This window comes from Lathamus discolor, chromosome 2 (assembly GCF_037157495.1).
Source record: "Lathamus discolor isolate bLatDis1 chromosome 2, bLatDis1.hap1, whole genome shotgun sequence".
In the NCBI taxonomy this organism is placed as follows: domain Eukaryota; kingdom Metazoa; phylum Chordata; class Aves; order Psittaciformes; family Psittacidae; genus Lathamus; species Lathamus discolor.
The window spans coordinates 27,277,955-27,566,312 of record NC_088885.1 but is presented as its reverse complement, the minus strand read 5'-3'; the positions used below and the strand labels follow the sequence as shown (position 1 = coordinate 27,566,312).

The 288,358-nt window shown below is 37.5% G+C and overlaps 1 protein-coding gene and 1 long non-coding RNA gene across 6 annotated transcripts; one reads left to right on the top strand and one right to left on the bottom strand.

Annotated features, from left to right (window-relative positions):
- The first annotated feature begins 46,154 nt into the window (after positions 1-46,154).
- THSD7A (thrombospondin type 1 domain containing 7A) lies at positions 46,155-279,317 on the top strand. 5 transcript variants are annotated; one of them, XM_065666219.1, is made up of 29 exons: positions 46,155-46,275; positions 83,405-83,930; positions 155,692-156,523; positions 173,965-174,213; positions 175,779-175,960; positions 177,761-177,829; positions 182,047-182,202; positions 183,937-184,140; positions 205,912-206,103; positions 213,965-214,199; positions 217,163-217,278; positions 220,057-220,189; positions 223,233-223,336; positions 232,923-233,117; positions 235,433-235,696; positions 247,750-247,928; positions 252,145-252,278; positions 253,774-253,927; positions 254,776-254,917; positions 255,389-255,504; positions 261,724-261,841; positions 263,510-263,655; positions 264,193-264,367; positions 266,478-266,651; positions 267,614-267,709; positions 269,797-269,879; positions 270,218-270,428; positions 273,798-273,885; positions 275,440-279,317. In XM_065666219.1, exons 2-29 carry the CDS (start codon positions 83,768-83,770, stop codon positions 275,522-275,524), a joined length of 4,995 nt encoding a protein of 1,664 aa, XP_065522291.1. In that variant the 5' UTR covers positions 46,155-46,275; positions 83,405-83,767; the 3' UTR covers positions 275,525-279,317. The 5 variants fall into 5 exon arrangements, 4 of the variants coding, with proteins under 4 accessions (XP_065522291.1, XP_065522292.1, XP_065522293.1 ...); XM_065666220.1 differs by lacking the exon at positions 273,798-273,885; XR_010609876.1 differs by lacking the exons at positions 270,218-270,428; positions 273,798-273,885; positions 275,440-279,317 and adding an exon at positions 268,650-268,733 and having other exon boundaries at positions 269,797-269,862.
- LOC136007838 (uncharacterized) lies at positions 263,423-282,483 on the bottom strand. Its single transcript, XR_010609877.1, has 3 exons — positions 282,245-282,483; positions 266,527-266,683; positions 263,423-264,290 (listed from the first exon to the last, which is right to left on the bottom strand). It is a non-coding gene; the product is annotated as an uncharacterized LOC136007838 (long non-coding RNA).
- Positions 282,484-288,358: the final 5,875 nt, after the last annotated feature.

The window sequence follows — 288,358 nt, the reverse complement described above, 5'->3', positions numbered from 1 at the left end:
TACCTTAGCAGTCTAAAGCTGCATTGTGTACAGCCTGTCTATCTACTCTTGTTTCTTTTGCCTTTCCTTCAGCAGCCCTCAGGACTGCCTGAAGTGGGAGGTTCTCTTCAAGAGAGAACTCTCTTGTCTCATTCTTCAGTCTGTCCTTTGGACTGGCTGCCCCTCTGTATGGCCTGTCACCCTCTTATAAATTCCTCCCTAAAACATGTAATATTCAAAATGGTTTCCAATCATGGCCCTTTCACTAAAGGAATATGAAAAAATGGGCAAGGTAAACATTTTTTGACATTCTTCTTTCACCCTAAAATAGCAAGGGCAGCAAAGAAAGTGTCTGCAATAGTTGAGCTGAAACTGTGCTAATAATGATGGAGAATTTGAAAGTAAAAGGGAAGACAAGTTTAGAAGAGCTTTAGTTTAGGAAATCTTGTTCTCTCTCTCTTTGTGTAGTGCACAAGAAAACGCCAGCTTGCTTTTGTGCATCAAGTTGGCATCTTCATCAGAACTACTCATATTTCAGGTAATAACACAGACTTCTGTTTAGCTCTCAGTTGTTCCTTGCATGTGTCTTTTGGAGGAATCCATATGCTGTAGTTTAAAGTGTACAGTGTGTCGTCTTAAAGTCAGGAAAGTTTGGGAAATACCACGCTATCACTTGCAGGATGCTTCGGGAGCCCGTATACTTTGGGAGTACTTGCCTGTCCCTTCTGGCAGAAATGAGTTTACTTCTAATATAGCATTATTTAGTAGAAAGATATGTTACATGAGTAGTTTCAAATGTCGTAGATTCCGAATGGAGACCCCTCTCTGCCCTGGTGCATTAGAAGATCAGTGATAGCTGTGGTGTTGGAAGTGGAAATCCAGAAGGCACCGGGGCAGTTGCATTTGAAGCATTGTCATCATCTCTCTGGTCAGCATAGAAAGAGCTGTGAGAGAGATGTCTAATCCATTGCTGGGAAACTTGGATGAGGTATTTTTTTTATACATTGCACTATGCTTATGAAATGATTTGCCTTCTCTCTGGCTTTTTATGTCCTGACTCTTGAGTACTGTTCACATTTTTAGTTGTTTGTTTTTTTTTTCTTAAGCAGCTTCTCCTCTTGTTTGGTTACTGATCACTTTATTCTGCCTGCTCCTGTGTCTTTTTAGTATCTGCATTCCCAGAGCTAAGGCAATAGAAAGTTTGAAGTTGAATTGTTAAGCAAATGCTGTTGATGTGTCCATTTTGTAGGTATATAGGGTTTATTAGTATTGTTTTTAAGCGTCTGTGGGTACCTTGAAAAATAAAAAAAAAGTCTATTATGGAAGGTATTATATTGTTGTTCGTTATGTTAAAACTTCTGGACAGAAATTTCATGCAGTCTTTAGTACTACTTTTGGTTAACAAAATCTCAGCTAGGTTGTAAAATCATTTAATTTAGGACAATGGCCTGAGGGAGAGAATAAACACATGATTATTGCCTTAAATAATTTACTATATGGGGTTTTTACTATGCAAAGAGTAAATTGTGTTATCTATGTGAAATGCAAATAGGTTTTTTTGAAATCTATAATGTCACAGGAGGCAATACTACATTTTGTAGTAAGAACAAAAAGGCATTCAATGAACTTCTGAATTTTAAAAATGGTGAATTATATATTTATTGATTTTTCTCTTTGTGTTTTTGCTAAGCTTGAGACTTGGTTTTGTTTCTTTGTTTGAGGAAAGAGAATAAAAATCATGAGGAGCCTACATCAGATCAGTCAGTAACAATTTTTCCATAATGTTATCTATCTTAATGCATGCATAGGTTTTATCGTCCTTATATAAATATGCATCTGCGTGCTGTGATTCTTCTTTTAAAAATATGCTGATCAAAGTCCTTTGGTTGAAAAGCTTCTCTCACTTTACTTTTAGGCAGACTTAAAGTCCAATGTAGTATTTTAGATTCCCCCCCCCCCCCCCCCCCCCTTCCTGTTTTCAGGCTTTAAGAGTTCTGGCACTCAAGGGGCAATATATGCTCCCATTGACTTTAATATGTGTAAGATTGGATTCTCATAGTCCAGTAACTGTATAATATGGTGGTATTCATCCGATTAGATACACACAAAAAGATTAATCTTTAATAGAGGACAGGTCAAGACATTTTCAGAAATCCACTACAGTGACTATGTGATCATATGAATTATCAGTAGCATGTAAATCTCACTAAGGATGATGGATAGAAGTCCCAGATAGAAACGGTTGTAACAATACACCTTTTATGGTCTCTGAAATAAATTTAATAAATGTTTAGGAGATTGACAAATATACATATAATGACTTTTTTGGTTAGGTCAATGTAAAGTCTAATATATCTTGGAGATTAGTATTGATCAGAGTAAAGCCAAAATCAATCTTGGATTTTGAGGGTCATTACACTTGGAAATAGGATGCAATACAGAAGATACTGCAAATGTTAGGTTGTGGAAGGCTTTTACAGTAATTATGGAAAAATAATCTCGTATCTAAAAAAACTGGACAGCCTGGTAAAAGATTAGTTATTTAAATATGTAATGAGTTGAACTCCTTACATCTTTCCTTAGCTTGACAGACAATATCCAACCTTCTTGAAGTTGTTATTGAAGTTTGCTTTTGGCTTCAGTGGAAGAGGGATTTTGTCCTCGCTCTTTGAGGTCATGAGCTGATGTTGAGGAAAAGGTTAACCTATGCTTGCTTAGAAATGTAGTTTTTTAAATTGTTTTCTGTCTCAGCTTCCTTCTTTCCTCAGATGTTCTGATCAAATTCAGTCTGTGCAGTTGGGGAATGTAGGGAAGTGTAAGGGAAGTGAAGAGGTAAATTACATGTGTAGGGAAGTGAAAGAGGTAAACTACAATACAATGTACCCTTCAAATATTGCATATCAAGCATAATTGATTTCACTGAAGGTGAACTAGTGCTGCTTGCTAAATTAGAAATGTTTGAACAGAACCTCTTATTTTTTATTATATGTTTGTTTTGCCTGATATAAAGTCTCTGACCTGGGTACCTCATTTAAAAATAGCCTGGTGGAAACTTCTAAGAACTTGAGAGTTTTCAACAGAAGTAAATCTTTCTGAAAATTTGATTTGACTGAAATGTCTATTTTGTACGAAGTGAAATAGTGCAAACAGTATTTTATCCAAGCTTCTTCTGTAAGCGGTATCTTGTTTCCCTCTCATGTTTTCAGAAAACAAATTAGTTATTCTGTTTATCCTCTGCACAAAAGACTTCTGCTGTAGCTTTTTCTGCAGAGCACTGAATAACGTTGTCCACAATTAATTGGTATAATTCCACTGATGTCTGTGATTATACTTTGGCCTATCATCCAACCTTATGTATTGAAGTCTATAGTTAGGCTGATAGTTTATTCATTTTTATTTATGAACGGATACATATTTATAATCTTAATAATGTGTTTGAATGCAAATGGAAGTTTATATATATACACATATGTATATCAGATTCAAGGACCCTGTACCATTGTCCTTGAAAATGAAAGTCTTATATAAATGCAAGCTATTGATATTGGAAGTGATCTTCAAAGCTGCTCCATTTAAAGATATTTAAATTTATTAATAATGAGCTACACCCCAGATATAGCATTAGTTTGTATTCTGAGAGATCAAAGAGCCAAGATTATAGATAGTTCTCAGGCTATGAAAGTCCTTTTACCTGAGCAGCTCTTATTAGTAGAATTCTGAATTTCTCATAATAGTTATCCTGAGAGAAAATCGGTGTTGTGTATATTAACAGATTCAGCTTATTTGTACCTGAAATAACTCTTTGAAATATATTAGCAGGAGTTTTTAGGGAGAGAACTAGTATATGCCACCTTCTACTGTGCTAAAATACAGTTGCTTCGGATTTAAGGCAGGCTTAGTTTCTCCCCTTCCCTCCATATCCGATAACTGGCTTTCAGAATAAAATAATTTTATAATCAGAATGATACTGTTGTTAAAAATGCCTCAGAAAATGTTACTTTTAGTGAAGAAATATTTTCATTCTTACCAAAATGTTTCGGATGAAATTTGCAAGAAGCTTATTTTCCAATTGATGTTCTCATGTGGGATAGTATTTAGGTCAGTTTTACTAATTAGAAAGAGTTTGTCCACAACCACATCCTAATCTTTTCCGTGCTTCTCTTTTAAATGCTTATAAAAGAAGATAGTAGAATGGGAGTTGTCATTCCTTAGCTTAACAAAAAAAAGGGAAGCACTATAGTAATAATATATCAGTAACGTTATATTTTCTGATTTTTGATGTTTATTTTCTTCAGTGGAATTAATAGATTGTGGTCAGAAAAAGTAATGATTTTTCCATTGTACTTCCATTAACACTCTCCTTACGTAGGGATTATTAAACACAGAAAGCACTAATAGACCTTGAGCTAGCTAATCAGCCTCAAGATGCTAGTTCTTCACAATATGTTCTTCAGGGTGTGGACTTCAAATGCTAATATTTCTACCATGCAGGACCTTTAATGCAGAAAGGATGTATTATGAAAAGTGGTGCAGCACCTGGTTCATGTGTTTGTTTAGTTTTGAAAGGTCTACTTAAAATGAGTCAGGCACTGTTCAAGCTGACCTTGAGAAAGTTTGCAGACAGTATGAAACTTGACCTATATTTTTGACCTGGGACTTCAGAAACTGTGCTAAAGGAAAGGTGAAGCTTTATAAGCTTACGTCTGTGCATGGAAATGTTGATATTTGCACAGTAATTTAGTCCTGTTCTAACAATTCATGTACTAAATATGCATCTGATTTAGTGACTTTTATTTCTTCATCAGTGTCTCTTAGGCAGTAAGTGAATTTAATTATAATTTTATCTGTGTAAGAGCAGAGGAAGCTCAAATTGCATTTAGGCACATGTCTAAAAAGATCATACTGGATATCTGAAAAGCAGTTCCTTATTTTTAAGGCTTTGTTTGGGTTGTTTGTTTATTAATAATGGGATTGAGTACTTTCAAAGTAAAGCAGTACTTTGCTTTTTGAAAAATACAGACTATTATAGCACTGATACTGTGTTGCAAAGCATGCTGCTTTGGTTGGTATCACAAGTCTCTAATACAGTGTTTTGCTTGGACTCTGCCTCCAACTTTTTTAATATGCTGTGGTTTCTTGGGACATAGATCACAGTCCAGATCTTCTGCCTCTTGTGGTATTAACTATCTGTCATAGGATACTCAAATTGTCCGACTTTGAGCCTGAAAATTTTACAGAATTACAGTCTATTCTTGGGGGGAAATCCCATGAGTAGCGTTAGTAAAAGCATGACATTCAGGGTGCCTGTTAGCAGTGTGGCTTTGTGTGTTGCTTTTATAACTGATATCAACTCTATTTTTTCAAATTGGAAAGGTAGCTGCCAGAATATACAAAAAAAAAAAAAAACCAACAAAAAACCAAACCAAAACGAACCAGCATTTATAGTATCATAGAGTCACAGAATGGTTTGGGTTGGAAAGGACCTTAAAATAGTTTAATTCCAACCCCCAGGCCATGGGCAGGGACACCTCACACTAGGCCAGGTTGCTCAAGACCCTGTCCAACCTGGCCTTGAACATTGCTGGGGGTGGAGCATGTGAAAAGAGCTGTTTGTCCTTTAGTTACTGCAGTTTGTTTTGCTGATCTAGGTTTGGGTCTCTGAATTTCTGTATCACTTCTGCAATCCTCTAGTAAGTCCCAGTAGCTCTTACTTTGCTAAGCTCTCAGCTGAAGAAAAGGCCTGTCCTGTTTTTCTTGCATATGAAAACCTGTAGTGATCAAAAAGGGGACTGATACTTTGGTTTTTTGATGCTGACTGACACTTGTATTTTGTCGTAATTCAGTATTTTGCATGTATATGTAATCGGGCTTAACTTTCTTGTGAGCATGTACAAGGTCCTCTTTAAAAATCAGTAACACGGGTGCAGAAAATGATGGCATGTTCTGATCAACTTGTACCAAAGGCAATGCAAACACTTTCATTGGATGGTGTTCTCTTGGAGCACTTTTATGTTTCATTAGACCATTTCTAATGCATTAAATTGCAGTACTTTCTAAGCAAACCTCTTCCAAGTAACTGTGATTTTTGGCTTGTAATAAATATAGTTTTGTGGGTTTGTGTTACAGAAGTTTAGTGGTTTTCAGATGCAGTTTTGCCTGCCCCATGAAAGTTTTTAGGAGTACTTGGGATTATCACTTTTTTTTCTTGTGGTTTCAGAAAGGAGCCTGTGAAGACATGAAGAGAACATCTTAGCTCTTTGTCATGTTGGTAGGAGTTTTGGTGCCTAGCTGCTTAGTCAACTTGCCAAATCATTAGAAGCAAAATTATTTGGGGAAAAGAGCAAGTACTTTTCACAATTCTGCTACAATGAACTTTATACTATGAATTTCTCGTATCAGAGAAGTTTTACTCGTGGGAAGCAGTGGTATTACATGCCTCCCATTTGAGTGCCATGGCTCTTTGTGTCTGCTCGAGGCATAATAGTGTTACTGATAAAACAAAAGCCCTTTCTGTTGCCTTTTGTCTTACTTGCTAAATAAAATGTACAGACAATGAAGATTAACAACACTTACTATGATCAAGTAGAAGTAAAATCAAGCTATTCAACTGAAGTAATTGGAATCCTTTTGTTGCTTAACTTCAGTGATTTTATTTTTTTAAAGCTTGTGGTTAGCCCTATAAGCAGTTTCCTAATGTAATGGTGTTATACAGCTTATGTAGTGTAGGAAGAATGGCTTCGGGTAAAATTGCTTTGTGAAGCATTTTAAAAATTAACTTTTGCACTTGTGTTTGCTTGCATCTCATGAGCAAAGGAGACTTTTCCTCTCAGAAACAGAATGAAAAAGTATGCTAATGAGTAGAAAATTCCTTCACGTAGGAGAGTGTTACGGTACCAGGAAGAACTGAGGTTGATTTCAGGCTTCATCAGCTGAAGGATGCTCTTTGGAACAAATTCTGCCTGAGGTCACAGCTTAAAGATTTATTTAACTAGTCTTGTTACAAAGCTTTATAGACTTCCAAAAGAAATAAGACATGCTAGTAAATAATGTAAATATCCATTTAAAGCTGGTAGTCATTCATTACCTCAGTATATTTCTGAAAAGTTCTTAAATAGTAAATGTGTGGCAAGACTGCAATAAGAGAATAGACAGACTGATGTATGAAACACATTCTTCTACTTGCCTTAGTTCTCTTAACTAGGTGTATAAGCTTAAATGCTCTCATCATTTAAGACTTGGCATGGACACAAGCTTCAACACTGAAGGATGTAAATAGGAGAAACTGCAGTGTAAGGTATATAAATATTTACAGTGTGACCATTTCATGATAAGTAATCATTTCGGTAATTGTCGTGGTTTAAGTGCAGTCAGTAAGCCAAGCAGCCTGCTCACTCACTTCCCCACCTTTCTCCCGCTCCTCCTGGAGGTTCGGGGAGCAGAATCGAAAGAATGTAACTCCCACGGGTTGAGATAAGAACAGTTCAGTAACTAAGGTATAACACAAATCACTGCTGCTACCACCAATGATAATAATGATAAAGGAAATAACAAGGGAAGAGAACACAATACCACCTGTCGATACCCAGCCTGACCAAGCAGTGCCCTTCCGGGTAGCTCTGTTACATCCTGGGCGTGACGTGCTGTGGTATGGAATACCTCTTTAGCTAGTTTGGGTCAGGTGTTGTGTCTCTGCTTCCTCCCAGCTTCACCTCCTCCTTGGCAGAGCATGAGACTTACAAAGTCCTTGGTCAGAGTAAACATTTGAGCAGTAACAAAAAACATCGCTGTTTTCAGTGCTGCTCCCAGGCCAAAAGTCAAAAACACAGCACTGCACCAGCTACCAAGAAGGAGAAAAAATGACTGCTACTGCTGAACCCAGGACAGTAATGATTTAAGCTATTTAGAAAATAAAAAAGTTCATCGCCTATTTTCAGAGGAGCTCAGCTGTGGGCTTCGGATGGTGTCAAAGCTTCTGCAAGGATTCATGTGACAAGATTTGCAGGCTTCAGGATTTCTTTGGTGTATACAGAACTTTTACATTTTCTTGTGGCATGACCTAGGTTTAATTCTAGATATATATTCCCCATATCTGCTGTAGAAACCTGTATGGCTCATTGTGGTATTAGTTTTCTGTTTGCAGTTTCTATTCAACGGAAATGCCATTCTGAGTCAATGGAAACAATACCTTGAGTAGTGTCATCTAGGCTTAGCTAAGTCCTCAATTTCTGTACAAATGCGGTTAACTGCATTGCTGAATTCTGTATATACTGTATTGAGACAAGGAGGCACAAAAGCACAATGTAGTCAGTTCTAAGTAAGGTTAAGTTTGTTGGCTTTGTAATGGAAAATAACTGCGGTGCTTGAAGGTAGTTGACATGGTTTCAGGTCCTTAGGACCTTAGTACAAAAAGTGTATGAAAAACTGAGTAGAAAAGCTGGACCTGGGGATGGGGAGTATCTGGGACTAGCAGATGTCCAGGATGGGTGCAGTTAAACTAACTGATAAGTAGAAGTACTGGATGATTGTTGTGTTTGTGGTGTTAATGAACCCATTAAGTTGTGTAATCATCTACTGGGGAGTATCTGGGACTAGCAGATGTCCAGGATGGGAGCAGTTAAACTAACTGGTACCTACTAGGACAGGGTGGTTGCTATGTCTGTAATGTTAATTAAGCTGGTGCTTCAAAGACTGCCAGAGGTTGTGAACATTGTTGGGAGAAGTAAACAACCCTTGAAGACCACCATCACCTTTTTGTATGCATGTGGGAAACTTTCCGGAAAATGATGTAATTCATGTGTAGCCTCATATAAGGATGGCCTGTATAGCAATACGCGGACACACGTTAGGAGGAGCTATCCCCCTTGTCTCCCGGCGCTGCAATAAAGAATACCTGCTTGTCAACTTGAAACTCTGTTGGCGAGTTTGTTCCTGGAGTTTTCTCCGAATCGGTATATATTAAAAGATGAAAAAGTAGTATAACATCAGTCATAGCATGGGGAGACTATTTTTTTTTAACTTTGCAGGTTCAGTACTTATTTTAGTAACTTCCAGATAGCTTACTGAACATACATGTTTTTTCTTTTAGTTCTTGATACATAAGAAAATTCTGTCAGTTCTTGATACCTTGAAAAAAAAAATTACATCTTTTTTGTCAATATAAAGGAGATTTAAATGTTTGCTGTTTGCTGCTGTTCATTTACTAGCAATAAATATATATAATGTTAACTTAAAAATACATTCTGTACTAAAGTTACTAAAATGTAAAATCTAAATATTTTGTGTACTTAGAAATGTTGGGGAATAGAAAGCAAAATTTTAAGAGTATCTCTACGGGGTCAGAGTAAAGTCGAGGATTTCCAGCACTAGCAAACTTATTCTTCAGGAGGAGTGCAAGAAACAGAGGTAGCATATAATAATTTTTTTTTTTTTTTTTTTTTTTTCAGAAGGGGCTGTTGTCTTCTGCTGGTCAGCACGTTGGTGTATTCCAAGTCTAGATCTCTGCATGATCATCACGTTTAATGATTTATGCTTTGCTACCTCCTATAAGACTTCTTATTAGCATTTGACCTTCAGGGTATATTGTGACAATTAATTCTGCAAAACAAGCATCTGTTAAATAAGTCTTCCTTGCATTTGAAAATTGCCAATAATTTTATTTGAATGGCCTCTAGTTAGTGAGCCTCAATTTCTCCTTCCTACCCTTTGATTTTATGGACCTCTATCACTGTATAATCGCTGAGCATTTATGTTGCTATGCCCTGTGTCCTTTCTAGTTCTTCTGTATTTCTTTGTGATGGAGTAGAGAGAACAGCAACCAGAATTTGACCTACCAGGGAGCTATGTGTTTGTATGAAGTCACGTTATGATGATTCTTGGTTTGCTATCTAAATATTTACAATTAAGCCTCCTCCCACTTTGTCCCATTGCCAAAACTAATAGATTTTTATCTGCTGCCAGACATCAAGGTGGCATTTTCAGACAGCTGTCCTTGAGGACTCTGTCAGCCTTATAAGCTGGTATAGAGCCTGTCTCTGTTTGTATGTGATTGAGGTTGTGTGTGTGTATTTTTTTTTAATGCATTATTTTACGTTTATAGGCGGTGAATTTCATGTGTAATTTTCCACACGTTTGTGATTGTAAGATCCTTCTTCAACTTTGACCATTCTGAAATATTAACAGGTGTTTTGCCTTCATTATTGCTTTCTGAACAGTTACCTTTTCTTCAGTTATGACTAAAGTATGTGTAAAATATATCTATATGCAGGTAATATTTTTAATGTGCTATATATGCATATGATATATTCATAGATATATTTATACTTACATGATGTTTTTTAATTAATTAATAGAATTCCTTTAGAGAGGTATCCTACCCTCTTAGTTCTGTATCATTTGTATCTTCTATTATCTTCTTTCTACTACTGTTACATATATACAATAGGTATCTATTCGTAGTTTTTTTTATGTTGCGGGAATAAAATACCATTTTACACACAGGTGTATGTGTATGTACATGCACACTTAAGTGAATTCACATGCATTTTTTGTTTTAGCATCAATATAAAAGCACAGACATTTAATCTTAGCCTTATTACTAATTTTATATACACTATTTAATCCTTACACTGCCTGTTTTGCAAAAATTGACAGAGTCTTTCTGATCTAATTTTGTAGCTGTTCTTCCTGCTGTTGAAATTATAGCAGTGTTGCATCAGAGTGCATTCTGGGGTCACCAGATCTGTGATTTATACTGAGATGCTTAAAAATAGCAGCCGCATCAAAAGTAATTTTTAATAGTCCCATATCCACCTGAACAAAATCTGCAGTGCAACATCAGCTGGAGGAAGAGATTTTTTTTTTTTGCTGGCCCTGGAATGTGTATATTTTTCTGAAGTTTAAACTTTGTAAGGCTCTGGCTTTGTGGTTTTAACCTCTGCTTCAGTGTATACTTAAGTGTGTGGATTCAGTAAAGGCATGGGTATGTTTAGGGAGACACTGTGTGAAGCCTACGTGAATCCTCACCTGAGGAAGGTTTCTCTGTCCTGTGTGCCCTGATTTTACATAGCAAAGCAGGAGGCACTTGCTGGCAACAGAATGCTGCTCATGGGCTTAATAGAATCATACAATCATAGAATCATAGAATAGTTAGGGTTGGAAAAGACCTTAAGATCATCTAGTTCCAACCCCCCTGCCATGGGCAGGGACACCTCAAACGCTTTGCACAAGTCCAGGTAGATGACATCAACTGCTCTACCCTGGCCATCAGTTCTGTAGCCCCATCATAGAAGGCCACCAAATTGATCAGGCAGGGTTTCCCCTTACTGAAGCCATGCTGGCTGTCACCAAGCACCTTGTTGTTTTTCATGTGCCTTAGCATGCTTTCCAGGAGAATGTGCTCCAAGATTTTGCCAGGCACAGAGGTGAGACTGACTGGTCTGTAATTCCCTGGGTCATCCTTTTTCCCCTTCTTGAAAATGGGGGTTATATTTCCCTTTTTCCAGTTGTCGGGAACTTCACCTGACTGCCATGATTTTTCAAATATGATGGCCAGTGGCTTAGCAACTTCATTTGCCAGCTCCTTCATGACCCACGAATAGATTTCATCAGGTCCCATGGACGTGTGCACATTCAGGTTCTTAAGATGGTTTCAGGCCAGATCCTCTCCTACAGTGGGCCCAAGGTCTTCATTCTCACAGTGCCTGTATCTGCCTTCCAAGACTTGGGTGGTGTGGTCAGAGCCTTTGCCAGTGAAGAGTGAGGAAAGGAAGTCATTAAGAACCTCAGCCTTCTCCAAATCCAGGGTAGCCAGTTCTCCCAATAGCTTCTGGAGAGGGCCTACGTTGTCCCTAGTCTGTCTTTTATTTGCAATGTACTTATAGAATCCCTTCCTGTTATCCTTAACATCCCTAGCCAAGTTTAATTCTAACCGGGCCTTAGCTTTCCTAAACTGGTCCCTAGCTTCACAGACAACATTCCTGTAATCTTCCCAGGCTGCCTGTCCTTGCTTCCACTTTTTATAAGCCTCTTTTTCCCCCCCCCTCTAAGTTTCCTCAACAGCTCCTTAACCATCCAAGGTCTCCTGGCCCTTTTGCTGCACTTCCTTCTAGTTGGGACACAGTGCTCCTGTCAGCAGGTGATCCTTGATTATTGACCAACAGCCTCAGGCCCCCCTGCTCTCTAGGGCTGTATCCCATGGAACCTTAATAAGCAGGCTCCTGAAGAGGCCAAAGTCTGCTCTCTTGAAGTCCAGGGCAGTGAGCTTGCTGCACGCTCTTCTCACTGTCCTGAGGATCTCAAATTCAACCATTTTGTGATCGCTGCATCCAAGGCTGTCCTGGAGCATCACATTCCCAACCAGCCCTTCCCTGTTGGTGAGCACGAGGTCAAGCATGGCACCTCTCCTTGTCGGCTCCTCTATTACTTGCAGAAGGAAGTTGTCTTCCACACAATCAAGGAACCTCCTGGATTGCTTGTGCCATGCAGTACTATCGTTCCAACAGATGTTAGGGTGGTTGAAGTCCCCCATGAGGACAAGGGCCTGTGAGCATGAGTCTGTTCCTATCTGTCTGTAGAGTGCTTCATTCACAGATTTCTCTTGGTCAGGCGGTCTGTAACAGATACCCACAGTAATGTCTCCTGTAGCTGTTCTCCGTTTAACCCTGACCCACAAACTCTCTGTTGACTGCTCACCTGTCCCCAGACAGAGTTCCATACTCTCCAGCCTATCCCTAACATAAAGGGCAACTCCCCCTCTCCGCCTGTCAATCCTGTCTTTTCTGAAGAGCCTGTAACCTTCCATTCCAACACTGCAGTCATAGGAGCCATCCCACCATGTTTCTGTGGTGCCTATTATACTCCCGTAGACATGCACATATCTCTAATTCCTCTTGTTTGTTCCCCATGCTATAGGCGTTTGTATCTGGACCGAGCTCCAAATGAAGCCAGCTCATTTGCTGGAGTGGCTGGAATCTCTACATTGCTCCAAGCATTTATTATAGGTGCTGGCAGCTGACTGGGTGTTTTGGGATGGAACGATGCCTCCTTCCCCCAACACATCTAGTTTAAAGCATCCTTGACCAGTCTGGCAAGCCTCCTACCAAAACCGCTCTTCCCCTTGTCCGACCAGCTCCACCAGCCCCCAGTAGACTTGGCCTACTAAACTAAGTCACATGTTCTAGACACCCAAACCCCTGACTATGGCACCACTGTTCTCACCATTTATTAACCTGGCCAATCCTCCTAGCCTTTTTAGGGTCCTCCCATTTATCCTGGAGAACTGACAAAAAGACAATCTGAGCTCCAGAGCCCCTAACCACCTCTCCCAGGGCTCTGTAGTCCTTCTGTATGTTCTCCGGGCTACTGTTATGTATATCCCTAGCACCCGCATGTGTCAGTAGAAGAGGGTAGTAGTCACTGGGATTTACTAGAGCAGGCAGCCTCTCTGCAACGTCCTTAATCTGTTCCCCTGGTAGGCAACACACCTCCCTTGAGACTGAGTCAGGCTGACAGATGGGTGCCTCTTTGCCTTTCATAGTAGAGTCCCCTACTACTACGACCCGCTGCTTTTTCCTGGCAGCACCAGTAGAGATCTCCTTTAGCAGTGCACCAGCCGGCTGTTCATGGTGCAGTTGTGTTTCCTTATCAGCCCCCTGCAGGACAGCAGAGCGGTTCTGGGTGGGGACAACAGATTTAGGAGGAAGCCCCTTGCTTTTAGTAGTCCTCTTCCTCCTTTTTTTTGTTGGATTTTTTGGTTACTGTTTCCCAGCTTCCTGCGTTAACAGCCTTCTTCTTTCCTCCATGAATTACTAGTGAAGGTGAAGATTTGACTCGGGTAAAATTTTTTCATGTGTTATGAAATGTTATGATTTTAAGTATTTTGTTTCAGAGAGTTGGCTTACTGTCTGTATGCAATGCTAATACTGCTTTATGTCACACACAAAGCCTTTCAGATGTTCAGAGGGCTGTATTTCTGTTTTGTATGATTACTGCTTGGTAGTTGTGTGTTTGGTTGTCCTTCCACATTATGGATTTAAAGGCACATTTGAAATATGTCTCTTTCTTAGTCTGTGGTGGGTAAGAACATTCATTCTTGGGTCTTATTTTTCCTCACAGTTGAGTACAGCAAAGAGCCTGTTTGCAGAGTAAACTTCAGTAAAGAGTTCAGTTGCCTCTGAAGAGCAGCAATGAGAAATACCACTCTCCAAACAAACCAGAAAGGACTAAACCAATTCTTTACAGCTGAATGGCTTTGTTAACAGAATAAATATAAGCAAAGGAGAACAATGACCTCCTTGCTTAAGTAAGCTGCAAGACTTTTGCAAATGTGTTTGAAATCTGGATGCTGCTTTTCTTTTATAATCAGATTTGAGGAGACGTGCGTGAGATTGGGCCAATGTCACCCACTGAATCCTGCACTGCAGTGCTTCCAGCAGGAAGCTGTTGCAGATGAGAAGCAGGGCTTGAGTGTTGGGTTTTATTTCTCTTTCTCAATCTCCAGTGAGTGTGTGTTTGTTGTGGGTTTTGTCTTTTTTTTTTTTTTTTTTTTTTTTAACAAATGCTTCTGAAGTACCCAGTATTTATTTGCTGTGATCTCTTGTGTGATATTAATTAATACTGAACTAGGGTACATCTGCATTGTATTGGTAAAAGAATGAACTGGAAACTGTTGCTTAGGCTCAGTAAATAATTGAGCTTTGTTTTCATACTGAGAAAACTTGCTTCTCGTTAGAAAAAACAGATATTTGCGTACTTCCTGAAATGGTCCCTTTTACTGGATTTGAATGTTTTTATCCATGTTCCAGTGGTGGCAAAACATACTCTGAAGGTTTTTAATACTAGTAATAGTACATGTAGGTGTTTACTTGATTTAATCTTCCCTGTCAGCTATGGACCCTTATGCTTCTTAGTTTGCTGCCTGTTTAATGGCTTTTGTCTGGGCAGCACAGGATGAAAAACTTCTCTTGTAGGCAAATAAAGTCAAAAGCCTAAGGGGGCTGAAGGTAGTGCCATTTCTTACCATTGGCCTCAGAAGGAGCCAGGATTAAGCCAGAAATGTTGCCTGTCTTCCTCATGGATGCAATTTTCTCCATAGCTCCTTATCTGAATGCAAAATTGCAGGGAAAAGTAGAGAAATTCATGTGAGCTTTTTGTTGCTCTGGATGTCCTGAAATCTGATGTATGTGAGAATACATTTTGCTTGTTGGTGTTAGAAATAATCAAAATAGTTAAGATGGAGAAATGAAAGAGTCTTTGAGTCTTTACCATTAGTGAGAGAATTAAAAAACTAAACCCATTATTAATAATTTAGTATTAATTAAATTATATTGAACTGGGGCTATAAGAATAGGAAGGATCTAGCATTTTAATTTTTAAGATAAAAAAGCAAAAGGAGTAGTTTTATGTTACAGTTGCACATAAAAAGTGCAAGAAATGGTTGTTTTTTTGCGTTATATACTATATTCACTGAAACAGGCTTGCTTTTCTGTGTACACCTCTTTTAGACTTAACAAAAATGAACATAATGAGCATGTTACTATAAGATATAATGTGCCATATCCTTAAAGGTCTCCTTTGGTTCTTCGTGGAAAAGATTGGCATCTGCCTTCACTTTAAGCCAACAAGAAGCTGTACAGAAAGTGCTAGGCACTTGTTAGACTCTGTGACACCTGAACAACTTTCCATTAGTAGATGGTTCTTTCTAAAGGTTTCCCTCTGGCATTAATACAAAATAGGATTAAAACCTGCTGGACTTTAATTCTCTTCTAGCATTTTGTTACCTCAAATGAGTAACTGACTTCAAGTTTGCTGAATTGATCCGTGCCTGGCATCTTGCCGAGGCCAGCATTGCACCACTGGTGCCTCTTCAGCCCCTTGCAGTCAAAAATACTTTGCTTTCTTGGACTGAGAACAGATTCAGAGCAACCCTGCACAGAAGGACTTGGGGTGCTGGTTGACAAGAAACTGAACGTGAGCCAGGTTCAGTGTGCACTCACAGCCCAGAAAGCCAACCGTATCCTGGGCTGCATCAAAAGGATTGTGACCAGCAGGTTGAAGGAGGTGATCCTGCCCCTCTGCTCTCGTGAGACCTCACCTGGAGTACTGTGTGCAGTTCTGGTGTCCTCAACATAAAAAGGACATGGAACTGCTGGAACAAGTCCAGAGGAGGGCCACGAGGATGATCAGGGGACTGGAGCACCTCCCGTATGAAGACAGGCTGAGAAAGTTGGGGCTGTTCAGCCTGGAGAAGAGAAGGCTGCGTGGAGACCTCATAGCAGCCTTCCAGTATCTGAAGGGGGCCTGCGGGGATGCCAGAGAGGGTTCCATTCAATGGGGACTGTAGTGACAGGACAGAGAGAAATGGGTTTGACCTTAAACAGGGAAGTTTAAGGAAGATACAAGGAAGATGTTCTTTCCTGTGAGGGTGGTGAGGCACTGGAATTGGTTGGCCAAGGGAAGTTTTGAGTTCTCCCTCCCTGGCCATGTTCAAGGGCAGGCTGTGCGAAGCCTTGGGTGACATGGTTTAGTGTGAGGTGTCGCTGCCTATGACAGGGGGGTTGGAACTAGATGATCTTGAGGTCCTTTCCCACCCTAACTATTCTATGATTCTTTGTTGCTCTTGATCATAACCTCTTGATTTTAGTGTTTTGTTCCTTTTTTTTTTTTTTTTCTCCCCCATTGCTTATGACACTACTAGAAGTTTCTGGGCAGCACATTACCTGTGAGCCATATGTTGGAAAGCCCTGACCCGCTGCAGTGTGGTTCTTCTGTTGTTGCAGGTTAGAGCTGGGAGCTGGGATGGGGGCCCTCACCAGGCTTCAGGAAGCTGAGCGGTGACCAGAGCTGCAGTGATGTTAAAGTTTGGGGTCACCTGAGCACTGCAGATACAGCTTTTGACAGCTTTTGCACCGGCTGTCATTCACAGGCTCTTCAGGAAACCTGTGAGATAAATCCGCTCATTGCACACCCAGAGGTGAAAAGCAATGGAGCGTGGTCTAGCCATGCTGTCAGCCCTGCAGCTTGCAGCTGCCTGAGGTGGAGACCAGGACCCTTCAGGGCTGCCCGCACCCCTCCAGCTGGCAGAGATCTCACTGCCACTTAATTGGCATCCTATATTCCTTGGGGGCTGTGGTTGGCTCCCTCATTGCCTTGTCCCTTGGTGTATGCAATCCGCAGCATGTCCTTCTGCAGTACCACACTGCCTGTGACTTGTCATGTTGGTCTGCTAGCATGGACTGTGTCCCTCTGGGGGTCCTGTCAGCAATGCTGTCCTCAGGATTGTTTTTCAAGATATGGTTATCAGTTTAATTTGCTTAAAACTTGCCATAAGGAGAAATAGGCCATGAGGTCTCCCTTCCTGGGAGAAGGCAAAATCTGTCACAGAGCATTAGCTGCACACTGTCATGCTGTGCTGCTGAGAAAAAGAGCAAGTGAAACTAAAATAGTTTGAAATCAGTTCATCTTTCTGTTAAGATTCCACTCTGTTATTCTGTATCCTGTGTGCACTATTAGGAAGACAAGATCTTTTAGGAACCAGGCTGCTCTGGTCAGTGTTTTAAATCCTGAAATCTCAGGTCACTTTTGCCTCTGCTGTAGCTAGTTTTGGTGTTGCATGAAATTAAGACTTTCAGTGGGAAGTTAGGAGCAAATGAACTTTAGGAGAGCCTTTTCCCACAAAGTGAGAATCCATGGAGTAGATGGATTTAATATGCCAGGGTGGATTCACTGACCCCAGTAGAGATACAAACTTCTGCTGAGCCCCTGAAGTTATCTTTAATGATAAGATCAGTCTTAATACCTGGTGGCTGTTATGCAAATGTAGGATAAAAAAAAAAAGCACATTGACGAGATCTAGATCCATGGTATCTAATGCTTTTGACTAGATTTGGTATGAGATAAAGTTTGCATCGTTGAACTCTCTGAAGGGACCATTTTTTCCTTGCGCTTTCAAAATCTGCGAAGTGCTGACAGCGGTCAAACAGTCCTTAGTTTTCCCCCAGAATCTCTTAAGTCTCTTGGTCAAAGAATCAGTTCTCTGTGTATCTGGGGAAAAAAACACTACTTTGTGTTCACAATAAAGGGATTGTGTATTCGTAGAACTGTATGAACATGTCTTGTTTTGAGGAATTTTCCTCTAATATTTAATGATATAAATTTAATAACTGAAATCTATTTTGTTCAAACAGATTTTCACAGCAAAAGTTTAACATAAATAACCAGTTATTGGTGTTTGATAGGAGGATGACTAGGAGAGAGGGGATCTTTAAGGCTTGGTATTTTTTTTTCCTTTTCAAATCCATGGTAAAATTGATGCCATGCAACTAAAGCAGAGCAGGCTAAACTGCCACCTGATCAATCCACATCACTGTTAACTGTTAGGCCACTTTTTTGTCACTGACAAATATTAGAAATGTTTGGTAATGATTAATTTATGTGTAGTTCTATATTCTGGAAAGTTGAGAATAGCAGAAAGTGAAGAGCAAAAGACCAAAAGTGTCTCAAAACTGAGGAGAATCATCACGACCACCAGAAGAACCAGTCCATCAGTATTGCTTAGCAATTAAATTTCTGAAGTTCTGTTTATCATTTAATTAGTTCTTAATCTATTTTAGTATGAATGTTACGCATGACTTGCTTCCTTCAAAAAATAAAAAGTATTTGTTAACATGTCTTTCATTAAACAATCACATATTAAAATAATCACACAATCTGAAAAACACAGTTATTTGTGTTAGGAATATTGGTCTTTTTTCATATGATGGCATGTATTGTTGACCTTTCTATGACATTTGCAGAGTCAGTGTCGCACTAAGTATAAATCTGTGGGTTATCCTTTTCGGTTGGTTGGGTTTGTTTTAAAAGTACTGTTAGCTTTCTCTTTTTTTCATTGTGTCATTTCATAATCTTTTGGACTTTTCCTTTGTTAAGGCAGCATTCAAGGTTCAGGGAGCTCTGTCAGCATTTTTTAATACCCTGGGATGCATGCTTTCTGCTTAAGAATACTACTTCAAATAGTTGTTATTTGAGAACCTAGATTTTTTAATAAATGGACGAACATTATCACTGTAGATCAGTGATACATCATTCTACTTCCCTAATATGCAGGAGAAATAGCTTTTGAACACTTCTGCCTTTTGTCTAGAAAAGAACATCAAAGTACAAAGTTTTTAACCCTAAATTCATTGCCTGGTTACTTAAGCATTCCTTTCTGTATAACTACAAGAGCATCAGTGGAGCATGTGAATTTCGGAAAGGTGCTTTCATGACCAGACTAGCCAGAATAGTTTCAACCACAGACTTAGCCATCTTGATTTTTTGATTTTTTTTGTTTTGTTTGTTGTGATTTTTTTTTTATAATGAAGCTTGATCCTAGTTGATTTTTTTTGTTTTATTTAATTTTAGTAAGTATAGTTTCAGCTATGATTTAATTTATCTTTTTCTCAAGTTTACATTAGTAAATGGAGTTCTCGTAGAAAGTGAAATGTTGAAATAGTACAACATTGAAGTGTTTAAGGATCTGCTCTGTGAATTCCTTTTGAGTTGATTAGAGTAGACAGCTCCTGGCCTTGAAACAGCATGACTACAGAAGTGATTTTAGTTGCTAAGAAATGTCACAGCAATACAAATGTTTCATTTAGAAAATAGATTAGCTCATCTTAACTAAGGGGTGAGTTTCTTCTAAACTACTTATTTAAAAAGGGGTTATCTGTTGTAGTTTCTATATGCTATAAGCAAAATCATGTGGATATTTTCATTATCAACACATTTAGGAATAGTTAAGATTATTGAGAATATTTAAGATTATTTTACTGCTTTCCTTTTATGTCTCGCCTTTAATTTCTCATTTTTATTTAATGCCTGTAAGTAAGCATTACAATATTTTAACTTCTTGTCACGTGATTTGGTGTACTCTATTCTGAACTTGTAAGGAGATTGTTTTACTGCTGGTATTTCACTACTAAATTAGATATTTCTAATCTCTGTGTTTCTCAGGTAGGATGGTAGTATCTTTTTATTGGGAAAACTGAATGTCCATTCTACAACTGAACATTGATACAACTAGTGCAAAAATTGATACAAATTAGTGTGCTCTAATTGTAGAGAAAACATTTTTTAGGGCTTTCTTTCCAGAGCCAGATCATAGTAAAAAACCCATCTGTGAAATAAACTATATCTCTTGGTGAAAACCAACATGTCTCAGCAATAGTAAATCTCATAAAATCTTATAATTTGTGGCAAGCAATATCAACATCTTTCAAAACTTCAGTATAAGAAATTGCTGAATATTTACATATTTAGGCGGTCACATCAATTCAAGATAAATATTGTTACCTGTGGGACCATGGAGTGGCATGAAGACGTTTACTGCTGTAGGTAAAGCAGATTTGAGATGGTCATATTGGTCCATAATAGGTTTTAATTCACAAGGAAGCTAGCATGTAGTATATTCTTTTGTCTGTGAACTCATCAGAAGATGCTCTCCCCTTTTGGATGTCAGTCACTTGTCCTCTGGTTTTTGGCATGCTTTTGTCATTCGTCTGTAAATTGTAACCCATTCATAATTCTCTGTTAATAAAGGAGCTGTTTGCACTTGTGTAGCTTTAAGTATCTAGCCTAAATTCTGGAGCTTCTCATTAGCCTATGCAGCCAGGATCTTGTTGAACCTAGTTTCTCATCTATCTCAGGGTCACGATGCCACTTGGCATCTTGATGGCACGAAGTACCCTCCCCCCCCCCCCCCCGCCCCCAACTAGTGCACCTCTAGAAGCATCCAGAAGACAACAAGCTGGCAAGGGTTCATTCATGCAACTCTGGGAGCTTTTGCCATGTGGCAGTATTATTTGTATCTCTGGAATTATATGGAACTGCTGTGTACCTTTGCTAAGAATTATTAATAATCATCACTTTTCCCAACACAACTAGAGGACAGTTTACTTCCTACAAAGCAATTGTGTGTACTGTGGTGAAATTGGACAATCTGCTGCTTTGTTCCCTGTCAGAGTTGGAAGGATGAGCAAGTAAGTCATGAATGTTGCTTGATTGATTCATTGCAAAGTAATGAATAATAGTAAGTGGTCAAGAAGTAAGAAGCTTTGTAAATAAAGGAGACCTGATGAGACAAAAGCTAAGTGCCAGTCACCAGTTTTTTGGGTGGGTATGGGGAACAGAGATGTTAGAATGTCGTGTTTGATAAACAGCTTTGAAAGTCTCAGGGAGCCTGGTCAAAACTCAGTTGTATATTGAAATGTCTTCAAAAAAGTCCTGTAAGTTACAAAAACAAATTCTATCAGTTTATTAGGAAGGAACCTGAAAGTAAAGGTGTGTAAGAATCTGTAAGCAGTCTGTTACAACAACTGAGTGCCAGGAAATGTGGGCTTGATTTGGCATTTTGTCTTAAAGCTTGCGGTGGTAGTGAAGTATTATAATTTGATCAATAAAACGAATAGGTTGAATGATGCATCAGAAATCTTAAGCAGTTGGGATATTATTTGTGTTTGACTGACAGTGTGGAAGAGAGAGTATGTTATAATACATCCTTGTCATTCAAAGGTTTTATTTTTAGTTTTGCTTTCACAGTTGTTTTTATTATCTCAAGCACCAAGTTTTATGTGCTATAAAGCATACGCTATAAACCATTTAAGCTGTGCATATTTCTTCCTGAAATATAAATTGGAGTATAAGATCCATTTTACCATCCTGCTGTTATCACTTATAGTAATATTTTGTCCTTAGACTCAAATTCTGCCTGCTGTGACTCTCAAGTTGCCTGTATATTAACAATATAAACGGATACCTTTTTTGGTGACTGAAAGTCTTTCAACAGCTTTTCAAGTTTTTTAGTGACTGAAAGCCTTTCAACTTTAGTTTAGTTTAGATTTCATTATTAAATCCTTTAAAATGCTTAAGGCCAAGTTGGATGGGGCTTTGAGCAACCTGGTCTAGTGGAAGGTGTCCCTGCCATGGAGGGTGGTTGGAGCAAGATAATCTTTAAGGTCCCTTCCAACCCAAACCAGTCTGTGATTCTCCCCTTCTGATATGCAGTTTTAACTATGAAAATTCCCTTAATATTATTGAGTCTTAGGGTTTCCCATGACTGCCAAAAAGCTGAAGGAATATTGTAACTGAAATCTTGATGAAACCTAAAGAAAAACAAATGAACTGATTTTGTAGTATTTAAATACTCAGCAAAATGGCTCTTCATTAATTTTGAATTCCCAGGTTGTGACCACGATACTGAGCCCGTGTTTTGCAGACTCACAGCTGCTCAATGCACATCATCAATAAGAACACTGCTGTTGCTTCAGAACTGACACTGTAGCCTGTTTTCAGTATCTTAACTCTTCCCAGATGGGACTTAGATGTCTTTTTTCTTCTTGTTAAAAAAACCCCAACAACCAAAAAAACAGAAAAAAAACCCCAAACCCCAACCAAAATAACCAAAATCAAGAAGTGTCACAAAAAACAACAAACAAGAACAGCAATAAACAAACAAAACAAATCACAAAACAACAAAAAACCCCTACAAAAAATAACCAAACCCAAACAAAACCCAGCAAAAAAGACCAACTCTTTTATATGCATAGCCTCATCCAGGCTAAATTCTTGAAGTCTTCCAAAGAGGGATTTTACTAAGCTCTCTTCTGTTGCTGTCAGCCAGTAAAACCATACTATGGTTTCCTTGAAGGTCACAAAAAGAAAAAGAAGTGGTTGGAGTGGCACCAGATTATGGTATTCTGCAACACAGTAGTTATTTGCTGCAGTATATGCTCACGCTTGACTGTGGCTGAATTCAGTTAGGGTAACTTTTCAAGAAAGGGTTCTGTCTTATAAATCGTAATTTGAATTTGAGGCATTTTTTCTCTATTGTCCCTCAGGAACAGCATGATTTTACAGACTTCACATATAGCTGAAATTGGGAAATGCAAGTTAGATTTTAGTGTTTGTCAGTACAGTCTTACAGAAATTCCAGTTGCTGTCTATGGAAAATTGTTCTTGCATAACAAATTGGCAGAAAGCTCCAGGGGAGACTGGAGGTCGACCCCTCAGCTTTTGGAGCCGGGGGTATAAAGGATCTGCGGCCAGCTATACCCCAACTGAGAAAGAGATACTGGCAGCCTATGAAGGGGTTCGAGCTGCTTCGGAAGTGATTGGCACTGAAGCACAGCTCCTCCTGGCACCCCGGTTGCCCGTGCTGGGCTGGATGTTCAAAGGCAGGGTCTCCTCTACACATCGTGCAACCGATGCTACATGGAGTAAATGGGCTGCACTAATTACACAACGAACTCGAACAGGAAATCCCAGTCGTCCAGGCATTCTAGAAGTCATCATGGACTGGCCAGAGGGCAAAGATTTTGGAATGTCACCAGAGGAGGAGGCGATGCGTGCTGAAGAGGCTCCACCATATAACAGACTGCGCTGGAACTGGGGCAAGCTCCAGAACACCTGCAATACATTGATGACATTATCATGTGGGGCGATACAGTGGAAGAAGTCTTTGAGAAAGGGAGGAAAATTATCCAAATCCTGCTGAAAGTTGGTTTTGCCATAAAATGGAGTAAGGTCAAAGGACCTGCACAAGAGATTCAATTTTTAGGAATAAAGTGGCAAGATGGACATAGACAGATCCCCACAGATGTGATCAACAAGATAACATCACTGTCTCCATCAACTAATAAGAAAGAAACACAAGCTTTCTTGGGTGCTGTGGGGTTCTGAAGAATTTGCTGGGGAAGACTGTGTGGGTGATTCCTGCTTCAGGTAAAGGCAAACCCACTCGTGGGTTTGCTTTTGCTCAGGGACCCAGGTATACTTGGTGGGTAATGCGGGAAAATGGGGAAGTCCGATGCATACCTCAAGGGGATTTGATTTTAGGGGAAAACAGCATTCTGAAACTGTGAGATCAAGAGAAACAACTTTGAGAGCCAATAAATCAGCATTGTGATGACTATTAATCCGATCATTTCTGTCGTTATCTCAACCCTTCTTGCCCCACGTTGGGTGCCAAAAAGAACTGTCATGGTTTAAACCCAACCACAAACATTGTTCACTCACTTCCCCGCCTTCTTGCCCTCCTCCTGCTCCTAGAGGGATGGAGAGGAGAATCGAACAGAATGTAACTCCCACGGGTTGAGATAAGAACAGTTTAGTAACTAAGGTATAACACAAATCACTGCTGCTACCACCAATAATAATAATGATAAAGGAAATAACAAGAGGAAAGAATACAACACCTCAACACCAGCCAACCAAGAACTTGCCCCACTCCCCCCAGCAGAGCGCCGACTGATACCTCATCCAACCCTGCAGTCCCAGCTCTTCCGGGTAACTCTCCCTTATATCCTGGGCATGACGTGCTGTGGTATGGAATACCTCTTTGGCTAGTTTGTGTCAGGTGTCCTGTCTCTGCTTCCTCCCAGCCTCCCCTCCTCCCTGGCAGAGCATGAGGCTCAGAAAGTCCTTGGCCAGACCAAACATTTGAGCAGCAACTGAAAACATCGGTGTTATCAATACTGTTCCCAGGCCAAAAAATGGAAACACAGCACTGCGCTAGCTACTAAGAAGGAGAAAAATAACTGCTACTGCTGAACCCAGGACACAAATGAACTTGGAAACTGTCATTCAACTACCAAAAAAAAAAAAAGGAGTTTAATTTGAATCTTAAAAAATGGGCCAGTGGAAATGAATTTAATTAGGGCACACTGTCCCAGAAAAGCTCCTGCTTGACTTTGAAGATCTGGAACAAAAGTTGTCATTAAACAACAGCTGACTACAGGAGAGAAGAGGCAGCAGGGTTTTTGGTTGAGTGGAGGTTTTTTTCTTAATTTAAATAGCTGTATTTACCTTTTTTTTTTTTTCCTTAGTGCACATTGGCATATCAGTTCCAAATACAGCAGTTCAGCATGAGTAAGGCTTTGTTAAAATGATGGAAAATTGGGCAATTGTTGAATGTAGTACTGGCAGCACTGAACTGAATATTAGTAACATTGCTTGTCAGTTTTTTAGTACTTTGTCCCCTTCCCCTTTGAACCCCTGTTTTAATTTTTAATAATATGTAATTGAAGGAAAATGATTAGATAGCAGGAAAGCTCTCCTGAACTGTATTTAATCAGAAAAAGTGCTAGTGCTTTACATGTAAATGTAGGCGCATGCTTTTCAATACATAGGTGCTATTTAACTGTAAGCACTGTTTTTTCATTAGTTCTTGTTTCAGAATAAAAAGGGACTACACTGAGTTTTTAGTGTGAGTTGTCCCTGCCCATGGCAGGGGTTTTGGAACTAGATGAACTTAAGGTATGTTCCACCCTCACTATTCTATCATTCTATGACTTCCATTGGGTGTAACTCACTGGAGTTTATTAAAATCTACTACTCTCCATGCTGTAGCCGTGAAGTGCTTTTTACATGACAAGAATAACAAATCAGGCGTGTTTAACTGAAGCAAAGTGCTCTTAGACCTTGTTAGATATAATGCAATATGTACTCTTTGTCTTGGTTTATCCTCTAAACCTAATTGGTTTTAAAAAAAGCATGTTTCACTGTTCAAATGACTAGTTAGCTGACCAATTGCCCAGGCAAATATAAGACTTCAGCCATATACAGATGACAGCACTAAAAGCATCTTGTTAGTTTCTAGTTTCACATTTGTTGATCAAACTTTTACTCAGCTTCTGGTTCTAGTCTACATTTATCAGAGTGAGACGAAATTGTTTTTTTTATTTTCATTACTTCTAAAATAGAAGCAAAAGAAGGTTGTGGAACATTTCTACCAGCATGCCAATAATAAATTGTGTAAATTTTATTCAATTTTTATAAATTCTCGAAAGAGGCAATATATAAAGTGTGGTGAGTAAATTGCATCAGTCTATTCTATTTCCAAGCTCAGAATGTGTTGTTTCCTAATCTGTGCTTCTTATTTAAACACGTGTAGTGATCTGAAAATAATAGCCAAGTGTGCCTTAGGCTCGAGAGTTGAGTTTCTGTGTCTATCTCTGCAGTATAGTGGGTATGCCCTTTGCACCACATCTGTAGCTACTGCATAGCCCATGTGGACAGAACTGATCGCACATGTGGGTTCTGATAGTTTTCCTGTGTGAAGTGAGTCAGAAGTAGTGTTGAAGAGTATTGAAATTCCTGCATATGCACAGAACTTCTGTGCAAGTAAGCCTTGGAGCTCGGTGGTGAGTGCACAGTGGACACATCAAGGGTTATAGACTCCCGTTACTCAGATTTGAATGTTCCAGGTCCTTCTAGGAAAAAATAATCTGCTAAAGAAAAAGAAGACTTTCCAGGTATGTCTTTGTTCTAGGAGAAGAGAGCTTATACTTAAGATTTTAAGATTTATCTTTATGTATTAAGGAGGATGTTAAATCCATGAAAAAATCAATGTTATTTTGTGTTACTGTATTCTCTTGTGATGTGTAGTGTCCCTTCAATCGCCTGACGAGTTTGTAAGATTAGTGATTGACATTTAGGAGAAGCTGAGATGCCACATGCATGCTAGCCATGTCTGATGCCCATATCTATGTGAATTGATAGGTAACTGCATGGTTTTTATTTTGTATTTTGTGGGTTGTGTGTGGTGGCTTTTTTAAATGGACCTCTCACGTTCTTGCATATTCTCTGACATTTTCAGTGGAGATAATCTAGTGGCTAAACAGCCTTGTTGTAAGTCATCCCAGAGACCAAAGAAAGGTCTTTGTGATCATATGATCAGAAGAAATAGCTGGAAGCTAAGATATCTATGATGGGAAAAAAAAAATCAGGAGATGGGTAAATGTGAGAGTGAAAGGAGGAGAGAAAGAGAAGTAGACTGTCCTTGAATGCTTACCAGGAAAACAAGAGCGTCAGTTTTGATCTGAAAGCACAGAGCAGCAGGACCCATGAATGAAATCTGTGGAGTGATCCCAGTTCCAGCATCTGCAGACGGTTTGGGAGACAGTGTGGCAGTGGGTCCCTGAAGGAGAAATGACACTGTGACAAAAAGTGACTAAAGTTGAAAGGTGTGGGAGACATACTAATCACCTTTGGGGTTATGGAGAATGTCTGTGCTATTTTCCCTGTGAGCGTCTGACAGCATAACACAAGATGATGTAGAGATGTGTCACAGAATGTATAGGAAGGCACATAGCTTTATCTGGGCCTGAGTTTATGGATTTATTCTGCATGTCTTATCACTTATCTGGCATAGCAGTCTTGAGTAGAACACTAATAGGAAAATTAAATATTGCCTTTTTTTTTTTTCCTTTTAATCTGGTCACTGAGGTGTTTTCTAAACCCAGTTTTTGATAGGGAAAAGAGGGATTAGTTAGTAAGTGCTAAAATAGATGACCCTATGTCAAGGTTTCACATTTGCAATAGGGTAAATCTCTGTTTGGTCACTTAATGAGGGAGATAGTGTCCTGCCTCTTCCTTTGAGCTGAATTGGAAGGAAGAATGGAGATCTGAGCAGGGCAACATGATAAATCTGAAGAATGGGACTTGATGCTTCTCCTGCCAGCACAGGGACATTGTGAGGGTCTCTCATTCTCTCAGGATATGCTTCTCGTGTAGTAAAAGTTGTATGAATTGGAGATAAACTAAATCATTAGTGGTTCCCTCTTTGCAATGTCTCTTGACTAGGCAGGGAAACAGAGCTTTAGTGGTTGTATTGATGGAGGTGGAAAAAAGCCCCACAACTTTTCTGTGCCTTGATGATCTGCTTGCTCCTAAATGTAATTTTCTGCTTTCATGGGCTGTGCTCAGAGCAGTAATATAAAACTGAGCTAGTTTTAATCTCCTTCAGCACCCTGTTGAACAGCCTTCGAGAGATTGTCTATCATGTACTGGACAGCTTTCATCAAATGTGATGCTTCTTTTAAATGCTAATGGTAAGTTACTTTACTGAGCTTTGAAATGAATCACAGACGATCAGAGTAAGCCTCAAAGGGCTCTTTTACAGGACACACTCCAAACATCCTAATAGGTAGATTATTTTATCCTTTGAGTACCATAAAATGCTTATGTTCGCTTAAAACCTACTAATTAGATTACTGCTTACAGCCTGTTTTTCTCTCTAAAAAGATAATAATATGTCTTCAATTTTGTCTTACTGCAGTCTGGCCAATTTAATAGCATTTAGCTAAACTTCAGGAGAAATAGAGAGGGCTTAACTTGAAAAAAAACAAAGCTTAGTTTCTTGATTTTTATTAATAAGAGAGTAATATTGCACTGAACAGGCCTAATTTTGAGGTAGTGAAATCAAAGTGCAAAATGAATTACCCTGTGTAACTTAAGCTTAAACATGTATAGCTTTTACACAAAAATTTGACACTGTGGATATTTATAACAGAAAGACTGGGGGAAGTTTGAAAATATAAATGCATGTAGTGAGTAGGCTGTTCAAAGACCATCCACAGTCATTCAAGGACTATCCACAGTGGTATATCGTAGAATAGTTTGGGTTGGAAAGGACCTTCAAAGGTCATCTAGTCCAGCCCCCCTGCAAGAGCAGGGACATCTTTAACTAGGTTAGATTGCCCTTTTAAAAGGAATTGAGTGTCAAATTGATACTTCTGTATAGTTTCTTTCTTTACCAGGCTATCAAGCACAAGACTGGTGTGAAAACATTAATACTAGTTGAGTAATTTGATTTAGAAGAACTAAACTTCCAAACTGTGCTATGTATTTAAGCAGAAGATTCATAATTATTCCTTACATTGGGCAGAGAAATAGTGGATGGCATGGCATGGATACTAAAAGAACTGAGGTTTTTTTAATTTTTTTTTTTTTTTTGCTATTGTGATTAAACTAGGGCATGCAAATATTTCTCCAAACAGAGACTTTACAAATTCTGTACTTAGAGTCGATTTGTATTTTCAAACCTTTTTATTCAAGAGTTTAAAAAGAGTAAGAACTATTTGATTGTGAAGTTCATGAATCTGTCTTTCATGTTAATACATAGTGGCATGATTGATCAGTGTACTGCATAAATATCGCTCACAAAGCCTGGTTATTTTTACCAGTTATAGGATGTGTCCAGCTCCTGTGTTCAAGTTGCTATAGATCAAATTATCCCTTGAAGTTCACATTGCTGCTGTCCTGAGTTCTGACTGTGACATCTTTTGTTTGTGTTTTGATCTTTCATCTTGCTGAGTGCTGTTGTGAAGAGCTGTTTTGCGTTGTTGTAGTTTCTGATTGCAGTAATACTCGGCATTGATGTGCATGCCCTGAAGTTACTCTGTGTTGTGCTTTTCAGAAACAAGAACAAATCTTTATTCCTACATATTTCAGAATAACAAGCGTAGGTTAACATTTCTGTGGGTACCTGTTCTGAATCTGTATTGAGCTATTCCTGTAAGGCTCTATAGATAAAATACACAACTAGAATGGTTAAGGTTTCCAGAGCCCAAGATAGGAATTTTTAACCAGTTTTGTGATGCTGCCCAATAGCTGGACAGTGTAGCAGGAAGCCCCCTTGACCTCCTGGGGCTGGGGCTTGGTGTGATGCTGCCGTGAAAGGCTCCATCTAGGAGTTGCTGAATAAGAGTTCAGGCACAGGTGGCTGCCAAAATCTGTGTAGTCACCCCTCAGCTCTTCCCCACTGTGACTGTCCTGGCAACCTCGTCAAAATGTAAAAGTAGTGCTGTGGGTCTGAGCAGCCGTGAGCTTCCTGAGGTTTCACTGTGCCTGGCCCCAGCCATCTCTTCTTGGATGTGCTCCTTGCTCTGCTCCCTGGTGGCTTGTCACTCCAAGGGTGTTCCCTGACCCCTCACTTGGAGAGCCAGAGGTCTACGCAACAAAACACAATTTGGAATGAGAAATATTAGTAATCTGTGTTTCATTGTGTTCCCTTTCCTGGAGGAGTGTCAAACAACGTGGTATGTACGTGATTTGTTAAGCCCTAAATAATGTGAAGAAACTGAATTATATGTAGGTAGCTTTGGTGTTTAGTCCTTCCTCAATCAAGATAATGGAAGAATGGTGAAATTGAGTTAAATACAATGTATGTGTAGGACTGTGTGTCATTGGTACAGTAACTCAAAGCATTTGGTTACTCAGTTGTCATTAGTTGCCTGTTGGATGGTAAGGAGGTTTAGTTGTTACCTCATGTTTAGCAATCAATAAACTTGTCAATGTTCTCACTGAATTAGTTAATGTAGCATTTTGTGTGAATGGACTATGTACATTTATGATGGTAGGCTATCTTTAAAAGAAAAAAGTAAAGCATTTGGAATTTTTTAATGGAAATTATGGTATTATGCAGTTTTTTCCTTACTATTTTAAAGATTAGTTTTAAATGTATATGAAGACTTTATTTTCACTAGTGATTCCAATTAATAGAGAAGTAATGTAAGGATACAGTCATGCTGTAGGGTATTTGAAAATTGCCTCCAGTTTTCTCAGTAGCTCAAGGCATTTTGATGTGATGGGTCTAGGGCTGTTAAGAGATCCTGTGACAAATTCTTGTCACATTTTGTGTTAGATTTTGTAAGATTGAATTTGCCAGTTCCCCTTTTACATAATCTGTGTGAATAAGGGATATTTATCATTGAAGAGATTAATGAATTATTATCTGTGAGTACCTCTCCACTATCTGTGGTAACAGGATGTGTGTCATATTACGGGGTTATAGATTACTAGGATGAGAAAACCAGGTAATCATCTGTGTGAAATGAAAGAAAACGTAGGTGAAATCCAAGCATTATGACCTGCTGTGGCAACTGATGATTTCATTTGAGGTTTGATTTCACCACAACACTACTGAAGTCATCTTACAAGCGTATGTAAGTGCAAGTTTTCCAGTAATTTTTTGTTGTGGTTTTTGGCTATAACCAACTTCAAATAATAGCACTTTTCTTCCACATTGTTTTTGGCTATTCATGACACCTGCATATCTCATTTGCTTTACCTTTGAAGTTTGAAGTCAAAACCTAATTTTTAATGGAGGTACTCTTGGCTTGCACCATAGAGGAGGTTTACTTACATTATGTATTTTAGCTAGACATTGTGAATACCCACATGGGCCGAACTGTGTGTCTGTGGTTGTTCAATCAGCTTCAGTGCACTCAGCAGGATCATGTAGATACAGTAGAGATTGGAATTTGTTTAGTATAGTCTATTAGCATATATTCTTTCATTGAGAATAATAGCCTGATATATTATTGAATGCTTTCATGAAATCACAAGGATGTGTGTAATGGAAATGAACATTATGGATTTTTTTTCATGCATGGTGAATTGTTTATAAAGTTCTTTGTAAACCCAACAGAAAACCCCTCTCACTGAGAGAATTGGTTTGGGTGAGTATGTTAATTCTGTACCCTGAGTAAGACTGTATACTCATGCTAATCAGTTAATTCTTGAAAGGAATTCCAGTAAAGTAAGCAATCTAGGCCCCAAATATGTGAGCAATACTAGGTATCTACCACAATAGAAGCAAATTCCTATGAGCTAACTTTCCTGAGTAAAATAGGACAATAAGCATTTCTAAGCCTTCCCTTGGGACAGAAAAAGACCTTTGGCCTAAATTTACATTCTGATAAAGAGAAACTACATTTTCATCCCTTGCATTTTAAGCTAATGTTACTTTTCCAACACTTGGCTGGAAACTGTTCTTGGAAATAGCAGTTTGTTAAGAAACCGTAAAAACTGCAGATGCACTGGATGTGGTAGCATTCTCTCGTCTAAATTTAAGAGTACTCATATGAATCTTTCAGGGTTCTTTTTTTACTAATACTTGAACTATTTGGTTTTGGATGTAAATATCTGGTTTTATATGCTTTTCTTGTGCCCTAGTATTCCATATGCCTATTCATTTACACAGTATTTCTTGTAGAAAATCCTAATCTAAGAATGCCAGACAAAATAAATAAGAATAATGTGAAAATAGAAGGCAGGTAGAAATAGAAACTATACATAGAGAAGTCTAATTTAAAGACATGATGGACATGGGATGTTTGTGCAGTGGTTTCCCTGATTTCCAAGAGGTAATTACCATGACAATTTGTTGTTAGGTCACTTACATTGCATATATGAAGTCATCATTGGAAGACTTGGAAGACATTAGGGAGTGTAGTGGTAGAACAAGGGGTAATGGGCTCGAACTTAAACAGGGAAAGTTCAGGTTAGATATAAGGAAGTTCTTTACTGTGAGGGTGGTGAGGCACTGGAATGGGTTGACCAAGGAAGTTGTAAATGCTCCATCCCTGGCAGAGTTCAAGGAATTATTGCAGAGTCAATAAGACCTATTTAGTATCAGATTTATTTCTGTGCACAGCATTTATGGAATAAAAGCCTCCATTGGTTTAGGGGGTCATGGCAAACGATTCAATAGAAGAGAACTGGACTGCGGTGCAAGTAGTTTGATAATAGTGTCTTGTAGATAACAGTAAAACAAGACCATATTTTAACTGAAGTGGATGATAAAAGTTGTAAGCTTCTTAACACTTGCGTCTTAATTCAGAAATGATTTTTAAGAAATGGAATTTGAGGTGCCTGTTTAAAGCTTATTAACTTTTTATGGCTAATAGTGTGGGCTTTTTTCAAAGGAGTATTTTGGAACAGCCAAAACAATGTATAATTTCATGTTTACTTTGTAGATTTATCCAAAGTATAAATGACATCATCTTTTGGCTTGGTACACTTGTAGATGTCAGAAAACTGAAGAGCATCCAATCTTTTTCAAATTTACTAGGTAGACCAGTGGTGCAGACATTTTCTTTAGTGATAAGCCTAGTATTTATCTTCTCCTGTTCTCTGGAGGACTTGGATCCATAGGTTTCATTGCATGGACTATGGGGAAAATATATTTTCTTCATTGAAGCATTCTGCAACACAAGATGCTACACTTTAAGAGATGAGGTAATTGCAGCTGGGATAGTCATTCATGCACTTTCTTTTAGTGAGAATTCAGTATTGTCTTACAAAACTGTCCAAACCTCCTTGAGGAAGCCCTGATGCGAATCACTCTGGACTTCAGTCTCCTTTGTTCTAGGGCATACAACTCTTATGGTAGCTCATAAAACACAGCCTGGCCTTTTGTATAGTTGTTTCTGAGTGTTAGTGCCAAGATCTTAATGGATTATAAACTTCCAGAGGGGCATTAAAGTCTTCAGATAGGAATTGCTTTTGCACAAGGTGGCTTCACTTAAGGAGATGTTAGGTAGCTTCTTCAGAACATCTAGTTTCTGTGTTGTCCTTTGTTTTGCTGTGCATCATGTGTTATGGATTACTGTGAGATGGCTTTCCTGAAAAGGAAAGTGAGAGTGAAAGAATATGTTGCACTTAGGAGGCCTTAAATTGTCTCTGCCTTCCAGGCTTAGTGATACTTTTAGGTTTGAAGATGAGTTAGAAATAGTTTATATGTTCTACATGATACTGAAGGAAATGGTCTGTAAATGCCAATATGAAATATAAAAACTTACAATAACTAAGGTATATGATTTATTTACTTGAACAAGCTATACATAAAGTTGTTTGTATATGTGTGTATATTTATATGCTTTAGGTTCCCTGAGTTTCTGTTAGCTCTGTAATGAATTTTTTTGTCAGAATTCCTGATATTTAGCACATTAGATGGAGAAGTAGCTTGGAAGTCTGGGTCCTGCTGCTTTTGCAAAGAAGTGCATATGCTCAGTATTTTCAGCCTGTCCAAGAACATGTCCCCATGTGCTAGACTCCTCAGTGAAATAAAAAATGCTGTTTATCTCTAGGCATGGTTCATTGAGGTGAATGTGTGGGGCATAAGACTTGTCACACTCAGCAGTGAGTGTGTATTGTGTGTCCTAATCGTGCTTCGGAAGGGCTTTTCTTATGAAGCTTGGATAACGCGCAGTCTATTTCTGCTGAAGGGTTGTGGGGTTTTTTGCCCTTTTCTCTGTAGGAGTCAATCACAGTGACATGAGGTAGGATTTTGCCCTCACGCACACCCTGCCTGGGCTTGTTCAGATACAGGAGTCACAAAAGAGCGTTTTAGACATTAAATAGAAAATGCCCTTGCAATATCTTTCTACATCATTTCCTTTTGCCTGTGGAAACATGCACCACTGTGTCACAGTTATTATTTGGCCAGGGCACTTGCACAAATTATAGGGTGCTGTCACAATTCCTAGTAACTTCAACAGTCAATTCTTTTAATAGAACAATAGAACCCTTCGATCAACAATTTTTCATAATTGTTTTATTTTGCCTATGTCGCACTAACCAGCTTATATCAAACTCTTGTAGTCTGTTGAGCTACACATTCAAAATGTGTTTCATATTTTACTTACTTTTGTATAAATAGAGTGTAACAGTATATGAATTTTAATGACACTTAAAATAGATTATTAACAAGCTCAGCTAGCATCTGGTCTAAATGTTCACTTAGAGTGGTCAGTTTGTTTAGCAGGTTCATATGCGGGGGTTTGATAGATGTGCTCGTATATCCTGAGAAATACTAGCTGCTATTCCTGAATAATTATTTTAAATATAATTTGTGGGGGCAGTTTGAAAACATAAATGGCAGTTTGGGAGTTTTTACTTGATTATATGATAACGTTATTAAAAAAAAATCAGCTTTGTTTGCTTGATTAAAAAGTGAGGCTAAATGTTGTCTTTAAGCATGGAAAGGACTACAAGAACAAAATAAGGTTATTCCGTCTTGTGAAAACAGTGTGTTTATTCTAAACTTTCTGTGAGTGAGTTAGAAAGATTTTTGAACTAACTAAGCCTGTTTGTTTATAGAAAAATTGAACTGCAGTCAGTGGAGGTTTTGTTGTGTATCTGCTGTCTGTGCTTTGTTCCTTTGGCACAACAGTGCTCTGCACAGTAAATATTAAGCTTCCCTCCTTGAAGATAAAAAGTCCTTACGGGTGAATCTGAAATGGTTACACAGACAAGAACTAACAGCAATCACAGAGCCGTGCTTTTCTTAAATAGGCAGAAATACATTTTTTGTGACCTTGTTTTCTATAATCTAACAGTACAGACAACTATATGGTTATAGAAATCACAACATAAACAGGAATACTTTCCTAGAACAGCATACTGTTTGCAGTTAGCATATATGTCTGATAAAGGACTGATTTTTGTTATTGTTTCCTTCCAGCCAGTTTGGGAGAAAAAGATACTACCTGTACCATCAGTCTTGCCTGCCTTTCATCTTCAGGCCATCACAACTCTAGAAGTATACATTTAGCACTACTTAGAGCAAGCCTTCATTGCCTGCATTTCTTCTCCAGTGGAAGAGGAAAGGGAAGAAAGATGATGTTTTCATATACTATAATGTGGGAAGATCTTTAGAGACTCTTATCATGACAGGAATAAGGAAATCCATGAATTCTGAAAGTTAAAAATGAATATAAAGATCTAGTTTTCAACTTCTTTAATAGCTGATACCTTAAAAGTATGGGTATATAGTAAATGATCTGAGAAATTTCATTTCATGCACAGCAGAAGGTTTGGAGAATTTCGTCTTAAGTGTTGCATCTTTGAGAGAAGCTGTGCTAGCTTTGTGTTCGCAGTTCAGCACTTTCTCTATAAGGGCCGTGCTGTGACATAGCAGAGATGGAAGTTGATGCTGTGTTCCTGGATGTTTCTTGGACTGTGCACACCAGGTTTAGAATCAAGTGGCCACTGTTCTCTCTGAATTGTAGCCCATGTTGAAGGGTGGTAATTTTTGTGTTTCTTTTTTTTTCTTGTTCAGGTATGGATGTCTCATATCCTTAAGTCCTTGTATTCAGAAACTGGAGCCTGATAAATTGAAGTGTTTTGTGTGTGTTTTCTTGAAGTGGTGCAACCAATGTGTATTGAAATACAAAATTCAATTTTCTTTTTTGCTTAAAAGCTTGCCCTTTTCAAATAGCACCCACCGTGAACATTGTTTCCATTTTGTATCTGCAGATGCTGGCCTGGGTGAATGATTACTGGTGGGTTTCCGTTAAATGTCAAGACAAGAAACTAAAAATGCGAACAGATTTTTTTAATTTTTATTTTTGTTGAATGTCATTAAAAGTGAAAATGGGAGGAAGTTAGATACAAAGGTATACACCAAAAAACTTAGAAAAATGTCATCATTTGATAGAATTCAGTTTCTGAGAATCAAAAATCCTCATTAAAATGCTTGTCGATCAGTGGGATTGTTTTGTGTTGGTTATTTGGTTTGTTTGATTGGTTATTTTTTATTGAAGAAGTGGTTCACATGCTTTTTGTGCTGGTTTTTTTTTTTTTTTTGAGTTTGCCTGAATCAGAGTGTGCAAACCTGTTTAAAATATTTTCATTATTATGATCTTGACTACTATTTCTTGTATATGTTGCTTAGGATTAAGTGCAGTTGTGCTTGGAGAAAAGGTAATAAGTTTCCAGCACAATGAAGCACAAACAAGGAATGCTTATGTGAAGATTAAATGAGTGTTAATCAATGCTGATAGTTTGTGGTTTGGGGTTTTTTTTTTGACCATGTCAATCAAGAAACGAGGCATTGTAATATGCAAACCTTCAAGTGAAAAAAATCACAGCATGTAGAAGGAAGGATGCAAGAATATGGGAAAAACAAAACCTGTTTGTGGTAAAAGCAATTTATATGGTTTTGTCCACTTATTTAAAAGTATTTGGGTTGTTTTTGTTTGGAAATTGTGCATCCATTCAGTTACAAAACACGAAAAAGTCTGCAGTATCTGGAATGTCGAAGTAATGTTTCTGCTTTTTCTAATTTATCATTTCTCTGCCCAGCACTGTCCTAGACTGGACTTCAGTATTTCATATTTTAAAGACAAATGCATTTAATTGAAATTGTGCATTAAAGTATTTATAGATTGTAAGCATTGGTTGATGCTATTTGTTTGTTTTTTCAGTACTACATCCCTTCCCCGCATCTGCAGTCTTCTGTATTCCTCCAGCTCTTGCCAGACTTCTGGGAACTCAGAGCTCTTGGGCATTCATATGTTACTCAAATGTGTCTTCATGTAACTCGTGTATTTTTACCATTTCCAGTCATAGCCCTTGGTCTTATGCATATTACTTCTTTTTTTTCTTGATATTGGATTTACATGGGAAGACCGCTATAGGATGTTTAAATGAACTTCTTGACCTTGTCATTTCCCTGACCGCTGAGATCTGACTAGTTTTCTTCCTATGTGTGTCTCTACTTGTACCTCCTGTGCTATTCCCTTTACTGGCAAATTTACTTTGTTATTGCGATTTTAATGTTTTGAAATGCGTTTTTCCTATGGAGATAGGTGGTTATGTCCCGCTTCTGTAGGAAAGAATAAGACATATAATGGTCTTGTACACCTGAAATTAGTCTTTCTCACTGACAGCTGAGAGCTTAAAAATGTGATTTAACCTTTTTTTCTTTATCAGTGTTTTTAGCTTAATGTTTCTTTGCACCTAAATGTTCGGATTCATTGGTACTTGTGATTATCAAGTTTAGTTGGCTAGTTTAAGACTATGTTTGTCAGCTCAGATATATTTGGCTTATCTTTCCTAATCTTACATCCCATTTCTCTTCATCTCCAAACATCATGATCTTTATCATATGTTCTTGCTTTCTTAAGTTAGCAGACTGATCAGCATATCAAAAAGGTTGCTGCAGGCCCATTCTGAAAACTCTGCAGCAATGGCACTGGTTTCCCAGAATCACCCCTAGGGAACCATGTATCTTCCTGCCTTAATCCTTTATTAATCTCAAATTGGGCAAGGACCTCACTCAGTATTAGTACTCTTACTTTTTGAAACCCTTGACTGTATCACTGTAATAAGTTTATAAGGTGTTCCTGATTGATTGCAGCCCAGAGGTCATCTCATGCTGTGCCATGATTACATGCTTTCTTTAAATCTGCTGTGTACTCTGATCTTATTTTTTTAAATCTCTTTCATTATCAATTATGTGATTTGAAATATTTGAAACACTATTTTCTTATTTCCTCGCTTATTTAAAACCAACTAGATGGGAAAGTTATTAACAATGTTAATAGCCCAGGGTTTTCAAAATAATGCTGTGTGAATAGACATTCTTCTTTCCCATACCTTTTTATTTCACAAAAAATACTTAAGTAAGCCAGAGGTTGCTACCACACTTATGCTTAAACATCACAATTTTTTTGAAGTCAGTAATTCTTCAGTTTTCAGTCTTACTATGGGACTTTCTCTGTTGCTATATTTAAAGGAAATGTTTAGAGCAGGCTGTTTGAGAACCTTTGTTTTCTCTAACCAGGGATAACATGGCTGACCATAGCTTTCTTTTTGGATGATCCTTGTTCACAGAGATTATACTCTTCCTCAAGTTTCTTGAAAGTATTTGTAATGTGTTTCTTGATTAGATTATATTTTGACCCATACCTGCAGCTCTCTTAAGGCAGAATGCCTTTGCAAAATGTGCTTGTAAATATTGACAATTCTGTCAAAAATTACAATGCTTGTTACTGTCTTTCATAAAGAGGGATCTGTTTTCGTTGTCTACAGTGTGAGTGTGTATAGCTGAGTTAGCATAAGCTGCACTTAGAGCCATAAGGGACAGAGAAGCACTTTAGGGTATCTTTCATTTATTTGAGATGTCTGCTAAGAGAGTGACTTACTTCATCCTTAGGCAGCATTGCCTGGGAGGCTAGCTTAGGTATCTACCTTATGCTTATTTTTATATGGATTCTGTGTATGATAAAAGGTTAATATGAAGCCTGTAGTCTTCAGAGTGCACAGCTTTCACTTAACAGTTTTAACTTTTAGGGTAGCCCCTTGCATGAGTGCTTAGTTTAGATTAAGTTTAACGTTATCCCAGGAAATAGGGAGATATCTAAGAAAAGAATACAAAGTACTTCTTAAGGTGCTGGAATGTGAATTTCCTGAGAAGAATGTATGGGTGAGAAAGATTAATGTCAAGGGGGGAATCTTTTCACAGAGGCTTGACATTTAAACTTGATCTGCCAGAGAACCAGTCATGAATATGAAATCCAAATGTCATTTTGTGCTGATGTAGATTTGTTTCTTTATGTTGCGGGTATCCACAGCTGTAAGCTATATAATCATGTTTACTATAGCAGTAACCGTCAGGTTTTATTATTTTTCTTTTTTCCTAAAGAACCCAAAGAAAATCAGGAAGGCCACTGAATTCTGACTTTCAAAATCAGAAACCAAATAAACAAATGCAGGTGGAAAGCACTTTCTGGAATTAATGCTGACACTTTTTCACTGCTCTTAGATGGACTTGTATGGTTAAAGGAAATATGTAGTGGTCAGTCTGGTTCATGGATGTGAACAAGCCCGGATATCTGATAGAACTTTTTTTTTGATCACAGTATACTCCAGTATTTTCTTTCTTACTGGTACCATTCTGGAGAGCAGTGATTACTGCTCATTTTTCCTGGGTGATTTACAGACCTTACTTTGACAAAAATGGTATAAATTGAAATTTTTCTTTAGGCATCACAGCGATTAGTCTCTTTAATCCTTCATTTCACCAGAACTGCAGCACAACTTCCTAAAGTCCAGGCATCCCCAGCCACCAGAGGCACCTACTGCAATGCAAAAGCTAAAGCTGAGGCCAATGAGTTGACCAAATTATAATGCTGTCTACAGTGTTTCTCTTGCTTGCTAGTAATTCCCAAATCTCAATATCTATGAATAGTTTGTTTTAGGTAATAAGAAGTATTAATCGGTAAATGAACCTCTGAGGTGCTAATAGAATGTGCTGAATAAATACCAATTATTATTCATTAAAATGCAAATGTGGATGGGCACTTTAGAGATCATTTAGGTAGCCAAAATAAATTAAATAAAACCCAGAACATTAGTAATTAGGCACTTACAAGGTGCGTATAATATATTACTGTGATTGCTGGACATGTGCATTGTAAAGCTCCATGTTTATACTTTGGCCTTATGCTGTAGACTCACAACAGTTTTTGTCTCTGATGACTGTTTAATATATTCAGGTACCACAGCTCATACTTAAATTTTATTGGATGTGTTCTAAAGATAAGTTTTTCTATGGCAGTAAATTTTAGCTGTATGACTTCCACTCAGTTTAATGAATTCTGTAGTTAGGTCCCTGTATGTTGTTTAAAAAGCCTGCTCTCGGTTTACAGAGCATAGTGGATTGGGGTATTTTAGTTTAGCATTTAATGTGCATATGCTTTCCAGGTTTACATAGGTTTTGTACTTTCAGTTCAGTGCTCAGGAAAGCCATTAAGCCCTTTACACACAGATGTCAGTCAAATAAGGAAGAACAGTGACAATGAAAATTTTGTGAATTTTTTCTTTCCAATGATATGGAGGACTTGTTGAAGGAAGTGCTCAGAAGGGTAATGCTCAGCTTAAGGATGATTTGTAGTGACTGTTTTGGTTTTAAAATGCTATCACAAAATGTGAGTTGAACAGCGAAGCTTACCAGGACTATGTGACTTGGAACCATTTGCAAGTGTTGTTATTAACTTTTAAATTCTTTAAATTTAGGTTACAAATTTGCAGCAATTTGCTAATGGCTCTATGATAGCAGAGATTGCCATTGGTCTAATAACAATATTGTTAGGAGACTGCTTCATTAAGCTGTGTCTGTGTGTATGCATACACATGCATAATTATTTCTAAGTATAGCCACATGTCAAGATTTAACCCTTCATTATCTCTTTAGATCTTAAAAAGATCAATTAACATAAAAATAATTATAGGTAATGTTAATTAGTAATCTGTTAAATCCCTTGAAGTTAGAATAAAATGGAGTACAAATATAAATTGAGTAATAGTACCCTATTTGCTGCTTACTATATCTGAAAGCAAATTTGTTTTAGCTGTTATTGAGAACATGAGTTTTTATATTCGGTAACTAATGTATTTTTTTAGTGAGTTAAGTGTCTGGTTTTCATACTCTATAAAAAAGCTTGTTTCGATCATTTAGAATGTAATAAAAATGAATTGCTTTTTAGGCATTTGTTTACCATATGACAGTACCGAAATGGGAGATTATTTTAATGTCATTAGAATTAATTAACATATATTTCATAAATAGAAATTGTGGTCCAAGTCCTAGGTGAATTCCAAATTACATTCAAATTGCAATGCAAGGAGTGGTATTTTATGGAGTACAGTCTCCAAGACTTTTTTGTTTTGTGTCAGTCCGAGAAGTATAATGTGAAAGAATCATTAGGTAAAGTCCCACAGAAACTGTTTTGCTCTTTCCTGAAGGCAGGCATTCAGTGACATCAAAACCAGATACAAAATGTACTAGGTAGCGATCTGCAATTGTAGTGATGTGAGGAAATAAAAAGGTATGAGAAATAAATATTTCATGTTTTCATTCTGGTTACACGTAGCAAAGGCAGAGGAAAGGCAAAGTTGCAATAAAATGCCCTGCATGAATACCAAAACAGAAGTTGGATGATCGTGCTTTTTCTTTATGTACATTGACCCTTAAAGTAATTGGGATGGTGATGTTTGTGAATTTTCACACTGGCATCACTCACTGCTCACCCCTCTGCCAGCAGAAATGCCTCCAAATAATAGAAAAGATGTCAGGTCTCATTTTCATATGGGCAAGTATTTTACGTGTTTTCTTTAGACAAGTAGGCAAAATGCACAGTGTGCTGTAAATGGTAGAAATGGAAATTCTCTGCATAGTGGCAGGAGTGAAATAATATCACTACAAAGGCTAGAAATAAAAATCCCCATCCCCTCCCAATGTGAAAACTGTAGATAACAGACAAAAACTCATTTCTTCCTTTGAATTTATTTCCAGTAGTTACATCAGGACTTTGTGATACTTGTAACATAACCTTCACTTTGTTATCTTTTTACTTATTCATCTAACACCTTCACCCATTTGCCCTGCTGTCTGTTATTATATCTGACTCTTAAGGTGAATGGGTATCTCTACAAAATAGTATGTTTCCTAATAAATGTTTAAAAAATTATATTATTTTTCATTTTAATGTCATTTAAATGTTAGATATGGCAGCAGTTATGTCCTGCTTGGGCCGAAGGAGTCAAGATTGTGTAAATAAATCTAAAACAAACATTCAAAGATCTTATAGCTATGGTGAAAATTCTGTGGTTTAAATGTATTAATTTAATATAATCCTCTTTCTAAAATTGGTATCTCTGAGCTTATTATTATTCTGTTCTGATACATCTGTGGCTTACAAAATGTGCAGTTGTAAAAATACTTCTTCATCCTGTGCTATGGTAAAAAGTCTATTTGCAGGTGGGACTGTTAGATACATGTATATGTCAGAAAAAACACAATGAGGAGAGAAAAGATCCAAAGTAGATTTGGACTGCTAACATATCCGAGACCCATAATTTCAAGCCAGGATTACATAAACCAAATTACGAGTCTAAGATATGACTTTATGCTTCTGCTTGAGTTTAATGGCATAAATGATTTTTCCAATGAGCTTGTAAGCTCTATCATATGTAACTTTTATGTGCTGTTGATTTAAAAAAAAAATATTTTTTTTTTTTTTTTTGGTTATGGGATGTCTGTTACAGATCAGGTTTCCAAAAAGTTAGAAGCTTCTCACATGGTACTCCAAAATGTAGCGAAAGATTTCCAACCCTGTTTTACCCAAAAAAGGAAAAGGAAAAAGTGAGATATCAGAAATGCTGTGTTGAGTGTGTGTGCGCACATGTTCTGATCATATTACATTAGAAAATTTAAATTTCTGTTGAGGGGCTAGTTATTTGAGAATGAATTGCATGGACTGTATGTATTCACATACAGTTCAACTATACAGAGAAACGCTAGATATTACAATCTAGGACTGTTTAATGGATCTACATGGAAATTACAGAATGCAGAAATGTGTCATAGCATTATTGGTGTAACAGTTGTGATTGAGTGGGATATTCTGAAAAGAAATCTTTTCAAAGCTGAAATGTGTATTGAGGAGAAAATCAGCATTGGAAAAGAATTACCTATTTGTTTTGGGAATGAGTAGATATGAATCAAACATTGAAAGACTGTTAGTATTGAAAGTGAGGTTTATCAAATGATTAAAAAAAGTGCAAATTGAAAACACTGGAAGTAGTGGTAGTTTTACAGTCTATCAGCTGTTTGCGAAATAGTCTAATGAGTTATTTTTGTAGGTTACATGGAATTTCATATAAAACAATCATAAGGTAGTGACACTACGAAGAAAAAAGACACTTGTATTTATTCTAAGCTATACTTTTGCTAAGGAATAAGAAAAATGTATCCTCTGGTAAATAGGAGGTCATCATATTAAGGGAACTTTAAAAAAGTCTGAGGAAGATTCCTGGGTATATATCTTTTTGTAACTGAAATTAGTGCGCTGATCAGAAAATCATCTGTTGTTTAGGATCCTCTTTGAAACATTTGTTTTATTTCATGATCTTCTGTGTGTTAGAATAGTAAAGCGAGACACTTCTGGCATTATAATTTCAATAATCAGGCTTCTGTTTGCAAGTCAAATAACAGGATACATATTCTTGGTTAAAAGTTTTGGGTGCTGGGTTGGTGTAATGATATTTCCTTGTGCAATCTGTTGGAGATTCTTGTGATAAATGGCAGCAGACAGCCCTGCACTATGACTGTGTTCCTTCATTCAGAAGAAACAGCATTCAGCTGTTTGTGGCATCACTATTTATAGTGGAAGGCTCAGAACTAGTTTTGGGTTATTGTTAAAAAAAAACACGTTTAAACTCAACCTCATGGCAGCAGGAGGGAGAAATCTACATCAATTGCATTAAATCACCGGAGCTGCACTTAAGTCATAAGGGTTGGAATTGAGTCCTTTTTCAAAGGAGACTTCTCTTATTTAAATGCTACTGTCATGTGAGGCTTGATAGACCAAATATGCTTTAGGGCTGAAGTCTGAAACATTTCAACTTGAATTTAGGAAAGAAGAAGAATCTGAATTATCTTGTTGATATTTATTTCACATCTATCAAATAGAAAAAGCCATAAAGAGTTTACTGTTCTAATACACAGTTACTGAATGTGAACTGCAGCTCAGTCCTGAAATGTAAATTCATTTATTTTAAAATGTCAACAATAGGCAATCCTCCCTCTAGCAGGATCTATCTGGTACAGTAAGGGCTTGTCAGTATTTTATTATAATTTCATTCTTCGGGCTGTAAAAAATGGCTTGGAGCTAAAAGCTGAATATGAAATATCAGCCTCATGCTAAACTTCCTTCATCAAATTTGGCTGAAATTGGCTTAATTTTAAACAGTTCAGAGGTTCAACCAAAAAGAAATAGTCTTATCCCCTATCATGAGGGTGCAAAGGACGACTGTCTCTTGTTACTGCAGTTCTCTTATAGTAGTCAATATGAAACTGTAATGTTACAGCTTAAATGTGGAAACACTTTGTACAATGAGATCTAGATTATATTAATTTGCATGAAATTTTGACTATGTATAAGTTTTCTGCCCCTGATTTATCTCTTTCTTGGGGTTTTAACAGTCCAAACTAAAACAGGGTAGGAACATCCAAAGTGAGATTAGGTATAAGCCTAGAATTTTCTCAGTGTTGGCAAACATGGGTGCAACTAAGGAGAAAACAGTCCTTATTGCGATACGTCTTCTTATATTTAGCCTGTTCTGCTCTTCTGTGTCCTTTATAAGATGGAAGAGGAAGGTTACATTAGGAATAAGGCTGAAGATTTTCTGGGCTTCAAAGAAGGAGTTGGCACATAGAGCAAATGGAGCAGAAGACCATGGCTAACAGTTCAGATTTTTTGTATTTAGCTGGCATATTTCTCCTAGCTAAGGAAATGTGGGGGTGCAGTTGTCTAAATGCGGAATCGTTCTGCCTGTCCTGTTCGTTACTTGGTGCCAGTGTGCTGTACTTAATATATTAGATTCTGCTTGTATCATTTGGTTGCCTGGGCCGATTCATTTGTCAAGAAGTTGGACTTTTTTGATTTTAATAAGCCTCTGTAAAGATTTAATCATTTGGGGCAGTACTGGCTGGCAGGTAACAGATTGTGTTTGGTTTTTTTTTAATACCTTCAGACTGAAAATAAAAATCTCTTTCAATATATTTCAAAAAGTATGGGCAAGACAAAGCCATAATTCAGAGGAATGTCCTCTTAAATTAGAACTTTGAAATGGCTGTAAGTAATGTGATCAGATGGCATAAAGGGAAAAAAGAATAAGAGGAGAAAAGGTTGAAAACAGATGCCTGGCAGCAGTTTTTCACAGAAACAAAAAATGTGTGGAATGACCTTCCAGGCATGATTATGCTATGGAGACATAAATATTGGTCTATTCAGGCAAATTAGAAATCATCCATGGGCACAGTAAGTTTTGAAATGGGGGAAGACATTAAAATCTGCTTATCTCTGTATGCTGTTAGGGATATAGAAGTGTTAATGCTGACTTTGCTATTGGTTGCACATAGTTTAGATCATTGCAACACACTGTCCATCAGTACCTTCTCCTTAGTGAAGCACAGAATCATAGAATACTTAGGGTTGGAAAGGACCTTAAGATCATCTAGTTCCAACCCCCCTGCCATGGGCAGGGACACCTCACACTAAACCATGCCACCCAAGGCTCTGTCCAACCTGGCCTTGAACACTGCCAGGGATGGAGCTTTCACAACATCCCTAGGCAGCCCATTCCAGTGTCTCACCACCCTCACAGGAAAGAACTTCTTCCTTATATCCAATCTAAACTTCCACTGTTTAAGTTTGAACCCCCTACCCCTTGTCCTATCACTACAGTCCCTAATGAAGAGTTCCTCCCCAACATCTCTATAGGCCACCTTCAGATACTGGAAGGCTGCTATGAGGTCTCCACGCAGCCTTCTCTTCTCCAGGCTGAAAAGCCCCAACTTCCTCAGCCTGTCTTCACATGGGAGGTGCTCCAGTCCCCTGATCATCCTCATGGCCCTCCTCTGGACTTGTTCCAACAGTTCCATGTCCTTTTTATGTTGAGGACACCAGAACTGCACACAATACTCCAGGTGAGGTCTCACAAGAGCACAGTAGAGGGGCAGGATCACCTCCTTCGACCTGCTGGTCACGCTTCTTTTGATACAGCCCAGGATACAGTTGGCTTTCTGGGCTGCGAGTGCACACTGAAGCTGTCTCATGTTCATTTTCTCATTGACCAGCACCCCCAAGTCCTTCTCTGCAGGGCCGCTCTGAATCTCTTCTTTGCCCAACCTGTAGCTGTGCCTGGGATTGCTACATCAAAGGGACTCATTAGTAATTAGTTTAATTTTTGACTTCTGACTTTTCATCTGCTTACTTACAGGTTTCCTCAAAGTTCACTGCACAGAAGTTACCTGTCCCTGTGGTGTCGCTTTAGCATGCTGTTGATCGTGGCAGCTGTGAAGTCCCTCACTACCAGTGGAGAATGAATGTTTACTGTGGCAGAAAGGTATGTTTAGTTTCTACTACTTGCAACTTTTTAGACATGGAGGAATTCCATGTGGAATAGTAGTTTGTATCTTACCTATCAACTCTTCGATACTTATATAAAATTTGAAATCAGTAGCAATTATTTTTTGCATAACTGAGACATGATTTATAGATAGAGCTACAATCTGCATGAAACAATCTTACAAATAGAGTAAGAAAGCAGACATGTTTCTTATGTGGATAACAGTAAACTGCAGTTTGTCTAAATTAGATGTTGATAGTTTCAGGTCTATGTTTTTGTTCCAGTTACAAATATGTCTGAGTAAAGAAAACTGTCTTTAGGCACTATTAGCTGCAAGAATTATGAGACAGAAAGTCCCTTGGAAGGCAGGTATGGCTGGATTGTATACAAAATACTAAACCACAATTAAATCCTCTAAAACATCCTTATCACTGTTTTTATATAAACTATATAAAATATGCAGTGCATATGATAGTGTAGCTGTTGCATTATTGACGGTTAGTTGTCCTGATAGACAGATGGGCAGCCGTTCAAAATTCATAGCGGTAAATCCTGTAAAATATTGCAAATAAAATACTTGTTTATTGTCCTACATAAATCATACATCTTATATGCTGTTATGAATATTCTATAACTTCACGGTTTTCCATTTTTTATTTATTTTTATTTTAGAAATAATAAATAAACACTAAGTAGGATGTTAATGTTAACAATTTCATGTGACCAATTGATGATGAAATAAAACCAGAATGTTCAGGTATTCTCATGAGAAAAGGGAGGGAGTAGCAGGGAGTCTTTTTGATTGCTATACTGTATAAAAATAATCAGTTCATTATCACAATTACATTCTTGTTCATGATATCAAGTTTGAACAAAATAATAACAGCAGCAGAGGGACATAATTTTACTGATTCTGGCAGATATTGATTGAGGCAGTAAGAGTATGGTGGTGCTGAAGAGTCAGGTGAATATCAAAACCAGAGGACCTCTGCTGTATTTCATATTCTTTACAATCTGTGTTAGTAATTCCAAATTCAGCCATAGACTGGGAAAAGACAGAAGGTTGCATCTACTTCTTTTCCATATTACTTCTTAAAAGGTGTGGGTTTCAAGATAATGTTATAGTGAAATGTATATATTTGTAACTTTAAAGTTTAGCTATTTTAATAGAGTAACATAATGTTTCTATTAAATGTTTGCGTTTTGAAACATTAAACTCTGGATTGTTTATTCTGGTTTTATCAATTTTCTCCTTGGTCATTAATGAAATCAGTTAATGGCTTCAGCAAGTGAGTGTAGGCTGTTTCTCTCCCTTACCCCAGAAATCTTTAATATTAAGAGGAACCATTTATTTTGACCTTTTCAATGGTAAAAAAGAAATAGTTTTAAAAATTTATGCCAATAGAACATGGAGAGCATAAATTGAGCTTGACATTGGTTCTAAACCCAATAGATGATTAACTGGACAGTATTAATGCATGTTCAAAGACATTTCGATTAGTCCATACTACCAGCTCAACTTACTAGGAGAGAAGACATGGTGATAAATGTGTTAAAAGAACTATGCTGAATAAGCAGTGGTGTTGTTTTACACAGTCCCAGGCAATGTAACTGCATATGGAGTGTAAAGCCAAAACTTTACCAGGTGAATAAACACAAGAATGGGTTTGTGTGTTTTTTTTCTTCTTATGCAAATCTGCTGTGGTGGTTAGAAAAATCTTTCTCCTTAAGTTCTTCAGTAACTCTTTTTGTGTTACCTAATTAGTTTTTCTACACGTTGAGTAGACATTCTTGGATATAGGTTTGAAATGACAGTAAGGTTACAAAATTGAATATTCAGTGTGTGTCTGAAATCACAGTAGCAGTGAATTTTTCCTGAGTCTAATTGGCTGATTTAGCTAAAACTTCATAAAAATGTCATCTTGATGGACACGTGGAGCTTGAAAACATCATCTGAACGTTTGGCAAATGTAAATGTGAGTTTAAAAAAAACTCAGAACAGAAAAAGAACCTCAGAAATCTCAGAACCAAACCATTAACTTTTGGTTAATGAGGTAAAGTTCTGGATCCTTCACTGATGCATCTACCCTCAGCTGGCCCCTTACAATGAACAGAATGCAAGGAGAGAAGTCCGGGGGGCACCCAGCTGCCCTGGGACTCATTCGCTGCTCCCAGCTCTGACCAACACTGTGTCTGCATGATGGCTGGCTATTAGGCATTTTTGGCTGTTTGAACTAAGGACATAATAACGTAGCTAAACACTGTAGTCTTATTTAAAAGATAAAGCAGTGTTTGCTGAAGGTGACCTTTATTCTGAAAATGAATTGGACGTGTTTTACAGTGGTTACAGCACGTACAGTTTCCTGGGTTATGAAACCAGATTCATTTTTTCATTGTGCTGCAGAACACAATGTCTTAAATAGAGTGTGAGCAGTACCAAGTTTATGAGACTGAACGCGTTTATGCTAAACATTTGGTCTTTCACACTGGAAGGTTTTTTGTTTGGTTCTCTCCTGTGTGTGGGTGGTGATGTGTAATTGAAAGGAAATGTTGTCGCAGTCGCCCATAGAAAAGTTTAAAACTGACTGCAATGGCTGGACATTTCTCTTAATACATGTGTGTCAGTGTTTGGTTAAAATTATGTCACTTAAATTCACATTTTGAGCTGTTAAGAAGAAAGCATTTGGGTTCCAGCTGGTAATTAACCCCTTAACACCTCTTCCTTGGTCTTGGCTCCTCTGTATTCTAGAGGGAGGACCTAATCTGTCTTTTATGGTCTCTAATTGTCCTTATAATTGAATGTATATGTCTGTACCCACAGCAGTGGTTGTGGCTTTGTTTTCCCCTTCAGGAAAACAGATTACAGACTCACATCTGCCACACCCAGCACTAGAACTTCAAGTTTAAAGTGCAAATGGATTTGTGCTTAAATTTTGTAGGACTTGTGGGAAAGGAGAAGAAAGGGCATCTTGGGGTTTTATTGTATTGCTTTATTGTGATTATGACCTTTTTTTGTTGTTTGTTTATGTTAAATTTATTTTTTTTCCTAGTTTCTGTTATTTATTCCTTGTGAGCCTGTGGCAGTTGGTGTTACCCTCGTGCAGATTTGAGTGGCATGACTTTTGGCAATAGGCAATTCTCACTGCAAATAATGTTTGATCCCTGCACAGCAGCTGGCCCTGCTCACCAGCTTCTCAGTGAAGGAGAGCATCTTGCATCCGCCCATTAATCAGTATAATCTGCTACTGCCCTTTTCCCATCAGTGCTGACTTTTATTCCTGCTTTACCCTTGCCTGTCAGGTGCTGTGAGACCTGGGAGCCCTCCCAGCTGCCTACGCATCACATTATTTTTCAGTAGCTGGAAGGAAGAATTATATAGTGATCCATGGACATCTGTACAAGATGCATTTAATGGATGGCCAGGCTGTCAAATGTTTTAAAGTGATGTAGGAGAAATGTTTCTTGCCAGTTTGAATAAGTATCAGAAAGCTGCGATTTGCAGTAAGTGTTTAAGGTTCTCAGCTTGCCTGGGTGGCAGCTGCCTGCCCTCAAGAGCTCTGAAACTAGAAATTAAACTGTGGCATGGCTGTGCTTGTAAAAATGTCAGTATTTGCCTGCTGTGTTGATGGCACTTTTTAGTTCTTCTTGTAAAATGCTCCTTAGTTAACCACTGGCATGTGTTTCGTTATGGGAACTAATGTGTATTTTCTCCAGAAAGAAAGGAAGAAATATTTCTCAGCCAACTGGGAGGAACTGGCAGCTGTGCCCAAACTCTTTGATATCGCTTAATCGGTTATTGAACAGAAATGGAAAGTCAGATTAAGGGTTAGAAAAGTTGCGTGATAATTTCGTTTCCTTCTTATTGATGTGACGTGTATGTGATATGCAGCTCCACTAAACCTGTCTTTTATGTGGGTGTGTATAAATATGTTGCTTGTGCTGAGTCACACATTTCCTTTGTCCTCACAATTGCGTGAGCAGTGCAGGCAAACAGCTCACTATAAGTGGTGTAAGAGTAAAATTTAGTTTAAAACAGCGTTTTAAACACTTGAAGGAGTGTATCTTAGGCCTATACTCTGGCCTGTTACAAAAGGCTCACACAGAAAACTGTATTATTATTAAAGGTATATAGCTACTGTAATATGTGTAGTGATCTTACACCCCTTAAGAACTTTCTTGCTATATGCACACCTGCTTTGGGTAAGAGGGGAACCTTTAGGATATCAGGTACTGTCAAATGTGAGTTAATGTCTGAATTTTGGCACCAAACCTGGTATAGACCTTTAGTCCATGCTTCAATACACTTCTTATGCTTCTAAAACAGCGATTTGTCTATTTTTTTGATAGGTGCCTTATCTTTGTTTCAAAGTGAAAAATAGAAATGATGAGAAAAGATCTCAGTTGGAATGATTTTCCCTGAAAGGAGGAAGGTCTTAATGGGGATGGCAGATAGCCTGGTAGGGTTGTTCCAGCCAGATCTAAGAAGGTATTACAATGAGGTGTTCTTGGATAGTACATTTACATAAATAGGACATTTTAATGTCAGCTATGAAAATAGGACTTTGGAAATCGAGTGGGCAAAACTGAACCTGGTCCTTTGCTTCTTTCATGTGTATACATAAGATCTCAGTCTTCTAATGCATGATATCCTGTTACGTATAGAAAGGAACTTCCACACTCCTGGCACTAGTGATGCAGCAACCAGCAATCCGGAATTACCTTTTCAGTAGCAATGACTCATAATGAATAAATTGATGCTTCTTATTTCTTTGTTTATTACTCTTTTTGTATGCATACTATTTAGAGAACATGTTGACATACTGAGTAACAATTATTTTCCTAGTCTGTGATGGTGATATTGTAAACTGTTTGGGCTGGAAAATGAAGTCCTGAAACTCAGAAGGTGTTACTAAGAATGTGTGATGACTTGCAAACTTCTTAATTAATTGATTGAAATCTTTGTCTTCTCAGGAATGTGTCTGAATTAGTTTATGATGTACAACACAGTAAAATAAATTTGAAACTTTTTTCCTATGGAAAAAATTTAGAACTACAATGAAGAATGATTTCTGATTCTTTGCATTCTCACCACTCTCTATGTTTTGAATAACATTTTGGATACAAAGTGACTCCTCAGAAATACTGTAAAATGAGAAAAGCTTAAGGGCAAGTTGTACTGTTAGTGAGTGATGATACTTATATCTGGCAGCTCAGTCAGCTTGAATAATACAGGGCTTACATGATTTATTACCTTATGATACTGAAATAGTATCTACTAATACAAATGTTTCCGTTAAAAAGAAAGGGAACTTACTAAACGCAGAAGATAATGTTTTATTAATTTTTGGCATTGATTTTATAGTCTTGTGCCCCACAGCTCTAGTGCAGCTACTCTTAAGTGCAAATGCAAATACAAAGTTGCTTAATGAGGTAATTAAAGACAGTGAAGGAAAGTTATGTAATGGATACCTACTAAGAATAAAACATATTCAAGCCATCCCAAATTTAAACTGTGGAATTGTCTCGTGGAAAGACCACTTCTTGAGTAATTCTTCCTCTAAAATTGGATGAGGAGAAAAAAAAAAAAAATCCTTCATTATTTTTACAAATTCTGAATTCTTTTTGTTCATTTTGAGTAGGATAATTTAATGTTTTTCCCCATTATTAACCCAGCTTCCCTATATAGTTAAAAAACAATGTATTGAAATCTTAGCTCGCAGCTGCATGACCAGGAAGACCATTATGGAAAAAGAGTTCTCAGGAAAATTGCTTTGTCTCCAGATTATGTCCAGCATTCCTCTGTACAGCTTTGTGTAGAGCATCCTGAATGAAATTGAGGACAAAATCCAAGGACATAGTGCATTGTGTAGTTAGCAGGGGGAAACAAAACCTGCATGTGTAACATGTTCAGAAATCTCTGATTAGGGAATTGAAGACTTTTGTTTTCAAAATGATGGGCTTTTAAAACTGAACTTTATTTGTCTTTTTAAAAGTAATATGCAGCATCCAATAATATGCATCCAAATGCAGTAATATGCAGCTTCCAATACACTAGGCTTCTCAGATTTTTTCAGTGGTGTAATATTTAGCCTACTAAGTAGAATTGTGTTCATGTAGTAACGAAGTGTAAAATTCAAGTGTAATTAGCAGTGTAACCACAATGGTAAGATCATAAATATATAGAATTCAATGCACATCTGAAAGGAGATTTCTTACTTTTGAAATAATGGAGCATAAGCGGGGGTGCTGTTAGAAGAAACGTATATGAGACTACAACCTCAGACATGTTTTAAATGAATTAAATAAATGTTTGAAGAAAATACGTAGTAGTTTAAATGATGTTTAAAAAATTCTTTTAGTGATGAAATGTCAGATTACAATAGTGGAACACTTGGAAGGTGTGCTCTGATGGCATATGACAAATTGTCTTTTTGCAGTTCATACCAATAATTTTAGGTAGGATCCAGCTTGAGCCAGTCCTGAACTGAGTGACAGTATTGCTCAATGTCTTCTTCATCCTGTCCTCAAACCTATCTCTTTTCTAAGTTGTTTTTTGTTTCCTTACATTCCTTAGAATATTAGATTCTAGTCTATCAATTTATTTCCACTCCCTGCCATCACATGCTTTTATGGAGACAGTGCTGGGAACACAGGGCAGCTGCTCTGGGTCTGCCTTGCAGCGAGAAATGTGATTGTCAGCAAGGTCTGTGCTTCGCTGTTATAGTGATGCTTCTCATGCTGGCAGCATCACACCTGAGTAATTAGACTGACACACAAGGCAGAGTGTAATTGGTGTAATGAAGTCTTTGATCAGTGCTCTCCAATTACTGACTCTGCTGGGAATTGCATGACTTGTGATTCTTAAACTTTTATTATAATTCTGAGTGGGGTTTTTTTCTTTTTTTGAGTAGGTCAAGAGGTATATTTCTGGTACGAGACAGTCTCTACTCACTAAACTTCAAACTCTTCTGGCTTGAAAGAATATCCTAATAGTTCTTCTTAGGGAATTCATTGGCAGTTGTAAATTTCTTTTAAAATTGTGAGTGTTGTGTGGGGTTTTTTTTATATATTTATTATTGGGGTTTGTTTTTTTGTTTGTTTTTATTTGGACCAACTTCTTGTTATTCACTACTCCATAAAAAGAATCCAGGCAAAACTATCCCTAAATCATTACCTCAAGGTAATCATCCTGAGGAATAAATTTGGTTGTAGAATAGCGAGATTAAATTAGTAATAATCAGCTAAAATATGGTCTTTCAATGGAAAATGTTAATATCAAGCTCAGGCGTTACTCCCATAACCGATATGTTTAAGGCTAAACTTTTAGTTACAAAGCCTTCTATGTACATTACAGAGACATTAAAAACCCCATCCTTTTATTTTTATGGAAAATATAATGATTTTATCTTGTTACTCTAGGAAAAATAGGGTTGTGGTTTTCTGTCTCTTGGAGAGTGGGATTGGTGGGAGGGTGCAAACTGTTTTTTTTTTTTTTTTTTTTCAGTACAGATGCACTTCTTGCTTTGTTATGTTTCATGTGTATTTCTTCCCTATCTAATGTGAAATTCTATGTTGCTTTTGTCCTTCTTCGTGAACACAGAATGTAAGTCTTCATTTATTAAAAAAACCCCAAACCAACTGTTTTACAGATCTTTTACTTTGGAAGAATTGCTTGCTTACCTTAGCTTATTTATGAAACTGATTATTCCATTGCAACATAACTACTAGTTAAGATGTTAAATGAATCTTAGATGATGTGGTTCACTGATACAGGGTTAATGAAATGTACAATGTATATCAAAATCACTTTGTAAATCAATAGAAAGAACATGGATAACTCTGTCATAAATAATATAGTAAAAGAATTTACTTACTTTATAGAAAAGGGGGGATTGATACAGGGTTAATGAAATGTACAAAGGAAAAATACAGGGGATTGTATAAGAGAGTTAGAAGAATCCCTTGCTTAAACAAAAGTATTGTCTACTGTAAACACCTATCATGCTTACTACTGATAAAGGGAGGAGACCTGATTCTACTGATAAGCAACTATTGACAAGGAAATGCGAATGTCTGGGTCTATTGATAAGGGGGAGAAGCTGATGATTTATGGATGAGGTACCGACTAAACCCTAAAGCCATGCGCAAAGATTAAAAGGTGAAAAGTTTAAGAAGAGGAAGATTCATTTACTTCATCTTGAGGACCCCTGCCCACAGGAGGAAGACTCATTTACTTCATCTTGAGACCCCTGCCCATGACCAGAGGGGGCACTGCGCAGGCGCAAAGGACCTTCTAGCTCATTATAATACGAAGCGGTGACAGATACTAAATATGTATAGGCGTAAGGGTATAAATGTAAAGGAAAAAAGACCCTGGGTGTGCATACTTTGGAGGAACGATCCCCATGCACCTCAGCGCTGAATAAAGCATGCCTACTTTACAACTTTAACGAGTTGTGGAGTCAATCCACGTATCATCACTGTCCTCACTTGACAATTTTAATAAGTTTACTTATTTTCTTCTGCATTTCTCTTCTGGAGTTTGGCTTAGGGGTTCTTCATGGGTGGAACTAAACTTGCTTTGAAAATCTGCTATAGAAATGTTACTTCTGGAGTATAAAAGAGTGCAGGATACCTCCAGTCTAACAGTAGGGATTCACAAAGACATGTGCTATTGTTAATCAATATATTAATGATATAACAGTGGTTTTTTTTTTTTTTTTTTTTTTTACTCATGTCCTTTTTTATTGCTAATTTTTTTTTTACCTTTAGGCCTTTGCAGAGCTAAGTTTGACAGTGTGGAGGCAGGGGTTCTTGTGCACCTTGAGCTAGTGCTAGTCCTGGGCTACAGCAAGGCACGTGGTTCCCCTGTGGTATGGTGGGCGCTGCTCATGCCACCAGCACGTATTGAGCCCTAGTGGGTCCTAGCAACACCTGCCTCTACACTGGCTTGTTCTTTGTGTCTTTTTGAATCCTGCTGTAAAAACAATTACATGAAAATATTGTTAGTTTGACTCTACCATATTGAAGACTTAAAGCTTTTGAGTTTTCTAATTCTTCTAGTGTTTCTACCTTCTCCGGTGGATTGACTGCTAACGCTCCAAAACACAGCACAATTTCAACTCTATCAATCAGCCTTCAAATTAACTCACAATATGATGCCTTTCTTTTCTTTTTTTTTTTTTTTACCCCCACAAAGGTAAAGTATCTTAAGTGTTTTTCATGTGTCCCTTCACCATCACAGCTGAACACATAAGTAAAGAAGAGTTGTACAGGGTGGCAGTTTAGTGCTTATAGTAATAATTAAAAAAGTAGTAAGATTTGTTTGATAGGACATATTTTTAAATGTAAGTATACTGAGTGGCACTTCCTGTGTACCTCATCTTTAATTCATCTGTGTTTTGTGTACCCTGTAAAGTATTTTAAAGTTTTCTGATAAAGATGAGGGTAGTAAACAGCCAGGCTTTGATAAGACACATAGAAGAGTCTGTGGTGAAATTCTATATCGAAGTTTAGCATCCTGTTTTAGCAATAAAAATATGAAGAAAAACGCATCAACTTGATTAAAGAACTGTGAGTGGTCACACTGCAAAAAGAAATAACTAGGATCATTATTGACTTGTTTGTGTTGAAACATCTCTGCTTCAGGAAACAATGATGCATTATATTTTACATAGTAGCCTGTTTCAAAATCATTGCACATGAAACTTGCAGTTGGTAACTTGATTTTTAGAGTGGTGGAACAGAATAGTCCTGGGAATAGTCTGGACTGGTTTGTAATGTGGATTTATGCAGCAAAGTATGATTTTGTCTAACCAAAGTCAAAATCATACATCTAGAGCAAGAAGTGCAGACTGTATTTTCAGAAAGCTTCTGGATCCTTGACTGGGGAAGGCACTGACTCTGGAGAGGACTGAAGGAGTCAGAGGAAAAAAAGGAACTCTTCCTGAGCTCCCTGTTTGACAGAGATTAGTTCAGTCTCTGGATGTGAAATAGTGCAGGAATGACTAAAGTCGGCATTTTAGCAGAAAGGCTAAAAGACTTGTTTTTTAATCTTCGAAATCGATACTGGGAGAGTTCTTAGTGAATGGATGTTGATAGGTAAAAAAGCTGCAGAAGAGCAGGAGAAGGTGTAGAAAAATATCATGTAAATACTGCATGAGGAAACTGCAACCCCCCCCTATTTATTTCAGCAGCAACAATCTTAAGTATTACTAGGTATAAGATGCATAAATCCCTTCATAGTGGGAATAAATACTGGGTGCTAAAAATACTCTGTTAAAGTAGATGTATTTTTGGAAAATACACATTGGAGAATGGGTTGCACTTCGTGATTTGGAAATATTTGGGGGGTTTAAGGTTCTGTAATAACCCAGCAAAATCTTCTGGCCCAGTAAACCCTAGGAACCTATGAAACTCTAGGGAAACATTTTGTGTGTAGTCAGAGGTGCTGTGTGAGGAGTACAAGTATCTCATTATATTCTGCCTGCATTGTGGTAGACACAGATAAGCAAGGTTGAGATTCCATAATGCTGGCATCTCTTCACTTTGGGGTGTTTGAGGGGTTTTTTTTTGTTTGTTTGTTTTTGTTATTTACCCTAATGATCATTTCAGTATTATTATTGTCTTTTGAAATAATTGTTGGGGTTTGGTTTTTTATTGGGGGGTGTGGGGGGGGTGGTGTTCTACGGAAGTTGTAGGCTAGTTTTTGGTGCCTTGCTGGATGCTGATAGAGATGTATATAGCCCAGCCCTCAGCTCTCAAATCTGCATTCCAGTCTGGCTTCAGACTGTTTGCTTGGTTGTGGCAGCCTCTTCTTCAGGCTTCAGGATTGCTGCATCACTGCATTCTGGAGTTGAGAATAGAGGAATCTGCCCCTGTTTTATTTGTTTCAGCCCATAGCTGAAGATAGCTGCACTGCCGCTGCAGAGGGATAGAAAGAAAACAAGCTTTTTCATTAGCATTTAGCTAATGAAAAGTTTTAGGTTGCAGAGGATATTCTTTTCTTTGCTACCTAGATCTCTACATCCGTGTGTCATGTTGGAAGCAGAGAAAAGGTTCAGGATGACCTGTGTTTATGGTCAAAGTTTTATAAATATTTTCCAGTTGAAAAAAAAATAGGCTGAAAGGAAACTTGCAACAAGCATAAGAACGGGGAGTAGACTGGCTTATGAATGGAAGTGTTAAAGAACTAGAACATGGTCTTAATCTAATTTAGATGTCTGTGGTTGTGTAGGTAACATGGCATGTCCTCTATATTCAAAGAGCATTTTTGGTATTTTAGGACAAGATTCATCTGAGTGATTTTAGATACCTACTTTCATGCAAGATAAAATTTATCTTATTGACTAGATCTTCGTTGACTATAATGAAGTATAGCTGAAATGTAGATAATGACAATGGACACTGATGAATCCTATTCAAGATATGTATTGGAGCACTCCCACAGGCAGTGCAATATTGCACGTTTCCATCAAAATGAATGTACTTTCTGAAATAGTTGTGAGCAAATTATATCCCTTCTTCCCAGCATAGCAATATGAAAGTTCAAGCACTTGATTAATGGAGAAAAATAATCAAATGCATTGTATGGTTGACTGATTTATGCTGAAAAGTGCTGTTTATCTTTGAACTCTCAGATTGCAGGTCAGACTGGGTTGTGTAACTTTTCCTTTGTTTCAGAACATTCTGTGCAGATGTGATTGAACAAATACGTGCATGAAAGATTTCTGCCAGACAAAAGCTGAGCAGACTCCTCCAGCTGTTGCCTATCCTGGATACAATGAGTACAGGCCTGTGAAGTGACCCTAACTCTAATAAATAGTGCTAAGCTTTTAACTGGTATTACGGAGCAAGGGGAGGAAAGTTATGATGAGTAGTTCTGTCCCATTTTCCTCAACTTTCTTCCCTTAAGAATTCTAAGTATTTAATTTACTTTTTGTGTTTGTTCATGTACCTTTCTTCACAGGTGTTGAGGCTTTATTTATATACTACAGAGAAAGAATTTTACAGGAAGTATGAATATTTTTAAGTGATTGCCAACATGCCCAGAGTAAATGAGACATTGTTTTCACTTTTGTTGTTAAAGTTGCCTGATAAGCTAGTTAACTTCTGAATGCGCTCTAGTTTCCTTCTTAGCTTTTAACATAAATTGGGTACTGACATATGGTGGATTTATATTTTTTTTAATGAAAATATTGAGATCTTTTTTATGACTTGAAGTGTTAGTGCCATGTACATGAAATGTCTAAACCAACAGAGTTTTGGTGACTTTTTAGTGAAAGTAAGCAATAGGATGCTGGTAACTGCCAGAAGCCTTGTGTTTTTGTATCAACTGGGAAATAGACTGTACCTTTTAAAACTTGTAGTCAACGAACTAAGTTTAAGAGAAATTGTAAAAATGAATGGAGAAATTTCTTAAAATGCTCTTCTTATTTAATTTTGGAGCAAGAAAAGGAATTTTTTTCTTCTTTATAGTCATATTGGAGTATTGAAGAGTCTGCATCCTTAGTAATTTTTCTGGTGTAAGTAAATATTGATAAAGTCCAAAATGAAGAAGTTGAGAGAATATGTATTCATTAAAAGTCCAAGATATAACATTGATGGACTGCTTAGGGATGTAAATGTTTGTCTAAATGCAAGATGAAACCTGATGAAATCCAACTGCGGGTCCTGAAGGAGCTGGCAAATGAAGTTGCTAAGCCACTGGCCATCATAATTGAAAAATCATGGCAGTCAGGTGAAGTTCCTGATGACTGGAAAAAGGGAAATATAACCCCCATTTTCAAGAAGGGGAAAATGAAAGACCTGGGGAATTACAGACCAGTCAGTCTCACCTCTGTGCCTGGTAAAATCTTGGAGCAGATTCTCCTGGAAGGCATGCTAAGGCACATGAAAAACAACAAGGTGCTTGGTGACAGCCAGCATGGCTTCACTAAGGGGAAATCCTGCCTGACCAATTTGGTGGCCTTCTATGATGGGGCTACAGAACTGATGAACGGGGTAGAGCAGTTGATGTCATCTACCTGGACTTGTGCAAAGCATTCAACACTGTCCCACACAACATCCTTGTCTCTAAATTGGAGAGACATCAGTTTGATGGATGGACCACTTGGTGGATAAAGAAAGGATGGCCACACACAAAGAGTTGTGGTCAATGGCTCAGTGTCCAGCTGGAGACCAGTAATGAGTGGTGTCCCTCAGGGATCGGTGTTGGGACAATTCTTGTTCAACATCTTTGTCGGTGACACGGACAGTGGGGTTGAGTGTGCCCTCAGAAAATTTGCTGATGACATCAAGCTGTGTGGTTTGGTTGATACGCTGGAGGGAAGGAATGCCATTCGGAGAGACCTTGACACGCTTGTGAGGTGGGCTGATGTGGACCTCATGAAGTTTAACCATGACAAGTGCAAGGTCCTTGTTGTTTTTTAAACCCAGCCACACAGCTCGTTCACTCACTCCCCCTGCCTTTCTCCCTCTGTCTTTCCTTCTTCCCACCCTCCCCCAGCTCCCGGAGCGACTGGGAGGAGAATCAAGAGAATGTAACTCCCACGGGTTGAGATAAGAATAGCCCAGTAACTAAGGTATAACACAAATCACTGCTGCTGCCAGCAATAATAATAATGATAAGAGAAATGAGAAGAGAATACAATACCACCTACCGAAATGAGTCCAAGCCCCAGAATAGAGCCCGTGCCCTTCCGGGTAACTGCCAGTTACCTCCCTGTGCTGTGGTATGCAATACCTCTTTCGCTAGGTTGGGTGAGGTGTCCTGTCTCTGCTTCCTCCCAGCCTCCCCTTGTCTCTGGCAGAGCATGAGGCTCACAAAGTCCTTGGTCAGAGTAAACATTACTGAGCAACAACTAAAAACATTGATGTTACCAGCTTTGTTCCTAGGCTGGAAGTCAAAACACAGCGCTGCACTAGCTACTAAGGAGAAAAACTGACTGCTACTGCTAAACTCAGGACACTACACGTGGGTCGGAGCAATCCCAGGCACAGCTACAGGTTGGGCAGAGAAGAGATTCAGAGCAGCCCTGCGGAGAAGGACTTAGGGGTGCTGGTCGATGAGAAAATGAACATGAGCCGGCTTCAGTGTGCGCTCGCAGCCCAGAAAGCCAACCGTATCCTGGGCTGCATCAAAAGGAGTGTGACCAGCAGGTCAAAGGAGGTGATCCTGCCCCTCTGCTCTGCTCTTGTGAGACCTCACCTGGAGTATTGTGTGCAGTTCTGGTGTCCTCAACATAAAAAGGACATGGAACTGTTGGAACAAGTCCAGAGGAGGGCCATGAGGATGATCAGGGGACTGGAGCACCTCCCATGTGAAGATAGGCTGAGAAAGTTGGGGCTTTTCAGCCTGGAGAAGAGAAGGCTGTGTGGAGACCTCATAGCAGCCTTCCAGTACCTGAAGGGGGCCTATAGGCATGTTGGGGAGGGACTCTTCATTAGGGACTGTAGTGACAGGACGAGGGCTAAGGGGTTGAAACTTAAACAGGGGAAGTTTAGATTGGATATAAGGAGGAAATTCTTTCCTGTTAGGGTGGTGAGGCACTGGAATGGGTTGCCCAGGGGCGTTGTGAGTGCTCCATCCCTGGCAGTGTTCAAGGCCAGGTTGGATGAAGTCTTGGGTGACATGGTTTAGTGTGAGGTGTCCGTGCCCATGGCAGGGGGTTTGGAACTAGATGATCTTAAGGCACTTTCCAACACTAACTATTCTATGATTCTAAGAGGATTCCATCCATGGAGAGCCCTTTTTAATATCTTCTCAGCACTGGTAACTGTAAAATGTTCATGCTAGGCAGTGGAACATAGAACTTTAAAATTCATGGGTAGCAATTTCTGTTGTTTTCTACTCTTTTGCTGAATAATATAATGTGAGCCCCAAGTAATCAGGCACGAGTTGACTCATTTGGATTGTCTCTGTGTCTCATTTTAATACCCTGAACTACTTTGCTGTTGTGTGAGACGTAATAATTGATTTAACATTTTTTATATGTTTTTAGTGTTATGTCAAGAGAGTAAAGGAAATTGTTTCAGTGTTGTGTCATGGTAAGTGTGCCTCTTGCTCCTTGGAAAGTCCATGAAAATTCTGTTTTGGAAATTATCATTTATAGAACTATAGAGCTACTGGATCAGCTTATGTTTGTATTCAAAACAGTAACTGGGGAAAAACAGAAGCATCGGATGTCTCTTAATATTGTTTTTTTTTTTTTCTTGAAGTCTACTATATTCATAAACTTTTTTTCAGTTTTAACCTTGAGTTATCTTATTTTTGCTTCCTTTGATAATACCTAGTGGCTTCCTGTTGTAATAGTTCACATCTTAGCTTTATGCTTTTTATTTTCGTGCACGAAACAAGATCATCTGTGCAATATATTAACTGAATCTTGATGAGAAGCGTGTCCATGTGTGCTAATAACGAAATGAAATCTCTGTCATTTTCAGTGTATAGTTTACTTGGATTATAAATAATTAAAGCACTGTGTAGTTCTGTGGGATTTTGGTTTTTTGGATGGCAAATCCATCTCAGTGTCTTTTTTAGTTGTAGTCTGTACAGTTATTGCACAAGTTGGTGCTCATCTCTATTTTTCCTGTGAGTGATTAATAGAAGCCAGAGCTACAGATACGTGTTCCATCACTAGCAGGAAATATCTTTACAGATTTCTTTTTATTTTATTTTTTTTTTCCCTCACAGTAGCTCTTGTAATTTTTCCGATAACATGTTCTTTTATACTTTTTATCAGTAGTTTGAAGTGTCAGTCTGTACTTCAGGATTAGGACACGTTCCATTAACTTTCATGCCTCCCTAGCAGTCTTGATAATGGAATTACAGATATTGAAATAACAAGAAGAGATAAGTGTGGGAAGTCTCCAAGAATATCTTGTACTAACGTAATGCCATACTTGAACAGTCTTATATTTTTCTGACACTGTAAATTAAAAAAATAAATAAAATAGTCTTGGTAGAAGGATGAATTTATGTGATTCCATTCTAATTTACATGTGCTGTCATGTATTAATAGAACTGTTTATAGGTTATAGAGGTGATAACTTAAAGCTACAATATTACTACATCTAATTTTAAGGAGTTAGTAAGAGTTGTAAGTAGGCAATAAAACCATGTTTTTGCAGTCACTTGTAGCTTAGAATGCTCACGTTTTGTATAACAAACAGTTTCCTAAAATACCTCTAGCGACCTTGACCGGGAGATTTCACAACAGTGAATCTGGATTTATTCCCAGCTCTTTATTATTTCTCTGAAAAGAGCAGATGCTACTTGCATATGCATTTCTTTAACTGTTACCTTCAGTTTCAAATTACTGAAAGATTACTAATATTATTTCTCTTTGTGCTGTCAGCATTATTAAGATGTTTTGCTAGAATAATAAATAATCTTGGGTTTACAAACAAGGTGTCTGGAAATTACATGGTGATCCTCAGTGAACCTGAACTATAATGTAGTGCAAAATCTTGGGATACTGAAGAGCAACACTCACTGGTTGCTCTTCAGTATTTGTCTTTTCTCTGAAGTCCCATCTTTTAACAACCACATAGGTTCTATAGAAAGATGTAGAAAAATAATAAGAAGAACCAAAAGCTTAGGTCTTCTTTTGAGAATTTATTTATTCCTGTACAACCTTAAAGCTAAGTTAATTGTTGGTGCAGTAGTCTGTGAAAACTTGTCCCACAACTATAAACACTAATAGTCTGCACAATGCAGCAACTGGAGGCTTTCCAGTCTTCAAAATATTCACTGAAAATATATGAAAGTACTTTTCAAGCTTAGAGTTGTCATTTACTGTGTACTGAGAGACCAGCTGGTGAATGAAGCCTTGTGAAAAAGATCTTAAAGGAAAGTTTCTGTTGTTGGAAATACCTCTGAGAGAAATTTATGAGCACTGTAGAAATGTACATCTCCATTCAACAAGAAGTCACTGAAGGAGAACATGAACTAAATGGTAGAACTAAATGACAGGGAAGAAGAATCTTCTTTGCAGATTGAAATGCAGAGCATTTGAACAAGCAGGTCAGTGCTTTGTTCTAAAATAAAATACAATAAGCATAAAAAAATCAAGCTTTGGGCAACCTATATTTTTTTCTGCTACAAAAAAATATCTAAAACCTGATCTTCCACAACAGGTTGGGCAAGCTAGCAGTTGATTTTGCAAACAACTGCTTTATAGCTTATATATGTCAGCTATAACTTACAGCTGCTGAACTAGCATCACTGAAATACAGGTTTAAAAGGTGGTCCAAAAGTAAATCTTCCAAGAGTCAGATTTCAGAAAGAAAATGCCTGTTGTGTATTCAGACTAATCTTGCTACTAACTGAACATTCTTTTGATCCTCCAAGTACATTGTAATAACTCAGTAAATTTTAAAATTCTGTGATCACAGGTATGAAGTAGTCCACTAAAAAATACCAACATCTTTAGTCAAAATAACTAAAAATAACCAATACTGTCAGGTACTTATGAGGTATTCCACAAAAGTAAGGTTGTTTCAGCCATTGCTTTGGTCAGTTTTTCCTTATTGCCTTTTTCTTTCTAGAAGATATATTATTCTTTGCAAAACTCAGTTCTAGAGCCTTGTCAAACATTGAGGTACGGTGGTAGGTCAGTTTAGTTTAGTACATCACAGTTTTTCTGTTGTGGCTTGCATGTGTTCATAGTTGAGCATGCTGGGTACCAGAGCCAATATCTAAGGAATCTACTTCAACACACTATGTCACATCAATTTGGAGCAAACAGGTCAAATTCTGATGTTTGCCATGACTTTTAAATATGCATGCTGCCTTTCTGCTGCAGACAAACTGATGCATCAGCCAAATTTGACTTGAAAATATTTCAAGTTCATAATCTTTGGTGATGTTGGGAGAAGAGCTTCATGTTCAAGTGTCGTGGTTTAAACCCAACCACAAAAGCTTGTTCACTCACTCCCCCCCACCTTTCCTTCCCTCCACTCCCGGAGGGACAGAGAGGGGAATCAAAAAGAATGCAACTCCCACAGGTTGAGATAAGAACAGTTTAGTAACTAAGGTATAACATAGATCACTACTGCTACTACCAATGATAATAATGATAAAGGAAATAACAAGAGGAAGGAATACAACACCTCAACACCAGTCGACCAAGAACTAGCCGCACACCCCCCAGACGAGCACCAACCGATACCTCGTCCAACCCTCCAGTCCTCTCAGCCCTTCCAGGTAACTCTCCGTTACATCCTGGGCATGATGTGCTGTGGTATGGAATACCTCTTTGTCTAGCTTGGGTCAGGTGTCCTGTCTCTGCTTCCTCCCGGCCTCCCCTCCTCCCTAGCAGAGCATGAGGCTCAGAAAGTCCTTGGCCAGACCAAACATTTGAGCAGCAACTAAAAACATCGGTGTTATCAGCACTGTTCCCAGGCCAAAAAAAAAAAGGCACAAAACACAGCACTGCACCAGCTACTAAGAAGGAGAAACATAACTGCTACTGCTGAACCCAGGACATCAAGCTTATTGTAAAAAGTGAAGAATGTTTTGTGCATTTCTCTAGTAACATATTAAATGAAAGAAGTGTTTTGCTGTGCTTTATGTTAGAATAAGTAAAGTGCATATTACGTTCTGTTGTTTATTATTCTAGGACTTTAGGTTTGCCTAGTATGTGCAGAAATGACCACGCATACTTGGGTGTAGTATGTGAATACCTATTAACTTAATTATATGTAATTTTTCTTGCACTATTCTGTTTTTCTAGGGTTTTGAAAATTAGGTTCATATGGGTCAGATTGGTGCCAAGTGGCATAGGTAAGATAAAATGTTGGCCGTAGCTGGAGAGTACTGTAAAGCTATACATGTAAGTGTTGTGAAGTCCTGTATTATAAAGCCAGGTGCAACTACTCTATATATGCAACCCTGTGTTAGTGTAATAGCATCGGGAAGCAGAAGGTAGAAGCTAGAGCAGTCCTAGAGTAACCCAGCCTTGCATATTGGTCTGAATGATCTCAGGGGTCTTACCTCAGTATGGCCAGATCTGCTCTGTTTATTTATAAAGGGGGCATACCTTTGTGACGCTATTGTTGAAGAAATGTCATCTCTAATGAAGACTACTGGTGTTGGAAGTTACATGGAATGGCTGAATGCTACTCATAAAACCACTTCATGTCAGAATACAGAAATATTGTTTGTTTGTGCTGGAAATAATTGTATTCCAGATGTTTTATATACATTCTGAACATTATACTTACTTTTGTGTACTGCAGATAGCTGTTTGAAAACACATTTTGTAGATAAATACATAGTAAACCTTGCTTCTCTCTCCCCCATCATGTATCACAGATGGAGTAAATGGGGCTGTAACTCCCCCGGGTTTTTTAAAATGCACTGCCTCAGTTCAGATGCTGTGGCTACATCACTGCCTCTCTACTAGAACTGTCTGACTCAGTGTGGCATACTGAATGCAAATCCTTGCTAGACTAAACTGACAGCTTTGCTTAAAATCTCTATGGATTGTTAATCACCAAAACAGAGGCTCTAATGTGTTGCAAATATTTACTGGACTGAAGTGCTATCATGCCTGGATAATCTAGTAGATTTGTAAGGCAATGGTGATGAGATGTTCTGAATTGGTGAGCAGCTATTCTGAATTAGGAACCAAGAAAAATATAAAGTAGTAACTGTAACAAGAGTTTTGACTTATCTAATTAAAATGCTTGTCTTTCAACCTGGCAGAAGTCTCTCTCTCCCTGGAGTTCAAGGAAAGATTTCAGGATTTACTTTTAAAATGATAATATTTAAATGACAAGAAGGATGATTTGAAGTACTTTGTGTTGAATTTCCTTTTTATGTATGGAGCATGTTGGAATCAGAATACAGTTGAAATTGGTGAAAATCTGTCTGCTCATACACTCACTTCCCTTTCTTGTTTTTTTCAACAAACTAATATTAATTGTGGTTCTGTATTTTGTAACTTTTATAAGTTGATGTAATAAAATTTAACTAACCTCTCTATTAATTCAGTTAAGAGTTTGTTTCTTGCCAAGGGTTTGTTTTGAAGACTCAGGTCTTACTCTCTCCTCACCCAAAGACAAATACATAGAGGAAGTTAATGTGCTAATCTTCTTGGAAAGCATATTTAACAGGAAATGGGGTTATATTTAAAGCAGAAAAGGAAAGTGTTAATTATAACAGGATGTTGATGAACATAATTGCCATACAGAATGAATTTACTGTATAAATTATATCAAGAAGGTATCTAAATAGAAGAAATGCAAATTATGACATACGGTAAGAGATGTGTTTTGCTAATACAACTTATAGGTTGCATGAATGTGTTGTGTTATTTTGATAGTCTCTGAACTGTAATGTTGACTGCAGTGTCTTGGAACTTTTCCCTTCTTTTATAAAGTTTAACATGCACAAAAAAACCCAAACCAAACCACCAAATCTGCTTTTATTTTTGGAATTATTTAATTTAGCTAAAGGATTTTCTATGTTCACAATCTTGTAGCACAGCCATAGAAGTCCCAGTGGATAGTAATCTAATGGGCAGAGATGAGCAAGACAGCAGTTGAGGAATGCTAGCAAGATTAGGATTGTTCTCATTTCAGCGATGTGGCTAAGTGCTCTTGACTCAAAGGACGTCAGGGGTATTCTTTAATCCTGCACAAATGCTGTGCTCTTACAATTTAGCTCCTGTCTGCCTTCTGTCTGATTTTATGAATTTTGAAATATTTTAATTTCCTCAGTTCTATTCACATGTTTATTAGACTTTCACTATGGCTTGGGAAGCAATTTGGAATCAAGCACAAACAGCAGCATATTTTATGAAGCTATCATTAATATAAAACGTTGTGGTAAAGCAGTATCTCCTCTAGAGATAAAGGTCCAGCCTTGCCAGCATTGCATGTTCAGTTGTCATCTGACAGAGTTGCAGGACTGTGGATGCACGATCCCGTTTCCAGCATCCTCCCACTGCCCCTAGATGGGGGTCCTGTGCAACACCCTGCTGTTGTGCCTGGTGCTAAGCCCCTTCAGCCCATTCATCATACTACAAGATAAGGTAGACCAGAACCCTCAGAACAGGGCTGGGTGTCATTCTTTTGCACTGTTTGATGGACTGGTTGCAGACTTACTTACTTTTTTTTTCTCTTCTATTTTCGATAGCACAAGCGTAGGCCTTGTACTTTTCCTGTGCTGATTTCCTGATTCAGAGTCTATGCCAGTTCCCACTGACATCAGCACTGGGGCTATTCCAGTAATTGTTTTGGATGGAGAGCATAGGAGGAGACCTCCATTAGACTCATTTTCAGCATGTTAACCATTTATTTGCTAGTCCTTCTTCTAATTACATTTTGTTTATGTGACCTATAGTTATGGTGTCATTACAATAAAGATATGAAGTTTAGGCATTACAAATTGCAAGTTAAATAAAAGGCAGTGTAAAGGTGGCAGACATACTTAAGGAATTTGAGCTTCCAGTTTTCTGTGGCTATCCATATCTCCTATTTTGCACTTGTACTCTGAGAGTTATGTTTTTAAAGAGCTGTCAGTCTGACCAACTACTTGTATTGAAGGTCTGTAAGAAATTCCCTTTTGAAGCCTTTTTCTTTTTTTAACCTTTTTTAATGTATGATAGGTATAATTGGGTTAATAGTTAAAGAACTTGTAAATGTAATCTTCAGTAACATCTAGTGTTGCTTATTTTATCACTACTATGGCCAGGGTGGGTGAAAGCAATAAACAGCTAAGTCTTGTGCCTGTGGCACGAGTGAGGTCCTGAGGATTTATCAGAATAGACCTCATTATTTGGTTGTCATCATGGGTGAAGATTCAGAGGCTGAGCTGAATATTACAACTAACCCTAGAAGAGACTGTTTGAAGTGGGAGGAGTTCAACAAAGAGGTGGCGCTCAAAATGTGCTTAATTTAGCTCAAAATGAAACTGGGTACTGCTTATTTTAAAGTAAAGGCAGGTCTGGAATGTGAAATTTACGAAGTTCAAGGTTCTTTTTCAATGCCTTAAAAATTTAGTTTTACATTTTAATTTTTATAATTGAGTGATTAAAATAAGGTTATGGTTTTAAAATTAAAATTAATATATTAAAATAATAATTAATTATTAAATTATTAAGTTGTGTACTTATGAGAGTATTGATAAGTGTTTCTTAGGTAAAAGTTATAATTCTAGTACTATATTTCACATATTTTAGTTTGCTCCACTATAAATTTATGTGTATATTAATCTTTGAGATATTTTTTCAAAAATAGATTTGTTTTCTGGCTGTAACTGCCCTTACAATATCAAATATGTAATTTCTCATTCAACACCTGATAATATTCTACATGTTAAGGAATTTTAATGTAGTGCTCAGCTTTTTTAACAAGAGCAGCAGTGCGATGATTGGTCTCCAACTCTGAGCCATATTTGGTCAAACCTGTTCTTGCTTATTGTTTTAGTAACAGAGTTTTCTGTAAGTTTAGAAGCAAGCCAAAAAGTGTCTCTTCTGCAGCTTTGAGAAGAAAATTTGCTCTGAGGTGTTGAGCCTTATATTGTTACTGTCTGATGAGCTAGACAGTAATTGCCACCAATGCTAGTTCTGTTACATTTGTTCTTTTCAAGACAACATATATTTTTGAATTCTAAGACATATTGTCCTGATCTCCATCATTAGTATTACTGAATCAAGAAATAATAATAGATCATAGTTGCAAGTAGAAGTTGTGTGGGCTAAAAAAAACTCAGTATTTTTATCTTCACTTGGGTGAAAAATAAAAAGTATACTTTTACAAAAGTTTATCATTGAGCAAATATCACTGTTTGAAATAATGAAGAGATAAAAATAAGCTAACAGTGCACTATGTCAAACACATATCTTGATCTTAAATTGTTTCACTTAGCATTTAATCCCTAGAGTGGGGCTTAATCCCTAGAGTGGGGATTATATTAGCCCCATTGCTGTTACAGGCTTTACTGTATTGTATAAAGTCAGCCACTTGTAATGTTGCCTTTTTTAGGTAACTAAAAAAATAAATGCATTTCTGTTATTTTTCTTGGCTTTTTTTTTGGGGGGGGTGTTTTTTTGGGAGCGGATTTTTTTTTTTTTTTTTTTTTAATTTTTTTTTTGGTGTTAGTTGTTTCAAGTATGGAAACAACACAGTTTTAAATGGGTAGGAGAGCAGTGGATTGGACCAAACCTGGAGAGTGGGAAAGTAAACAATGGAGGCATGTTTTCATTAGATTAGAAATATTATTCTTTGGAACTCAAGGTGCAAATTATGCTGTGCCATAATGTCCTTTTCAAACACCCAAGATAAAATTTGCATATCTAAATTGGATCAGCTTGAATGGATTTCCCTGCTGTCTCATCCCCTCAGCTGCAATCTCTCTGAAATGGCCTGCAGGTAGATCCGAATAGTAATTTTTAAGCCTATTTTTAAGAGCATCTCTAAAATAAATATTTTTTCTTTCAGTTTTATATTGATTTCTTGCAGTGAACATCAGCAAAAATTCTCCTATGCCTCATCTGAGTATAATCTACATGGTAATTGGAGGTTTAAATTTAATTCTGTTTACACTGACTTGTAGAATAACAATTTCAACTGACTCAATAAAATCCCAATTGTCTTGTAGTGCTAAAATAGCACTAGGGTTTTTATTTTTAAATGAAACATAGAATCACAGAATAGTTAGGGTTTGAAAGGACCTTAAGATCATCTAGTTCCAGAGACACCTCACACTAGAACGTACTGCCCAAGAGTGTCCAACCTGGCCTTGAACATCTTAGAAATGTAGAATTTCTTCATGATAAATGTGAAAAATTTTGTCATCCAAACGGAGAAGACCCAGCAAACAAACTTATTCTCACGGATACTGTATTGATTCAGATTTCTCTTACCACTTTCCAGAAGCTTCTTATAAATGAAAATATTTCATTACCTTGATCTAGGTGGAGGTGTATAGATTATTCCGCCCTTACAACCATTATATTCTTAATCGATATTTCTCAAGTACGATTGTAGTTCATTTCACCCATCTGCTCTATTTATCTTGTGTTCATTTGGTAGAATAATTACTTTTAACAAGGAGGAACACCAAAAGGAATATACTTCTGGGGACAACAGAGCTACAGTCCAAACATAGTCTTTTAACTCTTGTAAAATAGAGTTAAAAAGTTCTAAGGGGAGTATTTTTGTAGTGTCTCTCCATAATTACAATTTCAATTATGTAGAAAAAAAAAAGAAGTTTAACATGGTCTTAGGCTGCAATGGTCTCTGTGTGTGACTCTAAAAAAAAAACCCAAAGTTTGGATGACCTCAAGCTTATGCCGGTTCATCTGTGTTTTACTAGCTGTGCATGTATTTTATCAGTGCAAAATTTTCATGTAAAGATAAGGAGCATACTGTAAAGAAAGTGTGTTCTGTTTCATGAACAAATAGAAGCAGGAAAGCATACAACATCAACGGAGCTTCAGAAGTCCTTGTCCAAGGTGCTGAGCGTTAGAATTCGTCTCAAGGCTTTGAGATGGTGCTGCACCTGCTGCGGCAGGCCTGCTCAGAGCATTAGAGCTGGCCTTCTGTAAATCAGTGCTATTGTTGCAAGGCTGTATTCTGGGTGGGTTTGGGGTTTCGTGCTTTTTGGTTTGTTTTGGGTTGGGTTTGAGTTTTTTGCTGTTGGTATTTTTTTTTTTACATGTGTGTGTGGCTGTTGTTGTGGTTTTCTGTAGGGATTTTGTGTGTGTGTGTGTGTGTGTGTGTGTGTTTAACTTCCCATCTGGTATCTGTAGAATGTTAGAGTGTGACAGAAAAGTGAAATTTGGTTTGGTAGTTTTATGTAGGGATGGTTAAAACTCAACTTTAGTACCTATCAGTATTGACCTTAACTCTGGTGCTTCTGTTCCTTTACCTGGAAGAACTGAAGGCTCTGTTAAGTTCTACATATAGTTCTGATTTACGTATTGATGGAGTTTGCTCCTCTTGCTCTTGCCAAACTAATCTGGAATTTTATGAGAGTAAGCTAGGATTATTGCTTTATCCCATAATGATAATACTCATATATCAGTCGTAAACCAAAATTCTAATTAGCATTTCTGCATGTAATATCAACATGTTTTTTTGAAGTTCCAATAACTGTCTTCTTTCATCTCAGTAATATACAAGGAGGTGTGGTTGACCCAGAGTTTAATGATTATGTCTAACTCGTGGAGCCTACTCTTTTCTGTAAGATATTAATGATAGTACTTCTGTAAAAACATCTTGGATATCATTGAGGGGTAAGGAATTTGAGATATAATCCAGTGGTTGTTCTTTGTAGGACTAATTCTTTTGCTTTATGCTTTTAGGGAATACAGTAAGTTCTAAATGTTATTTTTATTATGGAGAACATAAAATGCTGGCATTTGGGAGAAGATTCTATGTTGTAGTGGGGAGAGGGGGAGTTGAACCCTAGGCAACGTGGTGAGGTTGTGCTCAATTATTAGTGGACCAAGCAAGGAAGGATGTGGTGTGTGAAGGAAAGCTTCTCACACATGCAAATGTGCACATACACATCTTGGAAGTTAACCAACATGTGCCCTAATTAGGACTGCAGTGTTTTGGTGCATCTGACCTGGGGTGGGTGGAGAATGCAGCACTTACACTGACTGGCCCCTGTGTAATCAATGTTCTCCTTGTCTCTATGAGCGTGTGTATATGGGTTAGCCAGACAGCCACAGACTGCAGATCAAACCAGCCTACAGTAGTTAGGGTGCGCCTTTATAGACGATTCAGGTGTTCTTCTCCTGTCACTTGTTGATCCATGGCCTGTACCAATGTTCATAACATTTTAACATAAGTGCACATTTCCATAGGTCACATCTTGGATACTATATTGTAGTTCTGAAAATAGATGAGTAGAATTATTTTGTGTGATAGTGTAACCATTTGGCTTTGTTTCTATGATACCTACATATGTTGTTTGCCAAACTGTAGGTGTGGTGTTTGGCTTTTTATAGGAAGTAAGTCTTAGGCAAAATATCACCATTGTTTAATAGTTTGTAATGAAATTCTATGCAAATGCCTCTCTGGTTAATCCTTAGTCTTTTAAATTGCATTTACTCTTTATAATAATGCCAAAGTGTTTCAGTGTAGCAGACATAATATTTGTGCTAAGTGTCCTTTCTCGTTTCAGATCTGTTGAAAGTATTTACCATCAGATAGAACATGGATTATGCATTCATTAGGGAAATCAGGGCACAGAAAAGTCAATTAAAAATGAAATAGTTGCTTTTCTGTAAGACAAGAAATACCTTGAAAGTTTACCAGTAATCTTTGTTAAAAAGCGTTGTGTGTGCTTGGCAAAGAAATCATTTGTTCTGCCATAGTGAAGCTAATTATTCTCAACACACACTAGCTATGTCAAATTGCGAAACAAACATCAGACTTTGTATGTTGCAGGAGTTAAAACACTATCAGTTAATGAAGAGCATACAATGAATATGATCTCATTTTTGCAATGCAGTTAAAATGAAAGCCATTTGAAGAGCTGTTGCAAAAATCATAATTTAGGGGGAAAACAATAAAGCAAATGTTTATTATCTTTTTTAATTACTTTCTGCTTAAAGGTATGCATTAGGTTTATTTATTGTTTGATTTCAAGTTCTTCATTTTAATGGTTTAAGAATACAGTGGCTAATGGTCCATTCTGACATCGAAGGAATACAATCTTCTGTATTCTATTATATAAAGACAAAGAAACTCATTTGGGGTTGTTTCATTATATCATTTGAAGATCGCTATGTGAAGTTGTAGGTTAACGTAAAAATGGGAGTGTGAAAGAGAAGATGAAACACAGAAAAGAATGAGAATCCTTGAATTTTTTTATTTTATTTTTATTTTTTTTTTTTCAAATGGAGAAAAGAATGAGACTGGGTTTCGGAATTACGTTCTGAAGATGAAATGGCAATGAAAACGCCATTCCCTATTTTAATTTTTAAACATTTTAAATATTTTAATTATTTTTCTTTTGTAAAATTGCTTACAAAGAGAACACTACAAAAAATACTTTCTTTAACAGATGATTTCCTTTAAACTTTCCTGATGCCTGGTGAAAATAAGTTCTGTCCTGGACAAAGACTATAGGTATTTTCTTTTTGCATACATGTAAAAGTGATAGGAAGATTGATTTTCCTCCTTTCCTCCAAAGATTCAAGATATGTGGTTCTTCCCTTTGTCTAAACTATGTATGCACCTAGAAAACTCAGGACATGAAGTCAGAAGTCTGGACACTAACAGAGGCTGGGAACCCTCAGTGCACTTCACTGGTCCCTTCAGAAATAAAAATTAAATCTTGAGAGCTTAGAAGAAGCCCTGTCAAGCTGCATATGACATCAAGAAAGATTTGTATTAGAGATCATGGTAGTCAACTCAGTATAGTTGAGTTTTACATTAAAAAAAAAATAATCTGATTCACAAAGTCAGCAATCAAGAAAGTATTTGTTGACTGTGAGCCAACCAGTTATTGACAGCGAGGGGGGAATTGGTGTAGGCATATGCTTGTTTAAAGTGTTTGACATAATGAATCATATCAGTATAATACTTTGCTATGGCAACTCTGTAACTTTACAGGAGGTTATTTTATTGAATTTTACCTTATTTGAGCCTAAGTGAGGTACAATGTACCCTGCTATTCAGCAACTTTCAATATTTAGAATGTATTCAAAGGCCATACAGTATTTAAACTCCTCCTTTAGGTAAGCGCATGTGCTAGAAGAAGATACGGGCAAACTTCTATGTATGTTGTGGTTATGACTGTGTATTTGTAAGAAGAAGGAAGAACTGAAATGATCTGGGGATTTAATAGGCAATTATCCTCCAAGGTCTCCAAAGCAAGTTGCTTATAATGGTTTTCTAGTAGTTTTAGGAGGAAACAGATTTTTTTTTTTTTTAATTATTTTCTTCATCTTCAGGTAAAATTCTGAATTGCTTGATTTTGTAATTCATGTAAAAATTATTAAAAAAGCTTTTGTGAACACTGAAAATACCTCCTAGAGCCAGTACGTGTGATGGAGACATTAATGTTGGAGTGTATGTAGAAATGTTTGCAGACAATGGGTGGAGGTTGGCCTACTGGTGAGATTATTTCAGCCACATATTATAAGAATTGCCATTTTCCTTTCACTGTGTGGGATATCTCAGAAAGACAAGCTTCTACTTAGGCAGTGATATGTCAGCCGGGCAGCTAAAGTGAGGTGTGTTATATCTATGTTTACATATGGGTGCTAAGAGAATTTAGGCTGACATAAATTGTGTTGATATTTTGTTTGTAAAAGTGATAGATTCAATATGTACATGAAAAATCAATGAAATTAAAGAATCATAAATTATTTTTTATCTTATTTTATCCTATAGATACGTCTAGGAAACAGCTTCTTATGTAAAGTTTGACCTCTTTATATTTAACGTGCCTTATTTTGCATTGCTGCAGCACATTCATCTCGTTACCTGAACTCAGGTTTCTGTTTTGTCAGTGTCATTCAAGCATTGCTGCTGTGGTTTTAAAGTCATGCTTCATTTTTATAGTGCTCCCTACTCCACTTCATCTATATAGATTTAATTTCCTTGTCCCAGAGAAATCATGCTTCACTCATTCAGCTGGATGGTAATAATGGAACTCAATCCTTATCTAGAGGCAACTGCTTTGCAAGTTTCTATGTTTCAGTAATAGTGCAAATGCTGAGAAAACTTAATCTCCTCTGTGCCATTTCTTTCTTCAGTGATCAGTGTATCAAAGTTGTTACATATTCTGAGGAAAGTACATAGATGCAACTGTCTGTTATTTAGACCAAGGTTAGTTTTGAGACTCAAGGGAAAAACTTGTGGAAGTACCAGAGCTGCCACTAACAGTTAATTGAAAAGCTTTTTATCTCATTTTCAGACACAAAAGTATAATACTTACTGGAGAAAACTGGCAATAATGTCTTCTGTCACCATAGGGAAGAACAATGGTGCCAATTTAATGAAATTTTTTTCCTGTCCTGAAGGTGTCACATCACCTTAAGCTTGGTTTGATCCCCCTAGTGAAGCCCTAATTTTAATGCTAATGTTGATAATTTAAAAGATTTTTCAGCAGCTCTCAGAATGTGTTAAGTACGTTGTGCTAAGTATGCAGAAAATACAATTATATGTGGTAGTGATGTCATCTATCTCAGTGCAGAGATTTGACTACTTGCTTTCTTCTTGCCACAGAAATACTGGTTGTCATGGTTTAAACAAAGTCAGCCATAAACCGTACAGCCCATCCACTCACTCCCCCCCTTCTTGCCCTCCCCCTGCTCCTGGAGGGATGGAGAGGAGAATCGAAAAGAATGCAACTCCCATGGGTTGAGATAAGAACAGTTTAGTAACTAAGGTATAACACAAATCTCTACTGCTACCACTAATAATAATAATAATCATGATAAAGGAAATAACAAGAGGAAAGAATACAACACCTCAACACCAGCCGACCAAGAACTCGCCCCACTGCCCCCAGCCAAGCACCGACCGATACCTCGTCCAACCCTGCAGTCCCTTGCCCTTCCAGGTAACTCCCTTACATCCTGGGCATGACGTGCTGTGGTATGGAATACCTCTTTGGCTAGCTTGGGTCAGGTGTCCTGTCTCTGCTTCCTCCCAGCTTCCCCTCCTCCCTAGCAGAGCATGAGGCTCAGAAAGTCCTTGGCCAGACCAAATATTTGAGCAGTAACTGAAAATATCAGCTTTATCAACACTGTTCCCAGGCCAAAAAATGAAAACATAGCACTGCACTAGCTACTAAGAAGGAGAAACATAACTGCTACTGCTGAACCCAAGATACTGGTATCGGAGTACAGGAGAGGATGGTGCTGCCACAGCAAAGGGGGAAGAAAAGTCAGCACTTAGAAGAAGGAGAGGTCTTGTTAACACAACTCGGTTTTGTGGAACTAGTTGTCCATGTGGTTTGAAATGTGTTATGCTTTTATTAATATAGGCTTAGAATCCATTAATTTTGTTGCAATTGTTATTTAGATTTAGTTTTTACATTGTAGTTTGCTGCAGAGTTGACTTCAATAAGAGTGACCTATAATTTTCAATAGGAAGATTGATCAGTAGGAACATGTTTCCTTTCTACCTCCCAGTTAAAACATCTGATATATAATTAAAGTATGATGCCTGGAACGCACTTGTGAATCTTTCATATAAAATGAGATGGTGAAGGATTTATTTTCAGGTATTATCTTCTGTGCTGTAACTTTAATTATAACCTAGGATTCTGCAAAATATTAATGATATAATGTGTCTATCTTAGGGTTTGGTTAGGCTGCAAATAACAGTTGAACCTTGATCGTTCATTTAATAGGTTTTGAATCTCACTTCCTCTTACCCCATATCAGAATGGTGCCAGATCCACTAATCAATTCCCTGAAGTTATACTCCTCTTGTTTACTGTTCTGTTGAAATCAGTGCAAAACACAGTTGTACTTTTGGCTCGCTAAATTATGAATCTTAAGAAATTAACAAATCATTAAAAGCTATTTCCAACTATATTGTGTTTGTCACCACTACTGAGCCTATCCATTTCTGGAAACCATTAAATGTATTGACTAAGTTAATAAAACCCTAATGAAACAACTTACTAAAGACAGCAGCCTTGTTTAATTTTCTTATTAATTTGTATTACTTAACTAATTTGAGAATTGGTAGCAGAATGTTTGAGTGATTTATGACTTGAAAAAGAAGACCAACATTTCCCTCCTTGAAAATGGAAATTGGCTTGTCAGACATTTAGATGAAGAATGATCAATCAATAAGGTTTTAATAAGGAGAAGGTTTAAAATTGACTGAAGGTGGCTTTTGTTTAAGGTGACTTGGTATGTGCAGATTACTAAACTCTCCCTGGAGAGGATTTTCAAAGGCAATAATGGGCACTGATTTTCTTTGTTTATTCCTTTCACTTTCTGTTCCCCTTGCCAGGAATTTCAATACTTACCTCTTCAGTGTGTCTTTGAAATCTCCCTGCCTGTTTCTTAGGTCCTGTGAATTATTCTCCTTATTTGCGTTTACAGCTATCCTTTTTAACTTGTTTTTCTCCAGTAAGCATGTAAACTTACTCATTTCCAGTATAAGTGCATGTTAGGCATAGGGGATAGATGTTCCCATTCATTTTAGAAACACAAATTTCAGACGTATGTGCACACATTGGAGAAACAGAACTGACTTGGAAAGCCCATTGAAATTTTGCCTTTTGGTTTTCTGTTGGAAAATCTAGTGTAATGGGCTTGGGGATAGAAAATTGGTTCTGGCAATTATGGTCACCTGGGTTGGTTTCTCCACTAGTGAAATCTGTGTTGGACTTTCTGAAAATGAGGTAACAAAAGTTAGATTTAAAAAGCTCTGTTCTTTGTGCAGTCTTAATCACATAGGTATACAAGCCGTAGATCCATTTTAAATGGGTTGAAAAAGTATGAAGTAAATAGCATACTGTATTTTCCTGCTATACAGTAAGTTCCACCAGAGGCTACTAAACAGATCTCTGAATTGCTGAGTGAAGATTGAAAGCTGGAATTCTCAACAGAGATGACACTTCCTAACACGGAACTATCACTGACACCTTTGCAGCCAATTCTGATCTTTGGAAAGTTTCTGCTTCATGCAGTCAGCTTTGAAGCCAGTGTAGAGGACAATGTTAATTCACAGAGCTTAAAGCTAGAAGGTAGAATTAGCTCATTTAATCTGACCTTCTGCAGTTCTGGGTCACTACATTTCACCGAGCTATCGATCTTCTTAGTCAAGTAGCCTTTCCTTGGTTAAAATATCAAGTCAAAACTAATTTTTTTTTTTTTTTTTTTTTTTTTAAGATAGAGATGATAAATACACTCTTTTACTAGGTAGCCTGATCCAAAACTAGGCGGCCTCCTTGATAAATTCATTGATTTCTTACTTGAATTCCTCTAGCCTTCCAGCAAGCAGTTCATGATTTACATCCTGATCATATATTAATGTGCCTTTCTCACAAAGAATACTTTCTTACTGTGGATGTTCCATGTCAGGGATGTTGATTGTTACCAACCAAAAGGATCTACAAAAATTCAGCAGCCGGGTGTTAAAACAAACTGAGAAACTGAGAAAAACTCCAACCCTTACCAATGAAAGAATGGCTTAGGAAAACTTCTATATTAAACTAGATTAAAAGCCACACATCTAATACAATCAAACAATAACAACAAAACTCAAAAAAGAGAAATCTGTCCAAGAATTGCTAACTTAATAAAAACAAAGCATTTGTAAAGTCAGAACTAGATGGCTAGCTAGATGTTTGCTGCTTATGCATTCATACAAGCAGAATGTTTATTAATTTTCCAAAAAATAACTTTTTCTTGTTGCAAAGATTTTCGAAGTAATTGAGAAACAGTGAAGAGTTTAAGTATACATTATTAACATATTCTAGTCATTTTACACATGTAATGCTTTCTTACTTCTGCACAGCTCACATACATAAGTCTTAAACTTCCTGATTTGTCTCCCAAATCTGTGATCCAAAAGAATGACATAGATTTAACAAACAGCTGTCACGGTACTACAGTTACTCTGGCAAACCCAAAAATACTTGCGCTATTTGTATGAAAGAGGCAGAAATTTTCTGGGGGTTTTGTTATTTATTTAGTTTTTAGTTAAAAGCTTGAAAAAAGGATGCGATGTAGTATCACTCCTTGAAAGGAGCAAATCAAAGTCTCTTACCTGCTATAGAATTATGCCATGGTCGAGTGTGACACCTAGAGGCCATGTTTAGGATCCCTAAAGAGTAACTTCATCTGCAAGTTTTGCGCAGCAGATTTAACTTTTGATTTAAGGAATGGAGCTGCCCGATTTTGAGAGATGAAGTATATTGCAACATACTATTTTTTTTATTTTTTTGTGCATGTTTAGGATATTTTTTGTGATATTTATCCCTGACTAGTCTCCTTAGCACTGATTAGGAAGGAAAATAGTGGACCATTACTGAGTGTGGTGAAGAGTGAAGAACAAAGCCTAAAAGAGCCCTGTACAGCTTAGTTGAGCATGAAATTCTCAAAATCAAATAAAATTCTTGTAAGTCCTGTCTCAAGAGATTCTTTATAATATATGTATATGTCTTGTAAAATATCTGCAGGGAAGTCAGGTGCTTATAAAATGCAGAGCTGGAAGTTTTGGCCCATGAGTTAATGTCCGGGAATAAAGAGAACAAAAGATTTTTTTTGAGCTGTTACGTGGATTATTTTTAGATCATGGATCCTGCAAAACAAACATACATTTAATGAGCATGCCACACTTTCCTATCTGCTCTAAAAGTTAGGGATGCAATCATATCACTGCATCCCATAACAGAGGATATAGCCAAGGGCATCATAAAGTGGTGACTGAAAGAGATCAATATGTTATTGGATATTGGCTATAATAAACTCATTGTAACTCTAGAACTCTTTTCAGGGAAATAGTTGACTTACTCAACTTTGGCAGCGCTTGTTTTTTCATATCTAAGTGAAGGGAAGAGGTCTTGAAGATAAATCAAAATGGGCAGAGTTCAGATGAGGAGGATTTTGACTTTTCTACACAAGAAAGAAAACATTTTTCATTCTTTAGAATTTGGGTGATTTTTGAGGTATTCTTGTACAAATGGTTTAGTAGGGTACAGAGGCAGGGTTTGTAGAACATCTATGGATATAGAAGAGTGGACTAAAACTTCTCTGAAGATTTTTGGCTTAACCAGAGTCTGTGAAATTGAAGGTGGATGAAAATGATGCTAGACCCACTTCTTAGTTGACTGTTGTTGACTCGAGAAACAAATGTGCCATGTATATGTTACACTTTCTGCACACTCTCTGACTTTTACAATGCATAGAAATACAACATATTCAGGATAGAAAAGAATTCGATCGTGAAGCTTTTATTCATGTAATTTCATAAAAAGAGAAGGGTGCTAGCATGGGACAGCCTGTTAGCAAATGAATACCAGCTGAATGAGTCCGTTTGGCAGGCAGCAGTGGCTAAAAGGTTTATATCTTGTTCTAATTTCTCTTTCCACTAAATAAAAAGTATTACACAGGTTTTGTCTGTTATCCTCTAATTCTTTAATGCTAGGAAACATGAACAGAATAATACCAATATTTCATGGCTCGTTCTACCTCATTTCCATAATGGTCTTTTGAGTTTGTTTTTTTTTTCCTGGAAAAGGAAAAGGTGCTTACTTGTCAATCACTTGTGAGAAGAGTTTACAGACTCACAAAGCTGTTGTGCCTCAGGTAAATAATTGTATCTGAGTAAAGGTTCTACTAGACACATATGTTGGTGCTTTAAGATACAATGCTGACAATGTTAGTGATACGGATACCAGTATTGATTGCAATTTATTTCTGGGCTTTGTCTAGAGGTTTCTTCTCTGAAGTACTTAACCATTTCTTTGGAATGCCTAAGCTGTAAACAACTGATAAATTATGATCATTAGGTATGTATTAGAAGGTGGGTTGCCATCATGGGCTGGAATTAGTGGTTGCAGTTGGTAATTGGGAGGGAGGTCCTGCATTCACTGTAGCAAATAAAAGGGTAAGCTTGTAGTGGATGTGCTGGGATGGTAAAGGCTAATAACAGCTCTCTGGGTGAGGTGTGCTGATGGCAGCTGAAGCTTGCAATCAAGATAAGTTGCCTCTTGTGCCCAAAGTCTAATTCCTAGTGTGGATGTTTCTGCAGGCATTAGCATGCTGTTTTGCCTGTGGTTTCCCTTGCTTTTTCCTTCACTGATTAATAGAAGATGAGTGTATGTAGTGTAGGAGTGATATAGTGTTTGTCAAAACCAACTGATTAGGAATCCTTATTTCTTTCCCAGACACACAAATATACTTGCACAATAAATACTCCCTTCATTCTGTCTCTGTGATACATTTCTGAGTAGTTTCAAACACACTATTGCTTTTTTTTTTCTTTTTTAAAAAAAGGTTAAATTATTAATTTTTAACAGAAAAAATGGTATAACCATAAAAAGTAGTGTGAAAATTTTATTTTTATAACATCTATTTTAGTAAAGTTTTAAAAGTATGTGGTACTATGGTTGCATAAATATAAGAAAATATTTGAGTGTTTGTTTGTGTATGTGTGCTCACCCTCTCTTGTGTTACTGCTTTGTTCTGCTGTCAAAACCCACTTTGATTCATTGAGCTAGCTACATGGATGATCTGTTCCCTGATGATGTTTCCGGATGATCTGAGTCACGTACAAAATATTTTCAGAGGCTTTCTTTGTACATTCATAAAAGTTCTAGGTAGAATCCATCCTTTTTAGTAACCCTGAAAAGGGTGCCTTTCCCCCAGTCACTCTGTAAACTTGATTTTTCCCCTGGCATATAGCTCTAGCTAGAAAGCCAACATTTTTACTCTTAATTTTTCAAAGGAATTTATAAGTTATGTATGTTTTATTTTAGTTCTGCAAGTTAATAAAGCTATTGCCACAGATTTCCTGATGATCTTAAAACTTTTTTTTAAGCCTTTAAATTCTTAGTCTTATTTTTGATAAAGCTGCTGTTATTTTTAGTAGGCCAAATATTCTCAGGTCACTGTATGTAGCATGAAAAAGAATTTGCATATGACTAACTTAACCCTGAATTAATCAGTGAAATTGTTATAATTCTATAAACTCAGAGGGCATTTGGATGTAGAACAGTATTCTGTCCAGTCCAACGAAGCAAAGGCTGAAGGGGTTTTTATGCTTCCTAAAGAGAATACAGACAGCATCATGTAGCAGATGTGAATAAAACGTATTTCCAGAAGTGCTTTAGCTGAGGGTGTAACTTCTGCATCAGGATGCTATAAATTCGTTAAGATCATGGCTTTCTGTGTATCCCTTATCAACCTATAATCTCTTGATTGTTGCCTGTTTTTCAACAGCTGAGGAACAGTAATCCACACTTGCTTATCTCTCTTAATCACAGCCTCATGGTGCTAGAGCTCCCTGAGCCTTTAATTCCCTCTTAGAGGCCTAACAGAGTGGAAAGTAAACAAAGACGAATTTGCAACCTTCAACATTGCTAATTTGCTCTGATGTCAGAATATTTAAACAGGCAAGGACTTGAGAATTATTTGATCACGGCTGATTTTAATCTAATGTATGTGAAAAGGCTGAGTCTGGGAAGGTTGTGCAAAATGATAGGCGTCCCAGGAGAGGCTGACTGAAGGTTTCCTCTTTAAACAACAATAGCTCCGTCATTTTCGAACTCTGGGTCTTGTGTTCTTACTGTGTATTTTTGTAGCTGCTTGTATTTTTAATGAAACTTTTTGAATATGACAGCAGTTTTCTTGAAAATTCCTCGTTTCCCAGTTTATAGGTGTCCAAAACTGCGGTTTTAGGGTTGTTATTGCCTCTGTTCACTGGGTAGTGGAAGGGAGAGATAAAGAAAGATCCCTATTTAAAAAGCTTTGTCTCCACGTTCCTGGATCATCATGGCAGCCTAATGTATCCTGAATACTTTCATGTGTAAAATGATTGATAACTTGATCTTGAAATTACACAGTTGACATTTATGCATGTATACATGTGTACATACTTGCTGGATATGGATAGGAAGGGATGTTATCTTGTATTATATATTACATGCACACTTCATCTACCACAGAGGTGATGCGCTTACACATACATACACGTTACCATATACATGTATTTGTCTGTCCTCACAGCAGATATCTGTATGTTATTACCTGAAACAGATTTGATAAATATGCAAGGCAAGTTAGCAGATATTTTTTATTATTCTTTTTTTTCGCTGCAATTTCTTCCATCTGCCTTCTTAAGGTCTTGTCTATTTAATGCATGTCCTGGCACTTATTTTTATTGTTTACAAAATGGTTAATGCAGCATACGTATTATTATCTGAACCAATGCCTGATGCTCTCTTAATTAATATATATTGTTGTGCTTATATCTGTTCCGGTTGTACAACTTGTGTTTCTGAAGCGTGTCTGATGTTGATTTCTTCTCTTCTTCTCAGTATGTATCATTTGGGATATTCCAGGGAGAGATGTGTCTGGGAAGCCAGCCTTTTCCAGTCACTCTCTGTGTTGCAATTACAGCACTGGGCTATTTGTGTTTCTCCTCATCCCTGTTCCTCTGTGTCTCTCACTCTCTCCAGCTGGTGTGACTGCTGCTGCCTCCCAGAGAAAGATAACCTGCTCAGTCAGCTGGAGCCCCCTGCGGACAGCTGTCTCGCTTTTAGCTGATGGAAAACTGCTACTAACTGCTGAATGGAAGAGCGTGGAGCAGCAACCATACAAGGAGCAGTAGCCGCCGCTGCTGCAGCAGCAAGAGCGAGCAAGGACTCTATTGTTCCCTGGCGTTAAACAGTTTTTCCAATTCAACTGCCATGCACAATAGCAGGAGAGAGGTTTCCAGTCCTCTTCTCCCCAGGAAGAAATTCTGAAGAGGGGAATACTGTTCGAAGAAGGTTTTGTGGTTGTGCTGAGGGTTTTGGAAGGGGCAGCAGGCTGCTGGAGGCATGGGGTTGAGCAAGGGGAGCGCTGCTCTCTGCCGTGGTCCAGGGGTTTCCGCCGTGCCAGCCCGGTGCGTGGGAGTTCTTGTGGTGCTGCTGCTGCTGGGAATCTGGGACGCTCGTGCACAAAGTGAATTTCAAACTTCATCGGTGTATTTGTGGAAGACCGGTAAGTAAGGATGCTGTGGTAACACAACAGTGTAGGGTATTTATGGTTTTATTGTAAGTAATAACCTTTTTGTGTGCTTTGTGTATGAGAAGAAAGTTAAATCTGAATTACTAATGTTTACTTGCAGGGTTATAGGAAAAAAAAATTAGGTCATCTTCCAGGTATCCACCAGCCAAGCAAATATGGCAATTAAACCCCCCACATTTGTGACTCTGTGGCGCTCTGTTATTGGGATTTCTTATGTATTTTCTGTGTCTTATGAGTTTTTTTTCATATATTTTTTAGTAGCCCTGTGTTAAATAGCAAAGGTCAGAGCATTAGTGCCTGTCCACAGTGGGAAGAAACGTTTGTTACATAGTCAGCAACGTTAACAGTGCTCTAAAAATATTGACATTTCACAAAGAAAAATGTAATTCAGCATATCTAATCTTTGTGTTCCGTGCTGACATGTAATATATTCAGTGTGGTAATGGATGGGGAGATGGGATTGTTAAATTTAGGTTTGTTGCACAGTATATAGGGCACGTGAAAGCTAATGATGGATTAGGTGAAATAATCCAAGTGATGCCAGATCTCATAACTAAAGAGCCAAAGGCAAATAGGCTATGTGGATTCAACATCACACTAGATAGATAATTTCTTCTACTTTGATACTAATGAGTTACGTGTCTGTTTTAAAGATTACATAGTCATAACAGTGGTCCAACCTTAACTTTGCGTTAAAAATCAGCGGGGAATTTTTTTGTGTCTATTAATATATTATGTTAATTCAGCACTTTAACAGTGGTGAGTATGTGTATTTTAGTTGTCTAATATGGTTTTAGTCCCTTTTTAAGCAGAGTCAAAGTTTCCTTTAGGAAATTTAAAAATTTAAAGCTATTGCATATTTCACAAGATCTTCAGCAGCTGGCTTTCTTCCCTGTACAGTACCAGGAATAAAACAATCCAAAAAGTAGCAGTTTTATTTAAAACTGCTTTTCCATTAAAGGATAATATGCTAGTAAGAGAGAGTGCAAATTAATCATTTGTCTGAAAAACAACTTCAGGACAGTCTCTTTCCTGGATGGAGGGCCCCAGCCTTCTGCCACAGAAGCAGATCAATTTACAATTACAGTGATATCCTGAATTTTTTAAGAGGCTCCATCTATCCAGCAGCTCAGGGAGGAGATTAAAAGGAAATTCATTTAGACAAGAAGACAAGCTTTCCAGTAACACTGGAAAAGAGAAATCTGAAGAAGGGAAAATCCTTTGCAACTTTCACTTCTGACTGAAAGATGGGTTGCACTATGACAGTGACTGATTTTTCTTTTTCTTTTGAAACACTGACAAATTCAAAACGTATTTTTCAGTTTCACTACAGGTTTGTAAATGTTCATCACACACTTAAAAAGAGATAAAATACGTAAACAGGTTTATGGAAAAGCACAGTGATAATTTAGCATTTTTAGGAAACATTTTGCATTTACCCTAAGTTGCTAGGCATCAGTAAACTTCCCAGCTTTTTATTATGTCTTCATTTAACAATTTAAGGGATGGTATTTAAAAATGTTTAAATAGTAACATAGGTTGAGAATAGTAATAACTCTAGCTAACTAATACTTACAAACATGCATTATCAGTTTGCTGCGGACTTGTTTTCTTTGGGCAGAGTACATGTGCTCTGAAGTCATGTCAGTTAAGCCAGCAAGAAGGAAACTAAGTTGTCTTTTGTTTTCTTTCCCTTCTCTCCCTTCCTGGCAAAGACCACTCTTAAGAAACTTTTGTTTAGAACAGGTATCTAATTATGTTGCCTGATGAAGAGCTGGTTCTTCCTTTCAGCTTTTCTTCTGTGACCTCTGCCCTCTGTTTTGCCTAGGATAAGTATGTTCACGGTACAGTTTTTAATGTAACACCAGTGATTTGATGGCAACATGCTGAAAAACAAGTCAGTATGCCTCTTTTCAAACAATGAATGGCAAAATGCAATGAATAAGGTAATGCATCTGTGTTTGGCTTCTGATTGAATCTTCACACTGTTTTTCTTAGCTGTTTACTGACTTTTGCTGGTTTTTCTCTCTTTGTGGGAGGCTCTAGGAAGTGGATTAAGGGAATCAGTGGTCAGTGATCTGAAAGAATATCTTGAATGGGGTGTATAAAGTTCAGCTAAATTATCAGAGGAAATAATAAAACTGAAATGAACTCATCCAACTCAAATGGTATTTTGCTTTTTCTTCTGTGAAGGAAACAGGTCAGGGGAATGTATGGCTAAGACTATGTCTAGGAAATCAGCTTGATTATACGCCTTTTGGGACTGGTTATGTCCGTTTTTTGAGAAACATACTATTTTTGTATTGCATTTAGTTGGGTGTCACCTTTTGTAAGTGCTGTTCATGACTTGCAAGTGTCTTCTTTATTTCTAAAGATTTTTGAGGTAATATGTCTTGTGTATGCGACCCCGTGTCTTCTATATTGGTTTACGACATTGTATTTTCTTAAGAATGCCCTTGACAATAACCTGCAGGGGTTATGAGGTTTCAGTTGAGGCATTCTTTGTCCTATAAAATAAGAATTGCGGTATCTGGCACAGTTTATTTATAATTTTTTTTTCCTTTTTTCTTTTTCTGGGGGGAGGGGAGTGTTGGCATTTTGTTTTATGGCATTTAGGTTTTTTGTTGTTCTGGGAGCATACAAATTCCAACCTATGGAAACCTCTTGGAGGTGAGGACTTTGTCTATTACCATCCTTCTGTCTACTACTGTAGAATTTTGAGGTGTTTGTAATACTCAGATTAACCATTTTGAGTTTTAATTATCTTTGATTCAGCATGGACAATGTTGTGAACATCTGCTTTCGGCAGGGAGACAGCTAAATGATCTCCAGAGCTCTCTTCTAATCCCCACCATCCTGTGATATGGGCACCATCACTAAGTCATTTCTACCTCTCCAACTGAAGCTGCTTTGAAGTTTTGGCACTTGTAACTTTGTTTTGATCTCTTGTGAGAATTTGCTCTTACGTATGTATGCTGCTATTACATGGTGTTTAATGGTCTTTCAGTGTTTGGAATGGCAATTAGGTGAACAGTTGATCATAGTTACTGGTTACTATGTTTCTTGCCCAACACTTTCATTCTGTTCCATGCAGTCTTGGTGTGTGTGTTTTTTTTCAGATACAAATACACAGCTGGTTTGTTTTGTGTGGTCACTGAGAAGGCCATCTGGTTTCTTTGACATAAACTAAAGCAAGGTCTCCATCTGTGCAGAATACCAGGCTCTTCACAGCAGAGTGATGAAATGGCTGTATTCCCAGAGTTGAATCATGGTGTCTGTTTGAGGGGGAAAACAGCAGGTTTTAGGAACTCATAGAGCAGCAGTTGTGGTATTAAGGGGTGGTGATTCCACTGGTGTGAGGTGGGCACACACTGCTGAGCAGTGGACTTTTGAACTTGAAAGAATCTTTGAATTACCTGTTTTGTTCTTCAGTAATTGCCCTTCTCTGAGTCCATGGGCTTTTCCATGTATCTGTAAGTTTTACAGTGAGCAATGTGAGGAATGCTGATTCCTAAATAGAGACTGCCATACAGTTGCCAATCTTCCAAAATAAGAAGATGCATATTTTTCTTGGTCAGTCATTTCATGATGCAGGCCATATAGACACCATTTCTATACACAGCTGACTTAAGTGTAAGCATTTATTGTCACATCAAAATTCTGCTTTACTTCTTTCTACCCTGTGCTTCGTTTTATGTTAAATCAACCAACACAGTGGTCTGTGATGTGCTCTCAGTGTTGGGTGTAATATCTGCCTACTGTTACTAATACAGTTACTGAAAAGCTGCACAAAATCAGGTTAGATATAAAAAAGTTCTTACTGTGTTGAGGCACTGGAGCAGGTTCCCCAAAGAAGTGGTAAATGCTCCATCTCTGGCAGTGTTCAAGGTCAGGTTTGACAGACCCCTGGGCGACATGGTGTAGTGTGTGGTGTCCCTGCCCATGGTGGAGGGATTGGAGCTAGGTGATCCCAAGGTCCTTCTCAACTATAACCTTTCTATGATTCAGTGATCAGCAAGGTAGATCAGACTGTAAAATTGCTTCTTCTGACAGTTTGAAGTAATTCACATTACACTCTCAAAGTGGAAGATGTAGCATTGTATCGATATCTCTAGAACAACAAAAATCCTAAGGAAAAATCTGGGAGGCAGTGCCTTTACCATCATTATCTCTTTTAAAGACTATTGATCACATCTCAGATAGTATAGATCAGTATAGCTCTGCTGAATTATTTGAGCTATCTGCAGTTGTGTGATACCAAGGTATCACAGTTGGATGTTTTCCCCTTGTTTTTTAAAAAAGGTAGAACTTGTAATAGATTTTCTGCAGGTAACAGTGCCTTTTTAAAATTAAGGCAAAAATGTCTTTGTTTCCTGAAGAGAATAACTATCTGTATTTTTATACATACGTTGTGTCTCAATAGGTGAGAACTTGTCCTTAGATAATAACTTGTTCAACATTTGAGGCAGTGGAGAGTCAAAGGAAAAGTGACAATATGGGTGTAAGAGACATGTGGAAGATCACAGGTCCTCCTAGAGTAGTGGAGGCCAAGAGTGAAACCAATGTGCCAAGTGGACAAGAGGGCTTTTGCAAGCTCTGCAGCCCAAGAGGTCTCCTTAACCTCTTTCTGAACTTTTTCGGGCAGCAGCATCATCTCTGTGTGATTTTTCCTTTTTCATTGTCTTGGGAAGAGGATTGCCCAAGGGCCTCCTACTTCCCCTGAAGAGCCTCTGGACAAATGTTTTTGCTGTTTCAAGGTGTTAGTGTGGGATCTTGTAACAAAATCATGCTTCTTCAGTGCTTGATATGAACTTGGGTCTCAACCCTCCCCTGCTTTTTTAGCCTCTTGGTTTCCCACTTACCTGTGGAGTAGAACAAACACAGCCTCTGTACCATCGCATTCTTGTCTGATTTAGAATTCATACACATTCCAAGGCCCAAATCTAATTTTAAAAGAGTTTGGTGCCACAAGTGGAATTGGAGAGAAGAGGTTTTCCCACACTTCACCTGAAATTCCTCTTCTAACACCTTTGGTAGCCAACAAACATAAAATCACAGAACAAAATGTCCTTATTTTCCCTATGTATGTCTCCAGGACTGTCCTTATTTTCACAGGACTGAGTGTTCCTATCACATTTTAATGCCTTAGGAAGGCAGAAGTCCTTCCTAGGACCATCAGTCCTGAAGGCATTTCAAAATGTGTCTAAATACACAGTGACAGGAATGATCACAAGGGAAGGGGGAGAGAGAAATTACCTAACCATCTCTCTGCTTAAAGCACCTACCTTTCAGGGGTTGTGTCAGCTTGTTTGTTGAAGCTGTTTAATCATACAGCAGAAAACTCCCCATTTGCTTCAGGTTTTTTTGTGGGTTTTTTTGTGTGTGTGTGGGGGGGGTGTTGTTTGGTTTTTTGTTTGTTTTTGTTTTCCAAAACCAGAGTAAAGGATTTTTTTCAGTAATCACAACTTGAGACTGGAGACATAAGCCTGCATCAGTAAATAGAAAACTCCCTATTTTAAAGAGATTATGAAGAAATGATCTGAAGAGGCAGATTAGATGTGGAGACCTAGGGAAAATGCTAAATGAGAAAAGATGTTTGAACTTGAGGCCTGACTCTCAGGAAGGGAATTGGCATGTGATGATACGAGAGAGCAATGAGGACCTCTTCAAGCGAAAATAGAGCAATAGTTACGGCTTGATGAGCTGGTACCTACACATCTTTGAGGAGGGAGACGGAGAGGTCAAGATCTTTAAACTGTCAATGTAAAAAGTGTTTTTCAAGATTCATCTTTTTGATTCTCAGGTCTTCAGCTACAGAATAAGATATTACTAAAAGCTGCATTTCATTGGCTTTTCGAAGAATAAAAATTATTGAAGCAAAATGTGCTAAAGATGCTTTACTGTTACCTGATTGATTTAAAATATAAATGATCCTCCAGGACTGAACGTGGTTAAGTGTTGGTTACATATGCCCTGCATGCATTCATAGTAATTAGAGTTAGAATTTATCACTTCTATTGCATTCTGTAATGTGCATCTAAGCAACCACACTGTTTGCTGTCTGTGTCTCAGTTAAATCTGACGTTTATGTAGTCAAATGGGGCTTGTCAATCTGTGACTTGAATAAGGAAATATTAATTTTCATTAGGCATGTTCATCACTCTTGCTCTTTGCCCTCATTTATCAAATGTACCCTTTCAGGTTTTTTTTATTCAACAGAAATTATGTGAGGCAAGTATTAAGTGATCGATCAATGCAAAATGTTTTTAGTGCACCCTGACAATAAAACACTTGGCAGAGATGCAGAAAATAGTTGCTTTAAGGAAATTATTTATAAATGTTTTTTAGTAATCTGTCCTTATTTAACAAAATCAGAGCAAATATTCAAATATTTGAAGAAAAGATTTGTGCTGCTGAAATTCTTTTTCTTATGTGGTTAGTTTGCTGTAGCTGAAATAGGAAAATAGGAAAAATTGTGGCTGATATTATAAGCCTCTAGTTAAGATAAACAAGTAATATGCTCTGGGCTAATGGTTGACTACACTTGTAGGACAGCATTTTGAAGCTGTCAGAAAAGTGGAAAATGGTAGTTGATCATCATGTACCGATAGCTGAGAATGTCTGGATTGTTTTTAGCAAGTGCCCTGAAGTGCGTATGCTAACTGGATCAACTGAATCCCTGACCTTACAGGGATGCTGGGATAAGAGAATATCTCAAAAGCTATGGGTTGTTTTGTTCTGTAGGCTGGCTGCCCCACTGTTGGATTAATTCAATTTATTAGTTTCTTATAGACAGGTTTAACTTTACAGTTCTGTCGTGGTTTAAACCGATCCACACAGCTCTTCCACTCACTCCCCCCCTTCTTTCCCTCCCTCTACACCTGGAGGGACGGAGAGGGGAATCAAAAAGAATGCAACTCCCACAGGATGAGATAAGAACAGTTTAGTAACTAAGGTATAACACAAACCACTACTGCTACCACCAATAATAATCATGATAAAGGAAATAATAAGAGGAAAGCATACAACACCTCAACACCAGCCGACCAATAACTCGCCCCACTCCCCCCAGCCAAGCACCAACCAATACCTTGTCCAACCCTGCAGTCTCCCAGCCATTCCGGGTAACTGTCCCTTACATCCTGGGCATGACGTACTGTGGTATGGAATACCTCTTTGGTCAGTTTTGGGTCAGGTGTCCTGTCTCTGCTTCCTCCCAGCTTCCCCTCCTCCCTGGCAGAGCATGAGGCTCAGAAAGTCCTTGGCCAGACCAAACATTTGAGCAGCAACTAAAAACATCGGTGTTATCAACACTGTTCCCAGGCCAAAAAATGGAAACATAGCACTGCGCTAGCTACTAAGAAGGAGAAAAATGACTGCTACTGCTGAACCCAGGACAAGTTCCCAACTCTACCTGGTGTTAATGTCTGCTTTTAGTATGGTCATTGTCCTGGGTTCAGCAGTAGCAGTCATTTTTCTCTTTCTTAGTAGCTGATACAGTGCTGTGTTTTTGACTTTTGGCCTGGGAATAGCACTGATAACACTGATGTTTTCAGTTGCTGCTCAGTAATATTTACGCTGACCAAGGACTTTCTGAGCCTCATGCTCTGCCAGGAAGGAGGGGAAGCGGGGAGGAAGCAGAGACAGGACACCTGACCCAAACTGACCGAAGAGGTATTCCATACCACAGCATGTCGTGCCCACTATATAAACTGGGGGCAGTTACCTGGAAGGGTTAGATCACCGCGCGGGTTGGGTATCAGTTGGTGGGTGGTGAGCTGTTGTGTTCTCTTCCCTTGTTATTTCCCTTATCATTATTATTATTGGTGGTAGCAGCAGTGATTTGTGTTATACCTTAGTTACTGAACTGTTCTTATGTCAACCCGTGGGACTTGCATTCTTTTGATTCTCCTCCCTATCCCTCTGGGAGCAGGGAGAGGAAGGGGAGGAGTGAGAGAGCGGCTGTATGGTTCTGAGTTACTGGCTGGGCTTAAACCACAACATACATCCACTCAGTTGTTCAGATCTCAGAAGTTTATATTTTAGCTATGTAACTCCATATTTAACAGGAAGCCTCATTCACATAATATATAGGCTAGTATTCTGAAAGACAATTTATAATCTATATTTTAGGTAAAATTTGCCATGATATATTGCATATTAAACTATGTATTGTGGCTGAGAAAGTAATTTCTGAGGTTTAGGGCGACACATGTATTTATTCTGTTTATTGAAGGTTCTTTCCTGTATTCACAACTTTCTTCATTCAATGTGTATTGTTTTTTTTTTGGTTTTTTTTTTTTTTTTTAAGTTTTTTTTTATTTTTGTTATTGTTGCTGTTGTTTTGCTCTTTGTTTTTTCTTGTGTTCCTCTGTTGTTTGTTTTCTGTCCACAAACAAGTTTTCTTCATGTGTTCGGGCTGGGAGACCCTTTTCTGGATGTATGTCCAGACAAAATCTTCATTTCTCTTTCTTAGACTAGTGAAGCTGAAAAAAACCCCCTAGGGTTTGTTCTTTGGGTGGGTAAAAGATACGTTTAAATTCAGACTGACAGAAGTTGAACATCCAGTTGTTTCATGTGGAGCCTCAGACGAGGCAATGGGCTGGCAGAGCCTACAGTTGGAGACAGCAGTAGTATTGACTTCTATTTATGGATTTCTTACATCTTTTTATGTCTATTTCTGTCTACTGAGGCAGAAAAAATATATAGAGTTACTAAGATAATGGAAGAATTGGAAGATAAGCATATCTAGAAACCCTAAAAAATTCACATTGTTTGGTAAAAATTTTCATAAATGATCACAATTAAAATAACTACTGTATTGGATATTAAATCTCAATCAGAAGTCAGTGTAAGCAGTTTTGCTACCACTAGTACAGATTAATCTTCCCTAGATCTCCCTTATTTAATATTTTTTACATATGAATGCTGTATAGTGCTAAACATATCAGTGTCTGGGATTTCACACAAAATCCAATAGACATTTATTGTAGCAATCAGCATGTTCTCAGCATTAATTAGCACTGTGCATTTTAGCACAGCTGACATTTCTGAAAGTTGTCAGTATCCCACAATAGCTGTGTTGTTTTATTTTGGTTGTTGTTGGTTTTTTTTGTTTGTTTGTTTGTTAATTCACTTTATTTTGTGAGCATTCCCAGGTTATTTTGGCGGTTTTATGTGTGGGGGATAGACAAGGAAAATCTGGTGTATTTGCATGGATTCAGGGAAGGAGAGACATTAGATATTAACTGGCTGAAGTGGAGGTTTCTTGTGTGATTGCTGGTGGCCGGTGTTGCTGGGAACACAGCAAGCTTTCCGATGTCCAGATACCACGAAGAATTTTGCATAGGTATTTTGAGACAGGGAGAGAGATAATAAGTAACAGTTTTGTGTAGACTGTTTATATTGCCTGAAGTGAGTTTAAGGATATTAATTGGAAATTGTTTCTGATGTAATGAGAGATACTTAAACATTTTAAAGATTGATGATATCTGCTAATCCAATGAGAAATTTCTTAATGAGGTACATTATTACTTTCCACCTTCTGTATTATGCAAAATGAAATGCTTATATTAGCAAACAGTAAAATCGCTCCCCTTATGTGTGCTGGGGAATAGCTATTTTACCACTAAGCCATTAGAGAAATAGAGACTAGAACAGAGAGAGATTGTTTTATAATGACTTTTGGTTGTACAGTGCCTAGCACAATTGAATTCTCTTCACTTGCTGCTGTTCCTCTGTATTACAGCTTTATGCAAAATGACATAATTAAGAAGTGTTAAAGATGCTGTTTACAAAGATAAATTATTAATATTCTAAAAGAGCATTCAGATAATTCCAAATGCCAAAAAATAGTTTAAATAGCTGGTATCAAGATGCTGTACTAGTTGATAATACATGAGAAAATTATTTTCATAGGAAAACAGTATTATGAAAAAACTTAGAAGCAGGATAGTCTGTGTAATAGTTTCAAAATGCATTGCTGAGAGAAACTGTCTTCAGTAGTAAGATGGTTTTAAATGTTACTTAGCATTTCCACATTTACAGATTTGGCAGTCATCCCTTCTTCTATTTGCATGTAGCAAAATTCTTGTTTTGAATTTTGATATGAATGTGCTTGATTATCCTAAAGGATCACTTGTGTTGTGTAAAGTTTTGCTTGTTTTGCAGTTTTCTACTGGCGGGTTGAATCAAGTGTACATTGTGATGAATTTTGTCCCGTTTTACTCTGCTTTACTTGATTTTCTTGTGATTTTTTGTCAAAATAATGCCCCAATTGGGGAAAGAGGTGGAAGAAGATGGTAAAAGCCATTACAGTAACATGGCTGATGTAGTTACATCTTGCAACAGGGAACATCGAGTTTTGGTTTTTTGGTTTTTTTTTATATGCCATTATAAACTAGTACAGAGGTTGGATCTTGACTTCAGTGTCAGCTCTACAAGCAGCATACAATTCCCAAGAAACTAATGCTTTGACACACTTGTAATGCCATATGGAAGTAAAACAGGATGTCATAGAAGAGATTAGGACACTTTGGAAACAGGAAGAAGTTAACATGGGTGGAGAGTACAAATATGTACAAATATGTACAAATATGCATGGGGAAGCAAACAGCAGCAATTTTCTGTTGAATACAAGTGTTTAAAATAGATTTTTAACTAACATGAGTTTTTGTAATGCAACTGTCTGGAGGCTGGTTTTGTGTGACATTTCCAGCCATACATATACCTGTTTGTGTATCCTTGCAGGTGTAATATTTATCTGATGGTCTAAAAAATTACTGAACAAAGCTGTATGGATCTAATGGCATTACCTTGTAAAATACATGTAACAGAAGATTACCTAGGTCTTCAGTATCAGACTGAAATAGTACAGCTTCAGTTTGTCGGCACAGCTAATAACAGAAGTGTATCTTTTTTATATACCACTAACTTATTTTAAGAAATTCCAGTTTCACTGCTGCTGCTTAGTTTGCTGTTTTTAAGAGGCATACTGAAGGCTGTCATTGAAATAACTCTTTCTTTTTTTAACTCTAAATTAAATTCACAGTCAGTGTTGTTTTCTAGACAGCAGCATTAGAAAGACCAGTTCATTCCTGTAATTTATGCTTGGTGCCATGCAGAAGATAATGAAAGGAAGAGGATGGACAGTGATAAAGCAACCGATCACACAAGGAAGACTTGTGGTCTTTAACTTGACGTGGATGAATGACTTGTAGCTCTCTATATTTCAAATGGATATATGAATGTCAACAGTTTACGAATAGTTCATGCACCTGAACCATAAAGCTAGGAAACTTGAGTTATTTTCTAGACTATACTTTCATGTCATCATAGGAAGCTGCAGGGAGAAGTCTGTAGTCTGTGCTGCACAAAGGTGAGTTCTCTGAAACTCTGCAAAGTGCATACTATGACAGGTTTGTATAGGTGATTCACAAATTTACTAGTGATAAATATTTCATTTCCTCCCTCTGTGTTTAATACTTTAGGAGCTTTGTGGCGTAAATCAAGTATATGTTCTGATTGTAATAGAGTCTTGACTCTTGTTATAGCACAGATTTAAGCTATTTATCAGATGTATTACCAATTGCATGTGATGAAAGTAACTACATTTATGATTTTGTTATAAGTGTGTAAGACAGCTTATTTTTGTGATAGCATCATTTTTGTCTTACTCTAGCTCTGCAAGAAGTTGCTTTTATTGCCCTGGAGACATTGTGTAGTAGATACCTTCCCTTAACAACCTCTGAAATTGCAAGATTACATGCTTCATAGTTTCTCCTGGACAGTGTACTGTTTAGTTTCTGTTGTATCACAAAAGTAATTGCCTTTAAGGTTCAGGTTCCAAAACTAAAGCTAAAATTGGGTGGTAAAGATTTTACCTTTTGGGTGCAGAAGTAGGTTTTCCAAAGTATGTTTTTGTGAAGCCGCACATGTAAAGGGGCATTACTTATCAGAAATGAAGTAGCAGTTCAGTGAACTAAAAATTAGCACCATGCAGACAAAAAAGAGCCTTTCAAAATGGCAAAAATCTATTGCTTAAATGATGTCAGCACTCTCATTTAAGAAATAGAAGTGTGTTCATATTGATAAGAAATCTTTCATGTTGTTTTTAGACTAGAAACAGCTGAAACACTGAACCTGTGTCTGAGTAACTTATGTTTTGTTACTGTTTGTATGTAGATGCTAGTTTGAGTGCAAGCCATTATAAGAAAGGTGAGAGATAATTTGCTTCTAAAGCAGTTTGTTTCTCGTACAAAGGTTGTATATACATCTTCTCAACTAATAACCTTGCTGGTGTTCATCTAATTTGCTGCAGTTGCTTATAAAGGAGGAGTTCATTTGAAATAGTAGTGTTGGTTTTGGTTTTGAATTTTTAAAGTAAAGATGAAGAAGGCTCCCTAAAGATAGAAACTCATTAAGAAAGCCAAGGGCTTTTTGGAGAATACATTCTGTTCAAGGTGGTTTTTTGTTCCCCACTTTGTATGTCTCAGAGCACACTGCAGCTTCTAATGAAAAAGTAATGCAGTTCATTAATCTGGAAAAACTTCTGAAAGTAGCTACATTCTCACAGTATTCTGGGAATTAGTTTGGACATAATTGGTTGGATGTCAATATTAAAAAGCATCCTAATGAAAAAGGAAATGCTTGAACTGTGATAGTTTCTGCTTCTGATGAAAAAATTAATGAGGCTGAATAATTACCCCTTCTCTCTTCTTTTTTCCCAATCTGCCGTGTCTTTCCTAAGCTCTGCTTTACATTTATTGTAAATATTTTAAGCAGCAGGATTTCTATTGGTGTAATTGAAAGACTACACTATTGTCCGTGTGTCACACTATTTTACAGCTAGTTTGCCTTTTTTCTGTAATCTTTTTTTTCCCTTCATGACTAGATTACTCAAGGAGTACTTGTCAGTTGTTGTGCCCCTCAGCTATCACTTAGCTAAACTGCAGTTAGTGAACTCTAATATTTCTTGATAAATCAGCCTATTAGTGTTGTGCCAAGCAGCACAGTAGCTGTCATTTGCGTAACAGTTACTCTACTTGGTTTAATGTGACTTTAATCTTCTAGCTTCAGGTTGAGAATTACTTCTTTCTGAGGTGTGATCATTGTCCAAATACATATACTTTCCAGTTACTGAGTTAACTGTTAATCATTTATATAATAAAGGTAGGAAGCACATGGAAGTTGGGATTTTTCATGGGTAACCTATTTTAAAGAAAAAAGCCCCAAACAAACTAAGCAACATACACACAAACAGATAAACCACAAACCCACATTGTTGCAGTAGAGGGCCTTATGTCCTGATAACTGTGTTGCCACAGAGTGAGATAGTATCAGTTTGATATGATGTTCAGTTTTCTTAAATGTTTTAAATTCTAAGTGAATTACAAATAGATGAGAAATTTAATATTCAGAGAAGTTCTTTAAAACACAGTAAGGTTTTTGTATATACAGAGGTTTTAATGAGTTTTCAAATCTATCTATGGGTCCTTCTTTCTTTCATTTTGCTTTATTTGGTAGAGATAGTTTAGGTCCCCATCCAAACTTCTCATACAACTGCTCATATCCTAGCCCTTTTCTGTCTCTGTGGGCTAATGGATGTTGTATGAGATGTTTGTCCCCATGACCTGGGTCTGTGTTAGCTGTCTGTTGAATAACTGCTCAGTATTCTGGTGAAGAAACATGTGCTGTTACTGCCATAGTAACATAGGCAGTAACAGCAGCAAGAAGCAGTGGTTCACCTTTTTGTGATGTTGCATTAATGCACTTCCAAAGAGAAAAAAAACAGACACGGAGACAGTGTTATATATCTTGTACTGTCAACACCTAAGAATTTTTATCAAAGATGAATTAAGATTAGAAGGCAAAGTTTTTTCTTTTGTGAATGATATTCTAATCTGTAAATTACGAACCCTGAATATCAGTCACACCATGATGGTAATACATAACTTGATTTTAATAGACTTCATAGAGATATTTGGTGTTTCAGAAGTCATTTAGTGCTGTTTCTTTAGGGCCTGAAGCCTCAAAGATGACATGGAATGCTAGATTAGGAAATTGATAAAGCCATCAGTGGTTTGCTGTGCTCTACTTCACAGGTTACAAGCCACTCTATCATGTATAGTGCTTGTGATATCATCAGATATGTGATATCAAGAGATCACACCTTTTTCCTCACTTCAGAAGATGGTGAGAAACTTTTATTTTAAACTTCATAAGCAAAATATGACACACATCTACACAATCTCTTAACAGGAATTTTTGCCTTTTTCCTAACTCCATTTCATTTAATAATAATGTGTTTTCCTATTTTACCATGGTTAACAGGCAAATCTGAATCTTTCTATCAGGACATTTAGTGCAAATGTATTCTCTCACTATGCAGACTGCAGTAACAGTGTATTTCTGTGGGATTTTCTCCATTGTGAATATAAAATTTCTGGGTTCAACTTTGTGTGAATTCAGCTCCTATAACTTCAGTGTCATGAATAAAAGTTACACCTCAACAAGTGCTTACCACCAGTTATGGAACATAAGAATAATGAGGTAGAAAAACCAGCAGTATTTTCCCTCAACATGATTTTTAGGCGTTTACAGAGAAGATATTTAACTAGTATTTTTTATTTTAACTGGAAAATGAAGGCTTGAGATAAAAAGTATAGAAATGTAACTTCATGTTTATTGGCTAGAAAGGGTAAAATACTCTCCCTGAGACATTCCTGGATGAGTTTATAGCTATTTAAATTTATATTTTATGCTAAAATTTAATTTGTTTTGATCTTATTTCCTTTTCAGGAGATTCTTAGATATTAGGTAGATTAGCCTTTATGCTTTAGTTAAGGAGTAACACCTAATCCCTTGAGTTAAATGAAATAGGAAGCAGAAGATGAACTTGAGCTGGGTGGTGCTTCATTTCCTCTTGTTTTGAATGGATTTTTAGAAAAGGCTAAGTCTGTGTCCTTCAGAAATAGGGTGCCTGTTAGAATTGATTCTTAGCATAACAGCAGTGTAGTTTTAGCAAGCAGACCTGGTAATACCGGCACACAAGTTTTGGATTAATATAAGTAACTTTAATTTTTCAGTTGTAAGGAAGGATGCATTCTTTGAGCGACAGGGAAATTTTAATGTATTTTTTTGTTAATTCCTATAATTACTATATGTTTGTATTTGATGGTTCAGGATCTTGTTTAGGAGTCGGGTTTATGTGCACAATCCATTTCTGTCTCCTTTTTGCATTCGCCAAGACCATTAATTTCTATCGAATTGAAGTAGTGAAAATGCTGCTTACTTGTGTGGTTCTTGCCCCTTCTAAGGTCCTGTGGTTATGTGGGAAAAAGAATTTAAATTTCAGTGCAATACAGGCAAAAAGAAATTTTCTCTTTGTGATAGCAAAGGAATCTCTGAGAGGTAAACTTTTCAAGTATATCTCCTGTCATTTTGAAATCTGGTAGATAAGTACCCTTGGCTTGGCTGTTGGCAATGATTTTTTTGTTTAAACAAGCTTTTCATTATTACTCCATTTTCAAAGCAGAGAGTGTCAAGTGTGTTCAAAAATAACTGGTCTCAAGAATTTTCAAACTCAGAATATATTGTTTTAAACGTGCTGAATGGAAAAGCTTTCAAACTGATGTTTGCTTCATGGTAGCTCCTTGTGAGAGAGGCAATTCAGTATGGTTCCAAGCTTTTGTTTTTATCTGCCTTGATAGAAGTGTATCAATCATCAGTGGTGGTAAAGATACAGAAATTGATCCTAACAGTATAAAAGCAGTGCCCATTGTAATTTTAAAGGTCATGCATGTGCAATGCTTTTCGATGAATTAGTAATCAAGTGATCTTTTTTTGAGAACTTTTTCTTGGTCTTTATTTTTGTGGAGTTTTCAGAAATTTTTACTTTTCCAAAATAGTATTCTTATGTAGCTTTTCAGTACAGTGTGGGAAGCTAAACAATCTTTCTACTGCAGGGAGAGAGGGTTAATCAAAATATAAAATGAATGTATGCCATTCTTTTGTCTCTAAGACTGCCTGGAGTTTCAGTGCCATCCATCTACTGACAGTAGCTAAGAAGACATTTTTACACTTTGTTTGCAAACAAGAAATTGCATAAGGCATTTTGAAATGCAGTTATTTCTTCTCTGGCCAGTGCAGTCAAGAGTTTCTTAGTCTGAAAATTATTAGAGTCTGTTTTGTTGCTACTGATGTCCTTGTAAGAACACATTTCACCAGCATGATCGGGTGCTTCTGTGTTTTAGAATATTTTTAAACACTTTGTGGTCATTAAGTATAAGTAGCCTCTTAGAAATACCTATGTTGTTATACTGATGCTATAAAATTACTTACTGTAGCTGTCATTATTGAAAGAGTTTTTTCTTTCTGTTTCTCACTGTCAGGATTTCTGACATCCTGACAGATTATTGTAACTTAGCAGATGGCCTTAGACTTGATCTTTAATCGCTGAACTCAAACTGAAGGGTTCATTCTTAGCTATGGACTAATAGTGGGACAGATGGATTCACCCTGGTCAGTGAAGTTGCTATATAGAGCACTCTCTGGAGCAGTAAATGCTGCTGTGAAATACAGCTAGCACCGCTGTTATTTTGGATTGTTGTGCTTCAGTTTTATTGTAATTTAAGCCACTCATTTTTGAAATAAAAAACAAACCAGTTTTATTCCACTTGCTACAAAAGTCCTTTACAATTTTAAAGGGAAGCTCAACTAATTTCTAGTTAACCTCTAATGTAGGGAAAGGTTAACACCTGAAAACAAATAAGGAAACAGAAATGTAGGTAACCAATTTCAACTTACGTAGTGTGTAGCATTTTTATTGCTTACAGATAACTATTTTTTATGAATATTTAAAGACTGTTTAAAAATGCATTCTTGAAAGTTCACTGTCACAAAATCATTTTAAAAAATGAATTATTTCTACATGTTAAGTTCTTAAGTCCAAGAGATTTGTTTAGCTTTTTTTTTTTTTGAGAAGCATATGTTACAGCTGTCAATAAAATGGTTGTTTATAAGTGAAACCCACAGTACTATTAATACTGCTTTATTGGCATGTTGTTTTAATACAATATGTTCTCTTCATGTCAGAGTACTCTGCCATTAATTCGGTGGATTTTGTGACAGGTTGTTATAACTGCATTTCAGAATATAGAGAGAAAATCATGATCTCTATAAATATATATATCTGTCAACCAGAGCTATCTGCTTCTTTTAAACTCAGAGGACCCTTTCTTCTTGCCAGTTTTTTAGAAGTTCACATTTTGTGCTTTGTTAGAAACAAAATTTCTAGGAAACAGAGAAAAACTTAACATTTTACTGATCAAACCTGTACTTTTCTGAGTGTTTCTTTTTTAATACTGTGCTACTTTCAAGTATGAGCCTTAATTTCATCAGCAGAGATTTTGAGTGTAAATCAGCGGGGGGGGGGAAGTCCCTTATATTGTCAACTTTTGTATATCCTGAAGTAATCTATTTTTCTTCAAAGTTTCTGCTGCTGTTTGTTTCCCAGAGGAGAATGATGACTGGCTATCCCTGCTTAAAAGCATAACTTTAAATGATGCTCTTGACCCACTCCTGGCATTTAGAAATAATACTGTTTTATATAATGAAAAATAAAAAGTAATTAAGTGATTCTAAAAATAATCTTCAATGTGAAATACAGCATTGATATGAGCCTTTATTTCTGTTATTTTGGGCAATCTTTCCTAAGCAAGGATTTATTAATGGTAAATAATCTTGCTTTGCTTAAATGTGACTATCAAATGGTATAGTTAGACCTTAATATCAGAGGTGAGAGGTCTTGCTAGCAATGAAGCTGACTACTTTAGAGCAGAGTAGACTAATTATTGGTGATGAAGTGGACTAATTATTAGTAATGGTTGGATTTTAACTCCAGTTTTCTTCTCCTTAAGTATGGTGTTTTGGATATTCAGTGTTTTGAACTGCATTAGAAAAATACGCCATATGGTGTTGCTTGTCTTTCCTGATTGGATGTAACACCAGCTGTTAGTTTGCAGATTCCTGAGTAGACAGTGTAGATTTCATCTGTAAGTGCTGGGGCATTCACTTTCACATGCTTTTTCAGCATGGATTGTCTAAAATTTAGATGAAGATTTATATGAAAATATGAAAGGGATCTGAGTATGGATATTGCTTAAAAGCAAGTGCAGTTTCAGTTAACAGTTTAAAACCTTATATGGAAGATAAAAGAACAGCATAGTGTGGCTTATTTGTAAAGCAGACTTTTATTTTGTGAAGTCGCACATGTAGAAGTAATTAATGGTATTTCTTAAAAAAATGATAACTATGGAGTCAGTTTTTATGTGTCTCATTTCAGTGTAATATAAATGACTACGTTCAATAAACATTTCATGTTTGAACTCTTCTCATTTATGGGGATTTTTAGAGTTACTGAACTGGTTTTATTTCATTAAAATAATGAATTAATGGTTTTTTAATCATACAAACACTTGGTTATGACAAAAGTTAAAAGGTTTTTCTTAACATGTATGAGTTTGAAAATAACTGGATTAACATAACCATGAAATAGTTTTCTGTATCAGAGATTGGATAGTATTCATATTTATTTATTTAAAATTTCCAGTAAATATTTCTTCTATTGCATCTTGGTTATTGTGAAAGCAGAGTCAGCAGAGCTGACCAGTGCTTTTGGAGTGCTGGGAAGAGGAGAGTGTTCCCAGAGTGATCACAAGAGCACCCAAAATCATCTGATGCAAAAGTTCAAGTCCAGGGTTAAAGGAAAGTGTTTGTACTCTCAAGTTCTAGCATATAGGATGGTGTTTATAGTACTGTGGAAAAGAGTATATTCTATATCATTAGCTTATTAGATTCCTTCTGTTCTCCCAAACTGCTTGATGAGAACTCTTCTTCCCTTCAGGTGTTTATGCAGTGGCCTTTGCTGTAACTGCCGTACGGGGACATGCAAGTTCCTCAACTGCTTTGCTTCCACTGTAGGATGGGTGAATATTTTCTCACATTCATAATAATTCTAGTTGGATGGGTTATTGATGAAATTACAGTTCAGATCTGATGACAGTTTAATACAGTACCTGATAACTGAACTGTGTGACCTTTGCTGCAATTGATGTTGGCCTTTCTCCCTGTTAAGTGACCACCTAATTTAGCTAACTTATAGGAAGTGCAGTGATTGCTGAATAAACTGTCTTGGACAAAGATATCCACCATTCATCTTGAAAAGGTTGAGTGGGCACTAGTAATCAGAAAAGGTCAAAGAGCCTAGTTTAATATTGTTTAAATTTAGTGCTGTTTTTCAGAAGCAAATGTACATGATGTAACCAAGTGTCCAACTCCAGTATTGCTTAGTCTGGTGAAGGCAAACCAGTGGTATAGAAGACTGTTTTTTAAGAGTGTCACCAGGACTGTAAGTCTGTAAATGATAGAACAAAAGAAAAGTTTTATGTTTTCCTTTGATTTTTACAGTTGTGTAGTTATTTAGTTTTATCATAAAGTTGTATGGGACCTTTAATATGCATGTATTTAATATTTCCAAGAAGCAGACTCAAATGGTTATCTGTTAGATATTGATCAGTTAAAATGGGATACTTAATTTATACAGGATATTTTTCTAAGAGTTCCTGCTGTTGCAGAACTTGTTGCGTTCAAATGACTGTAACAACCACATCTATGCTGGAGCACAAAACAGTCCGAGAGAAATGAAGAGCAATTGATCTGCATGTTTTTCTTCAACATATTTTGATTTAATCCATGAAAATTATTTTCTGTTTGATAATTTTGATTTTAGCAGGGGATGAACTCATTTTTGTTCTCTCCTGCTTTCACTGTTGACCTGATCACATTGGTGCATTATTTGTGATGTATTTGTGCATACAGAGTGCACAGGAATTTACTGTTTACTTAGAATATCATATAGAATGAGCTTTAGGTCTAAGTACTAATCATGGCTGTTATGATTTTTGGTAGGTTAGCACAGTGACACTACCATTTAAATGGATGCTTTGTTTCAGAGTTTTATGAGACACCCAGGCTGTCCTAACATGAGTGTATTCAGAACTGTTCAATCTAGACACCCAAGTTGACTTGCTAGTTCCTTTGGAAGTTAGTCTGTTTGAACTATATCTGGGGATGTTGAATTACTTCAAATCATTTAGGTAATCTAATGAGCATTTATAATTTTTTTTTTTTTTAAATTACTTAATTAGGTGAAGTTCAGTGTGTGGGTGGAGTCATGCATTTCACTCTTAAGAGGGAAGTAGCAGTATATTTATTGACATAAACCAGCAATTTAACAAAGTTGGTAGTAAATGTGACAGTTGTTTAACAAGGTTCAATGGTGAGGTAAGCTTGTTTATTTACTGAGTAGAAGACAGCATCAGACAAAACTGTCAGGGAAGCCCTCCCATTGAGTCATGAGGATCAGAATGAACCCTCTTGAATTCTGCATTCCTCAGAGAGGAGTGTACGTGCTGCTAGAAGAAGACTTAGTCACAGGCTTGGTCAACAGTTTATGTCTACAGGAATATATATATGCCAAATCAATCCCTTATATCTCTTAACAAAGATTTCAAAGTTTAGCATGCTATTTGTAATTCGCCAAGAATCTGTTGTGGTGAGGAATCTCTCAACCTTGAGGAGTAACCTTGAGAGAGGTGTCCATACTCAAGGAGAGATGCTGGTGTACAGCCTACTGCTGTGCAGAACAGCTCAATGGGCCCTGGGCTATCCATTATTTATGGAGTAAGATAATTGACTCATAGTCATGTTTTCCTACCGACTACAGAAGATGGTTTCTTCTTGGCTTGCGTGAGACCTTGTCCAGTACTATGGTTAGAGGGTTGCATTGCTTAGATTTGGTCTTGGCTATTGTTTTATTGTGTATTGGTGGTTATTGTTTAAGCAGAGTTTCTGGAAATAAAGGTCAAGTTGTGGGGCAGGAGGAGCACACTGGCAGTTTCTCAGCATTGGTGCACTGTTGCAGAGAAGGGCTATACTTACATAGTTGTGAGATTTAAGTCTTTTTTGTATTGTCCTAAATTGACCTTTATTGACCGTGCAAGTAGAAATATAGCCACCTCAATTTCTTGTCCTTATTTTGGTCAATGATGAGGCAGAAACACATGACACTTTAGTCTGTGTGTTAGCATGTTTTACTTTTACCTTTACTCATTGCATAGGACTGTAGTAATCACTCCAGTGTGTCTACTCACATGTGTGTATATGTATGTGTTTGTTTACCCAGTGCACAGTGTGACTTGATTGTAGTATCATTATGAGCTTGTTAACAGCTAGGTTAAAAAGAGTGTGTAGACTGGTTGTTAATTAGTTCCCATCAGTAAAATTATTAGCACAGTAGGTCAAAATTACTCCTGCCAAATGAAAGCTTCGATAATCAGTACTGTATTTGGGTCAGAGACCAATCTGGTCATAAATACTGTGATTGCTTGGGACTGGAAGGCACAGGGCCAGAGTAAGCAGCATCACAAAGCTGGTGATGTAGGATTCCTTCTCTATCACTGATAAAACTAGATGCTGGACATTAGTAGTAGGGTGGGTTTTTTTTAAGTTATTGCTGACACTTGGAATATTGTCCATTGTCAGTAATAATGTTCAAGCATGAGACAGCAGCTTGCGCAATGAGTTGTCACCACAGGAGATGTGTGAATGGAGATGTGTTTTTTTTCTTTCAAAATACTGAGCTAATAAGGATCCTATCACAGGAGATAGTAGTTAACAGTTAAAATGCTGGAAATAGATGAGTTAACTTGGGAGCTGCATTCATGCTTAATTCGAATGGAAATAATCTATTACATTACACTTCCGTGTTCTGAATCTCTACAGGGCATCTTGAATGATGAAGTATATTTTGCAAAGAAAGTTAACAAGACTGAGAAACTGTCATACTGATTTGTCTTTTAAATGTCTGTTTATGCAGTTCACCTGAAAGGACAGAAATAAAATTAGTCTGGGGACACCTGATATCTTAGAAAATGGGTCAGGAACTTTCCTACTTTATAAAGGACAGCTATAGTATTGTTCCATTATGTGTGAAAATATCTTGACTCCAAAGAAGAACCACTGTCATACATAATATTGGCTATGAGAATGATTAAAGGTCTGGAGCATGTCTCTCATGAGGAAAGGCTGGGGGAGCTGAGCCTCTTCAGCCTAGAGAAGGGAAGGCTCGGGAGGGATCTGGTCAGTGTGTGTAAAAGTGTCTGAAGAGATGGTGTCTGGAGACTGGGGCCAGGCTCTTCTTGGTGATGCCAGGCAGTAGGATAAAAGGTGGCTGGCAGAAACTAAAACACAGGAAGTTCCAACTGAACATAAAGAACTTCTTTACTGTGAGGTAAAGTAATAAAAAAATACTGGAATGTGTTGCCCAGGGAGGTTGTGGAGTCTCCTTCCCTGGACATATTCAAGAGCCGTCTGATATAATCCTAAGCAATGTGCTTTGGGTGACCCTGCTTGAGCAGAGAGGTTGGACTATCTGACCTCTGGTGGTCCCTTCCAACCTCAATCATTCTGTGATTCTGTAATCTGTCATTTCCATCAAGGTTGTTTTCTTTTTCAGCATTACATGTGTACTCACAGGAGAACTGTAGGACATCTACTGTGATAACCTGAAGCAAAAAGATACAGTTCCCTTTCCTACAGAGAAAGAAATTGTGAGCCAAGTTGCATGGTAATAAATGTTGATAGTAATTTTCTGGAAAGCAAAAGCATGTGCTAGGTGCAAGTAGGTAATTCAAGCAAATACTTCCCTGTCGAAAATGCACTGTGTTTTTTTTTTTTTTTTTTATTAAAAAATGAACTAGTATTTTCCAATGATACTACATATTTATTAAAATATGCTTCTAATGAACCTGTCTGCCTATCTTCTGTTTATTACACTAGACCAGAAATTGTAAAGGTGATGTGACTTCCAAATTTTTCCTCTTGCTGCTCATAGGTGAGACACCCTACTGCTTGTATATCATTGCAACAGCACTGTTTTATTTTGAAAACAGAGAATTTTTATTGCGTTTATTATTACTCACTTTAGAAGAATAATATTTCTGTGTACTTACTTTTATCCCTCTGGCACTCTGTATAGAATTGCATACAATTCAGATTTCTATTAGTTGGTTTTTATAGTTCCCTTAAAAAATAGGTGAGTGAGACAAAACGATTGGTACCATTTTCCAGGTGAGTGTCAATAAAGGTTTCTTTTTGATCTACTAATACCACAGCAATATGGCAACTTCAGACTACTTTTGGCATATTAATAGTTTGTAAAAGGATATAGTAGAAGATATTTTGAGAAATTATAAGCTCTGTCTAAATTAACTCTAGATCCACAAACATTTGAGGTTGTTTTGTAATGATTTAAACATCATAGATAATGAAACAGCACATGACAGTATTTAAGCAGAAAGCTGTGCTGTTACCTGTTCAATTTTCTATACATTTTTTCTTTCTCATAAATAAAAGTTCTTCGGAAAGAACTTTTCTTTGGCCAGTGTTTGCTGATGTATTTTGGGTTTCCAGTTTGCATTCATAAGCAGTACTTTTTATAAGGCCTAAAAAGTGAAATTAAAAATAATGGGAAAGTAGTGATTGTTTTGGTGCTCTTTGATTTGCATTTATAAGTTAAAGCCAGATGTTCCAATGACAGTGCTTTATTCTCAGCTTTTGCTCCAAAATAAAACACCAAAAAAAAAAAAAAAGAAAAGGAGAAAATAAGATATCTTCAGATGTTTGTGCATTACTGTTTTACCCACATATCTAAATCTCTTAAATTTTGTATTTTTTAGTTCCATCATATAATCCTAGCACTCCAGGAATTCTTTTCTTCCCCATTTATCAGTAATTTGCTGCAGTCTTGGAGGATTATTAATGGCATTTAGGATAACATTAATGACTTCTAGATTAGAATGTTTTAATTTCATACTGTATTTTCTCAATTGCTGTATATATGTCTTCATTAACTGGTCTAGAATATAAAAATGCGGTTTTTAGGAGACTTAATCTTTTAGTCCTAAGATCTTATGTTTATAAGGTCACACTCTTTTAGAGCTGGTATGACCTGCTCTTTGATACAGGCTTGTGCTGCCCTGCTTCTTGACCTTGCTTTTGTTACCTCTAGCTTTTCTTTGTACCCCTTATCACAGCTCTCAAGGTGTACTCTGCAGTTTTTACCCTCAAGGTCTTGTGGTGCTGGTGCTTCTTTCCACTCTGTAAAGCTTCATTATTCTGTCAGGGAGCAGCTTAGTGTTGAATGGTAAATGTGTATCACTCCTTTGTTCTGTGGTTGTTTTTTTTTTACCCCCTGTTAGCAGTAATAATCAAGCCAAGGTCTCTTAAAGGGCAGAGTTCTGTGCCCTGTGTCAAAGGGTTTGTGGAATTACTTTTAGTAAGTGTACCTTCTTAGTTGTGATTCTCACATTCATCTTATTGCCCATTGTATGACTGAAATAACATAGTAAATGAGAAATGTCTGGTTATTAGTGATATGGGATAGAGCCATAAAATTCCTAACACACCAGTTTGCATCCAGCCCTTGTAAAACCCTGAATCTCAGAACTGCTGTAATTCTTCCATTTTTTCACAGGCAAGCTTGGCCAGGAGTTTGATAAGGGATAACTCTGATAATGAGTGGTACTATGAGAAATAGCATATGCTGTAAAATTAATGAGTGCATAGTATAGCAATAATACACACGTTCATATCCCTGAGTATCAGTTTGCAAATGTTGCCATAATGTTGTTTTAAACTTGTCTAGCCCTAATGCTGCTCCTCAAGTAACAGTATTTAGTAAGTTTTTTGTTTGGTTGGTTTTTTTTTGGGGTTGGTTTTTTTTTTTGGGTTGGTTTTTTTTTTCATCTTGGAATTAAATACTTAAGGTCAGGGAGTTTGGAATATATATTAAGTGAATTCTTAGCCAAAAATAAAGGCACAACTTCATAGTAGACTATGTGTTTGCATGTTGGATCTCAAACCAGTATTTGGGTTTGACTTTCATTTCAGTTTTCATGAGAATGTGCCAAGAGGGAGAAGCCCCAGAAAATTTTCACTATTTTCACTATTTTCACCAAAATTTTCACTAATTTTGGACTTAGTTGCATGAAGTCCATCTGAAAGAAGAGTAGAAGCTTCAGAGACCAAAATGTGCCTATAAATATGTAAACGTGAACATCTGGGGAGAAAACCAGCAAAATACTGTTGTCACTGAGGGGAACAAGATAAATGGCTCTTATATGTACTGGCCACCCTTCTATATTGTTTACCAGTTTTATATCAGCTCTTCTACACTGTCTATCAATTCAACTGGAATAAATTACTTACCCTAAATTCACTGTTTGCATCTAATACTTTTTCATATTTCTATTACTCTTTCATATTTATTTTCAGTGGCCTGGGTTAAAGTTGTAGCCCAAGCTGTGATGCTGTAAACCAGCGCTTGAGTGAGGACTCTTGCTGTGCGTGCCCTCTTCCTGTGCCGTCTGCCCATGCTTTGAAGTGGTGCTGGCTGTTCAGTGAGCATGGTACCATGGTCTCTGGCTCATCTGTGCTGTTCTGGCTAAGAAATCATGCAAAAGAAATGCTGCCTTTCGCTGTGGTGCCTCTGCTGCCTACATTGTCCAGAGCATCCCTCTCCCTCCCTTGTTCTCCTCCTTTCCTTCTTTCCTCCCTGAGCCATTGTATAACAGTCTGTGTGACACTACCAGATTTGCAGGCTGTGATAAGCTGCTAGTACAAGGTATTATCCAAGTTTTTAAATTGCTATAGTGGGCACTCAGCAATCTTTGAGCAGAGGGGGAGAGCCCTGTCAGGGAATGTTGCATTCTTTGGTGTGATGTGTAGATTGCAAGTCAACTGCCAGAAGACTCCTGGCAGCAATGGCATGACATCTCCCTCTAGCCCACCTTCCCAAAATCTAAACTTTACTTAGGGTGCAACTGGTGGTAGAGGCACAAATGACTATAGTGGATAACGATCTGCTCTATTAGACACTCGGTGTGTTTGTACAAGTTACATCTTCCTTTCTGATTTTAAGGTAGAATTTAGTGATACTCAGTAACTCTAAACAGGGGATTTTGGCATTTTGCATTTCTACTAACACAAAGCGATGTACAGGATGTAAAAAAAATGCTGTCAAAACCTGTTCATGCTAATCAAACTTTTAGAGCTGAGGAGAGTTGAGAAGACATTTGACTTCAAAGTCTGAGCAACCTATAAAATACTTCTCAATACCAAATGCATTATGTAATGCTGTGCTTTCAGCTTTGAATTTTTTTAGTTAGAAACCTCTTTTGCTTCACCACAGGATGACCTGAACTAGATACCCAAAAGCTTGACTGTAATGTGAAACCAGTAATATTTAATATATCCAGAACAAGAAAACATCTAGTTCTGCGTTTGATACCCTTTCTATGGATATGAGAGGGTCAGAAGTGGGACAAAATAAAACATTTGATTGCTAAAAGATAGTAGTTGAATACAAAAGAAAATAGGAATTTGGAGGAACAAAAAAAAAAAAAGAGCAGAAACTGAATGAGAAAGGTTAAAAAATAAGAAGTCTAGCGATAAATTTAATATGTATTTGTTGACCCCTCAGGCTGCTAGAGTTGCTTTGCTCTGACAGGTACAGAAAAAAGGGATAAATTCTCCAGGTTTATCATCAAGGTTCCCACTAAATCCAGTTCTTGACATTGTGACTTGGCCTGTGTATGAAACACACTTTTATGATACTGTATAGAAATATATATGAAATATGCATAATATGTTACACATGTTATGTACATCATGTACGTACACACACAGCAGCACTTAATGATTTTGGCTTCCTGACCGATGCATTATCCTTTGCTTGTAATTCATCAGCTGTTAGTGTTTCTTGTCTATGGTCATGCATCTTTCTCATTTGTTTGTTTTGGACTGGACAAATTTAATTGCAAGCTTTGTGGTTTGAAAGATCTGTTATATTTAGCTGAGCATTCAATCAAATTTTTCTTTTTAAAGAGATGTATGTAGGTGTCACTTGTGTCTTCGACTTTGTTCCTTCAATATTCCGTACTGTGACACCACCTCATTTATCCTGGTAGTCAGAATTTTGGCTTGTGTCAGCCAACACTCTTTTGTTGAACAGATAGGATTGCCTGTTACTGTCAAACCTATCTACAATACTTAGTAATATGAGCTGTCTTATCAGACTACAGAAAAAGCTCAGGTGGTATGACTCTCGTTTCACAAAGCTCAGTATTTTAATTTCTAACTCATTAAACTATATTGTGGTGGCGGTTCTGATATTTGCAGTGTATTCTTTCTTAATATCTGAACATGCAGCTCCAGGAAGCAAAGTCGTATCACTGTAGGAAATGGAACTAGAAGGATCTTTTAGTTCAGCCTTGGCGAGATTAATTTCTTAAACCTACATTAGTAGAGGTTTCATGGTACTCATGGGCAATCTAATAATATGTTAACAGTTTTGCTATTAAAATGAGTCTTTTGCTTTGTAATGTTTTCATCCTACTAATGTCTAAACTAAGTTTCGAGAAAGCAAATATAATTCATTATTTATTCCCTGTGAACTGTTTTTTACTTTCTATGAAACAAACTTTTCCTCCCTGAAGTTTGTTTTGCCATATTTATCTCTTTTCTTAAAACTACAGATACCTTTTTTTTTTTTTTTTATCAGTATTTACAGTAGGTTTTTTCTTTTCCTTTTTTCCCTTGTAGTTCTTACTATTTTGATTCTGTTGAATCACTCTGGTAAAGAAAGTCCTATCTAGGATGAGCTTTACTTCCACAAGGTAATTTAATTTACATTTCTAGAGGCAGCTGATGAAATAACTGTGTCCAGAAAGTCAAAGAAATAATTCTGAGACATTTTAGAACAAAATAATTCGTGAGGTTTGAGATTTTTGAATGTAGACCCAAATAATCAGTCCTATCTCTAGAAATATCTTTTCCAAAGAAACATAAGTAATGTCTTAATTTTATTCCCTTTTGTAGACACATTTCATCAGCTTCCTTGTAGGCTTGTTGAACTTGTTGCAATTAGACTGTTCATGGTACTGATCTTTTTTTCTCCCTCTGGGTGAAAATGCACAGCAGTTTATCAAAAGTTGTGGTATTGGCAGCCTGAGCTAAAATTTTCTGTCTGCTTACTGAAAGAATAAATAAAGTGTGGACTAAAACCAGTCCAAGATGATGGTAGTAAGAAAACAATACCAAGCATATCATTCCCAATTGCTTAAAGTGGAACCAAAGCCAGGCCAGGTCACAGTGTCAAAAGCTGGATTTAGTGACAACCTTGATGATAAACTTTGCTCCCTCCCACCCCCCTCTAGCATGTTTTGACTTTATATTTCCTCGAACTGCCTCTCAAAACAAAAATCCAGAAAATATGTGGAGGGCAAAACCAAACTCCTGTTTTTATCTTCCAGTTAATTCTGATCCTGCTGCTTGTCTGGTAAATGATGAAAATGAGTGAAGATAACAATTTTAGGAAGCTATCAGTATACCTTTTTATCCGAACTAAGAGTCTTGTGTGTAATGCTGTGTAAAAGCAAAGATGATCATAGAATCATAGACTGTTAGGGTTGAAAAGGACCTTAAAGGTGACCCAGTTCCATTCCCCTGCCATAGGCAGGGGCACCTCCCACTAGACCAGGTTGCTCAAAGCCCTGTCCAACCTGGCCTTGAACGCTGCCAGGGATGGGGCAGCAGCAGCTTCTCTGGGCAACCTGTACCAATGTCTCAACACCCTCGCAGTATGATCTTTTGATACTGCAGACATCTGACTGCAGACATCTGTGCAACAAAGCACAACTGATAAGAAAATAAATCGGGTGGGGAGGGAGACCAGTACATGATCCGGATCATGCTGCTGGCAAGGGGAGGAGAGTGGCGTAAGCAGAAACAAGAAACTATCCTCCTTGCTTGCTGGAAGATGAACCTTTTCAGTGCCTTGTCTTTCACTTTCTAATCCACCTTCTGTGGAAAGGCCAGAAATCCAAAACATGAGAATAAAGTTTATTAAGGGTAGAAAACAGTGGAACTAATGAAATTCAGATGACTATGGGGAGCTTCCTCATTTTAAACCTCCAAAATTTCATCTTTCAATTACTTTATACAGTTAGCATTGTGCTTGACTACTGACTATTTTATCCATCAGTGTTATAAATATATTGGTCAGATTTCATAGTAATTATCAGAACAGAAATAGTAAGTAAATACAGCTATTATAGTATTTTAAGTCACAGTACATTATAATTTCTAACAGTAATGTAAGTTATCTAATTCCACAAATTATGAAAGATGTGGAATATACTTACTAGAATGAGTTGGACACTTGACTAAAGAAAACTGATCAGTATTGGTAGAAAGTTGCGTTCTCTGAAGAATGTATTTTGAGCAGCATGATTTACTGTGGACATAAATGAAGAGGTTAATGCTGCCATTATAGTAATTAAATAATACTAATTTTTTTTTTGACAGCTGACTGTGGAAGGAGAAATACCACCTTGAATGAATTGTTTCCTCTCTACAGCCTAAACTCCTACCTAGATGTGAAGGTGATAAATCACTGACTGAAACAACAGCATGGATCTTTATTAATAATAACCTTCAGCTCTCTTTGCAGTCACTCCAAGTACAAATGACACTTGGAGTAGAAGTGGTGGTGGCTTTTTTTGTTGGTTCTTTTGTTGATGGTGTTTTTTTTTTTGTGTGTGTGTGTTTTTTTTTTTTTAATCCAAAATATGCATTTTCTGCTAGCTAAAAAATTTTCCGCTAGGAAATTTGCCTAGATTGAAGGGAGCCTTCAGTTGCCAGATAGAAGTTTAGTGGTTTGGTTTCTTCCTCCTGCCTCTCCCAGAAGAGGCCCACATCTGCAATGAGAAATCCAAAGGAAAGCTGGGAAATAGGCAGCAGACAGATTCCTAGGAAAAAAAAAAAAAAGTCTTATTTAACTATTAAACTTTTCTTAGTTACTTCTAAGCATATTCAGTCTTATCTTTGTCTTCTGGTAAAGCTTTTCTAACCTTTTAATTTTGAATTTGATACTTTGAGAGACGTCTGTTTCTTAAGAGCTACATCTGTAAGCCAGGCACAGTACTGGAGGATGTCTGAGGTGTATATTGGCATTAGTGTTTTAATTTGGAATAGGAGTGGGGTTTTTGCACTGAATTATGCACTGTTCTCTATTTACCATGCTTACCTTCACACTGTAAACCAGTATGCACAGATTAGTTTCCTTTGGGTGAAACCAAACTGAATGATGTTCTTTGCAAGTGAAATTGATCTGTCTCCTGCTCTTAAGTGGAATTTGGTCAATGGGGCCACATCAGATCTGGCACCTGATAAAGGGGATTGCTGTTGCTAATTTGATGTTACTTGTTTGGGAAACTCAGTGCTACCCTAACAGTGTACAAGTAGTGTGTATGGGGGTGGAATGGGGAATTCTGTGACCACTATAGAGTTGTCCAGTTTCTCAGATATTCCTTGCCACTTCTTGCAAAAATTTGCATATACTATGTATGTATAAAATGGAAATAATGCTTACTGGAGGACACATTGTTTCCTTCTTTAGTAGACCCGAGTCAGTCTCTTGTATTTGCCATATGACTATTCATCTGTGATTACAAAAGTGTGTCATTAGAGTTTGTAGACTTATGATCATTTTCCTCCTTTCCTGTGTGGAACTCAAACATGGCTTACTATAGACAAGGGAGTGTTATTCCTACTACAAATTTTTTTAGGTGCCTCTTTGGAATTCATTTGTTACAGACCAGTGTAAATAAGATGGGAAAAGAACCAGTCTTTCTAATAAAACAACTCATTCTCTAGAAACATATGTACTTGTAGCTGACCTGAAAGCATATGTAAATCAGGGGCAGCTCTGGGAAACAGGTTTTATTGTCTGAAAACTGTTAATAGAAATTACAAAGTGGTTCTGGATTGTTGATTTTAGGTAGAGAATCTAATCTTGTAATTTCTGTAGTACAGCATGATGAAGTAAAGACTACCACAGTTATTGCCTATGCATGAATGCAAACAGTATTTAATTTATATTAAATGTTTTTTAGTAAAAATAGCCCTGCAGATACAGTGTTGTCATTCACTTGAGGACAGTCGGGTGAATAACAAGAAGAAAAGGTGGGCAGCTCACCGAATGGTTGCCAAATTTCTGAAGGTGCTGTGGGTTGAAACTGTGATTCAGTGTGTCAAGCAGCCTTCCTCATTTAGTGTCATTTGCAAATACAGTGCTTCATGCATCAGTTCCTGGGGTACTGTGCTTGATATTGAGCACCAGCTACAACTCAGGCTACTGAGTCTTGGAGCCAGCAGTCCAGCCAGTTTTCAAACAATCTAGGAGTCTGTCCAGTCCTCCTCTTATTGATGAGAATGCTGTGGGATTCAGCATCAAAAGCCTTCTTGAAGTCAAGTTAGAATCATAGAATCATAGAATAGTTACAGTTGGAAGGGACCTAAAGATCATCTAGTTCCAGCCCCGCTGCCATGGGCAGGGACACCTCACACTAAACCATCCCACCCAAGGCTTCGTCCAACCTGGCCTTGAACACTGCCAGGGATGGAGCACTCACAGCCTCCCTGGGCAGCCCATTCCAGTGCCTCACCACCCTAACAGGAAAGAATTTCCTCCTTATATCCAATCTAAACTTCCCCTGTTTAAGTTTTAACCCGTTACCCCTTGTCCTGTCACTACAGTTCCTGATGAAGAGTCCCTCCCCAGCATCCCTATAGGCCCCCTTCAGATACTGGAAGGCTGCTGTGAGGTCTCCACGCAGCCTTCTCTTCTCCAGGCGGAACAGCCCCAACTGTTATATTGCACTGCTTTGTCCTCATGTGCAGGACTTCTGTTGGTCAATCTATTTTGGACATTCATGATGCTGCCTTATTGTCCTTTACGTATTTGTGAGTGATTTCCCAGAAGACTTGCTTCATGGACTTGCCAGTGACTGTGGTGGGGTTCGCCTGGCCTGTGGGTCCCAGGGTCTGCCGAGTTGATAGCATGCCTGCATGTATCTCATAAATGTCCAACCAGGAGTCCGGGTTGCCGCAACGTGAAGGAATCTCCTGCTGGTGTAAACGGAACACATGTGCTTTTCTGCTTATTCTGCCACACACTTGGACATTCCTTTTTTAAAAAAATGCAAATGCTGCAAAAGCAATGATGAAAAGGGGCCCACCACTCTAGCCAGCAGCAGCCAAGCACTTGTGCTTCAGGTGAAGTGCAGCAGTACTTTGCTTTAGGGGAGTCTTCACACAGGAGTTGTAATTTAGTCCATGTAGTTTTATGGTTCTGGGCATGAACCACATGCTTCCCTTGATATTAGTGAGTAAACTCTTTATGACTGTTGGAAAGGGTAAACTTTATTCTAGTGTTGGTGCACTCTGTTAAACTTTTTTGTCATGCTATTTGCTACAGAAGTATCATTTTCATATTGGTGATCTTTGATTTAATATTTCAAGTGGAAAAATGCTTTCAGAAGTTGTGTTTGTTTAAGCATCTCTTGTGCTGCATGAATAAATGTACTGACTGTCTGACACTGCTTGATATGGTTACATCATAATAAAGAAAGAGCTCAGCCTTTTCAGAGCTCAAATTGCATAGGCTGATGTCATTCAAAGTGAATTGTGACTGGTTTTGAGAGTCAAATTGAATCCACCATTTGTAGAAAAATATGGCTTTGCTAAAATATTAAGTGTATCAGTGCTTACAAAAGGGAATGCTGCGAATGAAAGGTGATGAACCCAGTTAAACTATGCATATTTAAATAATATCAGTAATCCCTTGTGGTATCACAAATTATTTTCTCTTGAACCTGAAATTTTATTTTAACCAGCACTGGGACAATTCTGTGAAGTCCATTTTCTGAATATCATCGTAGTCGATGCCAATTGAAGACTATTTGGAGCAAAAGGATAGAAAGGGGAATCATTAACACACATACACAGAAATCAGTCTATGGTATCTGTTTGCCAGCTGACCTCAGGCCAAAATAGATTGAAGATCAAAAGTAGTCAAAAGGGAAATACCCTGTCATTATGAAATGCTTCAACATGTCTTCTATTCTGTGAGTAATGAACCTTTAATTTTGTAGTAGTGTGTTTACAGTTGCAGCTTTGATATTTGAGTCACAATTATACATGGTTTTGATAAGCAGAGATTGTTTCGATTGAGAAGCAACTGGGAAACACTCATCATGAATTAAAGTATTATTTCAATTCCAGGCACAGAGAAACAGAAATAGATTTTCAAAACTGAATGGTTAATCTTAATCCAAAGCCAGCAATAAAATATTAATAGTTCCAGCATTAAAAAAGTTGCTTGCAACCATCTGGTGAAATTTGTTCCCTGTAATATGTAGGTTTATAATGTAAGTTGTCATTTTGTCCAGTTCACCTAGCTGTTGAGAAATTCTAGCAATATGTAGAAGGATATGTTCTAGAATTTATTAATAAACTATCAGTGAATATGAGAATGAGTGGTTTTTAATCAGACATTTACAGGAAATATTTCTCAAGCTCTATAGGTAACCATGGACTTTGGAATATTGAAAATTATGAAATTCAGTGCTAAGTTTTTCCCACAGTAACTGTGTCTAGTAGTGATAACTGTTCCCCTGTTTGTTTTGGTGATCCTTCATTTTGCTTGGTGTCTTAGCATTTTAAAATATGGTCAACTACTAGTGACAGTGAGATAATAAGCAAGTTCTTAGCTAGTCTTATGATTTAAGAGTGCCACAATATTTTAATGTTATTTTGTTGTTTTCTATAGTTGCATTGGCCAGTTTTGATAATTAAATATGTCAATGTGAGGGTTTTTTCAGCTGTCTTTTGTACGTAGAAACATATGTTTTAACATTCTAGTTAATACTTTAGGTGATGGATGTTTCTAAAGTGTAAGGCTTTATGTGTTTTGGTATAGTTACTAGAAGTTCTGCCTTTTTGGGTTGTGCCTCTGCTCCCCTTCTTGCCTCTCCAAGTCATGAGTAACTATTTGTTCCTCATATATAACACTTTCCCACCCCCAGTTTCAAAACTGAAAATATCAACCTACCACTGACTTTTTTTTCTTCCTCCTGATCCAACTGAAAATAGACAAAAATCTGAGTTCTAAATCCAGCAAGTGTGTGTGTCAGTTACTTATGATATATATCCCCTTAACTTCATGAAAGTCAGTGCCAAGTTTAAGTAGCGAAGTGTCTGGCCCATTAACTCGCCCCAAAGAGGTGTCATGGGAGGGTCAGAATTAGATATCATAATGTGGATGTGCATCATTGAAAAGCCATTTTTTTAACATGTTTAGTAAGCATCTAATAGGAATTCCAGCTGTAGATAATGTTTTGTCCTCTTGTGGTGTGTGTCTTAGAGTGGCTTTGTGCTTTCTGGTTATGTGAACGTAATGTAGAAGAGTGCTGATAATAACATTTCCTTTGAAAAGTCATTAATATAGAATAGAAAATTCTTACCTCCCTCATTTTTATTTTAATATACAATTCTATCTACATTTAGCACTAATTATTTTAGAATTTCCTTTAAAAAAAACCCAATTTCATCTTTTGTTTTCTTTATTCTGTTAGCTGTTTTGTCTTCAGAACCACATGAACTTTTCATATACCTAGTCTTACAGAAAGCTGCAAATGAGATACCTGAAATTCAAGAGCAAAACTACTTTACCTTAGTATCTTGGACATATTTTGATATTAATAACAACATGAACTTTCTTTGTTGCTCTTTAAATAGCTGCATTGCACTAAAAAAGCATGAAAGGGGAAATAATGTGAATTGCTATCTGTTGTAGTACAGAAAAAATAAAAGGAAAAGATGAAGACAAGCTCTTCTTTGCAAGGTTACATTTTCACAAAGCGAGTAATTGTATCTTGAGTAAGTCATTCCACCATGCATTACGTTTTTTCAGAGCAGAACACCTGAGATGCCCAGAAGTGTCTCCATAGACACTCCAAGTAAACTGGCGAAATAAAAAGCCAAATACTTTGCAAGAGAGTAAGCAAATTGAACAATTTTGCTTTAAACTTGAAAGTGATCATACTATAATACCAGCATCTTGTTTCCACATACAGATGCTTGTAAGTCCTGGTGATTTGTGATGCCAGTGTCATAAAGGACGTATGTAATAACACTTTGAGGTTATGTTGCGGTTCATACAACATACAAGTCTGTGCCTACTCCAGATTCCTGTAGTGTTGTTTTAGATTACCATTGACAGATGCTGGCTGTGCAGGTTACGATTTTTTGTGTTACAGCATGATATATTCCAAACTGATATATATGTATCTTTACTAAAATATAATCAGAGAATCATAGAATGCTTTGGGTTTGAAGGGGGACCCTGTGCCAGTGTCTCACCACCCTCATAGTGAAGAACTTTTTCCTAAAATAGTAATTTTTTCCTAATCTAAATCTCTGTCATAATCAAAGTAGTTTGACAATATTCTCATCTTTAGGGGTTCATTTTAATAGTTGTCCAACATTGTGTTTGGTACTCGTCGCATAAAGATACTGTACTATACAAAAAATGTCATTAACAAAATAGTAACTTTTTCACACAGGCAAGAAGGTGGCTTTGTTTTGTTTGAGCTTTTTTGCCTTTAGCTGCAGAAACATGTAGGTCCATTGATGATCATAATACCTCAGGAGTTTTTGTGATTTTTAGGAACTGGTGAAGACTGCAGTTGTGGAGAGAGTTGGTTTTTGACAGATCTCATTTTTACTGAAGTGGATTATATTGTCCTCAGTTGACTAGAGGTGGATGCTGGATTTATTGATATCCAAATTTCAGACTACTATTTACTCATTTCCTTCATGGATGCACCCCACTTGCCTGTGCATGGCTGTTTGGTAAATGAACTCTCTATACGGATATTGTGTGTGTAGGTAGGCTAATATGGGATGAGATTTGGGGCAGGCTGAAGCGGAAAATGGGTTGGAAGGAGTAAGGGAGTTTGCAGTTTAAATCTGAATGTACTGGGACATAGGAAGATAGGGCTTGGAAAAGCACTAAGAATGAAGAGGCTGGCTCAAATGGATCTGAAAGGGAGATGTGGATGGAGAGGCTGTGTGTGCGCAGGGCCAGGCTCTAAGAATGTGCCCAGCATGGATGCAGGTAAACAAGATTTGGGGTAGGGCAGGAACATGCACACAGTTTTAATAGATGTATTAACATATTTCTTTAGGTTTATTTTTTACTCTTGTAAGTACATGTGCACAGATGCACAGATTTCATTATACATTACCTGTATTTATTAATTATTAGCTGATCTTCACTGAAAGGCAAAAAAGCACCCTACCACTCAACCCATCCCCAGTGGTTATGTTACTGTAGTTACCAGACTTCTCTGTCCTTTTAAAAGGCTCTTTCTGCTAATAGAAATTTGTTTACAAGAATTTAAGCCATTGGAACACTGTGACTGCCATGTTCTTTATCCCTGAAGAAGAAAGGACTTGTGAATTGTCTTATTAGTCCCTCATTGAATGATTGCAGCAGTTGTTTGACCTTGAGAGAAATGGGACACTGACAGTGTTCTCCAGAGGCCAGTATTATTGGTGTTGGCTGACCTCGGGGAACGGGGTGACCTCCATTTCACCTTCTAATCTCCCAACACCAAAACAAAGAAGTATTTTGCAATGTAATGTGTATAAAAGACAGAGGATGGCTGTTTTCATAAATAGGGGAAGAGTGAAAGAGGCTGCTGTAGCTTTGATTAAAAATCACAATGCAATATAAATACATCTTGTAGCAAATAAAAAGTCCAGACTTCCACACTTTTTTTTTTTTTTATTTTTATTTTTGAAAAAGGGCTGCATTTGAGTTGAAATGTGAGGCCACTGGTATAAAATCCACTAATGCATCTACTAGTGTTTCAGGAAAAGTATGTCAATTTGACTGTTGCAACTTCCTGAAGAAAACAATAGATGGATTCTCTTCCTAGTAGTTATTGATCGGGTAGAAGCTTGAAGTCTTTCATGTTGAAAAGAGTGAGCAAACTCAAGCATGTTCTTTTTTAAATTTAATTTTTCTTTTTTTCCACAGAAGCTTCCTGTGTCCATACCTATGTGTGTGCAGTGCAGTCCTACACTCACAGCATGATGTGATCTAATGATGTCAACGTAAATGGTAGTAATTATTTGGACCTACCTTGTCAGCAGTGAAGTTTAAAAAGAGATATAGCAGCAATTATGTTGTTACTGAACATGGATGAGTGTTGACTTTCTTTAGCTATACCTATCAGCCTGACAGGACTCCAGAATCTGTTCAAGGATGTGGGCAGACAAATGCTTACCAGGTCTTCTAGTGTATAACCTGGAAGTTTTCTGATGTGCCGTGTATTTCTGAGAGAGTGTCTTACCACTGTATTTTCTTTAAGACTAAGAGGAAGAAAATTCAGCCTTTTCCCCTCATTAGGCTGGCTGAAGATCGTGATATTTGGAAACTGAACTCCAGTAGTGGGTTAAAGCTGTATGTGAGGTGTTTTGGAGCAGGCACATGGGTATGGGTTAACCTATGCCAAGTCTGCTGCTACTTGATGTCAGGCTAATCAACACTTGCTATTTAACCCTGTGAAAAGAAACTTTTCGTGATCCTGCTGGTGGAGAAGCTGAGTTATGTGGTTACTGTTTAGATAGAAGTGTCACTTTAGGTAAGTTGGCCTTCTTTCACAATCCCAGAGGAGGTAAGCAGATCGGTTTGGCAGGCAAGTGTATGGTGCTGGACAATTAACTTCTGAAGGTAGCTGCCTTTGTGTCCTCTGCTGTACTTTGTGTCCTTTTCAGATCAGTGAGATCTGAAGCCTATACACCTCCTTTCTGGTGTGCTTAGGGGATGGTTTTAAAACTGAATTTCAGTAGAGCTGTATATGTGAAATTCATTGAAACAGATTTCTTGCTGTGAAATAAATGTGTTGCAGCATAATGTAACATAAATATATTCGTGCTTAGAGACTTAAGTTTTTGATATCTACAGCCTGAAAGCTGTGATATTTGTTTACATGCTTGCAAAGATACTCTGGTAATTTTATTTGTGTATATGTCCATGTCTGGTTCTGTTCTCCCTTAAATCACACAAGCAACTTAAACTGCCTTTCCTTTCAGGGGTCAATGCATGTATTGTTTAGAGTTCAGTGAGACGACAGTCTTGTCAGAATATTGAAGCCAGAGGCATTTTCAGATTGAAATGGATTCAGCTAATCAAATAACCATGCTGACTCTTCTGACACTGAAAAATTATGATATATTGTGCTATAAATTGGACCTTGGCTCAGTACTAAGTAGCACCCATAATTAATTTTGGATCATCTAGTTTTTGTAGGAGTGTGTGAGGAGGAAGAACTTCATATTTGAGAGCTACTCTTTATCAGAGGTTTGTAAGGTTTACTAGCAGGTGGGGTGTAGGAGGGAAACAATTACGTAATACTTGTGATCCATAATGTGTCTATGTTGTGTATTTTTCCATTAATAACTACTGTTTTTTGTTGTTTCTAATAATTCAGCCATTAGGTTTTATCATTTTAACCTCTGTCATGCAACTTTAACTTAGAACAAATCCAAGTTGCATCACAGTTAAGTCATGAACAATCTATTTCATAGCTGAAGCTATGATAACAAAAGTAATAATAAAAAAGTGGTTATAGGAGTATGTATCTCATATATACATCTCTGGTGTCAGAGTTATGTGTATGTATAGGTATAAAATGTCCTTTTCCATCAGACAGATGGTGACTTTGTAGATGGAAATACTTTTGATCAGGCAGTCTAGATCTGCTAAGTATATATATGGGCTATGAGTAAAGGTATAAGTGAACATGTTCCTCCAATGAACTGTAATAGCTCTGGCTGTCATTGCAGTTGGCTACATTTGGGCTTTATCTCACCAATCCAAAAGTGATCATTTACATTAGAAAACTTTATAGATATAACTAATGTCCATTGAGGAACTATGAAGTACTGTGGTGATATTCAGGCAACAACTTTGTTTACTGTCAAGTGGTTTATTTTAGACTAAGTAGAATTCTTAACTCCATATTTTATCAAATTGCATGGGGGAACAGCACCACCATTTAACCGTTTCCTTAAGAACTACATGGATGTGTAGAATGAGATCCCAAATTATAAGCCATGCTTATGTATCTGGGTAACTATCAATGTCAAGCCTGAAGTTCTCCGTTCAGAGTGTCGTGGTTTAAACCCAGCCAGTAACTCAGAACCATGCAGCCGCTCTCTCACTCCCCCCCTTCCTCTCCCTGCTCTCCTGGAGGGATGGGGCGGAGAATCAAAAGAATGTAACTCCTGCGGGTTGAGATAGGAACAGTCCAGTAACTCAGGTATAATGCAAACCACTACCGCTGCCACCAATAATAATAATGATAAGGGAAATAACAAGGGAAGAGAATACAACCGCTCACCCCCTGCTGACTGATGCCCAGCCCGACTCAAGCAGTGATCTAATCCTTCCAGGTAACTGCCCCCAGTTTATACAGTGGGCATGGTGTGGTGTGGTATGGAATACCTCTTTGGTTGGTTTGGGTCAGGTGTCCTGTCTCTGCTTCCTCCCAGCTTCCCTTCGTCCCTGGCAGAGCATGAGACTCAGAAAGTCAGAGTAAACATTACTGAGCAACAACTAAAAACATCGGTGTTATCAGCACTGTTCCCAGGCCGAAAGTCAGAAACACAGCGCTGCACCAGCTACTGAGAAAGAGAAAATGACTGCTACTGCTAAACCCAAGACACAGAGTAAGAACACTGATAAAGAGTATTCAAGTAGCGATGAAACACTGATGTGTTCGTGTGTCCATCCTCATGATTTCCATGAAATTTCAGTTTAAGGGTCTTACTAATATTAGGAATAAGAACTCTGAGCAAGAGTAAACAATAATTTTGGCTCTACAGAAAGTAAATGAGCATTTCTGTGCAGCAGAGAGCTGGAAGACGGGTGTTTCATACCCTCAAGGATGAAGGTATACCAAGAATAGGTAGAAGTATTGGGTTGCTGGATGATCATGGGACCTGAGAGCCTTTAGGATGATTGTGCTCATGATTTTGTGATCTCTTTTTAGTGTGCTTTCTTCCACAGCCAAAGACTTACTCTATGTAGTATCCTTGTTTAGCATAGTCTTAGTTGGTGACAGATGCACTTTAAATGCCAATAAATGATGTGAAACTCAGGAGTCAGTTTCACTGCCCTGCAGACTTTTAGAAAATCATGTATTTTAAAACAACGAGAGAAGATATTAAAAGAGAAACAGCAGTGTTGGATTTATATTGTGTAAGGTTTTGTTTTCAAAATGCCAATTTATTTTTTGAGAAACAGTCTCAGCATAAGCCAAATCTTTTCAAAGAGAGATCAAAGACAGTGAGTTGTGCTGAAGTAAGAGTGCTGATGTGCTGAAAGCTGCAGAAAGATCCTTGGGGTGTTTGGGCCTCTGGTACTGGCGTATGTATTTTAAGCGAACCAAAATAATTATGTCATAGCTGAAGGATGTGCTTAGTTCTGCAAGCTATTCAGACGCTGTGAAGTGTATAGATACAAGAGTTTGAAAAGGAGATCTAGCTGTGTTTAAAAAATTAAAATTTACATAAGCCACTTGGGACTTTTAATAAATGAGTTGTACTTTTCTGAAAGTCGTATTTGATGTGATTCTTGTTCTGCAACAGAATTGTGTGCTCTACAGAATGCATAGTCTGCCTCGGAAGCTGGAGTAGAGCTGAAGAAGTAAATAGTTCATTGACCAAAGGCTGTGATACAGATGGGAAGTGTACAGCCTATGCATCTGGGATCCCTTACAGTGCACGGGTGCATGAGTGTGGGAAGGTCTTACATGATCACTTAAAATTACACATCACATTGTTGTGTTACACCTGGAACTTCATTCTACAGAAGTTAATGGTTCCAGTGAAAAAGATGGTTCCCAGTCTTCCTTGCTACAGTCAGTTCCTTGTTATTGACAGTCGCACAAGCCAGCTTTATCTTTGCGGTTGAATGATGTAATGGCTGGTGCTCAGCTGCATCAGCCCACTGTGTAATTTCACATGATTTTTGGATGATCTTGTCATCCGAACAGTCAACCCAAACTGCGTGTATGGTGTTTGGCTTTTTGTTTGTTAATTTTTTGTTGTTTGATTTTTTAAATTTTTTTTTATTTAATAAATTTCTGATCTTATTTATGTCTTACAACCCAATTGCTTTTCTAAGGACTTGGGGTTAGCTTACTTGGCATTGGATTTACTGACTGATAGCTCTTTCTGTTAAACATTAGAAGTAAATATTTTGTAATATATGTAACTTCTTACTTTTGGGCTGAAATTGTTTAATGTGTAGAAAGCTTGGCATAAATCAATAGAAGTGATGTCAATTATCTGTCAGGTACTAGTAGTTTATTCATTCAGGTATAATTTCTGACACAGAACTCAGTTCAAAAGTCTATTTATCCTGACCTCTGCGGTAAAATGTAAGTGAATAATCTGGCAAATGGGATGGAGGTAACAAAATTCTGAAATTCCTATTAGGAGTTGTGAGAGGATCAAACTCTCGGGTCTGGGAGGAGTTCTGTGTGCTTTGAGAAGGACCAGACAGGTGTTTTCATACACCAGTGGCATAGTGCTTCCCCTTTTGACATGGGTGGCTCCCATAGTTAACCAAAGAGAATATGGGGATCCTGAGTGAGCTCAGTGTGGAGAGTGCTTTAGTGGAATAATGATCATAGATGAAGAGAGGTGTTAGGGATTGACATATTTCTGTGGATTTCTGTATCTCCTGTGTTAAGTATTAATTATAGCTGGATGTAGGTGTTTGTGTATGCTTTAACTGTTACCTAAACTGGAGATCTGAATCATAAGACAAGAATACCCCAGGCAGAAATGTGGCTGTGTCTGAAGTAGCTGGCAGGGTGAAGGGCTCAACACCCTGTTTAAAGCTTCTTGATAAACTGGTCTGTACAGTTCTTTTTCTCTCCTGGCATAATGTCCATTTTTATCGTGTGTTAAATGAATAGCCAAAACAGAGTCTGACTTAGGTGACATAGTGTAATCACAGTGCAAAGAAAATACACAGCTTACGGGGTAGACTTCATCAGTCCTATAAGTATGACTTGTATGTTTAGAGACTAGGACATAGCCAGATCCTTAATGGAAGCTGCAGATATGAATAGCTGATAAGCATTTAAGGGTTCATACTATTAGCAATATACAAAATGGTGACCAAACCCATAAAATAGACTCCAAAACTATGATCCATATCAGTTAAACTCTGAAAAAGTCTAATTGATAGTTTGGAAAAAATACAGAAATTAATATCATTCTATCTAGTGACTCCTATTGTCCTGTGACAGCCAAAGTCAATGGGTATGTCATGAGCAAGGTTCTAAGACTCTAGCAGTGAAAGTGTTAGAGGATACATATTATAAAGGACTGGGGGAGGTGGAAATCTGTAATATCAGCCCTAGAAGAACGCATGAAGATGTCTATGCAAAAAAATGAAGGCAAAGTCAAAGCTAATTTTGTGTCAGAAAGAGAGCAGATCAACAATTTCACTGAAGAAGAATTAGGGGCTTGTAAAGAGTAAAATAAATGAAAGTTTATAATACACACTTGGATGGTGAAAGGCATATAAAACAGCTATAAAAATACAAAAGGAAAGAGGGGGGATCTCTTACTGCATGGTTTCAGGTTGATTAATCAGGAGTTGCATCTTCCTGAATTTCATAGCAATGGCATGAGGAAGCTGTAGGTAGCATCATGTAAATCAAAGGACATGATTAGGAATGGGTGTGTATACTGCAGGTAGAGGAAACAAAATCTCTGCGGCAGATGGCCTCATGTTTTCAGAGGGTTCACAGGATCAAGAGGTTTAGGGACTGAGCCACTGCCAACTTCTTTGGAAAATCGTCATTGCTTCTGTTAGACAAGATGACATGGAAGTCTTCAGGGCAACCTCATGATAGTCTTCCCCTGCAAGATTTTCTCAATCCAGAATAGCATGATTTCGTCTCAAGTCATTAGAAAGATAAAGTAGTTACTTGATCCTAACCCAGTCCTGAAATACGTCATCTCATAACTCTGCAGCCTTTGAAGGTGTGCTGACAATGTGTGTTTTCATCCTTATTGTGCATGTTCACTCATGTGATCCATTTTCTTTTTGATTGTTCAAGTTGATACAGCAAAGTGATTTCTGGAATATGGGTTAGTTTCTCATGAATGCACTTAATTTGAATAAAGTAATTTGTAAGCAAAGCCAAGACAGCTACTATCAGTCATCCTTAGTTTATCAGTAGACTTAAAAAGCCTGCAGCTGGAATTGGACTTGATCTGGTTGTTGATATATCTGCTGTATTTGGGTCACAGTATGGCCATGATGAAGTCAAATAGTAAGATGATAGTGTTAAGACTAATCACTTACCTAAATACAATTGAAAAGATGGCTTAGGTACAAGCCATTGGTTTTCTGCCCTTTGATAGATGCATGTAACTTTTTTTTTCTTTATCCCAGGCTTAATCTGCTAATGGCCTTCACAGAAGGTGATTACCTTTTAGCTTGGTAGAGATTTGATTGGACTTGTGTTGCAACTGCACTGAGCGTAGCCTTTGTGATGGAGTCAGGATGTTAAATCAGAATCTTAACTGTCATCTTCTGGAGAGTCGTTTTTGCTTATAGAAGTCTGTCTAAATTACATACATTCACTATAGCTTCTTGTGCAGATTCAGTACTGTCCTAGAGCACTGAAGCATCTTTTAACGTAAAAAAGGCATGAGTGTTAATGTTGAGTTTTTTTTTTTTTTGTAAGAGAAAATCCATATATACTCTCTGAACATAAGGTTAACAAATACACAGCTTGAGAGTGATCCTAGCACTACTGTTTGTGGGAAAGATGCACACATACTGTTATCCAATATATAACTGTCTTATTTACCCTTCTTTCCCCCCAAATTCTGCATTTTTAACTATGTAACAAGTATGCTTTCTCATCTTTTTAGTAGTGCTTGTAAACCATTGCAGATACACATTTTCATTGTCACACGAGTTACAAGATATTTTTGTCAAATTTGTTAAATTGGGATCTCAAAAAGCCAGCAATAGATGCAAGCAACAACATTTAACGAGTACAGGAATGTCAAAAGAGATTGTTATGTGTAAAGGAGCATTTTGCAGATGGCTCTTCCTTTATTTAGCCTTCTGGGTATTATGTACTGGTTCTGGTTTTGAACTAAATTGTAGGACACTGTAAGATCATAAAATGGATAGATGAGTGGTGATTTTAATTTTTTGCCATTACAAAACCAGTAACTTATGAAACTGACATAGCAAAGCTACAGCATTTTAAAATCGGATGCCAAAACTGATGTAAGATTTATTTCACTGTCAATCTTCTGAAGTTTGGGGGGGGGGAATGACAAAAAAGTGTAAATAGAATTAACTCTGGCAACTGCAGAAGAATAACACTATGAAGAGAATACATGAGATATTTATCATAAGCAGCAGGCGTTTGTATTTGTTTCCACTCCTACATTCCTTTTTAGAAGTATATTGCCAAAAAAGATGACAGGTAGAAATGCAGAAAGACTGAAAATTTTATCTGTATTGCAGTGCTGTCCAAACTGCTCTGTAAATAAATAGATAAAAATTCTACTTGTACTATCTATCTCTCTGGCTTGGATGTACAGACCTGTAGGAGATAGGATTGTAATTGCAAATTATACAGGGGAGACATGTTCTGTCCTTTGGGTCAACCTTGTTCAATTGTTTTTTTCTAGTGCACTTCATGCTGCATGTGCAGCCTGCTGATCCCTAACATCATCTGAGCTGTGAGGCTATTCCATCTTCGTGTGTGGAATGTGCACATTGTAGAAATAACTGTACTGATTGCCAAAAAAAAGAGGAAGAAGCAAAAGGAATAGTTAAAATGATGGCACAAATAAGCTTGTTTTCAGCTCTTACTACACCCTTATCTTGTCAGAGAATGAAAAGAATATTTTGGGATTCAAGCATATCTGACCCTCTCTTAACTAGAAGCAAGAAATTGTCACTTAAATGTTGTATAAATACATCAGTTTTTATATTGTTTTGATTTTGAGGGGGTTGGCAGGTGAGAGACGCTCTCACCTTCTAACTGGGCTTTGAAACAGGAATTATTTCCTCCATCTTTCATCACTGCTGTGCTGATTGCTCCATCAGCAGCTCTCTTTACAAATAACTGTGTCTGCTTCTGCTTACATCTTCTGAATAGTCTAAGCCAGAGCACCAAACAGAAACCACTTGTCAATATAGCGCCACTTTCTATGCTCTGTTGCCTGCCTCTCTGCTTTCCCTGTGCAAAGGCTGTGGTGGCTCATTTACAGCACTGCTTCTTGAAGAAAATTTGACCCCCTAGAGAGGCTCTGCCCATCAGAAAATCCCTGCCCAGCGTATTGAGCGAGGCAGCCCTTTCTGAAAGGAAGATGGCATTAGGAATTAGAAGAGTATTGAAGACACTGATTCAGTGCAGTGGATTTGTCACAAGGCAGTTCTCTGGCACATTCCCTCTTCTCTGTTGCTCTGTAATCTCATCTGCTCAACAACCTCAGCTGTCATCCATCACAGCAATGCTGAATGACAGCTCTCACTTCTGACCCTTCTCACTGTGGCTCTGTCCCATTGCCTTTTGGATTTCCTTACTGATTTCTCAGACGACTTTAAGTTCATCTGTTCCCTGGCAAGTTAAGCCATGGCCTGCTATTGCAACTGCAGGTTTCTGACCCCTTTCTTGTTCCTGATCTTTGTATCAGCCTTACTTGCCCACTTTTCCAGTGTTGACCACTTGCTGAGTTGTATTTAAATTCATTGAATTGCATGGTGACAGGAATTACATTTTACACAGAAATTTTATATTGCATAAACACAGAATCATGAAGCTGGCAATGAATTGTTGGTCTTACCCGTCCACGGGCATCATGAAGGGTGTCTGCCTTCACTTATTTTTTTAAGAAATTCCAGAGTGGGGAACCGTGTGACACTGTGAGGTGATGTACTCCCGTACTTCATTACCCTTTTCATAAGATTTCCCCCCTCCCCCTAAAATTTAACCTGTATGATGCAACTTTCAACCACACTCCCTCTGCTGCTGCTCGTACCACAGATGTGAAGAGTAGTAGCTGATCTTCCTTGGCTTCAAAGCCACCTGTAAAAGTTCTTTTCCCCAACTTGTGTCCCTCTAAAACCCATACCAGTATAAACAATACACCAGTAAGCCCCCAAATCTTTCATTAATGTCAAGAAATAGGTGGAATTCTGTTAGAAAAGAAATAGTTTTGATCCACAGTATTTTCATCATAAGAAATACCATGACTGGTTTCTATTATGGCATTTCTTTATGTATCTCATGATAGATTTTGCTTCAGCTGATGAGTTTTAAAAATCTTGAATTTATATTTTAGCTTCAAGGTTGTATAGTAGGCATGAAATGTCAGATAAGAAAATCAGCACATTCACTTAGACTTACCCTTTAAATTGTTTTAATCTGTAGATTAAATATCAACATTTCTTTATGGTTCATAGAAGCCAGTAATTAAGTAATACACTAATAACTTCAGAAATCTGTTCTGTTGCTCCAATAGTCTCTGACTGTTGGCAATTACAATCCAATTAGTTCCTGTTTTACTGTCAAAACAAGTCCATGAAGTGATTCTTCTTAATGCAGCAAATATTTATTTATAGTAGAAATTTCATTGAGGTTTGTTTGAGCTTTCTATCTCAGAAACTGCATATATCATAACTGTTAATAATTTCCCACGTATACTTAAGTGAAGCACAGAGGAACAGTACTGTAATTCTTTGACATGTCAAAATAATACCTGAAAAAATACCCCACCCAAACTTAAAGACAAAGGAGCCTGTTTACTCCAAAGAAAAAGACCCTTCTCCAGATGTAATAATCTGCTAATTTATTTATAGATCAATTTAATAACTGTTTTCTTCTCACTATTTTAAACTTTTATGTTTCCAAGTTCATTCACTCAGGAAAAAAAAAAGAAACATTCAATGGGTGAAATAGCCTTCTTGCATACAAAAAATAAAATGGCATAGAAATAAAAGGCTGATCTAGGATTTACAAACGTCTTTATTCATGCTTTTAAATAGAAACTATATGCAAAAATCAGTATAAATTTGATGAGATCATAAAAGATCAAATGCCGTTACAGGCAAGTCTGGCAAATAATCATTACTCTGAGAAGAGGAACATGCATCAATGTAATCCCTTAAAATAATCTCCAAAATAACTCTAATCCTGAAAATAACTTTTTTGAATTTGTAGAAGGATAAAAAAAGAAATTAGAAAGAGGTATTAGGTGAAATGCTTATAATACAAAATCAGAGTAGATAAAATACCTTAAAGCCATGGGAGTAATTCAATATTGATTCTTAAACAATTTTTGGAAAAAAATAAAAGTTGTAAAATGAAAGTAACACAATAAAAGCTACCTGGAATTCAGAAAGATCATTTTAAAAACAGTATCATGAATGCCATTATGGTTTGGGAGGTAGCTGCTCTGAATTGTTACTGGCTGAACCAAGATCTAAGGGACAGTGGTGTCAGATATCCACTGACCTGAGGATTTGTTCAGCTGCCTCATTCTCCTCTTGTTTCCGAGACTGTGGCTGATAAATATATATTTGTTTATTTTGCTTCCTCTGTCTAAATATCATAAATTATCTGAAGCTTTAGAAATCCCTCCTTACAGAATGAAAAGGTGGTGTGAAAAATAAAATCTGAAATACTTCTATGGCTGCATCTCTTTCTAATGCATCAGCTGGGTGGTTCAGTACATGTAGAATTGATGCTGTGTAACTTATTTCCTGGCTTCACAACGTGGAGCTGCCTGGTAGTTTGTATGCTGAGGGAGTAGGGACTGTGGGCTTTAGTTCTTTTAGGGTTTTGGGCTGTGTGTTTGTAATCTAGTTATTTCCGATTAAGCTGTTACAGTGAATAATCTCCAGCTTCATTATCTTTCACTAGCCATTCTGGAGTAGCTAGTAGATGGACATCACAATTGTGTCCCTCCCATTTTTCTTCAACCAGCTTACTTTGTATCTTTCACAATGACTGCTAGTGCAGCCTCTGTTAGCACATGAATACCTTTCAAATGCACACCTGTTTCCATGTTATTCGCTGTTCTTAAATATTCAGGGATAAGCATATATAAAAATTATGATCTGTTGCAAAGTCTTTTGCCTTCCTTAAGCTACTAGAGAATATTCTAATATAACAGATGATAGCCTGTTAGCAGATGAGTTGTTTACTATTAGTAGGTAATAGCCTTTTAACACAAAAGCAGCAGCAACAGGCATTCATAAAATAACAGTACTATATACACTGAAAAGTTTTAATCATACTTTTTTAAAATAAGGTGACTGAAGACACATTAATGAATCACATTCTCTCAGTAGCATGTGACACGAACTTTGTGCTGACACTGCAGTCAAAATGAATCTCAGTCATTTTGCACCCACACTATAGTTTCACACATGGTATTTCACATCAGGAACTGACTAATATGATAACCTCACGCTAAGGTATATTGCCAGCCTTGAAATAAAAGTTGGAGTACACTGAGCTCCCAAAGGGTGCAGCCAATTAGCACATTTCTTAATGGGGTCTTGCTGTCAGGGGGTGAGAGTTTATTTCCCTCAAACTAAAAAATATTCAGGCTCCCTAAAGGTTTGGTTCTTGGGAGAACTGCTTTATATTTCCTGAGTGGGGAACAATTAAGGAAAATGCCTGTCATATTATGGAGCCTTAAGATACTGATGCAAAGTAGAGATGCACTTGTTTTATTTTCATATTTACTGATTAGGAAACACACTCGCACCAGAAACAATTAATGCACTGCTTAAGAAGATCTCTACTGGTGCTGCCAGGAAAAAGCAGCGGGTTGTAGTAGGAGGGGACTCTACTTTCAAAGGAACAGAGGCACCCATCTGTCAGCCTGACCCAGTCTCAAAGGATGTGTGTTGCTGCCAGGGGCATGGATCAGGGATGTTGCAGAGAGGCTGCCTGCTATAGTAAGTCCCACTGACTATTACCCACTTCTAGTGATCCATGTGGGTGCTAGGGATATAGATAGCAGTAGCCTGGAGAACATGAAGAAGGACTGCAGAGCCCTGGGACAGGTGGTTAGGGGCTCTGGCACTCAGATAGTCTTTTCGTCAATTCTCCAGGACACAGGGGAGGACACCAAAAAGGCTAGGAGAATTGGCCAGGTTAATAAATGGTGAGAACAGTGGTGCCGTAGTCAGGGGTTTGGGTGTCTTGAACACGGGACCCAAGTTAATAGGGCAGGTCTACTGGGGACTGGTGGAGCTGCCAGACTGGTCAAGGATGCTTTAAACTAGATGTGTTGGGGGAGGGGGGCATCATTCCATCCCAACACACCCAGTCAGTTGCCAGCATCTATAATAAATGCTCGGAGCAGTGTAGATATATTCCAGCCACTCCAGCAAATGAGTCGGCTTCATTTGGAGCTTGGCTCAGATGCCTCTATACAAACGCCCGTAGCATGGGGAACAAACAAGAGGAATTAGAGATGTGTGCATGTCTGCGGGGGTATGGTACGCATCACAGAAACATGGTGGGATGGCTCCTATGACTGGAGTGTTGGAATGGAAGGTTACAGGCTCTTTAGAAAAGACAGGATTGGCAGGCGGAGAGGGGGAGTTGTCCTTTATGTTAGGGATAGGCTGGAGAGTATGGAACTCTGTCTGGGGACAGGTGAGCAGTTTACAGAGAGTTTGTGGGTCAGGGTTAAAGGGAGAACAGCTATAGAGGATATTACTGTGGGGATCTGTTACAGACCGCCTGACCAAGAGGAATCTGTGAATGAAGCACTCTACAGATAGATAGGAAAAGCCTCATACTCACAGGCCCTTGTTCTCATGGGGGACTTCAACCACCCTGATATCTGTTGGAGGGACAGTATGGCCCAGCACAAGCAATCCAGGAGGTTCCTTGATTGTGTGGGAGACACCTTCCTTCTGCAAGTAATAGAGGAAGGAGGGGGCCATGCTTGACCTTGTGCTCACCAACAGGGAAGGGCAGCCTTGGATGCAGCGATCACGAGATGGTTGAAGTCGAGATCCTCAGGACAGTGAGAAGAGCGTGTAGCAAGCTCACTGCCCTGGACTTCAAAAGAGCAGACTTTGGCCTCTTCAGGAGCCTGCTTAGTAAGGTTCCATGGGATATAGCCCTAAAGGGCAGGGAAGCTTGAGGCTGTTGGTTGATATTCAAGGCTCACCTGCTACAAGCTCAGGAGTGCTGCATCCCAAATAGAAGGAAAGTGCAGCAGGAGGGCCAGGAGACCTCTTTGGATGGATAACGAGGTGCTGAGGAAAATTTGAGGGAAAAAAGAGGCTTATAAAAGGTGGAAGCAAGGACAGGCGGCTTGGGAAGAATACAGGGATGTTGTCTGGGAAACTAGGGACCATGTTAGGAAAGCTAAGGCCTAGTTAGAATTAAACTTGGCCAGGGATGTTAAGGAAGGGATTCTACAGGTACGTAGCAAACAAAAAACAGACTAGGGACAACGTAGGCCCCCTCCAGAAGCTATTGGGAGAACTGTCTGCCCTGGATTTGGAGAAGGCTGAGGTTCTGAATGACTTCTTTGCCTTGGTCTTTACTGGCAAAGGCCCTGATCACACCACCCAAGTCTTGGAAGGCAGATACAGGGACTGTTAGAATGGAGACCCTAGGCCCACTGCAGGAGAGGATCTGGTTCGAGACCATCTTAAGAACCTGAACGTACACAAGTCCATGGGACCTGATGAAATCCATCCGCGGGTCCTGAAGGAGCTGGGGAATGAAGTTGCTGAGACACCGTCCATCATATTTGAGAAATCATGGCAGTCAGGTGAAGTTCCCAACAACTGGAAAAAGGGAAATATAACCCCCATTTTCAAGAAGGAGAAAATGGAAGACCCGGGGAATTACAGACCAGTCAGTCTCACCTCTGTGCCTGGCAAAATCTTGGAGCACATTCTCCTGCAAGGCATGCTAAGGCACATGAAAAACAAGAAGGTGCTTGGTGACAGCCAGCATGGCTTCACTAAGGGGAAATCCTGCCTGACCAATTTGGTGGCCTTCTATGATGGCGCTACAGAACTGATGGACAGGGGTAAAGCAGTTGATGTCATCTACCTGCACTTGTGCAAAGCATTCAACACTGTCCCACACGACATCCATCTCTCTAAATTGGAGAGACATCAATTTGATGGATGGACCACTTGGTGGCTAAAGAACTGGCTGGATGGCCTCACACAAAGAGTTGTGGTCAATGGCTCAATGTCCGGGTGGAGACCAGTAACGAGGGGGACCATTCTTGTTCAACATCTTTGTCGGTGACATGGACAGTGGGATTGAGTGTGCCTTCAGCAAGTTTGCCGATGACACCAAGCTGTGTGGTTCGGTTGATATGCTGGAGGGAAGGGATGCCATCCAGAGGGACCTTGACACGCTTGTGAGGTGGGCTGATGCCAACCTTATGAAGTTCAGCCATGACAAGTGCAAGGTCCTACACCTGGGTCAGAGCAATCCCAGGCACAGCTACAGGTTGGGCAGAGAAGAGATTCAGAGCAGCCCTGCAGAGAAGGACTTGGGGGTGCTGGTCGATGAGAAAATGAACATGAGCTGGCTTCAGTGTGCGCTTGCAGCCCAGAAAGCCAGCCTGGGCTGCATCAAAGGGATTGTGACCAGCAGGTCGAAGGAGGTGATCCTGCCCCTCTACTCTGCTCTTGTGAGACCTCACCTGGAGTATTGTGTGCAGTTCTGGTGTCATCAACATAAAAAGGACATGGAACTGCTGGAACAAGTCCCGAGGAGGGCCACGAGGATGATCAGGGGACTGGAGCACCTCCCGTATGAAGACAGGCTGAGGAAGTTGGGTCTGTTCAGCCTGGAGAAGAGAAGGCTGCATGGAGACTTCATAGCAGCCTTCCAGTATCTGAAGGGGGCCTATAAGGATGCTGGGGAGGGACTCTTTGTCAGGGGCTGTAGTGACAGGACAAGGGGTAATGGGTTCAAACTTAAACAGGGGAAGTTTAGATTGGAAATAAGGAAGAAGTTGTTTCCTGTTAGGGTGGTGAGGCACTGGAATGGGTTGCCCAGGGAGGTTGTGAATGCTCCATCCCTGGTGATGTTCAAGGCCAATTTGGACAGAGCCTTGCGTGGCGTGCTTTAGTGAGAGGCGTCTCTGCCATGGCAGGGGCGTTGGAACTAGATGATCTTAAAGTCTTTTCCACCCCTAACTATTCTATGGTTCTATGATTAGAATGGTTAAGAATAGAAAACTACTCCAGTATTTAGATCCGAGGGAGTTTTGCATTCCTCCTACGCCATTGTTTGTTCTTTTATCCTCCTTCCTTCCCCCGTCAATTAATAAAGGATGTTAATCCAGAGAAGTTGTGGATTCCCCATCCCTGGAAGTGTTCAAGGCCAGGGTGGATGGGGCATTGAGCAACCTGATGTTGTGAAAGGTGTCCCTGCCACAGGCAGGGAGGTTGTACCTAGATGATCTTTAAGGTCCCTTCCAACCCAAACCATTCTATGATTCTGTGATCTAAATCCACTTAGTGTTTTGTGCATGTAATACTAAAATTAAACCAATTTTTATGATATAAAAACTTGATAGCATACTTATGTTCCACCAGCCCATCATGTAATTCCTGATTTTTTTTAATAGGTGCACACACACATGTAAATTAAAAGAAAAAAAAAAAAAAAAAAGGAACCCTGGAAATGTTACCTGTTTCTGCATCATAGAAAGATGTTTAATTCTACATAACATTGAAGGAAACTCCCCTTTTACAAGTATTTACCTTGCTTATTATTTACTGAAATATCCAGAACTGAAGGAGAAGGAAACCTACAATAGCTGTGGTTCATGTGCTGTTTTAACTTTGTACAGATAACACCTTTGAAGTTTTCCTTTTTTAGGCTTTCTTTGGACTCTCAGTAAGCAACCCCTTTCCCTCTAAAGCAACACCTTCTTGATGTTTCCTTTCATGTTTTTCTTTCTCACAGTTCTCTAAGAATCCATCTTTTTAGAGTTCCCCATGTTAAGTGTGGTGGCTTTTGGTACACGCTGGGCAGCATGGATTTTGCTTGATCTAATGAAAGCATACATGATAATTTGGGGATAGCAGGAAAAGTTTTATCAGCATGGGGTTTTATACATGCTGATGAAAAAAAGAGAGCAGTCATATCAAGGTTGATCTAACACAATACCCTTTCTGTGACCCGATCTGTTTCTGGATGCCTGGGGAAGAGTGTGAAATGAGGACAGTCATATAGTTATACCACCTCTAAATGTTATCCTTGCCTTCAGCAAACTGTCTTTCTAAGCGAATGGCAATCCCTTTCTGTGTAATAACTGTTGTTAATTTTTTCTCTGTAACCATGACCTGCTGCTTTTTGAGTATCATCATCTACAACAGGAAGTTCCCAAGCTGTTTTTACATCTTATGTGAAGAGCCTCCTGTTTTGGTTTGGTTTTAACTGCAATTTAGTTCTACTTTTGTTTGAAGCCACTCAGTTTTTCAGAAAAAGATGGGAAATAGTCACTGTTTATTAACAAGTTCATGAAAGATAAGGCTTGTCTGAATTTAACATCACGGATCCCCATCAGCTTATTTGTATGTATATATGTAAATGCTAAGTATGACCCCCAGTGTAGCTATGCAGCACCTTGGATGTATGCAGTTTTTCACAGGAAAAGGTCTGAATTATGAGACCTGTAAAATAAAAACCTGTTTGTAAAGTACCTTGCTTTAGGTAGTATTACCTGTTTTGAAATAGCAGATGCTTAGAGAATGATAAAGTTGTTGAGGTCAAGATCTTAGCAGATTTCATGGAAGTAGGTATTTTTACAGCTAAGGAGCCAAGCCACAGTCAAGAGTCTGGTCAGACAGAATATAATAAAATCGTTTAGTTGCAAGGGCCTACAACCATCTAGGCTAACTGCCTGACCACTTAAGGGCTGGCCAAAAGTTATAGCATATATGGTGGTAACCCAGCTAGGAATCCAGCTTTTCATAGGGAGTAGACCTGAGGAACTGTCACCCTCACAGCAACAGTTTAAGCATGTAGGTAGTTTCTTGTCCCCCAGGGAAGCCTCTACCAAGAAGTGCTTCTTAGCCATGGTTTGTAACTATCCAGCCCCCTTTTGCTGCTTTTGGGGGATCAGCTTGTCTGGATCACAGGCTTGGACTTAATCTGGGAAATTTTGTGCAAGTGTTTCTGTATTGGGTTTGCATGACAAGGTAGCGGGGAGGGTACAGTGTGGCTTCTCTGAGAAGTTGCTAGAAACTGCCTGTGTCTGATGGAGCCAGCCAGCTCCAGGACAGACCCACTGGTGGCCAAGGCCACGTCCATCAGCAGTGGTGGTAGTGCCTCTGGGATAATATATTTAGGAAAGGGGAAAAGTTACTATGCAGGAGCAATTGCAGTAAGAAAGAGGAGTGAGAATATGTGAATAAAACAGCTCTACAGACACCAAGGTCAGTGAAGAAGGAAGGGAGTAGATACTATAGGTGCTGGAGCAGAGATTCTCCTGCAGCCCATGGAAGTCCATAGTGGAGCCCAGGGAGGACCCCACACTGGAGCAGTGGGATTCCCAAAGCAGGCTGTTGACCCTGTGGGGAGCCCACGCTGAAGCAGGTTTGCTGGCAGAACATGGGGGACCCATGCTGGGGCAATTTGTTCCTGAAGAAAAGGGATGCACATTGGAGCAGTTCATGGAGGACTGTTTCCTGTGGGAGGAACCGCACACTGGAGCAGAAGAGTGTGAGGAGTCCTTCCCTGAGGAGGAAGGAGCGGCAGAGATGTGTGATGAACTGTCTGCAATCCCCATTCCCCATCCTGCTGTGCTGCTGGGGCAGTGGGGGTAGGTGGAGAAACTGGGGGTGAAATTGAGTTTAGGAAGAAGAGAGACAGGGGTGGGGGAAATTGTTTTAAGATTTATTTCCTGTGATCCTACTCTGATTTGATAGATAATAAGCTAATTGCCCCAAGTTGATTCTGGTTTGCCTGTGACAGTAATTGGTGAATAATCTCTCCCTGTCCTTATCTCCACCTGCAAGCTTTTTGTTATTATTTCTCTCTGTCCAGCCAAGGAGGGTAGTGATAGGCACCTGGCATCCAACCAGAGTCAACCCACCACAGCTCCAAAAGCTTTTGTCAGCACTAATGTGGTATGGCAAGTTTGGGTGATGAGCTTCGCAAGGGCTAACCTTTCTAGACGATGGAGGTTGGAGATCTGCCTGATTTGAGCCAAAATTTTAACTTGTGATGTGAAGGTTGACCCTAAAGGATTTGAAGAGTGAAGGCAAAGACTAGGAAGAGTATATCCAGCCCAACTGCTGCTTTGCTTTTTACTGGGGGCTGAAGGGATTTTTCATTCAGTCCATGAACATTGTTGAAAGATTGGTTGTTGAAAAGGGGTTTATCAGGGATGTTAAAGGCTGAAGGAAAAAAAAAAAGCCTGTAATGGTTCCATATGCATGATAACAGCATGGCCTAAGTTGTCTCTGAGATGGTATGTTTTGAAGCATGTTATCTGGGTAGTGGTTTAAGGGAGGCTGTGCATTTTTGAGTTGCAGCTCAGTGCCCTTGACAGCCTGTTGTAACTCAAGGGCCTGAAGCTTGTATGGGTATGAGACTTTCAGTCACTGGAGAATAGCTCCCACTGTCTTGTGTTTGCTGCCTCTAGCACAAGGTATGCTAGATGAGTCTGTTGAATGCCATCATCCCTTTCTGCAAACCCTCAGCAAAACCTCCAGTTCCATTCTCGCCATGTATTTTGAGAATATTATCCTGTCATTATATGCCTTGGTAGGAAAATGAATGTGTACACTGAAGCTGGTCTTTCTGTAGCATTAGGTGGTGTAGGAATGTGTACAGAGGATACAAAGGCTTGTTGGATTGTCATTTTTCATCTTGCACAGTCTCAGGAGATGCTGTTATAGCCAGTGTGAATGCAGTTGGGGTATTTAAGGTAGAGGTGCACTTATTGGCTTGGGGTTGACCTATGAGAACAGGATTGACCTATCCACTTTGTCTACCTCTTCTGTAAACTGCTGGGAAATAAAATCCATTTTGTTAGTTGGTGCCTAGCACTGTGTAAGAATGTAATTTCAGGTCAAGAAAATGTTCTCTCTCTGAGTATTAATCACCCAGCACCTCAGACCTTTCAAAAAATACGGATGAAAGCAAACTGGACTGTAAAATTGTCATTGGTAATAGAAAACCTACTGCAGCAGGGGTGAGAGGCCTTATCCTGATTCCTTCATACATCCTTTTAGCAGCAAGGAATGGGAGTGAGAGGACTTGCTAGCAGCAACGTATGCATGCTCCCATGAGGCTTTAGTGGTTACAACTCATGGTTTGCAGCAGTGGTCTCATCTTCTTCTGAAACATATGGAATTCTCTTTGATTGAGGAATTAAAAAGAAGAAAAATCCTTATTTTTGATCTTGAAATTTCTAGGGTTTATCGGATTATAATGGATCAGTCCTTTTATGGTACCCAGGTGTTTCTTCCAAGTAAAACCAGGACAACTTAAATAATGGCCATTCTCTGTTAGAGAAATGGCTTTCTCTTTTTTATTGTTTTTTTGTTTATGTTCACAAGCCTTTATGTTTGCAAGGTTTCGGGGAAAGAAAAAGAAACCAAAAAATAATTAGAATGCACCACTCTTACAAAGCATGTCTGCTAATTTGTATAATCTAAAGAAAATATTGGATTCTTTTATAGAAAATGTTATAGAAAATCTCTTGCATTTCCATTCAGACTTTCTCTTATTATGCTCTGTAAGTTGTGTAATATGTTTGACGTATTTAGTTGCTGATAGTGAGCAGCCTGCTGGCTGTAAAGAGTGTTTGAAGTGAAACATGCAAGTAGTATTGAATTTGCTCAGATAAATGTTCCGTTTCTTACCAAGAAATTATGAAAGCTTCTGATATGATTCCTGGTAATAGAGGAAGGTCTGTTAGCATCTGGATTAGTGACTGAAACCAAGGTCTTAAAGGCTACCAAGGGAGTAGTAGAATAACTGTCAGAGCTTCTGTTGTTGTATTTTAACTGTTAGTGTTTGAAATACTGAAAAGCACTAAAATAGCTGGGTTTATTTTAAATCTCTCACTGTAATATGTGCATTTTGTATCTTTATTTAAAAACTGAAACATATTTTCAGTAGAAGCTATTGCTTCAAACACATTTAATTCAAATGTATTAATGGGTACAAATATATTCAGTTACTTCATTAAAACAGTGCTCTCCGCAGCTTTAAATGAATAGTGATTTGTAGACAGCACATGTATTTTATCATCTCTTAGAAGGCAAGAAAACAAACATTCCCAAATGCATCTTTCAATCTTTTTTTTTTTTTTTTTTTTGGTGTCATATTTTACTCTGTTAAGATATATCACAACAGATTGATTGGGTAATAGTAATGGAGTGCTCCTAATGAAATCATGCTGGAAACAATGCTTCCTGGTCCATTAATGGTATTTTGACTTTTACTTTGAATTAACATCTAGCTTAAAATCAACTCTTTTCAGCTGGTGTCTAATTTTAACATCTGGTCAGGTGCTGAGGTGTGAATAGTAATGGGGTCTGACAACACATTAAAAACCAAAGTTTTATTGAGGCAATAGGAAAGATGGGCAGCAACATGGCCAAATCCCCAACAGCAAACACGCGGTGATAAGCGATGACATACTGCCAGGAACGCTTGGTGTTCGGGTCATCTGGCATCAACAGCCAATTGTGCAAATACCTTTTGCATGCGGGTGGGAGTCAGGGGCATATTTGCCCCTTGGCTCCAGCAGTGGCAATGTGGTTGGAGAAAATCCTACCTTAAGTCAATGATGTGGGCAGCATCCTGCTTATGCTGCCCATGTCGGACAGAAGGCAGGATGTCAGCAGTCTGCCTACACTGCTGACATACTGGTCAAGGTAAGGACTCTCAAAGCAGTGTGTCAGCTGTAAGAAAACAGTTACTTCTGTGAACATCTTTAGTTCAATATTTTGTTGCAGAGCACGTGATATTGTGTGGATTGAGCAGTTACTGTCTGTTTTGAAAATAATTTAAGATTCTTGCTCAACTGAGGCAAGATAATTTAAGGTTTTGAGACAGCTGAAGCCTCCAACCTGCAGTGGCAGTTGGAGACACAGCTAAAGTAGGAGCTTTTTTTATGTGAAATCCATTATTTTGAACTCTTGTCCCTTTCTGATGGACTGAAGCATTTCTTCCTGCCTTCTTCACAGTCACTGTACCTCAGCTGCACTCACTCTTCTCTGCAGTTTTCCCTTTTTCTTCCTATTTTGCATAAGCCTTCACAGGAAAGCCCAGCAAAGCAAGCCATTAAAAAAATGAATCCAACTAACATATGTGAAGTAAACACATTTTTTATGCTTCATGTGCATCATACATACCTCCCCTGAGCCTGATCTAGCTCATGAGCTAGACCTGTGGCATAGCACCTGGACACTTTGCACAATGTCTAACAAAATAAGGTCAGATGTGGCTTGTCCTTAGATCAGTAAAATGAATATGAGTAACAGAGTGTATCTTCCAGAACAGTATCTACTTTCAGTCTGAAGGGAGAGAATGCTATCTCCTAGGTGATTTGTTTGAGTGGTTGACAGAAAAGAAAGAAGTCTTATTTCTGAGTTCCTTTGTCTGATAAGATTTACATGGTCCTGTGCTGTTACAGGGAAATTCTCATCAACTGGCATGAAGTCAGGTTTCCTACTGCTGTAACTTCCCACTCTGGAGTGGCTTTATTGCCTTTAAAAGTCAGAACTGGAAGGAAAAATGCAGAGCTTACTAATTAAGCAGAGTGCAGTGATTTGCATATAATGAGATGCATGTGGTTGGGAGTATATTGTATTCTCATTGCTACCCAGCTGACTTTTGTTTCTTTAAGCAGTGCCATACTGGGTTGAGCTTTCCTTTTGCTTACATTAACCTGCTGTTGAATAAATAACTGTGCTCTTCTTAAAGTATGCCCATTGTTTACATGACTCTGACCGTTTTTCACTCCAAATAAAAGAAACATCCTAAATAGTATTATAATAAAGGGGCAGGGGGGAGGGAAGGGGAGGGAGAGAAAGAAAGGCAATGGTATGGAGGACTCAGTAGAGGTCAAAGTATAGAAAAGAAATTCAGGCTCCTGCATTTGATTTATAGTTAGCTTGTTACACTTCTATAAGAGACAAATTACTGTTATCCAGGCATGAACTTTATATTTTAGGAGGAGCAAGAGCTTCTCCCATTCTCCAGTAAAATTGGAATTGAATCAAATTTTACATTAGGGTGGAGGCTTAGGCCAAATGTATGTGTGTTCCTGCTTGCACCAAATTTGTTCTTCGGTAGTGCATCTGAAAAGGGTGAGAGAGCTTTTATGGCTGCTAATGTAGCCTGGATGGATAATTACACATCTAGCAGAAAAATAAACAGTGGCCATAAGATTGCTGCAAATGTCCTTTGAGACATTCAGATTCCCATAGCAGTTTTCTTTCTCTCTCTCTTTCTCTCTCTCCCTTTCTTCCTCTTCCCCTCCCTCCCTCCTTCTTCCTCTCCCTTTCTCTCCTTCCGTTCTTCCTTCTTAGCCCAGCAAACGTTTTCATGTTGATGAGTTTTAAAAATTGTTAGGAAAAACTTTTCTGTCACGTCTACCCCTTTTTAAAGAGTCTCCTTGAAACAAAATGACCTTTCTGTTTTTCAGAGCCCTTTAAAGATTTTTCAGCATAATTCAGGCTGATAAGGATCTTTGCATCCCCTATTTGGCAAGAGGGCGAGTGTTTCTTTGTCCAACACTAACCTTCCTTCTCTACTCATTATCTCTAGTGAGGGCTGTTTTAATTGAAGTCATCCCTTCTGAAAGATATCTCCAACCCAATTCACTACTGATTTTGAAGGATCTGACCTGTTAAAATAATCTTTCCAATGAGTTAACCTTTTACCTGAAGGTGAATTAAAATAGAGAATGACATTTCTAATTTCCTAAGTGATGTAGCTGAAGGAGCTGTGCTAAAATGGTATAATGCTAGCTCAGGCTTTTAAAAGGATAAGATCTGTTATTTACCTTGATGAGCCTGCTTGTGCTTTGCAACAACAGATCTTCATTCAGGTGCAGTTGCTTTCTGGACTGGCTTTTAAATAAGTATTATTATATCACACAGATGCTCTTGGATTTGTCTCTCTTTCTTGAGGTTCTGCTGTAAAGTTACACCCAGAAATTCAGGTCTAATCACTCATTAGCAAAATTGAAGATTGTAAAGTTAAGTAAACTGTTTGCTACCTAAGTAAAATGGACATTTGATTGCCCTTACGTCATAGCATTATTTCAGCAGTTTTGATGAACTGGGCTCTGCAAGCACTTTTTTCAAATAGGTTTTTTTCCTAAGTCCAGTCTGCGGTGGCTTCTTGATGAGTACTCGGACAGTGTCCTGAAATTTCTGCTAGTGTGACTAGCTAAATTACCATGTCCCTGTTCAGATATACAGATCTCTCTACTTATTTTCTCCTTTGAATAAAATTTGCACGTGGGCTGTTCTTTCACCGTGCAGAAAATGAGCTTCATGTTTATCTAATATTTTGAAGCAGTGGGAGGAAGAATTTTAAGGATGAATATCTGTATAGAAGTACATATTGTTCAATGGAGCTTGAACAAGGAGGTTTAATGCTTGTGGTAATCCATAAAGAGTGCATTATAAAGTCTTCTCAGTGTATGATTTTGAAACTTTTTTGCCATTTTATATCTGTCATATTTCTTTTTATACTCATCTGGAGTTAATAATAAAAATATTTGGGAATTCATTTCTAGTGTAGTTAATATTTAATGAAGTGCAAATACATGTTACATATTTGAAGTTTATGGGCATTATCTGTTAGTTAAATTCTGTAGATGTTTTTAATAATAGGTTGTTCTTCCTGTCAGTTTTCTGATACAGAATTTCTGGCATGGAATTAAATAGCTGTTTCTGAAAAAGTACAGACTTATACTAAATTCTATAATTGATTAACCTCAAACCTTAACAAATAGCATTTTCTTACTCTTTCTGGATATATCTACTCAAGAATACATAATGTCTTTTAGCCTTTATATAGTTATTTAAACTGCCATAGTGAAGTTTGGGAAACAGACTCTGGAAAATACATAACCAAAAATTTCCTTTGTGGCCTTTGCATTTGATATTGATATGTGTATTTCAGGGAATCACAGAATGGGTGAGGTTGTAAGGGACCGCAGGATGTCACCTCATATACCTTGCCTTCTCAGGCAGAGCCACCTAGAGCTTTTATGCTTCATGTGCATCATACATACCTCCCCTGAGCCAGCTGCACAGGGCTGTGTTCAGATGGCTTTTGAATATCTCCAAGGAGGGAGACTCCATGTCATCTCTGGGCAACATGTGCCAGTGCTCAGTCACTCTCACAGTAAAAAAGTATTTCCTGATTGTTGTGGTTTAACCACAGCTGGCAACTAAGCCCTAGGCATCTGCTTGCTCACTAACCCCTGGTTGAATGGGGATGAGAATTGGAAGGGTGAAAGTGGGAAAACTCATGGGCTGAGATAAATAGTTTAATGGGTAAAGCAAAAGCCATTCACACAAGCAAAGCAAAACAAGGAATTCATTCACCATTTCCTGTTGGCAAGCAGATGTTCAGCCATCCCCAAGAAAGCAGGGCATCTACTAAAAGGTTTTGGTTTTACTTATTATGAAATGACCTCTGTGAAGTAACTTTAGAAAACAAAGCTATAACTAGCAATGGAAAAGCAGGTGGTTTCTGTGCTAGAATGGAAGACTAGGGCAGAGGTCAGTTGCCGAGTTCCTGTCCCTTTGATAGGTGAAAGGAATTTAAGAAATCTTCTGGAGATTGCTGATCTAAGAGTAATCTTGTGATGCCCTTCTTAAAATACTGGTGTACTTTAAAATTTTTGCAGTAGTGATTAATTGCATTTTTAATAGGATATCTTGGGTTCTTGTGATAGATTAGTGATAATACCAGATCATGGTCATGTATTTTTAAACAGAAGTCCCTGCTTTGATTGAGGGAGAGTTCTGTTTATAAGCCAAAGTTATGATATGGTCTGAGATACTGAAATAACTGCCTACATTAATATTTCAATAAAGTTATTATTTCTAAAACAAAAACTGGAAAAATTATTTATATGTAACAGTTTGTTAGATATGTTTCCAGTCTCACAAAAATAGACAAAACCACTTATTTTAATACAGTTGTGCAGCACATTTGCCAGATAGAAGTAAGTAGTAATTATTTTTTTGAATTATTTATCTCAGTTGTGTCTGAAATGAAAACTGCTTATTACAGAGACCTCAGATAAAGACATTACTTATTTTGCATACATTGCAGTGACAGGTTTCATATAGTCCTGACAAGACTTCTTCAAAACTAATATAGATCTATTGTTGTCTGATGCACAGCAGCACTTGTATTTTCAATATGTCCACATGGCTTAGTTGGCTTTCCTTCCTGTAGTTTTGAGTACTATGTCTATGAAATGAAAGCACCACAAGTCTAGAGGAAAGTTGCCATTTGAAAATTGAAAATGAGTTCCACAGGAATTTGGCAAATTGTGGATGATAATGAATAATAAATGAACAGAGGATATGCTTGGAGAATGTATCTCAGCAAGACATAAAGTCTCAGTGCACTTCAAAAGATTTATGATTGAATTATTATTTCAGTACAACACATAGGCAATTTATATAATGAAATATTTAAAGATGAATAAAAAAATGTATAGAGTTGACCCTTTATATAGTGTTCTGTACCTACAAGGTGCAATTTTATGAAACTTTCTTTGCTCCAATGAATTTGAAGAAAACCAAAAGGATGACAGGTCCAGAACGTTAACTAAGGGATATTCATTAGGTTCAGGCCTCTTAATGTTATTCCGTTAGTGGTGAACAAAACAACTATAAAGAATCCAGGTGCATGAGAAACCTTCCTATTTGATCCTTGAATATCTTTATTATCTCTCTTGCGGGCAAAGAGGCAGAGGGAAGGCACAGATGAGAAGTATGCATGCTGTGCTCTATGAATAAGATTTCTGTCAAGAGTAAGAAAAAGCAGCAGCTTATTGTCTGGGCTTCTTGCTTTTTTATTAGAACACACCTTTCAACGCAACTGGGATTTAGGGCAAAACTCAAGGGAAAGATACTGAATAAACTGTGTGCTTCCAGAGAGAAAATGATAGAACGTGTATTCATACTGCTGTTTACTTCTTGCACACTGTTTTTCATCAATGCCTCTAAATGGGCTTTAAAAATTCATATGGTTGTCCTTGCCTTACACAGAAGAAGCTGAATTGCAAGGAGACAGAAATGGTGTACGTAGATCATCCTGCAGGCTAGAATGGGGCTCACAATACAATCTAAATCTATTTCTGACTTCATACAACTAAATTGCAGCATTCTCTTATAGCCAGCTACGTGGTACCTTGTCTGACAAAATATCTTACAGGACGTCTGATCCTTTAAAAAAATCAGTGTGCGAAGACAGTACGTTTCATTTCTGATGTCTGGTTTTAGTAGTCTAGTCAAAAAGCTGTAGCCAGTCTCTGAAAAGCTGTAGCCATAAATTTCTTCATGTCTCTGTGAAGAAGGTTTTTGACTTGTTTCCCCTTGGTTAATGTAAGCAGAGACTGGGATTACAAACCGCTGGGCTGGCACAAGTGTGATGGCCTGTGTTGACGGATGTACCCTGTGGTTGCAGCAGCCTCACAGCTAGCACTTCTGGCCATCAGCACCACAGCAGGAGGTTATGATGAACAAGTGAAAGAAATAAAAGGACAGAAAATGAGACAGAGGCAGAAAATAAAAGCATTCATTTGTTCTTCATGCTAATTGAAACAGGTATTTTGTCTTCTCTCTTAATATATCAGCCTGTGTACAGAAGAAAATCATGGTTAAGAAGCTGAATTGCAAAATTATTCATGATAGAGGTGTAAATGGTCTGATTCAAAGTCCCTGTAACCTGTTTAATATGGCTGATTACCATGCAATTGCAGGAGCCTTTGCACAGAAATGAACTCTTCTAATAGTACCAAGAAATTGATGCTGCAACATGTGCTGATGTCCAGGTGTCGTGACAAGGGCTAGTGGTGCTTTTTCGATGGATCTGATTGGGGTTTACTCTGGTGAAAAGTGAAGGACAAACCTCAGTTAGTTGAATAAGTGCAAAAATCTGCATTTACATGTGTAGTCATTAAGAATAATACTAGCAATGATATTTTCAGGTTAAATGACATATTCTCTTAGCAATATTGCAGTTAAAAAATTGCTTCGAGATTTGTGAGTAAATTGAATGTAAAATACCAACAGGGAGAGAGCAGCAAATCTTGGTCCAAAACCAGTGGAAAAACCTCATCTTAATCTATACAAACCAAATCCTCCTCCTTAATAGGCAGTGGATCTTGAAATGGTTTCTCAATAATCCCTTAAAATCAGATTCTGATGAAGACGGAGCTGTTAAAATTTACAGGGGCAAAGATAAGAATAATTTATCTGCTGTGCATGTATAATTATTAATTGTATTAGAAGGTTTTTACCAATGTGCCTACTGTGGTGTGTGAGCTGGAAATGGTGGGAAGCTGGCATGGTACTAGGGAAGGCATCGGTTATGCTCACCATATTTCTATACCGTCATCAACCTTGTGTTCTTTGTTGCTGTAGGAGGTGGGTACTGGGATAGGTAGTTCTTCAGTCTGACTTAGTAAAACTATCTCGGGAGATTCAGAGCAGCTTTCAGCTGTTAATATTTACGAATAAACAAAACAGACATGTGGGAAAGATACAAGCAAAGGTTAATAAAGCCTTTCATCCAACTTACAAAGCCTGCAAGAGTGTTTGCTATATATGGGAATCATCATTTGTCAGAAGAGTGTTATCTGGCTTTTCAGCCAGCAGTGTGACTAGAGAGAGAACATAAGCAGAGGAGTGTGAGGAATACATTAGTATCGCTTAACACCACCTCTAATGAAACTATGAAATGTTCATGAGCCAGCTTTATATGTAAACAGACTGTGGGCTGGAAGAAACTGTATTCAGTATCTTGCAATATCAGAAGTATTTATTACAACATGACTAGAAGCTCAAAGCAATGTAATTGCTTTGTAGAACATGCAAGCTGTATTTCTCTTTAAAGCATGCTGCTTCAATTAAGTATTCCTTTTGTGTGTTCATCCTGTATTCATTTGGGCTGTTGCTGCTACACTGGGTAAAGGAAAAATTAATAGTTAGAGGAACTTATGCTAAAAAAAAAAAAAAAAAAGTAAATGTTTGGAGGAAGAGCCGTTTGAATAATGTTTTGAGAATTAGCTTAAGTTTATAATAAGCCTAAAATTTATTAAAATAATAAACCTGCTTTCATTACAGGTTGTGACAACACAAAGCCAGATAGTTCTGCCCTGTGAGCTGTCAGCCTCTCATGTTTGTATGTTTGCTAGCATATACTTCAGATAATCATTTTGCACCATTACTGTGAGCTGGAGACTCTCAGTGTAGGTTGTGATTTTCAGGGGGTTACACCGCTGTAGTCAAATTACTTTTGGAAGAAATGTGGCATAAAAAGTGTAAGCCCTGATGCAGTTTACTTAAAAATTTGAATCCTCACAGCCAGAGCAAAATATGTTTGAGGTTTCTTCCCTTTTCTTTTTAACTGTTTAATTAGGTTTTCAGACCTGGCTGATGAAGAACTGGCATTATATTAAATAAAAGAGAATTTTTTTGAGACCATTTTGGGTTTCTATATGGGTTTTTTGTGCTATTGAAATAGATACTTTTTACCCTCCCTACGTTTATTACAGACGAAAAAAAAAAAATCAGTATCTCTTGTAATTGTCACAATATTATGGCAGAAAAACCACAAAGCAGATGAAAAACCCCTCTACCAATTGAAAGATAGTGTTAAAACTACAATGAATTGTAGCACAGAAGCCCACTGTATAAACAAACACTGGAAAAGCATGTTAAATCCAAATTTTTTTCTTATAAAATACATAACTTTGGTTTAGACACAGCGGTTTTCTGATATAAAAATGGAGTACTTGCTGGAGGAAAATAAGTAAGATTTGGTTATAGTAATTTGTGAGATTCTAGTATGAAAATGCTCAGTTAGGGAAACACTGAATAAGCGTTATGCTTTTTGTGATGTCAGAATTTAAACTGGTATGATTACTCTTAGGTTCATTTCATGTGTTTTATATTAATTATTTTAAGAAAAAAATGTTCATTACCATGCCATTAATAGTATCAGGAAAATGTGTGAATATATTTTCCCAATGGATAAATAAAAGGGCCCAGTTACATAAAGTGCCTTAATAATTATGTGGACACCTAGAAAGATATCTAAGTGGTTGCTATTTATATAGTTTCAAGTTTGCCTTTATCTTTATCCTAGTATTTGAAAGTGTGCCTTGGAAAGTTGGGGAAACTGTGTTTTTTAATGTTAATTTTTAGATTTCCTTGTTAATTTGAGAAATGTCAGAATTCTTGAGATTCTGAAATCATTTGGACTGTAGAATGGCTTACACTCTCCCTTATACTCTCAGGAAATAAAAAATCTGACCTAGGAGTCATATCATTTGTAGGCATATTTGATTCTCCAGTGTCTTCCTCTGACTCACAGGTGTTATGTTTTATTATCTGGAGAATCCTTTAGTTTTTTTATCTCTCTTCCATATCCTGAATCTATTTTCTTTGATGCGGACACTGCCTTGCATGTTCTTTTCAACCTCTGAAAGAGGAGCTGAGGAAGACAAAAGCATTAAATAGAAATGACAGTCAAGGTGATCTATAGCACTCCTGGAGGGAAGAGTTTGCAGGCAAATAGAGCAAGTGGCAAGTCATACAGCACTTAGGGAGCCCCGCCACGGGTGGTGAGGATGCAAAAATAAAGGTTTTGTTTGTGAATAATTTTCTACTGTCTTGACACTCCCAATAGTATAAATTACAGAATCTGTCTCTCCATATGCAGCCAGCTTGTGTGTTGGCACATCTCAGATTCTATATTAAAAAAAAAACAACCCAAAGCTATCAATAATTTACCTAGAATTATAGCACTTTGCTGTATTGCTTCATTCCAGTGTAACAGGCAATGTATCTGTGTCAGTGAAACTCTTTCCTATTTAGACTTCCCCAATTATCTACTGCCTGTCATAAAAATACTTTGTGATGGCAGTGGTGGTTTCTCAATTACAACCATAATTGTGTAAAGCAAATATAAATTATATCGGTACACTGTACCAAGTTATAGACATGATCATTGTATTTTAATTTAGCTGAGAGGATCTGCAAGTGATTTTGGTGGCAGCTCTGAGGCTGTTAGATTCTCAGTGGCCTGCTGTTCATCCTGCTCCTTGACCGGTTCCGCTATCAGAAACTGTAGATTCAATTCACTGTCATCTCCCGAGTCCTTCAAAGACTTTTTGATCTGTGTCTTTCTGACCTCTCTTGAGATTTACTGCTTAGGCTTGAACTATATCTTGTAATACTGTCCTTCTGACTCCCAGCCCTGTGTCACCCAGTTAACCTTCTTGACCCTCATCACAAACTTTTCTTAATAAAATGCGATTTGAGGTTTCCAATAATGGGCAAGGTTAGCTTGTTTCTGAACTTAGAAAGAGTAGATTTCTGCTAATTAGTCTCTCAGTAGTCTCTTTAAATACAATCCTCTCAAAATACTGAAAACTAAGCTGCTCATTGTCTTGTGCAGTCAGAGTCTCAATCTCTGGCATTAAACTGTTAATGCTACTTAAAGACACCAAACCAATAATATAAATGGGTCAAAACCACTCCTCACTGAAAGTATAGCAAAATTGAGATTGAATCAGTGGTGAAATCTTCATCTGTTAAAAATGGGAGTAATGTCTTTCTTGATGCTTTAAGATGTGTTTTTTTTTTGGGGATAGCTGGGGGCTTGTTTTATCTGTTTTTTTACTATGCATGTGGAGGAAAGCTGAATGGATTTTTATATAGCCTTATTTGCCCTGGATCAAAGTTCAAAACCAATTTTTTTCCTTCTTCAAATAGTGATAATTTTAATACCTGAAACAATATCTAAGATGCTAAATACTATGATAGCTTACTTTGTTCTCACCTGCAAAGCTCTGGGTGCTTTAGTGGGAGGATTAATCTTAATTTTTGGATTCCGTTGTGTTTATTCCCTAAAATTTCAGAATAAACTTGCAGTAATGGTTAATTCGCTTACTCTCCTGGTCCCTAAAAATATAAATGTTAATCCTCTAGAAGCTTAGAGGGAATCTTAATATTGTATTTTACAGTAATCTCTTTAAAAGACAAAGAATTACAAATGACATTTTAAACTCTCTAAGACTTCAGTGATAACTCCCAACAACAAAGAAGCAGCAAGCTTCCTATTTATTTCTGTAACTGCCATATGTGATATGCTAATTGAACAGAGAGCAGATAAATGATGGTATTTTCATGAGACAAGTACAGCTTACTACAGGTAAGCTGTGAGTCATTCATCTAAATATGTTTAAAACCAAATGCTAAGAAAAACTACTTTGCATTCACAGCAGCAGCTTCTTTTCCCCAATGCAAATGGAGTGGATGTTGCCCAAGCGTCACTGGATCAGTGCACAGCAGGGAGATCAGTGTCTGCATGAGGACTGCTTCAATGGGAAAGAGAGAACCTAAAGAATATTCATAAAGAGCAAATTAAAACATCATATGAGGCCTTGATTAGGCTGACAGCTTGCCTAAAGATGTTCTGTTGTTACTAGTGTTTAAGATCAGCTGAGTGTTTGTGAAAGAGCAGCCACCTCCTGCAGCCTTTCAGTGATGGTGGTGAGTGAGACTCTACATTGCTAATCTTTTTCATTGCCAAGTTGCATACCTGTGCTACACCAGATTCTATGAGGTTAATTTTATCCCCAGATTTCACATTTACAAATGTTGTGGTAAAGGTACTGCCCATGATAATGATAAAATGCAAAAAGCATGTTGCAGGTGATCTTTATGTGGTTTTCTCATACTTGAGGATCATTCAAAGCCTCTGCCTTCTGTTTTTTCATCATGTATCTTCAGTGATGCCTTGACCAGCAGACAAAGAAATACTGTAAGCATGTGCTGGGTACTTTCTCTTCAGTTTGTGGATATGAGAAAAAAAAAAAAAAGTGTATTAGGGACTAGTTTGGGATGTATTTCTTGTTATTTAGACAAAGTCACAAAGCTCCTTTACTCAGTTCAGAGGAATTTCTCTTCCTGCTTTTCTGTGATTATTTTGAAATGACAACCATGTCTGGCCTTGGTGCTTGCAATGTGTTTGGGGCCACTTAAGTTAGAAGCGAATTATTCTAGGCTCTTATTGTAAATGGTACAGAGAGATGGGTACCTGTGAAGGGAATCACAGAGGAACCTATCTATCTTTCTTTTTGTGAGGTACATATAAAGAACATATGGCAGCAACATTCCTCAGCAAGTGCTTGAGCTTAGCAGCTGTGACTTATGATCCTACAAGAAAAAGTGTGTAACTTAACTGAAGGTTTCAAAGCAGTGTGCATCTGAAAACTGATGGGGATATTGGTTAATGTGGTTACCAGAAATTGTTTAAAAAAAAAAAAAAGTAAAAAAAAAGTTGGTATTTCCTAGAATAATTTTGGTCAAAGCAAGTTTTGTTAATATTGCTAGAAATACATATGTTTAAAATTTTATGTTAATTTTTTAACAGCTAAGCTAAGTAGCAATGTAAATTCCTCTTCTTCCTTTGAAAAAAGACAGCTGGGTTAAAGTAAGCTGTTGAGATCGCTGAGATATTCACAGGTATTTTAAAATTCATTTGTTGGAAGCTAGCTTGGAACTTTATTTTAAAGGATCACTGCAAAAAAATCTGCAAAAAATACAGAGGAGTTTCCACAGTCTGAATTAGTCTCCACCAGCAGGCATTGCTAGGAAGTATTAATGCTTAGGATTTTAGCTTCAGTGTCCGCTTAAAAAAGATTCAGTGAGGAGCAGAGGTTAAGTGTATAGTGTATCATCAGCCCATTCCCAAACTGCTACTGAAGGTAATGTTGGATGAACAGCTGAAAATTAGGTTGAAGTCAGTGAGGGTTTTGAAGCTTGTGGGAATCAGTAATCAGATGTGGCTTCATATTCAGTCATTATCCAGTCATTCAGTAAGAAAGTGTTGTGAAAATTTTATACCTGCTATAGTTCATATAACTCTTGTGCAGTACCAGTATTATTCTGTCAACCTGCTTTAGAAACAACAAAGGGTCAGCCCTGCATCTCCCACAACTACTCACACAAATAATCTTGTTACAGGGGTCAGTAAGATAAATGAGGATTTCATGGCCTGGCCCCAGTTTCTTCATGGAACATGAGCACTCCTCAGTCAGCCAAAATGTCTTCTGTGTGACCAGCTGTCTGCAGACAGACATCTTTTCTTCTGGGAAATGGTTACATGTTTTTTTTCTGTATGATTTGTTCTTTTGGTTTTTCATAGTAAGTCAGTGTGCATGAAGTGTGTATGAGGGGAGGTCTTGAAAAATGAGAAAAAAACAAGGATTTCACCCTCTGATCTCTGGATTTTGTGAGTTGAACCAGGTGAATATTACAGTTTTTTAATAATGGAAAAAGTAAACATATTAGATTTCAAGGAAATAGGTTTTTATTGGTTTTGTTGATACTAATTATAACAACGTTGATTTTGTTATAACTAATTATAAATGTTGACTATTTATGATAGACCTTAGAGATTTAAAAAAAACAATGGGTACAAGTTACTTCTGGGGAGATTCTGACTGGGCAGAAGAGAAAAATTTTTCACAATGGGAACAAGCAGCCATTGGAATAATCTCTCCATGGTAGATTCCCCAACAATGGACACTTTAAAGTTTCAGCTGGACAGGGTGCTGGAGCATCTTGTGTAGACTGTGCTTTTGGCATGAATGGTTGGACCAGGTGATTCTTGAAGTCCCCTTCCAACCTGGTATTCTGTTGTTCAGTAACTTCTGTTCTATGGATATTTGCCAGCTGGTACGTCTCTGTCTTCAAGATCTTATTCTATATAATGATTTCACAGATCGTGTAGAGCAAACACTCCTTAGAGGGCTTTTAATTTTTATTTTAGTTATAATAAAGGAAAGGATAGCAGTGGCCTACCTGAAATTACCTCTGTTCTTCAAAATGTATTATGGGGTTGTTCTCATTATTTAATACAATACAGAAAGAAGAGAATATCATATTAATTAGCATCAGGGTGTACAGAGTAGTGCAGTACAAAATGTGAAGCAAAAATCAGAACAGTCCAGGAAAGGGTATTTATGTAGATGGGAGAGAAGATTAGATTGATGATTTGGAGGGGAGGACTTTGGCTTCTATCTTGCTAGTCAAAGCTATTTGATGACTTTGTCATTGCTCAGTTCTCAGTTCTCTGATGTGAACAATTCCTGTGTATGTTCTTGAAATTAAATATTCAATTTGTCTAGGATAAAAAATGAAATGTATCTATAATCACAAAAATAGGAGATTAAGAGTAATCCCATACTTGTTTTGTTTTCCAAGTTTGAGTTTCTCCAAGAATTAAATTCTTAGAGGAAGTGCAGAACTAGTTCCATGAGCTTGGTCTTGCAACAGGGCAGAAAAACAGTGAAGTGTGCAACAGTAGCATCTTCTCTTGTTTTCCAGGTCCATGGGGGAGATGTATGGGAGATGAATGCGGCCCGGGTGGTATCCAGACACGAGCGGTGTGGTGCGCCCATGTGGAGGGCTGGACCACACTGCCCACAAACTGCAAGCAGCCAGAGCGGCCGGACAACCAGCAGAGCTGTTTTCGGGTGTGTGACTGGCACAAGGAGCTGTACGACTGGCAGATCGGCAGCTGGAACCAGTGCCGGCCTGTTCTTTCCCGCAGCCATGAGAAGCCCCTGGAGTGCATCAGAGGGGAGGAAGGGATCCAGACGAGGGACATCATCTGTATCCAGAAGTCCAATGGGGTGCCAGCTGAGGATGTCATCTGCGAGTACTTTGAGCCAAAGCCCCGCCAGGAGCAGGGATGCCTCATCCCGTGCCGGCAGGACTGCATTGTGGCTGAATTTGGCCCCTGGTCGGAATGCTCAAAGACCTGTGGAAATGGGCTTCAGCATCGAACTCGGCACGTTGTGGCTCCACCTCAGTTTGGTGGGTCTGCCTGTCCTAACCTCACTGAATTTCAGATCTGTCAGTCTAGCCCATGCACTGCTGAAGAAAGCCTGTATAGCCTAAGCGTGGGACCTTGGAGCGCATGCTCAGTGCCCCATTCAAGACAAATAAGGCAAACGAGGAAAAGAGGGAAGAACAAAGATAAGGAAAAGGACAGAGAAAAGGCAGTTCGGGATCCTGAGGCGCATGAGTTAATTAAGAAGAAGAGGAATAGAAACAGACAGAATAGACAGGAGAACAAATATTGGGACATACAAATTGGGTACCAAACCAGGCAAGTCACGTGTACTCACAGAAATGGGAAAACTGCTGCTCTGAGGTAACCACTACTTATTAATTTGCACCTCTTTATTTTTCTCTATTAAAGTCAAGCAAGCATAAGTGCACTATGGTATTATTATACAAAATCCTGAATCTTAAAGCAGTAACATCACCTCTTCCAAACATGTTTTTAAGGCTCTCGGCACAAAGACTAACAGGAAACTGGGCTGGGTCAGTCTCACAATAAAACAGAAAACAGAGGAAGATGCTGCATGAGGAGGCAGTATCTATTCTTTTGAAGAGCGTGAAATACTGTTTGTCCTTCTTCTTGATTCCTCTAACAAAATTCCTGAAAGGGAATGTGAAACCTCCTTGTTTCTAACATGTACTTCCTCTTTTTCTTTTTAATCTGCACCTTTATGCTGTCTGGTTTTTTGGTTGGTTGGTTGTTTGTTTCCTCCCCCTCCCCCCCCCCCCCCCCCCCCCAATTTCTCATTTATTGTTTTACTTTTCAAGAGGTTTGGCAGTTACAGATCTTTTCATAACTTTTTCCATAGGCTGGGTACATTTCTGCAACCGTGTTATCTTCCACTTCTTTATTTTACCTGGCATTATCTTGCTAGCTCATGTTTTTTCCTTCCTATCCGCCAGACTGTTTTTGTCCAACTCAAATACCTTCTTTCAGTCTAGTGTACCTTTTCCTGTCTTTGATGTGTTTCTATTTCCTTCTAGGTCAATGCATGATTAATCAATTTTACTTTGAAATAATTAAGATATCTTGCTGAATGAGGCTGACACCCGTTGCTGCTAGGTTAATGTTTATGAACTTTATTCAGAATATTTGACTTTGGAGTATTTGTTGTGCCAGTTAAATATTCTATCACAGAACTTGTAATGGCTTCAACCTTTCCTATCACAAACCATATAGTATAGTTTTTCAACTGTAGTAAACATTTTTCAGGTGTATTTCCTTTCAAGAGAGGACCCAGCAGTAAAAACAGGAAAGTGATGAGGGGCTCCTGACATAAGAGAAGAGCTGAAAGATTTGGGTTGTTTAGTTGGAATGAGAGACATAGGAATGAAGAGGTAAGGGAGAATGGAACAAGCAATTCTCTATATATTATGGATGTATAGGAAAAGGATTAATGGGGTAATCACAGCAGTGCTGCATGCAGTTAGACTTCTCAATACTAGTGAATAGTGAAAAACCGGAAAAGATTGCCTTGGGAATGTGTGGCACCTCCGTTTTTGAAGCTTTATAAGAATAGGGTAGAAGTGCATGTGTCACAGTGTAACACCTTGAGTAACTCACAGCTAGGAAATAGGAGGTGACTGTATGGGTTTTTTGCAGTCTCTCCTAGCTCTGGTTTTCTGCAGTGTTTTCCCATTTCAACCCTTACTTGAATGAATGTCTGTATGTTGTGGTTTAAGCTGGTAACTCAGAACCACACAGCCGTTCGCTCTTCCCTTTCTTCCCCCAAGGCTCCTGTCAGGATGGGGAGGAGATTTGAAAGAATGTAAATCCCACAGGTTGAGATAAGAACAGTCCAGTAACTAGAGTACAATACAAAATTATTACTACTACCACTAATAATAATGATTATAAGGAAGAGAATATAAAACTAAAAAAGGAAAAAAGAAACCCACACCAAAACCAACCCACAAACAAACCCCCCCAACAATAAACACAAGTGATGCACAATACAATTGCTCACTACCTGCCGATCGACACCCAGCCCTACCCAAGCAGCAGTCTGCCCTTCTGGATAACTCCCCCCAGTTTATATAGTGGACATGATGTATAGTATGGAATACCCCTTTGGCTAGTTTGGGTCAGGTGTCCTGTCTCTGCTTCCTCCTCACTGTCAGACCATGAGAGGCTGAGAAGGTCCTTGACTTAGAGTAATCTTAGCAACAACTGAAAACATGGGTGTGCTATCAGCGTTGGTCTCAGGCTAAAGTCAAAAACACAGCACTGCACCAGCTACTGAGAAGGAGAAAAATGACTGCTACCACTGAACCCAGGACACTGTACAACCCGTCTCAAAATCAGCTTGCACACGCAGTTCCAGATGTTGGCTACAGCACTGTCTCAGTGCTGGTTCAGGAAGAGGTTGCTTTGACCCCTTCCTCTTCCAGCCTCATGAAGCACACTGTGCTTTGTCTGGAACATCATTCTCTTTTAAATATAGGTAATAATTTACTAAATGTATCAGTTGCTAGCAGATACCAGTCAGCCACTATGTTTGAAAGTCCTCAAGTTTTTGTAAGATTAAATAAATAATTCAGAGCTACCATATTTCAAAGAACATTTTTTAAAAAAGTGTGTGGGGGGAGGGAAACATTCATGTGCTGAGGCTGTGATGAATGATAAAAGAAAGTAAAAGTATAATTGGAAGTTAATGGCATACTTTAGCCATCATTTTTACACTCAGTCTTGAATTTGCTCAGATCAGTAATGCTGTCTTAATTTCAGATACCTCTGTGTTATACCATATATTCACGTTTCAGGCTGTAGCAGGGAAATGGATTCAACCCTGTTGCCTGAGGCAGTGAAACAGTAGATAATACAATGTAGGAGTGATTCTTCACAGGGGAGAAAATGATACAAATGGTGCAGTGGACATTTTGATGTCTAAAGGATATAATTTCATGTTGTAAATGTGCAAAGGATTTCTAATAGTCTTCCCGTCAAGTTTAACGTAGAATCTTTTTCTCCAGTTGTGTAGTGAAACCAAGAAAGTTTGATTAAATGACTCATGCGTGAAATTCTGTCACTGAAGCCCTAGCTTTTAGAGACCTATCTATGTATGATACCTGTATATCAATTTGTTTCATTTATACTGCACTCTTCACTAAGTGGTCAAATGCTTTATTCTATGATTTACATTCCAGAATCTCAGCAATAGAATTATTTTTCTGCCCAGGTTGTCAGTGCAGCCAGCTCAAATGATTTTGTAATCTCTATCACACAGTAACTGTGTTACTAGATAGTACAGACAAGTAAGGTGACTAGAAAACCTGCTGTGCTCATATGAAATGCTCTTCAGGTTGAATAATCCATTTTAAGGGAGTTTTGGCTTTAGCAATCAGAAACAATCAGCCCCCTGGCAGCATGACTGAAAGAAGAAGAAAACCCCTCAGGCTAGTCATATTTTTTTGCAGAGGTAGCAAAACTGATATAGTATAAAAAGTGTTTCAAAAAACCAAGTTTCAGAAGGGTGCTCCAGAGGAAATGGTTCTGTAACGCTGTCAGCAAAACTTCAAAGAGGCGAATTCTCTCGACACTCAGCACACCAGGCATGGTAAAGACAAGTGAAACAAGAAAATCAAAGTGTAATTTATACACTTCATTGCCGAGTGAACAATACATAGTCTCCCGTGAAGGATGAAATATTGGATTTTGTATTGCTCATTCTGAAATAAAGTATGTGTTACATGGCCTGTATTTTTTTTTTTTTTTACGTTTCCCCTAGTCTGAAGTTCTGGTGCACTGATAATACTTTAGAAATAGAAATGTTAGAGAAGACTATTAACGTTGGACAATTCAATTATTAATGGTGACTTAGAAAATGGTTGCTCTGGATAGCTAACAAAACCTGGAAAGTGTTGCTGCTAGTGTAAAGGATCTGAAATGTTTCCTTTTTTTTTTTTTGTGAAAGTGAATTTTTTCCCATGGTCCCACAGAGAGGTATTAGACAGCAAACTGTCAATGTAGAGAAACATAAAATATACGTAAAAGTTCATTTTGAGTTACAAATCTGCACTATTACAAGTTGTGATGCTAATGTCTCATGTTAAGCTCGTAATTTTCTATTGTTATATATTCTCTGGTTGCTTTCTTCTACTCTGCCAAATTGTTACCACTGGGTCTCAAACATTTCCTCACAATTGTCTTTCTAAGTGGACTTTTGGGTAAGGTTTAGCAAAAATGTTTTGGCTGGTTTTGTACAAGTCTAAAAAAAATATTTTGTTTTAGCAGTGTTTAATTCATGCAACCATTTTATTGAGATGCTTTGATAAAAAACCCCACTGAAATGGCTAAAGAATTTGATATTTGGAAGGACTGGAGCAGGTTATGAGCACAGACATTTATTAACTGTAAGAACGTGGAATAGAACTGGTGTCTCCTTGGCCTGGATGTTTTTGCACATCAGCAAAGATTTTGAAATTCACTGACAATGTGCATCAAGTTCCCCTGTAGCACTTGGTCCACAGATGTGGAGACAGTCTGCAACTGCTGAAAATCACTTTGGCTGCAGTCCACAGGACTGGTTCATATTCCCTTGGCAGCACCTCTGTGGCAGAGACATGTTTGTGAAGTTGACCATAATTGATGACTTGAAGTAAGAATTCAAGTAAAAAAAATACAATTTTAGATATATTTCTTTGCTGGGAAATTCCAGCTAACTTCACATAGGCCTGTATCTTAAAGCACAGCGCTGTATTCACCACTGGCCACAAGTCTTAAGCTGAATACCCAGAGGCTGAGGAATTGGAGAATGGCCAACACAATATTTAGGCTAATGGGCGAGTGATATTCAGGATGCACATGCAGAAAAAGAGAGAGTATCTGTTCCTCTAGGATGGCATTTTGACTTTGTCTTTCCAGATCCTGAAACTTCTTAATCCAAATGCTTACCTTCCAAATCACACAAGAAATGCCTCCACCCTCTTTATGGACTCTCATTTGTTTAAGTTATAGACTGTGTAAAGGAGGAAGATTAAAAAACATACAGCATAAACCTGTTTCTTTCTTTGTGCCATTGATTTGGAGAAGCAGACAAGTCTTCCTGAGGTATATGCTGTCAGGCAGAAAACAGAAGAAAGATTCAGACATAATACAGCAGCTCGGTTTTTTGGCGCCCTGTAATACATCCCTTACTTAGAAAAAGCCTCTCTGTACTTCTCTGAGCAGCTCCATGAGGCAACAGGCAGAAAGGGTAATGTGTATGAAGGTGGCAGTGGAGTAGCTTTAAGAAGACAGGCTAAAATAAGGTAAAGGAATAGCAATGTAGGGAGGACAGGTTGTAGAGATGAAAGAACATAAGCAACCTTTAGCTTGTTCATTGAGAACCAGATGGAAGCATGCTTGTTTACAAGCATTTTATGTTACTGGAAAGGCAGCTCTGAAGTTTTTTTTGGAGAAGAAGCCTCTCCAAACAAGCTCACCACACTGTTATGTTTTAGAAGCCCTAAGTTGTTAGTTAACAGAACTTCTATAAATGAAGCGTATTTAGATAATGAGATACATACAGTGATCTTGATAAATTAACTTGAAATCACTTAATGCACAAGCTTTTAACAAATGGGGAACAGGGAATAAGAAAGTAATCTCAGAAGAAAAACTTCCTGATAACTAAACAACAGCAGGGTAATTATCAGATGCATTGGGATAATAAAAGTGTAAAATATTATTAGAGAAACAGAACACAGACATATTGTTTTCCTACCATTTTCCACTGTGCTTTTAGAATTTCCATGAATTTGAAAGTCAAAAGCATCCCGTAGATTTTTAATGTGATTTTGGTGGAGACAATGGTTTCTGTGGGTATGCATATTATTCACTGGGTGTTCCTTTCTGTTCTAAGCACCTGCTCCATCATCTTACTGAGGCTGCTATTTTGACAGTGGCTTGTCAGTATTGCTGTATATTTGACATACAATGCCAAAATCTAGATTTAAGTTGGAAGCATACACACTGTGCTGAATAATTGGAACAGCAGCAATGAACCATTTTTCTTCATACCATATTTTAAGTCTTTTCATATAGTGAACAGTTGTTCTGTCATTTAGATGTATGACATTCATATATTTCTGTGGAATGCATCAAGATTGGATGCCTTTCTAGAATATATTTTTTGTTCAAATACACGTTACTGGTCTTCCTTAGCAAAATATAATAGCTTGTAATGTAATGAGGGTTGGACTGCATGTTCTGATAACCTCTTGTGGCCATAAATCCTATGAATGAAAAAATGAATTCTGTGAATGAATGCTATCTTAAATTTCTATCCTTAATTTAGTAAGATGTAAGAGGCACAGTGGTAAATGGAATTGGGCATTGAGATCTTTAATGAAAATTCTCCTGCACTGTACATTTATACGTCTTTTCTTCCTTGTTGTCAGAGAATTTTTATTTTAATTGGTTTCAATATGCCTAAATAAATACAAATCAAACAATATTTTTCTAAATTATTGATATGTTAGTATCATATAGTCTGTAAATAGTCCTATAAGGAAAAAATAGAATGTATTACATGTTTAGAATTATTTTGGTTTTTTCTATTATGTGACTGCAAAAGGTAGAACATGGAGTATGCCCATTTTCTTGATGAGATTTTTTAAAGTTATGGTACAGCATGTCAGCTGAGTATCCTCCTGGGAGACAGTTACCCAGGGAGTGGAGGACTGCACAGCATGGGAAGTCACAGAGTTCAGCTCCACTTGCAGATCCCCAAAATGGAATAGTTGGGCACTTCAGTGCCTAACTTTCAGTGCTCCCACTGACAGTAAGATGTCCAGCCTACCATCTAATGACCACTTTTTCCAAATGTTGGAGGCTGATAGGAAACTAGTGATACTGTGAAAGCTAAGCATCAATACTGGGAACAAATCTAAAATAATATCTGAAACACAACTAATAATAGTAGTAAAATTTTCAGTAATATTTTTTATTATTATTTTAATTTCAGTATTGTATATTTTTATTCAAGAAGTTCAGCATTGTGTTTATTTTTTCCTAGCTGGTAACTCCATGCATCTAACTGTTAGGGTCAAAGTAAATACCAATTAATACTATGTAACTAAAATTCCCACTGACAAAGGGACATTCCCCTCCATCCCTCTCCCCCCCAAAAAAAAAGCTTTAGAAAGTCATTTGTGTAGACTATTGCTAAATAACCTGCTCTGCCAGTTTTAAAATTATCTATAGCATGGGATGTGCGTACATGTCACTATCATTGAACTGTGAAAGACAGTTCCTCTCCCTAAACACTTCTGCTTTCTTGTCTTCTTAGACACTCACAGTATCTGCAACAGCCCCAGAGCAGCCATTGTTACCCCTTGTTTGGGTGCAGTAGAACTTTTTGCTGCTTTGCCTGTATTAGCCAATATATTTTTTCTTGATACAGTAGTTGTTATCTCTGTTTTCTCTTTTCCCATAATGTAGATAGCCTGAGTGGTTTTGTGTTTTTTTCCAAAGTTGTTTCGGCTGTGACTCTTTGTTGGCAGAATTAAAGTTGTGAAAGGATCATGGGAAAGTAGTCTTGTGAAAAGCACTTAGGTAGACAGTACTTGAATTGTAAAGGAATAAAAGTGACCTCATTGTTTTTGTGATTATAACAGCCCATTATACCGTGAGGTACTAACAGTTTCTCAGAACAATGTACAATATGACCAATACTAAACAGTGCAGCTGCAGGGAAAATGAATCAGCACTATGACATGAGGGATAGATAGTTGCATTTGCCATTAGAAAAAGATACAGACAGTGTATTTTCACTAACTTCTTTAAAGAAGTGTGTACTAACCATAAACTGAAACTCTCAAAGATGACTAGACCTTACAAATTACATTTTATATCTTCTGAGTAACTCACGGGAATTATCTAAACTCTGGATTTACATCACCTTTCTACTATTTCTGCTGTATAGTACTTGTTCCTTAAACAGAATTCTTTTTTAAATTTAATTTGATTTATAATAAGCATTTCCCTCCCCCCCCCCTTTTTTTTTTTCTGAAAATGGAGTAGTCTTTTTCAAAATTCAGCTGTACCTTTAAGCTAAGAATGACACAAAGTTAATTTGATTGTTTTGCTTTAGAGGTTAATGCATCCAGCAGGCTGTATGAAGTCTGAGAACACTATATAGAAGATAAATACCATATTGCAGTACACTGAGACATTGTACTTGATGCTTGCCTCCATATGTTAACTCCAAAATGACCTTTACTCGTACGGACCATCTTTTAACGTTCCATGGTAGTCAGATACAGAGCAAGGAGACCCTACACATGCAATATTAAGATCTGGATTTAGTCCCAAAGAACATGAAGGATTTATATTCAGCATAAATATTACAGTGTTTACTCAGGCCTCCTTTCCAGTAGAGTGATTGTTCAAGGTTGCCATAGAAAATGGCACGCATGATTTTACCTTTTGACCTGACCAGGTTACTTCTGCGAGGTGGTTCTGTTAGAGGGTATGAGGGTCTAGGCTGTGGGACTGTCCACAAGCAGTCTGATTTCCCAGCAGTGTAAGCCTGAGCTTTTCTAGGATGCGATGCTAATGATCAGTGTGGTACATGTTTTACCCCTTCACTGTGAGGTTGCAGTTGCAAGAAGCAGGTGCAGTGTTTGGAAGGTGTTCCTCAGAGTCTCTCATTTCTATTAGCAATCTACTGAGATTTAAGCAAACTTTAAGCAATCTGCTGAATTTCTCTCTACTGAGAAAAGTAAAATGCGCTTGTATTGAAATCCTGCTTTAGTTTCTTTATTGTTCTAAGGATTCTTTGGGAGCTGGATCAGTGTGCATTCATGGCCGTAGGATGTCTTGCAATGACATCCTGTTTGTCCAGCTTAGTGGTTTGTTTTTGTGGGGTTCTTAATTGTTACTTATTTAAATCACAAATTTACTTTCTGATCCTTTTCCAAAAGCTTCCTCTAGCTTTAGTTTGCCCTTCAGTCAAAAATGTAGCCTCTACAAGCTTGCTTCTATGTATTGGTGTTTGTGCATGTAAGTTTGGTTTTCAAGTGCTAAACTAACATCTAGTTTTGTGTTCTCTAAGCAATTTGTCACTGTTCCAAGTCTTCCTGCAGACAAGTTTGTTTGGTCAAATGGACTTGTATGTCAATAGTTTTCATCTTGTGGATGATGAGAAAGATTGAAAACCATTCTGCTAATGGTGTTCAATGATTTAATGTCTCATGAGATCAGTAAGAATTCCGAGAGACTCTCATGGTTCTTGATGATACAGCTGGTTGTGGGAGATGCCTGATGGTGTGCAGGACATTCAAGGCCAGGAAATGATTTAATTATTCTACTCTGAGGGAGCCCACTGTGATTTCTTTTATCTGTCAGATAGTCTTTGCTTTTCTTATTATTTGGCTAAAGCTACTTTAAAACCCATTGGAGGATTCTGGATTTCTTTAGCATGTTGGTTGTGCTTTGATCTGAAACCTTCAGAAGCATCTCCCTCTCCCTGCTGAACTGCTGAACCTCCTCATATCACACTCAATACGGGTTTCTTTCCAGGCAGTTACTTTAGGTTTGGTTATATCTTCTTCACTCTTTTCAAGTTTTTAATTCATTCATTCAATCTTGGGTGTTCAAAACATATTGTGTTGTTGGAGTTTGCTTTGGAATACAAGCAGAGCTTGTATTTTCTTCTGAAAATGGAGTAGTCTTCTTCAAAAAGAATGATAAATTTTCTTCCCAAAAGAATGATAAATTTTCAATCCCTACTGGGATTGAACTCCTCAGCAGAGAGTGGGTTCTGATCCCACAGCCCTTCCTGATCATGAAGAGCATGTGGTATCTAATCCTTCTATATAGTATGAGAGGGGCAAGGACAGGAAGAATGCCATTTCTTCCTAGTTTTCTTGTGTGGTGTCTGACAATGTAGATGTCTATTGAGTGTGTCTTGTTAATGCCTGCTCTCACACTGAGCTCTCATGAGAATGGTGAGATACGGGAGTGTCTGCTTTTCACGTCAGGTTGGCCGTGCCAGGACTGGAGCAGCCTGGGCAGACCTGTAGGTGCGGCTACAGGGAACTTTAGAGTCGCAGGAATGAAGAGCCTGTGGACATAATGCATTGCCACATCAAATACTGATACAGGCTTAAAAGATCACAGTTTTCATTTTGCAGGTGAATTCCACTTAAGTCCTTTTCAGTCCAGGTCTGACCCATGGCTTTTGTTTCCCATGAGTGCCGAAAGTTTATGTTGGCATCAGTCTCCTGCCTGAACCGTAGCCATGTTATTAGTTGCAGAATAATGGAAATCTCTGTATGTAATCAAATGGGAAATCAGCTAGAGAAAAAGGTAAATATATCAAAATTCCTGGAGAATGAATGTGAATTAAAATAAGGAGTATGAATTAAGATAAGGAACAATAGCTATGAAAATATTGTTTAAAAAACCTACCAAAGCTGAATGTTGATAACAGTGAAGAAATGGAGAAAATATAGCAAAATAGTGCAGGCAAAAATTATTAAAGAGACTGTCTGTCTTGCATTAACCTTGTCAGTTGGGCTTTATTACTTTACATTATAGGTAAAACCAGTAAATAGTAGTTCTTGTTGAATATTAGAACTGGGTGAATTGATTGAATTATTTGGAAAAGACGTGCTTCACTGTACAAATCTAGATTTAAATTGCAAACCTCACATTGGAGCTGTGTTACATTTGGCCATGAAGAGCAGCTGTATCAGGAAGACTACCAAATTCATTTGTGTCTCCTTAATGCATTGGATACATGGACTCATATTTCCATTAACTTCTAAATTGTACAGATGGTAATGAGCAGGTACTTTGGAAGTGTCCTCAGAACGTTGAACAGCCCTCAAATCCAGGCCAGTTTTACATCTCAGAGTTGCATATGCGATAGAAAGGATCTGTAATTGCAGGGTATAACTGTGATCAAATACAATGAGGCCAAGTCAAAGTAAACTCTTGAACCTAGCAAAGGAACAGTTGAGGAGAGAGCTCTTAGAAGTCTCTAAGCTCAGAAATGCTACAGAGAAAGTGATGAAGAAAATGGTTATTCAAGGCTTGAAGCCAGAAAATGAAATTAACGGAACAGTGTAAAAGCAAAACCAGCTATCTACATTAGTGGTGAGCAAAAAAGGTGTGTTACTCATTGTTTCCAAGATGATGTAAATGCAGAAATCTTATCTGTGTTCTGAAAGCGTTTATATTAATTCATGGAGGAAAACTCTATAAAGGGCTCTTCACTGCAAATACACAACTTATTTTCAGGAAATCTTTAAGCCACAGTTTGGTGGAAAACTGAAGGGTATGTTGAGAAAGTGTGACCAAATACATGCCGTCTTTCCACTTTTGTCTGTCATTTGCTACTGCCAAGGCAGGTATGAGAACGAGTGGATTATTAGTTAGAACCATTCACCCATTCTTATGTTGCTGTTCATGTTTTCTCATTAACCCTTCTTTCTGGTCATCAGTCCGATATGGTGTGGGAGAAACACCAGCAAAAGTACAAAATCTTAGTTGTATGAGTAAGTTATCTATAGCACATAGAGTGAAATGGGTCCTGTTCCCTTTCTTAAAACCTGTATATTTTTCCTATTCATTCATCATAAATTTAAAGAGAAGTCTTATGATCAGTCATTACCATACATTTGGTTTATGCATGCAGTATGCATGGCTTTATCTACTGGAAAAATAATAATTAAAAAAAAACCCAGAACTTTTATCCTGGTTGAGCTTATCGAGGAAGAAATTTCAATGGTCTTTTCCATGACTTTTCTGTGCAATTTAAAAGATTAATTTGAAACAGAGATTGGCATATAAAATCCGGTTATCCAGTTTTTGGGGTTTTTATGTAATTAAAATTCACTCTCAAATAGAAATTCAGGATACTTCAGAAAAATTTGTTTTACCTCTTGACTGGTCTAATTTTATCACACATTAAAAAGCTCATCTTCCAAACAAGAGACTGCTTTCAGCTGCACAGCTTGCTCATTTGTACAAAGGTACTATGATGCTATCTGCTCCAGGCATATACCTCGAGGTTCACTCTCTATGTGACTATAGCCTTAATTATCCCATAAATTACTTCGAAATCTTCAGGGAAAACTTTTCTATCCAAAGTAATACTTATTTTTTATTTATGGCTGTAAGAGCAAACATGAGGCTATGGAACGTGTGTAGACACAAATTCCTACCCACACATGTCCACAAGAGACTGAGCAGCAATTAATGCTCTGTATTTTGCCCTTTGAAACATCACTGCCTTTTTCTTTATTTCATTTATCTAATCTAAGTTTTTGAGGTTGAGGAATAGGTTTGATGTTGGCTTAGTAGCAACAGGGATCATTCATCTCCTGTGATCTTTTATTTTGCTTGGAGTTGCCTTCTCTTTCCACTATGTCATCTATGTGCTTAGATGTGCTTAGATGTGCTTAGATGTGCTTAGATGTGCTTATACCTTAAGCTTGAGTTCCTCACTATTATCTGTCTGTTGTCTGAAATGGTACTTTCTCAAACCACAGCATTACTTCATATTGTATAGTGCCCTCTTTCCTGCCAAAAGACTGACACTCAGGACACTGTTGTTTGATGAGTGTGTTTAATAGTTGAGAGCACATTCTTGCAGACTTTACATGTTACCCCTGTGCTACCTCTTCTTGTATCCAGTCTGCTGTGTTGACTTATAACAGCATTTTAACACAAGTAATATAAATTTCTTTGAGATTTCCAAGGAATTATCTGGATAGAACTGTATAGACTGATAGTGAGGTCTTATTTTTGTACTCCCTGCACTTTCTGAATGGCTAACTTTGCATATAGCGTATACTTAAGTGTTACTGAAGGTACACAGAGCATGGAGAATTTTGATGCAGAACTACCAGTGGATTGTGCGGTATCATGAAATGACTATTAACTATCTATTTTTATCTTCTGATTTTTACCTGCCCATTTGCTTTTTCTCTTGTGAGAAGATTCATCCAACTTTGAGTAACTAAGGTGCATAAGTCCATCAAAAAGTAGAGAGTGATTTACATTAAATTAAGCTTTGATTAAACTATTTTTTCAGATCAAATTGAGAAGATTCATCCAACTTTGGGTAACTAAGTCAGGTGCATAAGTCCATCAAAAAGTAAAGAGTGATTTACATGAAATTAAGCTTTGATTAAACAATTTTTTCAGATCAAATCTGTAACACACAGAAGACACTATTTTGTGTAACAGACATTCCCAGGTTTCAACTGGGAGTCAATCTATGGAGTTTCTAGGATCAGACTTTTGAAGGAAATGTGACAGACCTTCTCAGCTAATGTAGTACATATACTGAACTTTGTAAGTGTCATGTGTATCTTCCGGCATTATGGAATTTTTATACAATTCAGTATTAGTATGTTTAATTATGAATATCTGTTTATATATAGTCATCTGCACTGAACAGTGTGAGAAACATCTCTTTCTCTTGGTTAGATAAAGTTTCAAAATATTTTGCAAATATTTTAAAGGTGTCAAGAGTAAAAAAGGAAGAAAAATATCTTTGAAACATGAGAGGGGACTTTGAAACATCAAATTCATTGTTTCAAAAATTTTCTGGGAGAGGGGGATACATAGAGATGCAACATGAAATTAAGTATAGATTGTTTTAATTGTAGGTAACAGGTATACATGCACTTGGGATAAGGAAAGGTGGTAGTGAGGGAAAGGATTTGTAATCTGTTCTGGAAGCTACTTTATTACCTTCAAAGAGATTGAAGCACTTCCATAATCATTTACTTACCTGGACAGTTTATAGAGATTTGTTTATAGAGATTTGTGATATTGGGAGTTTAGATGTGGTGCTTCCCTAGTCCCTACTTGGCCTGGAATGCAACACATCTGCTCCCTGCAACACAGAATCATAGAATCAACTATGCTGGAAAACATGAAGCAAAACTCTTGATAATGGCCATTTGCGATTAGTTTCTTCAACTTGTTTAAAGAATATGATGTATTAAAAGAACAAACAGCAGCTAATTTGCTTGTCTGACACTTTTTTGCTAATTGCAACTGTCTCTGCCCTCTCACAAAAATAATATGACTATGTATAACAATAAAGAGATTGCTGGTGACTTACAACGGTATCGGTTATTTGTCAGTATTTACGTAATACTACAAGTGGTGCATGGTTTTAATAAGCAAACAAAAAACCAAATGGATAACTCACTTTGCCTCTTGTTTATCTCCCTAGTATTATTTATGCTCTGGTTACAAGAACTTAAGAACTTAATTGGTTTATATTTCATATTAAATTGATTAATTTTATGAGTAAATATTGGAAGTGAGGCATGCTTTAACATGCTTTAAACGCTTTAATTCTGTCAATGATCATAAATAAATAATAGGATTATTAACATGGTATAGTTATTATTGGGTCTTCTTCATGCCCGCATACGGAAATAATTAATATCAAAAAAGACAAAATGACCATTCTAATTATATAAGCTATATCAACAACAGGTTTTAATAAAAAGTAAAATGAGCATGAAGTGCTGAATCTATGCCATTGACGAAGTAACTCTTTATCCAAGTCCTGTCAACAAATCTATGTCTCAATTTTAAAAAACATTTTACGTCATGACCCAAAAGAAGAATTCAGCATTATGGCATTCAGGATTACAGGGGAACTGAAAAGCAAAAACCTTCAAGAGGCCTTTCTACATATGTAGCAATTGGAGTTTAAGGATCTGTGAAATGAAAATTTGCTACCTAAAGCTGTAGTAATGCCTATTGGCGTACTTGACTTGTAAGTGCTTGTGATCTATTCTCATCTTTCAGGAATCATAAAATCATAGAATGGTGAGGTTTGGAATGGACCTTAAAGATCATCTAGTTCCCTGTATTTCCACCTCCCCTGCCATGTGCAGGACCTTCCACCAGACCAGGTTGCTCAAAGCCCCGTCCAACCTGGCCTTGAACACTGCCAGGGATGGGGCATTCGCAACTTCTCTGCGCAAGCTGTGCCCGTGCCTCACCACCCTCACAGTAAGGAATTTCTTTCAAATATCTAAATCTACCATCTGTCAGTTTGAAGCCATCACCCCTTGCCTTATCACAAGGCCCTGTAAAAAGTCCCTCTCCAGCTTTCTTGTAGGCCACCTTTAGGTACTGGAAGACTGCTATAAGGTCTATAAGTAACTATAAAAATAAATATCATTAGTTTGCAGGGATGGCCTTGATTTTTAATGGAGTTGATTGAAAACTTTCTATTAAAGAGTTTTTTTTTCAATTATGGGTTGAAAAGCCTTTTTTTTTTTTTCCTCAGGACATGGGCTCTATTTTTTTTTCCATTTTTTCCATTTGTTCAGAAAATTTGTGATAATTCTTTTGCAATTTAACTAGCTCTGAATATTCTTATTTTTTTTTTTTTAGTGGTAAATTCATTAGATTTGAGCTCAGTTGCAGCTCAAGGTCTCCTTTCTCTTATGTATCACTCACCCTAAAGAACTTGCACCCCTTTGTGTTGTGGTGGAGGTTTCACGTACCAGGGAAGGAAACAATTTTTGCATGGACCTGTGTGGGAATCACAGCCAGTGACAGCCAGGGGCACCTTTAGTGTTCATGGCAATTAGGGAACAGAGGCAGGTTGAAAGTAGCTTCATTGAAGAAAGCTTTTTAAATTTATTTAGTAAAACAGCTTCTGAGAATGAATATTAGTCATTCTCATGTAGCATGTCTCCCGTATTAGTTCTGAAGCACATACAACGCTGGTGGAGTATCACACATCATTAACTGATCTCTTCACTCCGCACTGAAGCTACTTTGTGGTGGCAATTTTGTCTGTGTTCCCTGGCAATATGTGCCTGTAATTAAACTTGGCCTCAGTCACAATATGAGTGAAGAGGTTGGTGTTTTCTGCTCTCAAAGGAGTCACTTTAGAAAGGAACTTGGGAGGTGATGATATGTCATCTGTTCTCCAGAATGATTTGCAAATACTTCCCATGTTAGAATCCATAAGGAATAGATCTTTTTTCCAGTCATTAAAATGTGTGTCTTTGTGGGATAAATGAGTCTATATGTTCTGTCAGAGGTACAGAAAGTGCTATATTGAATTTGACAGTACTGTAGTCCTGTGCCAGATGGGGCTACATGAAGGTGAAAAGACTCCCTTATTAAAGAACAGTGTTCTAAAAAGCTTTGAGTGTTTTTCACCCCAAACAGGGCATAAGTTCTGTCTTTAAGCACAGTAAATGTTGTCTATCATGTGTTAGGGTTTTTCCCATACCCCCTTATCTTTCACATAATAAGGACGTAAGAAATCCCCCACTGAGTAATCTCCTATGTTCTGTCAAGCCCAACAGTGTCTCCAATCTATTGTCTCCAGCAGTGGTAGAGGGAGATTCTATTTAATGACCAAGTGTATGAGGGCTGGCTGCCTTTTGCAGTCCACTCCCTTTGTATTTCTCTAGTATCCAAAGTCAAGTATTAGGGATGGTGGCTAGTATATGACTGCCTAGTCAATATGCAGACCTATTGCCCACAAATTTGTCTAACCTCTTTCTGAACCTGCTGATACTGTCTGTCTCCACAACCAAAATCTTCTGTTAGAAAGTTATATAGTTGTACTGCCTCTTGTGTATAGAAATGTGTTCTTGAATCTCCTATTAGCCTCATCAAGTATCACTACTTCTAGTATTACAAAATCTTAATAGCAGTTTAACATGTTGTTGCATATATGAGTAGGGCAAAATTTTGTATAGCAACAAAATTGTTGTAAATATTCATTGTTCTGTATTATTTTGTGTTCTATTACAAAGAAAAAAAAAATGAGCCTTTGTTGTGTTTGTTATGGGACTGATATGGAACAGAACTTTTCATTGTGCCAGCTGCAGTGCCAGTAAATCTTTATCCTGCCTGTTTACTTCAGAAGTGAGAATTTTATTCCAAAACAGACACAATAGATATATTTATGTTGTAATTATAATAAAAAGTTGTTATGATCACTTTAATTGTAGTTTAGATTCTGTATTGCTCATTATCCTGTTGTGAATCAAGCTTTAAAATAGAAATGTTGGTTTCTAGTTGCAATATGCCATTTAAAAATGCAGAGGCACTTAGAGGGAGAATATCTTGCTGACAGCTTATATAGTATGTGAATGAAGCAATTGGATGGAGAATGGAAATAAAATGACAGCCTTCATAAGAAGCAGGAATTTAAGGCCATGGACTCAATGTAGCAGGGAAGGCTCTATTTGAATGAGATGTTCCCCTTTTAGACCATGAGGCATCACTGTGGCAATATAAAGCTGTTAACAAAGCAAATTATCAGTGACCAAGTATTCAATATATTTGACATTGCATTTTTAAACAATTTGTAGTCTGGAAATGAGAAGAAGACATAGAGCGCTTGGTTCTGTTAAAAAACATTGTATAGCCATATCTGTTATTGATCCTTCGCTTTCCTTTTGTTTCAAGAAAAATGATTGAGTATACCTAAAAATAAAAGGTGAGTGGTGAAAAATTGATGTATTTCCTCTTTGGACTTCTAGATACATATGAAGACTTGTTTTAATTTTGATCACAGATATGGCAATACTGGTAATTTCTGATTCTAACAAATCTTACATAATGGTTTTGAGTCACTTTAACCGAAATCACTTTTGCCTGACTTTTGGAGATTAAATATATGTGGACAGGAATTTAACAACTTTACAAATATTTACTGACTTTGCATGTTGCAATGGACATCACTTTTCTGTAGGAGCTCATGACTGACTGTGAATATGTGCGCTGAAAATTGTAATGCTCTCCTATTGCAGCTTCTGCAAACAAGACAAGTTGCCCATTACGTTCCAGTCCTGTGTGATCATGAAGGAGTGTGAGTTGTCAGAGTGGTCAGAATGGACACCCTGCTCCAAAACCTGCTTTGACATGACTACCCCTAAAGGGAATCGTACAAGATCACGGACCATTAAACAACTCCCTATTGGCAGTGAAAGTGAATGCCCACAGCTAGAAGAAACAGAGGAGTGTGTTTCTCAAGGAGATGGTGTGGCACCATGCATTACGTAAGTTGCCTGTTTTCAGTTCTCCCTGTATTAAAATGAAGAATTTCAATTAGGTGTACAAGGCTTATGATGGAATATCAACCAAATAATTATTAAAGAAATAATACGTTTGGTTTTATTTTATCCTTTGCTTATTCAGTGCTCTTCTTAAAAGCCTGAAGTCTACAAATAGCTGCTATTATAATAAAATCACTTTCTTCTCTAAATACAGGAGAAATAACAAATACGTATATTTTTTCATTAATGTTAACTTTTGAAAAAGAACGTTTGTGGATATGCAGGCTCAGTCAAGACCATAATAAATTAATTGTATTAATGTGTTAGTGATCTTTTCCCTGCATAACATTTCTACCAGGATCATTGCTTTCTGGAGCACTTATATATTTGCAGACAAAATGCTGAACATAGGAAAGAGGAGATAAATATCTATTTAGCAAACAGACTTTTTTAGTGAAACTTGTATTCAGCTTAACAAAGGCAAGACTGGGCCCCAAATGGCAAGTGGGAGAGGCGAAGAGTAACAGTAAATAAATTAACTCTGTTTAAAGTTTAGGAGAAATGACAGCAAGCACTTTTTGATTCAAGAGATTGCTGTAATCCTTATCAACTAATCAAGATTAAAATTTAAGTCCTAACTGTGCTTTTTCTTTATCAGACTGAGAAGAGAGTCTGGGGAATTTGATGTTAAGCATCTTAGGCTGTGGTACATATTTTTCATTTAAGAGTTGAAATGTCATCTTTCCCCATCTCTAGCCACATTAGGGAAGCAGTTTGCTTGATTTAGCCTTAAAGGACTTGTTGGGTAGAGAATTCTGTGGCATTTCTTGCAGTTTGTAATCCTGATTGGGTTTTAACTAGGAGTCACAGATCTTTCCTTTGTGTTCACTGATTAGAAAGCTCACAGCTTCTCATTCATCAGTACACAGCAGGGTTGCCTCAGTATTGTATAGCCATCTTTCTCTTAATAGTGAAAAAGGAACTTACTGAAAGGTTTTTCTGAAGCAATAATAAAAAAATACAATTATAGTTTTACCTTGATTTTCAGGAGAAACTTCTTTGTACCTTATCAAAGATGAACAAGAAGCTTTGGGGTTGTTTCTGGAGGGTGTTTGTGAGGGTTTTTCCCCCTCCTTTTCTGGCTCTTGTGTTTCTCAGCATGCACACTTCTTTTGATATTTTGGCTTTGGTTCATATGATCTGTCTAGCTCTAAACAAATGCTGAGAGTCACAATATTGAAAGTTAGCTTGTTTGAACACGGACTATATGTCTCTGTATATCAAGTTTTTCTTCCCTCCAATAAAATATTTATGTGTGCAGTATGTTTCAGGAATTGAACAGAAAAGATCTTTCTAAAAACTAATGATTTCAAAAGTGAAATAACAGAGGAAAAGTTTCAACCCACATAAAATATTAGACTTAATGCATCCCTGTGTCCAGGAAATTTTGGGGCTCAGGTTTTTTAGGAAATTAATAAAGCTGTTAAGGTGTTTCAGCTTTTATAACTTAATGCTGTATAAAATGGCTTCATGATTTCTAAAGACCAAATTAACTGATTTTGATTCAGGTATGGTTGGCGCACCACGGAGTGGACAGAATGCCGTGTCGATCCTCTCCTTAGCCAGCAGGACAAGAGGCGAGGAAATCAGACAGCACTGTGTGGAGGTGGCATTCAAACGCGGGAAGTGTACTGCGTGCAAGCTAATGAAAATCTCCTCTCCTATTTAAATACCCTCAAGGAAAAAGAAGGTAAATTTGATTCACTTGCATTTGCATTAGTGTAAAATCAGGGCACTTCAGCATTCCAGAGCTCCTTGACAGCCGTTGTCTTCTATCATCAGTGCCTTTTTACCTTGCAGGTTTCTGTTATTTTCTTGTTCAGATGAAAATACTTAATTGCAGTAGCAGAGATTTTATTCTCTATGCTGCAAATATTGATTCTTAGCTAAAAATTGATATTTCTTAATATCTATTGAAAAATATTGTCTTATGTGAAAGATATATCTCAATAAGAAAGAGCATGAGAAGGTGGGTTGGAAATCCCTATTCTGTTTCTTCCTTTAGTGTAAATTTCCTGTGTGTCCTTAAGCTGGGTGACGAATTTGCGTGGTTTGATGTGCAGATGGAATATGTCAATTCTGTCATGTAAGGTTGATATAGAAATACGCAAAAATAGGACCAGATTTAACTCTTGGGTCTTATTATTAATAATAACTTTATCTTATTTATTTATTTATTTATTTTCTTCTTCTCCTTTTTGATTCAGTCAAGTTTATAAGTTGCTTTCAGGACTTCAAGCCAATATAATTTCATGGGTTTGTTTCCCTAACTGAAAGAGAGAAGAGATTATTCCCTGTCAGTCTTACAGCTGGTACAGCAACTTAAGCAAAGAGAGGATAGCTTAGAAGATGAAATCTTTAATTCATTTGGTACTATATGTACTTAAGAATAACACGAGTATTTTATGTAATGTTTACTTCTGCATATTAGTGCAGCACTGTAGATCTAGAAATTAGTAAGTGCATTTAGCTTGCATTATTAAATTCTATCTTCAGTAGCCATTTCATACAAGCACACATTATTATTAATATGCAACCACATACTTCAGGAAAAGTATTATCATTGTGCAAGTCATGTGATACAACATTTAGAGCAGAGCTGACCAGACTGCAGGCTACTGAGGTTTCTACTGTAGGTTAAGGATACTCTCAAACTTGTCATAGAGGTAGAGTTTGTGGGAAATATTAATGCCAGCATCCATTTCAGTGTGACTTTGGATCAGTAGGGTGTGACTTGTGTGCTCATGGGCCCCGCATCTGTATTTATTAAAGAAGCAGCTTCCAAGCCTCTTCATATAATGCAAATTAGCTGCCCAAGGGCTTTTAGTAAATCTCCTCTGCCGAACAAAGTTTAGATGCCCCAGTGAAGAAGTAAAGGAGTAAAGCCTTCCAGCTAAGGAGATGTAACAATAAAATCAGTGGCAGCTTACTGTTCAGAATGATGATTAGGATTTTGGTAGGCTGTGAAGTCTCGCCAGCTTAGGCGGGTGTGAAATCTGCTCTTATCAGACTGTGACAGGAATACATGGAACCCATCAGGAGGTAATCTCTGCAGGCCCTGGAAAGCTGATTAAAATGTAACTAGTCTTTGAATGCATAAACATGAGAACGATTTCAGGAGCTCAAAGTAGGGGTGAAGTGGGTTGCTCTGGGGTGTTTCCATATTAAGGGACAGATCTTCAGAAAAGCTGCCTCTCTCTGCATCCTCCGTCTTTCCTCTCCCATCCTGTATTTGGTATGGGTAAGAGCTGCTCTCAAGAGCCTCCTAGGAACGAGCAAATCAGTGCCTCTAAAACAAATATAATTTGGAAATTATGAGTAATTTGAGGATGGGAAAAAGCCAGGGGAGACGCCTACCAGTTTTAGCTGTGGGGAAACGCCTTTATTTCAGTGTAGTTTGCTTTTGGTTGTAGTGGATGCTGTCTCGGTAAGGCTGCTTTGAAGACCTCCATTCTCATATACTCACAGTGGCGTTTCCCTGTTATTTCAGAAAGTCAGTCACAGAGCAAGTCGAAGGCTAGTGCTGCACCTCTGCTATCAATCACTTTTGAGATAACAGGTAGGTAAATTAAGGCCTCTGACCTGGCTTTTCAATCAGAAGCTTGCAAAGGAGGCAACATCCCTTTCAGAGAAACTATGTTGGCTGTATGTGCATAATTAATGTGATTATGTAGCTGTGAGATAGTTTGATGGATTTGTACATTCTCAGGAAATTTCAGATTGTTTTGAAAGTGACAGGTCTAAACTCAAACTAATGAAACTCATGAGACAGCTAGGCCAGTTCCCTGCTCTTGCTACTGAACCATTTTAGCAAGTGACTGATTTTCCTCTCGACTCTGAACACTGGGAATTGCTTCATTGCATTCATCACAGCTGCTACTTCCAGTCCATTTTGCAGATTTAAAACACTGAGTTAGGGCTCAAGTAAGAATTTTACCTTTTAATACTTAGCTGAACCATCCGGGTCCATATTCTCTCCTGTCAGAATTCATAAATTTAGACTTGAGGAAGAAGAGGGAGCATTAGGTGTAGTAATTTGGCAGCTAACAATCCAGATTCCTGGAGGTCACTGTCATTTTGCCATTTACCTGCCACTGACTTAAATTGTTTCATCTTTATTCACCTATTTAACTGGTTTAGTCACGAAATTAGAAGAAAGTAAGTACTTTAGAAGAAAATAAGTCTGTGAGGTAGGTTGTATCATCTTTTTCCAAGTACCTTTAAAGCCCTTGATGTAGAATGGTGATAGGATGAAAGTTCCTTTACTGATGAAATTTTATTCTACATCTGCAAACACACACTCGATGCCCTGTTAAACACAGAGGAACTGCTTACATGCATGGAGTTGTGCAGTTACTTATAGGATCAGGACCTGAATTATGTGCTGGTTTTGGGTGACAGCATTCATCATTATAGAAAATGAGGGAAGAATTTGTATTCCTTTGTTGTTGGTCATAATGTGTTTTGGGCTTGGGTTTTCCTTGATTTTTTTGAGTGAGAGCATTTCAGTTTAAGAAATTTCCTTCTGTTTGCTGTGAAACCTGTGTGGCAAATGACCAGGACTATGAAGTTGTGTTGGCTTATGGTGGTGAAGCCATGCACAAATTCAGTCTCTTTGCTAGTCTGGTCATTACTGGGCACTAGTCTTTTGAGGGTTCCTGGAGAAGAATCGGTTAAAACCTCAATAAATGTAGCAAATGTATCTGAACTGTGGGTGGGGTTTTTTTTGGTTCTTTTTCAAATGTAGTCATTTGTGTATAAAATATATTCAGATAAAATTTCTAAATATAGTAGATGATTTGTGGACAGGGTGATTGAATTTCATTTTAGCTTTTAGGTCACTACCTCAAACCTGAAATTCATTCAAAACTGAGTAATTTTTTAGTTAGACTGAAGGAGAAAGAGAGATTATCAAAATGCATTCACTTTTCTTTCAGCTTTTGACCTCTGAATTGGTCAAATTCTACACAGAGCTTATAATACTACATACACTCTAATCAGCATTCAGTATCACTGCCAAGGAATAAAGAACAATCTTTACTGCTGCCACAAGAGAGTATGAAAGCACAGAGATAAGACAAGGTTTTAAACTGTAAATTTCTGCATCCAGCATCATCTTCTCTCAAAGCATCTTTGCTAGACAATAAGCAATAAAAGCTGAGGTCCTTTATACTTTTTTGATTATGAAAGAAATCCATTTAAATTTATGGGAGCGAGATGTTCATAAGATACCCAAGCAAGTTTTCTTATTTTACTGTCATCTCAAAGAAAGAATTCTGAATAATCCTGGGTGAAATACACCCTGAGTGCTCAATGATGTAAATATCTTTTAATGATGTGGAATATGACTCGTCTGTCCTACTGTTGAATTGTTTTGTTTTAAAAGCAGTATATAACAGATATGGTAGCAGACAGTTGTACATCACTTACGTTCTAAGAACAGCATTTCAGAAACATTTTGACATATTGAGAGGTTTATTGATACCATTTACCTGTTCCTAAAGTACTTATTTTTTTCTCCTACACTCTAATGAGTGATGGAAAAGGCAGATGTTTTCAGTAGTTTCATGGTAAATGTATTTAAAAATTTTTGCTGACAAGACCTGGAATTCTTACTGGACATATACCTCCAAAAAACTGAGTGTTCCTGTTACTTAAGTCATCCTCTTTAAAGCCACGCACAATCACAGTTCCTCATATTTCAAAATTAATTTCAGGACCATCACAAATTTAGATTGAAGCCAAATGGATTCCAACAGCATTACAGTAGTACCTTCCATTGCAGACCCTTCAACAAAATCGGGTTGAGATATGGAATGTCCTGTCCGTGATATGAAAATCTGTTCCTTAAAGCTTCTTGATGAAAGGTCTTTGTTATTTTTCTGAGGAACATCCCATGAACTAGTGTGATGGTAAATGCTTTATCCTGATGCAGGCTGGAAATTAAGCACAGCATTCCTTAGAACACTTTCTCTATTCCCTGAAGCAAGGCTGTGTCTCAGAGGTGTAATTGACCCTTGATTTCAACTGTCTCACTTTAGCAATTCCCTGATTAAATCAAGGTTTAAAAAGTATGTTTAGCAATTACTTACTGGCCTTTTTTTTCGTGGTTTTTTTTTTGTTTTTTTTTTTAAATTAGAAACTATTCAATACAAATTCAGTTACATGCAAATTATGTTTGTTTATATCCATGTTCTACACAAGATATGCATATTATGATGATTATCATGCACATTAGGTGCTCATGTCAAACATATTGTAAGATTCAATGTTCTGTCATAAAATTTAATTCTAGCATAGCATTATGCAAATGTTGGCATGTTTGTTCTTGTATTATTTTGTGTTAAGAGATTGGTGATCTGGAGGCAGTAATGTTGAATGACTTCTGCCGTCTTCATGCTTTCATTATGTGAAGCAACAGAGTGTAAAACCATGCCAAAGAAGGCAGCATGGGAAACCAGAATAGGGTGATGAGTTTTTTCATTTCCTTTCCCCTTTAAAAAGTGAGAATTTACTAATTCTTCTGTAACTGGATGGATCATCTACTTAAAAAGTCTGAATGTAAAGACATCTATCTACAAATGTGACCATACTTTTACCGCCTAATGTTTAATGTTTTATCTGTGGTTGTTAATCTCATTTTTCAGGTGGATATTTTGCCGTATTCTGAACTTATTTCAGAATATATTTCATCAGAGAGCTCTTTCCATCAAAATATATTATTTGTAGTGGTGCAGTAAATTAATAAAGTATATTTCCTGTTGAAAGAAATGCTGAGGGAATAGGATGAGAGTGTTTTAAGCCAAAGAATCACATCTCTTCAATCCACCAAAGTGAATTAATATGGCAGACTTAAGTTTGCCTTCTAGCAGTTATTCTCTGCTTAGTGTAATAATTTGTCAAGTCCTGTATTATGTAAAAGAATTAAAATCTTGCTTATAATGAAATGGTACATTTTGGTTTAGAGTTTTGTGCCTTACTCTGGCACCTTATAGAGTTGTCCTATTTTCTTCCTATTTTCTGTGTAACCTGGGAATTCAAAAGAGTAAAGTATGGAAGAAGGGTGACTTTGGTTTGTTCAAGGGCTTACTGATCCTTAAATAACACAATAATCTGCCTTCATGTGTGTTTTTTTTAGTTTGATAATATTTTCATTTGTCTTGTTTTAATTATTTTAAATATGTATATATATTTATATTATATGCAAAATATATACGTATCTAAAACTTTCTTGAACTAATGCTGTTACTGCACAAATCTTACTGCTGAGTATGCACTTGAAGGTCTTTAGAATAAAAAACCCACTAAAATTTTGTCATAATTTTAACCTTGTTTCAGCTTATAGCTTAAATATAATCTTCTAAATATTAGTTAACCAGCCTTTTGAAGTTGTAGTATCATATAGGAGCAAAGGGATTTATATAGCTTTTTGTTCAGTTTCTTAAGTGAAGACGTAATAAGACAGCAGGACATCGATTTACAGAAAGCACAATATGAACAACTGTTGTAGTATCATAATCTATCCATTAAATGAAAGGACTAGGTCTGAGAGGGTGCTGCAATACCTAGCCTTCCTGACTCTGTGTAATCGGATTTGGCTCTGTTCATGCAGAGGGTAAACTGACTTCTGTTTCTTTGTTTTCAAGACAGGCATTTTTCCATCACTTCATCAGATTAAAATGATGATGTATCAGCCTTTCTGAATGAAGGATGGTTTTGTCCACTTAATGCTGAGGATCGTGACACGTGAGAAATGTGTTGACTTTGTTTTGACAGCCTCGAGGCCAGTAGACCGTAGGCTGTGTACGGGACCTCTTCCCAGCACTTCTCAGTTGTGCCATATCCCCTGCCCTACAGAGTGTGAGACCTCGGCGTGGTCAGCTTGGGGACCATGCACCTATGAAAGCTGTGATGATCCTCAGGCCAAAAAGGGTATGTAAAAATTCAGTGAAGCCTTTTAATGGTGATTACTTTGTGTTCCTAAGTCACTAGGCACCTCTGACTATGCAAGCATACTAAATTTTGTGCCAAGAAGGGTATATCCAGTGCCTTTAAGCATCAAAAAAAGGTCATTCAATTAGGACTATATTTAGTGTTACTGCTCCACCAAACCTGGCAAAAATGTAGGCTTGTTACTAGGTTCTCAAAGTCAATTTCAGTTATTACAGGTCAATTTCAGTTTTAGACCTTCCTCTCAAGCTGAACAGGATACAGTTTCTATATGTGTTGAAATCACAATTCTGGCGCTGTTTGAAAAGGAAGACAGAAGCAGCCTTTAAGGTACACTGTCCAAGTCACTCAAAGATTTAATGTTCAGTAATAGCTTAAGAATTCATCAGTAGACTGTAAAGCATGATCTGGCTAAAAGTTGGGACCACTTGCTGTTGATAGGTGATGCTGTTTTACTGATGCTTTACATGTGCTGGTTTCAATTTTCACATGTTTTACAGTTAACTCCTATGCAGAACAGATTGTAGTAACCTGACATCAAAATAGGAAATCAAGAATACAGTGACAAGGACTTAATGTAGGAAGTCTGTATGTTTCTGGGTGTAAATGAGAAAAAACGACCTAGTCATTGCTGTGATGTGATTATCTGACAAAAGCTGAGCTTACAGACTTGGTTCCTTGATTAAAAATACTTACAAGAAAGGGCAGCCACATACGTCCACTTGAAGGAGCAATTGTAATTATCACTTTAGCTTCTTGTTCCTTTTATATTGCTAGCTACACCTGTCTGGGCAGCAGTAACACAAGTTTTACAATGCTGTTTCACAGTAGTGGAACCCAACCTTGAACAATTCAAGTAGGAAAAAGCAGTTCAATGTGTAAGCCTATTGGATTAAGTCTTCTCCGAGTACAGCTGTCAAGTAGTCTGCTATGGCTGTTGCTGTTACATCACTAAAAGTTTTACTATATTTTCAGGGGCAGTGTTTAGGTTTATGAGACTGATTTGGACGCCTGCCTAGTGGAAACATACTAGGATGTACTTCATGCAAATCTTCATTCCTGAACACATGAGCAGGGATCTTCTCCCTGCTGCCAGTGTTTTCCTCTTATTTGGGATTTTTGTATTTTATTTGATAATTACATTGACCGTTCTTCTGAGAGAATGATGTAAAAGTTGTGCAGGCACTCCCAGTTTTAGCAGGATGTCTTTCCTTGCCTTTCCTGTCAATTTAGTATTTATTTCCTTCCTTTTTTTTTTTTTTTTTTTCTGGGAGGGGAGTGTTTATAAGCTGATTTCACTTGATAATCAATCCACATTGGAAGATACCTGAGAAGAAAACAGACAATATACTTGAGAAATGGCAACCCAGCAGTCTAGTCAAGGTTTGTTAGATGAGGTGGATCCTCAAGAGTAATGCACAGAACAACAGACTTGTCTGCATCCTGGAGTACATGAGACTTAGGATAAATAGGGATTTAAGGAAAAGCTTACTGACTGAGCTCAAAAATTTTGATTCCCTTGTTAAGTTTTACTTCTCTGACTCTTACTTTAGTGAGTTTTTCTGCCCAGTTATTTAAAATGCAGTGTTGTGCTGTGGTATCTTTTACACAGAAGAGAAACAGAACTGTTCACTCAGGTGTAGATAGATAAAAATCTCTTCACTTTGGATTTAGAACTGAATTATTCCACCCTTTATATTTTCTTGGACATTGCAGGCTTTAAGCTAAGGAAACGGCGCATCGCCAATGAGCCTACCGGAGGAACAGGAAACTGCCCTCACCTACTGGAAGCCATCCCGTGTGAAGAGCCCTCCTGCTACGACTGGAGAATTGTGGGGCTGGAGGAATGCATTCCTGACAATGAGAAGCCATGTGGCCCTGGTACACAGGCTCCTGTTGTCATCTGCATCAACAGTGACGGTAAGATGCTTTTTCCCATAGTCCACACCAAATAGAGTGAAGATGCTAAAATGTGGTTCAAAAGGATAGCAATTTTTGTTGTTCTCAGTCCTCAAGATCAAGCTCTCTGGAACACAGAGAAATGTCCTTTGGTACTGGTTAGGAAGGATAGGCCCTCTAGTTTCTCTAGGATCAAGCTTCTTCACCTACACACCATGAGTTTTCAAAGGTTCCTGAAGAGACTTTGAGAAAAGTAAATAGAAAACAGCTATTGTTTTTCAGTAGGTCAGACTCATGCCTGCGATGACTTGACTGAATTCCCTGATGTAATCCCACTAACAAAGCTGATCCTCTTGATTCCAGAGCCAAATAAGGTGTGAGTAAAGTTGGATTCATTGGAGTAAGTATAGCTGGAAGAAAAATAATAATGTTCATTTAAAAGCATGATTTGATGTGTGTTATAGAGTTGTTTTGACAGCCCAAGCTGACTTGCTTCTTCAAAAAGTCAAAAATACCATCATTATTCAGTTATCTTCTGTGAGAGAAAGCAGATTTTGCATGACATAATCATAAAAGCCAGTTTTGAAAGCTGCTTACAAAATAGTCTATGGAAGATTCATGAATTACTGTTGCAAGAATACTCTTAATTCATTAGTGGTATTATAGTCTAAAGCAGCATATAAATTAAAATAATTGTACTAACTACAGTGTAGTTATGGTAAGAGATTTCTGACTCTATAGATGATTAAGTGAAAAAACACCTACGATCAATGTTTAACAGTTGCAGAATATATTTTGTCATAAAATTGGTCAGAGGTAATAAGAATTTATTATAGAGATATTTAAATCTTGACCTTTCATGCTCAAGAATTTGGGTCATAATTGAGTTTTGGGGCTGAAATTGAAAACCTTAGTGTAAGCTGTATTTTTCTGCATGAACCTAAGAAAACTGGTAGCCATCTTTAAAGCTCAGAAACTTACCAGCCTAGAATTACAATATTACATCTACTATATTTGATGTCCCTATCTCAAAAAATGTCTCCTCACCGTGTAATAATTTCTTGGCGACAATTCTGAAACTATTTGACATTTTATTTGTATACATTTTCAGATGGAAAATGGCCTTTTCCTCATAAATGAGAGTTTCCTAAATAATTCTGAAATTTTCTTTTTCTTTATTAAAAAACATAAACCTGTAAAACTTTTTCTTTTCCTTTACTAGATTTTGGCTAGTTTGGCTTACCTTTGGTTTTGAGGAGTGGTATTTGCTCACATATCTAACTAAATTGTAATATAGACATTTATATTGACTATATAATTTCTTGTAACCCTGATATATTTAGTACACGCGAGTGAGCTACTAAACTTTGAGATATCTTTTATTGGTATTTGCTTCTGCTCTGTTTCAAACTGGATCTGCACTCTGCACTGCACTTCTGAGGGGCTTTGGTTTTGGCCAAATTTTACTTGGAAGGCTTGTAATTAACTTTTTTACTCACAGTATTAATTTTTGTGTTTTTGTCTCTCTGAGTTATATGGCATTATATATCACTGTACTTAAATGGCGTTATACATTGCTTATATTGGTAATCTGTCCCAGAAGGAATGATAAGTCAGGCTTTGGCCATGTGCCAGGCAGTCTTTAAAGAGTTGCAGGCACAGCTTCAAAGAAAGCGGAAAACAACCTGCAGTTATGGTTTGTTTTGCAAAGATCCAGTCACCCATAAAGATACATGTTCAGTATCTTTTGACGGAGCAGAAAAGCAATGGAGAATAATGTCGTAGAATGCCTCATCTCTTCCTTGAAATCCCTTCTCTTAGTAAACAGTTTTTTGTGGTCTTCTCCAGTAATACCAAGTGTTTTTTACCTAGGTCGCTCCTCAGTGAGATTAGCATGGTACAGCAGAAACAAAGTATGAAATCAGGACCCACCAGCCTTGGTTATTATTCTGTCCTAGCTAACCCTGCTCAAGCATCTCCTGCCACAGCACCACACACTGAAAATCCTGTAGGCAACTCTTCAGTGCTCCTCTAAACTCTCACACCACTACCTCTTCCCAGGTAGCTCCTACCTGGTACTCAGGCCTCCTACATTGGAACAGGATACAAACATTTGTTGCGGGCATCCAGATTCCATTCTGCAATCAGCCCCTGGGTAGGTGATGTTGGATCAAAGGGACTTAGAATCATAGAATAGTTAGGGTTGGAAAGGACCTCAAGATCATCTAGTTCCACCCCTGCCGCCATGGGCAGGGACACCTCACACTAAACCAAATAACTCAAAGCTCTGTCCAACCTGGCGTTAAACACCGCCAGGGATGGAGCACTCACAACCAACCAGGGCAATACATTCCAGTGCCTCACCACCCTAACAGGAAAGAATTTCCTCCTTATATCCAATCTAAACTTCCCCTGTTTAAGTTTTAACCCATTACCCCTTGTCCTGTCACTGCAGTCCCTAATGAAGAGTACCTCTGCAGTATCCCTATAGGCCCCCTTCAGATACTGGAAGGCTGCTATGAGGTCTCCATGCAGCCTTCTCTTCTCCAGGCTGAACAGCCCCAACTTCCTCAGCCTGTCTTCATTCGGGAGGTGCTCCAGTCCCCTGATCATCCTCGTGGGCCTCCTCTGGACTTGTTCCAGCAGTTCCATGTCCTTTTTATGTTGAGGACACCAGAACTGCACACAATACTCCAGGTGAGGTCTCACAAGAGCAGAGTACTGGGGCAGGATCACCTCCTTCGACCTGCTGGTCACGCTCCTTTTGATGCAGCCCAGGTTACGGTTGGCTTTCTGGGCTGCGAGCACACACTGCCGGCTCATGTTCATTTTCTCATCGACCAGCACCCCCAAGTCCTTCTCCGCAGGGCTGCTCTGAATCTCTTCTCTGCCCAACCTGTAGCTGTGCCTGGGATTGCTCTGGCCCAGGTGTAGGACCTTGACCTTGCCTTGGTTGAACCTCATAAGGTTGGCATCAGCCCACCTTACAAGCGTGTCAAGGTCCCTCTGGATGGCATCCCTTCCCTCCAGCATATCAACCGGACCACACAGCTTGGTGTCATCAGCAAACTTGCTGAGGGCGCACTCAATCCCACTGTCCATGTCATCGACAAAGATGTTGAACAAGACGGGTCCCAACACCAAGCCCTCAGGGACACCGCTCATTACTGGTTTCCTGCTGGACGTTGATCCATTGACCACAACTCTTTGTGTGCGGCCATCCAGCCAGTTCTTTATCCACCAAGTGGTCCATCCATCAAACTGATGTCTCTCCAATTTAGAGACAACGATGTCGTGTGGGACAGTGTTGAATGCTTCGCACAAGTCCAGGTAGATGACATCAACTGCTTTACCCTTATCCATCAATTCTGTAGCGCCATCATAGAAGGCCACCAAATTGGTCAGGCAGGATTTCCCCTTAGTGAAGCCATGCTGGCTGTCACCAAGCACCTTCTTGTTTTTCATGTGCCTTAGCATGCCTTGCAGGAGAATGTGCTCCAAGATTTTGCCAGGCACAGAGGTGAGACTGACTGGTCTGTAATTCCCCAGGTCTTCCATTTTCTCCTTCTTGAAAATGGGGGTTATATTTCCCTTTTTCCAGTCGTCGGGAACTTCACCTGACTGCCATGATTTTTCAAATACGATGGCCAGTGTCTCAGCAACTTCATTCGCCAGCTCCTTCAGGACCCGCGGATGGATTTCATCAGGTCCCATGGACTTGTGCCCGTTCAGATTTTTAAGGTGGTCTCGAACCAGATCCTCTCCTACAGTGGGCCCAAGGTCTTCATTCTCACAGTCCCTGCGTCTACCTTCTGAGACTTAGGTGGTGTGATCAGAGCCTTTGTCAGTGAAGACCGAGGCGAAGAAGTCATTAAGAACCTCAGTCTTCTCCAAATCCTGTGTAGCCAGTTCTCCCAGGAGCTTCCTCAGGGGGGCTGTGTTGTCCCTAGTCTGTTTTTTGTTTGCTGCGTACCTGTAGAATCCCTTCCTGTTATCCTTAACATCCCTACCCAAGTTTAATTCTAACTGGGCCTTAGTTTTCCTAACCTGGTCCCTTGCTTCCCGGACAACATCCCTGTACTCTACCCAGGCCACCTGTCCTTGCTTCCACTTTTTATAAGCCTCTTTTTTCATTTGAATTTTCCTCAGCATCTTGTTACCCATCCAAGGAGGTCTCCTGGCCCTCCTGCCGCACTTCCTTCTAGTTGGGATGCAGCACTCCTGAGCTTGTAGCAGGTGATCCTTGAATATCAACCATGAGTTGCCCCCCTGCCCTCCAGGGCTATATCCCATAGAACCTTACTAAGCAGGTTCCTGAAGAGGCCAAAGTCTGCTCTTTTGAAGTCCAGGGCAGTGAGCTTGCTGCACGCTCTTCTCACTCTCCTGGGGATCTCAAATTCGACTTAAGTGTATTAAAACAAAAGTAACAAAAGTGCATTTCTCCCTTGGCTTCTGCTTTATAAAATGAGAAAGACTTGTGGTGTAATTTTCAGAATAAGCATTGTACTGTAAATGTAATGCTTACATTAGTAAGAGATACCCAACACTGATGAGTATCTTCTCTTTCTCTGGATTGTTGCATGATTCTATATGTTTAAAGCGTAATTAGTTAGGGTAACACTCCTTGAACTGGCTGTTTTACTTCACCATTAGAATCAAGTAGCAGTGTTTGTGAGATTGCTTTATATAATTGGAATGAGCTTCTCTCTTCAATTTGCTGTAAAGATAAGAGTCATTACAGCCTTTGAGACAATAGCAAACAATAGATTATCCTCCCAGGTTGTTGCTGGCGGCCTATAATTGTCATTCTTTTTCCACAGCACATTGCAGTAATCGGAATTTTCATCTGGGCTGAAAAAATACAACAGTCAGTACTCCAGGTTGCCATTGCAAAGGCTATAATGAACTTTGATGTATTTTATTACATAAATGGAACTTCAGCCTCTTACTGTGGAAAGAACCTTTTCAGAATAAATATTCTTTGTCAGTTTTCCAAAGAGCTCCTTTAGGTAAAAACCCCTCCTTTTGGTTGTGGAAACTCCAAGACTGAACAGAACCTGATCAGAATTCCTCCATCATATACATTATATTAATAATTAGAGATCTGTTATCTTGTGTTCTGTGCTACCCATGATCTTTTGGCAATGATGTAATGACGTTTTTTTTACCGAATTGTAATTTATGTATTTTTATATATGTGTAATACAAGGCATACTTGCATGCATGCACTCACAGAGGTATGTACATATTATCTGTTATTAAGTGGTTTAATGCAGTTAATGCAGAGTGATTTCACGACAGATGAATTTGCTCTCTGTAGCTGTGGCAATCTATGAAGAATGCAATTTTAGTATTTAAAGATTATTTCCTGTGATAGGAAAGCTGCCCACTTTAGCAGACACATTAGTGCTACTCCTCTGTAAATTGGGAAAAATAATTTCTGACATAAAAATCTGTAAAATTGACTACTGCTGAAAATGCCTACAAAATACTGGTTCATTCATTATGGGCTTTCAGATTTTAATCTTTGTGCTGAACTCTGGAGCACAAGTGCTAGCAGTGGCTTTGGTGTCAGTGTGCTTCTGATCATCACATAGTAGGCTGAAATTACTTGCTCATTTTAGTTAGTAAGTTTCTTTACAGCCTTTATAGTATCTAGGACTCTGTACCACTGCATGTGTTACTCTGGATTAAATAGATCTCACTTCTGAGGGGCAAATTTCTTCCAGACCTTCTTCAAGCTCACTAATTGTTGATTTACAGTGAACTCCCCAGGGACAAGGAATGGACTGACTGCCATCTCCTGCCTCACTGCTGTGAGAGTTGACTACCGTTAGAAGAGGCAGGCACAGCAACAGCAAGGCTCATTGTTTATATACAAATTCCTGCAACTCTGAAGTAGCAGAATTGTTCCTGAGTTGCATAGGCAGGGATGTGTTTTGATGTAGCTGAGTGTTGTGAGTTCTTTCCTGGCATCTGGACATAATGTGAGTGACGCAGGTCTGGTCTTCCTGAGACTGGAGTACAAATCCCTCAGTATATCCTAATGTAAAAGGAAGGGCTGTACCCTATTTGCAATAGTGGGGGAAAAACAATGGCTTTAGTAGTTCATAAAAATATGTAGAAGGTAAAATAGTCTGCTTTGTTAAGATGTAAACATTTCAAACCAATTAGTTAGCTACTTTGTATGGAGTGGCTTAAACGGTGTACTGTCCAAGATTGAACAGTGTACATCTCCTTCATCTGTGTTTATTCTTAGCTAGTGTGACTGACTGAAGACACCATGTGTCAGCCATATGACAGTTCTGTATGATTTAATTGCTTTAGTGTTTTTCTCTAGACTTAGAAATATTTATTTCTGAAATATTTCTCGTATTTCTTTTATTGAATTTTACTTTACAGAAAAGCTCATAAAATTTGTTTATGTAGTTTAAATTTTCTTCTATAGTTTCCTGATCAACATCTGTATTTTGTTTCTTAATTTTAACTTTATGTCTTCTTTATTTCTTCTTACGATAGGCATCTAATTAAATATATAGAGTAAACTTCAGTAAAAACAGAAGATTGGCTGGTGCAAGCATTTTTGCTTGAAATATTTTGGCTGGTTTAAAAGTTGACTCTTTCTGTATATTTATAGTTTAAACAAAATACTTGCTAAATGAGTAGCTGCTGGTCTTCATTAATTTTCATAATGGAAAACATTAAGAGAATAAATAGAAGCTTTGTAGGTGTGCCCATGTATAAAGAGTCTACTTCTTCTGCCCTTTCAATCGTATGGCTGTATGCATTGAATGAAGAAACCATCACACTGGTAGGACTTTTTTAATGATTACTTAAAAAGAAAATGCTTACTTTGTGTCACTTTATGAGTTAGCTCTTTAAAAAGAATGAAGAGGCAGATTCAAATTCAAATTACATTGAATTATTGAGTTAATCCTGTAACAGAACCCAGGTCAAAATCTGGCCAATGCTCAGCAGTCAATTAGTAGAAAAGTACTGTAGCTAGTGACAGTTTCTTTCAGCACATACTGCCTTATGCTTACAGGAACTTCGTTATATGGGCATTAGTCATCATTTCCCAATATTAATTTCCTAGCTAATGTCATTACAGAATTGATTTGAACTGTTCTTTTCTGCCTGACAGCTTTTTGGCTGACCATCTGAGGCATTTAAATCAAATGTAATATTCATACTTTGTTCTTCACTGTAAACACATGGGATATGAAATTTATAACCTGGTCCTTTCTTTAATTTATCTGGTTACCTTAACACTATTGAATTATTTAATTGGGTATTTATTATATGTAAGAATTTGCTAGAGGGTAAAACAGTCAGTTTAAAGGACCGTAAATCTGATCCTCTCAGACCATTAGGTTTCAGAGCATTGAATTTTTAAGGCATTTCTTTTTAATAAGATTTGCTTTATTTGGTATAAAGGTATATATGGAAAATTTACTGCACACTACTGCTTAAATTATACCATCTCAGTTCTCAGGAATTTTGATAATCTTGTCAATAAACGGTCATATTTAATATGTCATACAAATTCCTTTATTCTCATCTTGAGAAATAGGAAAATTGACATATCCCTATTAAGTTCCCTGTAAGAATAGATGCATTTAGTGTCTGCATAACTTACTTATGGGAAGACTTAAATGCATCACTTGCTTTATCAATGTCTTTAATAGTTGGCCTAGATTGTGATGTGATGATTTAAATTAAAGGGATAAGTAAAACAAAACCAGAGTTTAATCTGCATAGTCCAATAAACAATATGTATATATATATATGTATATTAAAACTTAGTGCAATAGACCATTGTTTCAAATTAGTCATATATTTTTGCCAGAGTTGCACTTGATGTGGGCAATGCCTACAGAGACATTAATGTTCATTACAAATATAATTAAGTTAAAAATGGGTGAGCCAACATAATTACTAAAATCTTTTTCTTGTATCATAGATTATAATTTGACTTTCTAGTCAGCTGGGTTTACTGGCCTTTGGCCTGTTACTTCTAAAATGCACTATAATATCCTTGCAGCGAAGCAGTACTGATGTTTTTAAAATTTACTGGACATGTAGAAATAGAAGTTGCCATAGTGGAAAGCACAAATATTTTCTAAATACACCGCAGAGAGTGCAATTACATGTTTCATATGATGCATGCTTTTGGTTTTGATGGTATAACCAAATGAAAAAGTAGGATGTTGCAAGAACTACTTGTAATAGCAGTGGGTGAATTAGGAGAGGGGCATTTTGATGCATAAATTTTGGGTTACATAGCAGAATGCAAAGCAGGAACCAAATCCTGATGAAACCCAAAGCTTCATCAATAGTAATAATGCAGAGAAGGATCATCTGTGTCATTTTGCAATTCTTGTAACTCACGTGCACTGTACAAGCACCATCTCTGCTGAATACTTAAGAAAATTCAGTCTTAAGAGTAAAACATACTTAGCCACAATGATTACTCCAAATCAAAGCAAACATCTGAGGATCCCAGTCTCCCCGGTATTCCCAGTGATCTGTTTGAGATTTTGGAGCATTGTTAGCTTTTGGCAAGTTTTCAGCTATGTAGAGTCACAAACCCATTGCAGAGGGAAAAGAATGGATTTGTGAAAAGAGGGATGGAAGGATAGGGTGAAAAGAGGGATGGAAGGCAAGAGGGAGAACTGGTACTGACCAAGCAATGAGGTTAAGAGCTGAGGAAGGGTAGGATTTGACCCCACTTTTCTCCAGGACAGTTTACTGACATCAAGTAAGGAATTTGAAGTTATGAAATGTCTCTACATGGCTAGGATTAGGAATGAAACTAGGGAGGGATTCAGGCTAGTGATGAACAACCCAAAGGAGGATTTGACAAGCAGCTGGAGAGAACTTGCGGGGCTGGGTGAAAGGGACAGTGATGTGACAGACTGGGATTAATGTCTGGAGAAAATAAGGCTGAATAAGAAGCCACAGAAGGGAAAGAGAGAAGGAAATTCATCACCTCTAGAGCTGGAAAGCAGCTTGTTACAGTCTGCTCCTGCTTTTGTCCCTGAGATCACTGGCAGTAAGTGTCCATACTCAGTGTAATACCCATTTCAGAAGTGCTATTTTTCATTTGGCTTGTGTTTTAAACTAGAAATTTGGAAAAAAATATGATGTCAAAATTAAGTATTATAGATTACAAAGCCAAGCCCTCAAACAGTAGGAAATTAGGATTGTTTGTTGGGGCCTTATCTGATTGGAAGTCTTCAATTATTTATTTGTGCCTACATGACATTTTCCCCACAGAACCTGCTACTCATTTGTGAAACGGATATAACTCCTCTGGGGATAAAGTGGGAATTTTGTAGTAATGAATGCTTTGTCTTTGAGACAACTAGCCCTAGTTGTCTCATTCTTCAGGATTTAATGGTGCTCTGCTTTTGTTCAGCATCAGCAAAATATAAATAATACTGACCTGTCACATCTTGAATATTCTGAAAATAAATTTGTTAGTTGGTGTCTGATATCCATGACAGAAAGATCTTAGAAAGATTACCAATTCTGTTTTAGTAACACTTTTAATTAATATGTGGTAAATAAAACATAAGCTCATGCCTAACCAAAGAGAATAAAATTAAAAATACCAAATAGCTACTCATTAAGGAGTTTCCAATCTGTGAACTGAAAGAGGAAGGGACCCAGTGGAAAAATAATAAGCATGTGATTATGCAGTTTAAAAAAATGCATTATGCAAAGGCAACTTTAATGCTGGCATTTACTGCTGTTTGGTTTCTTGACATAATTTTTGGGGTAATTTGTGGATTAGCAAAGTAAATCTTGCCCTAGGAATTTTCAGATGTTTGGTTTTAATTTTACTGATTTGAGACATCCTTTATTGGTACTGATATTATTTTATAAACAGCAAAGTGCTGCATTAGTGTTCTTCAGATCATGGAACCATAGAATAGTTAGGGTTGGAAAGGACCTCAAGATCATCTAGTTCCAACCCTCCTGCCATGGGCAGGGACACCTCGCACTAAACCATCTCATCCACGGCTCTGTCCAGCCTGGCCTTGAACACTGCCAGGGATGGAGCATTCACAGCTTCCTTGGGCAACCCATTCCAGTGCCTCACCACCCTAACAGTAAAGAACTTATTTATACCTAACCAGACCTTCACCTGTTTAAATTTAAACCCATTGCCCCTCGTCCTAATTACAATCCCTAATGAAGAGTCCCTCCCAGCATCCTTGTAGGCCCTTTTAAGATATTGGAAGGCTGCTATGAGGTCTCCTTGCAGCCTTCTCTTCTCCAACTGCTGAATAGCCAAAATTTGCTCAACCTGTCTTTGTATGGGAGGTGCTCGAGCCCCTTATCATCCTCATGGCCTTCCTCTGGACTTGCTGCAGCAGCTTCATGTCTTTCTTATGCTGAGGACACCAGAACTGCACACAATACTCCAGGTGGGGTCTCACAAGAACAGAATAGAGAGGGAAGATCACCTCCTTCCACCTGTTGGTCATGCTCCTTTTGATGCAACCTACGATGCGGTTAAAAAAGATAAAATAATAAGATATTAAATAGAAGCTACATCAAATCTCTTGTTCTGAATCTCTTGTTTTGTTCTGTCTTTAAGAGTGGAATAAGAAGAATAATACTAGCTAGAAACATCTTAAATCTTGTAGGAGGCTTCTAGAAAACCAGTGATGCCTTCTAGTAGGTCATAGTCTTATTTCAAGGGTACAGATGATTTCTCTGAGTACATGCAAATCTGCAGTGAAATTGTTCAGATTTCTGTGACTTTAGGGCCTTAGTTTGTAAAACTTGTTAACAGAGTAGAAAAGTTCTAATGTCCTGTACTTGGAGATGTGTTCCTGCTAATTTTGGTTTTGTTGTGTGATGTTATTGTATTTCCTTAATTTAGCATAGGTTTATAAGATGCAGTGGTATTTACCTCTGGTTGCTTTCCTGAGATCTTTCTCTGAATCCATATAGTGAGAGGCCAAGGAAAAGGAAAAGTCGGAAGGATGTGTTAGTTGTAGTCTTCCAGAGAGGAGTCAGTTATGAAAACATTTCCAAAGAGAGGATTAATTCACAGTCTGAGCTCCATAAAGGTATGCTATGACTTCCACTTGTAATGATGAGGAGATATTCATTTTAAGATAGATAAAAAGGTGTTCTCCAAAGACTGCATTTTATCTGCCAGTAGTAGGACATAGACAGAAACATCCATGAAATTAATTATGAAACCATTTCTCAGAAATGTGTAAACATGACAGTGGCAGTGATATCTTATATACCTCTTGGGTCCTGTGTTTTAACTGTGATTGAACTGAACTGTCAGATTACATATAGAGTGACAACTCTTTACTAGCTGCACCTGGATGAATAATGCAAAGAAAATGTTTGCAATCATCTTTTACTATATAAAATACTTTTTCTGATTCTCTTAAAACCCCTTTTGAGTTACAGATATACTTGTGTGGCAAGAGGCATCACATATCATTTGTGAAGGCATAGTTGTAAATTTGCTGTAAATTCATTGTATAGTTCTGTAATATTAGATAATTGACAAACTGAAAAATTCATCTAATATTCTGTCAGCTGCATGCCATTAATCATTCTCTTCAGCTATGGGTTATGCTCTTTCATTGGAAAATACTTTGTGATGGAACTGCAGTGCTGGAGTATTTATGAATTAATTTATGATGCAACTCTGTGAACTTACAAGCTTAGGTTTATAAAGTTATCGTTCATATTTATGCAGAAAATTAGAAGCCTGAAGTTCATGAGGGTTGATATTTAGTGTTGCTTGAAAGCCAAGCCATTTAAGGTAGTTGTCTAAAATATGCAAATAACTATCTCAATGTAGGGAATCATTGAAAAGATTGACCATGGTGAGTACTGTCATTCTACTGACATTAGTGGAGCTGGCATGTCATATTCATGCTACTGTTTTTGTAGTCTTGCGTATTATTTCCTTTTTATGCTTCTATTCCAAACTCATATCCCTGAATATTAATCCAGTTCAGATCAGCACATCAGAATTATAATTTATAATCAAAGTGGTTTGAAATCATTGACATTCCATTGCCCTCCCTGGACTACTTCTCCGGTTGATTTTGAGCTTTTTGGAGAGGAGAGGGAAATGCCTAAAATAGTAGTTCCAGTAGAGTGCCTTTGAAACCTTTTTAAAGGCTACATGACTCTGTCCTTATCTGATCAATTAAAAAACTTAATGAGACTACTCAGTAGTGAAAAGTAATAAAATGTTTGGGTTTTTTTCTAAATAAACAAAAAGACATATTGCCATGCTAAAATAGAAACGTGTTTTATTTCAGATCCAGGTATTCAAATCCTACCATTACCAATGTTCAAAATAGCGCCACCAGTTTTTCTAAAGTCTGTCAAAGGAATTTTCATTCTTAAATGCAATAGAGTTTCTGTAACATTTTACAAACAAATGGAGAAAGCTGGGATTTTGTTTATGGGTTTTGTTTTTTCCCTTTTAAGTCATACTTTTATAGCTTTTTGCCACTATGTGGATTGTGGCTTGATTTGGAAATGTTTATGAGAATGTCCAGTTGATCTTGGGATCAACTATATCTTTTTAAGGTGAATTGCTGCTTTTGCCAAGTGTTCTTAGAAACATACGGTGAATTTTCAACTGATCTCATCCTCCAGATTCACACTGTGTTGTCGTGTTTTCTTATAGCTCCATCAGCACTTTTCCCCTTCTTTCCCCATTCTGTTTAAAATGGCGTATTGGTCGGACATATCAATCCCACTTGGTCCCATGACTAATACTGATGTTATTCTCAATGGGACCATAGTCTGTCATTGAACTTATTTTTTCTTTCATATCAAGATGATGTTTGATTGGCTTATTTGACACTAGAAGGCAACTGCACTTGGTTATGATCAATACATTTGTATTCTCTGTTCCTTATCATTCTCAGTAAGACTACATTAGTAAATGAACCATGAAAATGTTTCAACTACCTGTCAAGCAGTAGGAAAATCTTACTCCTGTTGTTAAGCAATGCGTAGCTACTCTGCTGGGCTCTTTATTAGAAACATTGGAATACCATTGCTCTGGTACAGGTCTACTATGGCATAAAGATTTTTGCCTAAGGGCATATCATGTTTCAGTTTTTGTTTACTTGGGGTTCTCTGCACGGAGCCACTTAGGAAAGTTGATCCAAGCTAACTTCAGAAATAATATTATTTAATCTATACTAAATGTGTACGTGAATCCTCTTATTCAGAATTACAGTGGCCTTAATTCTATTTGTTAAGAATTTTCTCTTTCGTTCTGAGTAAGGATAGCTTTATAAAATGTTAATACAGTTTAACTAATCTCCTTCAAAGCCCCATTTTAATTAATTTGGATTAATTCTTCAGTATTCCTATTAAGATCTGTCTTTTCAGTAATACGTTATCACTATTAGTTCAGATACAGCCTCTTTCATGCTGGTGGGTATTCAGTGGTATCAGAAGTAATAAAAATTCAAAGAAAGTATCATCTGCAAGAAGAGTTTTCCATTAGTCTTTGACACATAATACAAAATATGTGCTCAGTTTATAGAGTTTTGTCAGAGATAAAAAGGCTGTTACTTAATAAGTCATAGCTGGTGCTGTGAGACACTCTCAGTGTGCCCTGTGTGTATATATATATGTGTGTGTGTATATATATATATATATATTTTAACTGGGAGCTTTGCAGGTAGACAAGTGGCTGCTCTATGCTTGGGGGAACTGATGCTGTGGCTGGCATCGCCGCTACCACTTACAAAATGATATAAATAAATACAGGGAGAATTCTGTATTTTCTGGGTGAGTTGTATGTAACTAAGTTTTTTCAGCCTGAGTAAATCTAGCAAAGAATAATGAAAAATAATAGAAAGGATAAAGGTGGATACCACAAAATGTTTTGTTAAGATGAAAATGAGAGCAGAAACATTTCTTCCAATATTCTCATTCTTAGCAAGTAAAAGAATTCAAGCATAAATAAGAAGTTTGCACTTTAATGGAAAATAGGTAAATTTAGTGTTTGGTTTTTGGTTTGTTTTTTTTTTTCCCAGACAAATATGTTAGGTTTCTGTATGTTTCTGAGTTAATATAGTCATATAATACTGTTTTTTCATACTTTTTTTTTTTTCAGTCTGGTGTGATGACACTGCATTTTACATTGAAAAAATATTTAGATAAAGAAATACTATTTCTTTCCCTGTTTTTATTTCCCTTCATCAAGTTTAGACTATACGTGACTATAATCCTGATAGATGACTCTAATATAAATGGAGGTACATAAATTCTTCTATTACCAGACATAAAAACGGGATTACTGGAAGCGTTAATATCATATCTGAAGGTCTGAGTTCATTATTCTTAAACAGTTAACATCCAAAGAATGTCCAAAGATGTTTCCCATCTGAAGCAATTTTTATAAGAAATATATATCTTTATAATATGTTCTTAATTTTTGGTACAAAGTTGTCCCTTTGTTCCTGTCATTCTTTCATAGTACGGAGTGTTACTTCATAACAGGTTTGATTATTCCTGTAACTGTTTTGTATATGGCACAAAGCCTTACCTTCACCTGATGCATTAAGGAATACTGAACTGGATCTGTTAGCAGTGGCTGGCTTTTCTTGAAGTTTGTGAGATTGAAACTTTGGATGAGCGTAAGGGCAGGGAAGAAGCTTTGAAATCAGAACTGTCTTACCTCTGTAGTGTAATGCCTTTCACATCTTCTAGCTTTCCTATAAACCACTCACAAAGGGTTACATGTTCCTGCATTCTTTCTAGGTAGCTGTGACACGCTGTGTTCTGGGAAAGGTTAACAAACGTAGCACTCTTTAAGCTGTAGGTGAGGTAGTTGCACTTACTAGTTCGGTTACAGAGCAGGAGCAGAAGTGCCCATGTACTATTGCTGAAATTAGATTTCTGCATGACTATTAAGAATTCTTGAAGCCACTGTTTCTCTATCCATCTTTTTTTTTTTTTCCCATAAGGTGAATATGTGAGGAAAATTGCACAGTCATCAACAAGAAGTTATTGCTTGTGAAATATGGTGTTTCATCTTTTTAAGGAATAGAAAATCTTAGAAAAATCATTACTTTTTTCTGAAATGTGTTGACATGTCTTTGATTTGAGAAACACTTGATATGGTCCGTTTCTAAGCTCCAAATATTTTCCTTTTGTATAATATTATTTCATGCTATTATCAGTCATTTTTCATTGCAAATGTTTGCTTTTTTAAAAAAAAAAAAAAAGACAAACCCACATTTTTAAATTGAGGATTATATTTTAAAAGGTATTTGTATCTTCCATTATTTTGAATAGTGAAAGAGTGAATAGTAAGTGGCCTTTTCTATATGTAATGGGTTTATGCATGCAGTCATGGTAAATCTGCAAATAAGATGAAGGCGTATGTGCTTATGCTAGACAAGTTTCTCATTTAAAAAAAAAAAAAATCCATCCATGTTTATAAGATTCATGATGTTTTTTGAATAAGTGGCCAATGTATAATGTTTACAATTTTTCTTTTAGTAAGGATTGTATGAAGTTACATTGAAACCAAACCACCGTAAATGCTCACACACAAATCACCAAATCAAACAGTTTACAGTCCTACAATGTTTTCATATCATTAAGCTATTAGATCAACTTTCATTTTTGCATAATGAACAGATGTGAGAAAATGGTGTATTTGTCTTCACTGAAATCAGTGCCATTTCTACTTAGGCTTCTTAGAAGAGAATGACTTCACAAATATTAACTATCAACTAATTAAGATGTACTTAATTAAATGCAAATGCTACTTAGCAGAAGCAATTGCAAGAAAGGCATGTGATTAGGGAATTAGAAGCCGTTTTAACACTTGGAGCTACCAGCTAGGCACCTAAGCAATAGAAATGAGTGCAGACACTTCATTTGATAAGAATACAAGGGAAAAAATACACCATCTTTTCATGTGGTGTTTGTTGAAAAACTTTGGAGCCAATGAAGTAGAATATATTGAGAATATAAATTGTAGTTTTGTGTAGTTTGATGTTGTTCAATATCTAAAGAGATGAAAAATTAAACAAAATGTTGAGATTTTATCAGCCTACCTCATGCAGAGATATTTTTTGTCATTCTGGTCAGCTTCATCTTTGGAGCAGATATGAATACGCACCATCAAGATGTTATGAAGGCCTCTGGGATTAAGTTTCTTAATGTCTATCAAAGTATGAGTTAGATACAAGTATTGAACTGATTTAAGAGCAAATATTGGTCTGTCAGTCAGGTGCTGTTACATGTGTTGCTTTTTTTTCTTTCAAATACTCTTAAGATTGTTAAGATCTTTGATAACTATTCATGGTAAATGATGAATTGCCTGTAAATATTATTGTTTCCCCTTTCTGTGGCTTATTTTATTAGGTTTTCAGAGATTAACTTCTAAATTCGCCCTACAGAAAAATCTGGGTCAGCCTTTCGCAGTTGTGTATGCATTTTAATTAGAGACATGTGCTGTGAGAAAGACAGCTTTCCTCAGAGAGTTCCTCTTGTATTAGAAAAAAACCCCACAACTAAACAGCAAAAAAATCGAATTTCTTCCTGCCTACCCCCCGCCCCCCCCCCCCAAAAAAAAAAGTCAATCATGGTATGAGACTGAATTTCCAATCAGCAGGTCTGGTAAAGTTGAAATAAGATAAAGAGGTTTGAGAAGACAGATTACAACTGCCTGATTATGCAAAAGGGCAGAAATTGAATGAAAGTTTCATGAGCCTCCACTTTTTCCTATGTGTAGTTCACAGCTTATGGTAGTTTTCTCTCTTTTCTGATCACTGATAAAATAAAAATCCACAGTACTGCTGCAGCACTGTGGTTTGGAGGGAAAAGTTAATTTACTGTGATGGTCCATGATAGGGAGGCAGGATTTTTCCTTTTGTGGTAAATTTTGGGGGCTGGTAATTGCTTAGTGATTTGAAAGAAATACAACAATGGTATTAGAAATGAAAATTATGTTAGTTTATCCTGGTGATGGATTATTGTCTTCTTATTAGCACATATAAGGTATCCTAGCACCAGAAAAATATATGATGATTTTTTTTGGTAAATTTATAGCTTTCCTGTAATATGAAAAATTTCCCATTTTGCCTTAGGCTAATCAACCAATATGTAGACAGGGTTATTACAGATGACAGTCTAGCATAGAACTTCAAATTTGGATAAGTTTGTAAGTTTTCTCTTATTTCAGTGGTTTTCTTGAATTTGGGGTTTTCTGTAATTTCTTTAGAATAATGACAGCTGAACTCAGTGCTTTTTCTATACTATTACAGTCTAGTCATGACGTTCTGGAAACTTTGAGGCAATTAGGTTTTAGACTAGGATTTTCTACCTTATTTTCTTCTCGGCGTTACAATTAAAACTGAGACCCATTTCAGAATTGTAAGAAATTTTAAGAAAATGTAGAGACTGGCAATGGAGTCAGAATAAGGACATGTGTAGGTCCTCATGTGGAAGGAATGTGTATGGGAAACTGCATGTGAACTCAAGATAACAGTCTTGTGTACCATTTCATTTACAACCCATACAGGAGGCAGGGCAATACTTTCCTGTTGATTTTTTTTTTTTTCTACACAGGGAAGGAAGGAAACTGTAAATGTAGCCATCACAGCTCACAGATTTCAACATCATGTGAACTAACTGCATTTTTCTTCCTGCGGCCTCCATGCTTAGATACATTACTGAAAGCAGCTGAATAATAATAACTGAGCATTTAGGCTCAGTTGATGTCATGACTTCTTTTATGAACTTTAAAATACAACTGCAGAATTTGTTTTACACTGTGGGATATTCCTGTTTTTTACCGATTACACAGGCATTTGAAAAATAACTTTCAATATTAACATTCAAAGAACTCTCTTGATTTGATCCTATTCCAATTTTTTACTTAGTTTTTATCAGGTTATAGTTCAGCCTTTCAGATACTGTTGCCAGGAAAAGGACTGAGACCAAGTTGCCTTATTGTGTAGGACTCAAGCAGCATTTTTTTTTTCATGTTGATTTTTGTTGTTGTTGTTCTCTATGCTTCATTGAATCTTGCAGTGATTTTGCTGTTCATTTTAAGGCTTTTAAAAAAAATTGACCTCTGTTAAGCACTTGCCTTTCCATTTACTACAGGTCAGAATTTGACAGCATTTTTTTACTGTGCACTGAAGCATGTATCATATTAAAAGATGCACAATAAGCAAAAGGGTTTCCTTACCATGTGTCTCTAGTGATACCAGCACTGGGAATGCTTCCAATTGGAAAGATCTTAACGCATTTTACAAGAAACTTAAGTATCAGACACATTTTACAGATGAATAAACAAAACCACAAAGGAGTGAGGTGATTCAACTACATCGAACACAGAATGTAGGTCTTCTGTGGTTTAGCAGAAACTTTATCGTCTAGACAAAATTAGTGCAGATACCATATGTACATTCTATACTGATGATACAAATGTGTAGAAACCCCAGCAAAAGTTTAAACAATTCTTGACATTTAAATCCTTGTAAAAGAAAACTTCTTTTGCCTCTTGCCCTATCTACATTCAGTCACTCCCTTTACTGCAGTTTGGAGAATTTAGCCCAAAATGTGTATCTGTTGCTTGAGGAAATGTCATTCAACTACATAGGCACTGTTTCTGAATATGAACAGTTGCTAGGTTCCAGATTTCAATGTATAATTCAATGTATAAATGTATATCTGTGAAGTTCAAATAAAATCATAGTATAATAAAATCATTTGGGTTGGAAGCGACCTGTATGCTCGCCTAGCTTAAACACACACACATGCTTGACCCTGGCTTGGGCAGGGACACCTACCACTAGACAGAGTTGCTCAAAGCTCTGTCCAGGCTGTCCTTTAACATTGCCAGGGATGGGGCATTGTTCCCAGCCTATGGTTGAGTGGTTCCTGGTAGTTGACTATACTATGCTCTTTAAAGAGGAAGGCAGCAAAGGTCAAGTTGTTCATAAAATCATTAGAGAAATGTCAGAAGCAATTTAGTCCCAATAAAATATTTCCCTGAAGATAAGAAGTACCCATTATAAAACATTCCTTCCACCTACATTTCTGTGCTGTTGAATTCATCAGATAAGAATTGGACAGTTGACAATAACTCAGCGCTAATATGGAAGATATCTATTTCTAGTCTATTTTTCCTGTAAAGGCAAAGGATAAAAGTTAAAAGTGGATTTTTATTTTGGGAGAGAGTGAAGGCTTCTTTTTTTTTTTTTTTTTTTTTTTTAATCTCAGACTGAAACTAATTTAACACAATTTCTCATTGCGACCCCAAATTTAGCTTGAGTTTCAAGTTAACAGCACCTTAGTTGACAGGAGATAAATAAGCTCAATATAATGTATGTTTATACTATGACACACTTTGTTGTAATAGTAGTATTTCTTGCAAAGTGTGAAAGTGTCCCAGCAGTTTACCTCATAGCGTCTTACCTGGAAATGGAACAATTTGAGAGTAAGGTTCACTCCTTTTACAGCTTTTTTGCTATTCTTTGGAAGAGAATTTTGAAGCCTGCTCCTACATCTTGTTCTTCAACATAATGTTCAGTATGTCGTTCTGCTGAAGCACGCAGGACTCCCTTCTGCAGTGGTGTCAGGGTGTAATGACCTGTGATACAAAAGAAGGAGCAATTGATGCAAAGATTGAGTCCAGTAAGAGAAGCAGTGAGGGAGGCTAAGAAGCCTTTGGCAGGGCTCAAATTTGTGTTTTTTAGTAGAGGAAAATACAGCTGTTGAGACTGTCTTAATTTCAAAGGTCTTTATAACCCAGATGACTATTACTACTTCAGCCTATTTTAAAAAACATGTTTTTCAGAACATCCCCTGGTTTGCAGAGCTAAGAAAGATTGATGTTTGCAGTTCTGTTGTGTCTGAAGATTCTGTATAAAATAAAATATTTACCTGGTTGAAAGGTAATAAAAAATTTACCTGGTAATAAAATATTTACCTGATTGAAAGGATGTAATACTGGATGGATGGCCCTCATCTTTTTCACTTTTATAAAGAATTTGGTCATTAATAGTTCCAGGACTCATGACATATCACTAGTACTAAGAAGCCTTCTATTTTCAGCAACATAGTTTATCAGAGATTGAGAGGTTTTAAGACTCTCTAAAGCTTGAATGACAAAAATGTAGTTTCTCTTTAGATTGGTGTTTGATTCATTTTATTATTATTCTATTAAACAATAAAAGCCTAATTTAAGACTTGGGTAAAGCAGTGTTGATAGATTTTTGGCTTAATTTACAGCATTCACAATTCTCACTGAATTAGCTTTTCAGAATCCAGGTGGTACTTATTAACACTGGCTGATATCTTCATATACTATAGAGTATTTAATGATTATTTCTAACAAATATTGTGTTGTATTGAAGAGATGTTCATTTGCATATCTTGGTGATATGCTGTTTTGTAGATGTTACCTATTAAAACAAAAGGGTTGACATAGCTGGACTGTAGCAAGTGCAATGCTATAGACACTACTGTTCAGTCCCATTGAGATCACATATGCCTCAATAGTGGCAGATTCAGTAGCTGACTCATAATTCAACAGAAGGTTTTATGCCCTATACAGAAAGATCATATAGCACAAAAGGCATTCAGATGTTTCAAAATGTTACACTTTCCAGGAAATAAAAAAAAAAAAATCGTGTCTACAAATGAACTGGCTTTTCCCATGCCTTGATCTTACCCAATTAACGGGGCCTCAGAAGTCCAGAAGTGCTCTTATATGCAACTTCTTTGCAGTTCCTTGTAATTGGCGTAACATGTTGGGCTACTGCTCAGTTCACATTGCTTTTCATTGCAAGCACTTTCTGTAAATGGTTTTTCATTTTTTCCATCTTGGTTCATTTTTTTCAACCTTAGTTCATTTTTTCCAGCATCTGCTCCAAAGTGAGTATTTATCCTGCAGCTTTTGTTACTGTCACTGAGATTTACTGACCTCGGAATATGTGATCATTTTTTCATTCCTCATTTAATGGATATTAACTGATTTCATCAGGAAATCATATGTCACCTTACCAAACTAATCACATTATGGTTAGGGTGCTGTTCAGACAGATCTCAAGCACAGGATTTCCTTACTGAAAGCAAAAGCAGCTCTGCTACTTAAACATTAGCTAGTATTTCATTAAACAGTTTATAATAAAATATGTCACACTGATGTGACACAATTCAAGTGCATAGATCTTTTTATACTTCCATGACACAGAGTGATGTGTTACTGGTTTGCTAATGAATGAAGATATTTCCGGCCAAACAAGACACGCTGACGCAGCTTACTACAACTTTCTTCATATTTTCATGCATGGCTGAAATTCAAAGGATGAAGTGTGAGTTAGAAAACTGTCTAAGCTGGAAGTTAGGATACTTTTCACTTTCTCTGATGAACATGGATGAAGAAAAAGTGGCTACTGTATATGCATTTCCATGCACATAGTTTTCCATCAGTGTTTTACTCTATTATTCACATTAGGATTTTCTGTGGAATCAAATATGAATTAACAAAATGAAAGTCTAAAGACCACCCAGGCTAGCATTCACTTCAGCAGCATATCAAGTTAAACTAGGTTTAAGCATGTTCTTATAGAATCAAGGCAGAGGAGACAAGTCATTGTAATAAAAAAAAAAAAAATAATATCTATTTACCTTGTTTATATAGAAGAGAATCTAATTTATTTGTGTGCCCATCTGGACTAGATTGCTCATTTTAAGTTAATTTAACAAATGATAGACTGCTACTGGCCTTTTCTTTCCCAGGAGAAGAGGTTGACAGACAGCTGTGTAGAGATGCTATCTACCCAGTCCCAGTCGTCTGCGAAGCTCCATGCCCAAAGGATTGTGTTCTCAGCATGTGGTCTGCGTGGTCCTCCTGCTCCCACACCTGCTCCGGCAAAACCACAGAAGGGAAGCAGATGCGTGCCCGCTCCATTCTGGCATATGCAGGTGAAGGTAAGGTTGCATACTCTTGCAGACTCTTATTTGACTGTGAATTCCCAACTGTCTTTGTAATGTTAATTTCTTGATTGACAGAAATTAGATGGAGTTCTGTTTATTTAAATATAGAAAAATTATTTAAATGCTTATCCTACAATTACTTATAGTACCTAAAGCTGCTTTAAAGATGAGATTTTATTTCGCATATTTCAATTAAAGTTGCTTTTTTATTATTCTGCATAATGTTACTGTTTTGATTTTGAACATATAGATTTCTCATTTTCTATTAAAATTAAACAATGTAGATACCTTATCCTATGTGGACCTCTAGAGAGATATTTAGAGTATTGTTAGTAATTTGGAAAGATAGAAATATGAATGCTGAAAAGTTGAGTTTTAACTGGTTTAAATGCTAACAAATGGCTTTTGTAGCTTCTTAGCTCAAATTGGTAAATAATGTTACCCATTAACATTTTTATTCATAGTAAGACCTTTGTTTTACCCTGCAAATCCTCAGTCATATGAATGGCTTTCATTCATGCAAATGGTCGTTGTGTAGCATCTGGAGCAAATGCAAAGAGAAGATATAGCTAGAATATAAACGAGAAGAATAAAAAGGTTTTAGATACGGGTTCAATGTCTATCCTTTGATGATTTTCCATGCTTCCTATAACTGGTTTTGTTTTATTCTTAAGTATTTTGTTTTATTCTTAAGTATGTTGGGGGGTAATAAAGCAAATATATTTTATACGTAACATGGTTCTAAACCAGCCTTGTCAGGTGTGCCAGGGTCCAACTGTGAAAATTCCTTGTGCAACACTGGGAGCAAGGATACACAGCCACCATGAGTTACTGGAAAACTTTTACTCACTTGTATTGCTGACAGTAAATTTCTGTGCCTTCAATATAAAAGGATGTTTTAGTTCTTGTTTGAAATCATTAAGTATTTTATTACTTCAAGATGAAATGATGAAATTCAGCTGAAAAGTTGAAGCTGTAAGGCATGGAAGCAGTGAAACAGTATCTGTTCTGAGAAAAAAAAAAAAGGCCAGGCTTCCTCTTATACCAAAATGCTTTGTTTGCAAACACAATTAACCTCATTGCTAAAAGATACTGTGTATTTGACAGACTTCAGGTAACTGTAGAAAGAAAACCCTAAAAAGTGTATCAGAGCAGGCACATTCAACCTTTTTCCTGAAAGGGACCTTTGCTAGAAGAAGCAATCATAACTATACACATTTTAGTAGGTGATTCAAATTACTTAGAAATTACTTAGATCTATGTAACAAAGTAGAAAAGCTCTTAAAATAGCAAGCAAAATTGGTTTATATATATATATTTTTTTTTTAATAATGCATGAAATGGACTCATTGAGAGAAGCAGAGCCATTTTTCATATGGATGATAATATGTAACAACATGCTAAGGCTTGGAAGGTTCTTTCATTTATTTATATAGTTCCATTCTCTGGAGTTTGTACACAGTGCAAAGGTGCATAGTGCTAAAGATAATCATAGGATAATCAAGTAAACATTAATTCATGTGCTTCTTGCTTTTCCACAGAGGTCAAGATAATAGCTTTTCAAAATGCTTAAGTAATTTTACTAGAGGCAGAAATTTAACATTTTGACAAGCATGCCACAGAAGTGACAAACTAAATCACTCCAGAAGATTAATCCTTTTTAAAAAATATTCGTTTTATTATGACTTTGATACTTATCACAACTTAGACTAATTTGCAAAGCAGTTAAGCGCAGCCTGGATTTTTAGGTATGTGAATTTTATTTATTTCTATTGTACAATTATCAGAATCAGTAATGAGTGATCACAAAGACTGACAGGTCTCAAGCCACAGAGATACTACTGAAACAATCCCTAAACTACTGCTGAGAAAGCTAACTCCTTACCTAGATGTTGCAGTGTGTCAGCTTTGCTTGAGCCCTAACCTCTTTACTGCTGTTCCAAGCTGAGGTTATTCTGTGATTTTTTCAAGCATACAAGCTTGTATGCCTACCTAGCTTTCAGCAATTCACTCACATATTGGTCAGATGTCTTAAACACCATGCTCCTTTGCACTCTGTATGGACTCCAGAGAATAAAATTATATAAATAAATAAAAGAACCTTCCAAGGCTTAGCATGTTTTTACAACTCTGGCTAGAAGGTATTATTCACCTCTGCTTGTGTTACATTCAATAAGTATTAGTTTAGCTTTTATATTTTATGTTTCACTGAAATTAGACTTATTGTCATCTGTCTCCTTGTACGTCATTTATGCCTTTTAGTCATTTGCTGTGTGACAAATAACTGAATGACTTTTCACCTTCAGAATTGCATGACAGAGATCAGCTGTGTTCCCAAAACATAAATTATGGATTGGTGCTGGGGGGTCATTTTATGTTCTGGGGGCACAGATTATATTCTCTATTCTGCTGATGTGAAAAGGAAGCTTCACGTGAACCATTTTGAAACATGCAGGTTTTAGTTCTATTCAGAGCTTATAAAAAATGCACTTTATTGTTGGTGAAAACTCTGTAAACACCATGTATAACTAAAATTCCCAACTCTCATAATCATAATAATAATTCCATTTGCACATTAAAACTCAATTCTGAAAATAACTATCAGTTCAATTCAGATGAACAGTCCCAGAGGTGTTCCCTTTAGGATTTTTGAACCTTTCCTTGAACTGTTGCTAACAGTTGCTGTCAATGTTAATTAATTAAAGAACATGCAACCAACTTGGATACTAAGATGACTTAAGGAGTCCAGGTTTATTACTGTGAGCCCTTGATCACATGCATCCTCCTGCTAGTCATGAAGAATTCAGTCTGCAAGCCTGGGAAGATCAAAGCATTGCAGGCTTTACATACACAGTGAATATTGCATTCTCTCCACATGTCTGAAGTGCTTAATTCTTGTTCACTGGAGTACTTAAATATGAACACTCCACTGAAAATTTTGAGGGTCTGTAAATAGGTTGAAATAGGTTCTTTTATCTGGATCTTGTATGGCTCCATATTGTCTGTGATGGTTCAGTTTCTTTCTTCTTTAAAATAAAAAATACTATATTCTGTCATTTTGCTTTTAGTGTTGGCAGATGACTGTCATGCTATGTCATTTCACACTTTAAGACCTTATTTCTCTTCTCAATTACCAGCTATCTATGCTGCTGAATTTGTTTCCTGGTGGCCAGTTATGCTAACTTGATGGTTTCTTCAAACTGTCAGTATAATCAATTTTCTTGGATGACTTAGAATAGGAATAATTCCATAGTATTATAATAATTCCTTGGTGAGAAGGATAGCTTCATATGAAAATTGAAGCCATATGTAAACTACAGTACTGACAACTTTTTCTAATGAGCTCTGGGATACGACTGCCCCTCCAGCAGCACACTGACTTCTGCTTGAGCTGTGGGCTGACCTCAGCTGTACTCTCTCTTAGCAGCATTTCCTCATTCTGAACAACACCTCTTCCTCATGGTCAAACCATACACTGTAGAGCCTCAAGCTCAGTGTGGTTATGCACATCTGTTATGAGCTTATTTAGTAGCATTCAGTGGAGAAAGAGAGAGGAGTCTCTTTTCCCAAGATAAAGATTTTTCTGTGGTTTGTGAGATGACTCCATGTGGAAACTGGTGTCACAATAATCATTTTTATATCTTTTCTGAGATCATTGCCCTCAGCTTGAAGGTTTGCAAGGTGAAGTGATTTATAAATTTGCTTGTCTGTGAGCCTGTCTCTAGTGGTAGCTCATTTGTGTCACTGTCAAATACATCTTCATGGTACACTAAGAAACTCAGGAAAGTCACTGTCTCAAAATATAAAATGACAGCAAAGGACATAATGATGTTACCTGATATGGCTGTTCTGCATAAGTCTAGTAAAGACATCATATGCAGCTCAGCATCTCTCTGTTGAATGTAGGGTTTCTCTATTTTTGTTTTATTTTCTGTTTAATATATCTGTAAATTCCTTTCCTGCTTACAAGAAGTCTTATATAATTAGTAATACACTCTAAGACTACTTTACATAGCCCATGACCTGACATTAAAAACTACTAAATTAGTTTTAATTTTTTAATAAATAGTAGATATACAGATTGATTCTGTATTAATTATGCACTACCATTAATTGACACTGCAAAATCAGTGTCATGCAGCATAACACTAATGTTGTGGGTACATTCTAAGTTTTATCAGTAGTAAATTACTGATACTAATCTTGGATAAGTAAAGATAAAAAAAAAATAAATAAATCCCATAAGTCAAATGCAAACAAAAAAAAAAAAATCATCTGATTAAAAAGAGTGAAGGACTATTTTGTTTGAAATATCTCTTAGGGCAGGGGTGCATATGCATGGCAATGTCTACTATGGCTATTGTATGTTCATAGATTAGCAAAGTATAATGCCAGAAAGACTGTTTAATGTGACCTCATATATCGCAGGCAATTAAACATCAGAGTTAGATAGTATAGAGCATCAGTTGTCCATCTCATCAGGTATTCTCTTTGACAAGGGCGAATAGCTCATACTTCTCATATATCTGCAGGATTGATTTACTGAACCTGTAAGCTGTATCAAAGGAGTTTCTTTTAAACTCCGGGGATCTTATGGTTGATGTGCTTTAAAATTCAATTCCTGTTAAAATTCCGGTGCACTTTGACTGCATAGTTGCAAAAGGGGAGTTATACTAAGGACTTTTCAATGGAAATGAGTAGCACCTCACTCCAGATTACAAAAGGCACTTCAGTCACATGTGTTTTCTTCAACTTTAAGATTATTCCAGCTGTTTTAAAAAGCATATATACAATTATATGCATTTGTAAAATGAGTGATATCAAAATGCTTAATTAAAACTATCCTAAATGCTTTAAAAATGTTTAAGGATATTGCAATTTGGAAGTTATTAAGAAAATGTCATCCCCCCAAAAAAAACCCCAACAACAACAAAAAAAAAAAACAACCAAAAATTTGAAAAGCCAAGCCTTTAATAGCCTAGAGTGAGATGTGTTACCCATTAGCAGCTCCAAATCAGGTAGAAAAGCAATTTAAGCTTATGACAATTTTGTTAGTCTTCAAAGAAACTAATGTCTCTTCTATTTTATGAGTAATATGGAAGTTTCTTTGTAGAGATAGCCTTTCATTTTCAAGTTTAAGTATCCAAAACCAGAAAGAAATGCTTCAGCTCCAACTGGTTTTGCACCTTGAAATGATTATTTTTAGTACAGCCAAGCAGTTTACAGTCATCTGACCATGTATTATAGAAAATGTAATTAGGATTTTGTGTCCCTTTTTCATATATCCTAAGATTAAATGTCGGGGTTTTGTGTTTGTTGTGGTTTTTTTTTTTTTTTGATATGCATTTGGTGAAAGGCTCTTAAAGCCCTAGCCTTGTTACCCCTACGCAGATCTTGTAAAGGGCATCTCTAATTGCCAGTTTTTCCAACCCCTTCTGCTTATTTCTGTAACTTTTTTAATTTGACGGATGCAAGAAAATGCTGTTTTCCTGGAAAGAGTGGCATACTGATTTATAAATAGATAAATAATGTATTTTCTATTATTACAAAGATTTGGTACTAGTAATAGTTGGTTTATATTTCAGTACTGTTGTTTCCATATGTTTTCATTCTTTCCATAGTTTTTAAAGCACTAATATAATCTGAACAGAACTGGATTCCCACAGAGCTGCAGATATTCATGCCCCAAAGCTTTTCATTTACAAGTCAATGTCACTCCTAATTTTTCCCTGAATATACATTCTTGCATAGCTGTCAAAACTGAATCGAAGTTGTCACTTTATTTTCAAATGCCTTAGGAACTGGTGGCTATGGCATCTATTCCTTGGGAAACACTTTTTCCCACACACCCCCCTTTAATTTATTTAATTTGCTTAAATATTTCCCTTTTGTTTCTTCTTCAGATGGAAATAGTTAATTTAGTAACTTTCCATATCTTTTCTAAATTCTCCTTTATCTAACCCTTGTACTGGGGGAACATTTCTAGGTGCCTCATGGGGATCGATTTTCTCTCGTATACCAAATAATTTGTGACTTTACTATCTTACATTTTTTATTTTTATTTTTTCAAAATACACTTACTTTCCTAATTTCCTTGCTTATATTCCTGTCTGTTGGTGTTAGATGGAAAAACTTCAGTTTCCTGAAGGGATCTGCTTGAATAACTTTTTGAAACTGATTACATAGCCATAAATTTGTAATAATTTTGTTTTACCTTTTTTTTTTATTTCTCTTTTTTTTTTTTTTTAAATGCTTATGATGTTTTATCTTGATGCTTTGCATATTGACATATATTCTAAGCAATTCTAAAAGGCTCAAGTTACACCTGTTCTAAGCCAAACCCCAGTTTAATTCCAGTCATTGTTTAATTACTTTTCCACGTTTTCAGGTTTTTCTAATGGCCCTTTGCAAAACTTAAGATTAGCTAGTGTTTGGCATGACATCTCAGTTAATAAGATGTTTACTGTTGCTTGCTTGCATCAGTATTTTTAACCTGAAGTCAGCAGTTAAAAATATCTCTATGGAAATAATTTGAGAATTTGCATTTTTGTCTTGTGGTTTCATTATAATGGCCCTTTCCTCAGGTTTGCTGCAGATCTAGACACCTCACCAAGCAACTCAGAGTATAAAGCATTTTCAGGCTTGTGACACTTCACTTGTGTTGGAGTACTTGAAACATCCATTTCAAATTTTATTACATTTAGTTGTTTGTTTATTTTCTCTCAACAATAACTGCTTAAAACCACTTCACTCTTGCATTCCTCTGGAGCAGGAGGTCAACCTGCAGTTCAGTGTTGGAATATAAAGGCTGTTAAGCTGTCTGACGTGCACTTGGTGTAAGTAGACAATTTTATCTTCAGAGGAAAGTTGTATGGCTCATCTGCAGTAACTAATTAAAAGCTGCTCTTTCAGTTATCTTTCTTACTGTTCTTGTCTTTTAGGGAAAGACTAAATTGTTATTTATATTTTCTTTGGCTTACCATCACTTGGAGATAAGAGTTCTGTTGTTCCTGTGTAAGCCATGAATTAAGTCTTAAACCTAGATTCTGTATGTCTGGTAACACCAGAGATCTAGCATACATGCTGTCCATTCACAGAGCTAGACATCTAGTAGCCTATGATCATGTCTAGTAGGAAAGACCTGTTCTTTACTCATGGAGGATTGGGAGGCCAGATTAGCTTTGAAATGCTTGAATATAAGAAACTGAACATAATATCTGAAACTGGACACAACAAAGATGGCATTATCTGAGCTTTTCTTCACAGTTATTGACACATTAATGCATTTTAATCTTAACTTGCAACAGCCTTTGTTATCTCAGTCTGAACCTGAAATTGCCAGCTGTGCCACCCTCTTTGGTAATTATGTAACGTGGAGAAATATCCACTGGGAGCTAGGACAGGAGCTCCAAAATTCTTTTTAATTGGTCTGTGAATTGCACACAAACAGTGGTCTCTACACATGCCTAACTATAATATTTAACCATTTCTTCTGCCTAGAGCCTTCACACATTTTTGTGTTTCTTGCAGTCCCTTTTAGAGAACCCCAAAATAAAAAGGCTGTAGATTACTCCAAGCACATTACTGTGCTAAAGAAGTTATGATTGTTTTGGCATCCTTATTGTACCCTTTTACATTTGCTGTCCATGTACAGTCTGTTCTTTGTAGTTTGTTGCCTGGAGTTTGTTCAAAGTCAATATTGGGCATTTAAAAAGGAACAGCATTTCTTTCATGTAATCAAGGTGATAATATGTAACTAGTAAGATTTCAAAGTGGGTATGGTGGTGTTTATTTTTTACTAAAACACTTTATTTCCTTCCCCTCTATGAACTTTTGCCCTGTTTTGTTGTTCCAGGAGGAATACAGTGCCCAAATAGTAGTGCCCTACAGGAAACGCGCAGCTGTAACGAGCACTCTTGCACTGTGTATCATTGGCAGACCGGCCCATGGGGGCAGTGCATAGAGGATATGTCTGTCTCTGCTTTCAATTCCTCTGCCAGCTGGAATGGGGAGGCCACCTGTTCCGTGGGGATGCAGACAAGAAAGGTCATCTGTGTGAGAGTCAACGTGGGACAAGTGGGCCCAAAAAAGTAAAGATTTTGAACAGTATCTTCGTGCTGTAGTTATCTTATGAATTTGCTACTTTATATTTGTATCACCAGCGACTGCATGCAAAGGCATAAAGACCTTCTTTGTGTTCTCATGAAGGAAAAAATAATATTTTAAAAATACAAAACTGAAGCAACAGCCGGACTACATAAAACCATTCTTGCTATTGATTTTTATAGTGGTGTTTACAGTGCTAATTCTGCTAACAGCTGACTGACTGCTAAATCCAGTTGGTCCTTGTCATCATCAGGCTGAGTGAAGATAATAGTCTTGGGGTACATGTATGTTGTGCAGTGCAACTACATGAATGAGTGCAGTTCACTAAAATACGTTTGGATCTAAGTATGATACAACCCATGTTAGTGCACCTTCTTAGAAGCAGACCAAGGAGGTGAAGCACAGTGGAGCTCTGATAGGGAATTAGTTTGACAACCTTTGTGAGGATTTTTTTTCACATATATATGTTTTTTTAAGACATCCCTTTGGCCCATTGATTTAATTTTACAGTTTGATATATGACCAGGGTTAAATACAGATTAGCTGCTAGTAAACTACATTTGATAATATGTTCATACAGTTTTCAGTCTGTAAATATACACCACTAAGGATAAATTCGAAGCTGGAAGAGGTGATAGTAGAGGTCATTTAGAAGGTTCATGAGGCAGCTGTTCTCACACTAAATATTTGCATGGTGCCTGAAATTTGTTTCTTTACTCAGCAGTAGACTTATTCCCGTTTTACTTTAAATGCAAATATGAGGACTAATACCAGCATATTCGGTAATCTAAATTGTTGTATATCTGCATTAATTTGCTGTTCCGTTCAGCCACGATACCATTATATCTTTTATTTGTTACTCATTTTACATAACAAAAAAAACAAACCAAAACAAAACACATCACTAATGATTTGTCTTCCTTATAAATTCCACTGTTAATGTCTCTGCCTTTGATTCAACCCTAAATTTTAGAGAGAAGGCCTGTTTTATTGTGTTATAAATGGTTCCCCCCCCCCACCCCCCCCGTGAAATGAAATAAAAGTCTTGGTTGATCCTTCAAATTGCCACATTAAAATCACTGAATTGTTTTTAAAGACCCAAACAGTTAACATGAAAGTGTAAACACAAATCTTGTTTTAAGCTTCCCTTAATAAAAAGGATTCCTGTGGTAAGACATAATCAATATTATTGGCCTTATCTACCTCAAAAGTTGCAGGTATCTTTTCTCGTTTACTTGACCTTGAGTAAGGACTGCAAAAAAGATCAATACTTTAAGCCACATATACTAAATACAAACGATATAAAAGATAGAAATGGAGTTCTAATTGAACTAATTGCCTTGCCCAAAGATCTGAAGAATTGTAATGTTCAGTGCTCCTGAAAGATGAAGTTCTCAGTGAAACGTGTGTAATTCAGACTTTTTTGGTATACTTACAATTTATGTTGTTCTTTAAGGAAAAAGTCATTAGTAAGCCAATGTTCAGTACTTTTCAGAAGTGCTTTTAATTTTAACCTTAGATAAATTTCTGAAAACATAATGTGTTTAGTTGATGATGACACATCTTTTTTAAGACCATATATAATCTGATTTTACAAAGAAACAAGGCAAAACTTGACTTAAAATGCAGAGAGAACTTACGCAGAGGTGATGGAGATTTGTGTTGCTATAGCTATAATATTCCATGGTCTTTTGCATAGGTATTTTAAGGGAGGAAAGGAAATGATGTAGATGTCGTTACAAGAAGGCACCAAGAAGCTGGTGCTGGTTCACAGCAATGGATCATACTCTGAGAATTTTATGTAAATTGACAGGAAAGTGCAGAGACAACCAATGGAAATAATGAGCTAGCAAGTGTTATTGCTGAAGAATATGTTTCTGTAAAGCTGCCATTCAACTTTCTTCTTTGCATCTGCTTCTCCCCCCCCACTGCACAGGCATAGTTCTTCACTGACCACGGAGATCACATTTTCTAGGTAGCTCATCACTAGATTTGCCTGTGTTCCCTTCAGCCTGGCAAGAAAGATGCCTTGAGAAAGCCAAGCTTCCCCAGCTGATCCAATACAAATATAAAACTGGTCTCTCATCCCTCTGGTCCCAGACACCCAAGAACCACAAATCATAGTAATGATTTTCTCTAATGAGCCAAAAGCGCCAAACTGTAGAAATGATTTTGTTCTTGCTTCTTTACATATTCCCCTGACAGTCCACAGTCTGTGTCCTTTTAGAACAATAGTAATTTTCAGTGTTTTTTTAAAGATATGCAGTACTTCTGCAAGAGTTACTACATCATTCTGAAAACAAGTAGTGCAGCATAGAGAGTTGTTTGTCCTTGATGAAAAAATAGGAACACAGAATGGGGAAAATGACCTGGGTTAATGAGTCCCATATGCGGCAGTCCAGTAATCCCTTTTTTATGCTGATCCAGAATCTTCCTAAAACAAGAGAGTTTTCTGTTCCTTCTGAGAGTCTTTCATAGTCTTGTTGATCTGGCAGTTTCAAACCATTTTCTGGTTTCTGTCATGATCATGGCGAGCTTATACCTATTTGTTCCTGGGTTAGCAGTGTTCAGTTTAAACATTTCTCCTTCCAGAGTTTATGCTTCTAGTAAATGCATGAGGAGCTAAAAATGTGTTTCTCTAAGCTAAACTAGATTGCTTTTCTTCAGAATCATTTGAAAGGTTGAAAGTAACAGTCAAAAGGCAGAGACTGGAATGGTGAGTGAGGAATGATTATTTTAAGTTAAATCCCCAGGTGCAGAATACACCAGGTTTCACTTGCTTTCACCAGATGTATTTAAATGCTAATAGTTTTTATTTCTGTGCTTCATCCTGATGAATTCTGGGCAACTAGCACTCCCCCTGTGTGCCTACAGGCATTCAGTACCTCTCATGATTCTCTGCTTCACAGCAGAATGATTATTTGATAATGATTCTTTATTTTTTTAGATGCCCTGAGAGCCTCAGACCGGAAACTGTGAGGCCTTGTCTGCTTCCCTGTAGGAAGGACTGTATTGTGACACCATTCAGTGACTGGACATTGTGTCCTTCTTCATGTCAAGAAGGTAATTTTATCCATTGTGTGCTAGTATACAGATTTTAAGAAAGAAAAAGAGACCAGCAGTCACTTTTGGTAAAGGGCTTATACACATCTCTTTCTGACAGAGGACATGTAATAGCTGGTACAGCAGCTGCAGGGAGGACACAGCATTTCTGATTAAAAGAATGGTTATTTTTATACATTTTCTTTATGTATCTGGGGTTTTTTTTCGCCATTTTACCAACTTTTATGTTACAAAATCCCATTCACGTCTTCTGCTGATGAAGAGATAACTACTCATGGAATAAACACATACCAGAACATATATAGAATTGTAGCATTTGAATTATCAGATTATAAAATGGTCAGTTTTGGTCTTTGAAAATACACGTGCTGCTTGCTCATGAGAAAAACTTGAGGCTTTATCCACGAGGAGATAGATAGGTACATAGTTAAAGGTGTAAATAGATATGCATGTATTTATAATTTTGGCTGGTTTCTTCTCCTCAAAGGAAAATTGAAGGGAAGTTAATAGAAATTAACTGACTTTAAGTTGATATTAATGGTCTGATTTCACCATATATTCCACTACCATTTTAATTATATATTTGGCAAAGCTCTTCAAAACAGTGCAGGCCTCCCCTGAATTTTTATTACACTGAAATCGTACATGAAGTTAAAGTGATGACTGGCTTAATATTGCCTGCATTTTATGCCTTGTTGCTTTTTCTGTTTCAAGCTTAACCAGAGGTGATTTTCTAATATGCACTATTGCAGACAGACTCTGTATTACCTCATGTTCCACTGGCTGTTAATCCCTGTGTGGGATGTGGTGATTTCTCACAACTACCAGAATGTAAGATACTGTGACATCAAATACACACACTTCGAATATTATGGCCAATTCTGTATGCTCTTTAAAGAACACAAGCATAAAGGGAGACAATTAAGACCATTGAATCTGAATCTGTGAAATAGTTATTCATTACTGTCCTTGTTCAGCTGGCATAGTTAATTTTCTTCCTAGTAGCCGGTACTGTGCTATGTTTTGGCTTTAGTCTGAGAATAATGTTGATAAGACATTGATGTTTTTTAGTTGTTTCTAAGTAATGCTTACTGTAAGTCAGGGACTTTTGAATCTCATACTCTGCCAGTGAGGAGGGCCACAAGAAGCCATGAGAGAGCGGAGACAGGACACCTGACCCAAACTAGCCAAAGTGGTATTCCATACCACAATATGTCATGCCAGTATAGGAATTGCCAGTATAAGAACATGGCACGTCATGCCAGTAATGGTATGGAACTGAGGGGAGTTATCTAGAAGGGCAGATCAATGCTTGTGTTGGGCTGGGTCAGCGGGTCGTGAGCAACTGTATTGTGCATCACTTGTCTTTCTTGGATTTATTTCTTTCTCTCTTTTCCTTATTATTTCTTTCTCTCTTTTCCTTATTATTTCTTCTTCTTCTTCTTCTTCTTATTATTATTATTATATTTTACTTTATTCGATTATCAAGCTGTTCTTATCTCAGCCTACCATTCCTACCTTCTTCCAGTTCTTCTCCCCATCCCACTGAGGAGGGAGGAAGTGAGTGAGCAACTGGCTGCATGGTACATAGTTGCTGTTGGGGTTAAACCACAACAGTTATTAAATACTGTGTTATATTACATCATCATTCATATTTTTGTTGCGGCAGATCATCTTGGACAAAAATGTCATCCTTTTGTGTTTCATTTCTGTGGATTTTAAGAAGGTTCGTAACTGAATGAGCATTTCTTCACACATGTTTACTACAAAGTAACATGTAGGCTCCTATAAAACAATGTGTTTGTGAACAAGTACTAGCATTCTGTCTATTCAGTGAGTCAAACTCTCTTTATACTGCACAAACAGTTTTTATTTCATGGGGTTTACCCATTTGTGTCAGCAAGCTGGTCAGCAGCTCTGCTGAGCCACGTGTCTGTCCTGCCCCTTTTGCCAGCTCCTGGCGTCTCCTGGAGCTGATTGACTTGTGAGTGGAGGGTTTCCTCTGTGTTGAAAAGCAGCCAGGTGGTGGAGAGCCACCACTGGGATTCTCCTACCTCTTGCTTGTAATTACAATTGTTTGGCCATGGTTCAGCACTCTTCTGTGTTCAGACAAGCTGCATCTGCTGTAATAACCCGCCAAAAGCTGGTATCAACCCAGTCAACCAAATGTCTGTGCTACAGCTATCTGCGGAAAAAAAAAAAAAAAATAAAATTAAATTTCCAAGATTTTTACCAAACAGCATTTGTAAATTAGGTATTTCTTTGGAACTAACATAGATTTGTGGCTCTTCTCTTAACTTTCTGCCTGAAGAGCTGATATCTGAAGATGACTGAAATAAAAATTTGTACGGGAACTATTTATTGGTTATCATTAATAATGAATGACTATAGTAATAAAAAACTGTAAACTGTAAATTAATTCCAGAGTGGAATTTCTGTTTCTGGTTTTACGTGCAAATTATTAGGGCAAACTTACACTTTGAAAGTGTAGCAGCAAACTGAGCTGGTTTAATTTCTGTCCACTTGAACTGTGTATTCATATCAGCTGTGTATTCATTTGTTCAGTGTTACTACTACTCCTTTCTGTTTAGTTCTGCTTCCTTGCCTTTAGCTGAGATAAAAATGTTTTCTCTATTATGTTTTATTTTCTGTTTATGGCAGAACATATCAGTACTACAGCAGTCTGTTCAAACACCTGTACATTAAATCTTATTTTTGCCCTAATTACTGTCATCCCTATGTAGTATCAGGAGAAACAAGCTCTTCTACTCTTTGCAGGAGGTGTCACAGTAAAGAAGCAGTCCCGTCACCGAGTCATCATCCAGCTCCCTGCCAACGGTGGTCGAGAGTGCCCAGACTCTTTGTTTGAGGAAAAGGAATGTGAAGCTTCTCCCATATGCTATAGCTACAGGTACTGTTAATCAGCAGAGGCAACTCAGGCATGATTTTTCAACTTGTACTGCTACTAGAGTTTGCTGAATTAACAGTAGGTGGCTCTCTGGTGGTAGATGTGCCATCCCTGGAGACATCCATGGCCAGGCTGTTTGTGGCTCTGAGCAACCTGATCTAGTTGAAGATTCCCTGCTCATTGCAGGGGGAGTTTGAAAGTTCTTTTTGAACTTTCAAAAGTTTGAAAGACCTTTGAAGTTCTTTTCCAATCCAAACTATTCTATGATCCTATGATTCTAATATGTATTATGTAGAAAAATAGGATTCATAGCTACTATATCAAGCTTTCAGAACAGAACATAGATTTAGTTGGGCCCATAGTGAATCGCTAGTTCATTTTGTTCCGGTTTCTTTGCAGGAACATGGCAACAACTAAGAATTATTTTCCAGGATAAATATTTCCTAGCAACAAATTTGACATTCCATACCATTAAAAGAAAATCTTACCTTCTAAACTATCCAAAGCATTGTAATGCAGCATTGTCTGTTTAGGAGAGCTGAGTCGTATGCCACACTGTGCCATGCATTGTATCCTCTATCTTTTCATCCTGTCAGCCCTGATACAGTCCACAGTTGATTATATCCTCTAATAGACAAAATTGTTTGTGTTGACCTGATCTTCACCAGAGAATGCTGGGAACTGTTCCAGCAGGTGGGGCTCTCCAGCCTAACTGCATAAGAAAATTTTCAGGCGGTTCCATAGTATGCATCTGAGCAGTACGGGAAGGTCTAGACATATGACAAGGTCTGGCTGTTGACACAATCAAAATATAGAAAATTCTGATGCAGTTGGTTGGATTTACTTGACAAAATTTTAAAAATTCCTTTTTTTTTTGATGAATAATGAATATCAAACGTTTTTTGGAAGCCAATGTTCTGCTTCTCCCATGAAATTACTCTCTGTTGCAGAGGTGCAAATAGAATTTAATCTTTTTTTAGTGAAACAAAATTGACATTAAAGAAATACGATACTTTCATCATCTGGTACAAATTATTACTGCAAATTCATTAGGAGATCACACTGTATGTAAATGAAAGATATGAAAGGATGTAAAAGAGCATTGGGAAACTACTAAAATCAATACTCCAAACATCAGAGAAGAATAGCTTGACAACTTTTTCTGGTTGATACCAGAGCCAGAGTTTTATCTTTTAAAATGCTGGCTCTTCCTTGTCTCTTTAGTACATTCAGTATCAAATTTTCTTCAGCTAGTGCATTATAATATGCTGAGCAGAAGAAAGAAGAATTGCTAGGGAGGGGTAGATGAGGTGATTTGTGTTTCATGACACAAACTAATACTAAACACATTTTCTCTCTATTTCCTTTAGCATCTTTCTGACCTATGTACATGCTGCAACAGATGGACTCACATGTTCAGCTTGGCTCATGCCTTAGTTCAGATACTGGCCCCCAGAGGCAGGTTGCAACGAAACTTGAGGTGCAAAACCATTGAGATAATTATAAACACGAGAGCAGCTGATGGCTTGAGCTGTGGATGTAGCGTTTTTTTTTTTCCTCCCATTCTGAGTAGTTCAGACAACTGTGGATTATTTGAGACGTGGCAATAACCAGACTTGTCTGGGTTTGTTATATTTAAGGCCTAGGGTATTCTGCATCACTAGAAGGAACTTCTTAAAAGTAGCAGTTTACATTCATGACAAAATTATTTAAGAAGCACAGTACTTCATTTGTTTTTCAATTTTTTTGCATGTTCTTTTTGTCTGTGTTTTATTTTGATGTGGTCTGGGCCCATATTCACACTGTGTTGGATCTCTTGGTACGCTTCACATTTGCCATTCAGTTACTGGAGACCCCAGGTGCTCTGGGATTGCCTGAGGCACCCTCATAGACATTTAGACTGACTGTCCCAATACTTTGCTCTAGCTGGGGTTTCTGTTTGCTTCTGATTTCTCCTTTTGGGGTAGTATTTGGAAGATGAAGCTTTGCAGAGGAATTTGTTCGTTATGAAAACTTTACCTTTGTAATCTTCATTTGAAGTTTTAGAAAACAAAATGTAAATCGCAAGACTTTGCTCATCTGACCTCATCTTTGTCTCTAACTCCAAGACTTGTTTGTGGTTCAAGCAAGGCAGAATGGCTCCACTTGCTGTTGTGTTGCAAGGCATGCCTAAGGGAAGGGAAGGGGGGAAGACCTGGGACAGAGCAAAGAAGGAAGAGGAGGAAATGCTCTGACACCTATGTGAAACAGTACTTATTGCCAAAAGACACTCCCAGTACTGCATGAATCAGAAATCAACCCTGGATCTTTACCTCTGGACTGTATTTTCGAAACTTCCAACACATCTTTACTTCGCTGAGATATGTGGAAAAAAAAAGAAATGAAAGTGAGAAAGAGGAGAGGTTTATTAGGGCATGCTAGTATTTAAAAGTCATCCTTATTTAATGGATCCATGTTGGTTTTATGAGATGTAAGTGTCACATCCCTAAATCTACTTTTCAAATTTTAGTATGTCATTTTGTTGACTGGTAAGGTACTCTGAGCATGCTCAGGTATAAATCCATAGCAAAGAAATTCTTTTGTTAAATGGGTATTCAAGTAATACAATTTAATTCCTTTATATAGTATTCTCTTTTTTGAAATTTCTTTCTCACATGTTATATAAGTGTGCTAATACTTTGTATTAATGTATAATCCTCATATTGTTGTTTATATTCACTTTGTATTTATAACGTAGTGTTAATGTACCTTTGTACTTTGAAATTCTTGAAAATATGGTTTGCTTTCTCTTTCTTCCTTTACCTCCTCCTTCCTTCCCCGTGTTCTCAGTGGCCTAGTCCTAAAAGGAGCAAAAAAGTTAACAGGAAAGAGGGAAAAGTTTACAGTATTGTTACTATTCATCGTGAACTGTCTGGGACCAGTTAGCGTTAATAAGCAACATCTTATGATAGTTTCTAATACTGTGTAGTACTTGTGCTGCCTCAGTTTTGATGGCTACAAGTTTAGATGGATTGTTTGCAGTTGATTGCTTCCTCCCTCATTTCAGGTGGAAGACCCACAAGTGGCGCAGGTGCCAGCTAGTACCATGGTACGTGCGCCAGGACAGTCCAGGAGCACATGAGACTTGTGGACCTGGGCTACAAGCAAGAGGTTAGACCCTTTGTTTCTGTCCTTTATTCTTCAGAAATCTAGAGCTGCATTAGTGTGGGAGATGCCTAGAATTTTCGTTTTTATAACCTAACATTTATTTTTAGGTAACTTTATATGCATTGGCAAAGGAAAATACTGAATGCTAGCAGTGTGCTTCCTAACCAGTTTCTGACAAATGTTTTATTCATAATATATCAGTGTTAACCTATTTCTAAGTATAGCTACATTAGTCACTAATTATATGGCATTGTTTGTTCAGTTTATTTCACTACACTTACCTGAAGCAAGTTTGCAGAGGTGTTTCTGGAAAGTATGTGCTCTTAACCAGCTGCTGGTTGGACTTCAGAATCACTGACCCTTTAAGCCCAGCTATCCAGACATTTTTCCACCATTTCCATCTAATAGCAAATAATTTTTGCATTCAGTTCCAGCTTTACTGTCACCTGTCTTCATAGAGAATTTTGTAGTTTGAACAAAATCGCATGTGTGTGACTCTGTTAAATGTAATCAGGAGAAGGTGTTTATTAGGTGCATTAAATAAATTCTGTGTGAAAATAATTGTACTTCCTACATACTGTGTTACAGTGACTGAATTGCTTTGAACTACTAGTCAACCCTGAATTCCAGGAAGGTTTTTTTCTTTTGCCTTTTCTGAGTGCAAACTCCTATCCGTTAAAACAATATTGGCTCAGCAGATTGTGGAATTCCTGAGCAAGGACACTGCTAACTGCAGAAGAGAAATGTTCAGGTCATTAACTTCCTTGAAGTATTAGAGGAGGTTATGATGTACTTAAAAAAGTCATAGCATAAATCTTCAGCTAGTACCTCCTACCACTTACTCACTGTTGCAGGAGATTAATTTAGGACTTACCACAAAATAAAACCTGAAGGTATTGCCTGCTAATACAAAAGACTTCTGACTGTGGTAATTCTTTCAAAGGTCTATCAGTAATGCAGTCTAATTCTAGCAGCTCTGGAGGATAACATTCAGATTGCACACTGAGAAGATAAGATTTCTATCTTTGATGGTAGGAGTTCAGATAATGCGAAATGTTGCGTTGTATTTGTGTGGCAGTACCTAAATCTCTTGGCTGCCCCAGAGTCTGTTAACAAAGAAACTGTAGTGCATGCAAATTGCTTTTTAATATTCTTGTGTGTCGTGAAACCTTTTTTTTTTTTTTCATAATTGTAACTCCAATCACTTGCAGTACATTCGCATATTAAGTAGTACAGGATTCTGGAATTACTGGCCCTACAGTTTTCAAATCTGGTAAAACAGAATGGCAAAATTTACTTCTGGTACTACACAGAGTTTGATCTTGCAATGGATGATGTTTTCAAGCAGTAGTCTCGCTCTTACAAACAGATGTAATGAAAGTAGCTCTCTAGTGTAATGCGGCCAAGCAGTAGGATGAGCAATCATTAATCAAGAACTATGGGAGCAGCTAAGCCGAAAGAAAGCAGATGGGTTTGGTAGAAATCTCTAATGTTTCCAAGATCAGCTGTTAGAAAGGGAAGATTTTTGTTTGCTTCTGTTTTTTATTAAGTCTATCCAATGTATAAGTTTTATTATAGAATACACAGAGGAAGTTATTTAAGTTGGATAGCCAAATATTACCTGTGCCTCATTCTTAAACATCTAAATCTTATCTAGCCTGTTGCAGTGATGAAAGTTACAGGCATTAAAGACAAAGCATTTTTTTGCCCAGTATTTTTTGCATTGATGTAAATGATGTAAAACATAAATGATGTAAAAACATAAGTTTTGAGCATAGGTATATTATGTATCATGTCTTAGTGTTTTAATACCTGACAATATCTTGAATATGTCTTTTGTGCTTAATAAACTCTTATTTTGAATGAGCTAAATAAACTAGTACAGCTTTTCTTTAGATTGAGAAAAGTAAAGTATTTTGTGGTTCCTTGAGCACATCTACAATGAATATGAGTTGGAAGTAAAAGTTGATTCTTTGCATTCCCTTTCCCCTCTTATGTTTCTAATTTTGCCATTAAAATAGCCATGTGTGAATTTTCAGGGAAGCTCATTATTTTGTTTGGTCCTCTGCACAAGAGTTGATTTCATGCAAGGTGCCCACAGAAGGGGTGCTGACCTGAAAGCAAGCATCTTCCTGACTGGGCTCTGCTCTGGATAGTATTAGGAAGATTTTACCAGTTTCTGAATGAAGACTTTTGAAGAGGTTTTGTCCCCTCTCTCTGCTAATTCTCCTGCGTATTTGTCCTCTCATAAAGTTTCTACAGGCTATGGAAAATGTTGCATGATAATATGTTATTAAAAATTCTTTAATCATTTATTTAAAGACAATTTTGTGATGTAGATGCAGAAAAAGACTGATCTACTGTGTAAGTCCTTTTAACCACCCCAAAATCATGAAATGCTAAACACTGAAATATGAAATCCACTTTGTATAGCGTTCTGATACTTCATTTATAATGTGGTGCTGGAATACATGTATATTGAACAGTGCATTTAACTGCTTGTTAATGATTTCTGTACAAACGTTTACCAAACTGCGAAAACTGTAGACATAGAAGCATTCCTTTTCCAGTTGAAAAAGAGTTGTCTCTGAAATTTATTATGCTTATGAGTGCAGAAATCACATATTCATCTGTTTGTGGTAATTTACTTTTGATGACAAAGTGAAACAGTATTCTTGCAGAAGTAATCTCAGCCCGTGCAATGCCTTTTCATTTTTTGTTGATATAAGTAAAGCAAGTAATTGCATTCTTGTGTGTGGGAACAGTTCTCAGTTCTTTTTAACTGCAAAGGTGTGTTGTCAATGCTATTAGTTTGTCCAGTTTCTGATATGATTGCCTATGCACAAACACTGTAATATGTAATATATCGGCAGATAGGTTAAATAAGAAATAATGGGAATGTACACCAGGGAAAAGGATCAACTGACTATACATTTATTAGCAGTTTATTCTGAACAAAATAGTCTGCTATTTTTCATACTTTAGTTAGAAAGATAATTTAATATGAAGGAAATCTAGAGGTTGGAAATTGTTAAAAATGATTGGTTAGGTGTCTGATCTTAAGAGTCTATACGTAGCGAGAGCATATGCATGCTTTGTTTTATATCACAGCTTTACTATTTACGTTTCTATTCTTCAGCTTTTTTATCACATTGGTCTTGGCAGAAGAGATATTTGGGTGAATCATAAAGTTTAGAACTATGATTCGTTGTTAAAGACGGCTCTGTTTCTAAGTGTCTTGTATAATGAAGGTTTTGTTACAAATCATGTCAGTTTAAGTGAACAAATGTCACAAAATTAGAACTTTGGTCAGTGTAGAGGAAACAGAATAAAAGGGTTTGGTGGGTTTTGTTTTTTGTTTTAAGAAAAAATTTTCTTTAGGCTGTTTTTTTAAAGAAAAATATTTGATTGTTATTCATGCACACGATGAAGTTATTTATATCTAAACCTAAGCACAGTGACATAGCATTTAATATCTAGAGCAGAAAATCCATTGTTACACTCATGAACCTTATTTGAGCAAGGCAGATAGTAATGACAGTTGTGTTGAATTTCTATGATGAATGAAAATTTGCAATATCACTGGTAAAATGGCTTTTAACAGTGGATAAGCAGGGCAGGAATGTATTATAGAATTGCAGTAACTTTAGACTTGTAATTGTCTTTTTTTCAGAACCCTCAAGAGGGAATACTATGGGTGTATCAGCTAGGAGTTTGAAACTGCCTTTTGACACTACCCAGTAGGAGTGGGACATGTAGAGAAAAGCCGTATTTTTACTGCAACAGCATTTATGTTGTGTTTATTTTTGTAACTGTTTCTCCATTAAGATGGGTAAATTGACCAAATGTCTTGATGAGTCACCTCAAATCCATGAGGGACAGGCACAAAGTGCTGGTGAATACAACATACCAATAAAAGTAAAAAAACTAGAAGAGAGTAAATGCTCAATAAAACCAGGCTACTAGCATTTGATGGGGATGTTGGCTATAAAACTCACTGTGAGAGGAACCTGCTGAAGATAGGGTGTGCTAATAGATGCTGCTTTGTATTTTTAAGGCTGACATTTATTAGCACATAACTCCAAAGTAGTGGTATACTCAGTAAGAGAGGTTAATGTATGAAGTTTGGAACCGTGAATGGTATATGTTATGTTATGCTCATATCTTTAAAAATCTTTGTCAGTAAACCTCATGTCCAGTGACATCTGAAGGAACTTACTTAGAAATAAAGTTCAAATCCCTTCTGAATCGTATAGGAAGGCCTCAGAAACTTATTAAAAAACTTGTTTTGCCAGTAGCAGATTTAAGTAGGGCTTGTTGGACTACACCCCAGTGCTAGTCAAAAGCACATGTAGCAAATGAGAAGCTCGAGTGCCCAAACTGTAATTGCCTAGTCACATCACGATGTATGTGGATGGATGCACATGTTAAGGGCTACCCCAGTGACAGAAAAGAGATCTGTAAAAGGATGCACAGCCTGCAGTCCTTGCCACTATAAATCTTCCTCACCTTTTTATAGGGGGAATCGGATGAAAATTGTTAAATCTGTCAGTGTATTCTGTAATAGCAAGAGGAAGATTATTGGTAACATTTAAGCAGAAGTATAAGTAACCTTGTTGTCAGAGAAAATACCTGACTAGCTGTGCTTGATGTCACTGGGAATTGACCATTATTAAAGAGCTGATCCTGAGTTCCTGCTATTTTTCATTTGCAGGGTGTACATAGAGTTACTTGAAAGACAGTGGAGCAGGGGATTGGGGAAAGCTTCCCAGGATGGCTGTGAGGACATGAGGAAGCCTTGCAGGCTTCTTTGGGCGCTGGGAAGGCTCAGAGGCAGCACTGGTAGTCAAAAGCCCTTTCCTCTCACTGTGGCTAAGCACGCAGAGCAGCCTGCTTCTCTGGGCATTGCTTATGGGGTTGGAGGATTTGCTCTTGTGGGGGTTTTGTGCCCTGATTGAAAGCACAAGGAAGGAGACAAAATCCTGAAGGAGCAGTGTTCCTTCATGGAGCTACAAAAACTATTTAAACAGATGAGAGTGCCCTATTGTCAGATTCATGTTTTAGTCACTGCAAAGGACAACGGGCAGCTTCAGGTTTTTTACTGAAGTGAGAATTTGGGCAAAAGTGCTGAAGAGCACTATTTTACATGAGAAATTAATTTTTTATGGGCAAAACAAGAGCCAGAATCTCCAGACATTGTTCAACAGAACATAATATGTTACTCTCTTTGGCTCCTGTTTTTATGATAATATTGGCATGTGCTCCTGCTTAAGATGCTTCACGATAGAAACATTTAATCATGGAGTATCTAGTCTGTGGTGTCCCACAGAAGAAAAACCCAAATGACATAAAACCATAGATGCATTCATAGCCTGTGCAGCATTGATAGGTGTAAAAGAGTTAGTATGCTGAAATAATTCTTGCCTTTCTATAAATGAAACAATATTTTTATTGTTAAAAATCATAGAATCATAGAATAGTTGGGCTTGGAAAGGACCTCAAGATCATCTAGTTCCAACCCCACTTCCGTGGGGCAGGGGCACCTCCCACTAAACCATGTCACCCAAGGCCCTGTCCAACCTGGCCTTGAACACTGCCAGGGGTGGAGCATTCACAGCTTCCCTGGTCAACCCATTCCAGTGCCTCACCACCCTAACAGTAAAGAACTTCCTCCTTATATCCAATCTAAACTTCCCCTGTTTCAGTTTTAACCCATTACCCCTTGTCCTATCACTACAGTCCCTAATGAAGAGTCCCTCCACAGCATGCAGCCTTCTCTTCTCCAGGCTGAACAGCCCCAAGTTCCTCAGCCTGTCTTCATACGGGAGGTGCTCCAGTCCCCTGATCATCCTCGTGGCCCTCCTCTGGACTTATTCCAGCAGTTCCATGTCCTTTTTATGTTGAGGACACCAGAACTGCACACAATACTCCAGGTGAGGTCTCACAAGAGCAGAGTATTGGGGCAGGATCACCTCCTTCGACCTGCTGGTCACGCTGCTTTTGATGCAGCCTAGGATACGGTTGGCTTTCTGGTCTGCAAGCGCACACTGAAGCTGCCTAATGTTCATTTTCTCATAGACCAACACCCCCAAGTCCTTCTCCACAGGGCCTCTCTGAATCTCTGAATATTATAACAAATACTTAAATACTTAACAATTGAAAAAATGGTATCACGTGTTGTAAAACAAAGAATATAGAGCAAACCCATTTATAAAACCATTTATATTTTAGCTGTAGGAGTCACTGAATCTCACAGCTCAGTGAAATCTCAGTGAAGTATACTAGTGATAGTAACAACTGGCAAGGTTTTTATATGAACCCACACATAAAAAAGACTTGTAAAAATACAATCTTAGTGTTTCATTGTGCCAACAACAAATATATTAGCCTGTAGTCCCCTGTGCCTTGGTGGAAATAATGCTATCCGATAAAGTTTTAATTACATCAAAGTCCCTGTCTTGGAAATTTAGACCGAAGCTTATTTCACACCTTTCTTCTGGGAGATAATTGTTAAATACCAAAACAATTTTATAAGTGGTTTCCATGTAAATGTGATTGGTTTTTTAGCTGTACTTGTGTTTTATGTTTTCACGTAACAATTATTTGGGCTTAATACATTAATAGAAGTACCATGCTCTTTACACTTCCTGCTAATGTCTGTAATAAATATAACATGGTTGTATAGGCAAAATAATTAGTCTGGCACTGCATGGCTTTATAGTAGTTGAAGACATTTCTCTGTATAGGGAGCTAATCATCGATCTCAGTGATTTTTACAGAATAGAATTAAAGAACCATAGATTTGATCAGAGAGGCAGGGGATGAGTTTGCCTGAATTAGGTTGTGAGTGAAAAATTAACTCCAGTAACAGTAAGAGCTTTTCAGATGTCAAGTAAGACAATTACCTGGCCAAAATAATGTATTAATGGAATGCATACAGTTGTCAAAGTCCCAGCTTGAAGTAGTGGAAAAATACCCTCCCTTCAACAGTCACAAGGAGTATAGACCTTTCAAATTGATAGTCAAATCTGAATAACAGGAAAATGGAATATAGAGCAAATCATCCAAGTCTTGTCAACTAGAAGTAACATGAATAGTTATGGACAGGCACTGTGAAAATTAACAATTCAGGAATTGATTTAGTATGCCAGGCTATCCTCTAATTTGTGTTGTTATTAAGGCAAAATATTTAGGCCTCAAGAATGAAGAGTTTTTCTGTTTTGATTGCTACAACACAACTGACAGTCTGGAAAAATTAGACGCGCGAATGTAAATCTGAAAAAAATTTATGACAAAGTGAATAACCATCCACAGAATAATGTTTAATAACCAAGATAGGTGAGGGAATGAATATTGGCTTAAATAAAAACTCAAAGCTAGATAGAAAGAATGTTCTTCGGTGGACAGTGTTTATGGCCTATCAAAGGACTAGATGGAGATGCAGTATGTAAAATGGATATTAAACTTTTCAAAAAGGGTATTAAAAAGTATTGGGTTAATCAGTGGACTGTCTTTTAATCCTTGGCTAGGTATAGTTTTCATTACTAAAAATGGTGGCCTATATCTCCCTGAGAAAGCTGCAAAGATAATACAGTTACTTTTGCTGATGCATGCACATGCCAAGGTCAACCAGGTTTACCTTAGGGAAACCAGTGAGTTATTAGCAGAAAATATCTCACAAGAATCCGAAATCATAGCCTAGGCTTGTATTAGAAGGTGCTGGTTTGACTTGTTATTTTCAAAAATAATTGTGCAATTTTAGAAATTCTATAGTAGGTACAGTAAACACATTCTTCAAATAGCTTTTATATGGATTTTCAATTTTTAGATAGCTGATTTTGCTTATTGAATCACTATAATAATATCTGAAGAAAAAAGCGTTCCCTTGATTAAACTATACTAATAATAATAGCATTTGTCAGAATAATTGTACTAGACAAGGTTAGGGTAAGTCCCCAAATAAGCTCAACTTAATGCAGTACTGAGCCTATTACAAACAGTGCTGGCAGCCCTACCCCAAAGGGTAGTCAAGGATCAGGGAAACTGTTTGCTTAGCATCTCTGGAAAAAGAAACTCCCCTCCTTTTCACAGTGTTTTATTGCAGATGTGTAGCAAAGACAATTCACTTGGGACCTTTGGATGTTTTAGTAGGCACACAGGCTTGAAGTAGACCATTTGAGTCATCAAGTTCAGCTTGCTACAGTCATCATGAGGTAGAGACTTAGTTTAGAACTGTCTGACAAAATCTGGTCACTAAACCTTTAAAATTACCTGGCAGCAATCTAAAAAAATAGTTTCCACAACTGTTTCCTCCAGCAGATAGCACTTACAGCAAGTTCTCTATTTTATTCTGAAACGTTGCATTCAAACCCCATTTTTCTCCAACAGTTGAACCTGATTATGCCATAATTGGTTAGCAAAATTTACATTTTTTTTTCAATTCACATACCAATAGAACAATTATTGTGAATACAATTGAAGTACTATGCTTAAATTATGGAATCAAGTGTATTATAAAACGTGATATTCCCTCATATATATGCAGAATGATATATTGTGTTCAGAGGCAATGTTCCTGCAACAACTGGTGACCCAAATTACTTTCACAGTCATTATGAGGTACTGCATCTACTGTGTGCTGTCAGATGCCAAGAAGCATAAATATTATTCTATTGCGTAAACAAACAACTAGAAGTTTCCAATCTTATTACTGCTTAATAAGTTTTATGTTGTTTTGGGGGAGGAAATAAAATTAGATTTACTGAGGCTTTGGTTAGAATCATAGATAAGCAACCAGTTAAAAAGAAAATCCATGGGAAACAATAATAGAGCATAGTTAGGGGCTATATTAACGAAACTTCCCTATTCTTTGTAAATCCTTGTGTCCCAACTGCTTCCTTTTGTGCCACCTGAAGTTTTCTTAAGAAACATTTTTTTTTTTTGCTATAAGAAGCTTTTATTCAGGACTTGGCTGTCCTGTTATAAAAAGCTGTACCCATATTGGCTGATACTCCACCGCTAGCAATCATGCTTTGTCCTTCAACCCTTTTTCAAGACTAGAAATTACTGAAGAGCATCAGGCAGCAATACTGTTGAGTGGTTAAGTGGTATCCACAACACAAATATGTTTTAAATTTTATGTCTATCCCTTTTTCTAAAACACATGCTGCTGATAAAACTTTATAAACTAATCACTACTTTAAATGATATTGCAAGTTTTCTTAATGTCTGAGTTATAGGCTGTGTCAGTAGGAAAAATGATGATGTGAAATGTGGTATAACGGGTGTGGATAACATGGTGCAACCTTTATAATATTTATAATTGTCTGTAGAACTTTTTTTTTTGCCTTTTTTTTTTTTTTTTCCGCCTGGTGATTCCCGATAAATAGTGATTTAAACAGAATCTCCATAAAGTCAGAAATGCCAAATGTATTCGTTCAAGATATAATGGATCACAAATATTAGATTGTTGTATAGCTATTCTGGGCTTTCAGTGTGATTTTGTGGAGAATATTGCATACTTACTAAACTGAACAGAGGCATTCATGAAAAAAATGCTGAATTAAACCCCATCCCTTTTTGCTTCCAGCAATTACTTGTCGTAGACAAGATGGAGGACAGGCTGACATCAGCGAGTGCCTTAAATATGCTGGCCCATTACCATCCCTAACACAGATGTGCCAGATTCCCTGCCAAGATGACTGTCAGTTTACAAACTGGTCAAAGTTTTCTTCCTGTAACGGGGACTGTGGAGGAGTCAGGACAAGAAAACGCACTCTTGTTGGTAAGAATAACTAGAAAAATAATGCATCTTTTATTAATTATTGTTACTGCTTTAATTAAAACCTGCATTGTTCTGAGGTGCCTTTATAAGAAGCAAGCACTGTTTGTCGTCGTGGCAGAAAGCAGTCCCAGTGTCACTGCCATGCTTTATATACTGTCAGTGGAACAAAGAAACACAGGAGAACAAACTTCTGCCATATGTCTCAGACTCTTAATTACTCGGAAGTGGCTAGGCAGAAGATGGGAGAATATAGGAGGCCAGGGTTTCTTCTAAATGGAGCACACATAGTAAACAGGAAAGCAGGCCATTTCTTTTCCTGACAGGCAAGCAAAAGATGTCAGGAAGGTTGCTAGTTTATGGTTTATCCTTTGTACAGTTATACCATTGAGATTATCAATTTGTGCTAAACATTTAACAAATATAAGAGGCAGACCTTTGAGATTAAACTCTCAAGCAATTCCTCTGAGTTACAGATTTAAATATGAAAATATTTTTTCAAAAGCTTTCTCTTTTTTTTTTTCTTTTTTGCTTAAACTTTATTTTACTGATAGTTTTCAGGCAAATATTGGACAATTTAGTGAATGTTGAAAAGCATGTAACTCATAGACACTGACTGATTGGCTTAATGGTGTAAAAAGCCAAAGACCTTGGGGTCTTAAGCATAATGTAGGTATTGTGGGGCACTTGGCCCTTACTTTGATGCTTTAGTTAACAGGATAAAAATTGTTTCCAATTATGTCCAACCCTTGTCCACAAACTTTTCTTTGATCCATGAGATGGACACTGTGAAACATTTTTTTTTGTTTGGTTTTGTTTTGTTTGTTTTTTTTTTTAATTTCTTCTGCATGAAATGAAGAGAAGCATGCTTTGCGTCTAAATTATAACTAAAATCTCAAGAGTGAGATTTGGCTTCTGTTAGAGCACCATTTGCCAATTAGTCTGTATTTCTGTGGAGGAAAGCTAGCTGAGGGGGGTGCCCATTAGCAGTCTCGAAAAGAACGTGATATGATCCAAACAGTATCCTCTGCTCCATCTCCCTGTAAATCAGAAAACCTGTGGCTGATGAATAATTCATGATCCTCAAGAAGGCTCACTGTGACTGTCTCATAATTCCAGTGAACTTTATGCCAGGTTTGCTTCCACAAGGGGAAAAAAACCCTGGCGAACAATTTTTATTGTTATGAAAAAAACCAAAGAACCAAACACAAAAGGAACCACAAACATAAAAAAAAAACAAAAGCAAACAAAAAAAAAAAAAACCAAAACAATAAAACAAGAAAGAAAAGATTCTCTTACCACGCTTTTAACACTTCAAAATATTTTCCTGACCCTGATTGAAGTAATCCCTTCAAACTTGCTAAGACGGTGCTATGTTCTGTGGTGTATTCTCTGTAGCAATGTGATAAAGCTGACTTGGAGTGACTTTATAATTATTTCTGGTAAAATGAGTAGGAGAAGTGTATTTTTAGTATGCAGTTGTTTTGTCAAAAGAAAGATAAACTTTTCTTCAGGTACCTTTTTATATTCTAAATGAAGGCAACACTGAGGGTGCTGCAAGGTTGTGTCCAGTGTCTTGTTTTGAGTAAAAAGGAAAATAGAATAATAATTTCTAGTAATTTCTAAATAATAAGGATTTTTAAAACTACTTTTGCAAAGACTTGTACATTAATATACGTGAGCTGTCTAGTATGGAAAGGAAAACCAACCAAATTTTACCAAAGAAGATTAAAAACTGACTTAATGCAAAGTGGAAGGTGAGTGGATGTCTATACTCCAGTTGGGGAAGGTAGAAGAGGAGAGATGTGACAAGAAACAAATTCACCGAAGGAGCTTATTCTATTAGAGGGGAACAATGATAATTATTAACAAATGTGCTGTAACGTGGTAAAATTAAAGGATTTAAACATTTTGAAAGAAGGCACTACTATAGTAAAGTTGCATGGTATTTCCTTCTGCAATTTCCTTCATTTTGAGGAAGCTTTATCCAGAGACTTTTTTATTAGACTGCTTGCTGCTGCTGAAACAGGAGAAAAAGAGTATATTTGTTTAATTGCTAACTTTTTCAAACTGTATGCCCCAAGCACTTTTCTTTAAATTAGATATAAATATATGGCTTTATTATAAAAGATGTTGCCTTTGTGTAAATGTAGGTATCAGTTACTTCAGAAATTCATGTCATTAACCTGAATGAATTAATGTAACTAGTTTTAGGCATATGTATTTAATTGCAAGCATTTGTTACAGGTGTCTAAATGAATTTTTTAAGGAGATGTATACTGTTACAAACTTTCTAAAATAATTATTTCTCTTTCTAGGAAAAAGTAAGAAAAGAGATAAATGCAAAAATTCTCAGTTGTATCCTCTGATTGAGAATCAGTTTTGTCCGTGTGACAAGTACAGTGCTCAGCCTGTGGGAATTTGGTCGGACTGTATTTTACCAGAGGGTAAGATGGAAGTGTTGCTGGGAATGAAGGTGCAAGGAGATGTTAAGGAATGTGGACAAGGCTATCGGTACCAGGCCATGGCATGCTATGACCAAAACAATCGACTTGTGGAAACATCACGATGCAACAGTCATGGTATTTAGAAACCTCTTGTTTTTCATCTGTTTACATATCAGCTGTATACGTATCTGCTTTATTTCATATAACTTCATATACAGGTAGAATTAGCAGATTAATATTTATTGCTTTGGCTGCATTTTATCCCAAGATGCCTTCAACCCCATCACGGTTTTGCTGAGTCGCAAAATAGTAAACTTAATTTTTACTGCTTAACTACAGTACAATATGTAAAAGTTAGTAATTTACCATGATTTTACTAGGCACTTTAATAGATGATAAAAGCAAAATCTTGTTGTTTTTCCTGATAATAGTGTCTGCAAATTTGACAATAAAGCAATCTAGAAGGGTCAAATCCTCAAAAAATAAACAGGGAGAGCACAGGACTGTTTTGGAAAGGCTGAAACTATTTCCACAGATTGTTTAGATAGCTTTAATCTCCTTAAATAGCCTTATCTCTGCCATTTGCTCTTCGGCACCGTAGCAGGCATGCCTTGACCTGAGTTCAACAGCATACAACACTTTCTCTGTGTAATTCTGTCATGTGTAAAACTAGGATGTTTAAAGACTTTATATTCTTTGTACTCACATTGCTCCTGGGGGGAACGGTATTCCTTCCTAAAGTGGATGCATCTATAGTGCTAGGATCAAAACTGACACTTTCTAATTTTCAGTGAGCCAGAAGCATGCTAATTTGCATCACTGGAGTTTTTGTGTTCATTTGCTTTCATGCTTGCAGTGCAAAATTGTATCTGAGCTGTTGGTATGAAGAGCTGGATGTTAGTCTTAGTGCCATTAAAAGGTCAATGTAAGTTTAATTTGTATATGTATTATACTTTCTAATGCAAAATTAAGATAACAGAAATTTCATTTATTTACTTGGATAAAGTTAAAATAGCTAATAAAATAAATTGAATGATTTAAGGGGATTTTAATTAGTACTATTAATTCCTGTTTAGGAGCAATAAATTATGTGATAGAGACTGAATTTATCTAGCCAAGCTATAGCATATCTTTGTGATTCAATGAAAAGTGTGCATTCAGCTTAATATTGCAAAGCAAAGCTGTAAAATAATTTTGTGAAGAATTTTCTCCTATGTTTGTTTTTATTCAACATCATATTTTGCTGTAGTTAGCTCCTACTGAAAGATTAAGTTTATATACATATATCTGAATGAAAAAAATCTAAATCCTAAACTCTCACGGGACAGGAAGTCTCTTTCTCTGCTATGAGAATGTTTAATTCTGCTCTCAGTTGTCTGCTCTGGTTTGAGGTCCACAAACATTTAGTTTTGTTCTTTTGTGTAGTCTAAAGTTACAGGCTCTTTAGAAAAGACAGGCCTGGCAGGCGGGGAGGGGGAGTTGCCCTTTATGTTAGGGATAGTCTGGAGAGTACGGAACTCTGCCTGGGGGCAGGTGAGCAGTTTACAGAGAGTTTGTGGGTCAGGGTTAAAGGGAAAACAGCTATGGGAGACATTACTGTGGGGATCTGTTACAGGCCGCCTGATCAAGGAGAACCTGTGGATGAAGCACTCTACAGACAGATAGGAAAAGCCTCGCACTCACAGGCCCTTGTTCTCATGGGGGATTTCAACCACCCTGACATCTGTTGGAACGATGGCACTGCACGGCACAAGCAATCCAGGAGGTTCCTCGATTGTGTGGAAGACAACTTCCTTCTGCAAGTAATAGAGGAGCCGACAAGGAGAGGTGCCATGCTTGACCTCGTGCTCACCAACAGGGAAGGGCTCGTTGAGAATGTGGTGCTCCAGGGCAGCCTTGGATGCAGCGATCACGAGATGGTCGAATTTGAGATCCCCAGGACAGTGAGAAGAGCGTGTAGCAAGCTCACTGCCCTGGACTTCAAAAGAGCAGACTTTGGCCTCTTCAGGAGCCTGCTTAGTAAGGTTCCATGGGATATAGCCCTGGAGGGCAGGGGGGCCCAAGACTCTTGGTTGATATTCAAGGACCACCTGCTACAAGCTCAGGAGTGCTGCATCCCAACTGGAAGGAAGTGCAGCAGGAGGGCCAGGAGACCTCCTTGGATGGATAAGGAGCTGCTGAGGAAAATTCAAAGGAAAAAAGAGGCTTATAAAAAATGGAAGCAAGGACAGGCGGCCTGGGTAGAGTACAGGGATGTTGTCTGCGAAGCTAGGGACCAGGTTAGGAAGGCTAAGGCCCAGTTAGAATTAAACCTAGCCAGGGATGTTAAGGATAACAGGAAGGGATTCTACAGGTACGTAGCAAACAAAAACCAGACTAGGGACAACACAGGCCCCCTGAGGAAGCTTTCGGGAGAACTGGCTACACAGGATTTGGAGAAGGCTGAGGTTCTGAATGACTTCTTCGCCTCGGTCTTCACTGGCAAAGGCCCTGACTGCACCACCCAGGTCTTAGAAGGTAGACGCAGGGACTGTGAGAATGAAGACCTTGGGCCCACTGTAGGAGAGGATCTGGTTCAAGACCATCTTAAAAATCTGAACGTGCACAAGTCCATGGGACCTGATGGAATCCATCCGCGGGTCCTGAAGGAGCTGGCAAATGAAGTTGCTAAGCCACTGGCCATCGTATTTGAAAAATCATGGCAGTCAGGTGAAATTCCCGACGACTGGAAAAAGGGAAATATAACCCCCATTTTCAAGAAGGGGAAAATGGAAGACCCGGGGAATTACAGACCAGTCAGTCTCACCTCTGTGCCTGGTAAAATCTTGGAGCACATTCTCCTGGATGGCATGCTAAGGCACATGAAAAACAAGAAGGTGCTTGGTGACAGCCAGCATGGCTTCACTAAGGGGAAATCCTGCCTGACCAATTTGGTGGCCTTCTATGATGGGGCTACAGAATTGATGGATAAGGGTAAAGCAGTTGATGTCATCTACCTGCACTTGTGCAAAGCGTTTGACACTGTCCCACACGACATCCTTCTCTCTAAATTGGAGAGATATCAATTTGATGGATGGACTACTTGGTGGATAAAGAACTGGCTGGATGGCCGCACACAAAGAGTTGTGGTCAATGGCTCAATGTCCGGGTGGAGACCGGTAACGAGTGGTGTCCCTCAGGGATCGGTGTTGGGACCCGTCTTGTTTAACATCTTCGTCACTGACATGGACAGTGGGATTGAGTGCGCCCTCAGCAAGTTTGCTGATGACACCAAGCTGTGTGGTCCAGTTGATACGCTGGAGGGAAGGGATGCCATCCAGAGGGACCTTGACACACTTGTAAGGTGGGCTGATGCCAACCTTATGAAGTTCAACCACGACACGTGCAAGGTCCTACACCTGGGTCGGAGCAATCCCAGGCACGGCTACAGATTGGGCAAAGAAGAGATTCAGAGCGGTCCTGCAGAGAAGGACTTGGGGGTGCTGGTCGATGAGAAAATGAACATGGGCCAGCAGTGTGTGCTCGCAGCCCAGAAAGCCAACGGTATCCTGGGCTGCATCAAAAGGAGTGTGACCAACAGGTCGAAGGAGGTGATCCTGCCCCTCTACTCTGCTCTTGTGAGACCTCACCTGGAGTATTGTATGCAGTTCTGGTGTCCTCAACATAAAAAGGACATGGAACTGCTGGAACAAGTCCAGAGGAGGCCCACGAGGATGATCAGGGGACTGGAGCACCTCCCGTATGAAGACAGGCTGAGAAAGTTGGGTCTGTTCAGCCTGGAGAAGAGAAGGCTGCGTGGAGACCTCACAGCAGCCTTCCAGTATCTGAAGGGGGCCTATAGGAATGCTGTGGAGGGACTCTTCATTAGGGACTGTAGTGACAGGACAAAGGGTAACGGGTTAAAACTTAAACAGGGGAAGTTTAGATTAGATATAAGGAGGAAATTCTTTCCTGTTAGGGTGGTGAGACACTGGAATGTGTTGCCCAGGGAGGTTGTGAGTGCTCCATCCCTGGCAGTGTTCAAGGCCAGGTTGGATGAGGCCTTGTGTGGGATGGTTTAGTGTGAGGTGTCCCTGCCTATGGCAGGGGGGTTGCAACTAGATGATCTTGAGGTCCTTTCCAACCCTAACTATTCTATGATTCTATGATAAGTGAACACGCTACACTTGCTTAGGCTGATGAGGACCATTTGCCATCTTTGGAGTACCAAAAGATGCAACTACTTCTAATGACCTGCAGTTGTCTGAGCACAGATCTGTCTGGGATGGGTAGTTGTCCTGGGGAGGTTAGAAGGCTCCTCAGTAGCTGTTGTTGGACGACATGGACTCAGTAGAGTTGTAGGACCACATGAATTCTTCAGTATTATGTCCAGAGCCAGAGTGACCTTTGAGAAGTGGAAAATTATTAAAAAATTATGTGCATAGAAAGCTAGCATTAATGATGGCCTACTGCCTGTCAGTTTTTGTTGGCCTGAGGAATGGGGACAGTCAGGTTATGTCAGCAGCCCAGGGAAGGGAGGGAAGAAGTTGTCTGTCCAAGAACGACCTGTAGTTGTTGTATGTGGTAGGTAACATGCTGCCTTGATGTACCTTGAAAAAGAGATGAGAACTCTTTCTTTGTGTGGAATGAGCATGGACATAGCTGCTTTCAAACCTTTGCAGTGCAAGAATCAGAGATCTAAAAGAGGAAAAAAAATGGGGAGAAAAGGATGTTCTCAATGATCTGTGTTTACCTTGTTATATCTCTCATGGTAGCAATTTTTCACTGAATGGATTTTATTAGTGAGTGTCACCTACACTCAACAGTGACCAAAACGAATAATAACCGAGCGGAAAAGCTACTAACAGTATGTTGTTCCTAAACCTGCTGTAGCCAGGGCTACTGTTTGCAGGCTACTAATACCAAGCAGGCTCCACCTTCTCAAAAATACAGTATAGCATTGCATTTTTTTGGTTTTATTTCTATAGTTCCATCTGATTTTTCTCACAGAAGATTTGAAGCTCTTTTTGTAAACTGGATCTGTTTGTGAGTCATTACTATATTTGTTGTAGTCTGGGAAGTCTGAACCCTTTGGTTTTTGGAGTTGTGAATGATGTTTATTAGGGTGACTGGTTCTTTGATCCCCTCCGTATCATTAACCTGTTTTGATAGTGAAGTATAAGGCATCTGCAAGTGTTTTCTTATCAGTTCCATTTGAGGAAGTGAGTACCTTTATCTTGGTCCATGGTGCAGTGCATGGGCAGATGAAGCTTGGAAATGACGTTGACTTAATCCTACATTCCTTGTACTTCCTAAATTGACAAGAATTTCAGCTGTTCGGGGAATGAGGTATCTAACCTGACTTTGATACTAGGAAATTAAACTGATGCTAAGAAATGCATCACTAAAATGATGGTTTCCTTTCCAGTAGTTCTTCCAGAACAAAAATCTATTATTGATGGTGTGGTACATGAATACAGTAAAGATTATTTCTAAGGATTAACTGTCTGCTTTCAGCATTTTTCCAGGTTTAGCCTACTTTCACAAGGTAAAAGATACAAGGGGGCTAGAACAAATGATACAGACATTTCTATATAATTTCAGTATATGTTCACTGCCGTTTTCTGAATGTCTACTTTGTATTCACGGATTATGTTCTTCTGATTTGTTTTAATTTTTTCTTAATGTATATAAACTGCTGTTTTGCCAGGTAAATCTTATATCTTGCTGGTATTTATGATGTCTTTCCTGTTATTTTCATGCCCTTGTTCTACGACAGTTCTTCAGTTTGGCATCATTTCTAGATTTCAGTGTGCTGCTTTTTTTTTTTTCTTTAAGAGAAAACATAAAAAGCTATATTATGCTAAATCAACGAGGGACTTCTGTGGTATCACAATAGTTACACCACCTGCTAGGAAATAAAGTGCCTTGTAGCTTCTCATCAATCTGTTTTTAGTTTTTCAAGCTAAACTTGACAAGACTCGTAATTCAAGCCTGCGTGGGTTATTTTTGTAAATTCTAACAGAATTGATTATTTCCCTATGGAAGCTACAGCACTGAATTTTTCAGTAATGTCATAACTGATCCAAAGGAGAGTCAGGTTTACCCACTCTGTTATCTGCTTTATTCAGAAATCTGTTTTACTGCTATTTCCTGAGAGCCTGTTATTTCTTTCCAAGCAGAATAGTATGTAATCACAGTTTTTATGATTTGGCAAATTGGCTAGGAGAGCCGGAGGACTGGGAGAGAAATCAAGACTGTTATTGAAGGGGAGATGTTTACTGTGCAATGTCCAACTTTTACTTGAACTTTTGTCATCTCCTGACACTTTGAAATCATGAGGTGGAAAATGGGGATAATGGTACTTCTTCGCCTGTGACAACATCCTCTAAATCTAGCAAGAGTGGCAAACTACACCCACACTGATGTTACTAATATATCATGGGATATTTTGTGTGGTATACTAAAACACAACCAGAAGTTCATGTTGTGAGACTGTCAAAAGTTTTTTGTAAATATTGCTAAGTAAATTTATGGTCTCACAAACAGGTCAGTATTGCAAGTCACACTGTTTTCAGTGGAAGTAATCAGAAGACAGACCTGCTGTGCAGTGGCAAAAAAAATCATAAGCTGTTTGTTTTATGAAATGTTGTGTGCTGAAAATCACAATTCAATTTATTTACTCTGGAAAGAAATGCAAACAGGAGCGCAAGAGTAAATACTTTAGAGCTTATTTTTATTACTTGGCACATCTCATTTTCAAAAGATTTGAGAACAGTTAACTAACAGTTTCACAGACACCTAGGAGCTAAAGGAAGGGTGTGACATAAGGAAGGCCCTAAATTAGTAGAGCCATAAGAGGATTCCTGCAATAATCTTTAAAATTTTGGGTGCAGTTTTAAAGTCCCAAGTACAAACAAGTTTCTCAAAAAGGCAGGTGTGAACGTAACAAAAAAGGAAAGGCAAAATATGGCTAAATAAATCTGCTGTTACTCCTAGGAGAGAATGCTGGAGAAGCAGAAGGCAGAGTCCTTCTGAAGACTGTCCTTAGCTTTCTAATGTAATGTAATGATGTAATGCATCAAAAAATGTCCCAACATCTGCAAATAGGTGTAAGTTTCAGCTGCAAGAGGACAAGGTGGGTTTTTTTTGTATTTTCTTTTTATATGTGGGTTGGTTTGGGGTTTTTTTTTAGTATTATAAATGCCTAATATTTTGATGTTTCTTTTCAAAATATTTTGTTTCCAATTTGAGCTAAATTTGTCAATTAAAGAGATAGCAGCATTCAGCTGCCATTGGAAAAAATTTGCCGCTGGTATTTTTCCACCATACCAGTTCTGCTAAGTGTGGGCAGGAGCTAACAGCTGGCAGCTGGCAGCAGATGTGGTAATATCAGCTAAAAGTAGCAACTGAGCTGTTGTTTACCTGTTTTCCTTAATAAAAGGCACATAAATTGCTCTTTCTCTGGTGCCTGCTTTGTTTCAGTACAACATAGGTAATTTTACTGGAGAAATACAAAAGTGTCTAGTTTGCTTGATAGTCAAGTGTGGGAGGTTTTTTTCCTTTCGAAAAGCCAGCAGTTGTTTTTCATAGCTTTATCCCTGTCATCACTAGCCTCTCTACAGCTCTGTGGATAATGACATGTGTCGACCAGCAATCTGTTTTAGCGTGTTTGTGAAAAAAAAGGAAAGGAAGAATCATCATGGTCCCTTTAAACTGTGCTTTGGAATTTTCATAACCAAAATAGAACAAAAGCAGGCCACTGTCATGCTTACGGACTACCCTATATAAACCTCAGTATTTACTTTTCCTCCGTCATATATTAATTATGAATCATGGCCCACATAACCTGAGTGGCGGTTGTGTTTGTGTCTAGTGAAGGCAAACACAGTAGCATGGCAGACAGATGCAGCATTTTTTATATAGGTCGTATTACCCTTCTTAATTCATGTCAGTTTACTGTTAAGACCTTAGGCGCAGTCAGTCAGTCCAGGATAGTTTGTCTGCTGCCTTATTAGTGTGAGATTATTTCCCCCTTTAGCATTAATTAAATGAGATGCATTGATTTGTGCTGACTCTACAAAGCCCTCCATGGCTACAAGGCTTATGCAGGGGATTAGAGAGGAATATCGGCGTATCAGCAAATACTTTTACAACAGCTGCTAGGAGTATCAATGTGCATCGAGGAATTTTGTATTTAATTGCTTATGTGTACAATATAAAATCTTACATGTTATAACAGAGTCTATTGGATCTGAGATGTCAGTTAGAACTTTCTGTATCCACTGGCATTAGGATTAGTTTTTAAATCTTTTTTTTTTTCCTCTTTCAATATTGTAACCTGAAGCAATATAAATTTAAAACAAAAAATAGAAGAGTGTTAAAATGTAATTGAGACTTTGTCAAGCATTTATTCTAAAATAAATATATTTCCCATAGGAGATTTTGATCGAGGCTTAGGTTCTCAAATTGTTATTAGGATACTTTGCTGTTTCATAGCTTGTATCTTCTCTAAGATTATTTCTAATATATACAAGAAGCCATATTTGTCATATTGTATGTTCTCTAGAAATATGCTACCTATTGCCCTACATCAGAAATACTGGCGAAGGCCACTTCATTATGCTGCCACTGTATCCACCCTGTCAGCAGGACATCAGTCATGAAGCAGACATTCATCAACTCAAAAACCTGTAGTTAGTTAACCAGAGACATAGTTGCTGATGCAGAAGATAAGGTAGTTAAGCATTAACAATTGTTCACAGGTTGTGGAGCTCTGAAGGGTAATCCTTAAAAAACAAAAGAAAAAGGAAAAAAAGGTCTTATGGAGTTCAATCTGTCTTTCCATGGCTAGGCAGGAATATGAATAGTCTCAAGAAACACATACATAATATTCTGCTATACGTGAAATGCAAATATTTGTACATTTCTTTGTCTTGGAAGATGAGATCCAAGAACTTTATATTTTCTTGAGAAAAAAAAAAACAACAAACAAACAAAAACAAAAAGCAAAACAACAAACCCAACCAACCAAACAAGCAAACAAAACCAAGCAAAGCCATGTTAAAGAACATAAACCATTCTGACATCGCAGTTTTTTTCCTGGAAACATAGCATGACATAGTCATGTCATGAGAGCAGGATCATAACTCTCTCAGTCCTAAGGACAAAAGAGTTCATGTAAGCGCTTTCTAAGATGTTCTTTATATCTGCACCCTTCAACTTGATAGTCATTCTGTTCTTGCAAATTGCAGGTACAGTTTGTGGGGGGAAAACCTTGTATCCATCTACTTAACATGCTTTGTCATTAGACAAAGTGTGAAGTCCCTTAAAATACTTCATTATAAATTATCCGTCACATCTGTTAATTACTTTGTTCTAGAGTCCAGATTTTATAAGCAATTAGCAATGGGATAATAAACCTTTCCTTTTCAATGAGTAGTTTAGTTCATACTCCTAGTGTTTCAAAGCCATTTGTTAAATTGTGGTTCAGTAATCCTTAATGCATAGCCATGTTCTTGCTCATAGTATACAGCTGCCCGTTTCACAGCCTTGTGAAGTTCAGCTGATAGGAGCTGAAAAAATACATGGACAAGGTTTACAAACACAAGCACCTGGAATTTAACAAAAACAACCAAAACCAAAGAGTATAAACTTTTCACAATTCCTGAACATCACCTTTCTTAGGTTTGAGGGGTGATGGAAATAAACTTCTGGAGATTATCATCCTTAGTCACTCTAAAAGATATGTTGACATACACACAGAAAGGCATCTGATGACGTGCTTCAGAGAAGCTTTTTCTGAAAAATACCCTTAGATGGGTAGTAGATGGGGTGGAACAAGTCATTTGCAGCGAGTGGTTTATTTTTTGTTAATTCCATCATAGAAAAGAATGGTTTGGGTTAGAAGGGACCAGAAGGGACCTTAAAGATCATTTAGGTCCAAACCCCCATGCCATATATTTTTGAAAACTTGCATTTGTTTCTTCCAGAATTAATTACAGAGGCAGAAGTTTAACAAATGCTAAATGGCATACTTGTGTAATTGAAAGAAAGAAATGGTATAAAATTGTAAAAAAAAAAAAAACTAACAAAAGTGTAAAAAAGAAAGAAAATGTAATTATAGGAAAGGTTTCTCCAGGAAAAAAAAAAAAAAAAACCACAACAAAATAAAACAAAAAACAACCCCAAAACAAAAAAAAAAAAAAAAAAACCAAACCAAAAACTTAGAAGTTCTATTGAAAGTAAAGGCAGCATTTCAGAATCTCAAGAAAATTCATAGAGCTATAAAACCTTTACTTTGTTCTGTCAAACAATAAATATCACTAAACACTTATTCCTTGGAGGGAGTTGTTTCTTTTAACTTTTTCTTTTGTCCATTTTCCTTCGGGAGTTTCTTGATTGTATGGGTATATGTTTTTGTATAGCACCTAGGAAGGCTTGTTAAAAACTGATTTCTGGGGAAGATACAGAGTTTGGTATTTATGCAAAGTTCATCGTAGGATGGGGCTCTGAGATAGGGTGCATTGGATTTCTGAGACTCACCCAGAGATACCAGGTAAGGTGAAATGTAATCAATTTTTCATTTACTGCTGCAGGGCAATCCATGTCACCACCTCTGATATACAGTGATACGATCTTCAGAAAATATATTTTGTCTAACACAGTGTACATTTCATACAGTATCACTGAATTGATCAATCAAATGTAGAGAGATATTTAATAAACATGCTCGTAATTCAAGTTAATAACATTCTAGGAATTTTAAGGAAGATACGTTTGGTGAACAATAGTTTCACACTGCTCAAATTCAGAAAGTACTCTGTGTATTTATTTAACTATTTAACACTTCCAAACAAAGGAAAGCTGTAAAGGATAAAATCATCACCTGAACCTGACAATAAAATATTCTGAATGTTACTGTATGTTTAAAAAAAACCCAACCTTCTGTTATTTATATCTAAAACAAATTAATGGAAGCAACTAGAAATAGATAATATAGAGTTGAAATCTTTTAACTGTTTTGATTCTTTACACAACTTGTGATAGTTTTGTACTGGTTGCTTTTAAAAGAGACAGGATAGCTTTACTTAGAAGTATACATTAAAAACATAAGGCTGCCAACATCAGCTCTGATTAAAATGACAATGATCGCTTTCAAACTAAAAAATATTCAAGATACGTGAGAAACATTTGAAACCGCGCCTAGCAAACTATGCCAGTCATTTGAGAATGATCTTACTGAAGTACGTGTTAATTTTGCAGCTGTGCTCATCAAATATTTTAATATACTTTTAAATGAAGTTAATGCAATGAGGTTTCTTTCATCTTTCATTGAACATTTGCCAACAGTAAATATGTTGCATAAGGAAAGGGGAGAGGAGAGTTCATATAAGTTTGGGTATACTTGTAGTAAAAATGCAGTAAAGGCCAGCTTTCTAGTTGAGAAAGCTTTTTATAGCTTCTGCTGTAAATATTGGCATAAGTGACACATATTGTAGAGCTATGGTATATGTTGCTTTTGAAAGAAAGACATTTTCACTTATTCAGTGAATTGAGGCCTCATGTTACTCCCTGCAGACCATGTCATACCCCTTGCCAACCTCTCAGGACCAATGACTTATCCAAATCAAACATCTGCTTTTCCATTCAGTGCAATTATTCAGTGTGCTACTGCGGGCAGATGGTTGTTAATCGGCAGATCATTAATGTGGCAAGCCACTCTCTAGCCTTAGAAAGGTCACAAGGTGTTAAGTTCCCTTGTTCCAGGCTGGTAAGTTGCATATCTTTCGATTCAGTTGAATTTTTGATGTAAAGAGCAATTGAATTACTTCATATAATTATGGACAATCTTTTAATATTTTTTTCTAAAAAAAAAAAAATAATTGTTTTACAGCGCAAGAATGGTGCAGCCAAGAAATGGTTAGTGTCAATTACACTGTAGCTGTCAGAAAGTTACAATCCTGAAATCTGGTGTGAATCCTAATCAGATAGCAGTGAGGATGCTCAGCTGCTACTCTAACACAGTCTCCAGATATGTGTGTCAGTTTTCTGCAGAATTTAATTTAGCCCTAATGATGAAGAAATCTCTCTATTCACACAGGTCTGTCGAGTCAAACTTTGGACAATCTAAATGAAGTAGGCTAGGGCTTCAGGGAGAAGTGGCAAGATGACATGCTAAGATTGCCCTTTCTTTTCCATTCACACAGGTTATATTGAGGAAGCCTGTATTATTCCATGTCCCTCAGACTGCAAGCTCAGTGAGTGGTCTAACTGGTCTCGCTGTAGTAAATCCTGTGGGAGTGGGGTAAAGGTTCGGTCTAAATGGCTCCGTGAAAAACCCTACAATGGTGGAAGACCCTGTCCAAAGCTAGATCATGTCAATCAGGTAATTTGATTTATATTTACATTATTTATACAACTTTTTCTGTACCTCAGATCATTCTTTCAGCTGTATTATTTGTTGATTTAGAAAAACTATGCAACACAAAGGGGCAGATGCTGGTAGAAAGAGGAGTATATGTGGGTTTAGATTTCCTAAGTCAGCAAAGGATCTGCCTTCATTACTTCTCATCTGCAAGAATTTACCATGTTTTCTGAACTGCAGATTGGAAACAATAAAGCATTCTTATATGCAGATTGTGAAGACCACGTTTGTTTCTTAATATCTTCTCTCACAATGGGTAAAATGTCTCAATAGAGATTCTCAAACTGGTAACATGCTTGGTGTTGTTCCCTAACCATTTTAGATTACAAAGTAAATGAAGACTTCTCAGGCACTCACACAGCACCATCCCAGTGTCCCTTAATGGGTTCAGGTTGAAGTTTGACCTTCCAGGTACACTTCCTGTGGCACTGCAGTTCCAGTCAGGGATTCACTTCTGAAGTGAAAATCACAGTTCTCCCACTAACCACACTTGATTTTTTTTGGAGTAGTCTGGCTGCATAGTCTGGATCCTCTTCAAGTGAAACTAAGCCAGAAAATGTGATCCAAGAGCACATTTGGAGTGCTTTGACCACTAATTAGCAATTAATCTTTGGGACCAAGTTTAGCACTAGTCCAAGTCAACCCCCTGAAATTTGGTTGAGAGTTTTAGAAAGAAAAACCGTCCTTGTCAGTTGACTTATGCTCGTCAGATTTGATTTATATTCATATTACTGTTGAATTTAATTTAGTCTGCAGAGGCATGTTAAACAGCCACACAGTCTTCTCTGTAAATATTCAAAGATTGAATAAAAATGTGCTGTCAATTTACATTTGAATAAAAATGCATGTACTTAGTATTATCCTATTGACATTTTGCTAGCAGAGAGTGAAATTGCTTGTTGATCTGATTTTCTACTTTAGGGAATGTAATTAGTTCTAATTTAGAAAATAATAAGTATTAAACTGTAGCTAATAAACTAAGTTTGTGATCTACTTTAACAAAATACAAACTAGAATAAGGGTTGCTGGATTTGAGTCAGCGTGTAAATATGCTTTAAATTAGGAGGTATGTGTTTCAATAGGAGCAAATTATAGTCTACAGAAGTCTTTTTCCTTCGCTGTTATGCATGTAGTACATAATAAGCTTATATTTTTCTGCATCAAAGGTGATTTTGCTAGAGGTCTGTTAGCCACTTGTATGCAACACTATTGCCCTCTACTGGTACTTTGACTGGAATTTGATTTGTTGCTATGTTACATGGTACTTGCCAAATGATAATAGGTAATTCAAAATGTAATTATTGTAAAAATAAAATTGAAATTTAGTACTTTCATGGAAAGGGAGCCCTGCAGATAAGATAGGAATGTCAAAGAATATAGAGGCTGTATTTTTCATTTCTAAATACATTTATTCTCAATTCAGAAGCATGCAGGGGAATACACTCTAATTTTGAGTTAATTATTTAATCTAAATGTGATCCACCACTCATTCAGCTGGAAAACTACTGACTCTTCAGAATATTTATTTCAATTATTAAATGTGATTTATGCATACATACAAGGCACAAATGGTTAGGCTGAGTCTTTGGTGCCCTCGAGTATGTGGAAGATGATATACATAGGGGCTATACTGTAAAATGAAATCTAGGAATTCTGAACTCTGAGGAAAAACTGCAAAGTGTTGGCTAGCCCATTCAGGAGAAGTTCAGAGGGAGGATGCTGGCAGTCTGCTAGTGTGTACATAAAAGGCTATTGCAAAGGAGGAGGAAATAATCCATTTTCCATGGCTAATGTGGATAGGATAAAAAGCAGTATGCTTAGACTGCTGCAAGCAGATTCGGGTAAAGCTTTGGGAAAACTTTCTAATGGCAAGGCTAGTGAAACATTGAAATAAAGTGCTTAAGGCATTTGTCAAGTTTTAAGAGCATGTTGCTCTATTTCTGTCAGGGCTGACATGTATGACTGTATTTTGGAGAGGGGCTGAACACAGTGAATGCTGGATGTTGTCTCATTGAGCATCTTTTCTCCTGGGCCATGCGCGCCAGTGTGATTCCCAAACCACAGTCCAGCTGAATGAAACTTGCTTAATACTCACTTCACTAGGCTGAAAGTCTTCATAATTACAATAATAATGGTGTCAGGTTTATTATAAAATCATGCCAATGACCTTCAGAGGACTTAAAATGAAGAGGCTAATCTGAGACTGTTAGAGAAAATATGGACACCCATTTCTTCATTGGCACCAGGCATTATTTGCCCCCTTATCCAGCAGGTGGGTATGCAGTCCTTTCACCACCCAACTGCTGTGGCTTGCAGTCACTGTTACAAAAATGCCAGTAAGGACAGAAGCGTACCATTAAACACATGCAATGAGATACAAAGTTCTCCTTTGTCTTTCTGTCAAAATGCCAAATTTTTATGTTACTGGAAAGGTGTATGAGGAGTTTATGTATTTCTTTGTATGCCAACCAGGGTGAGAAATATATTTTCCTAAATTAGAGCTCCCTTATTCTCATTTTGGAAATTCCAGATAGTTTCCACATGGCTACAAATTGTGTGGAGTCCAGTGCCTTCTTTAACATGCATTTACACCACCCATCTTTGTGTCTCGGTTAATGCTTATATAGTTCGAAGAAGGGCCCAATATGCTGACTGCGTTCATTTTCTTATGCATGGGCTGATCAGCTGCGTACTGATACATCAGTCTCTCTACACATTTATTGTGCAAGGCATTATTTTTGTGTCTGTGTGTGACTGGTGGTATTTTGTTGCAGGTTAACTGATAAACTGTCAAACCATCAGCCAGCCTCTTTCTACCCAAGCAGTGTTGCTGAGAAGAAATGAAGGACTTGTTTAAGACAAAGTCTTAGATGGTTTAGAAATTTTAGTTGTGCTGACTTGTTGATACCCAGAATATGTGAAGTTAGCTGGTATAAGATAATCTTGAGGCAATGGGCTTTAAGTAATTTATGCATAATTAAGCTACTCAGTAAAGGACTTAGGAACTTTTGAAGGATGAGTAGTGTCAGTTCCACTTATTCCCATGAATCTATTGTGCTTAATGCTGCCAGAACAATATCAGTTAATCGAGAATTCTAGTATCCTTCAAAGCCATGGAGGATTTTCTCTTGTCTTAGGGAAACTGCATTCCCTACTGTGTGAAGAGTTGATGCTCATTACAGGCAAAAAGAGAAAGAAGTTTTATTGTGTGTTAAGGACTGAAAAAGAGGATGGCAAGTTCACAGTCTCTTCCCACCAGCTGTCATTTATAAAGTTTTATTTTCTTCCAAAAGCAAACTTGCAAAAATGCCATGTGACAGCAAGGGAGATCGAAGAGGAAAAGTAGGATGCCTTTTGCTTGGCAGAATTCGTAACGTATTATTTGAATAAAAGTAAAATTAATGCAATTTAAATACTTATGTTTCACTCTAATCATTCTTTCTTTTTATCTTTGCTTTTTCTTTTGGCTTCATGAAAAAATGTTCATCAGGCTCAGGTAAGAGTTTCTTAAAATAGAGAGATAACCTTAACATATGCTTCTGGATTATGCTTCAATGTTTTCATTCTGTTCTTTTCTTGTAATGTATGGTTGAGAAGATATATGGAACACTGTATAAATTGCTATATGACATATTATTTCAATTTTTTATTCAAATCTAAACATAATACCAGTGCTGGTATGCAAATATATTACAGCGATTTTATGTATCTGTAATGAAAAATAAAGTGAACCTGTATTGGTATACCTAACCTTGTGCTCACATCTCTTCAGAAATATAAAACCCCCACAATTAATGACAGTGGGATGGAACAGTTGAAGATAGATGTGAAAGATAGAAATAAAGTTTTGACAGAGTTTTAGCATAATTTTTCTAAAAGGTGTACTCATGAGCTAGCCTAGTTACAGATTTTATGTTAGTTGTGTGGAAATGGCATAGCATGGGTTTGGGGGCGGAGAAAGACAGGGCATCTGTCATTAGATGCCTAGGTTCTGAATGTTGTTATTTCTGTAGTTTTCTATCAGCCATTTATCTTTATTATTACTACAGCTCCTCAGTCAGCAAGTTTACATTTGTTACTCTTACCAAGAAAGAGCATTAACCCTTTTTTGTATGATCACTGTTGCATGTTTATCTTGCTTGTGTGCAACAAAACTGACTCACAATGTGGTCTTCAGGTATACGAGGTAGTTCCCTGCCATAGTGACTGCAGCCAGTACGTATGGGTTACTGAGCCCTGGAGCGTCTGCAAGGTGACCAATGTGGACTTAAAAGAGAACTGTGGAGAAGGTGTTCAAACAAGGAAAGTCAGGTAAAACAGTACTATTCCTCCTTCACTTTAGGAAAATGTTTACTGAACCTGATCTAAGCATCTTCTATGCTTGCTCTTCATCCTAGAGCTGAAATCAAATGAATTAATTAAAATTAATTTATCTCACATGATATTGTACAAGAGCAAGTAAAGCAGTACATGAAGTTTGGGTTGGTTGGGGTTTGTTTTGTTTAATGGCCATCTGCAAAATGATACACAATTTATAAATCTCAATAATAAACCATAATGTGAATTTAGTTTGAAGGTCAAAAATGAGAACTGTTCACACAGTGAACTGCTAAATGCTCTCTTTTCCCCGCCACAAGTGCTTATAAACTGGCACACTTATGTACACGATTTTGTTCACAATGACACTTGTTTTCTCAGTGTAACCTTTTACTTCAAGAAGGTTGAAGTCTTAATCCTTGCTTGAACAAGGTTAGAAACACTATACATAACTGGTCTCACACAGTAGCATGTAAAGAGATTCCCATAAGAATATTCTTTAAAAACCCTCCAGTATGAAAAGTCAAAATTCATCAGTGTTTATGTTGAAAAATAGGCTTTAACCATCAAAGATAAAGAAAAAAGGTGTTTCAGCCCTTTGGGACTAAAACCATTGAACTTTTTATTTATTATCACATAATGCCATTAAAGTACTAAATCTGTATGCTCCTGCTGTATCACTTGGGTCTACCTTAGAACAGAGTGTTTCAAGAAATAGTTTCGTTTCATAATGCATGACAGTTTTAAAAAAATAATGTGGTCAAATTAAAGAAACTCCAAATACTTCTGTATGTGTGAAAGGCTTCCTATTGGTACGAGCTTTTGTCTTGCAATTCTGGAAAACAAATGTATGCCTTTTAATTTGAATGATCCTAGTCCTGTACTAGTTGGTCTTCCTGCTGACAGGCGGAAGGGATAAGTTAATAGCAGATGCCACTTCACTGGAAATACTGTGAAGACTGTCGTCTTCTGCTTCTGTTCTAAGCATATTCTAAGCATATTCGTTTCTCATTTTAACTGGGCCTCCATCTGCTAATTTAATATAATAGTAGTTAAAAAGCTTCCATGTAGATTAGGGATCAATAGTAATAATATAAAATTTTAAAGGTTTTAGTAGTTCTAGATTTAAAATTATTAGTTGAAGCATGCATAAAATATGTCTAAACTATAGCCGTTTGCATTATTCTGGTTTAGAGGTAAGCTAATGTCAAGTAAATCACCTGTCCAGAAACTGTCAGCCAATCACTGGCAAGGACTGTCTACATTCTGTAGATTTCTTTATATGCCTGTTGACTGTAAAAAAAAGGATTATTTTTGTCTCTTCAGCTTTTTTTGGATACTCATGGATCAATACTTAGTTCTGTTACTTCAATTACTTTATGATGGTTATGTGCTGACAAAATGTTAACATGTTTCAGAATACTATGGAACAGAGTTGCTGTACATAATCTATGGCAAATGCAGTTTATGTGCAGTTCTTTTTTTCCAGGTGCATGCTCAACACTGCGGATGGTCCTTCTGACACTGTAGAGGACTATCTCTGTGATCCTGAAGAGATGCCGCTTGGTGCTAGGAAGTGCACACTACCATGTCCTGAGGACTGTGTTATGTCTGAATGGGGATCATGGTCTCCATGTTCTTTGGTAAGCAGTATAGTGAAATGTAACATCTGTAGCTTTAGGAGGTACTTAAAAAATGTGTACATGAAGTATTGTGCAAAGATGCTGAATTGAGTAGTGATTACATAGATAAATATCTGTATTTACTGTCATCTTTAGTATCATTGATGATTGCAAATAAAGTGTACCAGTATCTTCCCTTAAGTGCAGGTATTGCAAAACACAACCTATAATGTCCCCAGTTGTCATTCTTAAGTGTGGGGTACGTTCTGTGTGGTGGAATAGCTTTGGCAGTGGCTTGTGAGTCTGAGCCTAACTTCATAGTAGTGCAGTCACTGTACTAAAAATGGCACTATTCTGAGTAAAATCTGTAGATCAAGACTGAGCATAGAAAGATCACTTTCATAGGCTGAACATAGAAAGATCACATAGAAAGATCTTCTTTCCCCTTCCTGCCAGCAATTTCAAAAAGAAGTGCTGAAAAACCTGCAAACCAAACATAAAAATTGTTTCAGACCTCTCAGTATTCGGGCTCCAATGCACTATGTTATAGCATTTGGAAAGTGAGCATCACAATATCTAGTTTATGAGTGAAATGGTTCCAAAGCACTAGTACTGAAATATGAACTACTTACAGAAGTACCAAGGGGTTACCAGTTAGAGGATATTCCACCCTGGGTGGTACCAAGGTGAAAGTGCAGACTAAATTCTCTCTGAAATAACAAGGAAACAGTTTCTTTTACACAACAGCATGAGCCCACTATTTTATGTTTGTGTTTTGTAAACTGATTACTTAAAAGGCAGCTATAATGTTGCATGGAAAGTTTTTAGGGGGCCAAAATATCTAAGCTATTTCCAACCTCCTTTTCAAGCCATGCAATGGAAGTAGTGTTCGTGAAAGGTCAGCTGAATCCCTGAGACAACCAAATGATGGAAAGTCTTGTCCTGCTGCCACCGAGACAGAAGTCTGCACTTTGAACAAAAACTGCTACCACTATGACTACAATGTGACAGGTATTTATGGTGTTATGCTTTAGTGACAGCCAGGGACTATGGCTTACTTCCATTCACCTTGCAGGACAGATTTTTTAGCTTTCTGTTATTATCTGGAGGGAGCTGTGGAGCTTATACTGAAAAGTGATTCAGGCTATTTGATCCAGAGAAAATATTACTGTGGCTTTGCAACTTAAGTGGAGTGTGCATGCATGTCCAGGAAATTTATTTCTCCTGTAATTTTGTGATTTGCTGAAATTCCATGCAGATGAAATCAACTACAAACTTTTTAGGAAGGTATCATGCCACTATTTGTAGTAGAAGTGGATGTTTCGAAAAATGTGTAGCAGCTGGGCTCCATGAGCTTTCAAGTTTGTGAAAGTTGCTTGTGATGATTATTTTAGGCCATCAGAATTAGAATTAGGTAGGAGACTGGATCATTATGAGTTTTATCTAAGATGTCTGCTGTGCTAATGAATTCCTTATTTCCAGACTGGAGCACATGTCAGCTCAGTGAGAAGGCTGTGTGTGGTAATGGTATCAAAACACGGATGCTCGATTGTGTTCGCAGTGATGGCAAATCAGTTGACCTAAAGTACTGTGAAGAGGTGAGTGGGTACCTGTGAGTAAGCTCCCTTTTAATGGTGCTAATTAATGTCGAGCCATCTGGGCTATACGGCATGTAACCCATCTTTGCCAGATGTTTTGCAACACTATTCATGGGTTGTTAAGTACCTCTGAAATGAACTGTGCCATCAACAGGGATTTTTATACAATTTCCTTTGGTTACTTCTAAGTGCCTCCATGAACATATGCTAATTATTATGTCCTGAAGGAAAAGACACAATAATTAATAAAGTAGAATAAAGTTAATAAATCTTAATCAGAACACTAATCATTCTAATTTCATACAATTTCTGCATGGAACCTTGGACAGCTGCCAGTATCAATCATTTACTCAATGTGTTGGAAAATATTTCTCCTGTGCCATTCTGCAGCAGGGCTGAATGCTAACTTCCTCTATCCAGCTGTGCAATGCAAAAGATACCCAAGCTGTTATGAAAAAATGTGCAGCATGAATGCAATATTAAATAGGAACATATATGGGGAACTATTAGCCAGGGGCCCTTAAATTTTGAAGGAGCCATTTGGCAAATGTTTAAACTAATTTAAGATTTGACAGCTCTGGTTTTCTGACACTCTGCATGTTGATCCTCATGTTTTTAGTTACATGGAGTCAGTAATATGAAGGAAAATGGGAAGACAATACAAGTGCTATGTTAAAGGCAATCCCACATGTGTTTCTGATGGAAAGAAACTGATCTCATTTCGGCTTCCATTCTCTTGCCATCTTGACAACAGAAATAAAATCACTTGCAGTGGGGGACTAAGCCTGAGTGAGCTCCACAGCAGCTTTGGTACCAACACACCTTTTCGTTGAGCTTTCCTGGCTAGTAGCTGCTTGTCCTGGTTTCAGGACAAGTGGAGGGAGTCAGGAACTCATCACGTACTTCAGACTACAGTTTTGTAATGGTCTATCTGGCCTACCTGTCTGACTCCAATCCCCTCTGTTATCCTGGACTCCTGAATACACAAGTCCTTAGCAAAGACAGGCACCTTTTGTCCCAAGGTCCTCCTTCACACATGGCTTTTGGGTTTAGCAGCAAGTCTCATAACTTGATCATTTATATCTCAGGAAAAAACTCAGGATCTGGCTACCTACCAGCAGGCTTCCCTGAAGTTAATAGGGGAATGAATGCATTAACGCATTCTGTTAATGCCTTAATGCGTTAAAAGAAAAAAAAAGGGGGCTCTCGGGTTATTTGTAAGAGACTGCAACATGGATTAATTCGTACCAAGACATGATTTAAAACATCCATCCACATGAATATTTCAATAGAAAAAAATATGCTTTATTTAATTTTAAGGGGGAAAAACTTCTTTTACCATAAAGCCAAGAAATTATTTGTGTTATTACCAAAGATTTTGAACAGCATTTAGAACAAATTATTACATTGTACGTTGAAATCTCACTGAAGAAAACCTTTGGACCTTTCCTGCTTTTAAGAAATAAAAGTTTATTACTCAGAGAAATAATTAGGGCAACAAAATAATATCTCAAAAGCTACTTGCTGTAAATGAGTGGCTAACAAATGTCACTGAAGTGGGGTACAGGCTTTATCATCAACCACTGTGATAGTGTCTTATTTGCTGCTTTTATTTGCTGGATCATACAGAGATACATTGTCCTGTAGAAAGCTCTGATCCACTCCCTAGTCATACTGTTAAGACCATTTGTTGAATTAAGAAGTAGTACAATGAGGTCAAAAGCTGATCCAATAACTGTGAGGAGTAAAACCTGTTAACCTGATTAGCAAGAAAACCAGGCTCTTGAGATTTTGCCAGACCCTTCACCCTAAAGATGTAAAAGCCAACTCTGAGCTTCCAGGTCATGAGAGGAGAGTATCCAAGAAATCATCAAAATACATACTATTTGTTTCTTCCTAATTTAATCACAGATAATCCCTCATGGTGTTTGGTTTGATTTGTTTTTTTACTGTCTTTTACATTATAAGGGTAGTGCAGAAAGATTAAGGGAATTTCAAAATAAGGTGCATGTGGTTAGAAAAGTTGATGCAAAGAGAAAGATGAAATAATTTTGTAATAACTTAGCTAATGGAATATCCATTGGGTTGTCATAAAATTTTATCAGAGATGTGTGAATAAAACAAAAGTTTTGTTAAATGTATATGTAGTTGCATTTACAGAACTATGGTTCTTACTATTGTATGCAAAGAAGAGAGATCAGAATAGCTAAACCTGTCCTGATCCCTAAGAAATTAAGATGCCCGATTGCAATATTTGCATTCCTATGCAATATGTGGTTCAAGAAAATAATAAAAGCCAAAAATTAAAAAAAAATCCAAACCCAACCCTTCATGCTGTGTTTTGACTATCCCCATCTCCAGGCGTGAGCATCAGCATAGTTAAATACATTTCTTCCAAGCCCTGTGTTCTGGTTTCCTAATACGCCCATATGATCTTGTGTTTGTTTCAGTCAATCAGCTAAAGAAGCTAGCCAGTCATCCTGATTACTGCCAGGATGAATCAGTTTCTAGAGCTTATTTCCAAGTCCTCGTTATGTTAACATAGTTCCCTTCAAACTCTCAAGACACAGTAATACTGGATTACTTGGTCTCTAACTCTACAAAATTAGCGCATCACAAGAACTTGGCTTTTTTTTCCTTGAGTATTTGAAAATCATATCACCTAAAGCAAGCTGTTCCTTATATTCACATTTATGGGCTTATTTTTATGCATTTATCTTTAATTAAGGATGAGAAAAGCCTAGAAACCAGCAGTTTTGTCTGCATTATGAGGCAAACTTTTCTGTTCCAATGGCAAATAGTCCACTTGTCAGATTACATGATTAGCCTCCAGCAGAGGTTAAGCTGCAGTGCCAAACATTCCTATAAACAAATACAGATACATTTTGTGGATCACAGGATTGGCAGAGCATGCTGGCCTGGCAGCCTGCTGCCCCTGGCATGTGTGACCAGTACAGGGCGCTCATCTAGCTTTTGATATAACTCCTCCAGTACTTGCCATTCTTGAACCAGAAACCACAACTCATCCAGAACAGAGACTCTTCCAGAACAGATGCTTAAGGCAACTACTGAACACTTTTCCAAATGTTTTCTATGTTCTTCATGATGAATAGTGGTTCATCAAGGAAGAAGGATGAGAAAAGGATATGTGAGAATATTGGCAGCCTAACAGTCGTTTCCCCAGTCTATTTCAGCAGCACTTCAGTATCTAAAGCATGCAAATGCCAGATCACTGTGGGTAAGCTGGCCTTCAGCTTTCACCCCTTCACTTTTATATCTCTCTTGGGCTTTTCCTTCTCTAGATACCAAAGTCCAGCTGAAGAAAGCCAGTCTTGAGAGTAGTCATGTTTCTGTAATTGGCTTTAAAGCATTTGCTCAGAAGATTTGACCCAAATATAGACTTCAAACACAGTTCTCTAGTTTACCCAATTAGCCAAATTCCAGATTATGCAAAGGTTTCATGCTTTGCCTATGTGCAATAGCTGCATAATTGTTATCCTGTACCACAGAAAAAAGCCAAGAACTCATTCTTTGATGTGTAAAACAGAACAGAGGTCCAAGACCTCATTTGTCTCAATAAATGGTACTGCAAATGCAAATTTAACATTTGGTGAGTCTATCGGGGTTAGACATTTCCAGTACTTGTAGTTTATTTATGGAGGACATGTTAATGTTGTGCCTAATTATTGCTCTATGCTTCCATTTACTGGGAAGTAGTGTTTTTATTTCCTTTTTAAAGTCTGAACTGCTGGTTTTATGTCATTAACCTTTCCAGTCATTAAAATTAATAGGTTTTGAAATGTCTAGTTTGACTTCGTTTTTTCAACTATGTGAGGGCTTTATTTACTAAAAGATGTCCATAGCCTCCTGGGATTCCGAAAGGCCTCAGTGATGATCAAGGTCCACTGGTGAGGGCCAGTGAAGAACAGTCTTTTATGCTGGGAAGCTCTTCATGTTGTCAGGATTGATTTTCTTTCACATTTTATGTCATGCACACTATAATCAACCTATCATTTTAACTCATTCTGAAACTGTGCAGGCTACAGGGATTATTGTTTTCATGCTAATATTTTTGCCATCAGTTGTGTTCCATCTTGCATCATATATTAGTATGTGTGTTAGTGATAATATCTCTTTCCTTCCCTGGGTGGGGAAAATCTGGACCACAGGATTTTATAAGAACATATAAATGGCTTTACAGGATAAGACCAAAGGACCATTTAACCACTGTACTGTCTCCAAGCGTGGCCATAAATACTTTTCCTTCCCTGTGGGTGTTTCATCATTTGTTAGTGTTAGGCTGACTCCTGCCAAGAGGAATGCTCAGTATGAAGTGTATTTTTGGGAAACATGCAAGTCTGGCTATTTTCTGTGTGACCCTTCTCTCATATTGCTCCAGCATTTGCAGCTGTTACTTTAAGAATGTTTCGGAATTCTGATTTTGGAAAGCATTTCAGGCACAGCTACAGGTAGGGCAGAGAAGAGATTCAGAGCAGCGCTGCACAGAAGGACTTGGGGGTGTTGGTCGATGAGAAAATGAACATTAAGCAGCTTCAGTGTACGCTCGCAGCCCAGAAAGCCAACGGTATTCTGGGCTGCATCAAAAGGAGCGTGACCAGCAGGTCAAAGGAGGTGATCTTGCCCCGATACTCTGCTCTTGTGAGACCTCACCTGGAGTATTGTGTGCAGTTCTGGTGTCCTCAGCATAAAAAGGACATGGAAGTGTTGGAACAAGTCCAGAGGAGGGCCATGAGGATGATCAGGGGACTGGAGCACCTACCATATGAATATAGGCTGAGGAAGTGAACATGAGCCGGCAGTGTGCGCTCGCAGCCCAGAAAGCCAACCGTATCCTGGGCTGCATCAAAAGGAGCGTGACCAGCAGGTCGAAGGAGGTGATCCTGCCCCTCTACTCTGCTCTTGTGAGACCTCACCTGGAGTATTGTGTGCAGTTCTGGTGTCCTCAACATAAAAAGGACATGGAACTGCTGGAACAAGTCCAGAGGAGGCCCACGAGGATGATCAGGGGACTGGAGCACCTCCCGTATGAAGACAGGCTGAGGAAGTTGGGGCTTTTCAGCCTGGAGAAGAGAAGGCTGCATGGAGACCTCATAGCAGCCTTCCAGTATCTGAAGGGGGCCTATAGGGATGCTGGGGAGGGACTCTTTGTCAGGGACTGTAGTGACAGGACAAGGGGTAGCGGGTTAAAACTGAAACAGGGGAAGTTTAGATTGGATATAAGGAGGAAATTCTTTCCTGTTAGGGTGGTGAGGCACTGGAATCGGTTGCCCAGGGAGGTTGTGAGTGCTCCATCCCTGGCAGTGTTCAAGGCCAGGTTGAATGAAGCCTTGTGTTGGATGGTTTAGTGAGAGGTGTCCCTGTCCATGGCAGAGGTTTGGAACTAGATGATCTTAAGGTCCTTTCCAACCCTAAGTATTCTATGATTCTGTGATTTCAGAAAAACATGAGAAGTTATATTAAAAAAAAATAATAATTTTTTTTTGCATACAGTAGAATGGGCAGCATAATATATATAAATTACACACCACATTAGGAAAAACTCGAGAGGCTTAACCAGATGCCTAAGGAAGGGTAAGAAGAACGGACATACACAAGTTCCATCTACTCCTCTCAGCCTCACCTGTTTTCATCTCTTGGACTGCATTTGCGCTACGTGGATTCTGTGTGTTTAAACCTTCAGATTTATCATCCATTAACTTGTTCAGTCTCTTTTGAGCTCCTGTAAACTTTTAGCATCTTCAGCATCTTCTGACAAACTGACAGTGCATCCTCCTCCTTTTATTAGTTTTGAACCTGTCTCCTAGCATCCCTTGAATTCAGCCATTAATAGCTGCTGATAGTTCGGTATTTTTATATTCCTATTTCAAAATACGTTATTGGTGCTTCCTATTGATACTTTGTCCTTAACCTATTGTATAAAGTAATACTGTAGAGCTGAAACCCTCTATTTATGGGCTCTAATTTGGAAAATAATTTATGAAAATAGGATTTAAGCATGTATTTAAAAGTCGGGATATGAATTAGGACTGTCTTGAAGTGAGATTTTTAAATGTCTTAATTGCTTTACTTTTTATTTAGTAATGACTTCATGCTTACTTAAAGCTTTAGTTGTCTCAAATTCACCTTGTCCAATTGCATAGCCTGCACTAGTGATGCAGACTGGGTGTTATGCTCACCACTGGATATTTTTTTTTTTAGCTTGGGTTGGAGAAGACATGGCAAATGAATACATCCTGTGTTGTGGAATGTCCTGTGAACTGTCAGCTCTCCGACTGGTCCCCTTGGTCTGAATGCTCTCAAACATGTGGCCTTACAGGTCAGTATGTACCTTTGGCATATTTTAAAGACTGAGGGGTTCTTTCTGTTCTTTAATAAAAGCAATAATACCTGTTTTCATAGAACTAGAAAACGTAGCTAGCTGGTGAAAATGATGGGAATTTAAATCAGCCTTAATTCATGGGAATAATATGCTTCAGTGAGGCTGTACTCACTGAAGAGAGTGAGAATTTGGCCCTGAATAGTTTTGGTATTTTTAACAGATGATGGCAACCCCACATGTAATCCTCAAAGCTGTAATTTTTCTATTAGGCAGGAATTTGAAAGCAACTGCTGTTTTTCAGTAAGTAATAACCATGTAATAAACCCAGTGACTACCCATGCAGATACAATAAAGTTGAGGAAGATTTCTGCTCATTGATGTTCTTTTGGGTTTTTTCCCCCGTACTTTTTAGGAAAATCCGTTTTCTCCCGTAACATCTCCATTGGAGCAGCTGTGAATTTGAGGATGATGAGGCTCTACTTGGCAAACACTTTTCTATTTAGCTGCTGTGAACACAGCTGTCTGGGTGATGGGTATAGTTCTGCTGATGCACTGTGGCTTGTGTAGCTTGCTCTCAGCAAAATGTGCATGTCACTATCATTAGAGTGTTCAATTCCAAATGCATCAGATTGAAATGTGGAATTAAAGATTGTTTTGGCCAGCTAATACTGGGTGTTATGTAGATAAATCTATGTAATGCCTTAAATTATTATAAGCCTCAGTATACAAATGTAAATATATACATATTATTTCAGACTTGGTTGATATATTTATCTATGGATAGATTAAAATACCACAACTGTGTTGGGTTTTTTTTTTTTTTTGGAAGCCTTTGTGAGGTGCCATCTCTAGAGCAGGCACTTTACCAATATTTCTAGCACACACAAAAAAATTCTGGCTATATGATATGACCTCTCCATAATGAAGCATAATGGCATAATGTGGACTGCAAGATGAAAGAAGCAAGAGTTGTCAAAAAGATAAAAATCTCTTCCTCATTCTGCTTATACAAGTATTTGAAACTGAACCTGTATCTCAGTGATGCTGGGTAGCATGTTACTCCTGGTTGAAGGGAAGGTTAATGTTGGATAAGCCTATTGTATTGTAATTTTCTTTGGGCCTGAGTGAAGAATCCTCCATCTCCTGTAAAATCTGCATGTCACATTATCCAGACAGTGAGGGAGAGTTGCAAGCTGCTTCTGATGCTGCAATCAGACAATAATGGTACACACGATTCTGCATTAAACTGGGGAAGAACATGGCATATTGATCTATTCTAGCAGCAAATTCCAGATGAGAAGCCAGAATCACCAATGAAGCACCACAAAAATATTGTCACATTCAGAAAGAGTATTTTTGCCTAGGCTTTTTAACTAGGAAATTACTACTTTTGTTTGCTGTTACGGCAATCTGAAATCCTTAATCAGACATCTGCCTGCACTTCTTGCAGTACAAACAAATGCTAGAATTTAAAGTGTCTGAATTGAAAACTATAAATCCATATAACAGACAAAAGCCAATAGATCTGCTTTCCAGTCCAATTTTTCAAATGTGGAAAAAATTACTTTATTCGGACACAACATTTTCACCAAAATAGAAGCATCTTGAGGAATAAATCAGTCTAACCACTTTGTTGCTAGTTGTATTGCTGTTCCTTATTTACAGGAAAAATGATCAGAAGAAGGACCATAAATCAGCCATTTCAGGGTGATGGGAGGCCTTGTCCTTCTCAGATGGAGCAATTCAAACCCTGTCCAGTAAAACCTTGTTATCGATGGCAATACGGTCAATGGTCTGCATGCAAAGTAGAGGTAAAAGCCATATGGGACTTTGAAGTTGTGGAGTTTGTGTATCTAGGCATAATTGTGATATCCTTCATTACACTGTAACAATTCGCCTTCCCCTTTTATACGAAACATAAAGATTTATTCCTAGAGTTCATATTTCTCAACAGATACAACGATGTCCTACAGATATTGAAAGTATAAATGTAAACTTTAGTAACTTTGCTAATAATTAAAATATTTCTATTATAAAAAAAGTATCTGGGGAAGTACACTGGCATCCTAGAAGAGATCTTTACTTGAGATACTACCGTGGTTGCCATTCAAAGGCACGATTAGCTCCATACTTTAAGAAACAGTGGTAGCAGCCAGCAGAATTTTATGTTTGTTTGTGTTTGTTTCAGAAGTAAAAAAAAATATTGTGGGGTTGTTTTTCTTCCTGTTGGAATGAATAAGTAAGTAAGCAAAAAAATAACAGGAGACAGAGTGACATGTAGCACAAGACTAGATCTAGTCTTTTGGCGCTTTCTTCTGTTGGCATCCGTGTGTGTCCTCTTTCCCCAGGATGCTCAGTGTGGAGAAGGAACACGAGTGAGGAACATTTCCTGTGTGGTTTATGATGGATCCATTGAAGATGTTGGCAAAGTAGTAGATGAGGAATTCTGTGGAGAAATAGAGCCTATTATAGATGGTAATAAGAAGATAATACTTGAGGAAAGCTGCACTGTCCCTTGCCCAGGTAACAAAGCTATTCAAATGTTGCATTTTAAGATTGGTTGGGTGTCATTACAGCAACCAGTGCCTAGCATTAGCCACAGGCAATTAAATCTTTTTCACATGCTTTATTGATTGGATTCACCCATCAGATGACCAACAGACTTACTTTCCAGTACTAGCTTCATGCCAATAAATCAATTAGAAAAAATGCCAGGTATTAAATTTTATAAGTCATGTCTCAGTCACAGATTGTACCTGATAAGAACATATTTCTTTTACAATATATTTTGAAATAAAAATCTGCTTAACACTATAAGAAAGAGTGTTAGTTTACAGCTAATTATTTGTTGTAAGTGCTTAGATCACCTAACAGCTTTATTAATGCTTTTAACAGTGGCTAAGAACTTGATGCGTTTTACAGGTATCTAAGGAAGTTAAGCAGAGGTGTCTATTTTTTTGTTTAAAGGGACTATTCCAAATGAAACTAAGATTTTTATCTCAGAAAATGTGTTTCCAGCTGTTTAGCTCGCTGGATGTGATGTGCACTATCATTGCACTTGTAGACTGAATCCAAAGGAGCTGTTATAAATTTTCAGGTCCATGACCCTCATACTGAGAAGGATTAAGAGCCTATAGCAGCTGTGTAATAGCCAGTAAAACCCCTCCAGTTCATTTCAGACACTTATTTGTAGAATTTGAAGTATATTGCTGTTGCTCAGCAGTCATTAGCAATGTATCTTCAGAAGCAGTGATTAACTCTTTCAATTCTAATGTAGCTGTCATTACATACCAGTTCTCTGGTTTTGTTCTCTTGCAATTCTTCTCTTTCTCAGATTTTTTTTCCCCCAGTTAATTTCAGATTGGATTGCAGGTAATATTGCCTCAATAAACAGAAAACAATAAAAAATTGAGAGGCTTCCATCACTCCTTTGTGCACAACATTCCAATTGCATGATTTTCACATATTTTTACTTATTAAATGAAAATTGAAAGAATAAAAAGACTGTAGTTATGTTTTCTTGTTAGTCAATTTTATAAAAGGAATACAGACACTCACTGCTCACTTTTAAAGTTTTGCTGAGCAGGAGCCTGTTCTTCAACAATCTCACTGCCCTGTGGGGATGTGCTAATGATATGTTCCAACTAAAGTTTCCAAAAATCACTACTTGTTCTCCTATTATGTGTACATCAGTTCTTCAATTATTCATTTCTTCACATGCTTTCCCAACACTGGCAAATAAAATTCCTCATTAATCAGGCATCTGGTCAACCCATAACTGATTATATTTGTCATCAATGTAATGCAAGGTAGCATGAATTTTTAATAGCTCTTTCACTGAAATAATGAGAGCTAAGAGGTTTATTTATGAGTCTGTGCACAGTCTAGTCCCATTTTCTACTGCAGTTTTAACAAAATGGTCTCTTTGTGTTGTACCTCAGATCTTCCTTAAATGTTCTGTAGCTGATCCTGCTAATTTTATCATTAGTTGAATTTATTTTTTAGTTTCACACTAATGTGTGAAATTTATAGAATGTAAGATAACATTCTATAAATCTCTATTGTCCTATCATGAAATAGCCAGAGCAGATATTTTAATCACCTTCCTGTTTCACTTTATTGCAAAGAATATTCTAGCCGTTGCATCTACTGTTTAGAGAAACTCTGCATGAAGATAAGCAACAATTAATCCCTTTAAAACTAAACAATGTTTTCTCCTTCTAAGATCAGAGGAGAATTGTGAACATGATACCTAAATTTAGCATAAGGCATACAGTGCAGAATACCCTAAAATCTGCAAAAATTCAGCCACTGGGTGGAGTGTTACCCATAAATTCATCAGAAAGTGATCTTGCAGGAGTGCTAAAGGAAACTATTCTGCTTTAGAACAAATAGGTTTTATATAATATAATTTATATAATAAAGGATTTATATAATATTTATATTAGTGCACAGATATTTAGAGAGTGTCAAATTACTATCTTAAGTATGTCACATCTAAAAAGAAGAATGAAAGGAATTATAAAGAGGGAAAAGTTAAGAAATTGGAGCTGGACATTTTATTCTAAAGCATATTCAGCATAAAAATTCTTCACGTCTGATGATTGTACATCTTAAAATGGCTATTTGACAGGGGACTGTTACTTGAGAGAGTGGTCGGAATGGAGCCTTTGTCAGCTAACCTGTGTTAACGGTGAGGATCTTGGCTTTGGAGGGATACAAGTCCGATCTCGGGCAGTGATAATTCAGGAATTAGAGAATCAACACCTCTGTCCAGAACAGGCTTTGGAAACAAGACCGTGCAATGGTAAGCATCAAAATATATGTAGAGGCCACTTCCTGTAAGAAAAAAGTAGAGAACGACAATAATTCTGTTTTCTTTCTGTTCATGGTATCAAATTTAGGCAAATATGGATTTGATGGACATAGAAATGCGCTAAAATTTTTTCCAGATATCAAATGTCAATAGAAAACCTTTCAAATGCTATCTATCATATATCAACACTCTAAACACCGTCTTTGGAGAATTGATGACACTTTTTTAACAATGAAATTTTATTATATGGGGAAAAACAGTTGCCTTATCTGTTTGATAACATTAATAAAAAGGAATCTGTAAGTTTTACAGAAGTAAATTTAGATTCCTATCAACCCTTTAAATTGTTGTTAATCATATGGCAATGACATTTAGAAAATTTCTGTACAGACATTTCTTGTTCATTTAGAGGCAAGACAGATCAGGCAGAAAGGAATTTTATTTTTTTTAAGGGAGCTAAGATGTAAAAGGACTTCATGATTTATCCCAGGTCATATGAGAGGTGTACAGCAGAGCTGAGACGTGAAGCCAGATGCAGCCCAGGCCACTTCACCGAGCCCTGGAGCACTGACTGAAGCTCAGTGTTACCATAAAGGAACCTGACTCTTAAATGAGTTTTGTGCAACAGATGGGCCACAACCATTATGAAGTTATTGGAAACATCTGTTTTGTACATTAACTACATTAGTCTTACTCCATGTGTACAGCCATTACAGTTACTGTCCAGGACTTGTCTGGTCTATTCTGAACATATCCAGTAAGTGCAGGAGATCTCTAACCTCCATGTGTGCAACACACCCTTCCAAGTTGCTGGGTGGAGGAGGAAGGGGCCTACTTAGTTATAAAAGCAGTTAAACATGATGAGTAAGGTCTTCAGATGAGTGTGGCTGCTGCCAGTGGTAGCTTAAAATCTTGTCAGCAAATTTCTTGAAAAGTGAATGTTCTTTGTGTAGATGGCCAGTGCTATGAATACAAGTGGATGGCTAGCCCATGGAAGGGCTCTTCTCGAACCGTGTGGTGCCAAAGGTCAGATGGTTTAAACGTCACAGGTAACTACTCTTTCTATATATACACAGAAGCCTAGAAAACAGGTGGATAAAGCCTTTTCCTAACAAATGGAAATAATTATTTTTAAAGAATCTGCTAAAAACACTTGTTCTGATATATGAATCAATGTGCTGTTGTCTTGAATCATCATGGTTTTGCATACTAAAGATGTAATTTCCAGAATTATGAAGCATGTGGCACTAAAGTAAATACAAATACTATCTTCTGTAGTGGACCTGGAATGTTTTACATTGGTTTTTGTTTGTTTGTTTGTTACCATTGACATCTTTGCACTTCTAAATTCAGTGCTTCAGATTTCAAGCCCTACAACAAATAGAACTTTCATGTATTAAATTGCATTTCATGCCTATGCAGAGGCAGAGAGAGATGTAAGTCTTGATAATATCGTGCATATATCATATATCTCCTTAAAATTACAAAGTACAAAATTTTAATAAATGTGCTAATATAAGTTTATTTCTTTACTTCAGTGACATAAACATATAGCAGGATACTTCTGTAAAAAGCTATGGGATGTAGTTACTTTTTGTGCAAACCAAAGCACAAAACACGATGAATTAAGAATGACTGAGGTCTCAAAATCAAGAAAATCTTCATATATATACATATATATATGCACATTTTTTATTTAAATAATTTTATATCAGCCCAGGTGATAGTAAAGAATCCCAGAGATTGTAAGCACATCCTTAATGCCAGCCAATTTTTTTAAAATAAGATTACCTATTTTGATCTAGAAGCAACCCGTATCTCTGTTTACTGAGTTTCTTTGCTGCTTTATTGCTGCACATTTGGCTCTAACATAGTGTATTTTAATTCAGACATTATAAAATTTTTATTCTGAGTCCTGTTGGTATTTTAAAGCCTTTATTTAGTTACTCACATAATATTGTTGTGCTGAATAGTTCTTTTTTCTTGAAGGTGTTGTTTCCCATGGGTGATGAGGTCTCTTCCTTCTGCAGATTCCTTGGATGACTGATATTTTATTTACATAGATTCCCACAGGCATGTGATTTGTATGCTAGGATGATTGATTTTCGTTTTTGGGGGTGGGGAAAACTTATGGCAACCAGCAGGGTTTTCTTTATTCATCATCGTCCATGCTGTTAACACTTGGATCTATGTAACCACATCTAACTGCATCTGCTATGGTCATGACCAACCTCAGCTATCAGGATTTCATCATCATATCACACCAGTATATGAAAGTGGTATTAATTTGGGAGATGCAAGATAATTGGTCCTGTAGAATTATAAACTACATGATGCATATCCCTCTTCTGTAAGCTAGAAGGAAACTTTGGTAAAGTCAGACTTATTCTAAATGTATTTCAAAGTCATTCTGGCTGAAATGATAGTGAAAGCCTGACTGTGTGCATTGGTCCATAACAATAACTGCACCGTACATAGAACTGAGATGAGAATTAGGACTACATAAAAAAGACTGAAACCCATTATATCATCAGTATCATAGCATTTAGTACGTATTTTACTGATAATGCTTCTTTCATTCTAAAAAATCTGTCTCAGACTAGCATGAAATGTGGCTTCATAAAAGGCAAAGCTGTAGCATGGGTAAAAGTGACTCCTGGGGAGCAGCAGAAAACACATATCTATTCATAAACTGGATGAGTAGTTTGTTTTCAGTTTAACAGTCAAAGATAGAAATAAAAAATATTCTTTTATTTTCTTTGTGGCCACAGTCTTACTATGTAAGTTATAAGTAGGGCCCTAGAGAGCCAAGATCTTTTCTGTCAAGCACAACAAAATATTTAAACTGCTTTTTGAGCAATCCATCAAAGGAACAAAGGCGAAAAACAAAAGGTTCACTTGCCAAATGCACATCTCTAAAATGCACATGAATGCAAATACATGTGCTGTATCCTTACTCTACGTATAAGAAAATACCTGATACTAATTATCCGTCACCTTGGAATAAGAGAAAGATTCTTAAATGCAAATTAGCAATAAAATTGTAATCCACAACATACTGTAGCAAATAATGACATCAGTAATTTCATCAGTGGTGAGATATTACCATGTCAAAATATGATTTTCTGTCCTGCAGGGGGCTGTTTAGTGATGCGCCAACCAGATGCTGACAGGTCATGTAACCCACCGTGCAGTCAACCCCATGCTTACTGCAGTGAGGTATGTGCTACTGCATTGGAGCATAAAACACCCCTGTGAGGTCTTCCCACACATCTCTCTGCATTGCAAAAATTATGCCAACAAAAAGTATTTTCAGAGATTTTGCTCATTACTAGTTTGCTAAAATCAACTTCAGACCATCTTCTACCTTTCAATTAAATGTTGCATAATCTCTGTTGATTTGGTACAATCTTGCATAAAAATATACGAAGAGGTACTGTCCAGGTTAACAGTTATCAAAACAGTCTTCTCTTCCAGTCATCCATGTTGCTATGCTTTATAGCTCACAGAAAACTGTGTTTTTCTGTTACACAGTGTAAAACACTTATTCCCTACAGACTAGAACATGCAGTTGTGAAGATGGATACACTGAAGTTATGTCCTCTGATGGCACACTCGAACAGTGCACTCTCATCCCAGTGGTGGTGATCCCCACCATGGAGGACAAAAAGGGAGATGTGAAAACCAGTCGAGCTGTGAACCCTACCCAGCCCTCCAGTAACCAGTCAGGACGAGGAAGGACCTGGTTTCTGCAGCCTTTTGGGCCAGGTGAAGTCATGCAATGAGCAGTTCTTAATGCTAAGTACTGCTGCAGGGTCTGGCATTTACTATTTTGTTATGCCAAGGAAGAAAAGAAACAACCTTTAAGCGTTTATTTAAGAAGACAGGCAGCTGCCCTGACTGAAAACAAAGGAAGAGACATAAACAAACCCCTAGCCTTCTCAGCTACTCCATCTATATAGCTAATGAAATCTTGTATTGCAGAAGATTTCCTTTTAATCCCATCAGTGTGTTAAAATTCACAGCAGATATTGAAGTGTGACTTTAGAAGGGAGTTGGTTGCAAAGGTGCAAGCCAGGATATAGATTATGCTGTCTCAACCAATAATGCTGTTGAGGAGGGAAAAGGTAACACTGAAGACTGCAAAGGGTAAGGGCTGCTTAAACTTTGCAGCTGTAGTGTAAATTGTGGGAAAATAATCAGTACAGATATGCTAATGCTTTTCTGCCTTATCCATATTTAAACTAATTCATGTTAGACAAGAGCTAACCACATTATTGTTATTTAGCATAGACATGCTCTAAGTCTCAATAGGCAATATTTGCTTTTAGGATGGACCATGTCCTTTAGAGCTGAGCAAGGACCTATGTGCAAGAGTGGCAAGAAATATAAGACAGTTATCCCATCAAAAATACTTTATAAAGTCCATCAGTGAATCAGATTTCACTAAATATTTCCTGGTATTATTAAGCATTGAGATAAATAAAACTTTAATTAACAAAATATTTTCACATAAAGAGATATGGTACTTGTCCAAAATGTTGAAGACAGCAATTGGTTATCTTCTTGAATGTCGTTCAAATCACGGAGAGTTAAATATTCTAACACGCTTGTGTCTTAGGGTGTTCATTTCTTTCTAAAGCTTTTACAAATGTTTTTAATCTGAGAATTGAAATAGTCTCTTTGTATGCATAATCTGTATAATGCTGCAAACTGAGAACTACAGAAATACTTCTAATAAGCAGATTAATCATGTTCAGGTTAGAAATACTTATGTTAGATCCCATTAGTCCTACTAGTTGTACTGTTATTTGTACTGTGATGCTATATTTGATACCTGCAATAAAATAATCTTTACTCCAATTAGTTAGTATTTTAGTCCACAAAAAAAAAAAAAAAAAAAAATTCTGGTCCTCTTTTAAAAAATAGCATCTTACCAAGTATGTTATCTTTCACTCATTCTAGCTAACTCCACCTGAAAATGGCAGAGGGTGACTTGTAGCAGCCACAGTCCCAACAACAGGCAAATGTCAGACAGTCTCCTTCAACTATTCAGGAGCATGGATGCTCATGTGAGCTCAGATATGGGGCTTGGGGCAAGGAACAGTTGAGAGATTTCATGAAAACTCACCAATTTTCCAGTGATTCAAGTTAGAAAGGAAACATAGCTCAGATAAAACCAATGGTATTGAATAAAACTAACGCTTTATCCAGCAAAGGTAGAAGAAAATGTGGAAGTGAACATTTTGCACTTCAAGTGACATTTGTGCTGGATTGTAATTAATTGCAGAATCAGGTATCTATTGGAAATTTTTTTACTTACTTTAGCCTTTCACTTTCTAATCGAAATTTAAAACAATTCTTTCACTGTCTTCAGTAAATTATATTGCTTTTCCAGAAAGGAAGGTATTAAAAGTAGCCCCTGCAGATGTCTGTGTTGATGTATGACCCAAAGCAGAAGAGTCTGGGATGCCAATTCCCTTGTATACTTAGAAATAACCTGTCTAGGGGGAATTCAGAAAACCCAAGTTAGATACCTGTAGTTGCATAATAGGAATGACCTCATTAATAGTTCCCTGGTTTGACAAAATAATCCATACATGAGGTAATGCCACTCTTTTTCTTTAAAGGAGATAATACTATTTTAAAGCAAGCAAACCCAAAGCAATTTGGAACCCCTTACCTTTACCAGTAGAAATAAGCCAAGGAGAGAAGAAACTAGCCTATTTAGCAGTACTGAGGTCTGAATTCCTCTCATTCATATTATCATATCATTGGATATGTCAGGTCAAATCTACTGTTCAGTTCATCTTTAATGTATCAGTTATTTCAGTTATATCTGTTATTATCAGTTATAATGTTTCATTAGCTTTATTAATGTAATGAAGCTAAAATGTTTTTAAATTTATTAGTCTTGCACAAGTTGTCCACATGACTGCAAGACTTTGTATTGCTAGAGAACAGAAATCCTAAACTTAACTGCATAGCATTAGAGAGCACTACTGATGAATTTTTTTGTTATAGTTTTGGAAACATCAGCTGCATTGATAATGCCTTCTCATTCTGCAGATGTATCAGGAAACAATAAATATTTAGTCAGAAAAAATGCAGCTGTGTTTGCTTACATTGAAAACTGACATTTTATGAAATAAAAATTTTGCCACTTGTAAATTAAATAATTCAGGTTTTTGTGGAGTTTTCATTGTCAGGGAGGTGCAACACAGCTAGCGCACCTCCTGTGAAAGAATGCTTTCAAAAAGCCAGTTAGAAATTTGCAAAGTGAGTCAGATAAAAGTAGTGAGTCAAACAACGTGTGCTGAACTTGTGTCGTGACATGCTCATTGGAGGTTCAGAGAAAAATCCCGCAGACAGAGGAAGTCACGCCATTTTTCTTGGAAGAAGTGGGTCCATCTAGGATCAAGGCAACCAGGAGGGTGGAATATACCTCAGCTTCTAGCAACATCATGTCCAAAATATAGATGGCACATGCTGCAGATTAATACCGTTCTTATTGACAACAGACAGTTGCTCTACTTACGAGCATGGGTTGTCTTTTTTTAGTATTTTTTTGCTTCTTCTGTGAGGGGAGGTTGTTTTATAACAACAAAGCTTGTATTTGATAGGGGAAGAAATTGAAAAATTATCACTTTATGTAGTAGTGAAAGATGAGTGGTGCAGTTGCTGTGTGGGTTAGGTAAAACATACTAACGGTATTTTAAAACATAAAATTAAATAGCAGTCAAGAATAAAAATAACAGGCAGATTGATTTACAGGAGCTAGAATGGAAAGTGATGTTAACAGCATAATTGAGTCCCGGGCTGATCAGCTGACCTGCAGTCATGCTGAAGGATTCCCACTAAAAGTGAGCCCAGGGGCTGGGTTTTGGGGTGCCTCATTTGCTGCCTCTGCCCCACATCTCAGCTCCATTTGGATTATCCAGACTTTGGCAGAAAAGCAGAACACAAGTGCACAGAGAAGTTATTGATCAGTTGTTTAATTGTACTTACTCTTATTAAGCTGTATTTGCTAGCGAAGACATTTATTTTGGAGTCTAAAAAGTATTTCTGCACTATATCAGAACTAATAATTCAACAAGACTAACTTAAACGCTACTGACTAACATTCATTCCTTTTAGATGGGAGGCTGAAGACCTGGGTTTATGGTGTAGCTGCTGGTGCATTTGTTTTACTCATCTTTATTGTTTCTATGATCTATCTAGCCTGGTGAGTTCTTTAATTATTTACAAACAAGCAGTCCCACACAGACTGTAATGCAAACATTTACATTTGCTGCTGTAGAAACGGCAGGCACTTCTGTGAACCGCAGTATTTAATTTTCCATGTCATTTTGTCCAGGCTCAGGTTAGTGGATTATGGTTGTGGTCTAGATGATGGATAAACACATGCCTTCCTGAGGTTAGTTCTTACAAATATGGGGTAGCTTAGTGTATAGTTTATTTTTGCTCAGTTTATCTCTGTTAAGAATATACTGTGCCCTTGATAATTCCATTGTACCTGTATCAGAAAATGCAGAGAGAAACAGCAAGAGGGAAATTTAGTAATCAAGCAAGTCAGATTTGATATTTGGCAGGATATAGAGATACACAACCAAGAAAAGTCTGAAAACTTTCTCATGTGTTTTCATACATAAATTAGTATTTTGTTGAATAATCTTGGTGCATGTACAAGCAAATATTTTTTTCAAGAATAGGTCACTTTTGAAAGTGCTGTCCCTGATGCTTTCTGGGTCCTGTTCGTAATTTCTGATCCAAACGACTGTGCAGGTGAAAGGTGAGGGAGGTGTGGTCATACACATCAGGCTCTTGGCTATATTGCATTAGTAGGCATTTAGGGGGGATTCTGGATTTGTTTGGGTTTTAGCAGACCTTCCCCAAAATCTCACTTCTGCCTAAGTAAGGGGAAAAAAAATCTATGTTTTTCAAGGGAAAGAAAATCCGTTAGCGTATTAGCGCTGCAGATTCTTCAGACTGGAACCTGTGGCCACTGCAAGCCTCTGTAACAACAGGCTTGGTAACAAAGATTTAGGTTTGGGCAGCCAAAGTGAAATAGCTGAGATGATAAGATTTTTTGCGCAAGATTGAGGATGCACAGGCCTGATGAAGAAATGCTTATATTGCACTCTCAAAGAAGACAAGTACTAAAGCATGCGTAGACATGCATTTTCCTTTGTCTTAGTAATTTTTTAAAGCTATATCAAATGGATTGGAAGTACTGCTAGATTAAAATCTAATTCAAGGCTAGACAGGGAATGGTTATGGCTAGCAACCATATCCCTGCTATTTATGACTGGTTCACTTACAACATCTAGAATTAACTGTAGTCATACCAGCAAGTATAATGAGATTAGACTAATCAAAAGATAGAACTTTCCTGTGGAAACCCTTGATGTGTCAAGAGTGGTTGAGATTTGAGACATCTAATTTAAAAGAACCTGAATGCAGCTTTGATACATGACCAAATACTGCACTGCATGCTCTGGGTTATTCTGAAAATTGACTGATCTCACAGGAGTACCTGCCAAGGATTGTCAGCACCATAACAGCCTGTTCCTGAACAACTGAGCTTTGAAGTGGATGTTGCTTTGGCTTGATAAAGAGATAATTTCTGATCCAAGTAAAGGTTTTAGGCTTAAGGCTTTTAGGAATGAAAAACCAAATGCATAATCTTAAAATACACTTGTCTTTCATTTAAGACTGAAATCCATCTTTGTATGTTATTAGTTTCTTGTTCTATTTACAAATTATCTTATTGTTTCAGCAAAAAGCCAAAGAAGCCCCAGAGAAGGCAGAACAACCGACTGAAACCTTTAACCTTGGCTTATGATGGGGATGCAGATATGTAAAATATAACTTCTCTTGGTGACAAATGGAATCTGAATTAATGGATTGAAATCAGATGGTATCCAAAGCCACAGGGATTTTCTATGGAGTGGATTAAGTGTTTTGACTTTTTCTCTTTTGTAACTGCAACATAGATAAAGAAGGATGGATTTCATAATGCCTATGGATATTCAAGGTATTATTGCTTTTCTTTAGACCATCAGCACTGAGAAATCTGGCAGATTCATGTTAACAGACTGCAGTTGGAGATTTGTGGTCTTTCCTCAGTCTTACAAACTATAAAGCACCACATCTGTCTCCAGAATACTGTAGCTGACATAGTATTAACAGTTGGAAGCCACTGCATCATTAACCAAGTATAAACAGTACGCATGAAGAGTTTGTACCAAGCTGTCTATGACTCTTTATATTCAAGCATAACATATATACTCAGTTGAACCATATGTATTACTCTACCAGATTATATACTTATTAAAGAGCATTTTAGTGCTTACTACAATATTCAGTTTTAACTGGGATTAATCCACTGAGCAAGTTCAACAGTTTGCTAGTTGATGATAGCTTGTGTTAACCTGCGTTTCAGAGGGCAATGACTCACTTGCAAAATTCTGTCCTGTTATCACTGCAAAAGTATAGAGGCCTCATAAGCACATCCAGAAAGGAGGCATTCTCAGATTCAGTATTTTCTAGTGGTTGCTGTCTGGAAAAAGAATACCCATTGTAAATGTTACAATACGTTTCTACTTTCTCTAACTCAAACTGTTGCCTGCATTTTTTTGCTACATGTAAGGCAAATTTTTGCACTATATTAGTGCAGCATGATATGCACTTAACTAGTATTGCCAGAGAAACTGCCTCTTTTCAGAAAGGGTGATAATATATCTTGTGCAAGGAGTGTCAAATAGACAGGTCTTGAATACTGAAGAGAGTAGCATTTGGTTTGGACTGTGACTGGATGGAATTGGCTAATGACGTGTACTGTACGCACCACTTCTCGTCACAGCGGCCATTCATAGTCTACGTCATGGCAGTAATACAAGTGTCTAGTTTCTTGCCCCATCTACCTATACTGGTATAGATTGTCCTGCTGGTTTCTAATTGTACTTTGAAGGCTGTTTATGACTAGATTTTTTATATTTGTTAACTTTGTTAGAAAAAGAAAAGAAAAGAAAAAGAAAAGTGGTTGCCATGTAATCCTGAGTGACATACTTACTGTCTAAAAAGGTATTGCGATTGTTCAACTAAAATAAAATGGTTTTGCTTTTTTCTTCTTAGCACTAGTGAGAGCATTTTCAGTGTTGCTGATAGTGCAATACTCAGAGCCCTTTTGTCTTTTCTAATCAGGATAATTGGATAGACTTTTTTAATTATTCAGTTAAACTCTTGAGTATATTGGCAAGTAAACAATAAGATCAATATTTCTGCCATTTTAATACTCATGACTTTTTTAAAACCTCTGGCAGTATGAAACTCACTATTAACCTTTTCTGTGCTCATGGCTTTTCAGTGTTATGCTTCTAACATGAAGCTCGTTGACTTGCCACTGTACCTACCTGCCTGTTACAGATGTGATTCATGGCCTGAGAAGGGTTATTCTCATCAAAAGGCTTCCATGCGTAGCCTGAACATACAAGAGTCTGTGCCACAACTAAGCAATACAAAACTTTATCAGGCAACCTCTCAAAAATAATTGTTATATAAAATTCAGTATTAGGTTCTCAGGTCTTTTTTATAACCTAAACCATTTCTGCCTAATCCTCACACTATTTACTCAAGAAGCACCAGGTTTTGCACACTGAATAAAACTGTATTTTTGCAAACTTTGGCCCAGATTCACTGAAACTGATGACATGACTGTTATGGACATCAATCGGTAACATCAGTCCTTAAAAATACCTGCCTTTGTTCCATGTAGAATAATTCTTGGGACCAACGTGCATTTTGTTAATGTTTAAGAGAGATTATGGTTATGGTCCTACTTCAACTTAGCTAGCTTACTTATACTACCATGCATCAGAAAATAACCTTCCTCCCACTGCACAAGTATTCTCCAAATGGGAATGATAAGTAGAGTGGAACAACAGTAACAATCTTTTGTACAGGTTGAATTTCTCATTTTATACCTTGATCTGGCTGCAGCTAATGAAGTGCTGTGGGCCCCTGCCACAGCAGTTGTTCATTCATATATGTGTTGCAGGACTGGGGACTTCAGTCTTACATTGCTTTGTGAAGATCCATAGTTAAAAAAAAACCAACAAAAACAAGAAGTCTTGATGATATAAATTACTTCAGTATTCTTTTGTAGAAAACAAGAAAAAGCCAAGTTGATTACTGTTTTGTCAGACATACAAAAGATAATGTGGAAGTTATAAAATTCCAAAGAATTATAACTATCATGTGGAGAGATAAAGCTTAATCATGATTTGTGTATTTTTAGAAGTCTGATTCTGTGCTGTCGAATAGTATTGGACCAAGAGTGAATTGAGGGAACAGGGTTTCTTTCATTGCAAAGGAGTCATCCTTATTTATTAAACTGGCTGGTCTTAGCAGGAGCTGTTGCGTAGTTCTTGCCTTGAAGATTTTTATGTCCTAAGTCTAAGAATTTAATAACTATAAGTTAAAGGTATGACATCTCCTTTTTCTCACTATATAAAATGGGCAAACAATGAAAGAGATGGGAGGAGTTTTTAAGTATGTTTGGCCTTTGCAATCCGTGCAAGTATTTTAGTATGTGTTACATTTTATATCTGATCAGTGAATTTTGCTGGTGCAGAACTGCATCGTACTAGTGCTGCATTTTAATTCAAGAGTGCATTTTTATTTATTTTTTTTACTAACAAAGTGCACAAAAATTTGAAGCCAGAATGGTTTCCCTTGTTATCAAGAAAAAAATACTAGACTGTAAGGAGGGCTGAAATTTTATATAAAGCTAAAAGTTGCAAAGGTGATTAAGCCCTTTAGCATTGAAACAGAAATAAAAAATTGGTTATGAATCAGTATGATCAGGTGAATTATCACTATAGAATTAAAAGCAATTTTCTTTAAAAATTGGAGTGCTTCTACAAATCCAGTGCCTAAAGCAGCCACTACCATAGATTGTTAGTTTGTGAAAGTAATGTTCCCAGTGATCAAATGAACCATTCAGAAAATAGCAAAGTAGACATTTTCTTGTGAATGTGGTGGTTTGTAATTTCCTTTTTAAATCTGTAGTTTCTAGATTACTGTGTCTGCTTTGAGTCCTGGAGCAGATCCTTTTTGAAGCTTTGATGCAACTGCACAAGCTTGTTTATGTTTGGTATAAAGCATCAAATTTGAAACTCCCTTCCTCCTGCCAAAATGTAATGAAGTTTGTTTTCCAGTATTACAATCTGAAGAGACCAATTTAAAAACTCTATGTATAAATCACTGTAAAATATACCTTGAATGAAATGGAAATCTGTCTTTTTACCTTTATGTAAATTGTGCTCACCCAAAGTTAAGAGTTTATTTTGCCTAACTTAATTTACTTGAATATTTATTTTGTAGAACAAGGAGGCAGCTTTCTGAGGAATGTTTACCTTTTTTTGTTAATGTTAATTTGTAAATTGTGCAATGCATTTTTATTTTTAAATTATGTATATTTCTTTTTTAATGCACAAAATGTTTACGTACAACTACTGCAGATTTGTGTATATTGTCACTCAGCTTTATTCAGTTAATACAGATTATGTGAAAATGTAACAAGTCTTACATTTTCACCTGGGTTATTTTTACATAACTGATGTATTGCTGACAATAAATATAAACACAAAATCATTTAATGTCTTTTTTTTTTAATTGATGTAGTAGCATACTATGCTGGGATAGAGTAACAATAAAAGCCAGACCCCTAAAATATTACCACCTTTTAAATAGTCTCTTTTTTGGAAATAATTTAGCAAACACATTCTTGTTAAAAATTAGTCTTTCTCTTTAAAATGAAATAAAAGTACTTTCTAATGTTGTGGTAACTGTCAAAGTTCGTTGCTACAGTCCTTCTTGACGTAGAAGTTTACATTTACAATTGCATAACTGATTGATTAATAGCCAATAAATGCATAAATCAATGGCATTTTAAATTTTCTTCCTTAATAGTCATTTTTAGGTCAGAAAAATCAACCCATTTGTGGAGAACAAGGGGTGGATTAGGATGTCACTAGAAGGCATTTATTCACTTCAGCAAAGCTGAATCTCTGCCTGTCCCTGTATAAGAAAGAACAGGGAGCAAAACCCACCTCTTCCATATAAACCAACATGCTCAATGCAGTCAGTAAAATTGTCATTTATATCTCAGTTGTTTAATAATCTTTACCAAATTTCCTCAAATTTCTCCTAGAATGAAGAACTTGTTGAAGAAAGAAGGAAAAAGTGACTCCACACTTTTTTTCATAACTGCTTGTATCTCTGTGCTCTCCAAGCCACAATTTTTTCATGTCCCTTTCTGCAGCATATATTTACGCACCAGTTCATGGGGTTTTGTCCCACTTCAGTAGTTATTACCTCCACAGTAACCCTTCCAGGCTAACCATTAAAATGTTTAGACCCAATTTTGAGAGCACACAACTCTGATTTTAGAGGCATTTCAGGATTTCTGACCTAAATTTTCTCCTGCTGGAATCCATAGTAAAATAACAGAAGCATTGGACTCATCTTCCTACCTGCAATTTAGCTTTTTAGATCATTTAAAGTTGTTTCATTCTGTACAGGCAAAATTCTACAAACATTTTTAAAAGTTGCTTGAGAGAAGAAAATTAAAATTCTCATTTAAACTCTGCAGAAAAGAATAACCCATGGTATGCTAATGAGGATCATATGGTCTTCACATTCAATAAGGAAAACTAGTTACAAGACTTTGGCAGCTGGTTGTGAGACTTGTAGAGTAATGATTTACAGATTGCAAAATGTAATCTTAATTTAAAAAAAGTCAGGGCAATACAATATTCCAGTATAAGTATAATGAGAGGTAGAGAGGAAAATCAAGAGGCTTAGATAAGCCTTGTAAATATTTTAGCCCCCTAGTAATATGAAGATCTGTAGTATTAGGTCTAGAAAATTACCCTGCTGTAACAGTAGTGAGCTTAAGCAGCCATTCAGGATCTGCTTGGCATCACTAAGCACAATCTGGCTATTGAAAATGTTATTTCTGAATCTTTCATGACCAGAATTTTGGTAACAGAATGCACATTCACAGTTTGTTGCCTGTCCGGTATTAACAGATTATTTTTAATGTGCTGCTTAATGGAACAGCTATGGAAACCTCTCCCAAACTTACTTACACAACTTGTATCACAGGAAAAAATATGCAGGCTGTCACAGAAAAACAGAGGAAGGGTGACAGACTGTGTCTTGCTTTCATATTCTAAACCTGATTTCCTTAACAACTTTCTTCTTTCTTCCTATGACCCCATTGTGTCTTGCTGCTTGAAGCAGATGCCAGATTTCATCTTTACTGGCAACTTTTCTGATTTGCACTGATTGCTGTCATAGCCTTAATTCTCTTTTTATGTGTCTTCTTACTCTTAAGATCGTGGTTAGATAACAATAGTTACTAGTTGACAATTTACTGGTATTTGAAGACATGCTGTCAAAAGCAAAAAAATTGCATATTTAAATGTGAATTTTGAGCCTGAAATAATTTGTTTCTTCTCTTCATGCAGCCAAAGCAGCAGCTATGTATTTGGAATCCTTGAAGATACCAAATTCTATGCATTTCAAGTTCAATCAAGCTATTTTATTCCTGTTACTTTACACGTTTCTGTTCCCTTGTTATACACATTTTGTGTTAATTTTCATTATAAAATTGTAGTAAAGGCTGTCTCCTCTATGTATACAGTTATAGCAGAATGGAGAAGTTCCTTTTTGGAAATCTGATAGTGGTATGACCGTAAACAGTGATTAACAGAAACTCAAATCCTCAGTATCTGTTATCTTTCTAAGAATGCTGGGGTGAAAACTTGGTAGAGAAGCTAAGTCCCTGAAGTGTAAATCAACACAGAAGTCAAACAAAGCCCCTCTTCCCATGGCAGGAGGTTACATATCCACATTTCCTATTTTGAATATTGCCCTAAACACACATGGGTATTCTAGTTTTACTTACTTTAAGCTATACCAAGAATTTAAAATCATAAGTAGTACAGATTAGCTCAAGGTATATTTAAAACAATTTATGACAGATGTGTAGCATCATGCATATGTTAACAGAGAGCTGAGTTCAGGTCGATATTCCATGCTTAAGGTCAGGAGGGGACTCTCTATACATGTGTAATTCAGCTTTGGATCTAATTCTTGGGTTTGATATTCCACAAAATGAAAGATACTTTCATCACTTAATTTGATTTGAACCACCATAATAGAGACTAAAACATACTCAGAATAATACTTCTCAGCTGCAGGTTTGCTCCTTTTCAACCAGAGGCCTGAACCTGCATAATCCAGCATATCCAAGCAGCCAAGCAGGCCATCCAGGCCCTCACTTCTTTCTATCACTGGCTACTTCTTCAAGGACTGGTTCTTGCTAAAATCACTCCCTTCAAACAGGCTGTGTTGGGCATTCATCTGGTTACTAGTTCCCAAAACAGAAGCTAACGTTGATTAATACTGGCCCCATGACCTACTAGGAAGAAGCAATGTCCTGTACAGAGCTTGACTCACAAGATAGTCTGACAGACTGGTAGGAAATAAAAGTTTCACTGGCTCAGTGTTACCTGTTATTTTAAGGATTACACTGGTATCTTCCTCACTGCTCTGTTTCTTCAGTCTCCAAGAATGAAGAATTCTGTAGCTCCATTTTATGAGTGGAAATTGGTGACATGCGGTTTCACTCAGCCGAGGGAAGAAAAAAATAATTAGCTGGCAGTTTTCTGACTGCCTAAAGTTGAACTTAATGAACTGCAGCGAAAGCTTTCTGCAACATTAGAACAGCAGCTGGAGCTAAACCCTACGTTTCTGCCTTAAATGGCCTCCACTTACTAGTTGATGAGCAAAACATTAGTAGCAGTCATTTATTCAGTATTACAGAAATGTAGAAGCTGTGCAGCACAAGCGAGAAGTTAATTGTCAGTCTCAAACTGGATCTCCCTCTGCAGAGTTACAATGCTAAAGAAGCCAGGGCAGAAGCCTAATGGCCTCAGAATTGTAAATGGGCCCTCTCAGAAAGGCAAGACATTATTTACATTAAAATTTTGTATATGCCATCTCTGTTAATGCATTCTCTTTGAAATGAGGTGATACTGCGTAAGAGAAGACTTCTATCTGCCACTTTAGATCAATGAAATGGCAGTACAATGTGTTTCTCCAGAATACTTCATGGGTCTCATCAAAAAGCCTTATCACCACTTATTAAAATGGTTTATATACCTATAACAACAGTATAGAGATTATAAGAAAATAAGTTCTAATAACATTTATTATCACATGTTTGCATTGTCTGAAGCTTTTAAGCCCTACTTCAGTAGCTGTCAATTACCATACAAAATATCCCAGGCATTCTCCATGTTAACTGTATTGGACTATGCATATACGAAGAAAACACATATGCAACAGGATTGGGAGGGTTTTTCTCCCGCAGACTCACGGGTCAATTAAATAAAAGTAAATTACATTAACTTGCTTTCAAAGACAGGAAAAATATTATTTTAAAGAATTCTCCAGATTACTCCATGCAAATTTCCAGATTTTCATTCTCATTGCTGTTCAAAAGAGTCCCAGACCTTCCATTCAATAAGCACAATCCTCAAGGACAAGGAAGAGAATTTTCCATTGTTCTCTCAGTTTCTCTGTGGAAGGCTTGAGCAATCCTTTGTCTTCGTATTTTTTCATACTTACATAGCCTTTCTGGGTAAAAAAACACAACAACAACAAAAAAATCTTTCCCCTTCTAATACCAGCATCACTGCCACCAGCATGAAACTACCAAGCTCAGCACTCAGAGGACCAGTGGAGATGTAAGCCAAACACTCTGGGGGAACGGGTAGGCACTACGGGGTGTGTGTATAACAATTTTAACCACATTATCAGTCTTTTCTTAAACAGTTAGATCTGGACTAACAATGGCCAGACTGGTTTGCTTTCAGTCATACTAACAATAATTTTTTTAGTTTTATTTACATAAAAGGTGTGCTTCCTCTGTGCAAGATTTTGAAAATAAAAGCTCTGTGGCAGCTGAGAGAATTCTAGGACAGGTGGATGAAAAAGGATAGATGAATTTTTGAGTTATATGGATATAAATACAGTAATCCTCTGCTGGTACATCAAATTCAAAAAAGAAACAGAAAAACTTGAAAGCTAGAAAGATACACTTTGGCTTCAAATCATGAGAAATGGGTAGAGATGAAAGCAAAGGTGGTCACTGCCTTAAGGGCACAATTGCTATTTTAAATGAAGAAAGTCAAGCTAATTTAGTAGGATCTTTTAACTCAGAACTGAACCAAAAATCCTAAATTTCAAAAATCATCTGCACTATGTGCTAAACAATGTGATGACAGAAAAAGAAAATCAACAGTTTTTGTTGGAAAGAGTTATTTATTACCATAAGCAAGGATTTTATCCTGATGGTGATGGCAGATAGTGTGTCATGAGGGTAACTAGTTGAACTAATTTTGTCCGCCAAATATACCAATGAGCTAGAAAACTGTTCAGTAAGGACACAGAACTTGTTAATGCTAAGAAAAAAAAATACTGACTGAGCAGACATGGTAAAAAGCTGATGGGATATTTACTGAAAGTAGTAAAATTGTGAGTATATGAGCAACCAGAACATAAAAGTGCCTGGAGTGAGCTAAAGAGTAGCTAGGATTAACGTGTAAAACACTGCAAGATAGCAGCAGGGGACAAAGAAGAACAAGGGAAAATATGTCACAAAGCAATGAGCCACAGCAAAATCTGTTACGATCAAAGACATAACAAAGCATCTAATATGAGGCTTCTCACCTCCAAGAGCAGAATAGAATTATTTCAAAATAACTTACATTTGTTTTAGTGAATAGCCAAATAGTGCCTGCACCAAAGTGGTGAAAACAGGGACAGCATAGACAAGGAATTACATACAACATCTCTTCTCATAAAACAACTTACTTATTAGCAAAATATATTAAAAAGTGCAAAATTTGAAAGTAATGTTTGAAGAACAAAAATGCAGACTTCTCGTAACACCCCAGAGCGCCTTTTCTTGCATTTCTGCTATCAAGCCAAGTATCATTTGTCTCAAGGCTCCCTAGGGCAGCAATTGTCCATCAGCCACTGCATCTAGCAGACTTAGGTGGCTTTTTCTTCTATGATGGGAACTACTTTGCTTTTGAACATATGCCACATCTTAGCATTCATTGCTCTTCTAAGGGTTCCAGGGTGATCTGGTCAGAAATAAGTCTGAGGTATGGTCTACAGCAGGTGCCATTGCCATAAATTCATAAAAGGCTAGACACAGGAGTGCCTGGCAGTCTTCGCTTTCCTCAGAGCATGATGCTTCCTTGGGCAGCAAGGGTAGCTTATTGTACAGCTAAGTAAGTGCTTGGAACACGCCTGCCCGGTAATAGCATGCTTGAAAGAGTTGTGAGCTGAAAACAGCTGAAAAAGTTCTTTTGAAAGGAGGAACTGAAGGAATGTGAATGACACAATGAGGTGAAATAAGAACAGAATTAAATTCCATCACATTCATAAGAAGATAATTAGCACATTCAAATATTTATAAGAAAATTATATACAGTGTACCTTAAGAATAAGGCAAGTAAAAACTTGTAACTGAAGCGCAGGTAGACAAAAGAAGTCTGATATATGGCCCAGATGTATGGCACTGAAAAAGTATCTAGGCAAATTTCAGCTTGAATAGTCATGATTTCTAAGGCTGACTAAAGCGTACTCTCCCCAGGGAAGTAGTAGAAGTCCCATCTGATGAACATTCAAAATAAGCTGCCTACTGCAGTGGAACATAGGCTGAGCCAAACAACCCTGCTAGCCAGGGGAAGCACCCAGGTCCTTGCTATTAGGGAGTGCTAGACTGCCGTAGGCCAAGTAACCTACGGTGACAGCTCTGCAATATTCACATTTTTAACAACTTGTTAACGATTATCTGAAGTGAGTGATGATTGGACCCTGTGAGAAAAAATACAATGATGTCATTACATAACTATCATATTGTAAACCATACATTTTTACTTCCATACATGACTGTGCTTTGTTTGAACACCGAGGCAGAAAATGGTTTAGGATTCATGTAAAACTTGATGGGATTAAGAAGCAACAGAAAAAAGTGTTTTGTTTTCTAGGTTCTAATACATGCAGGCATAAGCATGGATAATACTATTTCTCGCACCTTCAAGTAGGCCGGGCTGGGCTCCTGGAGACTGAAAAATATTGAAACTGATGATATAATACTAGTTAATTAATCATATACACGTGAAGAAGGCCCCCCCTTACTACAGCTAGTCATCTCGGTGGGGGGTAGGGGGGGGAATATTAAAGTAAGAAGGGAAAATAAAATAAATGTGTTGCCAACTTTTCCATATTTCAAAAGCCAACAAGTGTCTCAGTAAAGACTTTCTTTCAGTTTGTCTGCATTTGGTGTATCAAGCATATAACCAATTGACAGGCTTGCAATTGACCAAAGAAATATAATTCCTTTATACACTATTTGTCTAATAGAAGCATACTTATTTGCTACTGGTAAAATGGACCTAAAATATAGTGAAAGCAAAGCCCAGAGATACTAACTTACCACCTTCATTTTTTTACTCTACCAAAATTGAATAAGATTGAGAAATGACTACATTCTATCACTGAAGATTTCAAGCTTCGCATTTACAAGATCTGCTTTCTGAGAGCTGAATGCCGTCCAAATTGCCATCACCACATCAGTATAGCAAATTAAGCTGACTTTTCAAATGAGTTTCTAATTTGTTGGCTGAAAGAAAAAAAAAAGCAAAGCATGATCTCGCCACATAAAATTTCCCTGGTTGCCAGTCTGCATCCTAGCAATTTGACCTCATGGCATATACTGCCATGTTAGATGACTTAATAGAGCTTATTCGAATTAGCTTCACTTTCCTGGCATTGTCTATATTGTAATTAGAGCAGGCTATTTCACACGCTGTACACTGAGTTTATAGCAAACATATGTGAGACTTCTGAAATGAGAAAGCTGATGCACTAATAAGTATGCTAACAAATTCAGGCAATATGTTGTTAATTTTCCACTTCTAGGCTCTTATCTTCATCTAAGAGGGTGAAGTAAATTTTCTGTAGACTTTAGTGAAGGAGCATGTAGCAACACCTGTGTGGTTTCTCTGGCAAAGCAAATATCTATTTCATGATATTTCAACAGCAAACACTCAGAGTCATGTTTATGTTTCTTCTCCTCTCTATAGAAAAGCATTATAGTGCTGCAAGATGAATATTAAATTACCAGGTTTGGTTTCATACCAGCTGTAGCCATGTCCTGTGTGGCTTCCCCAAACCATCTTTAAAACTCAGGTTTCTTATGTGTTGGACTCCCATGAAAAGTGAATCATACTGTGAGATTAAAGGAAGTTTGTAGCTATAAAATAGGTCCACTCAGCTTTGATTGTCAGAAAGATTTCCCTACAGTCTGGTGAAAACAGGGCAAAAACACAGCACTGGAGCACTGAGATCTGTACAGGTGTAAAGTGGGCCTAGAGGAAATAAGCTACAGCCACAACACAGGAACAATTTATAAGCTGTTGTATCAGTAGGAAAAGGGTAAAAAAACAAAGGAAAAACTGCTTTGCTTATTTGAACAGCAGAGGGCCAGAGCAGCAATACATCTATGCAAGAAACATGTAATAGCTAATGACTCAAAGGAGGAAAAAGATGGAAACTTCACTGATTTAAGGATGAAAAGAAGTCACTGTTTTGACTGACTCTTACTAAACTAACAGACAATACACTTAGGTAACCATAGAAACTTTAAAAATCTTTTTACCACTGAAGTCACTAATCATGGCAGATTTCTATTTCATAAACAGAAGTTTTTTTAAGAAATTATGATGTTTGGTTACATGGCAAAACAACAGAAATTACCAAAGCAATACCAGGTTGGGAAGACCTTAAATGATTAAGGAGATCAGTTGATAGATAATGTGAGAAATGAAGCCACAGAAAATCAACTTTTTCACAATATCTGCTTTGATCTTACAACTTGCACTGGAAATTGCAGTTCCAGTGAATACTGTACTATAAACAGCAGAGAGATGCAACAGCATTATGAGTTTTTGAAGCAACAGCAATGAAAGCCAGCCAAGGCAGAAAGACTGATGCAGAGAAGTCTCAAGATTGCATGCTATTTTTTGTCCAATACTACTGATTGTTCAAGAAGAAACAAGAAAAGGCAAGAAGAAATTAGGGTACTCATGGAACATGGACAGACAGGAACAAAACCCACAACCATCTCCTTCTAGAGGCAATACCAGAGAATTACAGATTAATCAGTTGTGATTGTAACAGTCTACAGAGAATATCATGGTATCTTGACAACTGTTTCATTTAGAAGGTAATAAATGAAGCACACAAGGGAGAAACAGAGGCAAAAATCAAGGTCATAGAGGATCTGCTATTTCACAACACAATTAACTGCAATTCTTGAAAGATTAAAAAACAAAAGGGGAATATATCCTCCTTGGCATATATATGTGGTAACATATACTCTGAAAATCCTTTCTGTCCTGCTCTTATGGAAAAGCTGCCCCAGCTATGAACAACATACATTCACATGCCACCTCATAAGTAAAGTGCCTGTGGACTGAATTTCAAGGATGGCTCACCCTGTGGCAGTCAGAACCTTCCCATGCAATGTGTACATGGAAACACAG

What these genes read in the sequence shown, in the direction of transcription:
- THSD7A (XM_065666219.1), top strand. Translation starts at nt 83,768, where the DNA reads ATGGGGTTGAGCAAGGGGAGCGCTGCTCTCTGCCGTGGTCCAGGGGTT. An exon ending in GGGAAAACTGCTGCTCTGAG is followed by an intron (nt 156,524 to 173,964) that starts GTAACCACTACT and finishes CTCCTATTGCAG; the next exon opens with CTTCTGCAAACAAGACAAGT. An exon ending in GTTCAAACAAGGAAAGTCAG is followed by an intron (nt 252,279 to 253,773) that starts GTAAAACAGTAC and finishes CTTTTTTTCCAG; the next exon opens with GTGCATGCTCAACACTGCGG.